The sequence below is a fragment of the Homo sapiens genome, chromosome 4, assembly GCF_000001405.40.
Source record: "Homo sapiens chromosome 4, GRCh38.p14 Primary Assembly".
NCBI lineage: Eukaryota > Metazoa > Chordata > Mammalia > Primates > Hominidae > Homo > Homo sapiens.
In genome coordinates, this window is record NC_000004.12 from 121,328,361 (window position 1) to 121,616,718 (window position 288,358).

The window sequence follows — 288,358 nt, forward strand, 5'->3', positions numbered from 1 at the left end:
GGCGACGTTACTTGCCAGTCATACAACAAGGCAGCAAGGTAACTGGCAGAACCATACAAAGCTCCAGTACAGGCATCTTCCTCTAAGTCTCATTCATCCGTCACTTGGCTGCTTCTCCCTTTGCTTTGACTTTATGATTGTGGCACAGACCTCATGTGTAAGAGACTGTATTACCTAAATTCAACAGTGCACTAAAAATCACATTACAGCATTGAAGTATTAACTTAGTTTTCAAGGAAGAAGATATTATTTTATTTTCTTATTCAATCTAGCAATACATAGTCACATTACAGTGACTGCGTGGGAGAAAAACTGCTAGCTAAGAACCCTGATTTCTGTACAAGATTTTTAAAAATCCACTGAAATAATCTTAAAAGTATGGTTTACGAATTTTTCAAAAAAATTTTTTTTGAGACGGGGAGTCTCGCTCTTTCGCCCAGGCTGGAGTGCAGTGGCATGATCTCGGATCACTGCAAGCTCCGCCTCCCGGGTTCACACCATTCTCCCGCCTGAGGCTCCCAAGTAGCTGGGACTACAGGTGCCCGCCACCACGCCCGGCTAATTTTTGTATTTTTAGCAGAGATGGGGTTTCACCGTGTTAGCCAGGATGGTTTTGATCTCCTGACCTCGTGATCCGCCCGTCTAGGCCTCCCAAAGTGCTGGGATTACAGGCATGAGCCACCGTGCCTGGCCTTCCATGTTGCTTTTTTAAGGCTAGTCAAGTGAAGCAGTGGGAATGAGAAGGAACACAGAAATCTGTTAAATGATTGTGATCAATTGGTTGTAAACATCACTGCACTTGGACTAGCCTCGTGTCATTTTTTAATGGAAACATGATTTGTTTTCTTCTTGTCATCATCTTAAGAATAAAAAGAGTATTTGACCTTTGCTCAAAATAATTTTCTCTTTGGGTTACAATCTGAAGGGCATTAATTATGAAGATATTGTTATAATTAATGCCCACTGTCTAAAGGAGAATTCTCAGCCAGTTCAGACCTAAAGAGAGCAAGATGTCGTTTGAGCTTTTTCTTCTCCTCTGTCTGTTCACACAATTTGACTTCAATGTTGCCATCACTGAATGCTTCTCCTTTGGTTTCCTCCACTGGATTCTCTCTGAGGGAAAACTTTGCTTTCTTCCGCATCATTGTAATTCCTGAATTTCCATGCCTTTGTGCTGGAGAGAAGGTTTTATTTACTATGCAATAACAAACTGCAGACAAAACATTTTTTTTGAAGTTTTCATTCATAAATGCATAGACAATGGGATTACAGATGGAGTTGGAAAATCCAATAATTTGCACGATAGCAAAAATCATCTTGATTGTGACATCATCATATTCCTTTTCAAAATTACCTGAAATAAAGTAATATTTTAGAATGTACGTTTATTTTAAGGAGTATAAAATAAAACTTCTGTTTGTCACCTGTCAAAGACTTAAACTTGTACAAGTATCTGAAGGTGTGAAAAGTTCTCAAGATCGTTTTGGGAGAGGCATCTGATATCTGAATAAAAACAACCTTTGTGATGAGTCTTCACTTAGAGAATCTAGGTTTACATGCGTAGCCTGGTGTCCAGCATATAGTAGGGGGCTTATAGCATTGCAGCTTGATAACTCCAAGCTTCATGTAAACTGGAAGCAGCAGTAACCCTTCAAATGTTCACTTGCCTTAGAGAAACAAAATCATACTGAGAACCATGGTAAGTCCTGGGTTATCAGAAAGAATATACTGCAGGTCTGACTGTTCAAGTCAGGGTTCTAAATGGGAAATGCTAATAGGATGTCACTCCTTTCCCAAAGTTTAAATAGCCTAGGGAGAACAGAAGGAGTAACATGGGAGAGGAATCTCAAAGCTTTGATCTTCTGTAATTATTAAAGATTTAGTCATAGTCATACACAATGACCTACCACATAATGACCTTGTGATCTTGAAGACATGAAAGAAATATATGAAATGTTAGGTATTTGATTATCCAAGTGAACAGCGACACATTTCAAAGATTCATTGTCTATTCTAGCAGGAAATGAATGAGAATGTCTATCAAATGAGAATGACAAGCACTCACTGTATTCAATCATCATATGGACAACATGGAATGGTGCCCAGCACACAGCAAAGAGAGCCACCACTGTCACCATCATAATGACAGCTCGTTTCTTCTTCCTAAACCCACAAGGAAACATTGTATTAGTTAACTTCTCCTTGGCAAATGTGCCAGCTTGATAGCAAAGCTATTAAAGTCTGAGCTTAGTTCACTCAAACATAATTTTTAAATTAAGCTCACGATAGGTTATTCGTGGGCTGATTATCATCTTTTCCTATTGATATTACCCTCACATCATAAATGTTCTTTGAATGTCTGCTCATTATGGATCTGGCACTCTGCTAGATGCATGACATGGATAATGTCATTAATTTACCCAATAAGGCATTTGATAGATGCAGAAATTGAGACACACAGAAGGTTAATTAATTTGCGAAGTTAGATGGCTAGTAAAGGCTGTATCTTGGATGTGAATTTAGGAAGTCTAACTTCTGTGACTTCAATATGAAGCTCTTACTCACTTTATATTAAAGAGCATTCATGCCTGTGGTAGTAAAATATCAATATTTATAAAATATGGGCCAGGTGCAGTGACTCACGCCTGTAATCCCAGCTCTTTGGGAGGACAGGGCAGGAGAATTTAGTGAGTCCAGAAGTTCAACACCAGCCTAGGCAACATGGCAAAAACGCATCTCTACCAAAAAAAAATTATGAAATATGGGAAGTTCCAGGGATATAATTTAAATGGATATCTATACGATATATCTTGGGTTTTTTTTTTTTTTTTTTTTTTTTTTTGAGACAAGGTCTTACTCGGTTGCCCAGGCTGTAGAGGAGTGGTGCAATCATGGCTCACTGAAGCCTCAACCTGGGCTCAATAAGTGATCCTCCCACCTCAGCCTCCACGTAGCTGGGACCACAGGTGCATGCCACTACACCCAGCTAATTTTTAAATTTTTTGTAGAGACGGGGTCTCACTTTGTTGCCCAGGCTGGTTTCAAACTCCTGGGCTCAAGCAATCTTCCAACTTCAGCCTCCCAAAGTGCTGGGATTCCAGGTGTGAGCCACCACACCCGGCCTGATATATCTTAAAAACATGATTAACCAGGGCTTCAAACTAATTTTCTCCATGACTTCTGTAAAGAGGATTTACATCTGCAAGAGCTCTACACATTTGCATGGTGCTTTAAGTTTATAAAAACTCATACTCATTATCTCATTATTATTATTATTATTATTATTATTATTATTATTGTTATTATTATGGAGATGGAGTCTTGCTCTGTCACCCAGACTAGAGTGCAGTGGCGTGATCTCGGCTCACTGCAACCTCAGTCCATCAGGTTCAAGCAATTCTCCTGCCTCAGCCTCCCAAGTAGCTGGGATTACAGGCACCCACGACCACGCCTGGCTAATTTTTGTATTTTTAGTAGAGACAGAGTTTCACCATGTCGGTCAGGCTGGTCTCGAACTCCTGACCTCAAGTGATCCACCCACCTCGGCCCCCCAAATTGCTATGATTACAGGCGTGAGCCGCTGCACCTGGTCCATTATCTCTTATTTCAACATGGCAGCTCTTTCTTTCAAGTAAGTGGGAGGAACCAACTTAACGATAGGTCCCAAGGTGCGGACAGTCTAGGAGCCCCTGTACATTGACAAGAAGGGTTTCTTTATTCAAACTGAGCACTAGAGCACTAGAGATCACTGCACACTTGGAGAGATGATAAAATCCCACCAAATCACCAGACTCCTCCATTTAAGGCTTTTTTTTGCTTTGTTTCTAATAGTCATTCAGTGTAGGTTATTAAATAAATGATATGGACTACAAGTATCATAGCAGTAAGTCATGTTTTAAAATTTCTATTAATGAATAAATTCAGAAAGCAAAGCCCTTAGGTAAAAATAACTCAATAATAATAATTTAAAATAAATAGCATGCTTCGGTTTCCAAAGGATTTTCATACAGATCAATCTCATGTCTTTTAGCATTATCCTTGGGTGGGATTAACTAAGGATGGATGTTATTATGCTCCTTGTACATATGCGGGAAGCAGGGCCTTGGGAGTGAGACTGATGTATATCTTGTGGCTGGTGAGTGATAGAGAGAGTACCCATAGGACCACAGGGTTCTGACACCAGCCCACAGTCTTCCTACCACATCATGTATGTTCTAAATTCCAAGTCAGTTTCTACCTATAGCTGTAACTTCCCAGTTGATTTGCGAGCTGGTAGTCTTGTTGTTTCTTTCAGACACATGTAAAACTTCAAGAGTTTAAAATCAGTCCATGCCCTAAATTTGAATTGCAAAGGATGCTTAGACTAAATTACCTAGAGGTTCTGAGAGCCCTGGCAACCATCCCTTCCAGCACAATTAATTAAAAATAATTTAAAGAGGTGAATATTTCATTAAACAGACCTGGCTATTTTGGACATTTCTTTTCCATGAATAGTTCGAAGCACTGAACCATCCCCAACTCTTTTCTTTATCCAAAGTTCATAACCAATTTTACTGTACAGAATAAGCATCACCATAAGAGGCAGGAGGAAGAGGATGACAAGGATGAAGGTGGTGTAGATCTTCTGGTGCACAGGGCTGGTCCACTCTTCTAAGCAGCAGATGTGTTCCTTTTCATATAGGAAGTCATATTTGATCTTCATAATAAGAATAATTCATTAAAAGAACCAGTAGTCAGCATCAAAAAACAGAAATCAGCCAAGTATTATTGCAACACAACATTTTTTAAGTTCTTTCAAATTTGTCCCCAGCACGTATTTCAAATGAGATACATTTTTAATTGTTCTTTTGTTGTGAAGCATAGTTTTTCCACTTCACTGCTTAAGTTCTTAAGAGTTTTATACCAGCTTTTCTATTCTAAATGGAATTCAGGTCCATAGCCTGTTTACTTTCATTTATTGTCTTTCTCAACTTCTATTTCCACTAGTCACAAGTTTTCAATCGACTGAAAGAGCACTATATTTGCCAAAGTATATACTGAAAAATATTTTGCAATACATGCTAGGTAGTCTAATATTAAATTATTTTGCTTCTTCAATTGTTGAGACAGATTTTTGACAAGGCATGAGACATCTTTCAATTGAAAAGTACTGAAAGCTGCGTTTTGTTACTGCTACTTCATATATTGCAATGATCAGATTGCTTAGAAAGATATTAAAGAGGCAACTGGCAGCTTTTATCCTGAGATGAATGAGAAATTGGGATTCAAACTATTGCCAATATACAAATATTCAGATTGTACCTGCTGGTTTATTCGTACTATTTCTGGTAGACTCATCTTATAAGCTCAAAAGTATTATTAACAACAATAATAAATAATAGAGAGTGCTTTAAGGGCTAGTTCAAGAACAAACTAAATATTTAAAGCATATTCAGAAGTCACTTTTTTGGGTAATAGGAATAAAAACGAGAATATTTATCAAAACCATTGTTATTTTAGTTACTGTGGAGCTGAATACTTGGGTCTCAGACATATTTCTGCCTACATTCCCAGGAAATTTTATCACCAGTCTTCAATGTGAATTGAATGAGGGACAGCAACTTTTTGGTTACTCATCAAAGGTAAGAAAATTCAAGTTCTGACCTAGGTGTTACTTACAGATGCAACTAGGAATAACACTCACTGAAAAATAATCTCAAGATTCAAACTCTCTGGAAATAGGATGTTAAAATGAAATTCATTCCAACTCCATGGAAGCAAAGCATGCAAAGGCCAATGACCAGGGGGTATGGACTGACACATCTAAGAGCATGCTGAACTGGAAGTCTTGGATCAGGTTCACATAGCCCTAGGGACTACGGACTTCCTGACTTCAGCAAAGTCCTGACTGTGGACTTCAGCAAAGACTTCCTGAGGGTATGCTCAGATGGTTTTATGGAAAATTTCAGATCTTTGATCTTCAATTTCAGATCTTCTATTTCCAAACATACACTTCTCTAAAATTCCACTGCCTAATATCGTCCCCAAGTTTGAAGTGTCACGCTGGGTCTAAATTCCCACTTCCTGTTTCATAATCACCCTTTTCCCAAGTTACAGAAATCACATCTCTCACCCATAATGAATCTTACCACGGGGCACCAAAACAAGACATAATTCAATGACTGATGTCAGTGAAGCCACATTGATCAAGGCATCATAAACACATGGCAGGGCTTTGTGCTCTTCTCTCTCTTAAATATATTTCTATTCAGGGTAAAGCCTGGCAGAGAAAAAAAGGTATTTGACAGGTGTTGAGAAGTTGTGAATTCACATTTTTCATACAGTAAGGAGGCAGGAGCAATGACAATTTTAACCGTCTCGTTGCTTCTATCACTTGAAAATTGATAAATACATCACTCATGAGAGAGACCCCAGTACAAGTGAAGCAGAGAGCGGCAGTGAGAAATGCTGAAGGCAGGGTGCTTTGTATCATCCCTGTGATAAGTTCACACTCACTGCAAGCTCAGGACGATATTAGGCAGTGGAATTTTCGAGAAGCGTACATTTGGGAATAGAAAATCTGAAATCGAAGAGTGAAGATCTGAAATTTTCCATAAAACCATCTGAGCATGGCCTCAGGAAGTCTTTGCTTGTCCTAATAGAATTTAGGAGTGAGAAGGTAGCCATGGGATGCATATTAATACATTTGTTTAATCAGATGTTTTCCTGACAGGAAGCAACTTTGACTAGACTCATCTATTTGACAGTGAGGACTGGCTTTGCCAATGACATGACATGCATTTTCTACAAACACAATTAATTATGTATTTAAAAAATATTTAGGGTATTTTTTAAACATATAAAAACACTTTTTCTATATTAAATAAAACAAAATGTTTTTGTTTTATTTAAAAATGGATACATCTGTTTGTTTTCTATGGGCTAGAAATGGACCACACAATTTAGAACTAGAGTGAATCATTATGAAAAGGCTCCACCAGTCTGGGCTTCCCATTGGAGATAAGGGCAGCATCCTCAGACAGGAGCTGGCATGATCCCTTGCCAGCCCGCTGGAGGTCTCAGTGCTGTTATCTTTGAGAAGTCCTGAAGCAAACAATCAGTCACAGGCAATACTGTCACACCTAGAGGGCATTGATTCCAGTGACATCTGCCCGCTTCCTCTCCCCATTTTCCTCATCAGCTTCTGATGAGAGAGAGGCAGCCAATTGTATGGGGGGTGGGGGGTGGGGCGGGGAGAGGAGTGGGGCAGGGGAGAGAAAAAGAAACACAAGGAGAGGAAACAGAGAAGAAACTGACCATAACTCCTTCACATTTCTAGGCCTGAAAACTATTCACACTGAGGGAAGGGAAAAATTATAAATTGATTAAATAAGAGTATGATTTATGTAATTGTATTACTGGACAGGACAGTTTAATAACAGAACTCACACTATTCTTCTGAGTGAAAGTAACCAGAGAAATTTTATTATCTGACTGGAAGAGTTGCTCAAGATTTTTTCATTCATGATATTTCACCAAGAGGACTAAAAAAGTCCTTAGATGCATTTTTCCAGGTAGCAAGGGATAAAATAAAATTACTTTCTGCTCTCACCTATGGAGTCCAGCTCATTCAACAAATTAGTTACATGAAAAAAATCAGGTTACTTTTTTAATGTTCTCTTATCTTAGGCTCATTTGTTATCCTTGAGGATGACATGACATGGACAGTAAAGTTTCACATTTGCCTATCTCTACTTTAAAAGGTAGAACGGGATAAATCATTTAAAACTTATCTTAGGGGGTATGTAAGCAACCCCCTACCGTCTTTGAAAACTCCTGTCTGGGTAGATCACCTATGCAAGACATGTTAAAGTCCACCCTAACAGACAGGCTGGGCTGTCTGAAACCAACTCAGCACTCTCCTTCCTGTGAAGCCCCACACATGGCTGGGCCTGTCTGACAAAGGTGTGGGGAAAGGAGAGAGGTTGATTAAGATGATCTCCTGATATGTTTCCAGTTAGAATTTCAATGTGTCAATGAATAGGAGGCAGGTAAGAAAGGACTTCTGAGAGTCAACTAAGTAGATAATTTATTACAATTTTTTTTACGTGACTTAAAAATAAAAGAAAAACCTAGAGCAATCATTCAACTCTTAAAATGTAAGAAAACATTTAGGGACACTGGGAAAAGCATACTCAGCTTGCAGGAAAATGTAGAAACTGACCTGTGTATTTTTGAAAAATTGTATTTTAAGCATTAGAGTCCTAACAATGTATCAGGAAGAGCTAGATAAAACAGAGAAAATGAACCTTAAAAAATCATTTTATTCCACTTAAAAGACCTCCAGTGGAATAGCTGAGGTCATACAAATTTGCTGTATTGCTCCTGCAGGAAGGAAAATAATTACAATTAAGAGGGGTGAGAAAATAGTTCAACAATATGATTATACATCTCAACTGGAGTCTACCTCAAGTTGTTGCACGTGCCACATGGGTGATCCTACGATGACTGCCACCAGCCAGACCACACCTGTAAAAGTGTTAAAGTCATGAGAGTATGACTCAGTTGAGTAAAACACATCCATGCATAATTATCTAACCCTCAAGATTCCCTATGAGAGGGCAGCTGTTCTCTGCCCTAGGGCAGTGCCATGGTCTCCCCCAAGTTTCATGCTTCCACTCTTTCACCATCCTCAAAACTGCTGCTGGAATAAACTTCCTAAAACAAGTTTTAAACATTTAATAGTGTTTCACTGCCTACAAGATAAAACCCAGTTTCCTTAGCATGGCCCATGAGGTTCTCTACCATCTCAATTGCCTCTCTCTCCTCTTTCATTTCTGTCCATGCTCTTCACACCGCAGTCCTCTACTGAGGAGCCTGCAGTGCTGGTTTCAGTTTCCGTATCCCAGAATGCACTGCGCCACTCCCTGGCCACCCTATCCCCAGTGTCTATCTGTGGACTCATTTTCCAGGACTTGACTCAGAAATCACCTTCTCTAGGGAAACTTTGAAGGTCACTACTATTTCCAAATAAACTGACTACTAATTCCTTGTTGTCTCTACATGCCCTCTAGTGCAGTGTCTTCGTTGCCCTTACTCACTTCTCAATTTCCTCCAAACTCCTTGAAAGCAAACACAATGCCATTTATTTTTGTGTTTCCTCAAATAAGAGTCCTAGGAAAATTCCTGGCCCTCTGTAGGAGCTGATCCATGTTGGTGGAATGGATGAATAACTTTTAAACATGACATAGACCACTCTCTGTCACCTCTTTTTAAAATCAAATGTACATTTATCTTAAGCACCATAACATGGGCATCACATGTATACATATGTAACAAACCTGTACGTTGTGCACATGTACCCTAAAACTTAAAGTATAATAATAAAAAAAAAAGAAAACAAACACTGATAACTTCAGAAACCAAAATGCTCTTTCCAAATTTCCTGTCTTCCACGAACTTGTTGAGAGGGATTGCTTTAATGATGTACTCTTAGAAAAGAAAAACAGGGATTAACTACCAAGAACAATTTCAACCCGTGTGTTTTAACAGACATGGAAGAGGACGGAACCAAGGGCCCCAACTTTGATTTGGGGGAAAAGTTTCCAGCTCGAACTCTGCTTGTTCTTTCTATATTGGGTGGAACATTAAGAAAACAGTTTATTGCTTTGGGTTTCAATGACTCAATTAAGCCATAATTGGGGTTTATTATAAAGAAACACATAATTTGGTGCTGCCTATAAAAATTCATCATGATCCAATGATACCTGGCAGCTGTAGGACTCACAAGTCTGTCTGTCTGGCTGTCTCTATTTCTCACTCGCTCTTTCTCTTTCTCTTTTCTGCCTCCCTATTACCATACACATCTGTTCTATTTTAATCACATATAGTTATCTTATGTCCAATCATTTTTCTGGGCTTTAGTACAAATTCTGGAGGAATTGAGTCTAATTTTCATAGCTCATTGACTACCTTCCTGGATCCCTGGATGGTTCTGAGATAGAAGGGCTAGAGTTGGATGAACAATACTGACACAGTGACCACATCTGGGCAAGAAAGCCTAGAGGACCTAGGCCAAGCTTGTCCAATCTGCATGTGGCCTAGGAAGGCTTCGGATGTGGCCCAACACAAATTTGTAAACTTTTAAAAAATATTATGAGATTTTTTTGCGATATATTTTTTAAGTCATCAGCAATCGTTAGTGTTAGTGTATTTTATGCGTAGCCCAAGGCAATTCTTCTTCTTCCAATATGGCCCAGGGAAGCGAAAAGATTTGACATCCCCTGTCTAGGTCTAGGCAATCTCAGCTGGAAGGAGGAATGGGGCGTGACTGACAAACACTGACTGACAAGGCTGAATGACAGTGTGACAAAGCTACAGGAGACATTAGACCACAGTTCACAAAAGCCCCCATGGCGAGATGAGTCTAGTTGATTTTAAAACCTTCTTGTTTCCTATGTCTCTTTTGAGTAGGAACTGCCTTGACTGCCTATTATCAACTATGCTTTGAGATGTTGTCACTCGCGCTACTTCTCTTTCCTTTTAAATAACTCCCCTCCTCCATGTAATCCTTTCCTTACTTGCTTTCCATCCCCACATGCTGTTTTCAGGAGTTCTGATGTTGGAAAGATGTCAATTATTAAAAGCCCAGAAATCTCTGAATTCTTAGTAGGAAAGATATGACATAAAATTAAAACTAACTAACTAAAACTAACACCTTTCTCCCCTAATGATTCAGCTATTATTTTCAAGCTATTTAAAATGACTTTGGCATTGCAAAGCCTGCAGGGGTTCTTTCTGCAATTCCACAGCCCAATACTGGCTAAATTCTTACAGCAGAAATAAATGTTTACTCATTCTTCTCAAGTGAGATATTAGTAAAAATTGCTTTATTTGATTATCACATTAGTTGCTTGCTACACCTCTGATTATTTGCTATATTAAATTCAAACTACTGTGAAGCACACTAAGGTTTTAAATGGCTCAATTATAATTACTGAATAGAGAAATGCTTCCATTTTACTGTGTTAGACTTTAGGGCATTGCTTCAAATTTACCATTTATCATGAGGTATGTGTTCATTGTGACTTGCTGACTCAGGAACAATTACAGCAAGCTGACGATCCAGAAATGCCTAAAGGAAAAGTATGAAGTGGGTGGAATGTGCCTTTGCCAGGCATCCCCAGCACTCAGAACCCACTGTTCTCATGTACCCTGTCACTTTCTACCCTTGTGTACTCACCACAAGGGCAGCAACCCTGTTCTCCACTTTTCTAAAACCACATTTCCTGCTCCCTATCATTATCAACCTGCCTGGCCAGGTGCAGTGGCTCACACCGGTAATCCTAGCATGTTGGGAGGCCAAGGAGTACAAGGAGAGGCCAAGGGGGAATGGCTTGAGCCCAGGAGTTCAAGACCAGCCTGAGAAACATAGAGAGACCCTGTTGCTACCAAAAATAAAAAAAATTAGCTGGGTGTGGTGGTGGGCACATGTGGTCCCAGCTACTTGGGAGGCTGAGGTGGGAGGATCATTTGAGCTTGGGAGGCTGAGGCTGCAGTGAGTTGTGATCACACCACTGCACTCCAGCCTGGGCTACAGAATGAGACCCTATCTAAAAAAGAAAAAAAAATCGACCTGCCCTTGTTAGCTTGGCTTGGAGTCTTCTTATCTCAAGATGATAATTCCCAGCTGGGCATAGTGGCTCATGCCTGTAATCACAGCCCAGACTTTTGAGACCAGCCTGGGCAATGTAGTTGACACTCTGTCTCAAAAAAAAAAAAAAAAAAAAAAAAGATAGTTCTCAATCTAATGAGTGTTAATGTGGCAATGCCACTGGTAGGTTATCTTAGATTAGCTGAACATAGTGCTTAAACGTTTAAGATGTAAACTGAAAAAGTATACCCAAAATGATACATTTTCAGTTTTGAGGTCAGCCTAAAAGAGAGATGGTGTGGAGATGAAGGCAAACAGGGAAAGCACTGAAACTCTCAAATTATATTCCAATGCCTACAAGTTAGATAAGAAGCTACTCTTCTAGTTTAAAAATATGGTTCTCTATTCTGTAATGAAGAATGTCATTCACACTGCCATTGGCACATCCAGTGGCCTCACCTAGCATTGTGAAAGCCCTTCGGTTGGTGTATTGCCACTTCATTTTAAAAGGATGCACAAGTCCCTGGTGCCTTTCCACAGCAATGCAGGTCATAGTGAGGATTTCTGTCACAACAGCGGTAGACTGGACAAATGGCACCATCTTGCAAATGAAAGCACCTGCAGTAAGGAAATAGGACAAATCATACATCAAAACAAAAAGAATAAAGGTTTCATCTGTGTCTTTGTAATTATCACTATCAGTCCATTCTGAGCCTCTGCCAAAAAGTTTGATAATTGTAATTACTCTGTAGACACAAAATAATTGAAAAACATTGCATTGGTTTATCTTTCTCCCTCTAACTGAACTTTATGTTCCTAAATGCTATGCAATTATGTATAATAAGACAATGAAAGGACAAATCAGTATCTAGCCATAGAAACAGTGGAAAAAAAGCAATATGACTTTTGCTTGGGGAAGAGCAAAGTCATTGTAAACTGGCCTCCTGGGCTCTACACTACAAAGTAATCTTTGATTGTCTCTTTTCTTTTGGCTTCCTGGCAAATCACAACAAAGAATAGTTCTCATCAAAGACTCCCATATTTCTTCTTTTATCATTTATTCTCCTTTGACTCCCTGCCTAAGACTTTATATATGTATTACACCATTACACACCAAACTGATTTTACTTTCTCTAATGCAACGGTCTCAAAGTGGTGGCCACTAGGCAAGTTTTGGCCTGAAAACATGCTTTATTTGGTTACACAATAGTTTAAAATATTTGAATGTATTGTCAATCTTTTAAAATGTTTATACTATCTGTCTGGCCTCTTTACCATTTGGATTTGTGAGTCTTGGTCTGGCACCTCTGGTCTTGAACCCATGCTGCTTGCTGCTACCAAATTCATCATTCCCAGCTACAAGAGGATCATAAACTCAGGGAATGTGAAGTTGGAAGACTCATCAGAGGTTATCTAGTTCTAGTTTATACCAAAAGCAGAAATTCTCTCTTCAACTTCTCTCTGAAATGCTCTGCCAAGCTCTGCTTAAATACAGGTTGAACATTTCTAATCCCAAAACCTGAAATCTGAAATGATCTAAAACCCAAAGCTTTTTTGAGTGCTGATATGATGCCACAAGTAGAAAATTCCGCATCTTCCCTCATGTGACAAATCACAGTCAAAACACACAAAATCATTTAATATATTGTATATAACTACCTTAAGGCTACGTGTGTAAGGTATATAAGAAGCATAAATGAATTTCATGTGTAGACTTCGGTCTCATTGCCAAGATACCTCATTATGTCTGTACAAATATTCCAACATCCCAAAAAATCTGAAATCTGAAACACCTCTGGTCTCAAGCATTTCAGAGACGGAATACTCCATGGGAATACTCCTTGCTTTCACAGCCCCGCTTCAGGTCTTCTCATGGCTTTTTCTGCTCCTTGGAATGCTCTTCCCTGAGATCACTACCCCACATCCTTCCCTGAAGTCTGCTAAAATGTCACTGTGATGGTTAACTCTATGTGTCCAGTGGACTGGCTTAAGGAATACCCAGATAGCTAGCAAAATGTACTTCTGGATATGCCTGCGAGGGTGTTTCCAGAAGAGATGAGCATTTGAATCAGTAGAAGACAGGAGAAGATCCTTCCTTCCTAGTGTGGTTGGGCAGCGTCCAATCCACTGAAGGCGCGAATAGAACACAAAGGCACAGGAAGGGTGAATTTGCTCTCTGCTGAAACTGGAACTTGCACTTTCTCCTGCCCTTTGACATCAATGCTCCTGGTTCCCACACCTTCTGACTCAGACTGGGACCTACACCAACAACTCCCTGGGTTCTCAGGCCTGCAAGCTTGAACTGGATCTCCACCACTGGCTTTCCTGGGCATCTAGGTGGCAGATAGTGGATCATGGAACTTCCCAGTGTCTGCAGTTGAGTGAGCCAATCCCTCATAATTAATCTCTCCTAAATATCTCTAAAATATCTTATTGGTTCTGTTTCTCTGTAGAACCCTGACTAATGCAGTCACCTTCTCAATGAGGCTGACCTACTCTAACAATCATATTTGTAACTGAGCCTGTCCCATTCCCTATCTCCTCTCATTCCTCATTTCTTTTATTCTACTCTTTTCCCATTCTCTTTCACATGTTAACATACTGATATATAATATATATGCTGCTAATTTGTTTTTTATTTTTATTATTTTATTACTGTTTTATTATTTATTTACCCCTACTAAAATATAGATGCCAGAGCAATAATTTTTGTCTATTTTTTTCGCTGATGTATTCCCAGCTTTAAGAATGGCAATACGTTAGGCCATTAATAAATATTCATTGAATTGAAAAGAACAGATGAGTAGGAGGCTCATCACTCCTAAAGGCATCCCATTCTATTTTAGAGAGGCCCTAATTGGAAAAAGTGCTTTTAAATTCCACTCATTCCTAGCTTTGTTCTCAGAGTCTCAGAACTAACCAACTATCTTTTCCAAACAGTGGCTCCACATGTATTTGACAGAAGCCTTCATGTCACTCCTGTCTTTCCTAGTTGTCGCAGCTGTTTCTCATTTGCTATGCTTTTCAGAACTTTCAAAAAGGTGAATGGAGAAGGGAACGCCCATGGACCATGGCCATGCACCAGGCAGAAGGGAACTCACCAATGTTCAGGATATGGCTTGGCCAAGGCAGAAACTGTGGGACTGTATCGGCTCCCCAAGTCTGAACACCCTCTTCTGTAACTGAAACTGATGTTTACATCAGCCTTCTGTGCTAGACTTTTCAAATGGCTGGCTTCCGTTGAACTTGAAATCAACTTGAAATGAACTGGATCACTTTAATAGACATTTTGTTAACCCAAGACTCCCTTATCACCTATCCTATCCCTAAGGGGAAAAATGTACTTAGATATCACTCTAGATACTCCCTTCCCAATCCTTTTTGGGGGCTCCAAATGGCAACCCAAGAACCAATCCCACTCACTTCTATTCCTTGTTACAATTTCCCAAAACAAAATCCTGTTCAAACTTAAGGCCGTCTTTTATTTAGAAAGATGGTTTAGATGCCAACGGTGGGAATTTACTTTCAATGTTAATAAAGTCCACTGTGTTTGAATAGTTACTATACTGTGAATAAATCAGTTTACCTCAAGTCCTGGTTTGGATGTGGTACTTGAATAAATGAATATGGGTATAAATTATTAATCTGCATATTTATCCTAGGTTTTTTTTCTCTTTTCTTGCAAATTTAATCAGAACTTTTTCTATTGAGAAGAACCTTGTACTTTTTAACATTTTATAAATAATTTGGTTGAAAGGAAATATATTTTAAATACAACTATCCAAACAAAAGAAAATTTTTGCTGTATTCATTTTAGTGTTATCTCATTATAGTGTTATCCATCCTGAATATATTCAGTTTGTGTATTACAGCACAGGGTATCTGTCAATTGATTCATTGATATCAGTATACACTCTGATTCTGCTTTATCTGATTTCTTAGCCACTCTGAGCCTCAATTTCATTATTTGAAAAAAGGGATTAATAATACCCATCTGTCATAGGACTGATGTATTTCATAAAGTGACATAAACAGCTAATACTGGATACATTCTTTAATAAATGGCAGCTCTTTCATCATTAGGCAGCCCTATTAAAAGAATTAAGGTAAATATGATGCACTTGGGGCTGACATGTTCTTTGTGGATAAACTGACCATTAAAGAACACCTAATCTAATAACCTTATTTCCCAGAGAAAGACACTGCAGTTCAAAGAGGTTAAATGATGTGCTCAGGTCCACACAGCTATTTATTGACAGAATGAGTCCAGGTTGTCAGACTCCAGTTCCTTCCATTACGTCACCCTCACTTATCTTACTGTGCCCATGCTATGTGGCAGTTTTCTTGTCTACCTGCTCATAAATCATCTGTTTAATAACCCACCTGTGAATTTCACACCAAGCTATAGTATAATCTGTCATCTTACTGTTTTAATAAATTCAGAACAGCATTTGCCCTATTCATTACTTCTGACATTTCTCCAACCAGCTCTCTAAGAAATTACTGAGAGTGTTTCCTTGATCACATTTCCCAGTTTCTTCAATGTTCTGTCATGTAATTTATCTAGGATGTAGATTTGAGTTCTTTTAAAAATAGGTACATGCTCTTTTGCTATCTACTTACTTATCGTGGATATTTATTTTCACTCTAACCATCTTTGCCCTTTTTAATTGAGAGAGCACTTTTCAAGGTCTAGACGACTAAAACAAAATAAACACTGAAGACTTCTGGTTTTCCTCTGCCCTTCATTAAGCCTATCATCAACTCTCCCTTTCTTTTTCAGCTTCTTGTTCTGGTAATCTCTCTGTTAGCTCTTCAGTCAGCTTATTCTACCCTTTATCTTTCCCAATGTGAATTGTATGGGTCTAAATTATTTGTAAGAATGTGTCTTTTGTGACATTTCTTCCCATAAATCTGGTAATTTTAAACTGGGATAATCCTACATTCCCTGCATAGGAACTGTTTACTTGGGATATCCTTCTCTTTTTTCCTTACAGGATAATTAGATGTTAGTATCACAGTTGTGCTTCTTAAAGTCGGCCTGGAATGTGTATTTCTCATATTTTGATTTTCCAGCATCCACCTCACTTCTCCAAATGGCAACACAATTTCTTTTTAGAATATTAACTCTTCCCCACTGTGGGCAGGTTAGGTAAGAACTCCTACTTAGGAGGACAAAGCAGTAATAGGTGAGATCCTCTCTAGTGTTGAAAGGTTGAATGCAGATGGAAGAGAGGTTTGGGATGGTGTGGTCACGTGCTCACCAGATCATAAGTGCTAATAGGTCACTGCTGAGTTATGGCTGCTGACCTCTGAGCTCCCTTGGTCGCTTTCTGTTGTAGGTCCATTTCTTCAGCTTCACGCTGATCCTGTGAGCCTTCAACATCCTTCCAATACATTCTCTTCTCTTAAGTTACTTAGCTGTCAACTGTTGCTTGCAACGAAGTAGACTTATTTGATATACTTCTCTTTTGCTACCTTATTCTCTGGAAGGTAGGTTTTTTAAAAATGTAGTGTACTATGGGCTATGTTCTCTCTGTGTGTACTGTTAACTATAAGATTAGACAGTCCCCAGTCCTACTACTATAGTTTGCCTCCACTGCTGCTTCCATTTCTACTATGTCTGACTCTTGGGATAGAAGCTACAATTATTTTATTTTGCCTACTGGATTAGGAACAATTGCTTTGGTTTAATATCTACTGCCTTCCATTCTCAACTTAAATCATTTATACAACTCTATTGCCCAAAACATGGACCTTTTGCTCTCACTGAGAACAGTGTTCACTCTCCTATCCACTCAGCCACCACCACACAGAGCAAGTCTTAATTCAAAGAGAAACAAGACTACATTATTTCTAAACATGATGCTTGAAAATTGAAAACAGTTTGGGCAGTGTTCGTATTCACTTTAGTGTGTAACAGGGACTTTTAAAAGGATCTGAATGGAAAGGACAGAATGAAAAAAACCTGAGTCTTTAACCGTAGAGAAGATTTAAAACATTATTAATTTAGAAAATAGTATAATGAGGTATAATTGCATGAAAGTATCTAATGATAATAATTACTCTGTGAATAATTTGTTCCAAGGTTGTTGAAAAACAATGTGAATAGACACATTGCAGTTTCATAAAGGAAAGTTTACTTGATGCAACCACTATTTGAAATAATGGTCTAACAGATTATAAAACAATCTGGCATGTAATTACCTTAATTTCATGTGCCAAATAAACAAATCATATTCAAACAGTCTATGCGCCCTTGTCCCAATACAACCTGTAGGGTCCATAGGCACAGACCTGGGGGTGGAGCTCTAGCCAGGGACCATGTCCTTCTCTTCCCAGCACTTCCCTGCCCCTCTTCCTGTATCATTAATATATAGAAACGTGATTGTGTCTTTATCTTATATGCTGTGACCTTGCTGAACTCACTTATTACCTCTAGGTGTTTTTGTAGCTTCTTTGGAATTTTCTACATAGAAAATAATGTCATCTGCAAATACACTTGTATTTCTTCCTTTACAATCTGCATATGGTCACTTATTGTCCTTGTTTCTCTTAGTGGTTTTACTTTGAGTGCAATTTTGCATAAGAGTGGTGAGAAGCAGATATCTTTGACTTGTTCTCAATCTTAGAAGAAAAACATTCCGTCTTTCACCGTAAAATATGATGTTAGCTGTAGGTTTCTTGTAATGCTCTTATCAAATTCAGAAATCTCTGTATTACTAACTTGCTGAGAATTTTTGTCATGGATGGGTGTTGAAATTTGTCAAGTGTTTTCTTAATTGGTGTAATCATATGATTTTTTTCTTCTTTAGCTTGATGGATATGGTAGATTACACTGATTTTGGAATTTGAGCCAGCCTTGCATACCTGGAATAAATCCTACTTCATCATGATGTATAATCCTTTTTATACATTGTTGGATTCTGTCTGGTATTATATTGATATTTTGTGTGCCCATGTTCATAAGAGCTATTCGTTTGCAACTTTCTTTCTATTGAACTGTCTTTCTCTGGTTTAAGTGTCAGGGTAATGAAGGCCTCATAAAGTAAGTTGGGAACTATTTCTTCCAATTCTGTTTTCTGGAAGAGTTTGTGTAAAATTGGTGTTAATTCTTTTTTAAATGGCAAAATTCTCCAGTGAAATCACCTGGGTTTGGAAATTTCTTTCTTGAGAGCTTTTCAATTATAAATTCAACTTTTTTATTTCTTACATTAAAAAATGTTTTTATCAAAGAATTATGAGCATGTGGTTTAAAATCAGAAGGGCTACAATAAAAAAGAATAGGTGCCTGCCTATTTCCCATAAACCACTTTTTTTTAATTCTACTGCTGGGGGCACTACCATCTCTAAATAAATTGCCTTATACCGCTTTTCTTTTAATTTATTGATTTCAGATGATAGATATAGATTACCTTCTTGGGTAGATGGGCTATTGGTTCACTTTTGTCATTTCCCACTGTTGCTTCTCCCACAGCTTCTAATTTTCTTACAGTTATAACACTGTCTTCAATAATTTATTTGGAAAGGTTTTAGGGGATGTATTTCTTAAACTCTAGCATGTAGTTTCTTCTACTTTGACGCTTAAAGTAATATATTAACGCCCTCTCCATTAGTCTATTAACTTCCAACAGTTTATCTTGCCCCCCACTTGTGAGATGATACCTCATCTCTGTACCTCTCTCCTCCTATTTTCGCATTCTTCTTTCTCCAAATGTCTTTTATCTATAACTTTACATTTACTCTGTCAAGACTGATAGTTTTTCATTCTGTTCCACAGGATATTAAGTATTCTTCCCTTGGCCTACTTTTTAATTATAAAAGATTAAAACCATAAACAGCATTTTATTTACCATGACTAATATTAACTACAAAGCCAATGTGTATGTTTTAAATACATCTCCCTTTCAGTGACTTTATAGTCAAGATCCTTGTGAATATATTTATGTCTCTAAAGCATACCTTATTTTAATCTGCTTTTTATATGGATATAACTTTTTTATAGAGTATTTTTATTTAATTTTTCCTGGAATTTTGGGTTGTATTTCTTTTTTCTAGCTGGAAGAAGAAGATATATCTTCTTCACCACAGTATAGTAGTTTAGAGTATAGGCTCTAGAATTGGGCTGTCTGAGTTTGAATCATGGGTCCATCACTTGCTAACTGTGACCTAAGGCAAATTATCTTACTTCACTGTGTCTTGGGTTTTCTTATCTATAAAATGTGGATGATAATAACAGTACTTCCCTCATAGGACTGTTGAAGGATTAATGAGAAAACAAGCCTACTGTGTTTAGGCCAATGTCTAGTACTATGTGAAAATGCATTAGCTATTCTTATTATCATCATCATCATTTTTACTATTACATATCAACTTTTAACATCACATATATTCTGCTTGGGATCAATTCAAGTGTTTGTTCTTTTAAGACTTCCTTCTAGAAGACCACTGACTTCCAATTTTGATGACTGCAGTTTGTGTTTTGCTTTGTTTTATTTTTAATGACTGCTCTATAGCTGTCATCATTAAATTCATTTTCAATCAATTTCTTCTCCGGTTTCTTTAATTTCATGGCTTCTCATTTCTTGTATTTTACCTATATTTTGCATAATATTTTTCAAGTAACTTCTTCAAAATAATAAGGAAAGTAAGCTCTTTACATTCTTATATATCTTAAAATGGCTGTAGTTTGACTTAAATTCAACATCATCTGCCTTTAGAATGTTGAAGACCTTACTTTATTGACTTTTAGCATCCACTGTTGGTGCTAACCTGTCTATATTGTCAGCTTGATTTTTGCTCCCTTATAAATATCCTGGTTACGGCCGGGTGCGATGGCTCATGCCTATAATCCCAGCACTTTGGGAGGCCGAGGCGGGCTGATCATGAGGTCAGGAGATTGAGACCATCCTGGCTAACACGGTGAAAGCCCATCTCTACTAAAAATACAAAAAATTAGCCAGGAGTGGTGGCAGGGGACTGTAGTCCCAGCTACTCGGGAGGCTGAGGCAGGAGAATGGCGTGAACCCGGGAGGCAGAGGTTGCAGTGAGCCAAGATCGCGCCACTGCACTCCAGCCTGGGTGACAGAGCAAGAAGACTCCATCTCAAAAAAATAAAGTAAAATAAAATAAAATAAAATAAAATAATTATCTTGGTTACTGTTTGGAAGATTTTATTGATCTCTTTGTAATTAGAAATCTGAAATGTTATGGGGATGTGTTGAAACATGTGTCCTTTTTTTTACTCTTTTTCCATAGCCCTGTGTGTGCCTTTTACATTTGGCAACTCTCAGTCCTTTACCTCTGTGTTTTAATTTGTTCCTTTAAAAAATAACTCCTGTTGATCAGATATTGGAATTCCTGGATTGATCCTCCTATGTTTATACCTTTTATATACAGATATAGATATAGATACAGATTTGCCTATTTGCTCCACATTATGGAGATGTTCTTGTTTTTGTCTTCCAACTCTTCTAATTTATATATAATTTCAGCAATATTTTTATTTTCAAAAGCTTTTCTTGCTCCTAAAATAATTTCTTTTCAGAGAAGCTTGTTCTTGATTTATGAAGTCAGTCTCATCTTAAATCCAGACACATACCCCCCATTTAATATCATAAACCCCTTCCTGAAAATGAGATATTCTATGTGGAAATGTGCCCTCGTCACCGATTTCCTATTGTTTAAAAGGCCAAATTAAACATCTACCAGATTTCATTAAGTATAACTAAAACATAGGAAAGCCAGCATTTAAAATATAAAATCCTAAAATATTGGCCCCTGATTACAAAACAATTAGAATGGTTATCAAATTGTTCATACGCATGCTACTCTGTATCAATAACATGCCCATTTTTCATGGTACGTCATAAATATTTTTCTCCAATAAGGCATAGCAATCAGCATACAGCAATTTATACATGCAATAGAAAAATGCAGGTAAAATTTACAATGAAAATAGGGCAATCACCTGGGATGATCCGTTACTCCTGAAGAAAAAAGCAAACTGGAAACTTGAAGAAAGTGGAAAGGGAAGGATGGTTAAAATGTAGTTATTGTCAAGGCCTATGGAAAGTGACATCACAGGTGAGTTGGATGACAAAAAGGGCAATTTCATGCAAGAAACAGGCAGAGATTCTTTGTCATTTTCATTGGGTAGGGACTTGTAAATGATGAATGGATCTTCAGGGGATGCAGGTGTCATTTTAGGATGAAAAACTACAAAATCAAACTTTACTTAACTCTCTTCAAGTTTATGTTTATAGAATTTTTGGCACAGTGTTAGAAGAGTCAGGCACTCACAGTCCACCAAGTTCAAGGATAATATTCTTCACTGTATTTGTTTAGTCCCCATATTATTTTCAGCGAGCGGTGTCTGGTGGTTTGATTGAAGGCTCTCCCCGTTATCACTATGATCAACTATTTCAGATTGACATTCTGAACAAGTTTAGTACTTGATTTCTCAGCGTGACATTTAAAGAATCCATCAATATCTTTTTCAATCTCTTTTCAAAACAAGTCTTCTTTGCAAGAGTAACAATCACAAAGAATGGTTTACATTGAATAAAATGATATGATGCCTCTCTTAGTGTCAACATTCGGCACATGCATCCCTTTGTGAACACTGGACATGCTTTTCAAAACAACTACTTGTGATTTTGATGTATTTGGAAGGTATTTTATTTTTGGAAGGTAGCTTGATACTTTTCCTATATATCATTTTTCTTATAATATTAGATTATTGAGTTTGGGCACATAAACTTTTCTTATATAAATATCAGCTAAAAGGTCGCTGTTGAGTGATATATTCATTGCAGAAGTTTGAGACTTATAAGCCAATACTAATTCCACTGGGAAAATGTCAAATGAGGAGACATTCTTATGGATATGTTTTTATGTATAAAAATACTAATTAGAGTTTATTTCCAAATTCCCTTCTATGATTAACCATTTCTTCCAGGTTTCATTTATTCGTTTGTTTTGTTCTCCTTTATTCTTGGGCTTAATACCTAGGTGATGGGTTGATCTGTGCAGCAAAACACCATGGCATACGTTTACCTGTGTAACAAACCTGCACATCCTGCACATGTACAATAAAAGAAAGAAGGAAAGACAGCTTTCCTCAACTGTCTGACAATCCTTGGTTGTCCTTTCAGATTTTAGAATGGGACAGATTGAAAGACCACTAGCTGCTCCGTGTACAGGTAGGAGCTGTCCCCTGGAAAACTTTGACTTAGGATGAGTGGGTCTTGATATTGTGAGTCTCACAAATATCAGACTTTTAGGTTTTACTTTGTGGGAGCCACAGCTCATATGAATTCTGTAGTTCTCTTCAGAGTGCTTCCTTCAATTACTTTGTAAGAACTGTTTGTGTGTATATTCGCAGCAAAAACAAGTTCCCTAGTGCACAATTTTGTCTATACTGGTATGTTTCTTCTAATTTTCATTATTTTAATAGCTACAAATACAGCTTTAGAAAGGTAACTGAGTTGCTTAAACTTTCCACTAATGACAAAAATTAGATTTTCAAATAATAGAATAAAATGAGCCTGGGTTAAACATTAGGACAGTAAAGCAGAAATCAGAAATAATGGGGTTTCATTATGTTTATAATGTTAAAATAACCCATCATGAAGTAATAATGGAAGGAATATTTTTGTATACCAGGAAAGAAATGGAAAAACTTTAGGCATTAGAAAGAATTTCTTGAATGTGATGGTAATCAGGCAACAAAGCACATCATAAAGTGAACTTCCTCAGAAATGCTTAATAAAATATTAGGAGTACTTATGTAATTTATGTACTCAGTTGTTCACCAAAGATACAACTCCGAGTTAGTATAAAGTAATGTAAAAAAAAAAAAAGAATGTTTAAATAAATTGGGGTATGCCAATATAATGCAAATCATTCAATCATTAATAATATTTCAAAAGATATTTAACAATGCAACCAAAAAATGAAATTAAACAGTAAACAAATAATATATTCATGTACAGACATAGACAAACACTAAGAGGTTTCTATTTTGCTACAAATGTATGTGGGAAAAACTTAAATACACTAAATTTAATGCACTGATGTGATCATCATAATTCTCTCTGGCGGTTGGAATAAATATTTTTTGTTTTCTTTACATGTATTTGTTCTATACATTCATTAGAATGTTTTGGATTATGAGTTAAAAATTCAATTCAACTGGTTTAAACAACAAGGGAAATGTATTATCTAACATAAAAATAATTTCAGAGGTAGGGCAGTAACAGAGTCATAAATGCCACAGCTGAATGACTTCACTACAGTTCTGAGTTCTTTCCACTGGATTTCTTTATCCTCCTCAGTGTGGTTTGCTTTGTACTTATGATTGTCACTTTGGCAAATAAGATGACTGCAGTATCTCCAAGCACTGCATCTCAAAAAAGATTCAAAGACCAAAAGCAGAAAACGAAGTATGTACTTTCTCAAGCCCTTCATAAAAGTAAGGAAAACCTCAGACTTTATGGCAAGAATGTACTACATGCTCATTTAAAAAATCATCACTGGCAAGGGGAATTGAAGTTAAAACACTGGCCTAATTTTTTAAAAGTTATTTTTAATTATAATGAATACATAATGGTTATACATATTTACCAGGTACATGTGATGTTTTGATACAGGCATACAATATGTAATGATCAAATCATGGTCACTGGGGTATTCGTCACATCAAGCATTTATCATTTCTTTGTGTTAGGAACATTCCAATTCCACTCTTTTCGTTATTTTAAAATATACAATAAATTATTGTTAAACATAGTCACCCTATTGTGCTACCAAATACTACATTTTATTCATTCTATTTGTGTTTTTGTATCCTTTAACCATCCCCTCTTCACTACCCTTTCACACTACCCTTTCTCTGGTAACTATCATTCTACTCTATCTCCAAAAGTTCATTTTTTTTCTTTCGTTCCCACATATGAGTGAGAACACGTGACATTTGTCTTTCTGTGCCTGCCACATTTCACTCAACATAACGTCCTCCAGTTCCATCTATGCTGTTCTGAATAACAGAACTTCATTTCTTTTTATGGCTGAATAATATTCCATTGTGTGCATGTACCACATATTCTTTATCAATTCATCCATTGGTGGATATTTAGGTTGATTCCATATCTTGGCTATTGTGAAGAGTGCTGAAATAAACATGGGAATGCAGCTATCTCTTCAATATATTGATTTCCTTTCTTTTGGATGTATACTCAGCAGTGGGACTGCTGGATTGTATGGTAGTTTTATTGTCAGTTTTGTGAAGAACCTCCATACTGTTTTCCATAGTAGCTATATTAATTTACATTTCCACCAACAGTGTATGAGGTTTCTGCTCTCTCCCCATCCTGGCCAGCATTTATTATTGCCTCTCTTTTGGATGAAAGCCATCTTAACTGGGGTAAGATTCTATCACATTGTGGTTTTCATTTGTGGTTCTCCAATGTTAGTGATGTTGAGCATTTTTTTCATATAACTGTTGGCCACTTGCATGTCTTCTTTTGAGAAATATCTATTCAGATCTTTTGCCCATTTTAAATCAGATTGTTTATCTCCTATTAAACTGTTTGAGCTCCTTCTATATTCTAGTTTCTAATCCTTTGTCAGATGGGTATTTTGCAAATATTTCCTCCCATTTGTGGGTTACGTTTTCACTTTGTTGACCGTTTCCTTTGCTGTGCACAAGCTTTTTAGCTTGATGTGATCCCATTTGTCCATTCTTGCTTTGGTTGCCTGTGCTTTTGAGGTTTTACTCAAGAAATCTTTGCCCAGATCAATGTTCTGGACTGTTTACCCAGTGTTTTATTCTAGTTATTTTACAGTTTTAGGTCTTAGATTTACATTTTTAATCCATTTTTGATTGATGTATAATGGCAAGAGATAGGGGTCTAGTTTCATTCTTCTGCATATTGATAACCAGTTTTCCAGCATCACTTATTGAAGAGACTGTCCTTTCCCTAGTATATGTTCTTGGTACCTTTGTCAAAAATAAGTGACTGCAAATGCATGAATTTATTCCCGGGTTCTTTATTCAGTTCAATTGGTCTATGTGTCTCTTTTTCATGCTAACACCTTGCTGTTTTGATTCCTATAGTTTTGCAGTATAATTCGAAGTCAGATCGTGCGGTTTTTCCACCTTTGTTCTTTTTGCTCGGGATGGCTTTGGCTATTCTGGATCTTTTGTGGTTCCATATGAATTTTAGGATTGTTTTTTCTATTTCTGTGAAGAATGCCATTGATATTGTGAGAAGGATTGTATTTAATTTGTATATTGCTTTGGGCAGTATGAACACTTAATAGTATTGATTCTTCCAACCCATGAACATGGCATATTTTCCATTTTTTTATGTGTGTCCTCTTCAGTTTCTTTCACCAACTTTTTATAGTTTTCATTGTAGAAATCTTTCACTTCTTTGGTTCTGATAGTTTTTTGGTGGAGTCTTTAGATATTTTTTAAATTTCAGATCATATCATCTGCAAACAAGGATAATTTGACTTTTTCCTTTTCAATTTGGATGTCATTTATTTCTTTCTCCTGTCTAATTGCTCTGTCTAGGACTTCTAGTTCTATGTTGAAAAAAAGAGGTGAAAATGAGCATCTTTTTCTTGTTTCAGATCTTAGAGGAAAGGCTTTCAGTTTCCCCATTCAGTATGATACTAGTTGTGAGTTTGTCATACATGGTTTCTATCATGTTGAATATGTTCCTTCTATACCCAATTGTTTGAGAGATTTTATCATGAAAGATATTGCATTTTATCAAATGCTTTTTTGGTATCTATGAAAAAATTTCATATGATATGAAATGATCATATGGTTTTTGTCTTCCATAGTGTTGATATGATGTACCACACTGATTGATTCGCATAGGTTGAACTATCCTTGCATCCCAGAAATAAATCCCACTTGATCATAATAAATCATCTTTTTAATGTGTTGTTGAATTTGGTTTTCTAGTATTTTGTTAGAGGTTTTTGCATCTATGCTAATCAAGGATATTGGCCTGTAGTTTTTCTTTTTTCGTTGTGTCTTTGCCTGGTTTTTGTTTTGGGGTTATACTGACTTTGTGGTATGAGTCTGGAAGTATTCCTTCCGCTTTGATTTTTTTGTAACAATTTGAGTAGAATTGGTATTAGTTCTTCTTTAAGTGTTTGGTAGAATTCAGCAGTAAAGCCATCAGGTCCTAGACTTTTCTTTGATGAAAGACTTTTATTACTGCTTTTGTCTCATTATTTGTTGCTGGTCTATTCGGCTTTTGGATTTCTTCATGGTTCTATCTTGATAGGTTATAGGTGTCTAGGAATTTATCCATTTCTTCTAGGACTTCTAATGTATTGTCATACAGTTTCTCATAACAGTCTCTAATGATCATCTGAATTTCTGTGGTATCAGTTGTAATGTCTCCCTTTTTGTCTCTTGTTTTATTTGAGTCACTCTCCTTTTTTCAGTCAGATTAAAGGTTAGTTGACTTTGTTTATCTGTTCAAGAAAACAACTTTTCCTTTCATTGATCTTTTGTGTTTTTTAAAAGTCTTAATTTCATTCTTTTCTGCTCTGATCTTTATTATTCCTACCTTCTACTAATTTGGGGTTTGGTTTGTTCTTGTCTTTCTAGTTCTTTGAGATACATTATTAGATTGTTTATTTGAAGGTTTTCTGCTTTTCTGATGTAGGATTTTATTACTTTAAATTTCTCCCTTAACACTACTTTTGATATATCCCGTAGGTTTTGGTATGTTGTGTTTCCATTTTTATTTGTTTTAAGAAATTTTAAAAAAAACTTAAAAATTTCTTTATTGATGCATTGGTCATTGAGGGGCATACTGTTTAATTTCCACGTGTTTTTATAGTTTCTAATGTTCCTCTTGTTATTGATTTCTAGTTTTATTCCATGGTGGTCAGAGAAGATACTTGATATAATTTCATTTTTCAAAAAAATTTTGAGACTTGTGTTGTGGCCCAACATATGTCATAGCCTAGAGAGTGTTCCATTACTGAAGAGAAGAATGTGTAGCTGCAGCTGTTGAATGAAATGTTCTGTAAATATATATTAGATCCACTTGATCTATAGTGCAGACCAAGTCTGACATTTTTTTGGTTGATTTTCTGTTTAGATGATCTCTCCAGTGTTGAAAGTGAGGTGTTGAAGTACCCAGCTATTACTGTATTGCAGTCTATCTATCTCTGTCTTTAGCTCTAATAACATTTGTTTTATGTATCTGGGTGTTCCAATGTTGCTTAATTTTTAAAAAATTATTTCAATCTCTTTGTTAAATTTCTCTGATACAATTCTGAATTCCTTCTCTGTGTTATCTTGAGCTTCTTTGAGCTTCCTCAGAACAGTTATTTTGAATTCCCTGTCTGAAAGGTCACAAATCTCTGTCACTCCAGGACTGGTCACTGGTGCCTTATTTAGTTCATTTGGTGAAGTCATATTTTCTTGATGTTTGTGAACATTTGTCAATCCTGGGCATTGAAGAGTTCAGTATTTATTCCAGTCTTCACAGTCTGGGCTTGTTTGTACCTATCATTCTTGAAAGGGCTTTCCACGTATTCAAAAGAGATTGAGTGTCATGATCTAAGCCTGTGGTCACTGCAGTCTTATCAGTACTAGGGGGCAGCCTAAGAGTACTGCAGACTCCTAGGTACACTGCTCTGATGGACTTGGGTAAGATAAGGAAGAATCCCTGAGCTACCAGACAAAGTCTCCAGCTCTCCTCTCTCTCTCTTTCCCCTAATCAGAAGGATATTCTCCATTATGGGCTGCCTGGAACTAGGGGAGAAGTGATGCAAGCACTCTCATGGCCTCCATAGCTGGCACTATGCTGGGTCACACCTGAAGCCAGCATAGTCCTGGGTCTTGTCCAGGGTCTCTGAATCCTACTGCTTGGCTCCACTAGGGCTGAGAGGGGGTCTATTCTTTCTTGAAGAATATGCCCACACAATACCTTGATCATACCAGGTTTCCGTTAGCAAAGAATAATATCAAACAAAACCTAAATAAAGAGTTACTCTATACTAATGCACAGGGTGTTTGTATTAGTTTCCTACTGGTGCTGTAACAAAGTACCACAATCTTAGTGACTTAAAACAACACTAATCTATATGTTACAATTATGGAGGTCAGAAATTTGAAATGGGTCAACAGGGCTGTGTTCTTTCTAGAGGCTCTAGGGGAGAATTCATTTCCTTGCCTTTTCTAGTTTCTAGAGGTTGTCTGCATTCCTTGGCAGACAAGAGAGGATCATTGCCCATATGATAATGATAGCATATTATTAATTAAATGCCATGGACCTGAGATCCTAAGAGAGAGCATGAAAGCAAGAATAGTCAAGAACGTAGGGGGTGGAAAGGAGAGAAAGAAAGAAGGCAGTCGAATATTTCTGCAACAGAGATAAGGTAAAATAAAAAAAAATTTAAAGCCGTAACCAGGAATTCAGACCACTCCCTATCTGCTGATCCAAACAGTAACTACCAGTTACATTTTCAGCAGTCGCTCAAAGGCAGATATTCAGATTCCCTCCCAATTCAACTCCCTTCCCCTACACTGGGAATTCTAAGACGTAGCGCCAGATTCCAGGTCCTAGAAAGCACTGGTTCTTGACTTAGCTATATGTTGGAATAACCTGGGAGCTTTAAAAGAAATTGATATTTAGATCCACTCTGAAAGATTGTGAATTTTAGGGCATGCTTGGGGACTTAAGCTTTTTAAAGTTCCCAGGTGATTTAAATAGGCAGCAAAGCTTAAGAACCAAATAGGCCAGAGAATGGATTTGAGAGAGAGCCCTCACTTCAAGGTCTACGTTTCTAACACTGCTTCCAACTGAAGAGGTTAAGGGGCTTCAGGGGGAGAGGATATTCTTTGTCTTTCACTCAGATTTATTTTATATTCTATCTTCTCTTTCATTCACATATTTGTTCATTCACTCACCTATGGGTCATACACTACTCCAGGCTCTTTAAATACAGGCTGTGCAACATATATACTCTCCCACCTCCTCTTCCTAGAAGGAGACTAGACATGAAACAATATCTCACAAATAACCATAAAATTACAAAGTAGTATTCAAAGCAATTCTTTTTGAATATAGTCAAAATACTTTTTAAAAAAGCAAAAATCTGGGTTAAAGTTGATTGTGAGATGACAAAAGAAAACCATGCCTTAAAGTAATAATAGCAGGTAATACCTAGAATGTTGTTTATTGCTTATTGTCAACATTATAAGAGATACCTACACTGGTAGACTGGTAAATGTTAACAAGCAGCTCTCCAAGTTAAAAAGACCTTGCTTTGTAATGTTAGCTAATTTTTCTGATGTAAATACTCCTGACAGAGCCAATTTCAAAACTACCAACACAATATCAATGAATGTGGAGTTCAGAAGAGATGTACACAATCAGCTCTCATGGGCTGGTACAAACTAGCACAAGCATACCATTGGCTATCTGATAATGTTCAAATAAATGATAACTGAAAAGAATTCCAACTTCCATACATATTTTATTTATTAATTTTTGTTTTGTTTTCTCTTCTATTATTTCTTTGTTTCTGAATCATTTTCTTTATTCTTAACAGAATAGTTGGGGGAAGGGAAGTTTGTGTTTTATAGATGACTCATCTTTCATCTCTTTCCCTGCACTGCTCTCATAAACTTGTGGTGTTTTGCAACAGCATGAAATTGCCTCTTTACTCTTTCCTGCTCTATCTCTTCTTTTGTCCTTATTTATGACATAAGCTTGCCAGAAATGTCCTTGATCATGGCTGAGCCACACTGATCACAATGTTCTAAGTTATAAAACTAATTTCCACTGTAGGAACATTTCTTGAGCAGTTACCATGTGCTAGGTACTGATCTAATAAGCATTAACACCATCAACTCATAGACTGTCTTGACAACACTAAAAGATAGGTGATATTATTATTTCTGCTTGTATGAGGGATAAATGAGGAATAAAGTAACTTGTCCAGGGTCATGTGTATATCCAGTAAGGGATGAAGACAAATAGTCTGGCTCCAGAGTCTGTGTTTGTAACCACTATGGAAATGCATCCCCCAAATCCCAGGTTTTCCACAATTAGTGTAGAGAATAGGCCTTACAAAGGAAGTAAGTATTCAAGGTGTTTCAATGGTTTGGAAGCACCAATATGACCTCTTTTAAATTGCTTCATTACCTGCCAGATTAATAGAACTCTATTCTCTACCTATACATATGTTTAGGTTTGGAAGACAGCTGATGTGATGGTTAATACTGTCAACTTGATTGGATTGAAGGATGCAAAGTACTCTCCCTGGGTGTCTTTGTGAGGGTGTTGCCAAAAGGGATTAACATTTGAGTCAGTGGACTGGAAAAGGCAGACCCACCTTTAATCTGGTGGGCACAATCTAATCAGCTGCCAGTGAATATAAAGCAGGCAGAAAAAACTTGAAAAGGCGAGACTGGCCCAGTCTCCCAGCCTGCATCTTTCTCCCATGCTGGAAGCTTCCTGCCTTTGAACATCAGACTCCAAGTCCTTCAGTTTTGAGACTCGGACTGGCTCTCCTTGCTCCTCAAGCTTGCAGACAGCCTATTGTGAGACCTTGTGATTGTGTAAGTTAATACTTAGTAAACTCATATATATATGTGTGTGTGTGTATATATATGTGTATATATATATATGTGTGTGTATATATGTGTGTATATATGTGTGTATGTGTGTGTGTGTATATATGTGTGTGTATATATATATTTGTGTGTATATATGGGAGTGTATATATATATATAGGAGTGTGTGTGTGTATATGTGTGTGTGTATGTGTGTGTGTGTATATATATATCTCTCTCCTATTAGTTCTGTTCCTCTAGGGAACCCTGACTAATACGGCTTATTATCACCATTTTCCTTCTTTTCTATATCTCATCTCTGTAACTTGCATGTGACCCTGCTCCTTTCCCACCTCGTTTTTCTAAACACTATTATTTTTTTCAGATCTTATTGGGGTAACATTTCTCAAACATTTTTTGAGCAACAGAGTTCCTCTATTATGAGTTAGTAATCTCTGCACATAACACAGTCCAAAATTAAAATTTATTGTGTACAATGAGTACACGACAAATTTGCTTTCAGTAACTGTGTTTACTACAGTAACAAAAACAGTCAGAGAGCTATGTAGCCCTAGGCAGAAATCATATATAAGATGATAGTGATTCTGCTCTGTCACCACTTACACCTTTCAGTGTAATCTAATGTAAAATGGTTTGCCTTTGTCATAGGCTCACCTACATACAGACATTACAAGATGGATAAAAACTTAGTACTTTCTTAGAAGCTAACCACAGGTAAATCATTTTTTCATTTAGTTGTGTTCCTTATAAATTGCAAACACCGATTCTTCCAGTTTAGTATCCCAATTCTGAGAGCTGGCTAGAACAAAGCATTATCACTTCGATGGACCAGGATTATGATACTGCTGAGTTCTGATGGGTTTAATTTTTTTTTAGGTCAACTGTGCTTGCCTGGTTCCCCTGGGTAGCCTGACTCCCCTGATAGTAGTGGTTTTGACCATGATCATCTCACACACACACGTATCCAAAATTTTTACTACAGTAATGCTCTTTGATATTTTCTATTCCACTGTATTTCCATTTTGTAAAACTGCTAATATTGACTCACCAAATGACTTCATGACTCATTCATGGGTTGCAACTCTTACTTTGAAATTCACTGCCTCAGTAGTGTTGCCTCTGCTGCAAAATGAAGCTCAAACTCCTTAACACAGCACTAGAAAGTTCTTCAGAATCTGCATCTTCCCTTTCTTTCCAACTTCATTTCTCACCACATCCCCTCTGAATGCCAAACTCCAGGCATACAGAACTATTCACATTTTCCAAAAAGCTTGTTGTCTCTCCCCAAGCACCTTCCACAACATACACTGTGTGCTGTTCGCCCTTGCATCCCTAGTTCAACATAGTGCCTAGCATGTGTTAGGCATTTAATAAATGTTAGTTAAATGAGCAAGTGAATGAGGAAATGAACAAATGACAAAAATGCTATGAAAATCTATTCAGAAGAATGTACTGTTACAATAATATCTCACAGATTTAACTCTGAAAATCCAGCCACACGCTACAGAAACGAGAAAAAGCACTCAATTTCCCTAATTATAATTAGAGAAATTTGTAATTTCTGGAAACCAGGATAAATAGTTTCACAAAGACCATATTTACTTTGAGGAAAATTTCACTCATTCAATTTGAATCAGATGGATCCAGTCTTCAATAGATAAAGCAGACAAGTAAAAGTGATAGTGTATTACATTCTGCACCCTCCTTGGTATAATGATGATGTGGAAGTTAAGCTTTACTAGCATAGAGTCCTGATTACTGTAGCAACTACTTCTATGATATTATAGATAATCAGAGAGAGATACGCAGCCATGGTCTATTTGCTAATAAAAAGTGCTCAGTGGTGGCCTACCACTACTGGCCAAAATAATCTATCCCGTGTTCCTCAGAAGCAAAAGTGGAACACAGCAATGATATATTTTAGGCCACTAGGTCTCAAACTTTATTGAACATATGGACCACTTAGGGAATTTTGTTAAAATGCAGATTTTGATTCAGTAGGTATGTGATGAGGCCTGAGACGATTCTGAAAAAGTTCCAGGTGATGCTGATGCTGCGTGTCCATGGACCAGGCTTTAAACAGCACGAAAAGTTCACAATAGATTGAAGAATTCCTGTTGCTCCTAAGGAACAATATTTCCCAGACTAAAATATTTTTTTCACGAGGTAACTAGGCCGCAAGTTTGTAGTATGACAACTTGACCTAATGACATGTAGTGCTGGAAGCAAAACAATTTAATAAAAGGAACGGCCTCTTCCTTCCTTTGCCCACTCCCAACACTGCTCCTGTTCCCTTTTCAAATTACAAAGAACCAGTACTATTTATTCTAAAATAAGATATCTTCCAGTTGCCAGTGAAGCAACCACTTTTTATTTACCTCCATATAAGGAACTTTTTAAAAACAATAACTGCAATTGTCTGCAATATTCTATATTGCTGCTACCCAGAGCTAAAACATGTTGAAAGATGTGTGAAAGCCATGCAGAGCCCACACAGCTCAGTATATAATTCTGGCTCATCAGCCTCTCACCTAATGATTTTTGTTAGAGATTTTCTTAAGGTTTTTTAATGAAAGATAAGGAAATCCCATTCTCACAGAGTCAGCTTCCCATCTGTCAGTAACATCTGTAAATCAAGATTTTCTGACCATAATAGAACAATATGGCTGGTTTTCTTTTAGTTCTCTTTCTTTTTTAAAAGCATTTTTTTTTCTATGTACCTTTATCCAGGAAGAGGGGAAAAAGTGGGGAGAGGAGACAATGTATGCAGCTGCTTTCACTATAAAGTCTTTCTTTGGCATGTTGACGTAAGAAAGGCAAAATCCCAGCAAGTTATTTTCTGGACATCAACAAACTGATTCTAAAGTTTATATGGAGAGGCAAAAGACCAGGAATAACTAACACAAAATTGAAAAAGAAAAATAAAGTTGGAAGGCTGACACTACCCAAATTCAGACTTATTTTAAAGCTACGTTAATCAAGATAGTGTGGTATTGGGGAAAGAACAGATGAATAGATCAATAGAATAGAATAGAGAGCTCAGCAATCACATAAATATAATAAACTAATCTTTGACAAAGGAGCAAGACAAGAAAATGGAGAAAAGATAGCCTTTTCAACAAATGGCACTGAAACAACTGGACTTCCACAGGAAAAATAAAAGAATCTAGACACTACGAGAAAGACCACTTAAAAAGAAGTCTGCCTAGGATAAAAGCAAATCCAATTTAGATAACTAACCATACTTATCTGACATGAAATACCCATTATTGTTATTGAAATAAACTTGTAAATATATCATGCAGAGCTGTTCTTTCAAAAACTTCAGGCTTTCATAGATAAATGTAAAAGAAACAATTTAACCTCTCTGGAGTCCATGCAAGCCTAGCACATTTTGCATCCTCCAGAGATTTCTTAAAGAAGGAGCCAAAACTAGGCCGGGCAGAGTGGCTCATGCCTGTAATCCCAGCCCTTTGGGAGGCCAAGGTGGGCAGATCACAATGTTCAAGACCAACCTGGCCAACATGGTGAAACCCCGTCTCTACTAAAGATACAAAAAATTAGTTGGGCGTGGTGGCGCACACCTGTAATCACAACTACTCAGGAGGCTGAGGCAGGAGAATCACTTGAACCTGGGAGATGGAGGTTGCAGTGAGCAGAGGTCGCGCCATTGCACTCCAGCCTGGGCAACAGAGTGAGACTTCCTCCATCTCATAATAAATAAATAAAGAAAGAAGGAACCAAAACTATATAACCCTTCACATGTCAATCATGCTGGCCTAAAGCACTGCCCTTCCTTACCAACCCTGCTGAAGCAGAGGTCTCATGTGCATCACATGAACCATCATTGCTACAAAATAGCCTTGCCATAATTCTAATTATTTTAGGTTCCCCCAGCCCTTTTCCAATTGAACCATACTGGACCCCAAATCTAGGCCAACAAGGTTCCTTCTTTCTCTTTGGAAAAAGAATAAGGAAATACAATGAAGGTAGAGTTAGGAAATGAATTTAAAAGGATATATAGAAAAGCCATATGGTAAGAGTAAGAGTGAGGGGCCACAGGGACTATGAGAAAGTAGAAAACCTGAAGACAAGTTAGTATAACAGGGCTAAAATTTATTAATGTATGAGTTTTCCTAGCTTCTTTCTCTCTTCCACCCTTCACTCTTTCACTAAGAGAAAGCCTTGCTGAATATTTCCCTGTACTGGCCATTTAATTATCCAGATTGTGGGGAATATCAGGATGGGATAGTTGCATGAATAAGACTGAATTGAAGGAGAAAGAGAGAGAGGCAGAACAGAAATAAAGGGAATGGTGAAGAAGGGAAAAAGAAAAGCCTGCACTGGAGTGGAGAAAAGCAACCAGACAGCGAGAAAGTCTAAATGATAACTGGCTGAAGTTATCATTTTCATAATCAAGTCATAATCAAGTCAAGGAACATTCAGCTGGGGTCAGACTGGGAACTTGCCACAAAAGGGTTGAGGGAGCTTGAGGTCCTGCGTTACAAGGGCAGGAATCAGTAGGATGGCTCTGTATGAATACGGGTGTGGTAACATCATGCCTACAGTCCAGGGTGGCCTGGAAAAACACTCTACAATTGGGCATGTCTTTCAAAGCATGAGCCTTGCAAAGCATGAAAGAGTTTTGTGGAATGTTACCGAATGTAACAGAAAAAACTTGAATGGAATGAGAGAAAGGGGTTCTAAGGCATGTTAATTGAAATGTCTAAAAACTTTTGGCTGGGCATGGTGGCTCACGCCTGTAATCCCAGCACTTTGGGAGGCCGAGGCGGGTGGATCACAAGGTCAGGAGATCGAGACTATCTTAGCTAACATGGTGAACCCCTGTCTCTACTAAAAATACAAAAACAAAATTAGCCAGGCATGGTGGCGGGTGCCTATAGTCCCAGCTACTCTGGAAGCTGAGGCAGGAGAATGGTGTGAACCTGGGAGGCGGAGCTTGCTGTGAGCCGAGATTGCGCCACTGCACTCCAGCCTGGGCCACAGAGCGAGACTCCATCTTAAAAAAAAAAAGAAAAGAAAAAAGAAAAAGAAAACTTTTTGAAATATGTAATTAAAGATTAAAATTATTTTACGTTAGTGCTGGTCACTGGACTAAATTTCTTTGAGTTTGACACTGTACCTAGCCTGGTCTTTCTGGAGTACTAGGATGTATTCAGCCTACAAGAGTAAAGGGAAAGGTAGAGGATATGAGATAGTAAAAACATAGAATAAACCAAAAGATTAACCACCATAGCAGTAAAAAGCAATTCGATTTAATAAGCAGGTCTTTGTTTACTACTGGAGAGAAGTAGAGTCACATTCATGGCCCAGCCCTGGAGATTCAGGAATTCTTTATGCTGAGCTCCATACAGCTGTTTTTTGGGGTTCCATTTAAGTCTCCATGAGACCTACTAGTTACTGTCTTTAAATTTAAAAGAGATCCCTCTCTTCATCATTGCTACAAAATAGCCTTCCCATAATTCTAATTATTTTAAGTAAGTTGAATCTTTTTTCTTGCAAAACTACAATATTCACAAAAGATAAATACAATCTCATCCTTATACACAACACAAAAAAGGAATATAACTGATTCCTAAAAAGCTGTGGGCGGATCATGAGGTCAGGAGATCGAGACTATCCTGGCTAACACAGTGAAACCTCGTCTCTGCTAAAAATACAAAAAAATTGGCTAAGCATGGTGGCAGGCGCCTGTAGTCCCAGCTACTCGGGAGGCTGAGGCAGGAGAATGGTGTGAACCTGGGAGGCAGAGCTTTTAGTGAGCCGAGATCACGCCACCGCACTCCAGCCTGGGCAACAGAGCGAGACTCCATCTCAAAAATAATAATAAATAAATTAATTAATTAATTAAATTATATATATAATATATATAATATATATTATATATATTATATATAATATATATTATATATAATATATAATATATATTATATATAATATATATTATATATATTATATATATATAATATATATATTATATATATTATATATTATATATATATTTTATATATTATATATTATATATATTTTATATATTATATATATATATAAAACTAGTGTCATCTCTTTCCCAGAAATCACTGTTTGGATCAGGTTCATATTGACACTTAGATTTTGATCCAGTAAAATTCATCGTAATAAGAATAAATCCTTTATTGTTTGTAGACATTACAGTAAAGAATTTTTTTAAAACCAAGCATGTAGTTTTATCTGTAGAATAGCTTCATGGTTACTTTTACACTTGAGCCAATACAGACTTCTATGAATATGTATATATATTAGGGGCCTCTGCATTAGTAGACTTGCGGGCTGGGTTACTTATAGTCAGTGTGCAAGAGTCAATTTTCACAAAGATCTATGAGGAAAAGATCATGGCAGACTTTCACTACAAAAATTTGTCTTCCAGGTCTCAAACTAGTACCTGAGTTCGAGGGGTGGAACTGCTGAAGGCACCCCTGCACAAACAGGGCCAAAGCAGGTGGTGAAGCATAATTCACTGCAGAAAGTGAAATTCTTCCCCGTCAGTATAACCAGTGTGGTTAAAAACCCAACACTGAAGCAGACTGGTTGGGTCAAAGCCTGGCACCAGTATTTCCAGTCTATATGAGCTTGGGCATTTTACTTACTATAAAAAATTAAGATTTTTTTTTAAAGGCTACAAATTCCATTACTTTCTGTGAGCTCTCTAAAACATGATTTTGCCACTTGTCACATCAAGTGGAGGAATCTGTTTCCCTATTCTTTGAATCTGGGCCAGTGATGTGACTTGCTTTATCACAGAAGTAACATTTGTGTGACATTCAATCCTAGGTCTTGAAAGATTCTGGTGCTTCTATTCTCTCTCTCTCTTTCAGAATATGGTGCCTCCACACAAAGAATTCTGGGTATCCAACCGAAAGAGGAAACCATGTGGGACAGGGATGGCCTGGCCCTTGCTGAGGTCACCAGTTAAAACAATGAGCCCCTATGAGGTCACCAGATAGATGTAGCACTGAGAGTGAACAAAGTGAGACTAGCAGAAGAACCATCCAGATGAGCCAACCTGAAATTGCTGACCTGTAGAATCATGAATGATTCTTTAATCACCTAAATTTTTTGTGATTTGCTGTGCAGAATAGCTAATTAATACACTAACACCTCTCTGAGCCTCCATTTTCTCATCTGTAAAATGAGGATAATATTATATTTGGCACATAGTAAGCTCTATGTTAAGACTTTGGTATCCATTTTCATATTATTATTTCCACTTCTCTGCAGTGCATAGCAAGGCTCTAGTGCCCAGGATTGCCCAGATCTCAGCAAGTCTGCACCAGCATCACAGGAAAGTCAAAGGACAATATTCATACACCTGACATCATTGTTTCACGGTCACTCTCACCCTGGTGTCCAAATTGAGGTGCCGTCATGTACCTCTTTAGGCTATGAACTAAACAGCAAGAATGTCAACAAGATAACTGGCTGCACATGTCCATTATCAAGGGAGGTTCCGCTGGGGTGGGATAGGGAGTCAGGCACACAGGGGTTGAGAAAAGTTGTCTTAAATTACGAGACAGAGGCAGGGGACAGTGGGACCGCTTCCTAGGAACATTGGTGTTGCAACATTGTGCCCACAGTCTGGGTGGCCTGGAAAGACACATGAGCCTTGAAAGGAACTACAAAATCAGCTTCAGTCCCAACAAATTTTTTTTAACACCACTTTATCCTCCTCTAGAGATGTATTATTGCTTCTGAAATAAATGAAAGCAGCACCCTTTTCTGTTTTCTGAGTACAAATGATTAGTTTGAATCCTCATAGTTTGAGCATAAAAGTAATTCTTTTCATGTAAATTGTATTTATGTGAAATAACTACTTCATTGTATTTTATCATAAATAAACTATAATGGACCTGGTTTTTACAGTTGCTTTGTAAAAGTACACACCAAATATATTTGAGATATTACTAACAGTGCAACAAGTTTTTAAAAAGTTCTCTAATGTCCTTATTGTCTCTAAAATTATTCTACACACAAATGTAGCTAACACTTTAAGTAGCAGAACTTCGAATATGTGAACAACAATTATAGTTTCCTTTCTTTGGATACCCTCTAGGTGCCTGGTCCTTTTGACACCTGGGGTCATTCATTGTCACAGCAACACTGTAAGGTGGGAATAAGTTTTCCTAAGTTTACATATTAGGACACCAAAGCAAAGAGAAATTAATACCACAGTCAAACATTATCTTTGCCAACCTACAACATTTGCAGATTTTTTTTTTTTGGAGAAAGTAGTAAGGATTTTTATTGTCAAAACAAGAGATCACAATAGAAGACACAAATAAATTAATTCTTATAATTTTAGACTCCAGGGCCTCTCTATGGAAAGGCCAGCTTCTTACACAGACAAGGTACTATCCAAAACAAAAAATTGGGTATTTGAGACAGTATTCAAGACAAAAACTGAACTTGTACACAGTGAGGAGAAATAAAAAAGTGGTTTCCCTATTTCCCTCCCTCAGTAAGGTTATGTATTGCATAAAGGGATGAGGCTCATTTTGGTGAAAAATGCTTTCATACAGAAAATTTTGAATTCATTCTCCTCCTCCCACAGACGTTCCAGGCCCTGACCTGAACAAGGAAATCAAAATAAGGTAACACCACTGGCTCCACATAAACCTCAAGACTATAATCTAACTGTACCTACCATCTCCTTTACTTTAAAAAAGTTTAAGTCCATTTACCTATACCAAGTCAGTAGACTGAATTTTCTCTCTTAGGAAGCTTTTAACCAAATTGCAGCTAAATTAATCTCACTTTAAAGTGCAAGAAAGGCTCTGCTAGACTAGTGTTTGTTCTGTGGCATAGAAAGAGAAGCATGCCTCCCCTGGCACTGGCCTAAGAGGCCCCACATGAAGAACTGGTTGCAGGACAGTGATCCATTAGGTCTACCAAAAAGCAGGGGGACTCAAGGTTCAGCCTAGAAACAGGGGTCCCTGCCAAGTCTGGTTTTACCTATACCCAGGTCCCAAACAAATCTTGGGTCCCCTTACTGATAAGGCTGGAGCACAGCACCAGCCATCAACAGGGCCAGAGTCGTCTCAGCCAGTCAGTGAGCACCTCTACGCCATGATTTGTCAATGCTCACATGGATAGTGGTAAGGAATCAAGAAGCCTGGGTTTTGGAACAGCACAAACATTCTTTACCTAGTAAGCAGTGATTGAAGTTCTTACCTAGGGTAAATGATGAAAAAATAGGTAATGAGGTCCCCATACACCACTGCTGAGAATATTTAGTCTAACTTTAAAGCAGTACAAAATGGCTTCTTCCACACAACAGGGGCAAGCTTTGTATCAATATTTCTCAAAAACCAATTGTATCTCCAGCTCTAGCCTCAATTTAACAGGTTTTTTACTTTATTTATTTATTTATTTAGAGACGGAGTCTCACTCTGTCGCCCAGGCTGGAGTGTAATGGCGTGATCTCGGCTCACTGCAACCTCTGCCTCTTGGGTTCAGGCAATTCTCCTGCCTCAGCCTCCCAAGTAGCTGGGACTATAGGCACCCACCACCATGCCCGGCTAATTTTTGTATTTTTAGTAGAGACAGGGTTTCATTGTGTTGGCCAGGCTGGTCTTTAACTCCTGACCTCAGGTGATCCACCTAACTTGGCCTCCCAAAGTGTTGGGATTACAGGCGTGAGCCACTGTGCCCAGCTGATTAAGTTTTTAAATATACCTTTCCTATGTCAAAGCCAAGATAAAAGGGCAGTGGAGTGCAAGAAACCTTCTTTACCAGAATCCCTGGAAAGAAAGGGCTCTAGAAGCCAGTGGGTGTGAGCACATTCAAGTCACGGGGTTTGAGATTATGTGCCCGTGGTGGCTGTTTCCTCCCTTCCGTCACTGGGAAGTCCATCTTGGGTGGCTTCAAGGCTGCTGGATCTTCAGCCATTCGGTTGGCCTGGGCACGGATCAGTTCCATTGGAGAGGGCTTCTGGGCTCCTCGGTAGGCCTGGGTGGCAAAACTTCCAGAATCATACTTCTGAAGGGATCTCAGTCCAAAGAGGCCCCACTTATCTGACAAGTTTCTGTCCTTATCCCCACTTCCAGAGTCCATGGTGCTAGGATTTGGGCCAGGTAAGGCTGTGGAAGAACCAGAAGTGAACCAGCCCCTGGGTCTCTGCTTAGGTGAAAAGTGAGAAGTGGTGCTTGGGGTGGACAGGGCTGATGCAGGTGGCCTCTCTTCTTTTGTTATCTCTCCACTCTGCAGCTTTAGTTTGTGGAGTGCTTCTGCTACTCTAAGGTACTTGGTCTTCTGAGTGGTGACACCCTTGTGGGTGTGTAGCCAGGATCTCTCAGCCCTGCCTGTTGCCCAAAATGCTGAAAGCTTTCCTGGGTCTGTTTTGTGATCACATAATTCATGACGACATGGGTAGCTTTAGCCTTCACCACTGGGAGCTTGTCCACACTGTCAATGGCCGATGACAGGGACTGGCAGGGGAGGGTAGACTGGCCTCTCCTTCCTCCACCTTGGTGAGGTGCTGATACTTGTGCTCTGAAATCACTGGCTTCCAAGGGATGCTGCCCATGTCTGATGGAGGAGGAGTCATGGGTGCAGGGTCCTTGAGGGTATCATCATAGCTGAGTGCCCGGCGGTATATCCTGAAGGGCAGGGACATCTTGCCTAGAGGCCCACTAGCCTCAAGAGCAGGCACTTCTGGTTGTCTTGAAGCCATTGAAAGGCTGAGATCCAGGTGTTTTTTCTATATAGAATCCCTGCCACCACGGTGAAATGATGTGACGACTAAGCTGACAGATGGATGTTAATGAGGAACATGGTCCAGCTGCTGCAAATTAGCAAAACTTCCCAGGAAGAGTCCATCCAGAGGTTCTGCTATCCTGCTGCCGCGGGACTGCCTGTGGCCGGGAGTCCGGCACTAAAAAGATTCCAAGGGCCTACATCCCCAAGAGGCTGTGGCGCATCTGGACCCAAGCCATGGTGAGAGTGGCAGTGACTTCAAAGGTCTCCAGGACTCACTAGGCAACACTACCCGACGTTTACAGATTTTAAATGCATCTCAATCCCACAGGAAATTTTTTTAAAACGTTAACATATTTTCATACATGTATTAAAGGGGACTTTAAAATGAGATTGCATAAATGAAAATATGTAAATACTATATGCTTCATAGAGAAATCAAATGGGAAGTAAGAAGAACTAGATATGCATTATATGCATTAATATTTTTGTGAAAATAAAGCTTGATCTAAAACCTGTATCTTTGTCATATTTTCTGCCACCACATCAACCACTGGGGGGCAGCATCAAACATTATTTTATAACTTCTCTCCTTGGTCTTCTAATAGGGGAAGCTTTAATGCCAGGCCATGTAACTTATAATCTAGTTAATACAAACACTAATAAAGGATGGAACAGGATTAGAACCCAATATTGTTTGATTCCACAATCCATGTTTGTTTTCACAGCATCTAACTGTTTCTCTATCCTTCTATTTCTCCCAGGATGTAGGAACATGCTGTCTTTTAAGATTTCTATTACCCTGAATAGCCTACAATCTCTCTGATATGACAGTAAATGTGTTTCTCCAAAACCAAGCTACAGGTAGGACTAATTTAGTTTTGCAAAGACAGATAAAAACAATAAGCACTTACTTAATTACTTCGGAATTCATCCTTAAGAATCTTTAGTTTTAAGGCATAAAATGAAACAAATAGTATAGCTTCTGCTGAATTTTTCTTAAAGGCACAGACTGAGAGGGAACTGCCAATATCAACTTCTAGAACCCCGTTCACTGACCTTTCAATAATTCCTTAGCAGAGGGAGAAGGCATATGTCCACTACTAGAAGGAATTGGCAGCCTGGAAGTTGGTCCACTGGGGAGTATATATCAATAAATGAGATGGGAGCAGCAGAGGGAGATCCCAGCACTCCATCCCAGACCAGGAAAGGCAGACAAGGAAGAGCCACTCAGAACTCTGGTTCAGCTTGGTCCTGAGAAACCTAGTGCAGGGCTTGGCCTTATGGGAAGACATATGATCGGGGAGCTTTAGTCCCTGTAAGTTGACTCACTCCACTAGACATAAATGGCCAACTCTGCTAAACATATCTACCCTGAGTACCTTCCTATGGAAGAACTTCATGCTAAGCAGTCAAGCCTTTCCAAGGGGCTTAGTGGCTAACAGGGTCCCAAGTGTCACTACTACAGTTGTTAGCTTGTCACACTTCCATTGATTCAGTTAGTAAGGAGACAATGAGCATCAATGGATTCAGGAAGTTTATTACTTGCACAGATGCCAAAGGCAAGATCAACACAGGAAGACACTGAGCCTTGAAGAGCAAGATGACTGACAGTATGGGCAATGGGTTGCCCTGCTGGGGAGGAGCAACCCTTAAACCACGGCCAAGAAATTGTACAGACTTACACAAAAGACTGTAGCTGAACCTTAAGTGGGAGCAAGGTGGGGAGAAAGGAGGGAAGTCTTACACTCAACGGAAACCAAACGGGAGATAGATAAGAGAAGGTCAGTCTCCCACAAGACAGGGATAAGAAACTGCCTCACAGTGGCTCCTCAATAGGCTTTTCTTCCTGCTGTAGGGGGTATCTCTGGGTGTTTGAATAGGAGTGACGATGGCGCTCCCTGAGGTGCGTGATTAGTTCTATGGGTAAGACAGCAAGGCCAAACTGGCTAGAATCCTTCCAGAATTTTCTGCAACTACCGGGAAGTATTCTCTCTCATTTCCTGAGATAAAAAGTTTTATTTTTTGTTCTAGAATTTTTTATTGTGGTAGAATATATCTAACATAAAATTTATGATTTTAGCCATTTTTAAGTGTATGATTCAGTGGCATTAATCACATTCACAGTGTCGTGCAATGAACACCACTATCTGTTTCAAAAACTTTTTCATAACCCCAAACAGAAATCTAAGCATTAAGCAATAACTCCCCACTCTGCCCTCCCCATAGCCCCTGGTAACATTAGTACCTTTTCTGTCTCTATGACTTTGCTTATTCTAAATAGTTCATGTAAGTAGAATCACACAACATTTGTCCTCTTGTGTCTGGCTTATTTAACTGAGCATAATGCTTTCAAAGTTCATCCATGTTGTAGTAAGTATCAGAACTTCATTCCCTTTCATGCCTGAGTGATATTCCACTGTGTGTATACACAGCATATTTTGTATATCCATTTGTCCATCGATGGACACTTGGTTTGAGACAGGGAGTTTTAAAGAAAATGTAAGCTTATAGCTCCTGGGGTCATCTTTCACACTTGGGCAAAAGACAGCTCTAGAATGAAACCACAACACAGAGGGAAGTGGAGCTGGCCGCCGAGGGGGAGGATGATCACTGTTGAAGACCTTAATCCAGTTATGCCTAAAACCAGCCCTAACTCTGACCTTTTCAGTTGCAGAGGTAGAATATTCCCTTTTTTTTCTTAAGGTAATTTAAGTTGGGCTTCTCTTCCCACAAACAAGAATCCTAATAAATCAACAACTTATCAAAGAATAGTTATGTTTTAGAAAAGCAAACTAAAAGGGAATTCATTTTATGCCTCCTAAGTGCACAGTGAAATATTTAAAACTTTCTTACTGCTAAATCCTTGTCATTATTTTAAATGTAAACTGTTCTTGTCCTAAGTAGAGAGAATCTTTTACATAAATGCTGTTGCTGTTACTGCCACTCTCTCACCTACCAAAAAAATTTAGTGACCTACAGCATCTTTTCTTCTCAAAGTGTGCACGTAATTGATTCTAGGAAAGATCAACCAGAGGCTGTCCACAGCATAATTCCTGACTTTATTTCCAAACTACTGTTGCTGTTGGACCTCTGTTTAATTTACATCTTTTTTAATACTTCCTTATTTTAAAAAGACTATTCTTCATCAATAGCTTTTATCATTTCTGTTGACTTTTTAAGCCCCACAATACTGTTGATTTTACACCAATCTTACCATATGTAAATTTCCCCAAGAACTCTAAAATTTCTGAAATATCATAGAAAAAAATTATATAACACATGTAACTGATGTTTTCTAGTCACTGATTGAATAATAAAATGGGACCGAAGAAGTTCCAGGTTAAGCTCTCTGTTCTGAATTGGCCCTCAAAATTAAGATCTTTTCACTAAATGAAGTTCAACAACCTCCTTTAATTCATTTCACAATGTATCAGCTCTCAATCTCTAAAAACACACCCTAACATTTCATGTTGTGTACAGTGAGTGCTTTCTTTCTCTCCCTCCTTTCCTTCCAGTTAAATCCTTTCATTTTTCATATAAAGTCATGCAAAATTCTAATTCTTAAAAAGAGAGACAGGAGCTGTTATAATGAAGCTTGGAGCTTCGCCTACTACCATTCTGTTACCCGCCCACATCCGCTGTGGCCCTGGGCAAAATAGACTGAAAAACCTTTGTGGTGAGGTGTGCTAATTTATAACTAAAGTTCTATTCTCCAGGCAAGAGAATAATTCTTCTTATATTTCTTTGTATGTCTTATATTCCAATCTTTTCACCATTTTTGAATCCTTTCCAAATTCATCTTGAAAGACTCTAAAAACGTTAAGGGCTTTAGTAAAGACGCAATAGGCTGCAGAAAACGGAAGAATTGCCTCTGAGCTCCTTGTTGGACTCCAGTTAATATAATCTACTTTTGCATTTTCTAAGCATTCTGACTGCCATTGCTATTTTTTAAATATATAATAGCTATATTGAGCTGGTACATGGGGTAGGCACTATACTTTTTTAAAAAGTGTTTACATCTATTATTTCTTTTAATCTTCATATCAGCCTGAGTCCTGGAGCTGTCAGCATTTACACTACATCAATGATTTTAAATCTTGGCTGCAAATTATAACTTTTCTAACTTGGGGAACTCCTGGTGCTGTCAGCATTTACACTACATCAGTGGCTTTCAACTTTGGCTGCAAATTATAACTTTTCTAACTTTGGGAACTTTTGAAAACTCCATACCAATTATAATCAGACCAATTAAATCAGAATCTCCAGGGGTAGGAACCAGGCATCTGTGTTTTAAAAAACTCCCAGATGATTTACTACATGTTGCCAAGATTGAGCATTACCACTCTAAGAGGAATTCTCATATCAGCTGCTGAGAAAATTAATTTTCTGTGTTTTCTTACCCTAATACTCTTCAAAGATAGTAAAAGTGCATGAATGTGTACTTCCCCCAACGATGCTGCCATTACTTAGAATATATTTCAAACTCCTTTTTTTTGGAATTGCTTTTAGTCAATTTGCCAGCCACTGCTAGAAAATTCTTTTCACTGCCCACGGCAGGATTTGGGGGAGTGCTGCAGAGCTGTGTGTGCACCTGAGGAGACCATCCTCCCTCTGGCTGTGCCGGAATCCACAGCAGGATGAAAGTGGATACAGAACCCAGCAGGATCCTAGCAAGGCCACTACTCCAGGCACACCCCAAACACTCCCCATTTCATCTTCTTAATGCTTAGAGTCATAAAGCAGGCTAGCATTAGAACTGATTTTCTGTCTCCTCCTGGGAAGTGTTCAGAATTAACATTCCTATGCCTTAAGTTTTCATTTACCTCAGCTACCACGAGTCCCATTCTCTCCCAGCCTATCCCTCAACTTTGGACTCAAACCCATCAGACTGTGAACATCCCCTAATCTGATTCAAGCTCCCTACTCCTCAATACTTGCACTGTGTGCTCTGGAACCCTGACATCTACAAAATGCCCTGCATTCTCCATTACTTCTTTGAATGCTTCCTCCCCCTTCTTAGTCTAATGGAAACTTGGCTTTTCCACAGAAACACAGCTTTCTCAATACCTGCAATATCCCAGTGCACACAGGAAATACCCAAGAAATGCTGAATACAGGAATGACTCATAGTGCCATTAATAATACTTTAGACTTTGGGCAGAGGAACAAGATACCATGAGAGAATGAGAGATGCTGGTAATATATTCATGTGTAAGTGCCAAGTCTTCAGATCAGGTGAAAGACCATGGCTTATGATATTGATTAGATACTATTTCAGAACCATCAGCAAAGAAGTGAGAGTCATGACTATAGCCTCTATGCAGAAATTGATGATGAAAGAAAAGAGGTTGCATGCTAAGCTTCAGTGGACACTTACTCGCAAAATAAGAGAAAGATTGAGAACTCTCAAAAGGCAGAAAATACAGAGATAGGGACATAAAGGAAACAAAGAGGCAAAAAAAGACTAGTTCATGGAAACTTAGAGAAGAGAGTGGTGTTCTGCAGCACTGGTCACAAGCAAAATCAGTTCTGTATTTAGCTGGAAGAAACAGAACATGTTCAGTGAGTGAATTTGGAGGAGCATTTGGACATTGTGAAGAAAAAGATAAAAAGGAGGAAAAAACAAAACAAAATGAGGAGGAACAGGCTGCAGATAAGGACAGGTAAATTTGGTGGCCCTAAGGAGGCAATGGACAAATCCACTTCTGCAGTCTAGCCCAGTAAATCAGAGAAGAGAACAGAGACAAAACTTTCCTAAAGGAAAGGGCCATGGCAGAGCAACTCCACCCTCATATGAGTAACAAAAAACTCATAAACATGTGCCATTTATAATATTTGGGTGCAGAGAATCGCCACTTCTGCTAGCTCCATGTTGGAAGGAGTCCTGGGGAGTAGAGAGTGAGTCAACTGGTAGATCAAAGGTAAGCCAATAAGGCAATGATGGTAAGGTGGATGAAAGGAATTGAATGTCAGCTTGCCTCCATGCTGGGCACACTTAGATGCTGTGGATCAGCTGTATCTCTTTCCAACTTTAGTGTAATTCATGTAAAAACATGTTTGTGGCTACACTTTGCCTCACCTATTATTCATGGTCCCAGCAGTGTACAAAAGAAAACTCAATGTCTTTGCTCAGTGGTGTGCTGGGAAAGCAACTGTTTGATTTCTGGGTTTGTTTTTTTTTTTTTTCACTTTTTTAAAAAACAGGCCTAACTAGTAAGTGCTGATTTCCATGATGTGAATACTCCCACCACAACCAGTTTTAAGATAACAACATGATGTCCCTGAAAGGGGACCTGAGTAGAGTTGTGCACACTGGGCTCTGTAAGGCAGTGTGGCTGGCTCCAAAGAGACAAGTGTAACTGGTTTGGGCTGGGGCTGGCGCAGGCCATTTTCAAAAGCCCTTCAGGAGATTCTCTGTGTAGCCAGGTCTAAGAGCCATTACTACTTCAAGTAGTACTTAACAAACTTTTTTTTTTCCTTATAAAGACCTGAGCTGACTTCTCTAGTGCTTATCAAACTTTAATGTGCACGTGAAACAATTGAGAACCTTGTTAAAAAGCAGGTTTTGACTCAATAGGTGCTGCTGGTCCCCAGCAAGAAAGAGGAATGGACTGAAAGAAGAATAAAACAGTCATTCACAGTCTTAGCATTGTCAGAAATATTTGAGAGACAGGCAATGTAGAGATGTGACAAACTGGAAGTCCATGAATTATTTCTGACCAAGCCATAGAGATGTTTTCTTTTACCTGATTGCATTTTACTTTTTGTATTTGACTTAGAAGTCAGCATCATAAAAATCTGTATTCCCAGCTTTTCAGAAGGAGAGGTGGGGAAGCAAGAACAACAACAAAAGAAGATGTGACAATCCTGGGCACCACTCCAGCATGCTGCAATCCTGCCCCCTTTAGAGGAGACAGTCTTCCTTTTGTCGCCGTTGCTTCCTGGTGATCTTCATTGCTTTGTTTGTGTTTCCTACCTCACCCCTGAAGGAATTTGAGGGGTATTCATATTTTAGGTTTTTACATAACTATATATATATATATTTTTTTTTTTTTCCTCCCCAGTTGCACTACTTTTCTGTCTCATTTCCTGCCATTCCCCACATATAACCTGTGCATTCTTGCAATGCCTTGCACGGTATTCTTGGAACACACCATCTTCTTTCTTCCCTCCAACTTGGCACTGACCCCTATTCCTAGAACACACTCCATCCTCTGCTGGAAAGAGTCTAAATTATTCTCTGAATTATTCTTCCAGACCCAGCTTGAACATCACATCCTTCAGGAAGCCTTCCTGACTCTTCTGTGCTCGTAGAGCAAAGTGGATCCTTTTTCTATCAAATCCTGTTTTTGCTCATTTTGGGGCCATCTCCTATTCTCTGAGGTCCTGAAGGGCACAGATAGACTTTACTCACTTTTGTACTCTCAAGGTAGAACACTTTTCCAGATAGGAGATCCTCAATAGCTTTGTAAAATAATAAATTATGAATTAATTTTTGGCTCTTAGATTACATTCTCTTGAACTTTGGTTAATTTATCAAGGAAATTTTGCCATGATTATCCTGTCCTATAATGCGCAAGTTAATTCTATTTTCATATTGATCTCTAGCCCCTCTGCATGCTCTCACCTCTCCCTCGCACTTCAATTTTGGTATTATTTACTCAATTTATAAGATCATTATTTATTCTATAAATCTGGTCCCAGATAAACATAGGCCACCTCCAATTAAACACCCCTTAATAGAATTAATACCTTATACTTTCATGGCATGACCAATATTTTTCAAAGCACTTTTACTAACACACTTTATTCTCACACTAACCCTATAAAATAAATGAGCAATATATTACTCTCCTTCAGTATTTAGAAGCTAAAGTGAAATGTTCTCCATGAAGTAAGAAGCAGGGAGAAAAGAAAACTTGAGAAAAACCTTGGCAGTGCCCAAATAAGCCCTGAGGATGGAAGATGCACCATATGGCCTTTCTTGGCCATGATTCCCCAACATGAACTGGAGCTAAAGATCTGGCTCACTGCACTTTTTTTTTTTTTTTTTTTTTTTGAGACGGAGTCTTGCTCTGTCACCCAGGTTGGAGTGCAGTAGCGTGATCTCGGCTCACTACAACCTCTGCCTCCCGGGGTCAAGCCAAGTCTCCTGCCTCAACCTCCTGAGCAGCTGGGACTATAGGTGCGTGCCACGATGCCCGGCTAATTTTTTGTTGTTGTTTGTATTTTTAGTAGAGACGGGGTTTCACCGTGTTAGCCAGAATGGTCTCGATCTCATGACCTCGTGATCCGCCCGCCTCGGCCTCCCAAAGTGTTGGGATTACAGGCGTGAGCCACCACGCCTGGCCAGACTCACTGCACTTTCAAACTTCTCTAATCCCTAATATTTTACTGAAAAATTGAGACCCAGACATACTAAATTAACATGTATTACAGCCAAAATAGTAATCCAGTTCTTTTGATCCCCACCATAAAATCCCACTTTGCATAATTATTTTCACCTTTACAAATGGAGCTATAATCATCCCCAGCACAAAGAAGCCTCATAAATCTGCTTTCACAAACATTTAGAAATGAAAACTCATGTGCTTTTCCCCAAAAACCAAGTTCCGTATGATGATCAAAAAATACCCCATTAATTTTATGGAGTTAGTTGCACTGAGCAACTTTAAAATGCCCAAATACAATTACTGCATCAGAGTGCATAAGAAAGTCTCTAATCCATAAATCAAGGTCTTACTTTCCACATTGTGTATTACTTTCAAGTCAATGCTCTGTACTCAATGTTTAATGCTTTTTTGAAAATATTTACATTATAGATTGATAAGAATCAAGGACTTTAACATTCTGACTGACTAACAGCAAACTCAGTTTAAGCTAATGAGAAAAAAAGCAATGCTCACGATCTCAAATTGGTAATGGTAGGATGAAACACCCTCCATGAGTTTAAGAGAATTAGTAATGGGATAGAAATAGCAGAGATTGAAGGCATAATGATCTATTTCTCTTACATTTCTAACCATTTTGATGTGGCCACAAGAATACACCCAACCGTGAAAAAGGGGAGGCCCATGGTGCACCTTAAGCACTGGTGAGAATACAACACACTACTGCTCCTGGGTTTACACCAGGGCATTCTCCAGCTGTGTTCTTGGAAAAGCTGGATCATCTCAAGAAATATATCTTTTTTTCCAACCTCCACACACTGCTCCCAACTCAGTGACTCCACCTCTCCTCTGTCATTTTTTTTCCCCCATTATACGGAAGGAGGAGAATGTTATCTCTTCTTTTATAATAGGAGGGCATCAGTTTTCTGTGTTCCTTCTTCCTGCATGACACTTAATACAGTTTTTAAAAGGACTAGTTCAATATATTTTTTCTGCACATGAATTATATTTGTTTTATGCTCATAGGTACAAGAAGCTGTCTGCAAGCAACTGGGAAGTGAGGCTGGAGGGTGGGGGAATGAGGAAATGAGATTTTTAACTTTGGTTTAATTATTTGAAATATTTTTATCTCACTTTTAGTAAGAAAACTAGGGGAGAAAAACCTGGTAATGACGGGAAAGGGAGCTGAAATAAGTGGCGAGGGGTGCGACTTCCTGCCTCACTGCTCGGGACCTTTCCGAAGCTTTTCCCCAACCTATGTCTCTAAGCCACAAGGAGGAAGCACTGGAGGGGAATCAGAGGCGGCCAAAAGAACTTATGTCCAGGTGAACACAGGTGGCGAAGTTCTAAGAAAGAGCACCGGATTCATTTGACAGAGAAGTGTAAGGAAGAGACAGACGAGAGAGAGACAGACAGACGAGAGAGGAGAGAGAGAGAGAGAGAGAGAGAGAGAGAGAGAGAGAGAGAGAGAGAGAGAGAGAGAGAGATCCCCTGAAAGGCAGAGGGTTAAGAGAGAAGGAGCGAAGGAGCGGGGCGCGACTCTTACCCCCCAGCCAGTTGTCGGAAATGTTCTGGAGCATGGTGACGGGAATGCAGAAGAAGGTGATGAGCAGGTCACTGAGCGCCAAGGAGCAGATAAAGATGTTGGTGACGGTGCGCATGGCCTTGCTGCGGGTCACCACGTAGAACACCAGAGCATTGCCAAAGAGCGCCAGGGCGAAGATGAGCACGCCGGTGAGCACGAGGGCCAGCTTGGCGCGTCCCGGCAGCTCTGGGGTGTAGACGAGCGGTCGCAGCCGGTACAGAGCGATGAACTGCTCCCGCGTCAGGTTGTGGTCCCGCAGCAGCCGAGAGAACTGCTCCGGGGTAATGTTAAGCGCCTGCATTGCTGTGCGCTCCCGGGACGCGGGGCCACCGCCCGCTACTGGCTGGCCATCCGCATCTGCGGGGCAGCGAGGGCTTCGGGGGACCAGCCGGAGGCCGCCTCCCTTCCTCTACTCTGGAGTCAGCCGCGCGGGAGGGCTCTAGGCTGCACCCCGGGAGGTTCGGGAAAGGAGAGCAGCTCAGGGATCAAACCCACGATAAAGAGGCGGGAAGCCAAAGCACTGGGAGACTCGATCTCAGTGACCAAAAAATGTTCGCGGTTCAAATAAAGTTCTTCCCTTGCTCTTCCCTAAGGCGAGGCGCCGCCACGGTCTGGGGTGCTGGAGCGCCACGCGAGGGTCCTGGCGCCTCTGGCTCCCCGCCTTCTGGCCATGCGATGCGGACGCCGGACCCGCTTGGGGAGCGGTGGAGGGTGGGGCTGAACTCGGTGACGCCTCCCTCACACCCAGCTTCAGTGGCGCCAACGCCGCTTCCCCGCACCCTCAGGGCGAGGGAAGACTTCCCTGGCTCACCAACTTGCTGCCGCCCAGCGCCTTTCTCAGGGCATGGCCCCAGTCAGGTAATGCTTGTATGTGAAACTGGGTATTGGGGGGTTCCACAGTTTCAAGTTTCTCCTCTTGCGTAATAATGGGAGCCACAACTACCCAAGGCAAATAGGGCTTATTTTAAATTATTTTCTGTATTGAAAAATAATTAAGATAGTTAAAATATAGAACTTGGGAAATGGCAAAGATAATACAGAAAGATCCTGCGTACCCACCCTTCACCCAGTTTCTTTCATTCATTACATCTTATTTAACTACGGAACAATACAAAACCAGGAATTTGACACAGGTACAGTGTTTGCATGTTTTTATCTCAAGTGTAGATTCCCGTAACCGTCAGGATACAAACTCTTCTATCACCACAAAAATCTCCCTGGTGCTTTTTATACTCACACCTAGCCCCTCCCTCCACCATCTCTAACTCCTGGCAACCACTAATATGTTCTCTCTTAACTTTTGTCAGAACATTACGTAAGGGAAATCATACAATATGCTGCCTTTTGATATTGAATTTTCTTCGCTCAGCCTAATGCCCTTTAAATCCATCCAAGTTGTTGCATGTATTAATGGCTGTTTCTTTTTATTGCTGAGGCTGTATCACCGTTTATTTAACCATCCACCTCTTGTAGAACATTTTGGTTGATTACCATTTTGAGCTATTAAAAATAAAGCTGCTATAAAGAATCATGTACAGGTTTTTGTGTGAACATAGTTTTCCTTTCTATAGGAAATGCCAAAAGTTTTGATTATTGAATCTGTAATGTGTATATTTAATTTTTAAAGAGATTGACTACTTTTCAGAGTGGCTGTACAAGTCTCCATCTCTACCATCAATGCATGAGAAGTTACGTTTCTCCACATCCTTGCCAGCATTTGGTTTTGCTGCTTTTTTTTTTTAAGCTATTCTAATAGATCTGTAGTGATATCTCTTTAGGGCCTTAATTTACATTTACCTAATGGCAAGTAATATTGAACATCTCATGTGCTTATTTGCCGTCCTTGAATCTTCTTTGGTGAAATGTCTTTCCATGTGTTTTGTCCGTTTCTAATTGCATGGTTTAGTTTATTTGCTGTTGAAAGTTCTTTTTATATTCTACATACAAGTCCTTTGTTAGTAAACGGTTTGCAAATATGTTCTTCCAGTCTGTAGCTTGTTATTTATCTTCTTAACAGGGACTTTCACAGAACAGCTTTTAGTTTTAGTGAAGTCATATTTATCAATATTTTCTTTTATAGATAGCTTTTAGTGTTCAGTCTAACTTCACCAAAGCCTATTTCTCAAAAACTTTCTCTTAGGTATTTTTCTAAAAGTGTTATAGTTTTACATTTTATGTTTTGGGCTCTCTATTCTGTTGAATTGATCTATGTGTCTATCCTCCACATTCTTGACTACTGTAGCTATATAATAAGTTTTGAAATCAGGTAGCATGATTTCTCATACTTCATTCTTATTTTTCAAAATTATTGTAACTATTCTAGGACCTGTGCCTATTCATATACATTTTACAATCAACTTGTCTATGTCTACAAAAAACCTTGCTGGGATTTTGATAGAAATTGACATATTTACTAGGTTGAGTTTTTCAATCCATGAGAAGAATGTCTTTCCATAAATTTACATCTTTGATTTATTTCAAAGGCATTTTACAGTTTTCAGCATGTAAGTCCTGTACATATTTTTAGATTTGCACCTAAGTATTTCATTTTGGGCGGACATTTGTACACGGTACTGTACTGAATTTCTAATTTTTGGTTCCATGTGTTCATTACTAGTATGCAGAAATCCAATTTATTTCGTATGTTGATCTTGATTCCTCCAATGTTGATGAATTCACTTAATTTTATTAGGAGGTTGATATGATTTGGCTCTGTGTCCCCACCCAAATCTCATCTTGTAGCTCCCATAATTCCCATGTGTTGTGGGAGGGACCAGTGGGAGATGATTGAATCATGGGGGTGGGTCTTTCCACGATGTTCTCATGATAGTGAATGGGTCTCATGAGATCTGATGGTTTTAAAAACAGCAGTTTCTCTGCACAAGTTCTCTCTTTGCCTGCTGCCATCTATGTAAGATGTGACCTATTCCTCCTTGCCTTCCACCTTGATTGTGAGGTCTTCCCAGCCATGTGGGACTGTAAATCCAGTAAACCTCTTTCTTTTGTAAATTGCCCAGTCTTGGGTATGTCTTTATCAGCAGTGTGAAAATGGACTAATACAGAGGGTTTTTTGGTAGATTTCTTGCATAGACAATCACATTATCTGAGAAGAAAGACAGTTTTATTTCTTCCTTTCTGATTTGTATGCTCTTTATTTCTGGTTTTAGCTGTTGTTTGTTTGGTTGTTGTTTTTGTTTTCTTTTGTTTTTTTTTTTTTTTATTTTTTGCCTAACTGCAATGGTTGGAGTACACAGTTTACTATGTTAAATGGCAATGGAGAATGGAGATCATCCTTGTCTTGTCCTCAATCTTATAAGGATGTATTCAGCCTTCTTTCACCATTAAGTATGATGTTAGTTGCAGATGTTCTTTATCAACTTGAGAAGGTTACTGTCTATTCTCAACTTCTTGAGAGATTCTATCAATGGTGTTAAATTTTGTTAAATGATTTTTCTGCATCAATTAATACTATCAATGTGATTTTTTTCTTCAGCCTGTTAAAATGGTGAATTGCATTGATTGACTTTTGAATATTGAATCAGCTTTGAATATTTGAAATAAACCCCATCTTAGTCGTGGTGTGTAATTCTTTATATATATTGTTAAATTCTATTAGTTAGGATTTTAAAGAATTTTATGTATATCTTCATGAGGGCTATTGGTCTGTAACTTTTTTTTCTTTTTGTATTTTTTATCCTGGTTTTGGCAGTCAGGTAATAATAGCATCATAGAATGAATTGAGAAGCATTCTCTCCTTTTCTATTTTCTGGAAAAGACTGTGTAGAAATGGTATTAATTCTTCTTTAAATGTTTGGTAGAAATGGTATTAATTCTTCTTTAAATGTTTGGTAGTATTCTCTAATGAAGCCATGTGGGCATGAAGAGTTCCTTTACAGGTGTTCCTAAATGATGGATTTAATTTTGTTAATAGTATAGTGATATTCAAATTATCTATTCCATATTGGGTGAGTTTTTTTAAGAATTGATAAATTTCTTTTGAATTTATGTGTGTAGAGTTGTTAATAGTATTCTCTTAATATCCTTTGTATGGCTGAAGAGTATCCCCTGTCTCATTCCTGATTTTATAATTTTTGCCTTCTCTCTCTCTTTTGTCAATCTAGTTAGAGGTTTGGCTATTTTATTGCTAGTTACAAAGAAACAATTCTTAGCTAACAACTTCTCTATTATTTTCTCTATTATTTTCTCTTGAATTTTATTGACATCTGCTCTTATCCTTATTATTTTCTTCCTTCTACCTGCTTTCAGTTTATTTTGCTACTCTTTTTCTAGTTTCTTGAGGTGGAAACTTTAATTATTGACTTGGAACTTTTTCTCTTTCCTAATGTAAGCATTTAGTGCCATAAATTTCCCTCTCAGCACTGGCTTAACTGTGTCCCACATGTTTTATGTGTTATATTTACATTTTCATTCAGTTCAATGTACTCTTTAATTTCCTTTTAAATGTCTTTTTTGACCCACGGATTATTTAGAAATGTCTTATTTAGTTTCCAAGTGTTTGAACATTTTTCTGCTATTTTTCTGTTTTCTAGTTTGACTCCCTTTTGGTCAAAGAGCATTCTCTGTATAATTGCATTCTTTTAAATTTGTTGAGGTTTGTTTTATTGCTAAGGATATTATATATTTTGGTATATGCTCCAAGGGCATTTGAAAAGGATGTGTTCATATTGTAACTGTTGAAGGAAACCTAAGGGAAGATGTCCAATCATAACCCATTGTAGGAGCAATGGTTCACAAATGAGTCCAATTCTCTGGACTAGGGGCTGAAAGTTTGGGTCATAGAGGATGGCTCTCGAATTACATAGGAACCACATAGATGGAAGACATGCCCTGCCTCTCCCTGGTCCACAGTGTTGGGATCAAAGAAGGTCAGCAGCATAGCTGCAGGCTGATTCCAGCCCCATGTGACCCAGAGAAGAAATCTCAGGGCTTTCTTAAGGCCAGAGCAGGTCTGGTATGACTATATTTAATTCCTTGTGCTTTATGTGGACATACATTATTGCAGACAGCAATAGTGCTCATCTTTCCCGGTTCTACTCAGCACTCTTCAAAACAAGTAAAGGAGTATAGGGGAACAGGGAAGTGTGAAAAGCAAAGATCAACTCTCATAGTGGCTCCCTAGGATATTTGAAAAGCCTATGAATCCAGATTATGAGAATTATTCTTTGAAATAATGCATGATTGAAGTTAGAGTTTGATTGGAGCTAAGTGTACAAAAAAGTGACATTAGCCTCTAAAGTTTTAAACTCTTTTGGGTCTTCCTCCCTCTATTGATATTGCACTAGTCTTCGTTTTCACGACTTCTCTACACCTCTTCAACCCTCATCTCTTCAACCTCCCAACCCACTTTATCTCAACCACTCACATCTCACTCACCCAGTTCGCTACCTGGTGAAAATACCCCTACTAAGGTAGCCCAAGGCTAATCTCACAAGACACTGCCAGTACTCCTGACCTTTCCTTCTCCCCCTAGAAACTCTTCATGACCATTTCCTGAAATACCTGCTTATTGTTTGAAAACTAGATAAGTACATGAATATTTATGCCTCTATTCAATAACGTTTTTGGATGTCTGCTGCATGCCAGGCACTGTGTTCATCATTAAGAGTAGTATGGTGAAGAAACAGACCCAGTCTTAAGGGGTAACTCCCACAAGGGCATGCAACACAGCTCAGCCTTTGGGGAGCTCATTATCAGTTCAGGGTCAACAAACTACAGCCTGGGCCAAACATGGTTCACTATCTGTTTTTGTATAGCTCATGGGCAAGGAATAGTTTTCACATTTTCAAATCATTTTTAAAAAGCATAAAGAGAATATATTTCATGGCACATAAAATTGTATGAAATTCAACTTTCAGTGCCTGTAAAAATAAAAACATTTTACTGGAACATATCATGCCCATTCATCTACATATCATCCTTGGCTGCTTTCACACTACTATGGCACAGTTGCATATTTGTGATAGAGACTGTATGGTTTTCAAAGCAGAAAATATTTACTCTGTGACCCTTTGCAGAAGCAGTTTGCCAGCCCCATCTTGTTAGAGGGGCAAGAGGGACAGAAATATTCATAGCTCAAAATAAGGTGACAAGTGCCACATCCACACACAGAAAGAACATGTTCTGGAAATTCAAGCAAAGGCAAATCCATACATGCTGTGTGGGGAATGTGGAGTGTAAATCAAGGCTAAAAGGAAGGATAAATTGAAAAAGAGAAAGGTCACAGAGTGAGTAGCCTCTCCAAAGGCACAGAAGTAGGAATGATTATGTTAGAGAGAGGGATAAAGCGAGCCAGAAAGGCAGGATTGGCTTCTGATGCTTATTGGCAATTCTCATGATTAGAAAACAACAGTGACAGAGGGTCCATTTTCCAAAATAAACAAGCTAACAGGGTGAAGAAGAATCGCCAAAGAGCTTTCTACCCTCAAAGATAGGAACATGGAAGAAAGTATCTGGATAAATACAAAAGGAGAGGCAACTAGTAATTTTATGAGACTGTCTGCACTTTATCTTGTCAGTGAAATGTTGCAATAATCAAACCTTCCTTAGAAAAGATTACCAAATTGTCAGAGATGGGGAGTTCACTAGATGTTTGCTAAAGGTATAAGTAGTCTAAAGGCATAGCATGTGGTGTTTTCCTCACTTTCCTGAGAATTTTGTCTTTCAGAAGGAAAAAGTTTCTGGGAGACTTGGTTTTCTGTTCTTAATTCTGCCCAATGAGGAAAGAGTTGATACTAAGGTGGAAGTGACAGAAGCTTGAGAAGCTGCCAACTCTGAGGGAGATGAGGTAGAACATACTACATATTGTCAGATAGGGATTCTAAGCTTCAAGAAACCAAGTTAATGATATTTAGAAAAGATTGTATGATCTCTTGGCTATAGTTTCTAAAATGTAAGCTGAATAAAGAGGACTGAGGAGCTTTAAAATTTCTGACACCATAGTAGCAGAGTATCTCAATGAGAAATTTTAAAAAGCAGGGGTAGTAGCCACAGTATGCTACAAGTTTGCATGGAATCAATATTCTGGACTCTGCTACAGAGCAGGAATTTTATAAATTATATGAGGGATGTGTGTGTGTGTATACATGTATATATATATGTTTATTTATGTATACGAACAGATACAAAAATATCTAAAAAGAGTAATTTCAGGAAGCCCAGAATAAATTGATTTTTTGTGAAAAGTGCTTTCAGCAAAAGAGAGAGAATGAGAGAGATTATGTAATTGTATATATTGGGTATTTTTATCCATGTTAATTACCATAATAAAAGACTGGAGGTAACTTATGTTTAAAAAATAATTGCACCTAAAGATTGCACAAAAAACTGCTATGACTCGTAAGCAATTCTAGCAAAGTTACAGGATACAAAATCAACACACAAAAATAAGTTGCATTTCTATACACTGACAAGAACAACATGAAAAGGAAATTAAGAAAACAATTTCATTTGCAATAGTATCAGAAACAATAAAATACTTAGGAATATACTTTACCAAAGAGGAAAAAAGCTTGTACACTGGAAACTACAAAATGTTGCTGAAAGAAATTTAAAAATACACAAATAAATGGGAAGACATTCAGTGTTCATAGATTGGAAAACATAATGTTGCTAAGATGTCAATACTACCCAAAGTAATGTACACATTTCATATAATCCCTATCAAAATCCCAATTATATTTTTTGCAGAAATAGAATAACCTATGCTAAAATTTGTATGGAATCTCAAGGGACCCTGAATGACCAAAACAATTTTTTTTCTTTGCTTGGGTGAAAAGATATCCAAAACAATCTCGAAAAAGAATTAACATTGGAGATCTCACATTTCCCAGTTTTAAAACTTATAACGGATCTATAATAATCAAACAGTATGGTGCTGCCATAAAGATAGACAGATAGATCAATAGAATCAAATGGAGAGCCCAGAAATAAACTCTCACATACATGGCCAAATGATTTCTGGCAAGGGTACCAAGACCACTTAATGGGGAAAGGACAGTCTTTCAACAAATGGTGCTGGGAAAACTGGGTATTAGTATGCAAAATAATGAATTTGAACCTTTACCCTACACATACAAAAATTAACTCAAAATTAATCAAAGACATAAACATAAGAGCTAAAACTATAAGACTCTTGAAAGAAAACAGTGGAAAACCGTCATGACATTGGATATGACAATACTTTCTTGGATATGACACTAAAAGTACAGGCAGCAAAAGTAAAAATAGATAATCTGGATCACATCCAAATTTAAAACTTCTATGCCTCAAAGAACACAAGCAACAGAGTGAAAAGGAAATCTATGGAATGGAAAAAATTTTGCAAATCACATATCTAATAAGGCGTTAATATACAGAATATAAAAATAACTCCTACAATTTAACAACGGCAACAACAATCCCCTTAAAAGATAGGCAAAGGACTTGAATAGACATTTCTCCAAAAAATATATACAAGTGGGCAACAAGCATGCAAAAAGAGGCCATTATTCATTATTAAGGAAATGCAAATCAAAACCAGAATGAGATGTCACCTCATACCTGTTAAGATGGGTATTGTCAAAAAGACAAAAGATAGCAAGTGTTGGCAAGGGTGTGAAGAAAAGGGAACCACTGAACACTGCTGGTTGGAATGTAAATTGATAGCACCATTATAGAAAATAGTATGGTGGTTCCTCAATAAAATAGAAATAGAATTATCATACGATTCAGCGATTCTACTTCTGGGTACTCAGAGTAATTGAAAACAGCGTCTAGATGAGACATTTTTACACCCATGTTTATGGCTACATTATTCACAACAGGCAAAAGGTGGAAGCAACCCAAGTGTCTATTGACAGATAACGGATAAACAAAATGTGGTATACACATACCATGAAATAATATTCAGCCTTTAAAAGGAAGGAGAGTTTGACATATGCTATAATACGGATGAACCTTGAGGGCATTATGCTAAGTGAAATAAGCCAGTCACAGAAGGACAAATACTCTAAGTTCCACTTATATGAGGTATCTAGTTTGGTCAAAATCATAGGGAATGGTGGTTCCTAAAGCCTGGGAAGAGAGTGGAATGGAGAGTTGTTGTTTAAGGGGTATAAAGTTTTGATTTTGCAAGATGAAAAGGGTTTTGGAGATTGGCTGCACAACAATGTACAGTACTTAAATGGTTAAGATGGTAAATGTACAGTATAACCTGTTTATGTTATGTGCATTTTACCACAATTTTTAAAAGGAAAAATGCAAAAATAATATCTTTTAAACAATACTTGGTCTGCATTGTTTCATTTAATTTTCATAACAATCATATGAGTTAGGTGCTTTTATTAGCCTCTTTGTACAGATGAAAAAGTGAGGCATAGATAATATAATGAAACTTGCTCAAGGTCACACAGCTAAAAACTGGTAGTTTGTTTCTCAAAATTCCAGGCAGTCATACTCTCAACCCTATACTGTCTTTACTACCAGTGAGGAAAGTATAAACCATGAGGACAGAACAAAAAGAAGGAGAGGGAGAAGGAGACATGAGGTTGGTAATGATAAAAGCTAGGCAGATAATTGTATCAGCAAACCTAGATTATGGGACACTAAACTAACGGATTAGAAGACTTAGCTGTCAGCTTCTGACAGCTATGGAGTCAGGGCCAAAAGAGACGTATAAGGGAGAGTTGAAATCCTCATAACCTAAAAAAAAAGGAAGCACACTGTCAAAAGGGAACAACTTTCTTCGGATTTTGACCTCTGAGAAAAATTTACCACAATAGTCTTCATATAAGAAACACTGAAATACATATTGGATGGTGTCTTTAATAACCATGGGCTTTCTGTAAACTTGATGACAAGCAAAGTATAATTGCTAATAGCCATTCCTAATAGCAAACTTGATGCAAGCTGAAGGCATAATTCAAGTCATAGTTTATAAAGTGATTTCTACAAAGAGCCAGAATAAGATAATGCAGGTACAGTATCTTGCTTTCTAGTGATCTGACCTGAGCAGAGGAAACTTAGCAAATGATAACCCTTCATATTTCATAAACTACTAGCCAGACTTTGGACAGGAGCCATATGGCAAATGGCTCTAAATTGAGATAAATGGGGTAATCACTATTGTTGATTAAAAAGAGATCCATGTGCTCTGTACATGACGTGTCTGCCAGTGAGTGAATTCATTATGAAAGCTAAGGGGCTCAGCTGTGTTGTTTCACTGTTCAAGTGAATCCCAACAATTCTGCATGGAGATCAGCAACAGACTGTGTAAGTAAAGCATGAAGAGAATTTAACCAACGTGTTTGAATAATCATCACCAAAAATCTTTTGGAAATCAGATGTCCAAGAAAAACAGTGAAGACTAAACATGGGTAAACTCTCAATTTCCTCAAGAAGGAAAGTGGGGATTTTAAACAGTGAATTTGAGGCCAGCTCTACTAGACTTCTAGAATGACTTAATAAAGGGAGGGAGATTATCAAGACAAGTTTTTTTATAAGAATTTTGCCAAAGTAGCTACATTTTTTTAAGTATAGCTGGACTAACAGAACAATGGTATACCTGTTGTTGATGAAAATTAGCTATTATGATTTCTTTTGCCAAAAACAAAAGGCAATCTTAAGTTTAAAAGAATGTTATGATTTTAACACTCAAAACTCCTAGGTAGTGTTTTCATTTTCATTAAAATTCTTATTTTTGCACCCTCCCTATTCTCTACTGGGGAATAACTTTATTTCCCAGGCCTTAATATTTGTTCTTTCAAACACAAATATTATTTAAGGATTCAATCACTAATGAAGCACAAAAGAGATAATGTAGCTGAATTTTAGAAAGGTCTTCTTAGAATCTGTATTAGTCCCTTTTCATGCTGCTGATAAAGACATACCTGAGACTGGGCAATTTACAAAAGAAAGAGGTTTATTGGCTTACAGTTCCACATAGCTGGGGAGGCCTCACAATCATGGCAGAAGGTGAAAGGCACATCTCACATGGCGGCAGACAAGAGAAGAGAGCTTGTGCAGGGAAACTCCCCTTTTTATAACCATCAGGTCTCGTGAGACTTATTCACTATCGCGAGAAAAGCACAGGAAAGGCCTGCTCCCATAATTCAGTTACCTCCCACTGGGTTCCTCCCACAACACATGGGAATTCAAGATGAGATTTGGGTGGGGACACAGCCAAACCATATCATAGTCCTTTTATAGGATTTTTGAATTTAAATTTTCACCTCCCTAATGGTTATCTGACTTGTCTACAAGCTACGTGGGGTTAAGATTTCATATGATATATTGCTGAGTGAATAAGATGATGATTCAATGTAATGTATTCAAGAATACATATGCATATTAAATGAAGAGACAGTAAAGGATTAACATCAGTTTATTTCTAGATGGTATAAGTACAGATATTTTTTAGTTTCTTTGTTTTGGTTATAAGTGTTTTCTATTTTTCCTGTAATAAAGATATATATAAGTGGAGAAAATTTTGCAAGTTTTCAAAAGTAGCAGTGCCAAGAATGTCAAAATTTAAAATTTTTATAATTGGATATGGACATGCTTGGAATGTATTTGTTTATAACTTTTAGCCAATTAGGTTTAGGGGACAGAAATCCTAGCTTCCATCCTCAGGGAAAAGTCATAAACACATTTTAGGATATCTATTTACTTATTCATCAAATACACATTGTTCCCAAGATATGCCACATGCTATATTGTATATTAAGAATAAAATGATAAATTAGATGCAACTTAATCCTGGGTGGCAGAGCCTTTTCAACTTCATATAAAAGACTGAGGCCTAATTTTCCTGAGTCAGAAGTTCTCAGGCTTGGGGACACATTAGAATCACTTGGGGAGCTCTTGACACCACCAATGCTGAGGCCCCACCTGCAGGTATTCTAGTTTAATTAAAAAGTGATCCAGGTGGCACTAATATGCAGCCACAGCCTGCAGAATGTTTCCTGAATGGGTATTGAACTTGACAGGTGAGTGCTATGAGGAGGGGTGCACAGGGGTACAGGGAAGGATGGGACTGGGCTGGAGGCTGTCACCGATCATGGAGATGGATGAGGGAAGTGGGGTGTGTAGGAAGGGATGATGCCCATTGATGATCTAAAGAATATTGTGTACCTGCTTACAGATTTGTCGTGTTTGAATATAATTTTTAAATGTTTTCACTAAAAAGAACCTGGCCCCTTTAATAAAGGAGCAGTATGTGCCAGCCATCCTGAGACTGGTGGGGAAAACTGCTAGAAGCCTATGACATAGCTCAGCAATAAACAAACTCCCATGTGGATATAAATAACTTATCACAAACACCAGAACCAGTGGAGAAAAGGCTGCCAAACCTCAGGCTCAAATGGCACTTGGGACAGGTCATGTTAGAAAAGAGCCATAACCAGAAATACACCAGAACTCCAGAATAGAGAAGGTCACAGGACAAGTCTCAACAGTAAGTAATGACGTGAAAAACTCCGTCAGAGACTGGCAAATGGAATCCAAGCACCTGGCCATAGACGTAGGGCAAGACTAGGCACTGAGTGTCAAGGAGATCTGTGGTAGGTGGCCAGTCCAGGCTAGGGGCTGGAATTAGGGGCTTGGACAACAGACCCTAGCGGGGCTTAAGGGAATAGGACAAGGCCATTAGGTCAGGGCCTGTTCAGAGGCATGTACATGAAGGTGGGAGTGAAGAAAAAAACAGAGACACAATTATTAAAACTAAGACATAGAGTGTGGCCACAGAAATAAGTCAACAGTCTATTCAAGAGTGGGCTAAAAGTCAGACTGTGATCAATGAGCATGTATACACTCACTTTATACTAAGTGTCTCTTGTGGTTCAGGAGTGGTCCCTGGTCCCACACTTGGCTCCACTGACACCAGCAGCAATTAAGTGGGTCCAGCTGCAGGACCTCAAAAGGGTTGCCTGTCAGGGAACCCAGCTGGTCATGACAAAGCAGAGTGGCGATAGATTCCAAGAAGTAGGGAGCAATCTGAGGTCGCCCTTCTCAGGGCATGTGGCTAGGAGAACCCTCTCTTCCTCCTACCACACACCAGAAGAAGGCAAGCTCTCTTTCCTGGGTCTTGTGGGCCCATGAGCAGTTTGGGTCTTTGTGGAAATTGGGTGTCAAGAAAGCTGAGGGGGGTAAATGAGGAATGTTGGGAAGGCAGTGAGCATGAGGAAGGAATGCCAGCAACACAGGGAAGAAACACTGGGGAGCAATCTCCAATTCCATGGCAGTGCAGCCGCAGGTGAGAGGAAAAGAGCTTTATTCTGAGAGCAGAAAAACAGAATATAGAAGCAAATTAAGCAGTTATTAATAAGAGTTGGTATTTATTTAGGAAGTTTCATATTGTCCTCTATGTAAAGCACTTAGAAGTGTGGCTCATTCATAGTAAGTGCTCTGTGAATGCCTGCTGCTGCTGCTACTACAGCTACTCTATTTAACAATATGAAAATTTAAAAGGAGTCAGAATAGCATAGGGGTTCACAGCCATACTGACAGCAAAAATCATGACCCTGTCACTTATAATATGGGTAATTTTAGACAAGTTAATTTTTGCCCCTTATTTTCATCAACTATAACATGGACAAAACAATAGGGTCATAGTGAGGATTAAATGAGGTTATATTCATAAAATGCTGATAAAATGCAGATATTGCAGATAAAAGAAGACATAGTAATAGAGCCAATGTAGAACAATAAAACAAATACTCCCTATTATGTCCTGTTATAATAATGGGATCATTTAAAAAATCTCCCTGTAAATCAGTAGTTCCCAAATTCAGCTCCATGTTGGAATTGTCAGGGGGAACTATAACAAGTACGATATCTGAATCTCAACCTGTGAGATAGCGATGTAACAAGTTTGAATGTAGCATGGGCATCAGAGATGGTAACAGCTCCCCAGATGACTCTAATGGGTAATTAAGTTTGAGAGCCCCTAATGTATAATAAATAACGACTCCTTTGCTTTAAGTAATAGTTTTGTTGAATTAAACGGATAATTTTTATAACAAAATAATCAATGAGTCTAATCTATCTACTAATGGCAGCTAATCAGACTACAGATGTATAACCAATGCAGAGAATCAGCTTTGTGGCCTGAATTTGGGAGGTGATAGTGTTAAATTCATAATGCTTGCTCTATGGATTCTTATACTATGAGAAGGATCATAAAAATGGTGCAAACCAATAAATAATTGCTGAATAGATGGAGCAAGAGATTGATGGAGCAGATGCTTTGTCAAGAGAGCCACAGGGGGGGAAAAGGCTGCTCTCCTTAGAATGGTGCATGTGCTTATGCACTTCTTAAACATATTAGGTCTGTATTACTCCCCTGAGTTGGTTTAGGATGAGGGTAACACATAATTACTTATATTTCCATGATAGTGTAGCCTGCACACCACTAGTTTAAACAGACATTCTCCCTCAGGGCCACTTCTGAGGTACTGCTACAAACGCAGTTACTAATGCTCCATTTTCCAGAAAATGCCAGTGCCATAGAATGGAAAATCCGTTTCCAATTCAGTCTGAATAGCAAATAGTTCTTCCGCCAAAGGGAGTGTTTTGCCTATTAGCACGGAACAATCTGATGATTGCAGAAAGACCACAGCCACGAAATAGCAGGCAGACCCAAGGTGTTCAGATTTGAGGGTCAGGTGTGCAGAGTTCCTGACATTAGTGAGCAAGGCAGGCAGCCAGAATTTCGTGCAGTGTTTTGGAAGGAAGCAATCTTTTCTGAAGAAATTTATCGCATGATGCTTGAAGACCAAATTTGAAACAACAGGGAAAGGCAGAGACATTTTTTATAATCTATATTAGAAACTCTGAGTTGAGAAGTAACCAATGCATTGGACAGGGAAGAGATTTTAGCCACACTGGCTAAAGGCTATCACCAGTTCTTTAATGTCAAGGAGGTAGATATGATTTACACCCACTGAATTATCTTCTGTATGGGCCTGTATTTCTACATCACTCAGAAGAAGCCCAAATTCACTTGGATCTTGGGGTTAGGACCTAAGGGTTCATGGAACCATCCGGTGACATCTTGCTACCAAAGTGCTCTGGTTTACTGGTGACAAGCTTTGTCTCTCATGGGCCAGTGACCATCTCAGCAGGTTTAGTGTTAAGACACTGTTGATAGCACATCTGAGAAAATCATGTGCATGATTAAATGTATGTAATTACCATCAAAGATTATATTTAGAGTGAGATGCAGTAAATCCATGTCAGAGGTGTCTTGGTACAACTGACTCAGATGCCCAGGGTTTGCATCCTGGCTCTGTCATCCTCTCACTGGGGAAACTTGGATGCAGTTTCTTCATCTGTAAAGTGAGACCATAAAAATACTTTCTCTCATGAATAGTGCCGCAATATTCACAATAGCAAAGACTTGGAACCAACCCAAATGTCCATCAATGATAGACTGGATTAAGAAAATGTGGCACATATACACCATGGAATACTGTGCAGCCATAAAAAAGGATGAGTTCACGTCCTTTGCAGGGACATGGATAAGGCTGGAAACCATCATTCTAAGCAAACTGTCGCAAGGACAGAAAACCAAACACCACATGTTCTCACTCATAGGAGGGAATTGAACAATGAGAACACTTAGACACAGGGTGGGGAACATCACACACTGGGACCTGTCATGGGGTGGGGGGCTGGGGGAGGAATAGCATTAGGAGAAATACCTAACGTAAGTGACGAGTTAATGGGTGCAGCAAACCAACATGGCACATGTATACATATGTAACAAACCTGCACATTGTGCACATGTACCCTAGAACTTAAAGTATAATAATAAAAAAAGCCACAAGGATAGCTTTAGAACTATGAATATGTATGCGCACCAAAAAATGCTACCACGTACTAATAAAGCATTAAATTAAAAAAAAAAGCTTTCTCTCAAAAAGGTGTTATGAAGATTAAGTAAACTCATACTTGTAAATAATCTAGAAGAATCCCTTCTATATTTAAATTCCTTAAATTTACTTAAGAAGCTATAGAAATGCTTCTTAAGTAAATTTTCACAAAGTCTCAAATTAAAAACTCCCTTCTGACTTTATTATGTATAGACATCTGAACAGGGACACCCATTTGATAATTAAAGTCCCAAATCTGGCATTCAGAAGTAGAGGAAATAAGCCTTGCTTCTTGCACGAAAACATATTGCCAGAATTATTTCTGAGTGAGAGTTGTGTGTAGGGAAAAGAAAGAGAGATAAGATGTTACTGTGTCTATGTAGAAAGGAAAGACATAAGAGACTCCATTTTGAAAAAGACCTGTACTTTAAACAATTGCTTTGCTGAGATGTTGTCAGTTTGTAACTTTGCCCCAACCTGGAGCTCACAAAAACATGTGTTTTATAAAATCAAGGTTTAAGGGATCTAGGGCTGTGCAGGACGTGCCTTGTTAACAAAATGTTTACAAGCAGTATACTTGGTAAAAGTCATCGCCATTCTCTAGTCTCAATAAACCAGGGGCACAATGCACTGCGGAAACCTGCAGGGACCTCTGCCCTTGAAAGCGGGGTATTGTCCAAGGTTTATCCCCATGTGATAGTCTGAAATATGGCCTCGTGGGATGAGAAAGACCTGATCATCCCCCAGCCTTACACCCATAAAGGGTCTGTGCTGAGGTGTATTAGTAGAAGAGGAAAGCCTCTTGCAGTTGAGATAGAGGAAGGCCACTGTCTCCGCCTGCCCCTGGGAACTGAATGTCTCGGTATAAAACCCGATTGTACATTTGTTCAATTCTGAAATAGGAGAAAAACCACCCTATGGTGGGAGGTGAGACATGTTTACAGCAATGCTGCTTTGTTATTCTTTACTCCACTAAGATGTTTGGGTGGAGAGAAACATAAATCTGGCTTACGTGCACGTCCAGCCATAGTACCTTCCCTTGAACTTAATTATGACATAGATTCTTTTGCTCACATGTTTTTTTGCTGACCTTCTCCTTATTATCACCCTGCTTTCCTACTACATTCCTTTTTGCTGAAATAATGAAAATAATAATCAGTAAAAACTGAGGGAACTCAGAGGCCGGTGCCAGTGCAGGTCCTCCATATGCTGAGTGCCGGTCCTCTGGGCCCACTGTTCTTTCTCTATACTTTGTCTCTGTGTCTTATTTCTTTTCTCAGTCTCTCGTCCCACCTGACTAGATATACCCACAGGTGTGGAGGGACAGGCCACCCCTTCAATGTGTTATAACAGCCACTCAACTCAGGGGACATCCAGGATGACAGTGATGCAATTTAAGAACCTGTGGATGTCATTTGCTATTACTCTCCCGTATCAGGAAATAGACTATAAATACATTCCCTTAGATTCCCTGCATACCAAATAGCACATGGGATTCATCCATTCATCCTGAAACTATATCCAGTGTTTGCATTTGTTTGGCTTCATGATTGGTTTGTTAGTTTGCTTTTTTGAATTTGTGTTTAATGTTTAGATCTTTTACCGTCTGGGAAAAGACCCACAGATTAGCCATGAGATTGTAGAAGCCTATTCTTCTCAGAGTTTTCTGTGGTTGGCAAGCTCAGGGCAGAGATGGCTCTTTCGATGATGGATGTTGGCCAGTGTCCACCAAGAGAAAGAAACACTGGCTAAAGTCCCACAGTCTTAGCGGGCCTGTATTTCTATATCACTCAGAAGAAGCTCAAATTTCCCTGAATCTGGGGGTTAGGACCTAAGTGTTCATGGAACCACCTGGTCACATCTTGCAACCAAAGTGCTCTGGTTAACTGGTGACAAGCTTTGTCTCTCATGGGCCAGTGACTATCTCAGCAGGTTTAGTGGCAAGACACTGTTGATAGCACATCTGAGAAAATGACAGATCTTCCAGCAGGAGAATGGCTCTAAGCAGCTCCTCCAGCTATACCTGCCTGGAGAAGGAGGAAGGGCAGGCATGACAGCACCATGTATTCTGGGTGACATAAGCAACTGACCCCTCCTACTAGTGTTTTAAAGGTTTCCTCCTTTTTAATGTGTACAATACAAGTGTTAACAAGAATCTGAGTCAACACAGATGCCAGAATTTCTGGGGACCTTTCCAGAAGAGCAGGTGACCTGGAGCCCTGCCATTCCATAGTGGATCTGCTTTCTCTCCCTTTGCTCTTCTCTTTCCAGCTAGACTTAACAGGGTAGTTTTGTGTTAAAATAATCACTTAGAAAATGGAGGTTATATTAAGAAAGCAGCTCAAAATTTACCTTGTTTCATTAAAAAAAAACCAGGGAGTAAATTCTCCAGTTTGAGCTGTGAATGAATGCTTTGGTGGCTTTGAAGATGCCAGTTCCAATCAGTCTACTGTTTATCCAGAATGGGACCCAAAGCTTATGAAATCAGGCCTATTGGAGATTGTACTATTTATAATGCCTAGCCCACCCCAATAAGCTTTATTTTCTAGGTGCCAAATTTCCCTTTTATGTCATTATCCACTGTCTGAGGTTAATTATTGAGCTCCTACACCACTGGAAGGACAACGGGAACATGCAACACATCACTTTTTGTATAATGCTCATTGCCCTGCTTCTAAATCCTAAACAAACCGTCATCACTTTAAGTTAGCAAGTTCCCATTATTCCTTAGAGAATGCTAATTTGTGTGGACTGAAATAATACAGTGGAAAATATTTGCACAATAGTATGTTTTTATCCTAATTTTATATTTTGCTTAATTTTACAAAGTAGCTAATATTATCAAATGTAAGTATTTATAATGAAAAATATGGCATTATTAGCTTAATATTTTGCTTAGTTTTACAAAGCAGCTAATATTATAAAATGTAAGTATTTATTTATTTTTATTTTTATTTTTATTTTTATTTTTTGAGACAGAGTTTCACACTGTCACCCAGGCTGGAGTGCAGTGGTGCGATCTCCGCTCACTGCAACCTCTGCCTCCCAGGTTCAAGCAATTCTCCTGCCTCAGCCTCCCAAGTAGCTGGGATTAGAGGCATGCGCCACCATGCCCGGCTAATTTTTTGTATTTCTAGTAGAGATGGGGTTTCACCATGTTGGCCAGGCTGGTCTCGAACTCCTGACCTCGTGATCCACCTGCCTCGGCCTCCCAAAGTGCTGGGATTATAGGTGTAAGCCACCATGCCTTGCCATGTAAAATGTATTTATAATTACACTGAGAAAATGGCATTATTAGCTTCTTGGCTTTATAGACATAAATATATTTTTATTAAAATATATATCTATCAGTTTAAGTTATAAAACATGTCTGGATTCTCTGAAGGTATTTTGGAACACAGTCATCAGCATTTATTGACATTTCTAGGTTCTATGTATATCTACCACAGTACCTTATCCAATACTTTATATAATGTTTAAGTTGCTTTCATATGCACTATTGTTTTCATCTTCATATCTGCCCTGTAAAGAGGGAGTCAGGCATTTTCTACATTTTCATGCCTACTCATTAAAGGTATCGCTTCTCAGTGAGAGGTGTGACATTTGTGTTAAACTTTAATTCTAAAATATATGTTAAATGTTAATTTGAAGATTGAAGTAAAAGAATAAAAGCCTTTTCGTAATCATGCTTTCCTTAAGGATTGTATTCATTTGAATTGAAGTTTCATAGTAATTATAAAGCACAATGATTCTTTGCAAAAATAAAACATTTCAGTATAGAATGACTATCTGTTATTGCTTACCTAAAAATGCCCTAATCAGTTGATTTTTAACTTATTTCTAAATATAGAGATAGTCTAACAAAAGCCATGTATTGCAGTTTGCAGGAAAAAAAAGAGCAGGAGAAAAGGAAAAAACATGGCTCACATTGAAAATGTATTTTAAGGCAAATTGGTAAACTGTTTTGAAGCCATGTATATGGAGCTTGATTAAAATACTTTATTACATTTTCTTTATATGTTTACAATTTTGAGTCATATTAGAAAGACTGTCTTCATTTTCAAGAAATGAATTTACCCATGTGTTGTTCTGATACTTGTATGATTTCATTTTTAATGTTTAGATTTCTGATCAATTTGAGATTTAATCATAGTGTAACTTTTTCTTTTTCTCAAAAGCTACCACTTGTCCCAAACTCACTAATTAAAAAGCTCACCTTTATTAAGTACACAATCATCAAACATTGTATCCATCTTCAGGATTCACTGACATTGTATGCTTCTATATATGTCTACCACAGTTTCTTATGCAATACTTTATTGTGTTTAAATTGCTTTGTACCTGGGTCTACTTCATAGGTACCTGGGTCTACTTCTTGGCCTTGCCCTTTACTCTGATGTCTGTCTGTCTTTTCATGTGTCTATATCCATGATTTTAATTATAGAGGCTTTATGATTTGGTATCTGCTAGGGCGAGCCATCCACTTTTAAGATCACTGACCAGCTTCTATCCCAGCTCACCCATTCCTTTTTCTCAACACAAGCATTCAGGCTGTGGCTGCATATTAGCACCACTTGAATCACTTTTTAATTAACTCAGAATGTCTGCAGGTGGGCCCTGAGCAGTGGTGTTAAGCGCTCCCCAGGTGATTCTAATGTGTGTCTAAGCCTGAGAACTTCTGACCTAGGAAAATGTAGGCCTCTAATATTTATATGAAGGCAGAAAGGCTGTGCCATCTAGGATTAGGTTGTATCTAATTTACCATTTTATTCCTAATAGGTAACATAGCACGTACTATATCTTGGGAACGATGTATATTTTATGAACAAATAAATAGATATTCTAAAATGTGTTTATGACTTTTTCCTAAGGCTGGAGGCTAAGATTCCTGCCCACTAAACACTTTTAACTAGAAAATTTAAACAAATACATTCTAAGCATGTTCACATCCAATCATAAAAAAATAAAAAAATTAAGGTAGGGAGACAGTGTCTTGTTCCTGGCTTTAGCAGGAATGCTTCTGATTTTCCCACATTAAATGAGAATCTGGCATTATCCATTGACTCTTAGTTCACTAATGTGTCAGAAATAAGTATTAAATTTGGTTTAATATCATTTCAGTATCTTAAAACTTTTTCCTTTGATGTAATTATATAATTGATTTTATTAATAGATTTCATAATATTGAAAAATTATTGCAGAATGAAAGACAACCTACTTGGTTCATGATTGTTTAATGTTCTAGTGGATTCTGTTTGCCAGCCTTCTATTTTAGGAGTTTTCACTAATATTTGAGGAAAAGGTTTTATAAGGGTTAAGTGTCAAAGTTAAACTTTTCTTATAAAAATAATTTGGACATTTCCTTTTATTTTATTTGAAAAGTTTGATTCACATTTGAGCTATGTGGTCTTTAAAGATTTAGTTTAATTCTTCCATAAAACCATATGGGCCTGTTGCTTTTTGTAGGGGTGGAGAGTTGCTGATATGGTTTGGCTGTGTCCCCACCCCAACTCTCATCTTGAATGGTAATAATCTCCACATGTCAAGGGCAGGGCCAGGTGGAGATAATTGAATCATGATGGCAGTTTTCCCCATACTGTTCTAGTGGTAGTGAGTAAGTCTCACAAGATCTGATAGTTTTATAAATGGAAGTTCACCTGCACATGCTCTCTTGCCTGTTGCCATGTAAGATGTGCCTTTGCTTCTCATTTGCCTTCTGCCATGATTGTGAGACCTTCCCAGCCATGTGGAACTGTGAGTCCATTAAACCTCTTTCCTTTATAAATTACCCAGTCTTGGGTATGTCTTTATTAGCACTGTGAGAACAGACTAATACAGTAGCTCTTTCATAATTTTATCTACTTTCTAATTTTCTATGAAAATTGGCCTTTTGAACTTTCTGCCTCTAGAGGGGTCAATTTTGGATACATTATATTTTTCTAGGAAATTTCCCACTTTCTTAGGTTGTCAAATGTATTCACTAAGAGTTGTGCAAATTGTTTCTTAGGAAATTAGAGATTTTTTTCGATGGTTATTTCCCCCTTTCATTTCTTTGTGTATTTATGTTTTTTTTTTTTCATTTTTACTTGATTAAGAAAACTAATGATTAATTTCCATTGTAATTTTTTCAGAGAACAAGATTTATTATAAATTGTTGCATGTGTTTGGTTTATTTTGATATTCTTTTTTACTTTTATGAGTTAAATGTTTTACTCTTGGTTTTATTGACATAACTATTGGAGGCTTTAGATTTTCTTTTTAGTGCTTTAAGGATTCAGATATGTCAAATTTTTATTTTAACTTTGTTTTAGAAATTCTGTAGTTTGGGATGTATTTGCCTTTTGACCCCAAATTTTTTTTGTTTTTATTAATAATAGGTTGGTGCAAAAGTAACTGAGGATTTGCCATTATTTTCAATGACAAAAACCACAATTATTTTTGCACCAACCTAATCTTATTGCACTTTGTGATCACACATTGTTGTTTATAACTTCTGCTTTTTGGAATTTTATTATTTTCCTATTGCTGCCATAACAAATTAACACAAAGTTAACATCTTAAAATAAGACAAATTAATTTTATTACAGTTCTGTAGGTCGTAAGTTAAGATGAGCTTGGTGAGTTCTCTGCTTGAGGTCTCACTAGCCTGAAATGAAGACATCAGCTGGCCTGGGCTGATGTTCTGGGGGAGAATCTGGTTCCAAGCTCATTTATGTTGGGGACAGAATTCAGTTCCATGTGGTTATATGACTGAGGTCCCCATGTCATTGGTGGCTAGAGGCTAAAAGCCAGTCTTTGCTCCTGGAGGCTGCCCATATTTCCTCCTCATGCTTTCTTTCAATGTGGCTTCTTCCAGCAATAACAAGGCAAGCCTCTCTTAGGATCTGAATCTCTCTGAATTCAACTTCTGCCTCATCTCCTTAACTTTACCTGGAGAAAGTTCTCTGCTTTTAAGTGTTCATGTGATTAGATTGGGCACACCCAGATAATTCCAAATAATCTCCCTATTTTAAGGTTTACAACCTTACTTACATCTGCAAAGTGCCTTTTGCCGTGTAATATATTCACAGGATCTAGGGAATCATGGCATAGACAGCTTTTGGGGGTCATTCTGCCTACAACAGGAACTTATCAAGGTTGCCTTTTGGACCTAACACATGGTAGAGTTTTTAAGTAGCTCATGTGCACTAGAAAAAGAAGGCTTTATTCTCTTATTGTTCAAAATTATATATATATACATTTTTTTGTGTGTATACACACACACACACACACACACACACACACACACACACACTTATAGGACCTCCTTTGTTCATTATTTGTTAGATCTTCTATATCCTTACCTAGTATTGTCCATTTGACCTGTCTTTGGACCAAGAGTAGTATGGTACAGTCTCTACCTTTTAGAGTTTTTCTGTCTATTCCTTTTCAAAGTTTCTGCTTTATATAGATTGTGTCTGCATTAAATAGTGCATAGATATGTATAACTTTATATCTCCATTGTAAATGGCAGCTTTAACATTATAAAGATCCTCCTTTTTCTTTATTAATGATTTGGCTGACTTCTGCCTAGTTAGATTTCAAGACTATAAACTTAAACTCTACTCTCATTTGCACTTGAACAGTACACTTTCTACCCATTTACTTTTAGAGTTTCTGAATAATTTCATTTTCAGTGTATTGTCTGTATGTGGCATAGAATTGTTTTGCTTTTAAGCTGATCTTATTTATTTTAATAGGTAAATTGAATCCATTTGCATTTATAAATATGACCAATATTTTTAATCTCTATTTTTTCAGTTATCTTATGTTGTATTTCCCATGTGTCTTTCATTAGTTTGTTTTGTTTATTCTATTTTAAATATTTTGGTTTAAATGTGCATAGTTTTGTACTAATGACTTTTAGACTAATACTTTTAAATAATTCTGTAGCCTTCCTTTTTCTTTACTTAGGCTTTTATTATTACATTTATTAGCTTTAAAAAATATCCTTTAACTACTGTCTATTATTTGTGCACCATCCATGAGCTAATTTTGTCTTCTCCTTCTCTTTCCCTTCTCCTTTCATTTTTTAGTTTTTAAAGCATATATTGATAAGCTTTTATTCCACATTTGTTTTAATCTAAGTTCTCATTAGTAGTTTTCTGTAGGTTTCCTGATCCGCTATGATGACGTTCATCTTCTAGTTGATTCCTTACAAAGAACATATAGATGAAATATATCCTTGAGTTCTTGCATATTTTTCTATGGCCTTTGTCTTAGTCTGCTCAGTGTTGCTATAAAGGAATACTGGAGACTAGGTAATTTATAAAGATAAAAAGGTTCATAGGGCTCACAATTCTGATGTCTGAAAAAGTGCAAGACTGTACATTTGCATCTAGGGAGGGCCTCAGGCTGCTTCCAGTCATGGTGGAAGGTGCAAGGGAGCCAGCACATGCAGAGATCACATGGTGAGAGGAAGCAAGACAAGGAGGAGGGAGGTATCACCCTCTTTTTTACATTCAGCTCTCTCAAAAGCTAATAGAGTGGGAAATTATTCCTGAGGAAGGGCATTAATCTATTCATGAGAAATTCATTCCCATGACCCAAACACCTGCCTTTAAGGTCTCACCTTCAACATCGGGGATCAAATTTCAACATGAGGTTTGGAGGGGACAAATAACAGCTTTAATACAAACCTTTTGCCTCCTTTAGTATGTTGCTGTTGAAAAGCATTCTTACAGTAACTTACTTTTCCTTCCTTTCTAAAAGACTTCATCTATTTGCTTGGAAGCCAGATAATTATTTGTCTTTGAGACCCCATTGTTTTACTATGATATGAATCAGAAATGAACTTCTGGATCATTATCAGGTATTTAGTGGATACAAGGGTACTTTCAGCATGTAAATGTAATGGTGTGTGTCTGTGAGTGTATATGTGTGTGTTAGAAAAGATTTCAAGTATAGTTTTAAATACAATATTCTTTCTAATTTTATTTTTTCTCTTTTTAGGAACTCAAATTATATATTATATAATATGAACAGAATCCTCTTTCCCCATATGCTATATGTCTTACTTTATTTTATTACTTTTCTTTTTTTGTCTTTTAAAAAATTTTGTTTTTCCATAGGTTATTGGGGTACAGGTGGTATGTGGTTACATAAGTAAGTTCTTTAGCGGTGATTTGTGAGGTTTTGGTGCATCCATCACCCGAGCAGTATACACTGCACCCTATTTGTAGTCTTTTATCCCTCGCCCCCCTCCCACCCTTCTCCCAAAGTCCCCAAAGTCCATTGTATCATTCCTATGCCTTTGTGTCCTCATAGCTTAGCTCCCACATACCAGTGAGAATATACGATGTTTGGCTTTTTTCGTTCCTGAGTTACTTCACTTAGAATAATAGTCTCCAATTTCATCCAGGTCGCTGCAAATGCCATTAATTCATTTTTTTAATGGCTGAGTAGTATTCCATTATGTGTGTGTGTATATATATATATATTATATATATATATATATTATATATATATATATATATATATATAATATATATATAACAGTTTCTATATCCACTTGTTGATTGATGGGCCTCTGGGTTGGTTCCACAACTTTGCAATTGCGAATTGTGCTGCTACAAACATGTGTGTGCAAGTATCCTTTCCGTATAATGACTTCTTTTCCTCTGGGTAGATACCCAATAGTGGAATTGCTGGATCAAATGGTAGTTCTACTTTTAGTTCTTTAAGGAATCTCCACATTGTTTTCCATAGTGGATATACTAGTTTATTTTCCCACCAGCAATGTAGAAGAGTTCCCTGATCACTGCATCCATGCCAACATCTACTGTGTTTTGATGATGGCCATTCTTGCAGGAGTAAGGTGGTATCACATTGTGGTTTTGATTTGCATATCCCTGATCATTAGTGATGTTGATCATTTTTTCATATGCTTGTTGGCCATTTGTATATCTTCTTTTGAGAACTGTCTATTCATGTCCTTAGCCCACTTTTTCATGGGATTTTTTTTCTTACTGATTTGTTTGAGTTTGTTGTAGATTCTGGATATTAGTTTTTGTCAAATGTATACATTGCGAAGATTTTCTCTCACTCTGTGGGTTGTCTATTTACTCTGCTGACTATTCCTATTGCCTTGCAAAAGCTCTTTAGTTTAATTTAGTCCTAGCTATTTATCTTTGTTTTTATTGAATTTGCTTTGGGTTCTTGCTCATGAAATCCTTGCCTAAGCCAATATCTAGAAGAGGTTTTCCAGTGTTATATTCTAGAATTTTTATAGTTTCAGGTCTTGGATTTAAGTTCTTGATGTATCTTGAGTAGATTTTTGTACAAGGTGAGAGATGAGGATCCAGTTTCATTCCCCTACATGTGGCTAGCCAATTATCCCAGCACCATTTGTTGAAAAGGATGTCGTTTCCCCAATTTATGTTTTTGTCTGCTTTGTCAAAGATCAGTTGACTGTAAGTATTTGCTTTTATTTCTGGTTTCTCTATTCTATTCCAATGGTCTATGTGCCTATTTTTTTTTTTTTGAGACAGAGTCTCACTGTGTTGCCCAGGCTGGAGTGCAGTGGTGAGATCTCGGCTCACTGCAAACTCCACCTCCCGGGTTCAAGCAATTCTCCTGCCTCAGCCTCCTGAATAGCTGGGACTACAGCCACACACCACCACACCCAGCTAATATTTGTAATTTTAGTAGAGACAGGGTTTCACAATATTGATCATGCTGGTCTCAAACTCCTGACTTCAGATGATCCACCGGCCTCAAACTCCCAAAGTGCTGGGATTACAGGCATGAGCCGCCACACCTGGCCTCTATGTGCCTATTTTTATACCAGTACCATGCTGTTTTGGTGACTATGGTCTTATCGTATAGTTTCAAAACAGGTAGTGTGATGCCTCCAGGTTTATTCTTTTTGCCTAGTCTTGCTTTGGATATTTGGGCCCTTTTTTGGTTCCATATGCATTTTAGAATTGTTTTTTCTCATTCTGCAAAGAATGATGGTAGTATTTTGATGGTTATTGTATTGAATTCATAGACTGCTTTTGGCAGTGTGGTCATTTTCACAATATTGATTCTACCCATCCATGAGCATGGGATGTGTTTCCATTTGTTTGTGTCATCTATGGTTTCTTTCTGCAGTGTTTTGTAGTTTTCCTTGTAGAGGTCTTTTGCCTCATTGTTTAGATATGTTCCTAAGTATTTTATTTTTGTTTTTGCAGCTCTTGTAAAAATGGTTGAGTTTTTTATTTGATTCTCTGCTTGGTTGCTGCTGGTGTACTGAAGAGGTACTGATTTGTGTACATTAATCTTCTATCCAGAAACTTTGCTAAATTCTTCCATCAATTCTAGGAGGTTTCTGGAGGAGTCTTTAGGGTTTTTGAGGTAAATGATCATATCCTCAGCAAAGAGCAAGTTTGACTTCCTCTTTACCAATTTGGATGAACTTTATTTCTTTCTCATGTCTAATTACTCTGGCTAGGACTTCCAGTACTATGTTGAAGAGGAATGGTGAGAGTGGGCATCCTTGTCTTGTCCCAGTTGTCAGCGGGAATGCTTTCAACTTTTCCCCATTTAGTACTATGTTGGCTGTGGGTTTGTCATAGATGGATTTTATTACATTCAGGTGTGTCTTGTATGCCTTGTATGCTGATTTTGCTGAGAGTTTTAATCACAAATGATGCTGGATTTTGTCAAATGCTTTTTCTGCATCTGTTGAGATGATCATGTGATTTTTGTTTTTAATTCTGTTTATATGGTGTATCACGTTTGTTGACTTACATATGTTAAACCATCCCTGCATCCCTGGTATGCAACCCATCTGATCATGGTGTGTTATCTTTTTGATATGTTGTTGGATTCAGTTAGCTAGTATTTTGTTATGGATTTTTGCATCTACGTTCATCAGGGATATTGGTCTGTAGTTTTCTTTTTTGGTTATATCCTTTCTTGGTTTTGGTATTAGGGTGATGCTGACTTCATAGAATGAATTAGGGACAGTTTCCTCTTTCTCTTTCTTGTGGAATAGTGTTGAAAGGATTGGTACCAATTCTTCTTTGAATGTCTGTTAGAATTCTGCTGTGAATTCATCTGGTCCTGGACTTTTGTTTGTCGGTAATTTTTTTTGGTACCATTTCATTCTTGTGGCTTGTTATTGGTCTGTTCAGGGTGTCTAATTCTTCCTGATTTAAGCTAGGAGGGTTGTATTTTTCCAGGAATTTATCCATCTCTTCTAGGCTTTCTAGTTTATGGGCAAAAGGTGTTCATAGTAGCCTTGAATGATCGTTTGTATTTCAGTGGTGTCCTTTGTAATATCTCCCATTTAGTTTCTTAATGAGATCATTTGGATTTTCTCTTTTTTTCCTGGTTAATCTTGCTAACGGTCTATCAATTTTATTTATCTTTTCAAAGAACCAGCTTTTTGTTTCATTTATCTTTTGTATTTTTTGTTATTGTTTCAGTTTCATTTAGTTCTGCTCTGATCTTGGTTATTTCCTTTATTCTGCTGGGTTTGGGTTTTGTTTGTTTTTGTTTCTTTAGTTCTTGAAGTGTGACCTTAGAATGTCAGTCAGTGCTCTTTCAGTCTGTTTGATGTAGGCATTTAGGGCCCTCTTAGTACCGCCTCTGCTGTATCCCAGAGGTTTTTATAGGTTGTTTCATTATTGTCATGCATTTCAAAGAATGTTTTAATTTCTATCTTGATTTTGTTTTTGACCTAGTGCTGATTCAGGAGCAGGTTATTTAATTTCCATGTATTGGCATGGATTTGAAGGTTCCCTTTGGAGTTGATTTCCAGTTTTATTCTACTGTGGTCTTAGAGAGTAATTGATATAATTTCAATTTTCTTAAATTTATTGAGGCTGGTTTTATGACCTATCATATGGTCTATCTTGGAGAAAGTTCCATGTGCTGTTGAATAGAAGGTGTATTCTGCAGTTGTTAGATGAAATGTTCTGTATATATCTGTTAAGTCCATTTCTTCCAAGGTATAATTAAAATCTATTGTTTCTTTGTTTTCTGTCTTGATGATCTCTCTACTGCTGTCAGTGGAGTATTGAAGTTCCCCACTATTATTGTGTTGTTGTCTATCTCACTTCTTAGGTCTAATAGTAATTGTTTTATAAATTTGAGAGCTCCAGTGTTGGGTGCATATGTATTTAGGATTGTGGTACTTTTCTGTTGGACAAGGCTTTTACCATTATATAAGGTCCCTCTTTTTCTTAACTGCTATTGCTTTAAAGTTTGTTTTGTCTGATATAAGAATAGCCACTCTGCTCGCTTTTGGTGTCCATTTGCATAAAATACCTTTTTTCACCCCTTTAAGTTTATGTAGCTCTTATGTGTTAAGTGAGTCTCTTGAAGGCAAAAGATAGTTGGTTGGTAAATTCTTATCCATTCTGCAATTCTGTATCTTTTAAGTGGAGCCTCTAGGCCATTTACATTCAGAGTTCGTATTGAGATATGTGGTACCATTGCATTGATCATGCTATTTGTTGCCTGTGTACCTTGGATTTTTGTTTTTTGTTTTTGCTTTTTAAGTTGTATTTTTGTTTTATAGGTCCTGTTTGATTGATAATTTGAAGAGGCCATTTTGATGTGTTTCTGGGATTCTTTTCAAGATTTAGAGGTCCTTTTAGCAGTTCTTGTAGTGGTGGCTTGGTAGTGGCAAATTCTCTCAGCATTTGTTTTTCTAAAAAAGACTATCTTGCCTTCATATATGATGCTTAGTTTTGCTGAATACAAAATTCTTGGCTTGATAATTGTTGTGTTTGAAGAGGCGGAGGATAGTGCCCCAATCCCTTCTAGCTTGTAAGGTTTCTGCTAAGAAATCTGCTGGTAATCTGATAGGTTTTCCATTACAGGTTACCTGGTGCTTTTGCCTCACATCTCTGAAGATTCTTTCCTTCATCTTAACTTTAGTTAACATGATGACAATATGCCTAGGTGGTGATCTTTTTGTAACGAATTTCCCAGGTGTTCTTTGTGCTTCTTGTATCTAGATGTCTAGGTCTTTAGCAAGCCCAGGGGAGTGTCTCTCGATTATTCCCCCAAATATGTTTTCCAAGCTTTTAGATTTCTCTTCTTCCTCAGAAACACTGATTATTGTTAGGTTTGGTCATTTATAATCCCAGACTTTTTGGAGGCTTTGTTCATATTTTCCATGTTTTCTTTTCTTTGTCTCTGTTGGATTAAGTTTTTTCAAAGACCTTGTCTTCATGCTCTGATGTTCTTTCTTCTACTTGTTCAATTCTATTGCTGAGACTTTCCAGAGCATTTTGCATTTCAATATGTGTGTCCAATGTTTCCTGAAGTTTTGATTGTTTTTTTCTTTATGCTATCTATTTCCTTGAATGTTTCTCCCTTCACTTCTTGTATTGTTTTTTGGATTTTCTTGCATTGGGCTTTGGCTTTCTCTGGTGCCTCCCTGATTAGCTTAATAACTAACCTCCTGAATTCTTTTTTAGATAAATCAGGGATTTCTTCTTGATTTGTATCCATTGCTGGTGAGCTAGTGTGAATGTTTGGGGGTGTTAAAGGGCCTTGTTTTGTCATATTACCAAAGTTGTTTTTTCTGGTTTCCTCTCATTTGGGTAGGCTCTATCACAGGGAAGGTCTAGGGCTGAAGGCTGTTGTTCAGATTCTTTTGTCCTACGGGGTGTTCCCTTGATGTAGTACTCTCCTTCTTTTCCTAGAGATGTGGCTTTCTGAGAGCTGAGCTGCAGTGATATCTCTCTTCTGTGTCTAGCTACCCAGCAAGTCTACCCAGCTCCAGGCCGGCACTGGGTGTCGTTCGCACAGAGACCTGTGATATAAACAGTCTATGGGTCTCTAAGCTGTGGATACCAGCACCTGTTCCAGTCAGGTAGCAGTGAGGTGAAATGGACCTTGTGAGGGTTCTTAGCTTTGGTGATTTAATGTTCTATTTTTGTGTTGGTTGACCTCTAGCCAGGAGTTGGTGCTTTCCAGAGAGCATCAGTTGTGGTAGTATGGGGAGGAACAAGTTGTGGGCAGGGCCCTAGAAATCCCAAGCATATATGCTCTTTGTCTTCAGCTACCTGGTGTGGATAGGAAAGGACTGGGTGGGGGCAGGGTCAGGCATGTCTGAGCTCAGACTCTCTGTGGTGGGTCTTGCTGCAGCTGCTCTGGAGGTTGGGGGTGAGGTTCCCAGGTCAATGAAGTTGTGTACCTAGGAGGATTATGGCTGCTTCTGGTGAGTCATGCAGGTTGTCAGGGAAGTGAGGGAAAGCCGGCAGTCAAAGGCCTCACCCAGCTCCCATGCAATCCAAAGGGCTGGTCTCACTCCCACTGTGCCCCCCTAACAACCTTAAGTCTGTTTCCAGGCAGGGGGCAAGCAGGGTTGAGAACTTGCCCCAGGCTGCCTGCCTCCCAGCTGTGAAAGAAAAGGACTATGGTTCTTCCCCCACCTGTGGAGCCTGCACACCAGATTCATGCCCTCCCCCTGAGTTCTGGCCAGCAGGCTTCTCACCCGGTTCAAATTGTTACAAAGTTCAGCTGGAGACTTCCTTCTTCCTGTAGTGTTTTCCCCTGCACCTCTGGCTGCTTTTTCAAAGGATCCCTGTGATGCCAGCCAGGAATGGCCTGTGAGCTTCCACAGCCTTTCCCGCTGCTTCCTCTACCCCTGTATTTCTCTCGGCTCTCTCAATTGACTCAGGTCCAGGTAAGGTCAGAAATTTCTCATGCAAACTAGACCTTCAGTTTCTCCAGTTGGGGGGCAGGTGTGTTCAGGAGCAGAGGCTCTCCCTTCCCTATTTTGGCAGTTTGGGCACTCACAGTATTTGGGGTGTCGCTCGGGTCCTGCAGGAGTAGTCCACTTCCTTCAGAGGATCTGTAGGTCCTCTTGGGATTCCTGGTTTGTTCTTGCAATTGTTCTGCAGCTAAAATTTATGATGTGAGCTTCCACACACTGCTCTATCCATCCAAGTTGGAGCTATAAGCTAGTCCTGCCTCCCATCTGCCATGATGCTCCTCTGCTTTTCTTTATTATAGTTTAATTCTTTAAATATTTTTTAAATAACACAATATTTGTACATATTTATATGGTACAGGGTGATATTTCAATTATACAGTGTGTAATGATCAAATCAGGGTAATTTGCATATCCATCACCTTGAGCATTTATCATTTCTTTGTGTTGGGAATGTTCAAAACTCTCTCTTCTGGCTACTTGAAAATATTCAGTAAATTACTGGGGTTTTTCTCAATTTTTATTTTTATAGATTTAGGGGTACAGTGCAGTTCTGTTACATGGATATACTGTGTAACAGTGAGGTCCAGGTTTTTAGTGTAACCAATGTACATTGTACTCATTAGGTAATTTCTCATCCTTACCCCTTTCCTACAGTCCCACCTTTTTGCATCTTTCATGTCTATAATTCCACTCTCCATCCATGCATACACATTATTTAGCACCCAATTATAAGTGAGAACATGCAGTATTGAGTTTCTGTTTCTAAGTTATTTCACTTAAGATAATTGCCTCCAATTCCATCCATGTTGCTGCAAAAGACATGATTGTATTCTTTAATGGTTGAGTGGTATTCCATGATGTGTATGTGCTGTATTTTCTTTATCCAATCATCCATTGATGGTCACTTAGTTGATTCCATATCTTTGCTATTGTGAATAGTGCAGTGATAAGCATATAAGTGCAGGTATCTTCTTGATATTATGATTTCTGTTCCTTTGGGAAGATACCCTGCAGTAGGCTTGCAATTATTATTAATATAGTCATGCTACAATGCTACAAAACACTTGAACCTATTCCTCTTATCTACCTGTAATTTTGTATCCTTTAATCAGCCTCTTCCTATTGTCCCCACCACTCTTCCCAGCTACTTCCCAGTAACCACTATTCTGCTCAATATTTCTGTGAGATCAACTTTTTTAGCTTCCACATAAGAGTGAGAAAAATGCAATATTTATTATGTGCCTGGCTAATTTCACATAATGTTCTCCGGGATCATCCATGTTGTTACAAATGACAAGATTTTGTTCTTTTTAAAGGCTGTATAATATTACTTGTCCATTATGTATATATACCATATTTTCCTTTTTAAAAAACATTTTTTATTTCCATACGTTATTGGGGAACAGTGGTTATTACATTAGTAAGTTCTTTAGTGATGATTTGTAAGATTTTGGTGCATCCATCACCTGAGCAGTACACATTGCACACAATTTGTAGTCTTTTATCCCTCACCCCCTTCCCACGCTTTCCTTCTGAGTCCCCAAAGTCCATTGTGTCATTCTCATGCTTTTGTATCCTCATAGCTTAGCTCTTACTTATGAGGGAGAACATATAATGTTTGGTTTTTCATTCCTGAGTTACTTCACTTAGAATAATAGTCTCCAGTCTCATCCAGGTCACTGGGAATGCCATTAATTCATTAATTCATTCATTTTTATGGCTGAGTAGTCGTTCATCATATATACATACATACACACACACACACACACACACACATATATATATATCTCACAGTTTCTTTATCCACTCATTGATTGATGGGCATTTGGGTTGGTTCCACATTTGCAGTTGCAAATTGTGCTGCTATAAACATGCGTGTGCAAGTGTCTTTTTCGTATAATGACTTCTTTTCCTCTGGGTAGATACCCAGTAGTGGGATTGCTGGACCAAATGGTATTTCTACTTTTAGTTCTTTATGGAATCTCCACATTGTTTTCCGTAGTGGTTTTGCTAGTTTACATTCCCACCAGCAGTGAAGTGTTCCCTGTTCACCACATCCATGCCAACATCTATTATTTTTTCATTTTCTGGTTATGGCCATCCTTGTAGGAGTAAGATGGTATCGCATTGTGGTTTTGATTTGCATTTTCCTTATAACTAGTGATGTCAATCATTTTTTTGTATAGTTGTTGGCCATTTGTATGTCTTCTTTTGAGTACTGTCTGTTCATGTCCTTAGCCCACTTTTTCATGGGATTGTTTGTTTTTTTCTTGCTAATTTGTTTGTTGTAGATTCTGGATATTAGTTTTTTGTCAAATGTATAGATTGTGAAGATTTTCTCTCACTCTGTGAGTTGTCTGTTTACTCTGCTGCCAGTTCCTTTGGCCATGCAAAAGCTCTTTAGTTTAATTATGTCCCAACTATTTATCTCTGTTTTTATTGAATTTGCTTTTGTGTTCTTGGTCATGAAATACTTGCCTAGGTCAATATCTAGAAAAGTTTTTCCAATGTTATCTTCTAGAAGTTCTGTAGTTTCAGGTCTTAGATTTAAGTCCTTGATCCCTCTTCAGTTGATTTTTGTATAAGATGAGAGATGAGGACCCAGTTTTATTCACCTACATGTGGCTTGCCAACTATCCCAGCACCATTTGTTGAAGAGGGTGTCCTTTCCTCACTTTATGTTTTTGTTTGCTTTGTCAAAGATCAGTTGGCTATAAGTATTTGGTTTTATTTCTGGGTTCCCAATTCTGTTCCAATGGTCTGTGTGCCTACTTTTATACCAGTACCATGCTGTTTTGGTTAATATGGCCTTATAGTATAGTTTGAAGTCACGTAGTGTGATGCCTCCAGATTTGTTCTTTTTGCTTAGTCTTGCTTTGGCTATGTGGACTCTTTTTTGGTTCCATATGAATTTTAGGATTTTTTTTCTAGTTCTGTGAAGAATGATGTTGGTATTTTGATGGGAATTGTGTTGAATTTGTAGATTTTTGTTTCAATACGGTCATTTTCACAATATTGATTCTACCCATCCACGAGCATAGAATATGTTTCCATTTGTTTGGATCATTTATCATTTCTTTCAGCAGCATTTTATAGTTTTTCTTGTAGAGGCCTTTTGCCTCTGTGGTTAGGTATGTTCCTAAGTATTTTATTTTATTTGCTGCTATTGTAAAAGGGGTTGAGTTCATGATTTGATTATCAGCTTGGTTGCTGCTGGTGTATAGAAGAGCTACTAATTAGTATACTTTAATTTTGTATCCAGACACTTTGCTGAATTCTTTTATCTGTTCTAGGAGCTTTCTGGAGGAGTCTTTAGGGTTTTCGAGGTAAATAATCGTATCATCAGCAAACAGCAACAGTTTGACTTCCTCTTTACAAATTTGGATGACCTTTATTTCTTTCTCTTGTCTGATTGCTCTGGCTAGGACTTCCAGTACTATGTTGAAGAGAATTGGTGAGAGTTGGCATCCTTGTCTTGTTCTAGTTGTCAGAGGGAATGCTTTTTAACTTTTCCCCATTTAGTATTATGTTGGTTGTGGGTTTGTCATAGACGGCTTTTATTACATTCAGGTGTGTCCCTTGTATGCTGATTTTGCTGGTGGATTAATTTTTTGATGTTGTTGGATTTGGTTAGCTGGTATTTTGTTATGAATTTTTGCATCTATGTTCATCAGGGATATTGCTCTGTAGTTTTCTTTTTTGGATATGTCCTTTCCTGGTTTGGGTATTAGGGTGATACTGGCTTCATAAAATAAATTAGTGAGGATTTCTTCTTTTTCTAACTTGTGGAATAGTGTCAATAGGATTGGTACCAATTCTTCTTTTAATGTCTCATAGAATTCTGTGAATCCATCTGGTCCTGGACCATTTTTATTGGTAATTTTTTTATTACGATTTCAATCTCACTCTTGTTATTAGTGTGTTCAGGGTATCTAATTCTTCTTGATTCAAGCTAGGAAAGTTGTATCTTTCCAGGAATTTATCCATCTCCTCTTGGTTTTGTAGTTTACGCATCTAAAGCTCTTCATAGTAGCCTTGAATGATCTTTTGTATTTCTGTGGTGTCAGTTGTTATATCTTTAGTTTTGTTTCCTATGAACTTATTTGGATTTTCTCTCATCTTTTCTTGGTTAATCTTGATAATGATCTATCAATTTTATTTATCTTTTCAAGGAACCAGCTTTTTGCTACATTTTTATCTTTTGTATTGCTTTTTTCTGATTTCAATTCTTTTAGTTATGCTCTAAACTTGGTTATTTCCTTTCTTCTGCTGGCTTTGGGTTTTGTTTGTTTTTGTTTTAATAGTTCCTTGAGGTGTGACCTTAGATTGTTTGTGCTCTTTTAGACTTTTTGATGTAGGCATTTAGGGCTATGAACTTTCCCCTTAGCACTGCCTTTGCTGTATCCTAGAGGCTTTCACACGTTGTGTCACTACTGTCATTCAGTTTGAAGAATTTTTAAATTTCAATCTTGATTTCATTTTTACCCATTGCTCAGTCAAGAGTAGGTTATTTAATTTTCGTGTATTTGCATGGTTTGGAAGATTCCTTTTGGAGGTGATTTTCAGTTTTAGTCCACTGTGGTCTGGAAGAGTGCTTGATACAATTTCAATTTTCTTAAATTTATTGAGGCTCATTTTATGGCCTATCATATGGTCTATCTGGGAGGAAGTTCCATGTGCTGATGAATAGAATGTATGTTCTTCACTTGTTGAGTAGAATATTCTGTAAATATCTGTTAAGTCCATTTGTTACAGGGTGTATTTTAAATCCAATGTTTCTTTGTTTACTTTCTGTCTTGATGACCTAATGCTGTCAGTGGAGTATTGAAGTCCCCCACTATTATTGTGTTGCTCTCTGTCTCATTTCTTAGGTGTATTGGTAATTGTTTTATAAATTCAGGAACTCCAGTGTTAGATGGATATATATTTAGGATTGTGATAGTTTCCTGTTGAACAAGGCCTTTTATCATTATATAATATCTCTTTTCGTCTCTTTTAATTGCTGTTGCTTTAAAGTTTGTTTTATCTGATATGGCTACTCCTGCTTGCTTTTGGTGTCAGTTTGCATGGAATGTCTTTTTCCACCCCTTTACCTTAAGTTCATGTGACTCCTCATATGTTAGGACTCGTGAGGTAAGAATTGGTAAAATCTTATCCGTTCTGCAATTCTGTATCTTTTAAGTGGAACATTTAGGCCATTTACATTCAATGTTAGTATTGAGATGTGAGGTATCATTCCATTCATTGTGCTATTTGTTGCCCGTGTAATGTGGTTTTCTGGCTTTTTTTTAATGTATTTTTGTTGTATAGGTCCTGTGAGATTAATGCTTTAAAGAGGTTCTGTTTTGATGTGTTTCTAGGATTTGTTTCAAGAGTTAGAGCTCCTTTTAGCAGTTCTTGTAGTGCTGGCTCAGCAGTGATGAATTCTCTCAGCATTTGTTTTTCTGAAAAAGACTATCTTTCCTTCCTTTATGAAGCTTAATTTTGCTAGGTACAAAATTCTTGGCTGATCATTATGTTGTTTGAGGAGGCTGAAGATAGTGCCCCAGTCCCTTCTAGCTTATATGGTTTCTGCTTAGAAATCTGCTGTCAATCTCTTAGGTTTTCCTTTATAGGTTACCTGGTCCTTTTGCCTCACATCTCTTAACAGTCTTTCCTTCATCTTAAATTTAGTTTACCTGATGACAGTGTGCCTAGGTGAAGATCTTTCTGTGATGAATTTCCCAGGTGTTCTTTGAGCTTCTTGTATTTGAATGTCTAGGTCTCTAGCAAGGCCTGGGAAGTTTTCCTTGATTATTTCCCCAAAAATATTTTCCAAACTTTTAGATTTCTCTTCTTCCTCAGGAACACCAATTATTCTTAGGTTTGGTCATTTAGCATAATCCCAGACTTCTTGGGGACTTTGTTCATATTTTCTTATTCTTTTTTCTTTGTCTTGTTGGATTGGGTTAATTAGAAAATCTTGTCTTTGAGCTCTGAAATTCCTTCTTCTGTTTGTTTGATTGTGCTGCTGAGACTTTCCAGAGGCTTTTCATTTCTATAAGTGCATCCATTGTTTCCTGAAGTTTTGACTTTTTTATATTTATACTATTTCTGTTAATATTTCTCCCTTAACTCCTTGTATTGTTTCATGGATTTTCTTGCACTGGGCTTCGCCTTTCTCTGGTGCCTCCCTGGTTAGCTTAATAAATAACCTCCTGAATTTTTTTTCAGGTAAATCAGGGATTTCTTCTTTGTTTGAATCCATTGCTGGTGAGCTAGTGTGATTTTTTTTGGGTGTATTAAAGAGCCTTGTTTTGTCATATTACCAGAGTTAGTTTTCTGGTTCTTTCTCATTTGGGTAGGCTGTGTCACAGGGAAAGCCTGGGGCTGAAGGCTGATGTTCAGAGTCTTTTGCCTCACAGGGTATTCCCTTTATGTAGTACTCCCCTCCTTTTCCTAGGGATGTGGCTTCCTGTGAGCCGAGCTGCAGCATCTCTCTCCTGGGTCTAGCCACCCAGGAAGTCTACTTGGCTCTGGGCTGGTACTGGTGGTTGTCTGCACAGAGGCCTGTGATGTGAACCATCTGTGAGTCTCTCAGCCATGGATACCAGCACCTCTTCCAGTGGGAGTGGCAGTTGGGTGAAATAGACTCTGTGAGGGTTCTCTGCTTTGGTTGTTTAATGCACCATTTTTGTGCTGGTTGGCCTCCTGCCCAGAGGTGGTGCTTTCCAGAGAGCATCAGCTGTGGTAGTGTCGGGAGGAAGAGGTGATGGGTGGGGTGCTATTACTCCTAAGAGTATAAGACCTTTGTCTTCAGCTACCATGGTGGACAGGGAAGGACCACTAGGTGGGGGCAGGGCTAGGCTTGCCTGAGCTCATACTCTTCTTTAGTGGGTCTTGCTGTGACTGCTGTGGGGGTTGGGCGTGAGGTTCCCAGGTCAATGGAGTTATGTTCCTCAGAGAATTATGGCTGCCTTTGCTGTGTCATGCAGGTTGTCAGAGAAGTGGGGAAAAGCCACCAGTTACAGGCATCACCCAGCTCCCACACAACCCAGAGGGCTGGTCTCACTCTTACTGTGTCACCCCCAACAGTACTGAGTCTTTAGGCAGTCGGGGAGCAGAGCTGAGAACTTGCCCAAGGCTACCTGCCTCTCATCTGCAAAAGTAAGTAGGGCTTTCATGCTTCCCTCACTTGTGGAGTCTACACACCGGATTCACTTCCTCCCTCGAGTTCTGGCCAGGATACTTCTTGATCTGTTCAAGTTGTTACAGTTCAGCTGGAGGTTTCTTTTCCTGTCACCTTTTCCCAGTACCTCAGGCAGCCCACCCGAAGGACCACTGTGAAGCAAGGGAGAAATGGCTTGCCAGCAAGCCTACGGGGCTTTTCCCGCTGCTTCTTCTACGTCTGTATTTTACTCAGTTCTCTAAACTGACTCAGCTCCAGGTAAGGTCAGAATCTTCTCCCATGATCTAGACCTTCAGGTTCCCCAGTGAGAATGTGTGTTTGGAGGCAGATGGTCCCCCTTTCTCATTTCCACACTTTGGACGCTCACCATATTTGGAGTGTCTCCCGGGTCCTATAGGAGCAATCTGCTTTCTTCAGAGGGTCTGTGGGTTTTCTCTGTTTTCCTGATTTATTCCTACAGTCATTCTGGAGCAAAAGTTCACAATGCAAGCCTCCACATGCTGCTCTGTCCATCTGAGTGGGAGCTGCAATCTAGTCCTGCCTTCCATCTGCCATACTCTCTATACCGTATTTTTTTATATAAATCTGTCTGTTAATGAATACTTAGGTTGATTTCATATTTTTGCTACTGTGAATAATGCTGCACTAAATAGGAGTGAAGATATTGCTTCAATACACTGATCTCCTTTCCTTTAAATGTATATCCAGTACTGGGATTAATGGATCATATGGTAGTTTTATTTTTAGTTTTTTGAGGAATCTTTATACTGTTTTCCATGGTGTCTGTACTAAGTTACATTCCCACCAACAGTGTATAAGTATCCTGTTTTCTCTGCATCTTCACCAGCATTTGTTATTTTATTTTTTATTTTTTGTCTTTTTGATAATAGCTATTCTAACTGGGGTGAGGTGATCTCATTTTGGCTTTTATTTGCATTTCCCTAGTGATTAGTGATGTTGAAAATTTTCATATACCTGTTAGACATTTGTATGTCTTCTGGAAAATGTCTACTTCACTCATTTGCCCAGTTTTTAAATTGGATTTTTCTTTTTTTCTTTTTCTTTTATTTTTGCTATTATTTTACTTCCTTGTATATTCTGGCTATTAATTTCTTGTCAATAAATAGCTTGCAAATATTTTCTCCCATTCTTCAGGTTGCCTCTTCCCTCTTTTGATTATTTCCTTTGCTGTGCAGAAGCATTTTAGTTTGATATAATTCCATCTGTCTTTTTTTTTTTTTTTTTTTTTTTTTTTTTTTTTGGTTTGTTGCTTGTGTTTTGAGCTCTTATTCGTAAGTTGTTATTTTTTTTTCCTGGCCTTTGTCCTGAAGCATTTCCACTATACTTTCCCTTAATTTTATAATTTCCAGTCTTACATTTAAGTCTTTTGAGTTGATTTTTGTATATGGTGAGAAAGATGGATCTGATTTCATTCTTCTGAATGTGGATATCCAGTTTTTCCAGCATCATTTATGGAAGGGACTGTCTTTTCTCCAATGTACATTCTTGGTAGCTTTCTTGAAAATCAGTTGGTTGTAAATGTATGGATTTATTTCTGTCTTTTCTATTCTCTCCCAATGGTTTATATGTCTGTTTTTACAACAGCATCCTGCTATTTAATTAATATAGCTTTCTAGTTCATTTTAAAGTCAAGTGGTATGATGCTGCCAGCTTTGTTTTTTTTGTTCATGATTGCTTCGGCTATTCAGAGTCTTTTGTGGTTACATACAAATTTTAGAATTGTTTTTCTATTTTTGTGAACAATGTCATTGGTATTTTGATAGTGATTACATTTAATCTGTAAATTGCTTTGGGTAATATGGTCATCTTAACAATATTAATTCTTCCAATCTGTGAATATGGTATGTCTTTATTTTTTTTGTGTCCTTTTCAAATTCTTTTAACAGTGTTTTGTAGTTTTCATTGTAGAGATGTTTCACCTCCTTGGTTAAATTTATTCCTAGCTATTTATTTTTTTTACAGCTATTATAAATTGAATTGCTTTCTTGATTTATTTTTCATTTAGTTTATTATTGGTATATAGAAACATCACTGATTTTGTACATTACAACTTTACTTAATTTGTTTATCAGTTTTAAATGTTTTTTGTTAGTCTTTAGGCTTTTCTACATATAAGATCATGTCATCTGCAAACACGGGCAATTTGATTCCCTTCTTCACAATTTATATGCTCTTTATTTCCTTCTCTTGCCTTCATCTTTAAATTTTTTTTCTCCCCATCTTCTGTTCTTTGCCATTCTTTTCGTCATATCTTTTCTCCCTTGGGCACTTGTAATTAAGTGCTTATTTCTTAGATGTTTTTGTCTTTCTAAATTTCTTTCCTGAGTTTTGTCAGCATGTGTTCATACCTTGTTTTTACATTTCTATTTCTGGCCTTTGAATTTATTATTTTTCTGTTCTTTTATATCAGCAATTGCTTGTTCAATAACATTAAACGAAATTTAAATTTATTTATGTTGCAGTGTTGCTCTGCTTCTTGCTTTTCTTCTCTTTATTTATCTATCTCTCACTTTACCAAAATGTTTTGGTAATTATTTTCTGCTTCATAATTATCGGAAATTATAGTGGGTACTTGAGTGGTATTTTGTTTGTTTGTTTGCTTGATTTTGTTCATGTTTGTGTAGCGACTATACGGACCAGAATAGCAAGGGAGGAGTTTAGGTGATTAACTCAGTTTTTCTATTTCAAGAGTGCCCTCTAATGTTGCTACAGCGAAGTGCAGTTTCTTTAACAAATAGCTCTTTTTTGTTGTTGTTCTGCATTTTTCTTAGTTTTGATTCTATCTTGTTTTGGTAGAATATTTCATCTTAATCACTTTCTTCTTTTTTTCTCTTCATCATCAAACATTCAAGGAAACTTTCTGTTTCTGAGAAGCCTACTTATCCCAGAAACAATATCTTCCCGTAATAGTTGCCTATTGCTGCAAACAAACAACCCCAAAATTTAATGATTAAAAATAATAGTTTCTTTGTTTATGATTTTCTGTGATATCTGGGCATGGCTCTTTTGGGGCAACTTGCCTCTGTTTCTCATGGTGTCCACTGGGCCTATCCGTACAGTGCAATTTGGGCTGGAAGATCCAAGATGGCTTTGACTCCTTAGCTGGGATGGCTGGAATGCCAGGGCCTCTTTCTCCTGTGGGACTTTATCCCACAGGATAAAGACTTTCTAACTCTCCTCTACTCTCATGATTTTTTCTTTTCTTTTTTTTCCCAACACGGAGTCTCGCTTTGTCGCCCAGGCTGGAGTGCAGCGGCACAATCTCGGCTCACTGCAAAGTCCGCCTCCTGGGTTCACGCCATTCTCCTGCCTCAGCCTCCCGAGTGGCTGGGACTACAGGCGCTCCCCTACCACTACCGGCTAATTTTTTTGTATTTTTAGCAGAGACGGGGGTTTCGCCGTGTTTGCCAGGATGGTCTCCATCTCCTGACCTCGTGATCCGCCCACCTGGCCTCCCAAAGTGCTGGGATTACAGGCGTGAGCCACCGCACCCGGCCTCCTCTCGTGATTTCTAACTGAAGGTCATTTTTGTCTTAATGCAATCTCCGACAGGAGAGCTGGATTTCTTTACAGGGTGCTCAGAACTCCAACAGGGCACAGATGCAAGCTGTACAGTCTTCTAAGATCTAGCTTCAAAAGTTATATAGTCTCACTACAACATTCATTTGTTCAAAGCAAGTCACAATGCAAACCCAGATTCAAGACTCTACTTCCTAATGGGGGGAGTTTCAAAGTCACATTACAAAAAAAAAAAAAAAAAGACATGAGTGATGGGAGAGTTGTTATAGTTACCTTTGGAAACAATCTATCATGTTTCTCCAGACTGATGCATCTAGTCTCTAGTTCCATATACTTTATAAGCTTTTTATTTTTTGTAGCCCTTGCCAAGTCCTACCAGGGCTCAGATCTGTTTCCAGTATTCTTTTTCCAACTTGAAGTAGACTCTGTAGGTGAACCCTAACTGATGTTATCTGTCTTCCGCTGCTGCTATGACCCCATTGTACCTGTGTTCTCCTCCCTTTTGTGTCATTCCTACTTGACTTCACTCAATCCTCAGCTCCACAGCCGACTATACTATTCTTGGATGATTACTTCCACTCTCAAAAATAAATTGAAGTTTATAGAATTTATTTATCAGTTATGCTACAAATGGCTTAGTTATGTAGCAATAGGCCATTTCTCTTGCCATAGATATATAGGTAGAGAGAGAGAATATACATACATATATAGATGGATGGATGGATGGATAGATAAATGATAGGATAGATAGTTGGAAAGATTCAAATTTAGGCAGCTACCATTGTCCTATCTATCTTGTCTTAAAATTGAATCCTCATAGTTACAAATCTGAGATAGAGGATTTGCAATTCCATATGTCTTTAAAAATGTGTTATATTTTATATTTAAGTGCTACCTTAAATATTCTAATATATTAAAAAGCTTTATATTTGAAGACTATGCAAAAGTATATGCAGAATTTCCAGGCTATCTTTGGTTTTGATGCCCCCTAAGGTTAAGGTTTTCTTAGAGGTAATAGGAAAAAATTTAAATGGACGTAAGAGTAGAAGAGACTTTCACCAAAGGTTGTCTAGGTTTTTGTTCAGTGAATGGACATATTATCTCATTCCATCAAGTGACACCAAAATGCTTTCCAAGTCTTGGTCAATCACTAGCATGGAAATAAGAAGGAAAAGATATCATCCACAGATGATCCTGGGAAAGGCTGTTACTTGTCCGGATGCCCTGCCTGAAAAACAGCATGGTCTTAAAAGCATTTTAATGCCCAAATACACTTTAAACATTTTAATTGTTCTTTTTCCAAAATTAAAATTGAGAAACATATAATACCTAGTAGATATTACTGAACACTATATACATTTTAAATTTTCAAATTCTTTTTGCCCACAAAACTTTATTAGCAAACTTAACCCAAGGTTTTAAGAATTTTCCAAACTAAATTAATTGTTCTTATTCCAAAGATGAAAATGCAGTGCACCCAGCAATCAAATGGTACCAAGTAAGTGGAGAAATAATTTTTCTCTCTACTAAAGTCCTGCAGGTAGCAACTGAACATCTACTGAGTGGATTAAAGATAATCTGTTATTTTTCCTTATCTAGGTAAAGGTTGAGAGACTGTCTTGCCTAGAGAACAGAAGGCAATATGGTTAGCCTCTCAAAAGTAGAGTATTAGCCAGGTAGGTATTATAGATGCAGTTTCTTTAATTGTTAACAGTAGTTTATTTTTCTTCATTATAACTGAAATACCTTCTTACTCAAACTGTGATTGATAAATCAGCAGCATTGACATCACCTGGGAGTTTGTTACAATTATAGAAACTCAAGTACTATAGAATCAGAATCTACATTTTAACATGATCCACAATTGATTTCTAGTCACATTAGAATTTGAGAATCATTGGTATAATTTGTTCTTAAAAGACCTGACTCTTTAGGTAACCCCATAAGAAAGATACCTGTTACAGCAAGATTATTACTTACAATTTATAATAGATTCAGAATTTTTTTGAAATAGTAATGAAGTCCACAAATTGCATACCACTTAAATGAAAACTATTGTTGTTAAAAATATACAAAGATCAAGAAGAAATAGCCTTCACCTGTAAAGAACATACTAACATACAAGAGCTTTTTAAAATTAGGGATATAATCCCAAAACAAGACACTTAGAAATAATTTCTATAAGAGATCCATAGGCTATAGAGGCAGCACTGAGGAGGTCAAGGAAGACTACATAAAGGAGTTAGCATTTGAACTGGTCTTTCAAGGACAGAGAGAATTAAAGATAATGATGATGAGCAAAATCTTAATAGGCAGGAAAACCCAAGCAATTTATCTAAAATAAAGTGTACTTATAAAGGGGCATAAACTAAAAGCTAGGAAGGTAGGATAAGACCAGATATATTGTAGGCCCCTTCTCCAATTTAGTCCCCTCTTCTCATGGTAACAATCAGCATCCAAATGTGTAGGGTGTTTAAAATGTAATTTGTGGTAAAGGGGGAGGTTTTAGAACTAGACCAAGATATAGACCAAATCTTAGTTTTGACTTTTGTTAGATATGGGTCCTTAGTGAAATCAGTTGAACCTCTGAGCCTCATTGAATGTGGGTTATATTAATTCATGCACATAAAACATTCAGCATGATGCCTGGTACCTAATAATTATTATGTATGATATTATTATTATTATGTATGATATTTTATTATTATGTATAATTATTATGTATGATAACATTATTCTCTCCTTCTGGGTTTTGGTATCCTGCCAGTTTTATCACCTGCCAAGTAGTGCAGTAAATATTTCATGCCTTCATTAGTTTTGCTCTGGAGTTATAGAAATCCCATGTGAAAATGAAATAATAGCAAAGAATGCATCTCTATCTCTCCAACAAAATGTGATATAGCAATTCCTTAACCAAAAGTAATGAAAAATGCCTTAGATCTTAGACAGAGAATCATGTTATGTTAGAAGTTCTAACTATCATAAAGCATTAAGCCCCAAAGATGATTTCATCTCATCTATAAAATGGGAATAAAAGCCTACTTTTCAAAGTTGAAGGAAAGATAAAATTACATATATGAATTTTTACATCATTCAGTACAGGGCCTAGCATACAGTAAACATTGCATAAATGAGAGCTATAATCAACAATAATAATTACTATTTTATCAATAAGCTAGATAAGCAGCTCTTATCCCAGTTCCACTTGAGTGCATCCCTTTTAATGCTGCTTAGTAGAAAAGTAGAATGGAACCTACAGAAGTGGACAGTGTTTAAGTTTTCCTGTCCATTCAAGCCCTGCAACTCTTCACTGGATGACTTTGAGAAGTCTCTTAAAATTCTTTTTTGCCTCTCTACTGAAACCATCCTTGACAAGATCATGAAGTGTCTCTGCGTCAGCAAATCTAATCACTGAGTCTTGGTCCTCCTCTCACTTGACGTTTTGGCAGGATTTGATAAAGCTGATACTCTCTCCTTGACAAACTTTCTTTTTTTTATTTTAATAGCTTTAGGGATACAAGTAGATTTCAGTTACATGGATGAGTTGCATAATGGTGAAGTCTGGGTTTTTAATGTACATGTCACCTGAACAGCGTACATTGTACCCAGTAGGTAACGTTTTATCCCTCATTCCCTTCCCACCCTCCCCACTTCTGAGCTCCAATGTCCATTATACCACTCTGTATGCCTTTGCATACCCATAGCTTAGCTCCTACTTATAAGTAAGAATATGGGGTATTTGGTTTTCTATTTCTGAGTTAGTTCACTTAGAACAATGGCCTTCAGTTCCATCCAAGTTGCTGCAAATGACATTATTTCATTCTTTTTTATGGATGAGTAGTATTCCATGGTATAAATATACCACATTTTCTTTATCCATTCATTGGTTAATGGCCACTTAGGTTGATTCCATATTATTGCAATTGTGAACTGCCTGACATACTTCCTTAAAGCTTCAGCGACATCACTATTTTCCTTGGTTCTTCTTCCACATAACTTGCTGCTCTTTCTACCACACTTCTGTGAGCACCTCTTTTCTTAACTCTTGATGTTGAAGTACTCTAGGGATAGGCAGCACTTCCTTTATCTTCTCTATCTACTACCAACTAACTCCGTGCTGAATGTGTTCAGAGCTATGGCTTCAAATGTAATTATAGCTAGATCACTACCCAATGTATATCTGTAGCCCTGGCCTCTCAAGTGAGCTACATACTCATATCCATATCCAATTTCCTAGCCTGATTTCCAGGGCTGCTATAACAGATTACCACAAAGTTGGTGGCTTAAAACAACAGATATTTATTCTCTGACAGCCCTGGAGGCCAGAAGTCTGAAACCAAGGTGATGGCAGGACTGTGAACCAACTGAAGGCCATAGAGGAGAATCCTTCTTGCCTCTTCCAGCTTCTAGTGACTTCAAGCATTCCTTGGTTTGTGGCTGCATAACTCCTATCTCTGCCTCTATCTTCACATGGGCTTCTCTTCTGTCTTGTGCCTGTGTCTTCTCCTCTCTTGTCTCCTTGTCATTGGATTTAGGGTCATCCAGATAATCCAGATAATCCAGGATGATATCATTTAGAGATCTTTAACTTAATTACAACTGCAAATATCTTTTTTTTTCAAATAAAGTTATATTCATAGCTTACAGAAATTAAAACGTGGACATATCTTTCTTAGGGGCCACTATTCAACTTACAACACAAATCATCTGCAGACTCTACTTACAAATATTAATATAACCCAATCCCAACCACTTCCAACATTTTCATGGCTTCCAATCCAGTTCAGCCACCATCATCTCTTGTCTTTGCATGCCTACATAACTGGTCTCCCTGCTTCTGCCTCTTCATAGTCAATTCTCTCTTCATTGCAGAGTGGTCTTTCAAAATGCAAATAGGATCACGTCTCTTTCTTCCTGAAATTTCTTCAATACTTTCCCATCATACTTAAAATCCAAAGTCCTCACCAAAGGCCTCCAAGGCCCTACAGACTCTGGCCTCCCCCAGCCCTCCAAGCTCATCTTCTACTACCATCTTCCTCTGTCACTCAGGCCAAGCCATGGTGGTTTATTGCTCTTCCTTCACTACCCCAGGTGTGTTTCCCTTGGAGCCAGGGATATATTCTTCCCCCCACCGACTCCCACCAGTCTCTCTCCCATACTTCTTTCAGGTTGCTGCTCAAATAGCATGTCTTCAAAAGACCCTCTCTGACCACTGTTTCTTATTTATTTATTTATTTATTTTTTTGAGGCAGAGTCTCTCTCTGTTGCCAAGCTGGAGTGCAGTGGCGCGATCTCGGCTCACTGCAACCTCTGCCTCCTGGGTTCAAGTGATTCCCCTGCCTCAGCCTCCCAAGTAGCTGGGACTACAGGCACACACCACCACGCCTAGCTAATTTTTTTGTATTTTTTAATAGAGAAGAGAGTTCACCATGTTGGCCAGGATGATCTCGATTTCTTGACCTCGTGATCCCCCTGCCTCGGCCTCCCAAAGTGCTGGATTACAGGCATGAGCCACCACGCCCAGCCTCTGACCATGCTTTCTAAATGCCCTCATCTGATCACCCTCTATTGCCTTATCCTGCTACTGTTCTGTGTAGCACTAATCACTACCTGCCATTGTGTGTCCCCTTTACCACCCCCGCTATGTCTCTTTCTTTAGAGCTGAGGCTTTGTCTTCTTCACCTCTGTTTCCATAGTACCTATAGCAGTCTCTGAAGAATCACAGGTATTGAAAAACTATTTGTTGAATGAATAAATGAAAGAATAGTTCCTACAAAAGGTCAAAAAGGCAGGAGATTTTTGGGTGCAACAAAGGCATACTAATCTACAACATACTTTTCTTCATGTGTCTATTAATTTAATTTTGAATTTACATAAGAGATAAACTGGCAATTCCCCTCTTTTTTCCTATTCTTTTTCTGTAAATAAGGCAATAATATATCTTAGATATGTGGTGCACAGAGAAGGCAAAAGGAAAACTTGAGGTAATTACCTAATTCAAAATAGAGGCATATTTGTCATTTCAATTATCTGAATATTTCACCAATGTTTTGGAGAGGCTTAAAATATTTCAGTAGTGGCTTGAGTTGCTTTATAAGCACTACCTTAGAAAAGAAGATATTTATTAATTAACAAGCTTTTTCACCTACCTCTCTTCTTTTATGTCTTTTACCAGTTTTCATTCATCCAGGATTGAAGCATCACAAAAGAGGGACTCCTCCCTATTTGGACAGTTTCGTTTGTTTTTATTCCTACAAAAAGTGGCGATCTTAAGGTTATATGAGTCATTCAGGAACTAAGTCAGCACATGCATGCATGCAAGCAGTGTAGTGTTCATTCTGGACACAGAACCTGACATTTAGAAGTCTTAATTTTCCCTGCTCACAGCAATTAGTTTGTAACAGGGCTACCAGTGTTCTTACTGTAGATTAATTGAAAATTTCTCTGGTCTTGCAGTGGTACTTTCATGGTAGGTCTGTGCTAGATAGATAAAAAGGGGTCTGGAGCCAAGATGAGGCTTGCAAATCTGAGAAGGTTCACCCTTGACCTACCCCCAGTGGGTAATCCACCTCTGATAAACACTATAGTCTTCTAGAGCACAGTTTCATCTGTAGGTTTGTTTTTGTTTTTTCTTTCTGGTGATGAGTAATTTAAAACTTTTATAAGAAGTTTTTACATAAATTTTAAAGATAGAATCCAGATTTCAAAGATATAATATACCTATAGTGGACCTCAGAATGCCTAAACTGTGGAGGGCACCTTTACTCTCCTCTGTGGGAAGGAGTGTTTCCATGGAGACATTTCAGCAGCACTGGCAGATAACACTATGTTCCAGAAGCATTAGTCAGGAGCACAATTTCTACCTGAATTTCCACTCTAAATGGTTATCCCATTCAAAGCTTTGAGTTAGCGTATACAGAAAGTTATAATACACCTGCCCAGTATCCATAATCTAAAAAGCAATTACAATCAGAACAAGTAACAATTGACCAAGAAGCAATGGACAGAGAGACATTTTAGAGCCGGGAGATGCTGTTCAGAGGTTCTTAAATGGTACTTCTTTAAAATCTTAGTTTTCAGCACATTAGACAAAGTAATTTAAATCTAATGTTGAACACTGACACTTTTTTTCAGTGCAAAAAAATACTTAGCCAGAGGATAAAATCTTTGGAATTTCAAGCTTTCTAAAGAAAGCAATCGCCAGGTGTGGTGGCTCACACCTGTAATCCCAGCACTTTGGGAGGCCAAGGAGGGTGGATCACCAGGTCAGGAGATCGAGACCATCTTGGCTAACATGGTGAAACCCCGTCTCTACTAAAAGTACAAAAAATTAGCCAGGCATGGTGGCGGGTGCCTGTAGCCCCAGCTACTCTGGAGGCTGAGGCAGGAGAATGGCATGAACCCAGGAGACTGAGCTTGCAGTGAGCCGAGATCGCACCACTGCACTCCAGCCTGGGCGACAGAATGAGACTCTGCCTCAAAATAAATAAATAAATAAACAAATAAATAAAAAAGAAAGCAATCATTTTCAGTAAGTTTTTGGTCATGTTTTCAATTTTTTATCTGCTACTGTTATCCTATGACTAATTGAATGGATGTGTTCTATTATTTTCAGTGACTGTTGTTATTGTGTAACCTAATGTTTTCTGCTTGTAAATTTGTTACCTATTCATTTTATGAAATTAAATAAATATGTATTTCACAAAATTACACTGACTTCCAGTATTGCTACTGTCTGAATAAGTTTGAGAACAACTTACCAAGTCTAATTACCTTGTTTTTTGATTAAAACTCAGATGTTGTTACACAGAAAGAAAAGTTATGGAAAAAAGCTAAGATTAGAATCTGGGTCTTCCACCTCAGATACTATGTTTCTTTCATTGTTCTTGACATATTGTGGACTATAGAGATTTTATTTCTTATGCTAGATGTCAAAGATACTATATGATGATAGCCTTTTGTGCATAGAAAAAGTGGAAATATATACAAAGGTACAATTACCTAAGAAACAGTGCTGCTTTCTCTGGATAATCCACAGGCAAAAAGTAAGCAAAGTTTAGACCTGGCAGCCCACTGATTAAAAAATCAAAATAAAACAAGTATAACAATTTGATGGTAATGAGAAGAAAATAACATTCTCACACTCACAAGTACTCACTCCTGCTATGATATTCGTTAGAATAATCAAGGCAGCCAGGGATGAAAGAAGGCAAGACAAGCAACTCTGAAGGAGCAAAAGGACACCAATGAGTTCTTTGGTTTCCCAAATTAAAAAAAAAAAAAATCTCTTATTCTCAAAGAAAGAAAGAATATCTATGCATAGTTGTGGAGCATATAACAAGATTGGGGTCAGAGATTAACTGGAGCCTACCCTCATCCTGTTCTCTAGGTCAAAATTTGGGACTTTCTTCCAGCAATTGATCAGGAATAAGAACAGGATGTTATGCTGAGAGAACCCTAGTCTGAGACCAAACTGAGTCAGGTCACCTAGCTTTAGCAGGGAACTGCCATAAGCTAGTTTTGTAAGTAAAGGCAATTGAGCTCCCTGAGCTTCCATTTCCGCATCTGAAAAGAAAAATGTTTTTAAAATATCTATCAGATCTATAGTCTAGAAAGGGATAAAAAGAACCTCTTCTCATTTCTCTTCCCAAAAGACATTTCATCATTTCCTTCTGGCTAAGGGCAACAAAGTCTATTGTTTACTGAACTCAATCAATGGAATTTTATTGATACATAATATTTTTACATATTTATGGGCATACGTAATATTTTCTTACATGCGTAAAAATGTGTAATGGTCAAGTCAGGGTATTTCGAGTATTTATCACCTCCAATATTTATCACTTCTATGTGTTGGGAACATTTCAAATCCTTTCTTCTATTTTGAAATAAATGATACATTGTTGTTAACTATAGTCACCCTCCTCTGCTATTGAACATTGGAAATTATTTTTTCTGTATAACTGTATGTTTGTAACCAATAACCAATCTCTTTTAATCCCCCCACTTCCAGCCACACACCCTTCCTGTCATCTGGGAACATTCTACTCTACATCTATAAAATCAACTTTTTTAGTTCCAACATATTCGTGAGAACATGTGATATTTATCTTTCTGTGCCTGGTTTAGTTTGCTTAACATAATTACCTCCAGTTCCACCCATGTTGCTGCAAATGACATGATTTCATTTCATATGGCTGAAAAACATTCCATTGTGTATATATACCATATTTTCTTTATCCATACGTTTGTCGATGGACACTCAGGTTGACTCCATATCTTTGCTATTGTGAATAACACAGCAATAAGCATAGGGGTGCAGGTACCCCTTTGATAAACTGACTTCCTTTCCTTTAGATAAATACTCAGTAGTGGGATTGCTAGATCATATGGTAGTTCTATTTTTTAATTTTTAAATAAATCTTTATGTTGTTTTCCATAGTGGCTGTACTGATTTATATTTCTGCCAACAGTGTATAAGTGTTCCCTTCTCTGCATCCTCATCAGCATCTGTTTTTTACCCATCTATTTAACAATAGCCATTTTAACTAGGGTAAGGTGATATCTCATTGTTGTTTTGCTTTGTATTTCCCTGGTGATTCTGGGGTTGAATATTTTTTCATATACTGTTGGCCATTTGTAGGACTTCTTTTGAGAAATGTCTATTATGTCCTATGTCCCCCTTTTATTGTTTTTTTTAACTGTTGTTTGAGTTGCTTATATATTCTGCATATTAGTCATTTGTCAGGTGAATAGTTTGCAAAATTTTTCTCCTATTCAACAGGCTATCTTTTCACTCTGTCAGTTGTTTACTTTGCTGTACAGAAGCTTTTTAGTTTAGTTAGTTTAGTACAGTCCCTTTTGTCTATTTTTGTTTTTATTTCCTATGCTTTTAAGATTTTAACCATAAAATCTTTGTCTAGGACGATGTCTTGAAGTGTTTCACCTATTTTTTCTTCTACTAGTTTTACAGTTTCAGGTCTTACCTTGAGGTATTTAATTCATCTTGGGTTGAATTTTGTATATGGTGAGAAATAGGGGTTGTTTTATTCTTCTATGTATAGATAACTAGTTTTCCCAGTACCATTTATTGAAGAGACTGTATGTTCTTAACACCTTTGTTGAAAATCAGTTGGCTGTAAATACATAATTTCTCAGTTCTCTATTCTGTTCAATTGGTCTATGTGTATATATTTTTACCAATTCCATGCTGTTTTTGTTACAATAGCCTTGTAATATATTTTAAATTCAGGTAATGTGATGCCTTCAGATTTATTCTTTGTGCCAAAGATTACTTTGGCCATTTGGAGTCTTTCGTGGTTCCATACAAATTTTAGGATAATTTTTCTATTTTTCTGGATAATGACATGGTAATTTGGTAGAGACTGCATTGAATCTGTACATTGCTTTGGGTAGTATGGTCATTTAAGAAATATTAATTATTATGATCCACAAGTATGGTATATCATTCTATTTGTTTGTGTGCTCTTCAATTTCTTTCACCATTGTTTTCTAGTTTTCACTGTGAATATCTTTCTTCTCCTTGGTTAAATTTATTCCTAGGTATTTTCTTTTTTATTTTTGTAGCATTGTAAATGGAATTGCCTTCTTGATTTCTTTCTAAGGCAGTTCATTATTGGTATACAGAAATGCTACTGATTTAAAATTTTTTAAATTTTTGTGGGTACATTGGTGTATATATCTATGGGGTACATGAGATATTTTGATACAGCCATACAATACACAGTGGTCACATCAGAGTAAATAGGGTATTGTATTAGTCCATGTTCATGCTGTTGATAAAGACGTCCTCAAGACTGAGAAGAAAAAAAGGTTTAATGGACTTACAGTTCCATGTGGCTGGGGACTCCTCACAACCATGGAAGGTGAAAGACATATCCCACATGGTGGCAGACAAGAGAAGAGAGCTTGTGCAGGGAAACTCCCATTTTTTTAAAAACCATCAGATTTTATGAGACTTATTCACTATCACAAGAAAAGCACAGGAAAGACTTGCCCTCACGATTCACTCATCTCCCACCAGGTCCCTCCCACAACATGTGGAAATTATGGGAACTACAAGATGAGATTTGGGTGGGCACACAGAGCCAAACCATATCCTTTCACCCCTGGCCCCTCTCAAATCTCATGTCCTCACGTTTCAAAACCAATCATGCCTTCCCAACAGTCCCCCAAAGTCTCAACTCATTTCAGAATTAACTCAAAAGTCCACAGTCCAGAGTCTCATCTGAGACGATGCAAGTCCCTTCTACTGATGAGCCTGTAAAATCAAAAGCAAGTTAGTTAGTTCTAGATACAGTGGAGTACAAGCATTGAGTAAATACAGCCATTCCAAATGTGAGACACTGGCCAAAATAACGTGGCTACAAGCCCCATGAAAGTCCAAAATCCAGTGGGGCAGTCAAATCTTAAATGTCCAAAATGATTTCCTTTGACTCCATGTCTCACATCCAGGTCATGCTGATGCAAGAGGTGGGTTTCCACGGTCTTGGACAGCTCTGCCCTCGTGGCTTTGCCAGGTACAGCCTCCCTCCGGGCTGCTTTCATGAGCTGGCATTGAGTTTCTGCAGCTTTTCCAGGTGCATGATGCAAGCTGTCAGTGGATCTACCATTCTGGGGTCTGGAGGATGGTGGCCTCCTTCTCACAGCTCCACTAGGTTGTGCTCCAGTAGGGACTCTGTGTGGGGGCTTCAACCCCACATTTTCCTTCCACATTGCCCTAGCAGAAATTCTCCATGAGAGCCCCACCCCTGCAGCAAACTTCTGCCTGGACATCCAGGCACTTCCATACATCTTCTGAAACCCAGGTGGAGATTTCCAAACACCATTTCTTGACTTCTGTGCACTGGCAGGCTCAACACCACATGGAAGCTGCCAAGGTTTGGGGCTTGCACCCTCTGAAGCCACAACCTAAGCTCTGCATTAGCCCTTTCAGCCATGGCTGGAGTGACTAGGACATAGGGCACCAAGTCCCTAGGCTGCATACAGCATGGAGACCCTGGAGCTGGCCCACTAAACCACTTTTTCCTCCTCGGCCTCTGGGCTTGTGATGGAAGGGCCTGCCATGAAGACCTCTGACATGCTCTGGAGACATTTTCCCCATTGTCTTCGGGATTAACATTCAGGTCCTCATTACCTATGCAAATTTCTGTAGCCAGCTTGGATTTCTCCTCAGAAAATGGGCTTTTCTTTTCTATTGCATTGTCAGGCTGCAAATTTTCCAAACTTTTATTCTCTGTTTCCCTTTTAAAACTGAGTGCCTTTAACAGTACTCAAGTCACTTCTTGAATGTTTTGCTGATTAGAAATTTTTTCCACCAGATACCCTAAATCATCTCTCTCAAGTTCAAATTTCCACAAATCTCTAGAGCAGGGGCAAAATGCTGCCAGTATCTTTGCTAAAACATAACAAGAGTCACCTTTGCTCCAATTCCCAACAAGTTCCTTATTTCCATCTGAGACCACCTCAGCCCTAACCTTATTGTCCATATCGCTATCAGGATTTTGTTCAAGGCCATTCAACAAGCATCTAGGAAGCTCCACACTTTCCTGCATTTTTCTGTCTTCTTCTGAGCCCTCCAAACAATTTCAACCTCTGCTTGTTAACCAGTTTCAAAGTTGCATCCACATTTTTGGGTATCTTTTCAGCAACGCCCCACTCTGCTAGTACCAATTTACGTATTAATCTGCTTTCATACTGCTGATAAAGACATACACGAGACTGAAGTAAAAAACGTTTAATGGACTTACAGTTCCATGTGGCTGCGAATGACTCACAATTATGGTGGAATGTGAAAGGCATGTCTCACATGGCAGGAGATAAGAGAAGAGAGCTTGTGCAGGGAAACTCCCATTTTTTTCAAAGCCATCAGATCTTGTGAGACTTATTCACTATCATAAGAAGAGGATGGGAAAGACCTGGACCCAGGATTCAGTCATCTCCAACTGGGTCCCTCTCACAACACATGGGAATTATGGGAGCTACAAGATGAGTTTGGGTGGGGACACAGAACCAAACCATATTAGATATCCATCACCTCAAGCAATTATTTTTTCTTTGTGTTATAAACAATTCTATTATACTCTTTTAAATATACAACAAATTATTGACTGTAGTCACCCTGTTGTGCTATCAAATACTAGATTTTATTCATTCTATCTAACTATGTTTTTGTACCAATTAGCTGTGCTCAATTCCTCCTGCCACTCGTTTCCCAGTCTCTGGTAACCATCATTCTACTGTCTATTTTTCGTGGGTTCAACTGTTTTAATTTTTAGCTTCCACAATTAAGTGAAAAATGAAAAATATGTCTTCTATGCCTGGCTAATTTCACTTATTATAATGTCCTCCAGTTCCATCCATGTTGTTGCAAATGACAGGATCTCATTATTTTTTATGGCTGAATACTACTCCATTGTGTAAACATACCACATTTTCTTTATCTTGTTATCTGTTGATGGACACCTAGGTTGCTTCCAAATCCTGGCTATTGTGAATAGTGCTGTAATAAGCATGAGAGTACAGATATTTCTTCAATATACTAATTTCCTTTCTTTTGGGTGTATGCCTAACAATGGAATTCCTGGATCATATGATAGTTCTACTTTTAGTTGTTTGAAGAACCTCTGAACTGTTCTCCATTGTGATTGTACTAATTTATGTTCATACCAACAGTGTATGAGAGTTCTTTCTCTGTGTCCTTGTCAGCATTTCTTATTGCCTGTCTTTTGAATAAAAGCCATTTTAATTAGTAAGATGATATCTCATTGTAGTTTTGATTTGCATTTCTCTGATGATCAATTATGTTGAGCATCTTTTCATATATCTGTTTGCCATTTGTAAGTTTTTTTTTTTAGGAATGTCTATTCAGATCATTTGCCCATATTTTAATCAGATCATTTGTTTTTTCCTATAGAGTTGTTTGAGCTAATTACATATTCTGGTTATTTATCCTTTATCAGACACAGTTTCACCTTAACATTTGGCTTATGATAAGGAGTCCAGCAACCACCATGAGACACATTTTGTCCCAAACTCAATTCTAAACTTCAGGTCAAAGCCCTAGGAAAGAAAACTGGATCTAAGGGATCCAGAGGCAGATGACAATAGAAGTTAAAAGGCACAGTGCAAGTAAACATGGCTGATTCCTGCCAATAAAGCCAAACCCAAGCTTCTTGTTTCATGGATAAAGGCCATGTTAGTATCTGTGGCATAAATGAGGTCTAGGGAATTCAAGGCTACTGAAACCAGGAGAAATACGGTGTATGTGGGTAAAAGCAGACGATTTCCACCTTCTAGGCCCCCCTGCTTCATGGGTGCAAGTCACTTTAACACCCGTGGCGGCACCTGCCAAGTTCGCTGGGACTTGGGAATGGAAGAGGGAAAGAGGATACTCTTCCCTCTCTCCCTCATGTACCCTGGGTATCTGCTAGGAAGAGAAGGGAACCAGGCATACCTGCTCCCCTCTTTCTAGATAGGAAGCCATTCATCTTCAGTCTGTACCCCTTTCAAATGCATCCTGAACCCCTGGGATTCCTTTGAAAAAATGCCTTCTTTTTCCCTTTCTCCTTCTCAGTTCTCTCTTCGCTGATAAATAATTGCTATATATATATATACATATATATATATATACACACATATATATATGTATACATATGTATATATATATATATCTGAGTGCTCAAATATTGGTTATATCTCTGTTTAGATTGTTATATCCTCTTGCTTACTTGATTACTTTATCATGATATAATTACCTTCTTTGTCTCTTTTTACTATTTTTGACTTAAAATCTGTTTTATCTGATATAACTATAGCTACTCCTGCTCACATTTTGTTGCCCATTTACATGGAATATCTTTTTCTACCTCTTTACTTTCAGTCTATGTGTATGTGTCTCTACAGATGAGGTAAGTTTCTTGTAGGCAGCACATAGTTGGGTTTTTTGTTTTTCATTTTGGTCCATTCAGCCTGCCTGTATTTTTTTTTTTTTGAGACAGAGTCTTGCTCTGTTGTTTGGCTAGTGTACAGTGGCATGAGCTCAGCTCACTGCAACCTCTACCTCCTGGGTTCAAATGATTATCCTGCCTCAGCCTCTCTAGTAGCTGGGATTACAGGCACCTGCCACAAGTCCCATCTTTTTTTTTTTTTTTTTTTTTTTTTTTTTTTGTATTTTTAGTAGGGACAGGGTTTGACCATGTTGGCCAGGCTGGTTTCAAATTCCTGACCTCAGTGATCCACCCACCTTGGCCTCCCAAAGTGCTGGGATTACAAGCATAAGCCACCATGCCTGGCCAGTGTATGTCTTTTAAATGGAAAGTTTAATCTGTTTACCTTCAAGGTTATTATTGATATGTGAAGGCTTATTCCTGTCATTTTATTGTTTTCTGGTTGTTTTGTGTATCCGTTGTTCCGTTCTTTCTTATTGTTTATCATTGTAGTTTCATGGTTTCCTGTAGTGATAACATTTGAGTTCTTTTTATTCCTTATTTGTGTGTGCTCTACCAGTGAGTTTAATATTTTCGTGTGTTTTTACGGTGGTAGATATTGTTCGTTTACTTCCAGATGTAGGACTCCCTGAAGCATTTCTCGAAGGGCCAGTCTAGTGGTGATGTATTCATTCAGCTTTTGCTTATCTAGAGAAGACTTTATTTCTCCATCATTTATGAAGGATAAATTTGCTAGTGTAATATCCTTAGCAGATAGGTGGTTTTCTTTCAGCACTTTGATTATATTATCACATTCTCTTCTGTTCTGAAGGGTTTCTGCTGAGAAATCTGTAGGGTCTGATGGTAATTCCCCTAAGAGTGACTAGACACTTTCCTCTTGCTGGCTTTAGAATTATCTCTTTGTCCTTGACTTTTGACAGTTGACAGTAATGTGCTCTGGAGAAGGCCTTTTTAGTTTGTATCTATCTGGTCATGCCTGAGCTGCCTATATTTAGATGTCTCAATCTCCTGCTAGACTTTGGTTGTTTTTAAGCTATTATTTCAATAAATAGGCTTTTTAAAATCCCTTTGGTTTTCTCTTCACTTTAAGGAATACTAAACATTTTTATATTTGGTCATTTTATGGTGCCCTATATGTCACATAGTCTTTGTTCATTCTTTTTAACTCTTTTTTCTTTAATTCTGTCTAACCAGTTTATTTCAAAAGACCTCCCTTAAAGTTCTAATATTCCTTCTTTCTTGATGTAGTCTACTGTTAAAGCTCTCAAATGTATTTTTTATTTTATTCAATAAATTCTTGCGTTCCAGAATTTCTGTTTTGTTCTTTTTTATGGTATCTATCTATTTGGTAAATTTCTCATCCACATCTTAAATAGTTTTTACAATTTCTTTGTATTATTTATCTGTGTTCTCTTATATTTCACTGAGGTCCTTTAATATCATTATTTTAAGTTCTTTTTTTGGCATTTCCTAAATTCTTTTTTATTAGAATCTGTTTCTGGGGAATTATTGTTTTCCTTTGGAAACATCATATTTCCTTTTTAAATATATTTCTTGTGTCTTTACACTGATAACTGTACTTCTGGTATAATAGTTACTTCTTCTAGTTTTTTGGGTTTACTTTCATAGGGGAGGACTTTTCCCTGAAGATATATCTATGATTTTGGTTGGGTATAGCAGTTTGACTTTGATTCTGGGTGTCTGCAGTAGTGTAGTCTCTGTATAATTCCTTCAGTTATAAATAGCATCAGTGCTGTCTGTGATTTCCTCAGTCACTTAGGGTAAACTTGTTAGTAGAGGCTGTGGTGAAGTTTTGCTCGAGATGGTGATGCCAAGTGGGCCTGTCCTTGGACCCAAATGGTGGAAGCAGTGGGCTTAGTATGCCTGTCCTTGGGCCTTAGGGCAACAACATACTCTGCACTGGTGTTAGTGGGTCCAAGCAGGCTGATTCTTGGGCTCCATGTGGTTTGCTTGGGTGCCAGCTGTGGCAACAGTGGGCTGGACAGGCTCAGCCTCAGGTCTGCAGGTGGCATGTGAGGATAGGTACCAGCTGTAGTGGTAGAGGCAGTCTGGGTAGGTCCATCATCAGGCCCCAGGTGAAGTGCTTGGGCACTGGCAGTTGGAGCCAGGTGAGGTGGGCCTGTCTTTGGGCCCTCAGGTGGTGCATATGGGCTCTGGCTGCAGTAGGTAGGGACAAGGAGATTTCCGGGTTTCCAGTGAAATGTTCAGATGAGGGCAGCAGCAGCAGCAATGAGCAGGGAAAGCCTTCCCTCAGGGCACATGCATGTTTTCTGTGGCCTTGCTGCTGGGGAGAGTGGAATTGCTGTCAGTGACAACAGCTATTGGCAGACAGCTGAGAGCACCTGCTTTGGCCCTAGGCAGCAGTTGCAGGTGAGGAGCCTATCCTCAAGGTACATGTAAATGCATGGCAGCCCAACTGCTAGGACAGCAGAGTTGCTGCCAGTGGCCTGTGCTTCAGTCTCAGTGGCAGCAGAAAGAAACGGGAAAGAGGCTAGGAGAAGACCTAGAAAGAGAGATCCTCTGGAACACCGAGCTGTGGTGAAAAAGAACAGCCCCAGATTTCAAAACTTAAAAGAAAGACATCTTTTCTCCTCATAGCTCTCAGGAATTTACCTCTAACTGTACAAATGTGATTCAAAGAATCTTGCCTGAGTCACCAGTTTTCTATCTGCTTATAGATATCCAATACAGATTGTACAGAATGTAAGGGTCCAAAGGGGAAATAAAGTCCAGTATTTTCATTAATGATATCAAAATATTTCATATTTTGCCATAGAAAAATACAGAAAATAGAAAACACATTTTTTTTCCTTATGAGACAAAGAACAAAATGTACAAATAGAAGATAAAATTTGAAAATTACGATTTTATCTAGCTTAAATTTGGAAACCTTCAGCTGGGAGCATCTACTAGACCCTACACAGGAATTTGACCACAACTTTGCTTTAAATGATGTATTAATTTTAAATTGAACTATTTTTTAAAAACCTCTTTGGTAAATGAATCTCATTCCTAAAAGATTTATTCATCAAAGCTCCATTGTATTTCCAGTGTTCTTGGAGCTGTGGGAAATATTACAAGAGCAATCAGAAATTAAATTCAATTGTTTCTTCTGCTTAGTGGGGAGAATTTAACTACTGTGTCTACATAATTTCTTATTTTCTCATGTAGGAGACCCAGGCTTGATAATATTCTGATTAATGGTTCAGTATATTTGAGAATCCAAAGACAAAATACTAAAACGAAGTCAATCAAAACCCCCTTTCCCTGAATTTTTGCAGGAACAATTAATCTCAATTGAGACTAAAAGCCAAAGGGGAATAGCTAGCACATTATTAGTTCAGTTTTATATACTTTGATGAAAAGCTCATTATTTTCTTCTGATTAATTAGTATGCATCACTCAAAGATGTGAAAAATATTTAAAAAGTTAAAGTGAAGATATTTTTAAAGAAACCTTTTGTTCCTCAGTTTAGTTTATTTGTTACACTAAAAACAGCAATAATTTTTGCTTTCCATTTGTTTGTTAAATTTTCCTCCATCCCTTTATTTTGAGCCTATGTGTGTCTTTGCACGTGAGATGGGTCTCCTAAATACAGCACACCGATGGGTCTTGACCCTTTATCCAATTTGCCATTCTGTGTCTTTTAATTGGGGCATTTAGCCTATTTACATTACAGGTTAATATTGTTATGTGTGAATTTGATCCTGTCATTATGATGCTAGATGGTTGTTGATGCAGTTTCTTCATAGTGTCAATGTTCTTTACAATTTGGTATGTTTTTGCAGTGGCTGGTACCGGTTGTTCCTTTCCATTTTTACTGCTTCCTTCAGGAGCTCTTGTAAGGCAGGCCTGGTGGTAACAAAATCCCTCAGCATTTGCTTGTCTGTAAAGGATTTTATTTCTCCTTTGCTTATAAAGCTTAGTTTGGATGCATATGAGATTCTGGCTTGAAAATTCTTTAAGAATGTTGAATATTGGCCCCCACTCTCTTCTGGCTTGTAGGGTTTCTGCAGAGAGATCTGCTGTTAGTCTGATGGGCTTCCCTTTGTGGTTTCATTCTCCTCGTCACATTCAGGTACACCAATCAAATGTAGATTTGGTCTTTTCACATAGTCCCATATTTCTTGGAGGCTTTGTTCCTTTTTATTCTTTTTTCTCTAATTTTCTCTTCTCTCTTTATTTCATTAAGTTGATATTCAATCACTGATATCCTTTCTTCTGCTTGATTGATTTGGCTATTAAAACTTGTGTATGCTTCACAAAGTTCTCTTGCTGTGTCTTTCTGCTCCACCAGGTCATTTATGTTCTTTTCTACACTGGTTATTCTAGTTAGCAATTCATCTAACATTTTTTCAAGGTTCTTAGCTTCCTTGCATTGGGTTAGAACATGTTCCTTTAGCTCGGAGGAGATTGTTATTACCCATCTTCTGAAGCCTTCTTCTGACAATTCGTCAAACTCATTCTCCATCTTCAAACTCATTGCTGGTGAGGAGTTGTGATCCTTTCCAGGAGAAGAGGCATTCTGGTTTTTGGAATTTTCAGCCTTTTTGTGCTGCTTTCTCCTCATCTTCATGGATTTGTCTATCTTTGGTCTTTGATGTTAGTGACCTTCAGACAGGGTCTTTGAATCGACGTGCTATTCCTTTCTGTTTGTTAGTTTTCCTTCTGACAGTCAGGCCCTCTGCTGCCAGTCTGCTGGAGTTTGCTGGAGCTCCACTCCCAACCCTGTTTGCCTGGGTATCACCAGCGGAGGCTGCAGAACAGCAAAGGTTGCTGCCTGATCTTTCCTCTGGAAGCAGGAGTTGCAGTCCTAATCTCTGATAAAACAGACTTAAAATATCAACAAAGAATAAAACAGACTTTGTATCAACAAAGATCAAAAGAGACAAAGAAAGGCATTACATAATGGTAAAGGGATCAATGCAGAAAGAAGGGCTAACTATCTTAAACGTATATGCACCCAATACAGAAGCACCCAGATTCATAAAGCAAGTTCGTAGAGACCTACAAAGAGATTTAGTCTTCCACACAATAATAATGGGAGACTTTAACACCCCACTGTCAATATTAGACAGATAAATGAGGCAGAAAATTAACAAGGATATTCAGGATTTGAACTCAGCTCTGGACCAAGCAGACCTAATAGACATCTACATAACTCTCCACCCCAAATCAACAGAATATACATTCTTCTCAGCACCACATCATACTTATTCTAAAATTGACCACATAATTGGAAGTAAAACACTCCTCAGCAAATGCAAAAGAATGGAAATCATAACAAACACTCTCTCAGATCACAGTGCAATCAAATTAGAACTCAGGCTTAAGAAACTCACTCAAAACCACACAACTACATGGAAACTGAACAACCTGCTCCTGAATATTACTGGGTAAATAATGAAATGAAGACAGAAATAAAGATGTTCTTTGAAACCAATGAGAACAAAGACACAATGTACCAGAATCTCTGGGACACAATTAAAGCAGTGTTCAGAGGGAAATTTATAGCACTAAATGCCCACAAGAGAAAGCAGGAAAGATCTAAAATTGACACCCTAAAGTCAAAATTTAAAAAACTAGAGAAGCAACAGCAAACAAATTCAAAATCTAGCAGAAGACAAGAAATAACTAATGTCAGAGCAGAACTGAAGGAGATAGAGACATGAAAAGCCCTTCAAAAAATTAATGAATCCAGAAGCTGGTTTTTTGAAAAGATCAGCAAAATAGACCACTAGCCAGACTAATAAATAAAAAAGAGAGAAGAATCAAATAGATGCAATAAAAATGATATAGGGGATATCACCACTGATCCCACATAAATACAAACTACCATCAGAGAATACTATAAACACCTCTATGCGAATAAACTAGAAAATCTAGAAGAAATGGATAAATTCCTGGACACATACACCCTCCCAAGTCTAAACCAGGAAGAAGTCCCTGAATAAACCAATAACAAGTTGTGAAATTGAGGCAGTAATTAATAGCCTACCAACCAAAAAAAGTCCAGGACCAGACAGATTCACAGCCGAATTCTACCAGATGTACAAAGAGGAGCTGGTACCATTCCTTCTGAAACTATTCCAAACAATAGAAAAACAGGGAATCCTCCCTAACTCATTTTATGAAGCCAGAATCATCCTGATACAAAAACCTGGCAGAGACAAAACAAGAAAAGAAAATTTCAGGCCAATATCCCTGATGAACATCAATGTGAAAATCCTCAGTAAAATACCAGCAAACCGAGTCTAACAGCACATCAAAAAGCTTATCAACCACGATCAAGTCAGCTTCATCCCTGGGATGCATGGCTGGTTAAACATATGCAAATCAATAAACGTAATCCATCACATAAACACAACCAATGACAAAAGCCGCATGATTATCTCAACAGATGCAGAAAAGGCCTTTGATAAAATTCAACACCCCTTCATGCTAAAAACTCTCAATAAATTAGGTATCAATGGAATATATCTCAAAATAATCAGAGCTATTTATGACAAACCCACAGCCAATATCATACTGAATGGGCAAAAACTGGAAGCATTCCCTTTGAAAACTGGCACAAGACAAGGATGCCCTCTCTCACTACTCCTATTCGACATAGTATTGGAAGTTCCAGCCAGGACAATCAGTCAAGAGAAAGAAATAGAGAATTCAGATAGGAAGAGTGGAAGTCAAATAGTCTGTTTGCAGATGACATGACTGTATATTTTGAAAACCCCATCATCTCAGCCCAAAAACTCCTGAAGCTGATAAGCAACTTCAGCAAAGCCTCAGGATACAAAATCAATGTGCAAAAATCACAAGCATTTTTATACACCAATAATAGACAGATAGCCAAATCACAAGTGAACTCCCATTCACAATTGCTACTAAGAGAATAAAATACCTAAGAATCCAACCTACAAGGGATGTGAAGGACCTCTTCAAGGAGAACTACAAACCACTGCTCAAAGAAATAAGAGAGGACACAAACAAATGGAAAAATGTTCCATGCTCATGGATAGGAAGAATCAATATTGTGAAAATGGCCATACTGCCCAAAGTAATTTATAGATTCAATGCTATCCCCATCAAGCTACCACTGACTTTCTTCACAGAATTAGAAAAAACTACTTTAAACTTCATATGGAACCAAAAAAGGGCCCACATAGCCAAGACATTTCTGGGCAATAAGAATAAAGCTAGAGGCATCATGCTACCAGACTTCAAACTATACTACAAAGCTACAGTAACCAAAACACCATGGTACTGGTACCAAAACAGATATATAGACAAATGGAACAGAACAGAGGCCTCAGAAATAACACCACACATCTACAACAATCTGATCTTTGACAAACCTGACACAAATAAGCAATGGGGAAAAGATTCACTATTTAATAAATAGTGTTGGAAAAACTGGCTAGCCATATGCAGAAAACTGAAACTGGACTCCTTCCTTACACCTTATTAAAAAATCAACTCAAGATGTATTAAAGACTTAAACGTAAGGCCTAGGACCATAAAAATCCTAGAAGAAAACCTGGGCAATACTATTCAGGACATAGGCATGGGCAAAGACTTCATGTCTAAAACACCAAAAGCAATGGCAACAAAAGCCAAAATTGACAAATGGGACCTAATTAAACTAAAGAGCTTATGCTCAGCAAAAGAAACTATCATCAGAGTGAACAGGCAGCCTACAGAATGGGAGAAAAATTTTTCAGTCTACCCATCTTACAAAGGTCTAATATCCAAAATCTACAAGGAACCTAAACAAATTTACAAGAAACAAACAAACAACCCCCCATCAAAAAGTGGGCAAAGGATATGAACAGACACTTCTCAAAGGAAGACATTTATGCAGCCAACAAATATATGAAAAAAAGTTCATCATCACTGGTCATTAGAGAAATGCAAATCAAAACCATAATGCAATACCATCTCACGCTAGTTAGAACAGCGATTATTAAAAAGTCAGGAAACAACAGATGCTGGAGAGGATGTGGAGAAATAGGAAGGCTTTTACACCATTGGTGGGAGTCTAAATTAGTTTAACCATTGTGGAAGCCAGTGTAATGATTCTTCAAGGATCTAGAACCAGAAATGTCATTTGACTCAGTAATTCCATTACTGGGTATATACCCAAAGATTTATAAATCATTCTGCTATAAAGACACATGCACATGTGTGTTTATTGCAACACTATTTACAATAGCAAAGACTTGGAACCAACCCAAATGCCCATCAGTGAGAGACTGGATAAAGAAAATGTGGCACATATACACCATGGAATACTATTCAGCCATAAAAAAAGGATGAGTTCATGTCCTTTGCAGGGACATGGATGAAGCTGGAAACCATCATTCTCAGCACACTAACATAGGAACAGAAAACCAAACACCACATGTTCTCACTCATAAGTGGGAGTTGAACAATGAAAACACATGGACACAGGGAGGGGAACATCACATACTGGGGTCCTTCAGGGGGTAGGGGTCAAGGGAAGGGAGAGCATTAGGACAAATACCTAATGCATGCAAATACCCAAGGACCTGCACCGGCAGCAGTCTCTGATTTCCCTCAGTTTTTATTGATTATTATTTTCATTATTTCAGCAAAAAGGAATGTAGTAGGAGGGCAAGGTGATAATAAGGAGAAGGTCAGCAACAAACACGTGAGCAATAGAATCTATGTCATAATTAAGTTCAAGGGAAGGTACTATGACTGGATGTGCATGTAGGCCAGATTTATGTTTCTCTCCATCCAAACATCTCAGCGGAGTAAAGAATAACAAGGCAGCATTGCTGCAAACATGTCTCGCCTCCCACAGTAGGGCGGTTTTTCTCTCATCTCAGAATTGAACAAATGTACAATCGGGTTTTATACCGAGACATTCAGTTCCCAGGGGCAGGCAGGAGACAGTGGCCTTCCTCTATCTCAACTGCAAGAGGCTTTCCTCTTTTACTAATACACCTCAGCACAGACCCTTTATGGGTGTTGGGCTGGGGGATGGTCAGGTCTTTCTCATCCCACGAGGCCATATTTCAGACTATCACATGGGGAGAAACCTTGGACAATACCCCGCTTTCAAGGGCAGAGGTCCCTGCGGCTTTCCGCAGTGCATTGTGCCCCTGGTTTATTGAGACTAGAGAATGGCGATGACTTTTACCAAGTATACTGCTTGTAAACATTTTGTTAACAAGGCACGTCCTGCACAGCCCTAGATCCCTTAAACCTTGATTTCATACAACACGTTTTTGTGAGCTCCAGGTTGGGTCAAAGTGGCTGGGGCAAAGTGGCTGGGGCAAAGCTACAAATTAACGACATCTCAGCAAAGCAATTGTTTAAAGTACAGATCTTTTTCAAAATGGAGTCTCTTATGTCTTTCCTTTCTACATAGACCAGTAACAGTCTGATCTCTCCTTCTTTTCCCTGCATGTTAACTTACCCAGGTCATATCACCAGTGACATAGCAGAAATTTGAACCAAGTCCAAATATTTAAAAGTCCAAACTCTTCCTGATTTCCACATTTCCTAGGTAGATAGATAATGGCCTGAAAGAAGTCACTCCAGAAGAAAAAAGGAAAAGGAATCTGCTTAGAGATAGAACAGAGGAGGTATCAGCAGATGCTGCATAAAGACAAGATGTGTGAAGGTTAAACTTCACCATCTCACAATTGGCCTTAAGTGGTCTTCACTACTCAATATCATCACATGTGATACCATTGGAACATAGTTGACTCTGGGTAGGTTGATATAAAATATCAAAGCCAGATATATATGTAGGGAATTACTTCACCCACTATGTTCCTCAGAAAACACAATCAGATAGACTATTATAATTATGGAAATTTTTATCTTTTTGTTCCTCAGCAGATTAAATTAGAGTTTGTGTGTGTATGCGTGTGTGGGTGTCTTTAATCACGGTAATAATTACAGTGGTATTAAGTAGATACTAGCATTTGTATTTTCAAATTATTGCGGTATAAGATGGAAAAATACCCACACCAGTAAAAAGTCTTTTAAAAAACTTAAACTTCTATTTGAAATGTCTCTACTGCAGAGTTAAAAGAGAAACTTTAAAAGAGAGTAATACAATCATGATTCTGTTACAGATATAAAACACAAAGATTTTAATTCATTAATTAATGAAGAAACCAGGCCAATGTTGTAACCTTGTTCAAAGGAGAAATCAAAGAATCATTTGTATATATAAAGTAAGGGAATGTTGAAATGAATTTACAAATGGACCCAAAAGTGGCTTTCTCCACCAGAAAAAATTTGTTTGAATGTTTATAGACAAGAATTATGTGCATTGCTATGAGGTATCTACAAATTACAGGATTATAAAATAGCTCAAAGGCAAAGAAAGGTACAGGGTCCCTTACAGAATCAGATAATTTCCCAGAGGCTGTAGCATTCCACTAAAAGGATATCCAAGTAGTCTTTTTAGTTTATTCCAAAGTCTTATATTTTCCCTTACAAGATACCTAGTAATTGCTACAAAATAGATTTTCTAAAACAGCAATTTTAAAACAGAGGAGCAATTCTTCTGAAAAGAATCCTATTTATGCCTAACCACGTTGTTGTCTTGCTTGGTTTCCTCCAGCAGTTGAAAAATGTGCTAAATAATTTAAAAGTAGACACAAAGACTACTTGTTTAATGCCTATTTAGAAACTGCCGTGTCAAAATTTTTGTTATTGGAGCCATCTCTGCAGTTGCATAGAAACATGAAGAGACTCAAGGTAGAGTAGGCATGGAGCCAGGAGGTGATATTGGGTTCAAAGTCCACCCTGGTGACTCAGTCTGGGGAAAAAGAGGGAAGACAGGTTCAAAGTCTGCAACTGGAAGTCTGCATTTAAGTTCACCGGAAGGAAAAAAAAAATGTAAGAGATATATGAGTAATCAGAATACAATGATGTTTCCCAAAGAGTTGTTGGAGAACACCTACCTCTTGAAATAGGTAAGATGACCTTGGGGTCTATAGAAATGCATAGCCTAAAAATATTGATTTTTATGGTGATTCCGTTCTTTTATTGTTTTCAACTGTCTCTCAATGCATTTAACATTCTCATGGAGAGTCTCCAGTTCATGCTAGCATATACTTAACATATCTCTATCATTTGCCAACTTTTTTTCATAATAATAATAATAAAGTAGGCCTAGGCTTCAGAGTCTTTGACTTGGCAACATGAAAGCAACTTATTTAGCTAGAATTTCATAATATTGCTTTGTTTTAATGTACTTATAGTCAGTTATCTTCCACTGGGAAAGAAGTGCTAATTTTCTACTTATGATAATGATAGAAAGTTCTTAGATATTTTTAATTTGGGTAAGAAAGTGAATATATTAAAAATACCTAAAAATATTAACAAGTGGTAGCCAGGCATGGTAAAATAAGATGGTTGCCTAGGATGACTGAAGTTTGGGAAACACTGGTGAAGAAGAAAGAGGGCCAGGCCAGGAATCAGAAAACAGCAGGATTTCGTCCAACTTTAAGGACTTACCTAGCTATGTGACCCACTGCAGAGGTCATTCATGTCTTCAAAACTGAGGTTTTCTTATGTTTAAAATGAGGACTGAAAGCTCTGCCCTTCTCCTTTCACTGTGCTCCCAGAATAACATGAGAAAACACACCCAAAGGTATTTTGCAAAGTCCTAGACAGCCACACAGGCAGGAGGACACAGACAGGAGGAAAGTTTCCATTTTCAGGCAAGGAGTCGTTGTCATCATCACACTGTTTAAAGACAAACAGGTGGAGAAGGGAATTTGGTTCAGGCTGAGTGGCCAAGAGTAGCACCTCAGGAGCATCCATTGAAAAATACAAGCATCCATTGAAAAATACAAGCTCTTTTCCCGCTACTTTGGACTTGCCCTCTTCTTAGCATTGGCAAGTGAGAACTGGTAGGAGGTTTTCCTAAGAGCAGGTACTACAGTGCCCCTAACTGAAAATTTCAGCCAATGAAAAGAATCTAGGTTCCCCAAGCAATTCCTACAATGTCTAACAAGGACAGATTGGTGTCACATTTCAGAATGATTAGCTCATAGGGATAAAACCCTACATCTGACTGGTAGAACATTAACAGTAAAGAAATCATGGTCTTAGTGTTTTGAGCTCAGGAAATTCCAAAAGTCAGTGGAGCAGATTAGAAGGAAAGTTCTAGAAATGAAATGACATTGGAGTTCCTAAAAGAAAAGAGAAAGATCAAATTATAGGGCTTGCACTGAGTTTCAAAGAGGATTGGCAAGATGGGTTGTAGAATTAAATGACAGGCAGAGTGTGTATGTGGAGAAGGGTTGGTGTAAATGTATGTGTGTTGGTGTGTGTGTACACATGCATGAGAGAGAGAGGAGGGAAGCAACAGAGGGCTATTGATGCAAACCTATAGCCTAATTAATTATCCACGACAGAAAAAGAAATTCCTCCTACCCTTGCAAGTTGTCTTGTCTTCCTCTGAATACAAAGTGTATACCAACAGAATCTACCAGCCAACCAGAACAGGTAAGATATGCAAGAAAGGCAGGAGCATTAAGGTGTTATATTTATAGGCTCGTTTTTATAAAAGTTTCAAAAATCAAACAGATAGTTATTTCAAAATGGCATAGTGATTATATTTTATCATTGAGATTTTTGTGTGATAATATCTTTCTTTTTTATACTCTATGCCTCTGAGTAATCCTTTTTTACTCTATTTTGGTAAAATTGCATAATTTTGGATTCATTCTTCTTTCTGAAGGTTTGTCAATAGCGTTGGCATTGTATTTATTGGTACCCACCACAATGCAGTACCTTTTGTGCTGTCACTCTGTTCTTGAGTTGTTTCTATGAGTTTCATGTTATCTTATCTTAGTTTCATTTATCTAAAGTAATAAGTGACAGTGGAATTTCTCCTAGATGCCTATTTTAATATACCAGAAATTTGAAGAATAAACATGTGACAAAGTGAAATCCAGACTATGTAATATACTTATACTTTAAAAATTTGATAGTTTTCCTAATCAAGGCCTTCTTTAAAAATCAGCACTGGGATATTTTATTCATGAACTCTTGTTGTCTAATTCTAATCAGGCAATAAAAGGAACAAATGAGTACTTTTCTAAATGTAGTCATGTAAACAACAGAATCTGCCAGTTCCATCTAGGGTCATTTTCATCAAGCATTTGTATAAATAATCGAGAAGGGGGAGAAACAATATAATCATATTTGTAGGTTGGAAGATGATGCTAAGTCCTGGGAAAGTAAAGAACAAACTAGCAAACACTGATAGATAGACCATGAAGCTAGCTGAATCCCCGACAGGAGGTTTCTGGATGTCAGATCAGTAACAAGTACCTTCTTGGTAGGTAGTATTCTAAATGCTTAAAATATGGAACAGTAGAAGATAAACTTCTTAGTATCTGTAAATTCCACAGTGACTGTGACAATCCTAGCTATAACTTTTATCTTAACAAGTGGTAACCATAATAGTATACATTTGAAATCGTGAGTTACACATAGACATTTGGGAGTATAGAAGTGGATGCTGTGGTAGCTATAAACCTGTCTGGAAGAAGGTACTAAAGATGAAATGGCCACTTCTATGGTACAAAACCAGGAGGTAAATGAAATCACTGAAGATTCATATTAAAAATTGGAGAAGAAAAATAGATGTGTGTCTCTAAGAGAGGGGAAATAATTGAAAAGTATAAAGGAAATGCTCAAGATTAGCAACTCCTATGTAACTATGAGGTGTTTCTAACATGTTGAAAGTGAGGTATGTTTTAGGGATTATTTTTTAGTTGTCTGGAATAAATACAAGAGGCTTTGCCTACTTGCCCAATACAAAAGACATTTGAATTTTGTTTGTGTGTGGATAAAAACATTAAGCAACACCAATTCCCAAGCCACAGACTGCCCTGACCCTAGATGGTCATCAGCAGACCAAGAAGCCAAGAACATAACGGCTACATGTGACCCCTGCTGTGGCTGCTACCTAGCAGCAGCTGCCATTTTCAGGGACTGCATGTCCATGAGGGAGGTGGACAAGAAAATGCTTAACATCCAAAACAAGCACAGGAGCTACTTTGCTCATTGGGTCCCCCCATAATGTGAAATGTAGCCACTTCCAGAGCTAAAAATGTCCTCCACCTTCATCAGCAACAACACAGCCATCCAGGAGCTGTTTAAGCGCATCTTGGAGCAGCTCACTGTCATACGCAGGTGCAAGGCCTCCCTGCACTGGTACATGGGTGAGGGCATGAATGAGATGGATGAGTACATTGAGGCTGAGAGCAACATGAATGACCTGGTGCCCAAGTACCAACAGTACCAGGATGCCATGGCCAAGGAAGACAGAGTTTGAGGAAGAGGTGGCCTAGAGCCTTCTCTTACTGGGTAAAGGGTAGAAGCGATGTGAATTCTTTATTTACTCACAATGTGTTCTATGATATCCATGTCTCACTGTTTGCGCACTTGCTGTGTGTTCATCTCTATTAAAGCATATATATGCTTCATGCATATATATATGTTGATCTGTAGCCTTGTCTTGCCATATAATCACTAGAAGTATTCACAGCATCAAAAAAATTATTCTGTGCTCTGTTTGCTCATTCTGATAATGGTGATAGAGAGTTTTTTTCTTATCTTCCATGATGTGGCCTAGTTTGAAGTTGTTTCTAATTTAGTATCCATAGCCTTCCATGACATTACACTATTTTTTTTCTCTCTACCTCTCTGCTTACTCCAATTAATTTTGGTCAAGTTCTCTGTTCTTATCATGTATCATAAGTAGCTTTTCCTGAGGGTTTGCCTTAGGCACGTTTTTTTTTTTTTCAGTCAGAATTCACTGAAGCAAACAGAATTTTCTCCAGCCAGGTTAACCAGGGAGGGATTTACTACAGGGTATTAAATTACCTGCAGAGCTACTGTGAAAGCTCAGAAGCAAACTTAAGATTGATGTTTTAGGAATATCTTCAAAATCATAAAAGGAGACACTGTCCCTTACACTCATGAAGCCACTTGTCAAACTGTGAAGGTGCCATCTATTGACTCCAGAACTAAACCCCCATTGCCACAGTCAGGAATCTAACAATAAAAATGGCAAAGCTTTGATCAGGAAGCTGCCCCAGTGGCGAAGATACTACCTCCAGATGGTGCTTAAAACAGAAATGACATATGAAACATTAGAATCTCCCCACTTTACTTCTACTTTCCAAATCTCACATAAAAGCATCTAATTGGTAAAACCCAAATCATATCCAGAATCCTAGTTGCAAGAGTATGGGAAAGGTAATTTTATGTTCCAGCCTCTGAAGAAAGAATAGCATACGAGACTAACATGAGATGGAGCTATACCCCACTGGCTACTTAACACCCAGCACAACCTTCTACCCACACTTAACACCACTAGCAACAGCAATGTGCTCCTACCTAATGTGACAACACTATGTTTCACACCTATGAAAACAATCTCATCTTCCCCTGTGAGGAGAAGACCCAAAATTCCATCAGTAACTGCATCCATCCAGTCACCACTGGGTGACACTCAATTCTTTCCTAGTTCAGTCACCATACTATTTGGACATCCTGTGCCTGTGGCCAAAATGATAAATTTGGCAATCATCAACATACTGTGTATCAAAGAGAAAAGGAAAAAGAAAGGGAAGAAGGGGAAAGCATATACAAAATATATGCTTCCTTTAAATACTTTCGTGTATATTAACATAATACATAATAAAGCATATAAGTAGCTACCACGGACCTTATTTCTGCAACTGTTCACAAAGTTGTAGCTGACATTTATAACCTCCTTCACTACCATAATCAGGAAGCTCCCAGGATCAGGAAGCAGCCTGTTCAGGATGCTACCACCAAATCTAGACTTCCACATCCTTCATGGCTGGGCTCACCAGCAGCAACTGCAGGCACACAACCTTTATATCACTTTCATCTTCCAAATCTGGCAGAAATTCATCTGCTTTGGGAAATTTGTCTAAAACAGCAGCTTCCAATGAGAAAAATGTAGTTTCTAACTTTCTAGTTTCTGAAAAACAGGATAGATATTTGAGATAGCTACTGAGTGACAATTTATTATATCCATCATAGAACTCTCATTATTTCACAGACTGTCCTTCAGGCTCTTATCCGCTCTCCAGATTTCAAATATAAGTCCACAAACCCTTGAGGACAAATGGTTTCAAACTTAGATTATCTTTTTGGATTTTAGAAATCTAAAACACTGTATTTACTGTATATTACTAACATTAACATTAGGATCTGGGCAGCACCCACCCCATAACTGATCACATTAACCTTCCTAGAACAAAAGGTATAAATAATCATATTATTGGGATAAAGATTAAAAAATACCTTAACTTAGTTCATATCAGACTTTGCTTCAAATGCATTTGCATGAAACTTAAAATCAAAATCACTTGGATTTTAGGGCTTTTGAGATTTGGAGTTGTGGATAAGGAATTATAGATCTGTACCAACTATTATTGATAATTCCCAAATGTGTATTTTCAACCCTGAGCTCCAGATCCATATATGCTTATCTCTGTTTTCATTCTCATCCCCTGCCCCCATATAAACCTCAACATTCTTCAAACTGAAATCAAAACCCAGTCTTCCTCAAGTGTTCCCTGACTCAACGAGAGCCACTAATATCTACCTATTATTTGAAGCCAGAATCCTACATGTTATCCAAGAAAATCCCTCTCTCTCTTATCTACATACAGAGTTAGTCACCCAGTCCTGTCAATCTTACTGGTGAAATACCTCTCCAATATACTGCCTGTTTCCCAACACCACAGCCACCTTTTCTGGTCACACCACTGTTATTTCTAGATAATTTAAGACAGCTTCCTACTTCCTTGCCTCCCACACCTGGTATCTTTTCTCCACACAATAACACAGTGACCCTGTCACTTCCCAGCTTGTAACATTTCCTGTCTCCCTACCAGGGACAGTTTCCCTCAGGAAAAAGTCCCACCTACCAAACATTGTTTGAGAGACCCTTCCTTGCTTGCTGCTGCCCCCTCACAGTCTGGGCTCCAGCCACACTGCACTCCCTGCAGGAGCCTGAGTTCCTCATGCAGTCTCCCACCTCAGATCTATTTCTTTCTCCCGGAACAAGCCTCTTGTCTTTGCCAGGCTAATTCCTACTCAACTGTCAGGTCTCCACTTGGAAGTCACTCTCACTGAGCAGACAGTTCCTGACATATAGCTCCCAGACGAGAGCTTTATGTGTTTTCAAAGCAACTTACATCTCCCTTCCTTCCCAGTGACTAAGCTGTATTTGCACATCCCCCTTGCCACCCCTAGCTTGTCCCCTACCTTGGGTTGTACCTTCTAGGAGAATAAGGGCTGTATTTTCCTCATGCATTGTTGTGACCAGTGCTTGCCATGTAGTAGATGCTTGCCATATAGTAGATGCTCATAACTATTTTAATATTGGTTATAATGACAAATGAATATCTTTCCTTTCTTGTTCTTTTTCCACCCAACTCCAAATTCCTCTGTCCTTAGAAAAAAAGGAAAGAAAGTAATGTAAAGAGTGTAATTTGAGACACTCAAATTACATCTCAAAAAAACCCCAAAATAGAAGATGAATAAATCAATTACCAAAGTAGCCGCTTACTTCTCCCTCTGAGATACATCAGCATAGAGATGAAGGCTGACATAAAAGCTTTGGTAAGAGGAACACAGAGAAAAAAATCTGAGAGAAGCAGCTAAAGAAATGTTCTGAATCTCAAAATAGCAAGTAATATGGGAAGACAGGGTGAAGGAACCCGCAGGGAGAAACATCACCTTTTACAGGCATAAAATTACATCAAGGCCAGCCTTTGAATGGCCAAGGGGAGCCAGGGGTTCTGAGAAGCTGCACTGGGACTGAGAATAGGCAAGCCTGCCGCAGCCTGGCTGCAAATTGCTCCTTCACGAGCCTGGCTGGGAGGAAAACTATTTACACATGGGTGGTGAAGAAAACAGAAAATCTCAGAAAGGAGTCTGGATGATTCTTATGTTTGGGAGGTAGAATTTGAGAGAAAGAAAAAGTTTCCAAAGAAATTCATAATCCTATTTGGAAAAACATATCTGTGAATTAGAATTTTAACAAAACATGACTTGACCCCACAGAGGGTCTTCCTTTTACACCCCCTACATGTTTAATAACATATTACAGAGGCATTAAAAAAGGAACTGGGTGGTAACCTGGGAGAATGAAAACATTGTCTTTAATTCAGGACTTAATGGGTAATTTTTGGCTTAGATTTTCATTATTTTTAAAGTGTTTTCAATAAAGTAATTTTTTTTTGTTTTTTAAAAAAGAGTATTAGATAACTTTAATGTTTCTCACTTTTTTTTCTTTTTTTTGAGACAGGATCTCACTCTGTCACCCAGGCTGGAATGCGGTGGCACAGTCTTGGCTCACTGCAACCTCTGCCTCCTGGGCTCAAGCCATCCTCCTAGCTCAGCCTCCCGAATAGCTGGGACTATAGGCATGCACCACCAGCCTGGCTGAATTTTTTATATTCTTTGTAGATACAGGGTTTTGCCATGTTTCCCAGACTGGCCTCAAACTCCTGGACTTAAGTGATCTGCCTGCCTCACCCTCCCAAAATGCTGGGATTATAGGCGTGAGCCACGGTGTCCGGCCCCACTTTTCTTAACAGTGTTTTTCTAGTTCTGACAGTCATTAGTAAAAGTAAGGTTGACTAAATAATAAGTTAAAAATGAAGTTAATAGAATGGGAAGCTGTTGGGGAGCATTTTATTCCTGCCACTTAAAAATCACTCATCATGATCATAAATTAGCAGGCAGTTACTTATCTCAGTATAGAAAGCTGAGCCTGACAGATTGAGTTGCCTTTTCCCACCCCCCCACTCTTCCCTAGCATATCTACCCATATTCATTGATTTTATGCAAGTTGGCAAGACAGAGGGTAATTATGTCTGTTCCTCAACCTGACGGGACAACAGAGAACCTGCTAGAGAGTGAGAAGAAGCTAACACACTTCCAGGGGGGCTTTTTATCACATTTAGGGTAACCAAGTGCTGCTTAGGGGACTAAATAACCAAATACAAGATGGAATTGAGTAAGGGAGTTTGAGGGGGATCTCCCCACTTCTGCTTTGGGAAGAATAGGTCTCAGGCATCAGTGAAGAGGCAGTGGTGGAGGAGCTAGCTTAAATTTGGCAGCCAGCACAACTGAGACCCAACCTAAAGAAAGTCCCGAGGAGACAGAGGAGGCCTAGGGGATCCGATGGAGTCCTAGGCAGCAGATGGAGGCTAATAAACCAAGGAAATTTACGTCTAGAATGTTAACGTTGGAAGAAAACTGGGGACATTTTGGTTATGTAAAGATAAAGCACTTAAAATAATCTCAGATCCCAGGAAATTGACATTTTTCTCTGAGAGGAATATTGAAGACTTTATAATTTCCCCCTGGCAAACATTAGGCTGCCGATAGTTTTCTTTCTAAGTAAGGAAAGTTTGGATTTTATTCCAACTCAAAGTAGATAAATCTTTATCAAAAGAAAAAAATTAAATAATATAGATAAAAGAAGCAACAGAGAACAATGACAATTTTACCAACTATGGTGGGTAAAATAATTTTCCCTTCATATTGATTCTTATTTATCAGACTTGTAGAATATCAATTTAAATGTGAAAATATAGTGTTCCTTTTATTTCAAAATGTGACTTCATCATTCCTAAAAAAAAGAGAGGTACTCTTGCATTTCAGAAATTAGCATTAATTCCCATCTATTTGCTATGAAAGTAAAGCTTTAATATCCATATTTAACCACCTGCTATTGCATTTGCTTGTCCCAACAGCATTTGCAAACAAAGCCAGAGGTAGCATGGCATAGCAGCCAGAGCACTGGAACAGGAATCATGCCAGCGTCTGGTTATAGCGCAGGTTCTACCAGAGTGACTTTGGGCAAGTTAATTACGCTTTGTGTGTCTGTTTATTCATCTATCACACACCACGGGTGGATTAGAAGAACCTAAAATTCTTCCATATCTTAATGTTTAAAGGCACAGACGCTCTAGTGAGTGGAAAGCATTCAGTGAGTTGACATACTGTGTAATCTACAGAGCAACTCTGCTGGCAAGTGAAACAGCAGGGAAAAAACCTTTAAGCTCAAGGGAACTTCTGAACTGTAATAAAACACGGCGGTGTGCCATCATGAATTTACTCACTTTGTTTTCTAGACCCACTTGGTGATCCACCACATGCCATGTGACACTTTCCTCAGCCATGGGAGGGGGCAACTCTCATGTGTAGCTCTTGCTGACCCTTTAAGAAAACCCATTCCGCAAAGTGGTCTCTTTAGAATCTATCCTTACTGGAACTGTGTGTGACCTCTAAAACGGCTGTGCTGTGAGTATCCCCTGCCCACACCAAACCACTCACTAAATGTAATACTTTGCACACGCTTATATTTATGTGACTGTGTGAGTGAAAGTTAATGTTGTAGGCATTTAATCAGTACCTTTCTGTGGTAGGCAGGGTAACAGCCTACCAAAACGTCTGCATCCGAAAATGTCTGCCTCAAAATTTCTGAAGCCTGTGAATATGTTACCTTACACAGCAGAAGCGACTTTGCAGATGTGATAAGGTTAAGAATCTTGATATGGGAGGGTTAATCTATATTATTTGAGTATGCCCAGTGTAATCACAAGGGTCCTTATAAGATGGAAGAAAGCAGGAGTGGCACAGTCAGAGAAGGAGGTGTGACAACAGAAAGCAGAGATCAGAAATACAGATTTGAAGATGCTACCCTGCTGGCCCTGAAAATGGAGGAAAGGGCCACAAGCCAAAGAGTACAGATGGTCTCTACTAACTGGAAAAGGTGAGAATATGGATTTTCCCCCAGGGCCTCCAGAAATAATGAATGCAGTTTTGCTGACACCTTGATTTTAGTTTCATAAGACCCATTTTGGGCTTCTGACGTTCAGGAGTGTAGATAACAAACTTGTGTTGTTTTAAGCCACTAAGTGTGTGGCAAATTGTGAGAGCAGCAAGAAGAAACTTACACATTCCCTAATAGTGGGTTATCTAATATCCATAGAAATTATACAAATACCTCATCTACTCTCCTCATTTCACAGATAAAAAACAGAAGAATCAATGAGCTCTATCACTCTTCTATACAGTTTAATGAATTTTTCCAAAGCTTAATGTTAGGAACAAATGAAAGCAAGTGTTTTTGCATTAAAGCCTCATAGATAGCTAAACTGTGTGGAGCTGCTGATGGCTCCATATGAGGATGACCCTTAATAATGTGTGTTCTGCTGAGAAATATCCTTTTCTAGATTAATGTTAGAGAGAGAGAGAGAGAGAAATGTAAAGGAGTCTCACTGAAAACAAAAAAGAGCTATTAAAGCAAAATGTGAGCTAAGCCGCTAAGCCTTTTTTTTTTAAAGAGATATTCTCTGTAGTAAGCACATAAAGAAATAAGATTATGGAGAAAAGATACGTGTTCAGGAAGCATGTCACTGATCTTTAAGTAGCATTTGGGAGGAATCAGCTCTGAAATGTGTGCCTTGGATAACCCAGCAGAGGCAACACTTCTAATATTATTTCATCTTGACATGATCTGAGGAGGTTTTTCTGACAATGCTTTTCCAGATGACTGGAATCCTCTGTGGGAACACTATTATCAGGTGAGTGCTCTGCCAGGAGTCTGGGAAAGAGCTGCCTTGGACTTGGGTAATTGCCGTGAAACATTTTCTGAAGATAACTTAAAATGAGTTAAATTCTGTTTTTCTAGAAATAAAAAGCCAATATTAAAACTTTAGATATTAATAAGAAGTTAAATATATCTTACTAAGAGAAAATATTTAGCATATCTGTGCAAAATAGTTCATAGACTATTTAAAAGCCCACCTGTGTCCTGCCAACTTCAGTTAAATTCAAGCTTTCTTATAAGGTCACTTTTCTGTTTTTTTCTTAGACAGGAAAAGGCTAAATCCCAGTTGTGAAAATTCAAAGAGCACACACAGAACTATTGCTTTGGCCTAATTAAGGGAGCTTTATCATAATTATATAGTTTCTAGTCCTAAGAAGCCCAGGATTAAAAGGATTGTTGTTTTTCTTCCACAGTCCTTTTTTTTTTTTTTTTTTTTTAAATAATAGAGTGTGCCCAGGATGTTCTGGAACTCCTGAGCTCAAGGAATCCTCCTGCCTCAGCCTCCCAAAGTGCTGGGATTACAGGTACGAGCCTCCATACCCAGCCTGTAATTTTCCATTTTGCTGTTACTTGCCTTGTGTCTCACTTTCTTTTAACCAGGTTCCAAGGGTAAAATCTCATCACATCTAAATAACTTGGGGCGTGTTGCCTTAACCTCAATTCCTTTATCTGTGAAATAGGGATTATATTAGCACCAATTCCATAGGGTTCTTGTAAGGGTTAAAAAGGATGATTCCAGTAAATTGTTTAGTCTGATTTGATTTTGTATCAGAATGCTGCTATAAGAACACAAAGAATTCCACATATGCATACCCCCAAAATAAATATTTAGAAATATCCCAGAAGTTAGAAGGGATAAGGAAGGACACTATTATTTATGTTTATCAACTATATACCAGCTAAATTGTATGCATATTTTATTTAGTCCTCATATCTAATAAGGCAAAAGTATTAACCCATTTTAGGTAAGAAAATCGAAAGGTTAAGTACGTTGTCCAAGGTCCCAGAGCTAGTAAATAAAGAATGGAAGCTTCAACCCTTGTCTCTCTGATACTAAAGACTTTGATTATTTTTTTTTACCGTGCATCTTCTCAGGGCTACAGTAAAATTGAAGTATGCCCTATTCCAAAAAGGCTAGTACAGAGACGGTTCGAATGTGCCTTCCTTCTCTGAGCTGCATCCTCAAAGCTAAGGTACTGGCAGGAAAAGCAGTGTTATCATATGTTACAGCATTGCTTTGTCTTCTAATGAAGGGCAGCAGTGTCTCAGAAAAAGGAGACTCTTGGTTAAGTTCTGTTATAGGCATTGCTTATTATGCTGAGAAGCTGGAAAGGGTGAGGAAAAAAAGAACTGAAACCACCATGCATCATTTTGTGGACAAGGATCTCATTATTTGGGCAGTGAAATGTTTATATATGACTCCCTGTAAGTAATTAGCAGGTAGAAGAGCCCACCAGGAAGGTGCTTTCCTTTGTCTCGCTGTTGTTTACACTGTCTCTCCAAGGCATTGTTTGTCCTTGAGATATTGGGGTGTGTCTCAGTGCCTGAGAGAGAGACAGGGGGAAGGAGAGGTGGAAATTGGTGCAGGGATGTTACCTACCACAGGAGACCAGGAGTGAATCTGCAAGGCCATGGAAGCAGGCAACGACACATATTGGAGTCCCACCAGCAGAGGACAGAGGCTGCACCTGACCACCAAAGGTGCAGCCCCATGTGTTTTCAAAAGAGGAACCCAGCCTCTGAGAAGGGGGCAGCCATAGATATTGAGTCCCATTGTCCTGGTTAGCAGTAAGGGGAGAGGGAAAGCACCCTAGGAAAAGAATTCTAGGGTGGGAAATAAGGTTTTCCTGTAGTTAGAGAGGATTTATTCTGTGAAACTGAAGAGGAGATTATCTTTTTGAAGAGAGGCAAAGGAGGGGAACCCTAAGACTGTAAAATGGTTATGCCTATGAGAAGACATCCTGGAAGCATTTACCTTTTCCTTTCCCTTGGCTTCTGAGAAAGAATGCTATTTAGCATCAAATGTTAGGTTATTCCCCCCACTGTTGTAATCTCTTCTAGTTATTCTTCAATAGTTACCTGGTAGAATCTGTTTCCTGTGCCAGCCTTGTGTTGGGCAATGGTGCTTTGGAAGTTAATGGACAGTCAGTGGGCATTGTGCCTGCTTATGGGAAGGGTGGTGCACCCTTCCTGTCCTACACTGTCTCCACCAGGGCCCACAGAAGCAGCACAGTTCATTGAGAAGCTCTAGCTTGAGAGAAGCTATAGGGTGACCAGATACCTGAGACTGGCAGGGGCAAGGTGACCTCAGAGATTCACCCTGCAGCCTGCTCTCACTCAAGTGTATATGAGAACCAAACCTTCTTCCCCAAATAACTAGGAACAGATATTCTGGAAACATCACCTGGAAAGAGGTAAATAGACAGGAGCAGAAATATCTGGAGGGAGACTAAATGCACATATTCCATACAAGGATAGACATGTAGTTCAAAAAAATGCTCATTGTGTGAGATTTCTCACTTTCCCACAATGACCTAATTGGTATTTAGAGCTTCTCTGTAGAGTCTTTATTTGAGTTCCCACCCAGAGCTTATGGGCTTGTTTCCGTGGTGTTTCCTAGAGAAAATGATTATCCATTTTCTTCACTACAAAACACTGAGCAGTGTAGTGACTAAGTGTAAGGGCTCTAGCGTTAGATTGCCTGGCGTTACCTCCACATTATTAATTTAGTTGCTATAAGAACTTGGGCAATTTACATAGCCTCTCTGAACCCCAATTTCCTCACCTATACATAGAATTAGTAAAGGTACCTACCCTATAACATTTGTAACAATTAAATTAGAGAATTAATGTAATTTGTAGAGTTGTTGACATATAATAAGTGTTCAGGAAATGATAACCTCTAATTATAATTATTATTTTTGTTTTTAAAGTACTAAGAATCTCTACCTTCTCCTATGGATAACAGTGGGGACTAATGTCCAGCTGTGTCCTTGATGCTGTGCTCATTAGAAGGAGCCGCAGGTTTTAGCTCAGTCATTCTGACCCTTGGCAACATATTAGTGTTGCCTAAAGACCCTGGCCCTGGGCCACTCCTAGACCAATTAAATCAAAACATATGAGGATGGTATCCAGACATCAGCATTTTCAAAGTTCTCCAGATGATCCTAATATGCAGCCATGGTTGAGAACAATTATGTTAGCTCCTTGCTACTCAAAGTGCAATCAGAGAACCAGCAGCTTTGGCATTACTTGGAAGCTTGTTAGAACCATTCAGTTTTGTTCCACCCTCATCCCAAATGGACTGAATTAGTCTGAATTTAACAGGATTCCCAGGCAATTCACATGAACATTAAAGTTTGAGATACAGACACCAGCTAAACATCTCCAGTAATACTCTTAAGCAATTGCTTTTAGCAGCAAGTAATCTCACAAGCAGCAAAATCTCCTGGTGATTTCTTTCAGCAGTTATCTGGTGAGCAGACCCTAAGAATGCATCCTGTCTTGCCTTTGGCACCTTCTCAGTTTGGAAACAATAGCTCACTTCCTCCTTTAGCTCTTAGCATCCCCGCTAGAGGGCACTTGTTCAAAGAGGAACTTGTTCAAAGACCTGTTGCATCTCATAAACAAAGCACGTACTGTTGTATTTCTAGTTGTTTCAACTTCTTTGCACTTTAGTTATTAAGGGTAGATATCCACTGGCACCCTTTGGCTCAGGGATAACTCACTTCTAGAAAAGGCATCTAAAGAATTGCTAGATATAGTCCAACATACCACCAGGCAGTCTCGGAATCAGGTAATTGATTACCTGATTCAGGTACCTGATTCATACAGGGAGAGGACCTCGTAACACATCCCATTTTTTTTTTCTGTGATCAGCCCTTAAGAATAGAAATAAATGGGTAAAAAATGTTCTCGAAACAGACCCAGACATCTCTGTTAGTAGGGGCTCAGTTATAATGCAGTAACAACCAACTCCCAAGACCTCATTTGCACCTTGAGTTTATTTGCTGCCAAGAAGGTTTGGCAGTGGGGCTTTGCTCATCATAGCCACTCAGGTTCCCAGGCTAACCAAGCTTCAACATGAGCCTTATCAATTTCTGAAGCAGTGAAAAGGAAATGACAGTGTCTCAATGAAAATAAAAAGGTTTTGTCTAGAAGTGATACATGTGGCTTTTGTGCTCGTTACATTGTCCTAGCAAGCTACAGGACTAACTTTAAAGAGTGAGAGGGACAGAATCCTTACTCTGTCCCTGTAAGGAAAGAGAATCAGATATAGATGGACATATTTCAATGGACTCCCATTTTCTGTTTCTTTTGAATTCTTTCTTACATTTAAAAAGAAATGCTGATATTTATACTGACACCACAATAAGTAAAGAACAATGGTTCAATTGGACATCTCTTTGTTTCCCTTTCTACCCTAATACTCATCATGTTGATATTTTCTAGTCTTTTAATTCTGTTATTACAAATACATTTCTTATTTTTCTTGGTCTTAGATATTTATTTTATAGATAACAAACTTTATCAGGTAAAATACATTAGGTATTATTCTGTCTTCTCATTCTCCCGGATTTTAATAATCTCTTATTTTAGTACTTCATCAAAAACTATTTTCAGTGAAGGTCTCAGCTGCTGATGCTTTGTATTTCTGAGAATATTTTTTATTATGCTCTGATCTTTGGATGACAGTTTGGACATATCATTCTAAGTTCAGATTTCTTTTCCTTTAATTCTTTGAAAAGACACGATAGTCTTCTTGCTTCCAGTTGTTTATTTTTTTGAATTCTGATAGAAATTTGCTGCTTCTTTCTTTTTTATGCAATCCGCCTTTTCTCTATCAACTTTTAGGATTTTTTGTTTGTCTTTGAGGTCCTAAATTGTACTGTAATTTGTCTAAGTGTGGCTTTTCCTTTATCATCTTCGTCTTTAAATGATCTCTTCAATCTGAGGGTCTGCATCTTATTTTTTTATTCCAGGAAATTTTCTCCATTATGCCTTCAAGTATTACCCCCTCCCCATTTTTATTTCTCCCTCTTTCTGAGATTTCTACTACCCAGATATAAGTACTGCTAAATTTAAAAAATACATATTTTTCTTTCTTTTGTTCCCTCCTTCAAGGAAATTCCCCAAATCTGATCTTTCAATTTATTAATTTGTTTCTTAACTGTATCCATTTTGTTGTATAGCCTGTTCAAGATGTCTTTTACTTCAGATATTGTGATTTTATACCTAATATTTGTGTTTGATCCTTTTTTATGTTTCTTTGTCCTTCTTTCATATTAGTGATGTGTCCCTAATCTCGTCTAGCATTGTTTTTTAGCTTAATTTTAAATTCTTGGTCCATCTGTTTTAATATTTCTGTTTCTGATGGAATTTGTGATCTAATATGTCATATTTGTTTTGAAATAGTTGTAGTTATCAAAAACTTTGTTATTTGGGCCTGTAAATTCATTTTTCTCCAAATTGGGAAATTTTTAAATGGGCTACTGTGTCAGGCAATGTGTCTAAGGAAGCCAAACCTCAGTCCCTCTCAAACACGATAAACTCAGAATGTGCATATTTGTGGAGGAGGTGGCGGGAATGAGCTCTCAGGTGAAGAGCCTCAGCCACCAGAAAAAAAGAAAAACAGCCAATTACTCATCACTCCACAAACAGTTGTTAAGGTCCTGGCTTCATCCTTTGCAGAGGAAACTCATTAGATTGTGTATTATTGGTTTTGAGGTTCAAGGAGGAAGTACCTGCACCAAGTTGATTAACCTACAGTTGTATTTTTTTGCTCCTCTCAAGCACAGGGGTTTTGTTTCCTGATTTTACCACTAGGGCAAAACATGATCCAGTGCAGGTAAGAAGGAAGGCATTGCTGGTCCCATAATAAAGACAGGGTAGAAGCAATAACAGAACTATAACAATTCCCGTGATTTTTGCTGTGACTAGCCCTGTCTGCCTGCCTCTCATCCAACACAATTAATTTAAACTTTCAGTGGGTCACCCCAGGGGCTTCTCACAGTTTTCTACGTTTCATAGTATTTTCCTTCATAGTTCCCTCTGTACTGATTTTGGAGATGGGAGGGCATCAGTTACTAATTCAGCAGCTTGGTTAGAATCTGATGTTAAAATGTAACTATTTTAGCTTTTAATATGTTACCTTTCTATACAGAGTCCCTAACTCTACATTTCTTCATTCTAAGTATTAATAGTAATCTGGAACTATAGCAACATAAAAATGAATACAAAGACAGTAACATTATTTAGATTAAGTAAAAGCTCAGAATTATTAATACAAAATAACCACTATCTACAAAATGATTATGTTTTTCCATCAACCAGATTTGCATTCCATTGAGCCTTAATGGAAAATAATAACTCATCCAAGGGAGCCAGGCAGACAAAAAAAGATTATAGAGAACAAGCAGAACTTAAATTTTAAAAGCACACTTTAAAGAATAGTGCACTTACAATTTGAACAATGAATAAATAATAATGGATTTGGATTAAAACCTAGAGAATAAAATAAATATTCATGACTCATATTTATATAAATAAATAACTAAATAAGTAAATAAGTGGGAGAGAAAGCACAAGTCTTCCTTACAAAAGAGTTCTAAATAATCCATGTGGACGAAATGCAAGCAATAGAAAGTCACTGCTAGAATACCACAGAGAAAAGTACTGCAGGCAAGATCCACTGATGGATGCTAAAATTAGTGGATGAAAATTTATGGAGACAGAGAATATTTATATAATCTCAAAGTATCTCCTTCAAAAATACATATTCACTGTAAGGGAAAAGTGGTAGCTTTATACTAGAGAAAACTGGCAGAAACCATCATAACTGAGTGATCAAGATTAATATATAAATATATATTTTTATAATATAAATAAATGTAAATATAAACATATAAATAATAAATAAATTAATCATCAGTAATAAGACGTATCGACATCATAGAACTCCTGATATGATGCAAAGAGAAACGTCTCTTACCTTTATGGTAATCTTCCTGATAACACATAATCTCAATCTAATCAGGAGAAAACAAACCCAAACAGAAGGACATTCTACATGAAGCATTCACGGAAGGACATTTATCTACATGATAAAATTGCCCAGGTCGTGAAAGACTCAAGTGTCACAGATTGAGGGAAACTAAGAAGACATGACAATTAAATGTAATGTAGGATCCTGGATTGAATCCTGGGATAGAGAAAGTACGTCGTGGAAAATTTGTGAAATTGAAATAAAGTCTATAGCTTAATTGACAGTATCGTAACAATTGTTTTGTGGTTACTTGCAGAGGGCACCATTGACCTCCATATTGAAATGATGATGCCATACACACCAAGAGGGTATGAAAAGGTTTATTACTCACAGAACAAGGCTTTCTAGGGAGAGCAAGGCCGGTGCCCAGATTGGTCTGAAATGGCTTGAGCAAAGGGAGGGGCAAATAGCTTTGATTTTATGATTGTTTGGGATGGGATTGGGGTGAGGGTTCTCCCACAAGGGCTAGGGTTTATATGCAGTTTTATCTCCCCATTGGTGTCAAAGAAAGGTATACTCTGACTTTCTTATTGGCATACACAGATGTTGAGTGAGAGGGAAAAAGGAAAGGGTAGGCTTGAAAGTTGTCAGGATAAGACATCAAAAAATGGAGTTAGACACTTCATGTCATCAGTACTAATTTCTTAGTATTGATAATTGCACTATGGTTATATAAGAAATAGCATTAGGGAAAGCTGGGTAAAGAAAAAACAGGAATTTTCTTTACTAGTTTTTCAACTCTTCTGTAAGTCTAAAGTTATCTCAAAATAAAAAAAAAACTTTTTAAAAGCCATTCCACTTAGAAGAATTATTATATTGCAATATGGACTAGGTTATTTTTATTTTTATTTTTATTTTAAGTTTTGGGGTATGTGTGCAGGATGTGCAGATTTGTTACATATGTAAACATGTGCCATGGTGGTTTGCTGCACCTATCAACCTGTCACCTGGGTATTAAGCACAGCATCCATTAGCTATTTTTCCTAATCCTCTCCCTTCCCCCACCACACCCCTGGACAGGCCCCAGTGTGTGTTGTTCCCCTCCCTGTGTTCGTGTGTTCATTCAGTTCCCACTTATAAGTGAGAAGATGCAGTGTTTGATTTTCTGTTCCTACGTTAGTTTGCTGAGGATAGAATGAGATCATGTCCTTTGCAGGGACATAAATGGAGCTGGAAGTCATTATCCTTAGATATATTTTTTAAAGAATTTTTGGTATAAAAATTTTAAGTTGAATGAAAACCCCAGAGACAGAAAAAATGAAAAGTAGGGAGCTACTTTTCTATCAGGGGGAACCAGCCCCCAGTATTTCAGTGTAGGTCCTTTCTATTTTCCCTAATTGTCAGCCGGTCTGAGAAATAAAGAGAATGAGTACAAAGAGAGGAATTTTACAGCTGGGTCTCCGGGGGTGACATCACATATCAGTAGGTCCGTGATGTCCCCTGAGCCGCAAAACCAGCAGGTTTTTATTAAGGACTTTAAAAGGGGAGGGAGTGTATGAACAGGGAGTAGGTTACAAAGATCACATGCTTTAAAGGGCAATAAATATCACAAGGCAAAGGGCAAAATTAGAATTACTGATGAGGGTCTATGTTCGGCTGTGCACATATGGTCTTGATAAACATCTTAAACAACAGAAAACAGGGTTCAAGAGCAGAGAACCAGTCTGACCTCAAATTCACCAGGGTGGGATCTTTTCCCCTCTCTAATAAGCCTGAGGGTACTGCAGGAGACCAGGGCGTATTTCAGTCCTTATCTCAACCGCATAAGACCGACACTCCCAGAGCAGCCATTTATAGACCCCCCCCCCCCCCCAGGAATGCATTCCTTCCCCAGGGTATTAATTATTAATATTCCTCGCTGGGAAAAGAATTCAGCAATATCTCTCCTACTTGCACGTCCATTTATAGGCCTCTGTAAAAAGAAAAATATGGCTGTATTCTTCCCAACCCTGCAGGCAGTCAGACCTTTGGTTGTCTTCCCTTGTTCCCTAAAATTGCTGTTATTTTGTTCGTTTTCAAAGTGCACTGATTTCATATTGTTCAAACACATGTTTTACAATCAATTTGTACAATAGTGGTCCTCAAGTGATGTACATTCTCAGCTTATGAAGATAACAGGATTAAGAAATTAGAGTAAAGACAGGCATAAGAAATTATGAGTATTAATTTTGGGAACTGATAAATGTCCATGAAATCTTCACAATTTATATTCAGAGATTGCAGTAAAGACAGGTGTAAGAAATTATAAAAGTATTAATTTTGGGAACTGCTAAATGTCCATGAAATCTTCACAATTTATGGTCCTCTGCCACAGCTCCAGCCAGTCCCTCTGTTCGGGGTCCCTGACTTCCCGCAACACCTATCGGCAATTGCTAACCCTCATGTATTAGTTTTCTACTGCTGCTGTAATATGTTACTGTAATATAGACTTAAAAAACACAAATTTATTATCTTACAGTTCTGTAGATCAGAAGTCTGACATGGGTCTCACTGAGCTAAAATCACGGTAGCCCATGGGCTGTGTCCTTCTGGAGGCTACAGGCGGGGAATCTGTTTCCTTGCCTTTTCCAGCTTCTAGAGGCTACACCCATTTCTTGGCTTATAGTCCCCTTCCTCCATCTTCAAAGCCAGCAATTCTCAGACCCTTGTTCTATCATCACATTTCTCTTGGACTCTCCCCACTTCTGTTTTTCTCTTCTACTTTTAAGGACCTTTGTGATTACATTGGCTAGGCCCACACAGATAATCCAGGATAATTTCCCATTTCAAGGTGAGCTAGTTAGCAACTTCAACACCATCTTCAATTTTAATTCCCCTTTTCCATGTGTCCTAAGGTATTCACAGGTTCTGGAGATTAGGATGTGAACATCGTTGGGCACCATTATTCTGCCTATCACACTTCATATTCAAACATGAGTTTTTAATGGTTGTGAGAGAAAAATAAGGCCTTCAGCCTATACAAGGCAGGGAGTTAGACTTGAGCCTCTGCATAAATCCAGTACCTTTAAACACCAGTACAGACTTAGCATAGTGAAAATGTGGGCTAGAAAAGTATCTGCCCCCTGGTATGTGGGGACTTTTTCAAGAAATTGTATATATTTTGACAATTTCTAACAGGAAAGTTACAAGAATTGTGCAAAAAATTCTCATATTCCCCAAATGTTAACATTATACCTTATTTGCATTTTCATTTATTTACATGATTGTATAATTTTTTTTCTGAGGTGTGTTTGAAAGTGTGTCATAGACATGATGCTCCTTTTCTACCAAAGTACTTTTAGTGTGTAACAAGGACATTCTTTTATTAAGCAGAGTACAATTATATAAATTAGGAAATTAATATTGTTACAATAGTCCTACCTAAATTACAGACATCATTAACTTTTCACTAATTGTCCCAAAATTGTCCTATATAGCAATCTGGATCTTGTGTTGCATACAGTTGTCATGGCTCTTCAGTCTTTTAAAATCTGAAATATTTTTTCAGTCTTCATCATTCATGACATTGACATTATTGAAGAATATAGGCCGTTAGTTCATAGCATTCCCTCATTTTGGATTTGTCTGATGTTTCTTCATGATTTGAATCAGATTGTGCATTTTTGGGTAGAAACAGCACAGAAGCGATGTTACAATCTACTCAGTGCATCATACTGTGGCACATGATGTTGATCTGTCCCATTACTATGTTAATTTTCATTGCATATAGTTTTCCATTTGAAATTCATAAGTATTTCATACAGAAATATTTTGAGAATATGTAAATATACTACTTAAATTTTGCCTAATAGTGTTAGCATCCATTGATGATTCTTCTTGGAATTAATTTTTATTTTTATTTTATTTTATTGAAAATTTTTATTTTTATGGTTGCCAACTGGGGATTTCTAATTCTATTATTCCTTCTACATTTATAAGTTGAGCATCTTCTACAAGAAAGGGCTTTCCAATTTTCCCCATTTATCAAATTATTAGTCAATTAATATCAGTATGGATTCATGGATTCTTAGATGGGCTATAATCCTTTACTATTGTTCAGTTTGATGCTCACGTCATTGCAGATTTGGATAGTAGGAATCACTTCAGGGTGCTCCTGTGTCAAAGGGCATTGTTTCATTAAAAATTACTGTTTGGGTCTGAAATTAGGGTGAAAAAAGTTTAAATACAATAGAAAATTCCTCCGAGAAGTACTAAACGGAGCTTTGTCCTCACTTAATACTGAGCTTTAAATTTATAATCCTAGTGTCAAAAAAAACCATCATATGACTTTAACTTCAAGTATGATCCTGGGTTGGTAGCATGTGGGGTTGCTGGTAGAAGCAAAATTATACCCATTCTAAAGAAACAAACCTCAACACTTTCAAGATTCTTACACTTACGAAGAACAGGGACATATGAATCCATAACTCCAAATTATAGAAGCACAAGAAGAACAAACACCAGAGCAAGAAATTACAGAAACAACCACCAATAGTATTAGAATCTCCTTCCCCACCTAGAACTGCAGATATTGAAATTATCAGCCACAGAGTAAAAAGTAGTATATCCCTTTATGTTTAAGGAAGTAAAAAAAATGATTAAGCAAAAAATTACCACCAACAATGCCAGATAACCTTGGAAAAGATCAAACTCCTAGTAATGAAAAAGAGTTGGAGTTATAATCTCAGTTGATAAATAAAAGACTAGGCACAGCTGAAAACAAATTAAGAAATTGGAAAAAAAATTATTAGGCAGCTCATATAGAAAAGGGCTTAGAAAATATGAGTGTTAAAGAGACCTGTAATTTATGATGACAAGTTCTAACATCTTATAATTAAATCAGAAAAATATAGTAGAAAATGAGGAAGAGATAATATTAGAATAAATTAAAAATGAGAAATAAAAAAATACATGATGGTGTGAATCCACAGGGTATGGAAGCAAAACAAAGCTTAAACAAGATAAACACGAATAAACCCAGATCCAGACAAATCACAGTGAAACTGAACACAAAGACAACGCAAAGATTAGAAAGGTGGCTGAAGAGCAAAAGAAATATTATCTGCAAAGGAATAATATAAATAATAGCTAATATTTATTAATTGCTTATATTAGGCATTGTTCTATTCACAATATTAACTTATTTCATCCTATAAACAACACAATGAAAGAAATATAGTGATTATTTTATTTTTTAAATATAATTTTATAATTATGAAACTGCTACCATGTTTGGATTCTTTTTGTCTTCAGTACTCTAATACTCCACAATGATACTTCTAGGTGTAGGATTATTTTCATCCATTTTACTGGACACTCAGTTAATTCTTTCAAAAATGGAGATTTCTGTCCTTCAAGACTTGTGGATTTTAAAAAATTATTTAATTGTTTATTTCCTGTCCTCTATTTCTGTTTCCTATTTTTGACACACCTATAATTTAAACCTTGGAGTTCCTGGATGTATTCTCTAAATTTTTTGTGGGATATTTTACAATGAAATATTCTATATAATTTAAAGTGACACTTATCAACATGGACAAATCTTACAAACACATAGTTAAGTGGAAAATGTAAGTGACAAAGAAAGTATAAAATTAAAATAAAACAAAACAATTTCTATAACATCCAAACAAAAAATAATTTTGTGTGTATGTATACACATACACATATACATGTATATTGATACATAGGTGCAAAAGAATAAAGTTATTTGTTAAGAATAAAAATTATCAAATATTAGAATTAGTATTACTTTGGGGGGAGAGTAAGTAAGAGGATGAAATTGGAGAAGAGTACAAAGAAATGTCCAAGATTACTGATATTTTATTTCCTAACTCATGATTGTTACATGAATGTTTAAAATGTTTTATGTATTTTTGTATGTTTAAAGTATTTTAAAATAATTTTAAAAGCACTTAAGGAGATTCAAGTTAAGCCTAAGCAAATTTTTGTGAGTCCTCTAAATGATTCGTGATTTCTCAACTAAGAAATACACTTTATGAGTTAAAGGGTAGTCAACTCTTGCCATTTGAATTTGTTCCCTGGAAGACCAAGTTTATGAAATATTCTCAAATATATTGCAAAAATACAAAGAGATAAAAATTATTCACAGACAGATAAGGAATTTGAGGGATTGATCTAGAGAAATGGATATGTACATAATAACAATGCTAGAGTAGAAAAAAGAATGGAAGCAAAATTTAAACAAACATTAAGCTAAAGACAAAGAAACTGAAAGAGCTAATTGAGTTCTAGTTGATTGAGAAGGAAAGACGTAACTAGGCATTTCCTGCTTGCCATAACTTTTTGAAAGTAAGGTTCTTAAGGATAGAGAAACAAATCCTATGAGCTTCTTGACAAAAAAGAACACATTACTTACAAAGAAAAAATAAAATGAGTATAAAAATATGTAAGGTTTATTAATTTTACTAGCCAAGTGTTATATATCCCTATATAATCATATTTTATCAAAATGTCTAAATTTCTGATTTTTAATGTGTGTGTTATATTTTTGGTGCATACCAGTTTATGATAGTTATAAATAATGATTTATAGCATCACAAAACGTCCTTTAATGTTTTGAACTTTACACCTTATCTAAAGTTAATATTGCCATTCCTGCTTTCTTTCTTTTTAATCATTAAAAAATCATAAAAATTTTAATTCAGAGATAGAGCTCAACATTAACAAGGATTAGTTATATGTTATCATCGTTATTTCAGGTCACCAAATGGTTTCACTTAACCCTTTCTGGGCATATAGTAGATTGCTTTTGCTGGCTTCCCTGTGGTTGGGTGAAGCCATGTGACCAGTTGAGTTGTAACAGAATGTGACATTTTCACTTTCAATTCCAATCAGAATTCATTGACAGCAAAACCTCCAGCGCTCTCTTTCTCCTCTTAAATGTGCCTGACAGCATCCAAGTGATGGATACAGTCCAGGCCTTGGAGAGAGATGACAGAGAGATGACACAAAGTAGTCTGCAGCTGATGATGGACAAGTAGCAAGAGTAATCTTAAAGTTTATGAGGAAGAATAAAATTTCAAAAATAAAGCATAAATGTGAAAAAGAAGAGGAACTGAAGATAATCTAAAGCCCTTAAACTCAAATAATGATATTTGGCATTGATAAGGGAACAGAAAACACCCTCAGAAATATGTAGACACTCAGTATGGTCATGTGTCATTTAATGATGGGGATACATTCTGAGAAACATCTCATTAGGTGATTGCATCATTGTGTGCACATCATAAAGTAGACATCCACAAACCTGGAATGGTATAGCCTATTACACATCTTGGCTACATGGTATGGCCTATTGCTCCTAGGCTAGAAACCTGTAGAGTATGTTACTGTACTCAATACTATAGGCAATTGTAACATAAGATAAGTATTTGTGTGTCTAAACATAGAAAAAGTACAGTAAAAATACAGTATAAAAGATTGAAAATGGCATACCTTTATAAGGCCCTTACCATGAATGGGGTTTGCAGGACTGGAAATTGCTCTGGGTGAGTTAGTTGAGTGGTGAGTGACTGTGAAGGCCTAGAACATTACTATACACTACTGAAGACTTTATATAGGCTACACTAATTTTTTAAAAAATTTTCTTTCTCCAATAATAAGTTAACCTTAGCCTACTATAACTTCCCTACTTTATAAACCTTTTAATTTTTTAAAACTTTTTGACTCTTGTAACACTTAGCTTAAATTTTTAAAACTTTTTGACTCTTTTAACACTTAGCTTAAAACACAAACACATTATACAGCTGTACAAAATTATTTTATTTATATCCTTATTCTATAAGCTTTTTTCTAATTTATATATTTTAAGTTTTCTGTTACTTTTCAAATATTTCAGTTATAAACTAAGACACAAACACACACATTAGCCTACGCCTGTTTAGGGTCAGGATAATCAATATCACTGTCTTCCCCTCCACATCCTGTCCCACTGGAAGGTCTTCAGGGGCAGTAACACGCATGGAGTTGTCATCTCCTAGGATAGCAATACCTTCTTCTGGAATGCTTCCCAAAGGACCTGCCTGAGGCTATTTTACATTTAACATTTTTGTTATGACATTCTAAAATAACAATTAAAAGTATGGTAAATACATAAACCAGTAACAGTCATTTATTGTCATTATCAAGTATTACGTGCTGTTCATAATTGTATTGCTATACTTGTATACGACTTGCAGCTCAGTAGGTTTGTTTACACCAGCATCATCACAAACATGTAAGTAGTGTGTTGCGCTATGATGTTTTGCTGACTACAGTGTCATTAGGCAATAGGAATTGTTCAGCTCCATTATAATTATATGGGACCACCCAACAACGTGTTTCATCATTGATTGACATTTTATGTGGCATATTGACTGTTTTCACTGTAGTAATGCAAATGGTGGTAAATCAATAGATAACTTACTAAATGATGGTAGCATAACTATCTATATGGAAGAAAATCATGGTATATCCTTATAGAATACAATATGTAAAAAATATGTTTCCAATAGGGTAAGAATTTGAATGAAACAATAAAACAAATAAAAAATGCTTACAATAAAATTTAGGAGGCTAAAAATATAATCCAGGGGCGGGAAAGATCCTCTTAACTAATACCAGAAACCCACAAACTAGAAGGAAAAATACAGACAAATTTGACTATGCATGAAAGTTTTAGTGTAGTAAAAAATATTATAAACAATGTAGTCTAAAGATAATATACTTGCAAAAATAGTTGTAGTATCTATGACAGTAGAGGGTTAATATCTATACTATATAATATGCTTATTATCATAGCATTTTCTGTTTTCTATCTTTTGTCCACTTTTCTGTATTATATTGTCTCGGGGTATTATACGTTAACTTGTAACACATAATACAGTCCAAATGGCCAATTTGTATATATGTATTTGTGTGTGTCACGCACAAACACACACACACGAGAAAAATGCTAAGTCAGAAAATCTAAAGTAACAGCAAGCTATCATTTTTTACTCATCAAAATATAAAGATATAAATATGTAATAAAACTGCTATTAGGGATTTGGAAGAAAGGTATGTTCTTTAATTACTGAGGAAACTGTGAATTGTAATGTCTTTTTTGAAAGCCATCAGGCAATATAGGTTTTGATCCAGCAATCCCACTCCTGGGATTCTATATTATGATAATCAAGTAACCAGTAGATAAAGAAATAGATATGTACAAGAATGTTTATTGCAGCATTGTTCATAGTGACAAAAAATGGAAAACAAAGTGAATGTCAATAAATGGTTGAATAATTACCACACATTCCATTTAATCACATTATTAAATATGATATATGATATAGCCATTAAATACATAGAACTCGTAGAACTATATGAGTTGGGAGAATGCTCCATGAGTTACTGGTGAGTGAGAAAAGCAACATGTAAGAAAGCATACATAATGTGATCCAATTTTTTTAAAAAACAATGACAAGTAAAACCACTATATCCATATACAGTATATAGAAGAAAATATGGAAAAGTGTGTTATTAATGTGGATTATGGAGATGGGAGGAGCTCACAGGGAACGAGAAAGGAATAAGCAAAAAGGGAAGATTAATGCCAGAAAAGGTGGGGTCAGCACTAAAATGTATATTCAACACCATGATAAATATACTTAATGTAAAATTTTAGATATGTGTGTACATGTTTCAAGATATTAACAAACTTCATAAAATGAAATGTAATAAGAAGAGAAATTCTAAATATTATACTTATAGGAAGGAATAAAAACATTTTACACCACAGTTCCTTCTAGCACTTTCATACATAATAATAAGACTTATAACCCACCCTTCCAAGTACATATACTTGTGTAATGTGTTTTAAATCCCTTTGCTCCAATACACAAACTGAAGAACCTTAGGTAAATTATTTAACCTCTCTGAATGTAAATATTCTTATTAAATTGAAGCTAAAAATATCTACCTTACAAAAATGTGATGCAGAGCAACAGAAAATATTTATAGCAGCACCTCCCCAGCATGTGGCTGGCACCTAGAGAAGTGAAATAACATTTGAAGAATAAATTAGCCACTGGAAAATTTTAATGTTGACTTTTCATTTTCCCAGCCACCTGTTTCTTACTCAAAGACTTCAAATTTTAAAAGGAAGAGAGGGATATTTCAAATTAGATAGTGATAAGGAAATAAATCATGCTTATAACAAGCCTCTTAAGGGATCAAATGGTTTTAGAACCTTTAGGCAGGAACCTTTAGATCCTATGACCTATGACCTAGAGTCACCAATATAATACTAATATTACTAAAGTTAAGTATTTTTCAAATACAAGATTTCAACTCAAATTAATACGGCTTTTTTCTTTGCTCTTTATCCCTCAGTCTATTTCAAAGATGAGGGAATATGTTTTTGTACAAAGAGACAGACAATTAGGAAGCTAAACTGAATAGCTACAACATAAGGTAACATAAAATTATGGAAACCCTGAATTGCCACCAAAAATAATAAAAAAAACTCATCTCTTTACTGGAAGATTTTGTAGTTTTGTAGAGATACTCTGAACATTTACAACTGTCTTATACAGCCATAGTAAAATATACATTCTGTTTATTTGGAAAAGCATTTGTGTCTCCCAAAAGCCTGCAATTAACATCCCTCTTCTTTCTCTTACCAATTTCTTACTTCATTCTTGTTTCTTTACTTTATTACCATACATAAAGAAACATAAGCTTTCTTCTTAGCACATATCTTCCCAATGCTTACATTGTTACAGTGTTGCTTTATTGAATTATTATTAATCTTCCACTGCTATTATACACAAGCATTCAACCTCAACCTGTTTTCCCTAGAAAAAAACATATAAGGTGTGAAATCTTTGCTTCACTCACATTGGCATTCTGGAGTCTAAAGTAGATCAAATTCAGTGGAATAATAATGTCATGCATCAATGTCTTTTCTTCCTATTTTGCACCAACATAATGAATTCTCAGAAATCAGAGCTGTCACAATTATATGAAAAGAGACATGAGTATAGCTTTTACCTACTAAACAACTCTCATTTTATTAAAAGCCTATGACTAGAGATGAAAATAAAATAAAAAGCCGAAAAAAGATAATCATAAAATAAGCATATTCTTGCTATTCAAAACTTGAAATAAGAACATAACAGAAATCTAAGATGGCAGATAAATACATATCACTTAAATACAATTTAATATACTAACTCTAGTTTACTTTTATTAGACTTTCAGAGTGTCACAGGTCACGACTATCTAGTGCCAGTATCATGCAGGTGATAAGAAGAATTTACCAAGACAAGGGCAGATTTATTAGAGAAAGTATGAAAATACACTGCAAGAGTGCAACAGGCAGGACAGCAAGAAAGGAGCTGACTGCAATGAGACAGAGGCTTGCTGGAGATGTTTATAGGATGACGCTTGTGCTATGTGCTGAAAAGGGCTTTGTGCAGTACTGGTAACACCAAGGCTGCAGTGAGCTAACTTGTATTTTTCTATCAGCCAAGAGTCTAGTAATAGCTGGGTGCAGGAAGATGTGTCCTGGACCATGAAAAAGGCAGACTTTATAACTTATCTGTTTTTTCTTTCACTTTCCCCTGCTCCTACTGGCCTGACTTCTTTTCCCTAATTAGGACTCCACACAGAGGTCCAAATTTTATTTATTGATTTAGAAATTTTATTAATTAATTCCTTTAAGTCCAATTCTATTTAGACTTTCCTTCTCTGCTGTATCCTTTTTCTACACTGTGGAAGGCCATTTATCCAGAGCGTCACAATGCCCTCCACTGCTGGTAGATTTTACATTTAAGGATAACACTGATAAATGAAGGTGATACATATTAAAAATGAGTTTCTAGGTTTCCAACAAATAAAAAAGAGTATACCTTCTGTTAAAGGTTGAGTTGTATCTCCCAAAAAGATATGTTGAAGCCTTAACACCCGGTACCTGTGAATATGACCTGAGCTGGAAATAGGGTCTTTGCAGATGTAATCGAGTTAAGATGGAGGTTCATTATATTGAGTTAAGATGGGCCCTGATTCAATGACTAGTGTTCTTAAAATGGAGAAAATTTGGACACAGAGACACACAAGGAAGAACACCATGGAATTATGGAGGTAGAGATTAGAATGATGCATCTACCAGCCAAGAAATGCCAAGCATTGCTGGAAACCTCCAGAAGGTAGAAGAGGCAAGAAAGAATTCAACTCCTATGGCCTTCAGAGGGAGCATGGTCCAGCATAGCCTCCAGACCTGTGATATATTTGTATTATTTTAAGCTACCTAGTTTGTGGTGCTTTGTTACGGCAGCCTAGGAAACTCATATATCTACTAACTTACTCGTTTCAAGCAATATTGCCAGGAAGAGCTGATACAGACAGGGCTTCTAACCAACAACAAACATAAAAATATTGGAAAATTTTTTAAAAGAAAAATCAATATATAGCTAAACTTCAAAGAAAGAAAAGAAAGTCCTCAGGAGCAAGAAAGGAATAGGGAATTCAGGCCAGAAATGAACCTTAAGAGCTTTTAAAATTATTTTTAAATATTTTAAACATATAAAAATACACAAAACATATTAAACATTCATGTACCAATCATGGATTAAGAAATAAAATATCAGTAATCTTGGAATTTCTTTGTACTCTTCTCCAATTTCATCCTCCTACTTACTCTCCTCCCAAAGTAATAATAATTCTAATATTTGATAATTTTTATTCTTAACAAATAGCTTCATTCTTTTGTGCGTATGCATCAATATACATGCATATGTGTATACATACACACATAATTTCGTTTTGTTTGGATTTTCTAAAAATTGTTTTGTTTTAATTTTATACTTTCTTTGTCACTTACTTTTCCCACTTAACTATGAAAGATTTGTCCATGTTGATAAATGTCACTTTAAATTATATAGAATATTTCATTGTAAAATATCCTACAAAAGATTAGAGAATACATCCAGGAACTCCAAGGTTTAAAGTGTAAGTGTGCCAAAAATAGGAAACAGAAATAGAAGAGAGGAAATAAACATTCACTGCCCCAGGGCTTTCCAATCAGTAGGTGGCAGTCAGTAAGCCAGGTTTGTGTTCTTCCTTTCAGGGTAGCAAGTTCCCCCAGACCCTGAGCAGGTCCAGAGATGCTGTTTGGGAGCAAACACCATAAGGCTGGAGTCAAAAAACCTTATAAATGTACCTAGTGTTCTATTTTACTGCTGCTATGCTGGCATCTGGCATGCAGACCACAAGACAAAGTCCTTTCCGCTCTTCCATTCCCTTTTGACAGACAGAGGAGCCCCTCCCCATGGCCATCACCACTGCTGGCCCACAGGGGGTTCTACCAGGCCACCCCAATGTTCACTTAAGGCCCAAGGGCTCTTCAGTCAGCTTGTGGTGAGTGCTGCTTGGCCTGGGACTCACCCTTCAGGGCAGTGGGCTCTCCTCTGGCCCAGGAAAGGTCCAGACATGCTGTCCAAGAGCCCAGGCCTGGACTTGGGGACCCCAAGAGCCCACTTGGTGCTCTGCTGCACTGTGGCTAAGCTGGTACCTGAAACCAGCATGGCTCAGGGTTTCATCCAAGGCCAATGGTGTACTATCTGGGTATCACTGCTGGTTATTCAGGGCCTAAGGGCTCTTTAGTCAGCACGTGAGTAATCCTTCCAAGACTGGATTTTTCCCTTCAAGGTAGCTGTTTCCTTTCTGGCACAGGGTGTGTCTAGAAATGTCATCTGGGAGCCAGGGTGTGGAACTGAGGCCTCATGACTCTGCCTGGTGCCCTAGTCTACTGTGTCTGAGCTGGTATCCAGGATGCAAGACAAAGTCCTCTTTACTATTCTCTCTCCTCTCCTCAAGCAAAAGGAAGGTGTCATTTTTGTTGCTGCAAGCTGCGCTGCCTGGGGTTGTGGGAAAGGCAGTATAAGCATTCCCTTTCCTGTGACATCTGTTGTCACACTAGGTAACTCACTGCCCCAGTCCACTTGTCTAAGCCCAGCACAACATCAGGACTTGCCTAAGAATTGCAGTCCTTGTATCCTAGACTGCTTTTCAAATTTACTTATGACCCCAGAGTACTTTAAACCACAGTGGCAAGGCTTGCCAGAACTGAAGTTCCAACTGCTGGTATGGGCACTTCCCCTTTGCCTAGGTCTGGTCCAAATGCTCCCTTGTGAGAAGGTCCCAGCTGAGTTGAGCATGGTTTTGTTTTCAACTATGACAGAGCAGCACTGAATTCAATGCAAAGTCCCCCATCACTGTGCTCTCCTTCCCCTAAGTACAGATTCTCCGTGCCACGTGGCCACTACTAAGGAAGTGGGGAGGAATGGCATCAGCAATTCAAGAGTGTCTTTTCTACTCTTTTCAGTGCCTCTTTCAGAGATATAAAGTTAAAATTAAGTACTGTGATTGCTCTTCTGATTTTTGGTTCTTAAGAAGATGCTTTTTTGTGTGTGCAAATAGTTGTTAAAATGTGTTTCTGCAGAGATAATCAGTAGTGGAGTCTTGGCTATGGTAAATGTGATTGCATTCTTGATTTGGCTCTCAGCTTGAATGTTATAGGTTTATAGGAATGCTACTGATTTTTGTACATTGATTTTGTATTCTGAAACTTTACTGAAGTTATCAGTTCCAGGAGCCTTACAGTAGAGTCTTTAGCGTTTTCTAGGTATAGAATCATATTGTTAGTGAAGAGAGATAGTTTGACTTCTTACTTAACTATTTAGATGCCTTTTATTTCTTTCTTTTCCTAATTGCTTTGGCAAGAACTTCCAGTACTATGTTGAATAAGAGCAGTGAGACTGGGCATCCTTGTCTTGTTCCAGTTCTCAAGGAGACTGCTCCCAATTTTTAGCTATTCAGTATAATGTTGGCTGTGAATTTGTCACAGAGGGCTCTTACTATTTTGAGGTACGTTCCTTTGATGCCTAGTTTCTTGAGGGTTTTTATCATAAAAGGATGTCGAATATCATCAAAAGTTTTTTCCACATCTATTGAAATGATCATATGGTTTTTTGTTTTTAATTCTATTCATTCGGTAAATCACATTTATTGATTTGTGTATGTTGAACCAACCTTGCATCACAGGAATGAAGCCTAGGTGATCATAGTGAATTAACTTTTTGATGTGCTACTGGATTCATTTTGCTAAGGATATTTGCGTCTGTGTTCATGAGAGATATTGGTCTTCAGTTTTCTTTTTTCATTGTGTCTTTGCCAGGCTTTAACAAAATGGAGATGCTGGTTTGGTAGAATGAGTTACAGAGGAGTCCCTCCCCTTCGATTTTTTTTTTGAGGGGGGCGCGGATAGTTTCAGTAGAATTGGTACCAGCTCTACTTTGTACATCTGTTAGAATTCAACTATAAATCTGTCTGATTCAGAACTTGTTTTTGGTTGGTAGGGTCTTTTTTGTGTTTTGTTTGTTTGTTTGTTTGTTTGTTTGTTTGAGATGGAGTCTTGCTGTCTCGTCCAGGCTGGAGTGCAGTGGCGCGATCTCGGCTCACTGCAAGCTCCGCCTGCCGGGTTCACGCCATTCTCCTGCCTCAGCCTCCCGAGTCGCTGGGACTACAGGCACCCGCCACCACGCCCGGCTAATTGTTTGTATTTTCAGTAGAGACGGGGTTTCACCGTGTTAGCCAGGATGGTCTCGATCTCCTGACCTCGTAATCTGCCCACCTCACCCTCCCAAAGTGTTGGGATTACAGGCTTGAGCCACCGAACCCGGCCTTTGGTAGGTTTATTACTGATTCAATTTTGTAACTCGATATTGGTCTATTCACGGTTTTGATTTTTTGCTGATTCTATCTTGGAAGATGGTATGTTTCCAGGAATTTATCCATTTCCTCTAGGCTTTCTAGTTTGTGTGCATAGCAGTGTTTGTAATAGTCTCTGAGGATCATCTGTATTTCTGTGGGATCAGTTGTAATGCCATCTTTTTCATTTCTAATTGTTCTTATTTGGATCTTCTCTCCTCTTTCTTTTTTAACCTAGCTAATAGCTTAACAATCTTGTTTATACTTTCAAAAACAAACTTTTGATTTTGTTGATTCTTTGTATGAAATTTTAGGTCTCAATTTTGTTCAGTTGTGCTCTTTTAGTTTTCTTCTGCTAGCTTTCAGGTTAGTTTGCTCTTGTTTCTCTAGTTCCTCTAGGTGGGATGTTAGATAATTAATTTGAAATCTTTCTAACTTTTCAAGTTAGGTGTTTAGTGCTATAAACTTTCTTCTTAACACTACTTTTGCTGCATCCCAGAGTTTTGGTATGTTGTGTCTCTGCTTTTATTTCATGAAAGAATTTTTTTAATTTCTTCCCTAATTTTGTTGTTTACCCAAAAGTCATTCAGGATTATGTCGTTTAATTTCCATGTAATTGTATAGTTTTGAGAGTTTTTTGGTATTTATTTCTACTTTTATACCACTGTGTTTTGATAGCATGGTTGATATGATTTACTCTTTTTTTCAACTCAATAGGACTTGCTTTATAGCTGAGCATGTGGTTGATCTTGGAGTATGTTCTGTATGCAGAAGAGAAGAATGTATACCCTGTGGTTGGTGAGTGGATTGTTCTACAGAGGTCTATTAAGTCAAATTGGTCAAGTGTCAAATTTATGTTCAGAATTTCTGTGTTAGTTTTCTGCCTCAATGGTCTAATGCTGTTGCTGAGGTTTTTAAGTCCCCTACTATTATTGTGTTGCTAAGTCTTTTTGTAAGTTTAGAAGTTCTTGTTTTTTGAATCTGTATGTTCCAGTGTTGGGCGCATATATATTTAGGTTAATTAAGTCTCATTGCATTGAACCCTTTAGCATTATGTAATGGCATTTCTTGTTCTTTTTTACTGTTGTTGGTTTAAAGTCTGTTTTATCTGATGTAAGAGTAGTGACCTCTGTTCTTTTTTGCATTCTGTTTTTGTAATAGATATTTCTCCAATCCTTTACTTCTGGCCTATGGGTGTCATTACGTGTCAAGTGGGTCTCTTGAAGATAGCAGATGGATGGTCTTTTTTTAAAATTCGATTTGCTATTCTGTGCCTTTTAAGTATGATATTCAGACCACTTACATTCAAGGTTAATATTGATATGTGAGGCTTTGATCATATCATGAAGTTGTTAGTTCGTTGCTTTGTAGTTTCTATTGTGTGGTTGCTTTATAGGGTCTTTGAACTATGTAATTAAGTGGGTTTGTGTGGCAGCATGCTTTTGTTTCTAAATTTACGACTCCCTTGAATATCTCTTGTAAGGTTTGTCTAGCAGTAATAAATTCCCTTAGTATTTGTTTGTCAGAAAAAGATTTTATATCTCCTTCACTTATGAAGTTTATTTTGGTAAGATATGAAATTATTGGTTGGAATTCCTTTTCTTTAAGAATGCTGAAACTAAGCTTCCAATATCTCCTGGTTTGTGAGGTTTCTGCTGAGAAGTCCACTCTTAGCCTGATGGGGTTCCCTTTGTACATGATCTGATATTTTTCTTTAGCTGCTTTTAAGAGTTTTTTTCTTTAGCATTGATCTTCTGCAGTCCAGTGACTATTTTCCTTGGTGATGTTCATTTTGTACAGTATCTGAAAGACGTTCTATGAATTTCTTATATCTGGATGTCTACCTCTCTAACAAGATTAGGAAAATTTTCTTGAATTATTTCCTCAAGTATGTTTTTTAGGTTGTTTTCTTTTTCTCCATCCCTCTAATGAATTCCAATAATTCATAGGTTTGGTCACTTTACATAATCTCATATTTCTTGAAGACTTTGTGTTTTAAAATTCTTTTGCCTTTTTTTTTTTTTTTTTTTTTTTTGTCTGACTGGGCTAATTCAAAAGACTGGCCTTCAAGCTCTGAAATTCTTTCTTCTGCTTGATCCAGTCTATTGGTAAAGATTTACATTGTATTTTGAAATTCCTTAAGTAAGTTCTTCAATTCCAGAAGCTCTGATTGTTTTCTTTTTAAGATGTTTATCTCTTCTTTTATTTCCTGAATTGCTTTAGAAGTTGTTACTTCATGTTGATTTTCAACCTTGTCTTGGATCTCATTGAGCTTCCTTGCAATTTATGCTTTGAATTCTTATCTGTCATTTCTGGGTATCCACTTTGGTTAGGGAACATTGCTGGAAAGTTAGTGTGATCCTTTGATGATGTCACTACATTCATGTTTTTAATGGTGCCAAAATTCTTACACTGGTCCCTTCTTATTTGGAGACATTGTGGCACTTCTAATTATTGTAATTATTTTCATGTGGGTAAGATTTTTTCTTTTTCTTTCTTTCCCTATAATATTTTTGATATTTTTGGTGGTGTTGTTCTTTCCTTTTCCCTGCTCCAGATAGAGTGTGACTTTAGAGAATGCTGTAGGACTTTGGTTTTGCTTTTCCCTATGCACTTCTGTCCTTGGGTTTTACATTGGGCTGTGCAGTTTGTCCTACAGGCCAGTAGGTGGCCCTTAGGAGTAAGAGCCGGCTGTGGCCAATGCAGCTGGGTATATACTTGATTACTGTTTACTGGGAGATCTCTTGCCTCAGGCAATGGATTGATTCATGAAGTGCACAGTACTCTGAGCTCCCTCCTCATCTCCAGAGAGCTGGAGGGCAAGATGAGCAGGGACAGACTGGGTAGGTCCCCCTACAGGTCCCCTGATGGGAGGCACAGGCAACAGCCCTGAGGGAGAACCCAGAGATGTGCCTAGTTGTGGAGCTGGGAAACCTCCTTGACCCAAGCTCTCTGCATGAGGATGGGGGGCAGCCTAAACTCTTACTCCAAGAGAGTGGGTGCTCCAGAAGCTTGGAGATCTGCCTGGGTGTGGAGTAGAGAGAGCCCCCCTGTACCAGGATCTCTGAACAGGAAGGGTGGAGTGACTCAGGCTGCTATTCCAAATGAGCAGGTCCTTCAGATGCCTGGAGATCTTCTTGAGCATGAAGCAGAAAGAGACCCCCTGCACCTGTGTCTCTGCACAGGAAGGGTGGGCCATCTCAGGCTGCCAATCCAGGCAAGCAGGTGCTTTACATGCTTGGAGATCTACTCACCTGGAACAGAGGGGGCCTCGATATGCCATGACCTACGCCGGGAAGGGTGCTTATGCTGCTGTTCCAGGCAAGCAGTTGCTCCCAATGCCTGGAGATCTGCCTGGGCATGAAGCAGAGTGTCCTCCCACCCCATACCTGTTATCTGCACAAGAGGGTGGGCGGCTCAGTCTGCCAATCCAGGCAAGCAGGTGCTTTGAATGCCTAAAGATCTGCTTGGATGTGGAGTAGAGAGGGCCTCACTGCACTATGATCTATGTTGAGGGAGGGTGGGGCAGCTTAGGCTGCTAAACCAGATGAGTGGGTGGTCTGAATGCCTAGAAATCTGTCTGGGCATGAAGCAGAGAGGGCTTTCCTGTACAGAAGCTCTGTGCAAAAAGATTGAGTCAACTCAGGCTGCTAGACCATGCAAGCCAGTGCTCCAAATGCCTGGAGATCTACCTCCCTGTGGAGAAGAGAGGGCCCCCCTGGTCCATAACCTATGTACAGGAAGGGTGGGACAGCTCAGGCTACTGATCCAGGCAAGGAGGTGCTCTGAATACCTGGAGATCTGCCTGGGCATAGAGCAAAGATGGCCCCACTGCACCACAATCTATGTCTATGAAAAGACGGGCAGCCCAAGCTGCTGGTCCAGGCTGGCAGGTACTCCAAATGCCTGTATTTCTGCCTGGAGGTGAAGTGGAGTGGGTCCTGCTGCACCACGACCTTAGGGGAGCAGCCTGGGGAACCCAGCAATGACACACACAGACTGGTTCCAGGTGACCTGGAACTGCACATCTGGCCCTGGCTGCACATCTCATCTAGGAAAAACTGCTGCTGTAGCAGCTCTCCTCCCACCCCAGGCTTATGACAGGGAGAGCACAATTCCACAACCTACCGCTGAGGCACTTTCCACAGTTCTGTCTATGGAGGCCCCTACCACACTCCAGAGCAGACATTCCAATCTCTGGCCCAAGACAAATGTCTGCGTGGCCATACTGCTGAGGCACCAAAGAATGGCTGACTTTGTATCAGCCTGGATTAAAAGTGGCCTTCTGCTTTTGGTCCTAAATCTTGGAAATTGCCTGTAGCTTTTCCTGGTGTGTTTCCCTCACAGCATTTCCAAGCCTCTCCCCAAGTTAGCTTCAAGACTTGGGAGAAATGAAGTGTTCTCCCTTGGCCTAGGTCACTCAGCTCTCCCTGTAAGTCACAGAGGGAGGTTCTCTGCCTCTTTTGCATATGGGGGCTTCACTCACTTCACTCACTCCTCCCCGGGATCTGGGATGTCCTTCATAATTCTGGTGGGTTCCTACATTCCTTCTTGAATTAAAGCTTAGGGAGTTTATCTTTATGCACTATCTTGCTATTTCCAAGTGGCTGAGGCACACTAAAAGCCTCTAATCTGCCATCTTGAAAAAATAAAACAAACTAATCTTTGATCTTGATGCTGTGATTGGGTAAGACTTGTGTTGTCTTCCTTGGACAGGGAAGTAAGTATATTTTGCCTGTGGAGGGAAGGGAAGTGAATATTTGTGACAAAAAAAAACTTGGACTGAAGTCAACTGCATTATTGTTCTCAAATATTCACACTCCACTCTTTACTCCTATGAGTGGAATAACTGCCTTGCTTCACTGATGTTGGTCTTACCTGCGGGACTCACTTTGGCTTACAGAATGGGATCAGATGTTGGTCTTACCTACAGGACTCACTTTTGGCTTACAGAATGGGATCAGAGGTTCAACTCAGCATTTCCGGCTCTTCTTCTTTGCTGTAAAATAGGGATGTCCCACACAGGAACTCTTCCTGCAATCTGGTGCCAGAATGAAACACACCCCTCAGGCATGAGCTGAGGCACCACTAACCTAGAGCCTTCATTTCACGAGAATGTGAAATAAATATTTGGGGTTTTAAACTACTGAGATTTGGGTGGCCTTATTAACCCAGCATAACCTATCAGAGCTGGTTAATACAATCAGTTCTAAAATCAATTTGGCAACATCTAGTTAATTTGAAGATGTACATAGTTTATAATCTACTAATTCCACTTACAGTTATATACTCTAGAAAAACTTTTATACATGGGCACAAAAAGATATACACAAGGTTGTTATTGAAATGTTTGCAAGAACTAAACATGTAAATAATCTAAATATCTATCAATAAGAAGTATATACATTTAGTATATACATGGGATACTATACAAAATTTTAAATGATTAAATTGGGTATAATAAAATTAATACCAATATTTAAAGCAATGTGTAAAAAAATCATGTTGCCAAAGTATAGGTGTGATACCACTTGTAGTAAAGTTGTAAACACAAAAAAGTTATAAATATTATTGAAATACACACACAAGTTATATATATTATTGAAATACACACACACACACACACACACACACACACATATATATAGGAAACATAAATGGCAAGGGCATACCAAACTCAAGACAGTAGTTGCCTTTGCAGAGAGAAGGATAAATGAGATCAGGAAAGGATTTAAAGAAGACTTCAAATATGTCAATTTTCTCTTTCATATATCCGAAATCCCAATTGGCAAAATGTCAACACTCGTTAAATCCAGGTGTGTGGTAGCTATTTTTTCTGATTATTTCTATATGTTCCATTAGAACAATCTTTGTTTAATCTGATGCCCATTTCAATTCATACTCTTTTGAAATATGTCTTCCCCAAATAATTCTTTAGCTGCTTGTATATATATTCTACTTTCACTATACTATTAACATTAAAGACAAGTTCTACTTGTTATACTGGGCAGTGAGGCAACATGATATAATGAAAATATTGTGCACTCTGGACTCAGGGAAGCTTAGGCCAGATTCTTGGTTTGAACAAGCTGCAAATATCTAAACTCTCTGTGGTTTGGTTACTATCCTACAATGTCATAATTAAGACAAAGTCATTGCTATATCAAAAGCACTTAATAAATAAAAATGATTGGGTGATAATAATGATATCTAATTTATATTGAATGTTTTCTTTATTCTGTGAACTCTTTCAATCACTTAAATTGTATTCTTAATGCCTCTCTGCCCAACATTTATTCCCATTTTACAGATGAGGAAACTGAAGAGGTGAAAACTTATTCATCTGAGTTTTTACTTTACTCAATACTTGTTGTATTAATTCTTATAATATCCTACATGGCCCTAAAATGGTAAAGAAATGAGTAGAACTTCCTGGAAAAAGGAACCTATATTACAATAACAACCCAACTTATGCACATTTATCTTAATACCTGAGCACTCAAAAAACATCTATTCAAAGATATCCTTGGCATAAAGATGTTATCTGCCGTTCCCTGTGTGTTTTCCAAGCCAATTTATGGTCTCCTATGCATCCTAGTGTTTCAACAAATACAAACCAACAGATTAATTATACATTGATGTGGGATAAAAGGTGAAATTATATTTCTTTATCCTATAAAAGGTGAACATAACTTCGCCTTTTATCCTATATGTTCTTGAGGAGAAAGCAGACAAAAGCAAATTTGGGGGGCTAACAAAATGAACTTTAGGCTTATTATTTTCTCTTTTGTCCAGTTTTAAATCTTACTTTAGCACATTGCAGTGACAAAAGCCCACCAAAGATTTGTCATTTCAGCACACAAAAAAAGTCTAAGATATTCACTTCAATTTATTTGAGCTACTTTATATCCCACATTTATGATTTGTCTTCACACCTAGTCTGTTTAACTTCGCACATAATTCCTTCATGGGATGGTAATTTGTAATATAATGACTAGATTATATTAACCTTCAAGTCATTCAATAAAAATGATGTTTGAAAAACAAAATGTCTTAGTATCCTCCAAGGGCCCTCTATTCCTGGTTGAATTTTAAAATCATTTCAAGCCTGATGTTGTCTTTATATCTCTCTAGTCCAGGCTAAACCCTATGTAAATAGTTTTGAAGGTTTAGGTTCACTTGTTTTGCTTACAGAAGAAAAATAAATGCAGTTTCACTGTAGCTGAATTTTATTAGCATTTTCACATGAATCAAAAAATTACAACTTATTGGGATATTCAATCAGTAATGTGGCATTTCTGACACATATTCACTTGATTATTTCATTTAGGTAAAAATACTTCAGGCAAAGCAATAGTTCCAACCTAAGAAAGTTAAAAACTTTCTGCATTAAATCATTTAATTAAAATGTGTTTATGTTTATCTCTGCAGTGAATAATTTGGCAGAATTTTTAATACCAACAGAAAAATGGATCATGATGAAGTATGATTTAAAATATTTTAGAAACTTAGAAAAAATAAAAAATGAAAACTTGTTATTTCTTGCCAACTCATTGGCTCCAACAAAACCAGTAATAGCCACCATCAGTTTTATCAAAGACCACATTTTCAATTTTAGTACCTTATAGTTACTAATGAAAGGAATAAACTAGTACCTTCTAAAAACCTTCATACTATCTGGCCTAGAATTTGTATTTCAGTAGATGCAAATAAGTCAAGGAACAGGGAATCTGCAAAGCAGACAAGTAATTAAAACAGGAAAAAGAAAAAGAACAATTCAAACAAGTTTGATTAAAATCATGCCAAAGGGAAATGAGGCTTTGGATTATAAGGAGGAGCTGAAAGGTATTTCTAGATCACTGTTTCTGTCTCTGGTACTTGAATGTGGATGGGGAATCTAATGATAGCTATGTTCTTTTCTTAGAAATTACCCTTGTTTGGAGAACTTCAAAAAATTATCAGATGAGAACTCACAGAAGGTAAGTAAAGGGAAAAACCAATAGCTCCATTACCTCAAAAGAGAACTCCACTGGACAATTTGAGAAAATTGAAGACTGTGCCAGCTAATTCATTTCTCTAAATTCAGCAGTAATAGGCAGCTGAAAAAGAATTATAATCTAGGACTACCTGTTTCAAATAGCCATATGTTTTTTAATATCTCTGAGATTCTCCTTAGCCATTTTGTGATACGAGTTTTATTTTAAGGTGGCTCAAATTCTCTTAATAAGTAGAAAATAATGACAAATGAGCACACTCCAAATTCAGTCTTTTATCATTTTAATTAAATATGTCAGTGGCCTTTCCTGTTAGCAGAAAAATATGAAATGTATGTGGGGAATAAATCAAGAAAACTTTCATGGATATTGTGGAGCAACTTAGTTCTTTATGTTTGCTTCAAATCCATGTGGAAATAGATAAGGCACAAATACTGAATAAGTTAATTTATCTGAAGCTTATAACAATGTCAAATATATTACTTTTATAAGGGATCTTTCTGAAACAACACATTAAAATACCATCTGAAATTGGTTTCTCTAGACCCTGACTAGCCATCTTCTTACATATTTTACTCCAAAACCTTTTTCTGTACAACATGCGATTGTTTCTCTCTCTTTTAAAATATATTAGGATCTGAGAAAAGAAATATATTTTGACTCAGATATACTACAGATTGAAGGCCTCCAATCTGGTCAACATAATCCACCATATTAAATGTTCAAGTTTAATTGGCTTGTCTCATTAAGGATAATTAGTTAAGGCTATAAATGACTTACCTCACTAAGGATGAACAGTTAAGGCTATAATTAAATCCCCATTCCTGTGGCCAGGTCTTAGGAAAACATAACCAAAAGACAGCTAAGCCCCTCAATTCCAGTGTAAAGGGCCTGATGCAGAGGAAGAGGGAAAAGCTTGTCTTCAGTGCTGGTTTGCTGAGTATGTGTGTATTCACACAGGGGAAACTATAAGAGATATGAGGCCCCTTCATAGGATCAGGCTGGCTCCACATCTGTTCTAGTCTTAAGATACCTTGAGTCCCAACTCTACTTCCTGCTTTTCCAGTGTGTGGAACTTTGCCAGCAAACATGTTCCAGGAGGAGCCATTAACAACTCATATTCATAATCCACATGTCTTCCATGGGAAAGAATATTCTGCATGGCAGTGACCTTCCTAACTTAGCATTAAACAGGAATTATTCTAGGTATATGTTAATATTTCATTTAATCCAAGGGCAGGGATGCAAACAGGCTTCAAGAGCTACTCAATGAACAAAGCACTAGAAAGCCATTTGGAACCAAGGAATCTATCCTTTCATAGTTTTCAAGGGCATGAGGTTTCAAACTTCTCTCCCTCCCTTCCTTCCTCATTCCTCCCTCCTTCCCTCCCTCTCTTCCTTCCTTCCTTCTCTCTCTCTCTCTCTCCTCACCTCCCTCCTTTCATCTCTCTCTGTGTGGACCGAAGTTCTAAGTTCTTTTGTTATTTCCATGCACATCTGAAGCATCTTATATGTATGAGGTACCTGTGGCTCTTAAATGTCCAAGATACCTAGTGTGTTTCACTTTCAATTTCAAATTCACTAGATATAGAATTAAATATAGAACAAGTGGAATTGCGTGCTTATCCCTAATCCAATCATTTATGGCCGGGGAGATTTGGTTCCATACTAGATAATGGCAGCTGAGATCCATTTCTGTAGGTTAGGAGTAGATTATAAATAAAGGATGTTGTATGTGGGTCCAACGACCCAAAAAGTATCTCTTTTATTGAGTCATAGAAAGTTGAATCACGCGAAGTTTAGCTAGCCATTCCTATCTACATTAAAGAAATTTAGAATTATACCCTAATTCAGTATCTTTCTACAGGTGGTCAAAGACTGGTATAAATATCTATCTAGTTCATATATCTTTATTTATATTTATCTATTGATTGATCTATCAATCTGTCTATATGTGATCTATACTACACATATCTATATCTTTCTATTGATTAATCTGTTCTATACTAGATATATATGTCTATCTTTATCTATTGTAGGATATAGATGTATATAGATATGTTTAGTAGATATATATATAAATATATTTAGTATATCTATTTCTACACCTCTTTATATACATTGATAGAGATAGAGATAGATATATCTGTTATAGATCACATTGCAATTGCCAAAAGTTCAGCTCTTTTTCCAGATAGGCCAGTGCCAGGATATGTTCAGAGGACTCTTCTTGGTAATCCTGTAGTAGGCAACTGCTACCACTCTGGTGGAATGATGAATCAATCATATCTGCAAGGACTGACAACAGCAGGACCGGGCAATCTCCAGGAACCTGATACAGCCTGGAGGCGGGCAACTATGGTGCCCCTTCTGGCCATATACCTGCCTGACTTGATTATTACCATAGGAATACATAGTTTGAAGAAGGCTTGAAAACAATTACAATGGACCAGGTGCTACCCAGCAGAAAGAGAAATTTAAGGGACCCCTTTTACGGCAGAGTGCATCTAATGCAAGAAAGTAATTGTAGAAGAAACTAACTCTTCCATCAAGCTTTGTATCATATTATACATCAGATAAGCTCATCAACTGTGAAAATTTTAAGCTTTATGCCTCCCTACTTGAAGGCTCTTTTGAACAACATCTGCTGGAGTTCTTCAACCAGTAAATAAAGTTATTATGCAGTCCATATTTTACCTTTTGTTCATAAAAATGATTCTTAAATTTTTTTTCATAAAATTCTTTCTTCAAGTTGAGATAGGCTACATGTCCAAATTAAAGACAAATAAAAATATATCAGCAATTATATTACATGTGAGTGAAATAAAACTGCAAGACAAAGTTTGTCAAGCTGGGTTAAAGAAAGCAAAACAAAATACTTCTTATACACCTAAAGTTGAAAGTAAAAGGATGGAAAATATATAAAACATTAACAAAAGGACAATTGCTAATACTGTATTAATGTAAGACTCAGTACAATATATTTAAAGTACTAATAGACACAAAATGATTAACTTAAAATGGTCAGTTCAACAGAATATTAAAATCTTAAGTTTGTATGCATAAAGTAGAATGATTCAAAAGGAAGAAATAAAACTTTTTATTGCAGATGCTGTAATTGTGCACTTGGAAAATTGAAAACAATCAACATATAAGTTTTTAAAACAAATACAGTAAATACATTTTGTGAGATCACTGGATGTATTGTCAATATACAGGAATCAATTATGGTGTGTGTGTGTGTGTGTGTGTGTGTGTGTGCAACAAACAAATACCAATTTAAGAAAAATACTGTTTTTAAGACCATCAAAAAGCACCAAACGCTAGGAGAAAAACTAATGAAAGTTGTGTATGAGCTCTACACTAACAACTATTAGCTATTACCAAGAAAAATTAAGAAAGACCTACATAGATGGATATGTTTAACATATTTATGGATTAGAAGAAACAATATTTAAATCTGTCAGTTCTCTCCAGATTAATCTGTAGCTTCAAAATAATTCCAATGGGGTGTGTGTGTTTGTGTGTGTGTGTGTGTGAAAATCAACAAAACAAGTATAAAATGTATATAAAAATGAAAAAACCCAGATTAATAAAGATGATCTTGAAGATCAAAGCTGGAGGTGTTACACTACTGGATTTTTAAGTCTTATAAAACTACATTAATTAAAACTGTGATTTTTGAAGCAAGTTTAGATAAATTAACCAAGGAATAGAAGAGAATTCAAATTGTATCCATACTTATAAGGCCATCTGAATTATGATAAAGATGTCATTGTAATGCAATGGGGAAAATTGGTTGTTTCAATAAACAGTGCTGCATCAGTTGAATACTAGGCCTTACTACTATTTCACTCTGTTCACAAAAATAAATTTCAGGTGGATTACAAATCTAAATATGAAATATAAGACAATAAGTCTTCTAAAATAAAATCTAGGAGGATGACTTCAAGAACTCAGGTTTGCAAAGATATCTTAAACAAAACACAGAGAGCCCTAACCACAAGAGAAAAGACTAGTAAGTTGAGTTTTGTTCAAATTAAGGAATTCTGTTCATTTACACACACTATTTAGGAAGTGAAAACATAAGCTACAGAGTGGGAAGACATAAATAATTTCTACAAAGCAATAAGTAAAATTAACCCAATTTTTTAAATGAGCAAAATACTTTACAAAGTAGTGTGATCAAATGACTAATAAGCATATGAAAAAGTGGTCAAAAACATTACATATGAGATGAAAATGCATTAAAACCTCTGTGAGATAATACTAGAAACCCATCACAATTAAAACCAATCAAAAGTAAAAGGTTTGACAACCCCGGGTTTGGGTGAGGGAGTAATTGGCTTTCTAATACTGCTGGAGGGAATGTAAATTAATACTTACTGCTTTGGAAAATTAGCATTAACAAACTGCTGTGACACACAACAACATGGATGAATCTCACAGATACTATGTTGAGCGAAAAATGTCAGACACCAAAAATCACAGATAGTATCATTCCATGCGTGTGCAGTTAAAAAGCAAGCAAAACTAACCTCCAGTAATAGTAGCTGGGATAGCATTTACTTTTTAAGGGTTACTGACTGGGAGACAGCAAAAGGAAGCTTTCTGCATAATGCTCTCCATTCACGGTCTGATTGGTGGAAATACTCATTTTTAAAATTCTTCTAGCTTTACTCTTAAGATTGATATACTTCATTGTATATATGGTATAGCCCAATTAAAATGTCTGTAAAAGTTATCTGTTGAAAAAATGGTTTGCTAGAAGACAAAATAATAAAATAACAAAAATAAATAAACCATTTGTAAAAGTTATCAAAGGAAAACAGAATGTTAATTTACTCTGGGTCATTTCTAATAATATAAATTGTCTTTTTAAGGTTTATAACATGATGTTTTAATACACACATACATAGGGAAATCATTACTATTGTCAAGCTTAATAACATTATACATTTCCTCACATAGTTACTATGTGTGTGTCTATATGTTCCATGAGAGCACCTGAAATCTAGTCCCCCAACAAATTTCCGGTATATAATACAGTATTATTAACTATAATCATTATGCTGCACATTAGTTCTCTAGACCTACATACCCTACATAATTGCAACTGTACCCTATGACCAATATATCTCCTCCACTTCCTCGCTTCTGGTACCATTTTTCTACTCTCTGTTGTTGCAAATGGCAGAATCTCTTTTTCTTTAAAAGGCTGAATAATATTTCTCTCTCTCTCTCTCTCTTTCTCTCTCTCTCTCTGTGTGTGTGTGTGTGTGTGTGTACCACAATTTCTTTTTTTAAAATTATGCTTTAAGTTCTGGGATACATATGCAGAACATGCAGGTTTGTTACATATGTATACACATACCATGGGTGGTGCCCATCAACCTGTCATCTACATGAGGTATTTCTCCTAATCCTATCCCTCCCCTAGCCCCCCGCCCCCTTACAGGCCCCAGTGTGTGATGTTCCCCTCCCTGTGTCCATGTGTTCTCATTGTTCAACTCCTACTTATGAGTGAGAACATGCAGTGTTTGGTTTTCTGTTCCTGTGTTAGTCTGCTGAGAATCATGGTTTCCAGCTTCATCCATGTCCCTGACAAGGACATAAATTCATCCTTTTTTATGGCTGCATAGTATTCCATGGTGTATATGTGCCACATTTTCTTTATCCAGTCTATCATTGGTGAGCATTTGGGTTGGTTCCAAGTCTTTGCTATTGTGAATAGTGCTGCAATAAACATACATGTGCATGTGTCTTTATAGTAGAATGATTTATAATCCTTTGGGTATATACCCAGCAATGCCATTGCTGGGTCAAATGGTATTTCTGGTTCTAGATCCTTGAGGAATCACCACACTGTCTTCCACAATGGTTGAACTAATTTACACTCTCACCAACAGTGTAAAAGCATTCCTATTTCTCCACATCCTCTCCAGCATCTGTTGTTTCCTGACTTTTTAATGATCACCATTCTAACTGGCAGGAGATGGTATCTCATTGTGGTTTTGATTTGCATTTCTCTAATGACCAGTGATGATGAGCTTTTTTTCCCATATACTTTTTGGCTGCATAAATGTCTTCTTTTGAAAAGGGTCTATTCATATCCTTCGCCCACTTTTTTTATGGGGTTGTTTGGTTTTTTTTTTTCCTGTAAATTTGTTTAAGTTCCTTGTAGATTCTGGATATTAGCCCTTTGTCAGATGGATAGATTGCAAAAATTTTCTCCCTTTCTATAGGTTGCCTGTTTACTCTGATGATAGTTTCTTTTGCTGTACAGAAGCTCTTTAGTTTAATTAGATCCCATTTGTCAATTTTGGCTTTTGTTGCCTTTGCTGTTGGTGTGTTAGACATGGGGCCTTTGCCCATGTCTATGTCCTGAATGGTATTGCCTAGGTTTTCTTCTAGGGTTTTTATGGTTTTAGGTCTTACATTAAGCCTTTAATTCATCTTGAGTTAATTCTTGTATGCAGTGTAAGGAAGGGGTCCAGTTTCAGTTTTCTGCATATGGCTAGCCAGTTTTCCCAACACCATTTATTAAATAGGGAATCCTTTCCTCATTGCTTGTTTTTCTCAGGTTTGTCAAAGATCAGATGGTTGTAGATGTGTGGTGTTATTTCTGAGGTCTCTGTTCTGTTCCATTGGTCTATATCTCTGTTTTCGTACCAATACCATGCTGTTTTGGTTACTGTAGCCTTGTAGTATAATTTGAAGTCAGGTAGCGTGATGCCTCCAGCTTTGTTCTTTTTGCTTAGAATTGTCTTGGCTATACAGGCTCTTTTTTGGTTCCATATGAAATTTAAAGTAGTTTTTTCTAATTCTGTGAAGAAAATCAGTGGTGGCTTGATGGGGATAGCACTGAGTCTGTAAATTACTTTGGGCAGTATGGCCATTTTCACAATATTGATTCTTTCTATCCATGAGTACGGAGTGTTTTTTCATTCATTTGTGTCCTCTCTTATTTCCTTGAGCAGTGGTTTGTAGTTCTCCTTAAAGAGGTCCTTCACATCCCTTGTAAGTTGTATTCCCAGGTATTTGATTCTCTTTGTAGCAATTGTGCATGGGAGTTCACTCATGATTTGGCTCTCTGTTTGTCTGTTATTGGTGTATAGGAATTCTTGTGATTTTTGCACATTGATTTTGTAGCCTGAGAATTTGCTGAAGTTGCGTATCAGCTTGAAGGAACTTTGGGGCTGAGACGATGGGATTTTCTAAATATACAATCATGTCATCTGCAACTAGAGACAATTTGACTTCCTGTCTTCCTATTTGAATACGCTTTGTTTCTTTCTCTTGCCTGATTGCCCTGGCCAGAACTTCCAATACTATGTTGAATAGGAGTGGTGACAGAGGCATCCATGTCTTGTGCCAGTTTTCAAAGGGCTTTTGCCCATACAGTATGATATTGGCTATAGGTTTATCATAAATAGCTCTTATTATTTTGAGATACATTCCATCAATACCTAGTTTATTGAGAGGTTTTAGCAGGAAGAAACTGAAGGAGATAGAGACACGAAAAACCCTTCAAAAAATCAATGAATCCAGGAGCTGTTTTTTTCAAAAGATTAACAAAATACATAGGCTCCTAGCCAGGCTAATAATGAAGAAAAGAGAGAAGAAGCAAATAGACACAATAAAAAATTATAAAGGTGATATCACCACTGATCCCACAGAAATTCAAACTACCATCAGAGAACACTATAAACAACTCCACAGAAATTAATTAGAAAATCTAGAAGATATGGATAAATTCCTGGACACATATACCCTCCCAAGACTAAACCAGGAAGAAGTCGAATCCTTGAATAAACCAATAACAGGTTCTGAAATTGAAGCAGTAATTAATAGCCCATCAACCAAAAAAAGCCCAGGACCAGACGGATTCACAGCCAAATTCTACCAGAGGTACAAAGAGAAGCTGGTACCATTCCTTCTGAAACTATTCCAATCAATAGAAAAAGAGGGAATCCTCCCTAACTCATTTTATGAGGCCAGCATCATCCTGATAGCCAAACCTGGCAGAGACACAACAAAAAAGAAAATTTCAAGCCAATATGCCTGATGAACATCGATGCAAAAATCGTCAATAAAATACTGGCAAACCAAATCCAGTAGCGCATCAAAAAGCTTATCCACCAAGATCAAGTCGGCTTCGTCCCTGGGATGCAAGGCTGGTTCAACATACACAAATCAATAAACATAATCCATCACATAAACAGAACCAAAGACAAAAACCATATGAATATCTCAATAGATGCAGAAAAGGTCTTCGATAAAATTCAACACAATTTCTTCTTTATCCAGTCATCCAGCATTGAACACTTACGTTGTTTCCATATATTGGCTATTGTGACTAATACTGCAATGAACATGGAAGTGCAGGTATCTCTTCAAGATACTGATTTTACTTTCTTTGGCTATATACCCAGAAAAGGGATTGCTGGATCATATAGTAGTTCTACTCCAGTTTTTTTAGAAACCTTCATATTATTTTCTATAATGCCTGCACCAATTTACATTCCTGCCAACAGTGTACAAGGGTTCCTTTTTCCTCCACATCCTCGCCAACACTTATCTTTTATCTTTTTGATAGTAGCCATCCTAACAGGCAGGAGATGATATCTCATTGTGCTTTTGATTTGCATTTCCCTGATGATCAGTTATGTTAAGCACCTATTGGCCGTTTGTATGTCTATTTTTGGAAAATGTCTATTTAGGTCTTTTGCCCGTTTTTAAATCAGATTGTTTTTTTAGCTATTGAGTTTGAGGAGTTCCTTATATATTTTGAACATTAATCCCTTATGAGACATATGGTTTGCAAATATGTTCTCCTACTCAATTGGGCTGCCTTTTCATTTTATTGATTGCTTCCTTTGCCATGCAGATGCTTTTTAATTTGATATGGTCCCACTTGTTTGTTTTTTTTTGTTGCCTGAGTTTTTTGTGTCATATTCATGAAATCATTGGAAAAATCAATGTCATAGAGCTTTTCTCTTATGTTTTTATTTAGAAGTTTTATCGTTTTAGGTCTTACATTTAAGTTTTTAATTCATTTTGAGTTGATTTTCTTATATGGTTTAAGATAAGAATCCAATTTCATTCTTTTGCATGTGGATATACAATTTTCCCAACACCATTTATCAAAGAAACTATCCTTTCCCCCTTATGTATTCTTGGCACCCTTGTTGAAAATTAGTTAACCTTATATGCTTAGGTTTATTTCTGTGCTGTCTATTCTGTTTCACTCGTCTGTGTGTCTGTTTTTATGCCACTTTTGATTTGATTATTATAGCTTTGTAATGTAATTTTAAATAGGAATTGTAATGCTTCCAACTTTGTTCTTCTTTCTCAAGATTGCTTTGGCTATTTGGGGTCTTTTGTGGTTCCATATGAATTTTGGAATTCTTTTATATTTCTATTAAAAATGCCAGTGGAATTTTGATAGAGTTTGTGTCAAATCTGTCAGTACAGGTTACTTTTATTTTCTTCTTTCTAGTTTTTCATAATTTCCAATTTTTTCCATTAAGCATATATTTAGTGTGCATTAATAAAACAACAGTTATTTATAACAACAAAAACAAATTCATTCTTTTATCATGAATCCATAGAAGTCTTAAAGTCATTTGGCAGTAAACACAATGTATCAATTTAAATATTAAAGAGCTCACATTTCATTTTATAACACAATAATTTTTAGACCATATCAGTACATATTGCTGTTACAATAGACTAGAGATGATCAGTTCTCCTAGGTCAATATAAGGATGACTACAGCATTACGTTTTCTTCCTTCCATGGACTTATTGTCTAGATGGCTTAGTGTTTTCCTTTCACACATGTTTGTTTTGTAAGTCTTTGCTGCCAGGATTTTAGTATTCTTAGCAATTAAGTGCAGAGGTTCCTGAACCAGACTATGTATATTCAGATTCTCCATCCACCACTTAATAAGCATGACCTTAGGAAAATTACATAGCATCTCTGTTGTTAAGTGTACTTATAAATAAAATGAAGAGGAAAACAGTAATAGTTTCCTCATTAAATGTCTAGATGCAAAGAGCATAAAATGGTACCCAGCACATATAAGCACTTGATAAATGTTATCCATTATTGTTAACTTGGATTTCTAACTTTCCCCCTACACCGAGGACCACTTTTGTTGCTTTGATTGAAGCTTTGCAATTTGTCATGCAGAGCCTCATTTTACTGTGAATCAAATTTTCCATGTGAAAGATGCCTCAGGTGTTTGAAATGTCAGCCAACTTCAGTAACTGCTCACATTCCATTATCATCCACCTCCTCTTTTTGTCACACAGTCAGGCTAACTCTCAGATGTGGTTTATCATCCTAATAAATACACAAGGTTTATTTTCTAGCACACATGGGTTTTGTCAATAGTAACTTCTAAACTTTCAATTGTAATTAGTAACTCTTGAGCTACTGCTTCATTATGACTTTCATTTTAAATGGCACTAAGATGCTGAATAAAGTGGAATCTTGAGATCTTTTTATTCACATGTTTAAAGATATGAATTGAGGTCCTCTTATGTTCCAGGTAATTTACTAGTCACCAAGGTTCCAGCAATGAATCAGAAAAACAGGCTTTGGGAAATTTTGATTGTGGGGAGGAATATAGGAACAAATAAACAATTAAATGGGGGTTGGGGGGAAGTGTTGTGATAAGAGAAGTAAAGGAATGATAAGGTAATACAGAGAGCAAATCTTTCTTGGAAGCCAATCCTACTCTTAAGCTCAGACAAAAGGGGCCATTGCTCTGGGCTCTGTGCCTTAAATGGCTGTAGGTATTAATCACACACACACAAACCAATTCACTAAAGAACACATAGGTTCCCACTGAATACAATTACTTTTTCTGTTTTAATCTTTTAGATCAGAGATCAGCAAAAAATGACCAATGAAACAAATCCATCCCAACACCTGTTTTTGTTAAAGCGTTAAGGGAACACAGCCAGGCCAGTTTGTTTACATAGTTTATGAATGCTTTCACTCTACAATGACAAGGTTGAGTAGTTGCAACAGAGACCTTTGTCCCACCAGGCTTAAAATACTTACTTTTTGCCTCTTTATAAAAGTTTACCTGTATCTGCTTCAGATTCTTTAGAATGAAAACAAGTCTATCTTCCATGTCTAAAATCTTCTTCATAATAATTTTATCATTTTTCCATTTCACTTAACATGATTTCCTCAAGCCTGTCTTTCATAAATCTGACTTTTTAAAATGCTTTTCTCACCTTTCTACAAAGTACCAATCATCACCAACTCCCATCTCCGTTGTTTCAGCTCAGCCATCTCAAACATCCAAATCACCCACTAGAGCTAAACTACATCCCCAATGCAGGGATAGCAGGAGAAAGGGGTTGAACAGGAGGCTGAATCTTCCTAATCCACTCCAGGGCCTGCAGCTGGGTGGATTGAAAGCTCCCCTAGCCAATTTCGCAGTAGATTTTAGTTTGGGAAACTTGGACACTCAAATTACCCTGGTGAATAGTAATAAGTAGTAAGTGGTTACGGCTAAATTGTTTTTATTTTCAACTTCAGTCACCAGGGTTTGACACCCTTCCACTTCAAGGTGCTGAGTATAACCCTTATGTTCATCAAAGCTAAACACTTGAAAAAAAATTATTTTGATCATTTTAGACTTACAGAAAACTTGCAAAGATAGTACAGACAGCCCCTGTATACTTTTTATCTGGCTTCCCATGATGTTAATATCTCACATAACCATGTACAGTAACCAAAATTAAGAAATTAAGATTGGCTCAACAAATACTATTGACTAAATTACAGACTATTGATTTTATCCTGATATTTCCACTAATGTCTTCTGTTCCAGGATTCAAGTCAGGATACTGCACTGCATTTAGGTGTCATGCCTCCTTGGTCTCCTTCAATCTACTGCAGTTCATCAGTTTTTCTTTGTTATTCATTACCTTGACACTTTAGGAGAATAGTGGTTTAGGTGTTTCGTAGAATGTCCTTTAGTTTGGTTTTGTCTAATGTTTTCTCATAATTACTCTGAAGTTATGGATTTGGGGTACTGAATATCAATATGTGTTATGCTGGTGATGTTGGCCTTGATCACTTGGGTAAGGTAATGTCTGCCAGACCTGTGCACTGTAATGTTACCATTTCCCCTTTCCATACTCTGCCCTTTGGAAGTGAGTTACTAAGTCCAGCCGTTGGAGTTATTAAATCCGATCCATGGATATTAAGCTTCATTTCCTAGAGGGAGGAGTGTTTAAGAATTTGTAGACATGTTAAAACTACCACAATTATCAATAAATATTTGATGGCAGATATTTTGGGGCAATGTGAATATCCTGTTCCCCCTTAAAGTCTTACTCACTAATTTTAGCATTCATCAGTGGGTCTTGCCTGAAGCAGTTACAACTGTTGTGCTCTAATGGTGATGTTCTATTTTCCACATTCCTTCTCCATCTAGAATTGGAATTCTTCTGTTAGGAAAAATTGTTGCTTTTTCTTCCTCCCTTCCCCCCCTTTTCTCCCTCCCTCCCTCCTTCCCTCCCTCCCTCCCTCCCCCTCCTTCCTTCCCTCCCTCCCTCCCTTCCTTCCTTTTCTCCCTCCCTCCTTCCCTCCCTTCCTCCCTCCCTCCCTCCCTCCTTCCCTCCCTTCCTCCCTCCCTCCCTCCTTCCCTCCCTTCCTCCCTCCTTCCCTCCCTCCCTTCCTCCCTCCTTCCCTCCCTCCCTTCCTTCCTTCCTTCCCTCCCTCCCTCTTTCTCTTTCCCTCCTTTTTTCCTTCTTTCTGTTCTATATGGACTCATGGAGGTTTTTGTATTATACATAGAAATTATAGACATCAACACCACTTTTACATATACACATGAATGTATACCTAGACACACATACATATGTAATATTGGAGTTCATTTGCTACATATGCATGCATATGTGTATATACATGTTCACACATGTAATATGGAGGCAGATGAATGATAAGCCAACTCCCAGTTATCTATCATTATCCACTGTTTTATCCAACATGTTTTTCATCTGAGAATAGCTTCTTTTTATATTTTTATTTCAATAGTTTTGGGGGTACAGGTGGTTTTTGGTTACATGGATAAGTTCTTTAGTGGTGATTTCTGAGATTTTAATGCACCTGTCACCCAAGCAGTACAGTCTGTACTCAATATATAGTCTTTTATCCCTCAATACCTCCCAACCTTCCCTCCTGGTTCCCCAAAGTCCACTAAATCATTCTTGTGCCTTTGGTTCTTCATAGCTTAGCTCTGACCTATTATAAGGAAAGTGAGAACATATGATATTTGGTTTTCCATTCCTGAGTTATTTCACTTTGAATAATGACCTCCTGCTCCAACCAAGTTGCTGCCAAAAAACATTATTTCATTACTTATTATGGCTGAGTAGTATTCCATGGTGTATATATACATTTTCTTTATGCACTCATTGGTTGATGGGCACTTAGTTTGGTTCCATATTTTTGCAGTTGTGAATTGTGCTGCTATAAACATGCATGCCCATATGTCTTTTTTATATAATGACTTATTTTCCTTTGGGTAGTTACCCAGTAGTGGGATTGCTGGATCAAATGGTAGTTCCACTTTTAGTTCTTTTAGTAATCTCCACACTGTTTCCCATAATGGTTGTACTAATTTACATTTCCACCAGCAGTGTGAAAGTGTTCCCTTTCACCACATCCACACCAACATCTATTATTTTTTGACTTTTTAATTATGGTCATTCTTGCAGGAGTAAGGTGGTATCTCATTGTGGTTTTAATTTGCATTTCCCTGATGATTATTAATGTTGAGCACTTTTTCATATATTTGTTGGCCATTTGTGTATCTTCTTTGGAGAATTGTCTATTCATCTCCTTAGCCCACTTTTTGATGGGATTTCTTCTTCTTCTCGCTGATTTGAGTACCTTGTAGACTCTGGATATTAGTATTTGGTCAGATGTATATATTGCAAAGATTTTCTCCCGCTCTGTGGGTTGTCTGTTTACTCTGCTGATTATGTATTTTGCTGTGCAGAAGCTTTAGTTTAATTAAGTCCCGTCTGTTTATCTTTGTTTTTATCGTGTTTGCTTTTGGGTTCTTGGTCATGAAGTCTTTTCCTAAGCCAATATCTAGAAAGGTTTTTCCAATGTTATATTCTAGAATTTTTATGATTTCAGGTCTTGAGTTGATTTTGTATAAGGTGACAGATGAAGATCCAGTTTCAGTCTTCTACATGTGGCTTGCCAATTATCCCAGTACCATTGTTGAATAGGGTGTCCTTTCCCCACTTTCGGTTTTTGTTTGCTTTGTAAAAGATCAGTTGGCTGTAAGCATTTGGCTTTATTTCTGGCTTCTCTATTCTGTTCCATTGTTTTACATGCCTATTTTTATGCCAGTACCATGCTGTTTTGGTAGCTATAGTATATTGCAGTATAATTTGAAGTCGGGTAATGTGATGCCTCCAAATTTGTTCTTTTTGCTTAGTCTTACTTTGGCTATGTGGGCTCTTTTTTGGTTTCATATAAATTGTAGGTTTGTTTTTTCTAGTTATGTGAGGAATAATGATGGTATTTTGATGGGAATCTCATTTAATCTGTAGATTGCTTTGGGCAGTATGGTCATTTTCACAATAGTGAAATTTGACTTCTATGTTGTCTTTCATATGACATTTATTTTTATCATTTTTTCTGTTTTTCTTTACTTGGTTTCAAGCAAGTCATCTTTCATTTCCTTTTATTGTTGTATAATCTCCATTTTATAACTCTTTTTATTTGAACACTTCTTATGCTTCTTTGACTCATTACTTGTGTAATATATATGTGCATATAGTCTTCATCTTCATTTTGATTATGTTCTCTCCACTAAAGTTTTTTTTAGTGTCCATGCTTAGGTCACCCTTCTTTGTATCACTGATATTTGAGGGTAACTGTCTATGTGCTAATGACCTTTTATGGGCACCAATAGTGGTGTGTAGTTGGCAGCAACAACTCAAATCTATTGTCTCAAACTCCCTCTCACCAAATTGGTTATTTCGTTTCTCTAGAGTCACATGTTCCTATAGTTTGCACTTTTTACTTCTCCAAAGTTCCTTGAAAAGCACTTAGTTCACAGGATTTCTGTGATACTGATTTATTACTACCTCCTCCCTGTCTCTTTCAGTTCACCATTCTTCATCTAGCCAGCTAGGTCACAAATAATAGAAAAGGAATGTATCAAAGTTTTACTTCAGAAACATATCTTTCAGTGTTCTCCACTGTTAGTATTGCTGTTCCCAAAACCTTCTCCATATGTATCCAAAGTAGTGTTTCTAAATTTAAATATTACCTGCTTAAAACCCTTACAGGGTTCCTTGAAGTCCTCAAGAAATGAGCCATAGAAAAGTATTCAAAGATAAGGTATAAATAATTTTAAAAAGTAACATAATTACTATTGAGACATTCCTGGTGACATAATTAAATTTCAAGAGTAAAGAAAAATTTATATGGTCATCTAGACAAAAAGGGAAGTCAAGAAAGAATTGGGACTCAGATTTGCCTCTGTTATAGCTGCTGCAAAGGACAGCAAAGCAATAGTTACAGGGTTTTAAAGAATAGAGAGTGACCCCTGTAATTTAATCCAGTTAAGTTGTCCTTCAAGTACAAATGCAATTGACATTCTGAAGCAATAAAGAATTTGTAGACAAAATTCAGCCAACCAAGGGATACAAATAAAAAGATCAGAGGAATCACAGCAAAAGACTGATGTTGAGTGTTTAAGTGACTCAAATATATGACTAAATTACACAAATGGGAGAATTATGGAGATAAGACAGAATGTAAACGTTACAAACTTTTAAACTGACAGTTAATAAATGACAGTTTGTAATGTAATAAAAATGAGATGGATGAGATGAGAATTGGAAGTATAAATGTACCAATTTCTTCAACTTTATAGCAGTATCAACAACCACAACTCAAAGTTGAGTAGTATAGTTAAAAATAATTATTCAAGCATCAAAGTTATCTATTAATCATTTTCCCTTAATAAGAAGGATATCGCAAAAACTACAATCACTTATAGTCAGAAGCTATCTAAAGTTTTTCATTAACCATAGTCATTATGTTATAACAACAGATCACTTGAACTTATTCCTCCTGTCTAACTTATATATCCTTTGACCAACATCTCCCTAACTCTTCTTTCCCCCATCCATCCCAGCCTCTGATAACCATCATTCTACTCTATAATTCTATGTGATCAACTTTTTTACATTCTGCATATGAGTGAGATTATGAAGTTATTTGTCTTTCTGTGCCTGGCTTATTTTCCTTAACATAATGTCTTCCAGTTTCATCCATGTTGGGATAAATTGCAGGATCTTCTTTTCTGTGGCTGAATAGTCTTGTATTGTGTATGTATGTGTGTGTGTGCATGTGTGGTTGAATACTAGTCTAGTGTGTGTGTGTGGCTGAGTAGTATTCTTGTGTGTGTGTGTGTCTGAATAGTATTCTAGTGTATGTATGTATGTGTTGCTGAATAGTATTCGTGTGTGTCTGTGTGTGTGTGTGTCTCTGAATAGTATTCGTGTGTGTGTGGCTGAATAGTGTTTGTGTGTGTGTGTGTGTGTGTGTGTCACATTTTCTATATCCATCCACCCATCCATGGACTCTTAGGTTGATTTCATATCTTGGCTATCGTGAATAATGCTGCAATAAATGTGAAAGTGCAGGTCTCTTTGACATGTTGATTTCATTTCCTTTGGATATATACCCACTAGTGGGATTGCTGTATCATATGGTAGTCCCATTTTTAATTTTTCTGAGGAACTGCCATATTATTTTACATAATGACTGTATTCTTAAAAAATGCTTAAAAAGTGGATATTAAGTGTTCTTGCCACAAAAATGATAAATATTTGAGGTAATTTATATATATGAGGTAATACGCGTTTGTTAATTAGCAAGATTTAACCATTCCACAATAAGTAAAAAATTGTATATGTCAGTTTAAAATTTTTAATTTGCAAAAAAATAGTTTATCAGTTCCTTGAGTTTTATTTCTTTCTATGCAAGTAACAAAGTTTAATACTTCTTAGTAAAAATAAAATAATATAAATTATAAATGTTTTTTAAATGAACTAGTCTGTGTGTGTGTGCATGTGTGTGTGTGTGTGTATTCATATAAGTCCCCTCACAGATGTCTAAAATGACAGTCACTGAATTTTGCTAAAAGATATATGAAGTTGGTCAGATTTGGAAATTATTATTTTGCCCTCAACTCCACACTTCTCTGTATTGCTTGTTTATAACCTTCTTTTATAATATTTCTCATTTGTAAAATCATTTTTATAAAATGATAGGATCATAATTTTGTAAAAGAAAGAGAAAAAACATTAATAGGTAAGAAAAGAAGAAATTAAATTGTCAGAAATATAAAATGCTGTCAATAAATAAATTAATATAATAATCTAAAAATATTCACCATATTTAGTAATAAGGAGGTCATGATGACATGAGAAAAGTTCCTATGGAAGGGAGGGTGCAAGAACTAACCTGAAATGGACAGAGGAATACAATCCTGTGTCACTTAACAATGGGAATACATACTGAAGAAATGTGTCCTTAGGTAATTTTGGTTTTGTGCAAACATCATAGAGTGTACGTGCACAAACCTAAATGATACAGCTTACTACACACCTAGGCTACATGGTATATAGCATATTGCTCCTAGGCTACAAACCTATATGTTACTATACTCAATACTATGGGAAATTATAACACAATGGTATTTTTATCTAAACTTAGAAAAGACACAGTGAAAATACAGTTTAAAAAATTAAAAGATGATACGCCTGTATAGGGAAACTAACATGAATGAAGTTTGCAGAACTGGAAGTTTCTCTGGATGTGTCAGTGAGTAAGTGGTGAGTGAATCAAGGCCTAGGACATCATATTACTATAGAATTTATAAGCACTATACCTTTATGATATACTACATTTATTTTTAAAACAAAGTAATTACACTATGCCATTATGACGGCTACCATGTCACTAGATGATAGGAATTTTTCAGCTCCATTATAATCTTATGAGACCACTGTCACTTATGTTTTCTGTCACTGGCTGAAATGTCATTATACAGCACATGACTGTAAATGGAAGATGAGGAACAGAGGTAGTGGTGGAGAGTGTGTTAAACTTTTCACATGTTACACCTTAAGATGTTAAGTTACACCATATGATCTTAAAGTAATTCATTATCTTAAACTTTTAATTTTCTGAGTAAAAAAAGATACCTGCATTTTTGAACATTTACTTTTAATAGTGCTACATTAAATACTATTTCAACCTATTCATCCACTGTATTCAATATGTAGTAGAGTTACAATTCTCTTTCAGGAGTCTGTAATTTCCTAGGCATTGTATTATGCATATTTACAGTAGCACTTGTATCCCTAAGGCAATTATATCATAAACTAATCTTTGTAGTTTTCTCACTGTTTGCTAAAGGCTATTTCTAATCCTTATCTTCATATTTGGCTATAGTTTTGCCCTTATTTGTCAATCTAGTAACTCTAAGAAAGATTATTAGAGGTTCAATTGTCATGACATTCTGTTAGTACATATAGCATAGTAAGTAAAATATTTTACTTATTTGTGTCTAGAAGCCTCAAATATTTGTCTAATAATCAGTCCTGGAATATAGCATAATACATATTAAGCTTATTGATCTATAGCAGTCTTCTGTTATAGTAAGCCCTTTTTGAAAATTAAAAGAAATATTTTTTTCTATCTTTTCACATCTACATTCATGAATTCTAAAATATTTTACCCAAGGACTATGAAATTATATTTAGCAGAGTCATTGTTGATCCAAGCATTTGTGTCTCTACACTGAAGAAACTAGGATAATGTTTAGAAAAGTTTTACATTAATTTCACACATTTCACAGATTTGCAGGCAAATTAGGAGGTATTATAACATATTAAGTCTTACAAAATTTATCTTATTTTCTGTAACTCTAATTTTTTACACTTTTTTCTGCCATTTTTAATTTGAATTTTCTGATTTTCTATAAAAGATAAAATCAACACTTCATTCAAGCAATTATCATGTTTTACTGAGCATTGGGAAAAAATTATATTTTTAAAATATTTGAAGAGTAATGATATGGTTTGGCTTTGTGTCCCCACTCAGATCTCATCTCAAATTGTAATCCCCCAATTCAGATCCTGCTCCTGCTTTGTATGAGCTGCAAACCAGGAGCCACTGACTTCACCTCTCGGAGGCTCCAGTTACTCATCTGTAAAGCAGAAGCAGCAGCATCTACCTCACAGGGTTGTTAAGGGGATCACCACTTGACACCAAAGGTGAAAACATGGTCTGTGAGTGGCAAAGCCATTTTACAGTCAGCCAGTTCTGCATTACTGTGATGGGAACACCAGCCCTTCACAAACTGCACTTTCTGCTCAGCATCTAAATAGAAAGTCACCCTGTGAACCTACGTGCTGTCTCCTCTCTCCCCTCATAGTCCCAGCAGAGCTTCCAGGAGGGGGGTCATTGAATCTGGCTGTCTGTATTTCCTCCTCTCCCACTCACCTGGGACTCTCCTCTGGTTAGGGGCACTGATGGCCCCCACATTGCTGCTGTCTTTATCATCCTTGACTTTGGCTGTATTAGACCAGCTGGCCATGCCCTATGGCCTGAAACTTACCCTCCTCTGCTCCTTCCAGGTGACATGCTCCTGGTGTCCTCCACTGCTCAGGCCACCCTTTTGCAGCCTCCTTTCTAGGCCCCTCCCTTGTCTCTCTTCTGATGCTCCACACTCATGGCTGGGTTCCACGAGGGAGCCCAGGCCATTTCCACTGCTCTATCCCCTCTCCTAAGCACCAGAACTTGCAATCAGCCTGTTCCCACCTAGAGACCCCCACTTAGATGTCATCCCCAAGCTCAGCTGTCCATAGCTGGCCGCTCCTCTTATCTGGCCAGTCGTGTCACTTCTCCTGTGTAAGCAGCCCATGAATCTCATCAGTGATCTGGTGTGAGCTTTGATCACCTACCAAGACCAGTCCCTGATCCTGCTTTTCTCCCTCCATCTCTTGCTTTCTATGTATCTGAGTCTCAGATGGTGGCTACATAATCTCTCACCTGGAAGTTGCCACCTGCTCTTAGCAACCAAGCTAGGCTTTCTAAAATACAAGTCACTGCTCTGCCTAAAACTCATCTGGGTTTCCAGTGACCCTCAAGATAAAGTCCAATGTCTTTCCCTTGTGTTCAAAGCACACCCACTTTGGCCCCTGCCTGTGCCTCTAAGCTTCTCCTTTCCCAGCCTCCTCACCCCTCACACTATCCTTTACTGCTGCCAGACCAGGGCTTTTCCTGATCTTATGCCATTACTTGGCCTGTGGCTTTCCTCTCAGACCTCACCACCACTGTGACTGTGTATTGATGCGGGTGTAGGTTAGCTCCACAGGGCAGGGGAATCCCAGTGCTCAGCATGGGGCCTGGCACATAGCAGATACTTAATAAATGACAATGGTGGTTTTACAACCAATCCCCCAGAAATATAGAAGATTCTCAGAGGCTATTAGGAACATTTCTATGCACACAAACTAGAAAATCTAGAGGAAATGAATAAATTCCTAGAAACACACAACCTCTCAGGATGTGTAAGGAAGAAACTGATACCCTGAACAGACCCATATTGATTTCTGAAGTTGATTCAGTAATAACAAAACCTACCAACCAAAAAAGCCCTGAACCACATAATTTCACATCCAGACTCTACCGGATGTGCAAAGAAGAGCTGTTACCAATTCTACTGAAACTATTAAAAATAATCAAGGAGGTGGGACTCCTCCCTAACTTAATCTATGAAGCCAGCACCACTCTGATACCAAAATCTGGCAAAGACACAACTAAAAATACAAGCCAATATCCCTGATGAACGTAGATGCAAAAACCCTCAACAAAATACTTGCAAACCAAATGCAGCTGCAAATCAAAAGGTTAATTCACCACAATCAAGTAGGCTTTATTCCTGGGATACAGGACTGTTCCAACATATGCAAATTAATAATTGTGATTCACCACATAAATAGAATTTTTAAAAAGCCATCCGATCATCTCAATAGATGCAGTAAAAGCTTTTTAAATATAAAATCTAGCATCTCTTCATGATAAAAATCCTCAACAAACTAGGCATTGAAGGAACATACCTCAAAAGAATAAAAGCCATCTATGACAATCCCACAGCCAACATCATGCTGAATAGGCAAAAGGTGGAAGCATTTTTCTTAAGAACAGAAAGAAGAAAAGTATTCCCACTCTTATGACTCCCAGTCAACATAGTACTGAAAGTCCTAGCCAGAGCAATTCGGACAAGAGAAATAAATAAAATGCATCTAAATATGAAAAGAAAAAGTCAGATTATCTCTCTTCACTGATGATATAATTCTATACCTAGAAAACCCTAAAGACTCCTCCAAAAGGCTCCTAGAACTGATAAATAACTTCACTAAAGTTTTAGGATTTGAAATCAGTGTACAAAAATCAGTAACATTTTCATACACCAATAATATTCAAGCTGAGACTCAAATAAAGAATGCAATCCCATTTACAGTAGCCACAAAAAGAAAAAAAGAATATACTTTGGAATACATTTAACCAAGGAGGAAAACAATCTCTACAAGGAGAACTACAAAACACTGCTGAAAGAAATCGGAGATGATACAAACAAATGGAAAAATACCCCATGCTCATGGATTGAAAGAATCAATACTGTTAAAATGGCTATACTGCCCAAAACAATCTACAGATTCAACACTGTTCCTGCCAAACTACCAACATCATTTTTCACAAAACTAAAAAAAAAATGCATCCCAAAGTTCTCATGGAACCAAAAAAGAACCTAAAAAGCCAAAGCAATTCTATACAAGAAAAACAAAGCCAGAGACATCACACTACCCAACTTCAAGCTACAATACATTACAGTAACCAAAATACCATGGTACTAATACAAAAACAGACACATAGACTAATAGAACAGAATAAAGAATCCAGCAATAAAGCCACACACCTACAGCCATCTGATTGAAACAAAGTTGACAAAAATAAGCAAGGGGGAAAAGCTCCCTATTCAATAAACGATGCTGGGATAGCTAGATAGCCACATACAGAAGAATAAAACTGGACTCCTACTTTTCACCATATACAAAAATTAATTGAATATGGATTAAAGACCTCGAACTATAGAAATCCTAGAACAAAACCTAGGAAAAACCATTGTAGACATCAGCCTTGGCAAAGAGTTTATGACTAAGTCCCTAAAAGCAATGGCAACAAAAACAAAATTGATAAGTGGGACCTGATTAAACTAAAGAGCTCCTGCACAGCAAAAGAAACTTCAACAGAGTAAACAGACAAACTTCAGAATGGGAGAATATATTGCAAACTATGTGTATTAGTCAGGGCTCTCTAGAGGGATGGAACTAATGGAATATATATATATATGTGTATATATATATATATATATATATATATATGTAAAGGGGAGTTTATTAAGTATTAATTCACATGATCACAAGTTCCCACAATAGGGCATCTGCAGGCTGAGGAGGAAGGAGAGCCAGTCCGAGTTGCAGAACTGAAGAACTTGGAGTCCAATGTTCAAGAGCAGCAAGCATCCAGCACAGGAGAAAGATGTAAGCTGGGAGGCTAGGCCAGTTTCTCTTTTCATATTTTTCTGCCTGCTTATGTTCTACCATGCTGGCAGCTAACTAGAATTGTGCCCACCCAGATTAAGGGTGGGTCTGCCTTTGACTCAAACGTTAATCTCATTTGGCAACACCCTCACAGACACGCCCACGATCAATACTTTGTATCCTTCAATCCAATCAAGTTGACACTCAGTTTTAACAATCAAAAGTCCATTCTTGTCAACTTGAACCCATACACATTTTCTGAGATCATACGTAATTTTCAAATAAAGACAATAATAAGGTCATAATTATGCCTAACATAATACAACTGTCCTATGTACAACTGGAAATGCACCAATCCCCAACCTAGTAACTATTACATAAATTTAACAATACTTGAATTGCAGTCAATAAATCTTATGTCATATTATAAAGGAAAAAGGAAATAAAGTGAAGATATGTTCTTACTACAAATGTATACATGCACAAACACGTTTTTAACAAAAGAAGGAGGGAATACTTATGACAATTACAGTCCTCATTTCTGCAGCTGGTCACATGGTCATAGTTGGTATTGATGACTATCTTCTTCTACTACCCATTCTGTATTCCCTTTGCCTTCAGCAAGCACCTCAGCAGCTCATGGTTTTTTTTCCAAGTGGAGTGACCAAAACCTTCATTCCTGTAGGGTCTGGGTCATTTGTAGTCCTGCCTGGATTGGGCTGTTGTAGTTTCCCATTGACCTTAATCACAGGGCATGGTAATACTAAGAGATGCCCTAATGGATCTCCTGTACTCCATGAATACTCTTTCTTACCTCCATTATGGAGTAGTAGACTGATTTCATCTTGATAGTCTGGGTCAGTCACCCCAGCCAACACTGTAACTCCCTTCTTAGCCTGTTGACTTAAAGCTAGGAGGAACCCAAAGTGTCCAGGTGGCAATCTTAACTTCCAGTTTAATGGAATAATTGTTGTGATTCCTGGTAGCAGCGTTCCTCCCTCTGGAACTAAGACCTCTAGGCCAGCAGAATGTAATGTCATGGGAACAAAAAGCAAAAATTTTGCTAGTGGATCACTAGAGGTGATGGTGAGTGGTGCCACTTCCACTTCCATCCCTTGATTCCTAGACCAGTGAATCCTGGCTATAGGAGAAACAATATCATATATTGGATGTTGATCCAGAGCATACACAACCTTCTAGAGAACTTTGCCCCAGCCCTGCAAAGTATTGTCACCTAGTTGGAATTGTAATTGTGACTTCAAAGGCCATTCCACCATTCTACCAATCCAGCTGCTTTATGATGATGGGGAACATGGAAAGACCAGTGAATTCCATGAGCATGAGCCCACTGCCTCACTACTTTAGCTGTAAAGTGAGTGCCTTGGTCAGAGGCAACACTGTGTGGAATACCATGATGGTGGATAAGGCATTCCATGAGCCCACAGATGGTAGTCTTGGCAGAAGCATTGTGTGCAGGATAGGCAAACCCATATCCAGAGTAAGCGTCTATTCAGGCGAGGACAAACCTCTGCCCTTTCAATGATGGAAGGTTTTGGCCTCCCTCTCCCTGTGCAAACTGGTAAAAGGCCTTGGGATTTTTGAGCTATCCTTACCCGCCTCCCTACTTGTTTGATTTTGATACATGTTTTCTAATAACCTGGTTTTTCTCTTTTCACCTTCAGGCCAGCAAACTCCACACAGTCATGCAACCAGAGCCTCAGACAATGGCCCCTTCTGCTGAGGACCCTTAAATAAGCTTCTGAGGGAGACTGCCGTTTTCCCAAAACAGCGCCCCCTGTCAGCAGGAAGCAGTTAAGATCAGTCTTCGTCCTTATCCTTATCCTTATTCTAATGGCAGTTAGATGTACTTCTTCAGAGTGGCAGAATTAGGTAGCCAAGTAAGAAGCGCCCCCTGGCAGAACCTCTGACCAGCTTGCCCACTGGGAGGAGTGCGCACTGGGGTGGAACGTTGGAAAGTTCACACCATTTGCATGGGGGAGGAGCCTGGCCTCTCCTGATGTGGGGCGGTAACCTGGGATTCAATCTGTGAGGTGGGAAGCCAGCTAGCGAGACTCTCACTTCGCCGAGTGTCTCTGTTTCCCTTTTTTCCTTTTCACCCAATAAATTCCATTTTTCTCACCCTTCAAATTGTCTGCGGGGCTAATCTTTGATGGTCAAGTGACAAGAACCTGGCTTTTAGCTGAACTAAGGAGAAAGTCCTACAACAAACATTAGGATAGTGCTGAGGGGAAATGTGGGGTTGGAGCCCCCACACAGTCCCCACCAGGGCACTATCTAGTGAAGCTGTGGCAATGGGGCCACTGCCTCAATAGCTAAGAATGGTAGAGCCATCAGTAGCTCGCACCCTGAGCCTGGAAAAGCCGCAGTCACTCAAAGCCAACATGTGAGACCAGCCACAGGGGCTGACCTGTGAAAAGTCACAGAGGCAGAGCTGCCCAAGGCCTTGTGAGCCCACCCTTTGTACCAGTGTGCCCTGGATGCAGAACATGGAGTTAACAAGATTATTTTGGACATTAAGTTTGAATGTTTGCCCTGCTGTGTTTCAGACTTGCATGGAGCCTGTTGCACCTTCCTTTTGGCCAATTTCTCCCTTTTGGAATGGGAATGTTGACCCAATGATACTATTATACAATGATACTATTGTATTTTGGAAGTAAATAACTTGTTTTTGATCTGACAGGCTCATAGGTGGAAGGAACTTACCCTGAGTCTCAAGTGAGGCTTTAGACTTTTGAGTTAATGCTGAAATGATTAAGACTTTGGGGGACTATTGCAAAGGGATGATGCATATTGCAATGTGAGGAGGACATAAGATTTGGGGGGCCAGAGGTTAAATGATATAGTTTGGATGTTTGTCCCCTCCAAATCTCATGCTGAAATATAATCCCCAATGTTGGAGGTGGGGCCTGGTGGGAGGTGTTTGGATCATGGGGGTGGATTCTCATGAATGTTTTGATGCCATCCTCACAATAATCAGTGAGTTCTCCCTCTATGAGTTCACACCAGATCTGGTTATTTAAAAGAGCCTGGAACTTCCTCTTCACTCTCTTGCTTCCTCTCCCACCATGTGATACACAGCATCCCCCTTCGCCTTCTGCCATGATTGTAAGCTTCCTGAGGCCCTTACCAGAAGCAGATGCTGGTGCCACACTTTCTGTACAACCTGCTGAGCTATGAGCCAAAATAAACCCCTTTTCTTTATAAATTCCTGAGACTCAGATATTCCTTTGTAGCAACGCAAAGAGACTAACACAATATATAAATAAATGTATATTTGCATACATCTAAAACAATGCTTGAAATTATGTGGAGTTTCCATATTACTAACATCATATGGATTAGACTTGAAGATAAAAACCTGGATCATTGTTCTACACTAAATGTTACAAGCTAAGTTGAGCAATTACTAAACTGCCTCATCTATAAAACTAATGACCTCTCTTGGCTAGTGTATGAGTTCCTAGTGCAGTAACTCAAAACCCCTCTAGGTATTTTAAACAGATTTAACAATGGGAATTAGGTGCTTAAAAAATCTTTAGAAAAACAAGCAGGCTTTGATTCTAAGCTTCCAAGAATGACCCCCGCAGAATATTACAGATATGACATACCTGTAGAGCTGCTAATTCTGACACAGGTGAACAATTAGGAAGCTGTTCATGAAAAATTGAATTTTATAATGCATCACCGTAAGTTGTGATAAAACAGGAAACCACCACTGCTCCAATAGCAAGTGTCTCTTGACAACCATACAGCCATTGTGTGGGCATTCTAATACTACCGCAGGAAAACTCACGTCAATAACTCTGCTTGCCAGCAGAAAATGATCAAATTAAAAAGCAGTAGGAAAATGGCTTCTATCTTCCTTCTATCTCCCAAATCAGATTTCAGTGCATTTAATCATGAAACCCCATTTGCATCAAAAACACCTTTTAAAAATATGCGTTATAGCTTTCCAGCCCCTACAGTACAGGAAGCCACAATAAGAGCTCATGAGAATAGATGCTGATTTATCAGTTGACATTGCAAAGACATTTGGCTTAGTTGCTGCTGAGTCCACACATCAGTCACTTTTTAAGAAAATCTGAGGAGTTAAGTGGGACCTTGAAGTATCTTAAGAATAGTAAACACAGCTTAGCAGCCTGCTCAGGGAGAAACATCGGAAACCAACACATTTGGGAGGTCAGTAGTGGTGACAAGTACAAATATAATTTGTACTTTGTGTCTGCCAAATATAATTATGCCTGACTCTACCTAACCTCCAATGGCACATAATTGTAGCTATAATTTTAAGAAATCTCCAACGTCATGTTATACAAGTATATTTTTATTGTTATTCTTATTGATGATAGCATTATGCAAAATAGTATTTTAATTCTGTGATTCTCTATCTTGCTTTCACTCTTTCTTTGAACTCCATCTTCCCTGATTTTTCTCCTCCTCCCTTCTTGCTTAGTTCTAATGCTTATTAAAATATTTACTTCAGTGTGAGTGTTATGTAGAAGACCATCTGTGAACGCTAGTGCCAGGGGCATAATACAAAAGTAATTTGGGGAGAAATAATATGAAGACCCTAAGAATACTAGCCTTGTGATTTCCTTCTCAGAGAGCATGAATCACTCATCTGCCTTTGCTCCTGATGCAATTCAATAAGCCAGAGTTTGTTATTGAATGTGTTCCACTAAACTTATAGAACACATTTGTTGAATAAGTGGTGACAGTTGGTGCTTCCTCCCATCAGCTATTTTGCCATATAATGAGCAAAGCTTTCCATATTGTGTGGCTTTCTATAAACATTAAATTTTCTTCTGTTTGTATACATTGAGCCTGTGTGTAGATGACCGTATTTCCCTACTGACTCTGTGTTGTTTTGGAAGATGTTGCATTCCAAATGCATTGACTCTTCAAAACAGGAAGTCTTATTTTTGAAAGTGTAGCATTTTCTTCATAAATTAATACAATTTGGGGTCACCATTACAGTTTACTTTTGGGAGCTGTGAAGTAGCTATGACGGAATTTTTTTTCAATATCGAACTATGAACTTTATTTTAAATTTTCTGAAGATTAAATGGAGTGGTTTTGAAAGTAGAATTGTACTGATTTTTTCCTTGTATCTATTTCTTCCATTGCACTGGAGTTGAATTAGTTTATAAGCAATAACATAATGTAAAATTCATCCAGTGTTTCAGAATCCTACTTTTACAGAGTCTAAAGCCATAGTTGTTTGATTGGGGAAGGGAAGTAGCACTATTTGATTCTGCCAAGCCGTAATTACACCAGTATTCCAAGTTCTTGACATCCATATTTTTAAAAACAATAGCTTTATTGAGATGTAATTCACATACCATACAATTTACCCACTTAAATTAAATAATTTTGTGACTTTTAGTATACCCACAGTTGTGCAACCATCATCACTATTTAATTTTGGAGCAATTTCATTATCCTAAAAGCAAACTCCATACCCATTAACAGTCACTTCCACTATCTTTCTCCCCAACTCCTGGAAACCACTAATCTACTTTCAGTCTGTATAGATTTGCCTATTCTGAACATTTCATGTAAATATAATTATATAATAAGTGAACTTTTGTGTCTGTCTTCTTTCATTTAGCAGAATGTTCACAAAGTTCATCCAGTTGTAGCATGTATTAGTAGTTTATTCTTTTTATTGCTGAATAATATTCCTTTACATAGATATACCATATTTTGTCTAGCCATTTATCATTTGGGTTGTTTCCATTTTTTAGCCATTATAAATAACACCACCATAAACATTCGTGTGAGTCAAAGAGGATGGTAGAGGGATTTTGTTGTTATTATCAAGAGTCATCTTTTGTGCCCAAATGAAGTATTATTATTATTTTTTGTTTCCTACTCACTCCTTACCTGTAATCTTTCTTTCCTCCCTTCCTTTTTAAGTTTCTACCTTCTCTTCCTTCACTAAATATTTTTGAGCCTCTACTCAGTTCCCAGAACTATGCTAGAGACTAAAGATACAGAGGTGGACAAGGCACAGATCCAATCCCTGCTCTTATGAAGTTTTCATTCTAGTAAGTGTTAAACTAAATAAATATACATTTCCCATATGGTAGGCGCTATGGGAATATATTTAGGAGTATTTGGAGGCTCCATGGAAGCATAGATGGGGATGGCATAACCCAGAGAATAATGTTGGAAAATGCATTCTGGGAAAAGTAGCCTCAAAGGTAAGGTTTTAACAATAAGTAGTAATTAATCAAGCTAAGAAAGGGAAAGGATGTCAAGGCAGAGTGAACAGCATTCAAAGAGGCCCAGCTGGTAAGAGAGCCAGATGCATTTAAAGGACTGGAAGACAGCCATGTGACTGGCTCGTACAATTTGAGGGAAGCAGAAGAGGGAGGAGAGGTAAGTAGGGTCCCTTTTATGTAGGATTGATGCCTTGTCTTTATTCCAAGTGCAATAAGGAGCCATTGAAGGGCTTCCCTAGCTTCGCCATGTTAGTAATCATGGAGATGTCTACTTCTATCATCTAATACAGCTACTCCAGTTCCCTTCGTGTTTCACCAATTATTTTTCACAGATTCAAAAGTGACTCGTGCTCAGAAATAAACTGAGTCGTGTGTCTGAAATCCCCTAAAGCCTCCATCTATTCCATCCCCCACCTTTGGGAGCACTGTGTTCCCCAGAGCATTGTTCAGCCTCTGTGTGGGGTTGCTTCCAAGTATACTCCTAATTCTCAAAACATTGAACTCAACCCTTCCACCCAAGAACTCAAAGCATTGAACTCAAAGCACTGAACTCAAGTCTCTCAGAAAGCAAAGAGAATTGTCACTTCCCAATGTCACATTTTGTTCCCTGGGCATCAATGTTTATGTCCCAGTGTTTCACAGAATGTTCCTAAGTCCCCTGCCCCTCCCTACTCTGTCCTGGATTCAGACCAAATTAAAAAGGCTGGATCTGGAAACCTTTCTGTGAGACCACGATTGTATTATTTTCTCCATGCTCACTCTCTCTCGCTGTCTCTCTCTCTCTCTCCATACTAACATCCCTGTGGGCTCTCCTTCTGTCTCCAATCTCTCACTCATATAAATTCATGCCAACCTACTCTTGGTGTTTCTAATTCTCTAACATTTTCTTTTTTTTTAGTTTTATTATTATTATACTTTAAGTTTTAGGGTACATGTGCACAACGTGCAGGTTTGTTACATATGTATACATGTGCCATGTTGGTGTGCTGCACCCATTAACTCATCATTTAGCATTAGGTATATCTCCTAATGCTATCCCTCCCCCCTCTCCCCACCCCACAACAGTCCCCGCTGTGTGATGTTCCCCTTCCTGTGTCCATGTGTTCTCATTGTTCAATTCCCACCTATAAATGAGAACACGTGGTGTTTGGTTTTTTGTCCTTGCAATAGTTTGCTGAGAATGATGGTTACCAGTTTCATCCATGTCCCTACAAAGCACATGAACTCATCATTTTTTATGGCTGCATAGTATTCCATGGTGTATATGTGCCACATTTTCTTAATCCAGTCTGTCGTTGTGGGACATTTGGGTTGGTTCCAAGTCTTTGCTATTGTGAATAGTGCCGCAATAAACATACGTGTGCATGTGTCTTTATAGCAGCATGATTTATAGTCCTTTGTGTATATACCCAGTAATGGGATGGCTGGGTCAAAGGTATTTCTAGTTCTAGATCCCTGAGGAATTGCCACACTGACTTCCACAATGGTTGAACTAGTTTACAGTCCCACCAACAGTGTAAAAGTCTTCCTATTTTTCCACATCCTCTCCAGCACCTGTTGTTTCCTGACTTTTTAATGATCGCCATTCTAACTGGTGTGAGATGGTATCTCATTGTGGTTTTGATTTGCATTTCTCTGATGGCCAGTGATGATGAGCATTTTTTCATGTGTTTTTTGGCTGCATAAATATCTTCTTTTGAGAAGTGTCTGTTCATATCCTTCGCCCACTTTTTGATGGGGTTGTTTGTTTTTTTCTTGTCAATTTGTTTGAGTTCATTGTAGATTCTGGATATTAGCCCTTTGTCAGATGAGTAGGTTGCAAAAATTTTCTCCCATTCTGTAGGTTGCCTGTTCAGTCTGATGGTAGTTTCTTTTGCTGTGCAGAAGCTCTTGAGTTTAATTAGATCCCATTTGTCAATTTTGGCTTTTGTTGCCATTGCTTTTGGTGTTTTAGACATGAAGTCGTTGCCCATGCCTATGTCCTGAATGGTATTGCCTAGGTTTTCTTCTAGGGTTTTTATGGTTTTAGGTCTAACATTATAGTCTTTAATCCATCTTGAATTAATTTTTGTATAAGGTGTAAGGAAGGGATCCAGTTTCAGCTTTCTACATATGGCTAGCCAGTTTTCCCAGCACCATTTATTAAATAGGGAATCCTTTCCCCATTGCTTGTTTTTCTCAGGTTTGTCAAAGATCAGATAGTTGTAGATATGTGGCATTATTTCTGAGGGCTCTGTTCTGTTCCATTGGTCTATATCTCTGTTTTGGTAGCAGTACCATGCTGTTTTGGTTACTGTAGCCTTGCAGTATAGTTTGAAGTCAGGTAGCATGATGCCTCCAGCTTTGTTCTTTTGGCTTAGGATGAACATTGACGCAAAAATCCTCAATAAAATACTGGCAAACCAAATCCAGCAGCACATCAAAAAGCTTATCCACCATGATCAAGTGGGCTTTATCCCTGGGATGCAAGGCTGGTTCAACATACACAAATCAATAAATGTAACCCAACATATAAACAGAACCAAAGACAAAAACCACATGATTATCTCAATAGATGCAGAAAAGGCCTTTTACAAAATTCAACAACTGTTCATGCTAAAAACTCTCAATAAATTAGGTATTGATGGGATGTATCTCAAAATAATAAGAGCTATCTATGACAAACCCACAGCCAATATCATACTGAATGGGCAAAAACTGGAAGCATTCCCTTTGAAAACAGGCAGAAGACAGGGATGCCCTCTCTCACCACTCCTATTCAACATCGTGTTGGAAGTTCTGGCCAGGGCAATCAGGCAGGAGAAGGAAATAAAGGGCATTCAATTAGGAAAAGAGGAAGTCAAATTGTCCCTGTTTGCAGATGACATGATTGTATATCTAGAAAACCCCATTGTCTCGCCCAAAATTTCCTCAAGCTGATAAGTAACTTCAGCGAAGTCTCAGGATACAAAATCAATGTACAAAAATCACAAGCATTCTTATACAACAATAACAGACAAACATAGAGCCAAATCATGAGTGAACTCCCATTCACAATTCCTTCAAAGAGAATAAAATACCTAGGAATCCAACTTTCAAGGGATGTGAAGGACCTCTTCAAGGAGAACTACAAACCACTGCTCAATGAAATAAAAGAGGATACAAACAAATGGAAGAATATTCCATGCTCATGGGTAGGAAGAATCAATGTCGTGAAAATGGCCATACTGCCCAAGGTAATTTATAGATTCAATGCCATCCCCATCAAGTTACCAATGACTTTCTTCACAGAATTGGAAAAAACTACTTTAAAGTTCATATAATTCTCCAACATTTTCTCCCACTCCCTGTTCATACTAGTTTACCTGACTGACTTGAAATCCAACCAGTCAGCATAAGTTAGGGGCTAGTCTTTTTTTCCTATCCTAAATTTCTTGCTCCTTATTCTTTAAAGAGCAGACAGGGAGATTAACATCAAAATAACAACAAAAACACACAAATCACGTCATGTCATTTCTTGCATAAAGTCTCCAATATGGTTTTCCATTGTATTCAGAATAATGTCAAAATTCACTACAATGGTCTATAAATTCATACACAATCTGGGATCTGCCTGCATTTCCAAATTCATCTTGTATCCAGCCACACTGATCAAGCGTGCTTACTCCTGAGGGCCTCTGCCCTTGCCATTACCTCTGCCTAGATCTTGCTTCTCCTAGGTCAATACCTGACAGGTTTCTTTCTTTTCATTAAATTCTTTTCTGAAATATAATTACCTTCTCAGGTGACACTTTTCCCACATCCCCCATAGCCCCCCACCTCTGAGCATTCACTACCTTTCCCCTTTACTTTATCTTCTACAAAGCACTCATCACTGTCTGATATTAAACTATTTCATTTTTTTTTTTAGAGTGCAAATATAGGAGTATAAATAGATGTGAGGAAACTTTCAGGGGTGATAGATATGCTCATTATCTTGTGTTGATGGTTTCGTGGGTGTAGACATATACATAAACTGACAAAAGCAGACAATTTAAGCATGTGTAATTTGTTATACATCAATTATATGGCAACGACTCTATAAAAATAACAGCTCTTCTTACAAGCTTTGTCCTCGAGTGAGAGCAAAGATTTATTGACAATAGAGAAATAAACATTTAGAGAAAAAGTTCAGAAAATAAGGAAGTTTGTTTAAATTCCACAGAAAATGGAAGGATGAAGGAGGCACATTGAAAGAAGTGGGTCACAATCACAGGATATATACAGCAAAGTGGGACAAGAGCTAGGCTATGATGATTGACCCAAAGCCCTGGATTTGCAGAGAAAACTAAGAAACATGGCTGTGAGACCTGATGGTATTAGCCTTGATGGCCTCGTAGAGAAAGCATGATTACTAAAGGAATTCAAACACCAAATCCTTACATATGTTTCCTCAGAAAATTTATCTTCCTCAACTCCTTCTGCCAGAAATCTTGTTTTGGGTATGGAACTTTTTTGTTGTAGTCGTTATTTTGAGGCTGTGTGTGGAGAAGCATCATGTCTGAAGCAGTAGTCTACTTTTTCATCTGTCAATTATTTTGCTTCCTTTTGTACTTAAAAAGAAAAATACACAGTGACCCTGGAGTCTACAGGCCATTAATTCCAGGTAGTTATCAAAGTTAGCACTTTTCCTACAGGAACAATATAGCAGAGAGACATTCAATCAATAAATTGCATTTACTTCATCCTTCTTGCTCTGATGCTTAAGGAGCAAAATGCTTGCTCTTTATCCATTTGTGATACCAACACTACCCTTCAGAAAGCCCGGAACTGTGAAAATGTCCTATTCAAGATGTCATGTACTTTAGTTTAATTGCTTTGATGAGAAATCTAAGATATCTATGTGTATATCAGATGAAGGTATTCAAGGTTCTTTAAGACAGCACCCCAAAATTTCCAGCATCTACCTTTCTTTCATCTTCAGTGAAGTAGAGTTAAAATAACCAAAAACTATCCTTTTCAACTCAGGACAACTTACAATAATAACATATGTCTCAGTGTCTTTACTTGGGTTCTCCCTGAAGTATACCCTAAGACAAAAATTCAGGTGAATTTAGGAAGTGCATAGGACAATGTCCATGGAGTGAGAAGTGACACAGGATGAAGAAGGCAGCCAATAAATGATGTATAACTAAGCCAACCACTGCAGTGGGTATCCCATGTAGAAACTCTCAGAAACACACCACAAAACTACCCAATAAGAGAGGCAAGAGGGCTGGGATACATACACCACTCCTATCAGTCAGTGATTGAGAGCTGCTAGGGTGAGGGTATTAATTTCCTAGCACTTTTAGTCTATCTCACACATGGGCACAGAGATGATGGTACTGGCAGATAAAATTTATCTGGACCACATTGAAGTGAGAGCGTCTAAGGAATATGGGCAGAATCTTGACAGCATTGCTATTCCTGGTAATGGTGTTTGTCAACAGAGGATTGGGAAAGAGCCATAATGAGAAGTCTCTTCTTTCCTAATATTGGTGTCATTTGATTAAATGATATTAAATGTCAAAGTCTAAATCTGGGGTAGGAAAGAAGGATGGGGAGGAGTGAGCACTAATAATAGTACTGGAAATGAAGAATTATGTATAGTTGAGGTCATACTGGATTGGAGTGAACTCTAAACACACTGACTTGTGTTATTTCGGGGGCGGTGTGAAGACACAGGAATACGACATAACAACAGATACAGAGCCTGGAGTAATGACAGTACAAGTCAAGGAACACCAAGGATCACCAGCTGCCACCCAACCCAGGAAGAGGTAAGGAAGGATCATCCTCTCCTAGAGTCTTCAGAGAGAGCATGGCCTTGTTGACACTTTGATTTCAGATTTCTGGCCTCCAGAACTGTGGAAGAATAAATTTCTGTTGCTTTAAACCACGCACTCAATAGCAATCTGTTATGGCAGCCATAGGAAACTTATACTTGCCCTAACTCCTAGGAGGCAGCCTTCTGTGGATCAAATAAAAGCCTGAAGTTTCCACCAAGGCCAATCTACCTATCTGTCCCCCTTCCCAGCACCATATGGCTGCTGAAATCTTTGCTCAGGTCCTTAGCCTCCTAGCTACTGCTTTGTCCTGCACAAGTTAGGAGTTGCCAGATGCCTTGAGAGGAGATCACGCAAATATTTGGAGCTCACCTGTGGTTCTCTCCTCTTTAGGATTTTGCTCCTCAAGTCATTGTACTTTGGTACCTACGAATTTCAACCTTGTCCTTCATACCCCGTGGGTGTGAAGATTCCTGGCAGGACTCTATTTCCACGCTGCAACTAGGTAAATAAATGTTCCCAGGAAAAACCTTTAGAGTTTAGTATAGAATTATAGATTCAAAAGCAGTTTTCCTTGAAACTTTGAAAGCATTGGTTCATTATTTTTTAGTATCCTGGGTTGCTGATGTGACATTTTATTAAAAGCAAAACAAAACAAAACAAAAGCTCTGCTCATTACTCCGCCACCCGCCATACTCAGATTCTTATTCTTTCCCCTGATTTTCTGAAATTTATAAGGTTGTGTCCAAGAATTGCAGTTGTTTTTTTTTTATTATTTATCCTGTTCAGCACTTGGTGGACTTTTCAGCAGAGAAACTTCAAATCATTTTTTTTAATTACATGAATTTTCTTCTATTTCTCTTATTAGTTCTTCCAACTAATTTTCTATCATTGATTTAAAAGATAGACCTCCTAGACTGATCATCTATGGCTCTCTCAGTAATTTTTCTCATATTTTTCATCTGTTAGTCTTTTGTTCCATATTAAAAAATGACTTCTTCAAATTTTATTTTAGGTCCTTCTATACCTACATATACCAGTATCTATTTATATTCCTATAGAATATATTTTAATTCAGAGTACCTTATTTTTCCAGTTTCCAAAAACACATTCTTATTTTCTGATTGATCTTTCCTCACAGCAGGCTGTTTCGCTATTTCTCAAATGTCTCGGAGGTAAAATTCTGGAAGAATAAGTAAGATACAGGTAGTAGTGATCCTCTCTGAGAAGGAGAACTGGGGCCACGATATACAATAGGAACTACTATATAATTTGATTTTTTTACTATACACATACATTTGTACATTACTTAATTTTTAAAAGTTTGCCAATAAATATCTCTCTGAAAATATAAAAATTCAGATTAATTATTTTGTCCTTTGATCTTATCTTTTGGTGCTGTGGTCAGGCATTTATTTGTTCATTTTTGTTTTTCTCTCTCTTGGGCTGCTGATTTTCCTCAAACATTTGATATCCCTTGATAGTCTGTTCACAGATACAAATGAGAACTATGTTAATTAAGATACATAGATGATGTGGGTTTCGTCTGTCATTGTTTAAACTCATTCTCCCCTACAGTATGCTTCCTTGCATGGGAGTGGGACTGCGTGCTCTGAGCACGTGGGTAGGGTCTTTCTTTAGGATGTGTAGGTGGGGAAAAAATCAGAGGAGATGGAGACCCTTCCATAAAAGATTATTTGCAAAAATCACTGCAACTATTCCTTTCCCTGTGTGTATATCCCTTGCCATATGACATTGCAATTTCTTCCACAAAGAGGAGGAGTCGCAAGGAAGACCTTGTAATTTGCTTTTGCCAATAAAGTTCAATAAATGTGCTGATGTGCCAGTTCCAACCTAGGCCTCAAGAAGCCTGGCAAGCTCTCGCTCGCTCTCTTGGAAGCCTAGCCAGCTGCCATGTGAACAATCCTAGAATAGCCTGACAGGACAAGTTACCATAAGGAGCAGAGATGAGGCATCCAGCCTAGGCCATTCTAGTTTATCCACCCCTCAGCTGACCCAGCAATGTACTTTAAATGTATAAATGAGCCCAACCAAGACCAGACCACTCAGCTGAGCCTACCTCAAATTGCCAGCTAAAATAAATGGTTACTAGTTTTTTTTTTTTTTTTTTTTTTTTTTTGAGACGGAGTCTCGCTCTGTCGCCCAGGCTGGAGTGCAGTGGCGCGATCTCGGCTCACTGCAAGCTCCGCCTCCCGGGTTCACGCCATTCTCCTGCCTCAGCCTCCCAAGTAGCTGGGACTACAGGTGCCCGCCACCATGTCCGGCTAATTTTTTGTATTTTTTTTTTTTTTTTTTTTTTGAGACGGAGTCTCGCTCTGTCGCCCAGGCTGGAGTGCAGTGGCGGGATCTCGGCTCACTGCAAGCTCCGCCTCCCGGGTTCACGCCATTCTCCTGCCTCAGCCTCCCAAGTAGCTGGGACTACAGGCGCCGGCCACTACGCCCGGCTAATTTTTTGTATTTTTAGTAGAGACGGGGTTTCACCGTTTTAGCCGGGATGGTCTCGATCTCCTGACCTCGTGATCCGCCCGCCTCGGCCTCCCAAAGTGCTGGGATTACAGGCGTGAGCCACCGCGCCCGGCCAAATGGTTGCTAGTTTAAGCCACAAAATTTTGGGGTAGTTTGCCACCTAACATTTTCTGATTGATACATTCTTCCTATCCACACCTAAATACCAAATAAAGAAAATGTTATTATTCTGGTGTGCTAATGCTCATGCCAGAAGCCCTAGAATCCAGAAGACGTATCTTTCAATCTTTTTGGAAATCAGTTTCCTTGCCATATTGCCAATTACTCTGTATATTCCAGGGAGGAGAAGGGGATGAACTTTCTCAATTTGTCACCTCATTTTTCTGCCCCATGCTTAACCCCTATTCTTACTACCTGCTGACGCAATTTGACAACCATTACTAGAACCACATACGGAAAACAGCAGCCAAGGCTATACCCAAGCTGCCCTTAGAATCCTCTATTCACTGCAGCCCTTGGGTATGTGCATTCACAGTAGAGATTTTCTTCTGCCTTTAATTAGTGTCTCAACTCTGCTAGAAATTCACTCTTTTATGTGTCTCTTTTTTCTGGTCATTTTTAATTTAATCATTATAGTGAAATATATCATGCATGGAGAAAAGGGTATAAAATATTTATGTACAGTTACAGAATAATGGCAAAATTAATACTCATGAAGCTGTCACCCAAGTGAAAAGGATTACCCAATGCCTTAGAAGTTCCCCATGTGCCTCTTCTCAAATGTATTCCCCAGCACTCCCAGGAAATGACCACTGACAAGACTTTATCTTAATTATTTCTTTGCTTTTACTTGTAGTTTTACTAGCCATGTAAGAATCTCTAATCTTTAGTTTTTTAAAAAAATGAATAGAAAGTATAAACTGAGCTGTATGAGGAAATGGCAATATTGCCACCATCAGATGAAAGCTCCCAGGAGAAAGATAAACTGGACAGCCTTGGGTCACAGTGAAATTTCACCTTCACTGAGAGTTTATCCATCCTTTCTGGGGAATTAAATGGGCAGTGTACGAGAGGGTCCTGGGAACCACTGGGCTTCTGCAGTTGGGTTGTCTGATAGAACTATATTATGAACTAGGCATGAGACACTGGCATAAAGATAGTCAGAAATAGTAGATTTCTCAATTTTTTTCTTCTATGTTCGTAATGCCAAATTTTGTTTCCCAGGGGAAGTTTAGGACAAAACACTTCTGTGTGGTGATATGTGGAAAGGTCCTTAGCTGATCCAAGCAGTGGGACATGAAGGGGAGAGTAGAAATGTCACCAGCACCAGTAAGGACATGCCTAGTACAGATGAAAAATGGGATCAAGATCATATGACCTTTGTCCTCACCTTTAAAAGATAACTCAATGACAGTAGATATATCATTGATGACAGCCCTCTGATGACAGCCCTCAAAAAATGCATCACCAAGTCAGATCTCTTTCACAGACTCCTGACTCAGACTTCCTGACATTTCCATTGAGATTTCTAATAGATATATGAAACTCAAATGTCCAAGATGAACATCTAAACTCCCCCCATACCCAAATATCAGCTCCAAATTTAGCTTTCCCCATTTCAGTTGATAATAACCCATCCTTCCAGGGGCTCATGCCAAAACTCTGGTCTCCTCCCTAACTCTTCACTCTCACATGCCAAAAACAATTCATTAGAAAATCCAAACTCTTGTGCCATGGCAAACTACCTAAACAGAGTGGTCCTTCTAAAATTTAAGTCAGATCATGTGACTTCTCTCTTCATAAGCTTTCAAAACGTCTTCCTATTTCACATAGAATAAAAGCTAAAGTCACCATGGTAACCCATAAAGACTCCTTCCTCTGCTTCTCTGACATTCTCAAATTTCGGCTAACTTTATGCTAGCCTCAGTGGCTCTTTTGCAGTCTCTTGATCATACCAGGATGGCAGATGAGCTCCCACCTTAAGGAGTTGCTCTAGCTATTCCTTCAGCCAAGATCACTCTTATCCCAAATATCTACTTGGCCAAATACTCAGCTCCTTCAACTCATTGCTCAAATCTTTCCTTCTCAATAAGTCCTACCCAGACTATCCTACTTAATATTACAAACTGCCCCTACCCACTACCCCTGACACACTCAATCATCTTACACATCTCTAGTATTTAAAAAAAGTTCTGGAGCACCAAACACTTTCTAACACATTATATAATTTACTTGCTTATTGTGTATGGTTTGTTTTCCACCCCCCACAATAGAACATAGTCACATGAGGGCAGATATTTTTGTCTTTGTCCTCTTTGTTCGCATATGCATGCTAAGTGCCTAGAAGAGCATCTGGCACCTAGTAGAAACTCAGAATATAATCAGTAAATAAACAAATGAACATACTCATCTTTTTAATCCCTCTGCTCCAATGTGGATTGGTCGGTCGCTCTCTGTCTGGTCCATAGCTGTACACATGAGATCTCCCTTCAGGATCCTCCTGGAGATTCTTTTTGTCTCTTGCCAAAGCTGAAACACCTATTTCCCGTATTCCCTTTCTTGGCTTACTTTCTTATTTGGATACAGCACATCCTCCTATAGCTTCTTAATAAATGGTGTGGGGAAGGCACATTTTTTGAGACTTTACATATATAAAAATGTCTTTATTTTATCCTTCTGTTGATTTGGCAGTTTGATTCATTATACAATCCTACGTTGGAAATAATATCTTTTCAGAATTTTTTTCTGCTTGCTCCAGTGTTTCTGTTGAGATATCCAAATCATTGTGATGCCTGATCTTTTGTATGTGATTTGTTTCTCTCTCTGAAAGTCAGTAGAATATTTTTGTTCTCACTGTTCTGATATTTCAGAATCATGAGCCTTGGTGTGGATATATTTTCATCCAATATTCTGGGTTTTTAGTGGATCCTTTCATTCTGGCAATTCACATCTTTCAGTCCTGGGAAGATTCTTCTATAATTATTTTAAGGATTTCACCCATTGTTTTTTCTGTTCTCTCTTTCTGAATCCTCTACTATTCATATTTTAGACTTTCTAGATTGGTTTCTGCTTCTGTTTTCTTGTATGCCCAATTTACTATCTGGTAGTCTTTTTCTTCTAATTTCTTGGAGATGTCCTCAACATTGTCCTCCAACCTTTTATTGTGTTTTCACTTTCCCATAATATTTTTAATTTCTAAGAGCTCTTTAAGTTCTCTGAATTTTTCTTTTTTATTCCATTCTTTTCTTATTTACATTTTCATTTATCTGTTGGTTGGTTTTTTGTTTTTTTTTTAATCGTCTACGTTAAAGCCTTCCCCGGGTATCTATTACTATTTGGCAATCAGTTTGTGATAAAGAGTGCAGGACTAAAATGCTGATTGGAATTTCAGAGCACATGGGTAGGGTCTGTAGATGTGGGGTATTATTGTGAAGTAACCTTTGGGAGTTGATATGTTTGGCTGTGTCAGCACCCAAATCTCATCTTCAATTGTAGTTCCCATAATTCCCGCGTGTCGTGGGAGGGACCCAGTGGGTGGTAATTGAATCATGGGGGCATTAACCCCCATGCTGCTGTTCTTGTGATAGTGAGTGAGTTCTCATGAGATCTGATGGTTTTACAGGGGGCTTTTCCCCCTTTTGCTTGGCACTTCTCCTTGCTGCCATCATGTGGAGAAGGACATGTTTTCTTCCGCTTCTGTCATTATTATAAGTTTTCTGAGGCCTCCCCAGCCATGCAGAACTGTGAGTCAATTAAACCTCTTTCCTTTATAAATAACCCAGTCTCAGGCAGTCCTTCATGGAAGCGTGAGAAAGGACTAATATAGGAGCCTTCTTGGAGAAAAACTCCAAAGTCAATATTATTAAATCTTTTCTCTTGCATTGGTCAAGTTCCCCAGAGAAGTGTCTTCCATCTCCTTCCCAGAGGGTAGGAATCTGGCTGCCAACTTTCCAGGAGGGGAGTATCTGTATATTCAGCATCTATTTTGCATAAGGTCATTTAATCCCTCTTTGTTGTATAAGATCTCATCATCTCCATTTAGAGTCCCTCCTTTATACCTTTTGCACAGAACACAATTCCAAATTTCTGCCAGGTGGGAGAAGGGCAGTTGCCAGCAGCATGTGGTGGGTGAAGGACTCTAGGGATCTAAATGCCTTGTAAACAGCTTTCACTCAGCCCTCTTTATTTCAGACTCCAAACCAATCTCCAGTTTCAGAAGTACCTGACACTACTGTCCTATACTTTTTGAGGATTTTTTTTAACCTTTGTCTGGTTCCATTATCCCTGAAGTTAATATGGTTTTGGGTTTCCTGGGTCTGGTATATCAGTAATTATTTGTATATCTGCTATGCAGGATCCTAAAAATTATTATAATTTTCTCCTTTCCTGTTGTCCCATTATCAGTTTACATCTCTTAAAAAAATACATTCAATAGCCTTAATGGGGTTTTAGCAAGGGTGAAGTTAAAATTAAATGCATGTGTTTAATCTTCCATCTTAACCTGAAGCCCTTTTTGTTCTTTGCTTGTGTATTTCAAATGTGGATTTATGGAATGGGGTGGGGTGGAGGATTAACCATGAGCTTAATCTGCCACCTTGAATCATAATCAAAATTTTAAACTTTAAATTGCAATTGTAACTTTCTTCTAAGTGTTTTGAATTAAAAGGCACATATTTTTATTTAAGATGCAAGTTCTAAGTCAGTGCTGTGGATAAAATGTTGAACTTCATAATTAGGCAACATTAGTTGCATAACTAGCTAGTATTTGTACTATTCTTAGTATATTTCATATTCTTAGTGTTCTCTGTATTCTTAGCAGTCAGTGCCAGGGTAAATTCCTAGAGCCAAAGAAAAATGCTTAATCATGACATTGTCATCCTATATAATATTATATTGAATACACTTCAGGGTTAAGGATGTGATTCAAGGTTGATAAATATACTGGGTAAGTTTTAAAGTACTCTTGTGAAAGTCACATAAGTACCTGAACTCATTTAAGTCAACCCAAAACAAAAAACTACAGCAGTCAACAATCCATTCTTTTGCTTTCACGTGAGCAAATTTTTCTCACTTTGGAGTGATTCGTTTTAACTTGAAAATTAATTGTAGACTTTAAATATTGAGAAAATTTGTATTTTCTTCTGACTCTACTAATGAATATGAAGAGAAACCGAGGTACATTGGCTCCATAACTGATATTTTAAATTTTGTATGTTGACCTGCCTCGGATGGTAGTCATATTATAGGTACTTATAGCACCTAACTCATTGCTGCTGCAGCAAAGTTTATTTAAAAAATCTAAACAAACATTGTTTTAACTTGAATGTACCTTCTAAAAATGAAACACACAATAGTAAGTTGTAAAAAATATTCAATTCTGTAAAGAACAACACCACATTTTTTGTCAGAAATTATGAAATTTGATCCTCTTGGCAAGTGGCATAAATAATTTAATTTTAATTGTGCCTACCCTCAATAGCTGATAGCTGGCTTCTTTTCATAAATCAATAGATTGCTGTTATTTTTGTGACTTTTTCTTTTAAAAATGGAATGAAGAGAAAAAACTGAAATGTTTCCCTGACAACAAATACAGTCTTTCATCTCTGTTTGAAGGATGTCTTGCTTCTGTACCTAGTCAAATTACAGTGCAGTTGAGTATTGTCCTTTTTAGAGCCCAAAATTAGGTTTTGTAATTATTTTTAGTCTCTCACAAAAGCTAGAATTTATACAAAGACACAATGATAGGGAATTTATCACCCAGTAGCAAAGGCATTTCTCTTAGACTGAGGAAATGGAATATTTAACTTATTCCTAAATTGAATAAGTATTAGAGTAGTGTTCAAGAGTGCAGTCACAGGCTCTGAAGTTATTCATTCAACAAATATATATTAAGCACCTACAATGTGTCTGCTGGCACTGTGGTTGTCACTAAGGATATAATGGTGAGCAAAGATGGACAATGATCTCACAGAGTTTCTAGTCCCCAAGGTGTTGAAACGGTGGACTGTGTTCTGTTCTGTTGTGTTTTTGTTGTTATTGTTGTTTGATTTAAATTGAAATGCCTGGCAGTGCCTTGTACTCTGTAGTTTGGCCACAGTACCTGCAACTCCCTTTATATCATACATAAAAGCTTCAGACAGGCCGGGCGCAGTGGTACATGCCTGTAATCCCAGCACTTTGGGAGGCAAAGGCGGGTGGATCACGAGGTCAAGAGATCAAGACCATCATGGCCAACATGGTGAAATCCTGTCTCTACTAAAATTACAAAAATTAGCTGGGTGTGGTAGCACGTACCTGTAGTCCCAGCTACTTGGGAGGCTGAGGCAAGAGAATCTCTTGAACCCGGGAAGTGGAGGTTGCAGTGAGCCAAGATCACGCCACTGCACTCCAGCCTGGTGACAGAGCGAGACTCCATCTCAACAAAAAAGGCTTCAGATATTTATGTTTTCTGCCTAAACTCTGTAGGCGTTAGGCTTCGTCAGACCAATCTGGTTTTAAACCCCAATTCTGCCATTCACTGTGTGACTCTGAGCAAGTTAATTTACCATTCTAAACCTCAGTTTTCTTCTCTTAAAAGGAGAATAAAAGCAACACCTACTTTAAAGAGTTATTGAGGGTAAAAATAAGAAAATATATAAAGCCCTTTGCACAGTGACTAGAACATAGACCCCTAGTATTATTATAGGTATTACATTCTTAGTTCGATCATGAACAGAAACAGTATATTGTCTTTTTAAAATAATGATAAACCTTTAAAAATTATATAAAATTCAAGTAATGTCTAAATACAATGTCTCATCTTTCGTTTCTATTTTACTGATCATATGGTAAAAGGGCTATTTTGCCTAAAACATTTTGATAATGATCTAGAGAAGTTCAGGAGAAATATTGAGGCACCTAACGTATCATAATATTTGTGCCTACTGACTACATTTGTTTCCTCCAGGGTAGAACAGTAGCTATAACCCATGCTCCCTAGTTCAATTTGTCAAGCTCTAAAAACATTTTTCAAACTAATAATGACTGAGCAGATGGAAAGCGCTTATGTAGTGTCTGGTTTGCAGGGAGTTTTGTCTAAGAAGCTTTCAAAAATTATTTTATTTCACCCTTACATCATTCCTTTGAAATGTTAAGGGAGGACTTCAAACTTAATCTTGTACAAAACAAATCACAAGTCATGGAGAGGCTAACTGGCTTTGACTGTGCTTGAAAAATAATGGGCAGAACTTGACACCCACCACCACTCCATTCATAAGACCGGGCTGTCTCCACTGAGAGCAGAGAAAGTGACTTTGATTCTGGAATGCAGATATGCAATTATTACCTAACACTACATCATTCATTCATTTTACTGAATAAATATTTATTGAAGCCTTACTATGTACCGAAGTTCAAGATGCTTGAGATATAAGGGCCAAAAAGAAAGAAAAGGTCCCTGTTCTTATAGAACTTATAACTTGTTAGTGAAGAGAGATGGAAATAATCAAGCACATTAATACATGCACAGGTTAATTACAGATGATGAAAAGAGCTTCGAAGAAAACAAAACATAAGACCATAAAAGAGTGGCTGGCTGGAGAAAATAAACATTAGATACAGCAAAGAAATTCTCTCTGCAGAGCTGATATTTTAGCTGGGTAAGATCTGAATGAAGTGTAGAGTCCATGGAGGAGATGTCTGGATGCAGAGCATCCAAGACAAGGACCCACAGGCTAAAAAGATTTTGACACTTGCAGAAATTCAAAAGAACAGAAGGAAGACCAGTGTGCCTTTTTCACTATCTCAGCTTCATTGGCCAGGAGCATTATGATCAAGGAGAGTGATAGGGATGAAGGAGAGATAAACAGGAAATGAATTGTCATGGGCCTCTTGGGTTGTTATACAGACTTTAGATCTTGTTCTAGTGACACTGAAAAAACCACTGGAAGGGTTTTCACAGGAGGATCTATGTGATCTGATCACTCTGGCTGTTACATGAGTGTGTGTGTGTGTGTGTGTGCATGAACACCAGGAATGGAGAGGTGTGGAGGGGGTAGATAGTAAGAGTGGAAGCAGGGTGAGCTAAGAGCTGTGGTAAGAGCCTAGATAATACCAGCTTGGACAGACTGAGTAAAGAAAGTGAGAAGTGGGCTTAGATATTGCAGCCTCTGGTTTTGCTCTCTTAAAATGTTGCCATGAGACCACCATGTAAGAAAGCCAATCTAGCTTACTACAGGATGAGGAGTCATCTAAAAGAAAAGAGAAGAAACCAAGGCACTCCAGCTGACAGCTGGCACCTGCTGGTGAACTTGTGAATGAAGCCTTCTTGGTCTTCCAGCCTAGCTAACCTATCAGCTAAATTAGCCCCATGAGTGAGCCCAGCAGAACCTCCCAGCCAACCCACAGAATTGTGAGAAATAATACATTACTTTTTTAAAAAAGCTACTACATTTTGTTTTAGTTTGTTAAGTAGCAGTAGATAGACAGCTGAAACAAATTGTATCTGGAATGTGAGGGGTATAGAGGAATTAAGGATAGGTCTTATAATCTTAGCTTCAACAGTTGAGTCAAAAATAGTGCCATTTACTGAGATGGAGCATACTGAGAAAGGAAAGGTTGAGGTAAAAAATCACAAGTTCTGTTTTGGCTAGTTTGAAAATGTCTGCTAGTCATGCATTTAGAATTAAGAGATGTCAATAATGGGGATATAATTTTGAAAGCCATTAACATATAAATAGCATGTAAAGCCATGGGACTAGATGAGATCTTTAAGAACAGAATGCGGGTAGTGAAGGGTAGAACTAGGACTGAGCCTGGGGTGCTCCAACTTTTGAAGTTTGGTTAGAAAAGGAAGAACTAACAAGAACAGCAACAAAGACAGAGACTGAGCCATGAATGTTTTGAATGCCAAAAAAAGAAGAATCTACAGGAACAATGACAAGGCAGAGAAGAAACATTTCCAGTGAGTAAGAGAAAATCCAGGAAAGAGAGTATGGCTCTGTGCAAGCCAAGCGAAGAGGGTGTTTGAAGAAAATGGACGTGATCAAATGCTGCTGGGATGCAGCAGAGAGACTACTGGACCTGTCAACATGGCAGCCATTGGAACCATGAGCATCTGTGGTGGAGTGAAGACCGCCCTATAAACCACTCTCCCTCAAAACTTCACCATGCGGGGGAGCAGAGAAATGCAACAGGAGGAAGCCAGGGAGCTGTTACATCAGGAAAGTTTGTTTCTTTTGTAAGTTTTGTTGTCTTATTTTATTTTTAAACCCTCCTAGCCCCTAGTCATAGAATCATAAGCCCAGAGAGTTCCATACATTCCAGTTCAGCCCCTCAATTTACAGATTAGGAAACTGAAGAGACACAAAAAGGCAATTACCCTGTTCATAATCATACAATAAGTTATTGGCTTAGTTGCGGCTGACTACACACCAGATTTTCTGACCAACAACCTGTCCATTAAGGAGTAATTGATCCTATGAAAGGAGCTTCTCTGACAAGTACCAATGTCAATAATTATTGTATCTATATAGTCATTGGGTTATTATTTAAGGAAGTGCAGAGCTGCCCACCCATTACACGAAAGGATCCTACAAATGCCTCTCTAATCTCATCTTTGCTTACAAGCCCCTTTCCACTAAAAGTATTACCCAGCAAAAGCCTGTTATAAGAAATAGCTAGCTCTCTCTAGGGTAAAAATTATTAAACATGGTGGGAATGCAAAGTAGTAATTTATTATACTCATCTACTTTTCTTTCCAAGACCCTGATTATTAGAGGGTAATCTAAGAATGTTAAACTTTTGTCTGAGAAGAAAGACTAAATAAAATTACTTAAGATAAAAGACGGGTTCATTACAATAGAAAAGTGTTTTATTCTCTTTTTATCCATAGCATTGTCAAAACAATGTGTTAAATATCACTATAAGAAATATATAACCTAAATACCAAACAAATAAGATAATAAAAACTTTTATAGCACCCTATACTGAGTATTTTCTGTAAAAACCTCATCTTCAGTGACGTATGTGGGCTGCCATTCTAGAGGGTCCTGGAAGCAGCCAAGGATTTGCCTTGGGTTTCTGCACTCCAGGGTGCTCTGTTCTCATTACATCAAGCAGCTAGAACAGACACGGCCAATATCTTTCAGAGATGAATGACCAGACTGTTCAGATATGCCTGATATGGAGAATAAACAAGTCAAAGTTTCCTCCAAGTCCTCTGTTACAGACTGAATGCATGTCTTCTCAAAATTCATATGTTGAAGCCGTATTCCCCAATGTGGTTGTGTTTGGAATAAGGAAGTAATTAAGGTTAAATGAGGTCATAAGGGTCGGACCCAATCCAAAGGGAGTAGTTTCCTTATAAGAACAGGCACCAGAAAGTTCTCTCTCTCTCTCTCTGCCATGTGAGGACACAGCAAGAAGTTTGGTCATCTGCAAGCCAAGGAGAGAGCCCTTGCTAGGAAATGAATTAGTCAGCACCTTGATTTAAACTTCCCAGCCTCCAGAACTGTGAGAAAATAAATTTCTGTTGTCTAAGCCAGCCAGACTGTGCTATTTTATTATGGAAGCCTGAGAAGACTAAGACATCTTCCATGAGCATATGGGATGTAAGGATCTAAAACTGGAGCCAATCTCTAATCTTGACGTAATTTATTTATTTTATTTTATTTCAATAGTTTTGGGGGTACAGGTGGTTTTTGGTTACATGGATAAGTTCTTTAGTGGTGAATTCTGAATTTTTGGTGCACCTGTCACACAAGCAGAATACACCGTACCCAGTATGTAGTCTTTTATCCCCCAACCCCTCCCACCTTTCCCCGTGAGTCTCCAAATCCATCATATCATATTTATGCCTTTGCATCCTCATAGCTTAGCTCTCACTTATAAGTGGGAATATGTAATATTTGTTTTTCTATTCCTGAGTTACTTCACTTAGAATAATGGCCTCCAGCTCCATCCAAGTTGCTGCCAAAAGCCATTATTTCATTCCTTAGTATGGCTGAGTAGTATTCCATGGTGTATATATACCACATTTTCTTTATCCACTTGTCAACCAGCATTTACTGAAAATCTAATACATTATAGATGCTGAGAGATACAAAAGTAAGTAAATAAGGTAGAAAGCCACCAGAATCTCACATTGTCTGTGTTTTCTGCTCACCCCCAGGCAACACTCATCTAGTGCTTTCACCCAGGATCCTATTTCTTCTGATCCCGACCTCATCCTCAATATGTAGCATTTCTTGCACTCATCCTGAGCCACCCAAACACTTTTGTTACTTCTTCCACACAGGATACCTTTTCTTTAAATAAAGTATTTATTTTGGATATGCTACCTTTAAATTTTTGTTTCACATTATCTCCCCTAGAGCAAAGAAAATCTTATTCAAGTCATTTAAAATATTAATTATTTTTCGGGAGACAACATGGTATGGAAAGACCATGGACTTTGGAGGCGCATAAACTAGAGTATGTAATGCCAGCTCTTTCTTTCTGACCAGGTTTTTGCTTAAATTTTCCCTTCCTTTTGAAATGACTTCCAGTGCCTCCTTCTCCTTTACTGGTAGAGTTGCTTACTTTTAGACACTGTCAATGTGTCTGTTGGTGGCCATTGACTGGAGAGTTTTTGAGTATATTGTGTTTGCACTGTAGCCCTGTTTTTCCAACAGAAACCCAGAAAAAGAGATTGAGGTGGTGTAAACAAAATCTGATAGATCTAATTATTTTTCTTTTTTTATTTTATTTTTTTAATTTTGATTTTATTTTATTTTATTTTCCCATAAGTTGTTGGGGTACAGGTGGTGTTTGGTTACATGAGTAATTTTTAAGTGATAATTTGTGAGATCCTAGTGCACCCATCACCTGAGCAGTATACACTGCACCATATATGTTGTCTTCTATCCCTTGCCCCCCTCACTCTTCCGCACAAGTCCCTAAAGGCCATTGTATCATTCTTATGCCTTTGGGTCCTCATAGATTAGCTCCCACAGATTAGTGAGAACATATGATGTTTGATTTTCCATTGCTGAGTTAATTCACTTAGAATAATAGTCTTCAATCTTATCCAGGTCATTTCAAATCCTGTTAATTCACTCCTTTTTATAGCTGAGTACTATTCTATCACATATATATATATATCACAGTTTCTTTATCCACTCGTTGATTGATGGGCATTTGGGTTGGTTCCACAATTTTGCCATTGAGAATTGTGCTGCCATAAACATGCATGTGCAAGTATCTTTTTCGAATAATGACTTCTTTTCCTCTGGGTAGATACCCAGTAGTGGGATTGCTGGATCAAATGGTAGTTCTATTTTCCATTCTTTAAGGAATCTCCACACTGTTTTCCATAGCGGCTGTACTAGTTTACATTCCCACCAGCAGTGTACAAGTGTTCCCTGATCGCTGCATCCACACCAACATGTACTGTTTTTTGATTTTTTTATTATGGCCATTCTTGCAGGAGTAAAGTAGTATCACACTGTGGTTTTGATTTGCATTTCCCTGATCATTACTGATGTTGAGCATTTTTTCATATGTTTGTTGGTCATTTGTATACCTTCTTTTGAGAATTGTCTATTCATGTCCTTAGCCCACTTTTCGATGGGATTGTTGATTTATTTGAGTTTGTTGCAGATTCCGGATATTAGTCCTTTGTCAGATGTATAGATTGTGAAGATTTTCTCCCACTCTACATGTTGTCTGTTTACTCTGCTGACTGTTCCTTTGCCGTGCAAAAGCTCTTTAGTTTAATTAAGTCCCAGCTATTTATCTTTGTTTTTATTGCATTTGCTTTTGGGTTCTTGGTCATGAAATCCTTGCCTAAGCCAAGGTCTAGAAGAGTTTTTCCAATGTTATCTTCCAGAATTTTTATAGTTTCAGGTCCTAGGTTTAAGTCCTTAATCCATCTTAGTTGATTTTTATATAAGGTGAGAGATGAGGATCCAGTTTCATTCTCCTACATGTGGCTAGCCAATTATCCCAGCACCATTTGTTGTTGAAAGGTGTCCTTTCCCCACTTTGTTTTTGCTTACTTTGTTGAAGATCAGTTGGCTATAAGTATTTGGGTTAATTTCTGGGTTCTCTATTCTGTTCCACTGGTCTATGTGCCTATTTTTATACCAGTACCACACTGTTTTGGTGACTATGGCCTTATATTATATGTGAAATCATGTAGTGTGATGCCTCCAGATTTGTTCTTTTTGCTTAGTCTTGCTTTGGCTATGTGGGCTCTTTTTTGGTTTCATATGAATTCTCAAATTGTTTTTTCTAACTCTGTGAGGAATAATGGTGGTATTTTGATGGGGATTGCGTTGAATTTGTAGATTGCTTGTGGTGGAATGGTGATTTTCACAATATTGATACTACCCATCCATGAGTATGGGATGTGTTTCCATTTCTTTGTGTCATCTGTGATTTCTTTCCGCAGTGTTTTGTAGTTTTCCTTATAGAAGTCTTTCAACTCCTTTGTTAGGTATATTCCTAAGTATTTTTTTTTTTTGGAGGTATTGTAAAAGGGGTGGAGTTCTTGATGTGATTCTCTGCTTGGTCGCTGTTGGTGTATAGAAGAGCTACTGGTTTGTGTACATTAATCTTGTATCTGGAATCTGCTGAATGCTTTTATCAGTTCTAGGAGCTTTCTGGAGGAGTCCTTAGGATTGATATGATTCCAAAAGCAGAGGCAACAAAGGCAAAATAAGACACATGGTATTGCTTCAAATTTAAAAGCTTCTCTACAGCAAAGGAAACACTCAACATACTGAAGAGACAACTTATGCAATGGGAGAAGCTATTTGCAAACCATACATGTGATAAAGGGTTAATATGCAAAATATGTAAGAACTCAATAACAACAACAACAAAAATCTGATTTTTAAAATGGACTAAGGACCTATACAAATATATTTTGAAAGAAGACATACAAATGGCCAGCAGGTATATTTTTAAATGTTCAACCATACTAATCGTTAGGGAAATGCAAATTAAAGCCACAATGAGCTATCACCTCACTGATATTAGAATGACTACTATAAAAAAGACAAAAGATAAAATTGTTGGTAGGGGTATGGAAAAAAGGGGATCCTTGTACACTGTTGGTGGGAATGGAAATAAGTACAGCCATGTGGAAACTGTATGGAGGGTCCTTTAAAAATTAAAAATAGGCCGGGCACGGTGGCTTACGCGTGTAATCCCAACACTTTGGGAGGCCAAGGCAGGTGGATCACGAGGTCAAGAGATCGACACCATCCTGGCCAACATGGTGAAACCTGGTCTCTACTGACAATACAAAAATTAGCTGGGCATGGTGGCACATGCCTGTAGTCCCAGCTACTCGGGAGGCTAAGGCATGAGAATCGCTTGAACCCAGGAGGCGGAAGTTGCAGTGAGCCAAGATCACACCACTGCACTCCAGCCTAGCAATAGAGCAAAACTCAAAAAAAAAAAAAAAAAAATTGAAAATTCAAAATGGAGCTACCATTTGATCCAGCAATCCCACGACTAGATATACAGGAAAGGAAAGGAAAAGAAAGGAAATCAGTGTCTTAAAGAGATATCTGCACTCCCATGTTTATTACATTAGTCACAATAGCCAAGATATGAAATCAACCCAAGTGGCCATCAATAGCTGAATGAATAAAGAAATTGTGAAATATATATTTGCAACGACATGTTCAGCCCTAAACCTGTCATTTTTGACAATATGGGTGAACCTCAAGTATGTGATGCTAAGTAAAATAAGCCAGGCACAGAAAGACAAATATTGCATGATCTCACATATATGTGGAATCTAAAAAAACTCCAGCTCATAGAAGCAGAGAGTAGAATGGTGGTTGCCAGGGCCTGGGAGTAGGAAAAAGGAGGAGATGTTGGTCAAAAAGCACAAGGTTTTAGTTAGGCAGGATAAATATCTGCTGGAGATCTAATGTTCAGTATGCTGACTATAGTTAATAATAATACATGCTTGAAATTTGCTAAAATCATGTCTTAAATGTTCTCACCACACAAAAAATATAAATATGCGCAGTGATGAATGTGATAATTAGCTTGATTGTGGTAATCATTTCACAGTATGTATGTATGTCAAAACCTCACTTTGTGTACCTAAATATATGTAATTTTTATTTGTCAATCATACCTCAAAAATGCTGGAGGGCAAGTAAACACATACACACTAAGAATATATTTTACTCATAATGAGTTGAAAATTGTATGAAGCCTCCAGGTCAGAGCACCAGAAATAAATGGGATAAGATCATAAACTTTTATGAAAATAGAAACAAACTTTCTCTTTCATTTTCTATTTTGTCTTTATGTTTGCCTTCTCTGCCGTCACACACACACATACATTTTTAAATAGTAGCAAAAGTGAGTTAGAAAATTCTATCCCTTAAGACGAGAATAGATGTTGTAAGATAATTACCTGAATTTTTTCTCAGTAATTAGAGATTTAAAATCAGTTTAAATTGCTTAAAATGCTTCCCACAAAAAAAGTCCTTAAAACACTAAGACACTAACACTACATTCTCTGAATATAAACAACTTTCTTAGCATGCAACTCATGGAGCTGCAGAATTTATTTCTATATGAAAAGTCATAACCTAATCTCTATAATAATTTTGTATTTAATGTTCATTTAAAAAACTTGTAATCAAATAGTATAACCCATAACTAGCAATTATTGGATGTCTATGATGTGCTATGTGTTTTACACACTTAATTTACTTCTCACATCAAACTTACAACAACGTTACTATTGTCTTTATTTCATACACAAGGAAACAGAAGTTTTGAGAGATTAAGCAAAATGCCCAAGATCACAAAGTTAGTAAATGATTTAACTATTTTCTTTTATCTCCAGCACTTAATAGCATCTAACATTATATATTTATCGCTTATTTATTGTTTTTCTCCTATTACTAGATGGTATGTCTCATGAAGGCAAGAGTTCATGAGCTTTTTGTCTGCTTTGCTTATTGCTGTATCCATAGCTTCTAGAACACTGCCCATCATGGATAATGCTAAATAATTAGTGAAGAAAGCATGAAAAAAGAAAGCACACAAAAGTATAGACCAGTATCTCTCCTAAACAAAAATAGAAACATTATAAATAAAACTTTAATAAAGAAAATTCAGTACTGTACAAAAATTGGGTTTATCTCTGCAATGTAGGGTGGAGGGGTTGTCCTTAGAAAATATATAAACATAATTGACAACACTAATTTTTTTTAAAAGATGAGAAATTATATAATCGTCTGTATAGAAGCATTAAAGCATTTGAAAAATTTAACAACTTTTAAAATACACAATAAACCGTCTTAGAAAACTAGGAATAGAAAGAAATGTAATTAACCTTATTACAAATGAAACAAAAATATACAATATTCTTAATGTTGAAAAGTAATGATTAAGCCATCTTCACTGCTTTTATTCAACATTGTACTGCTGACCACAGGCTATTCAGTAATAAAAGAAAAAAGTATATGTAATATATTATGTTTGATATATTTCATGTATATATTACATATACATGCATTGAAAGGAAAGAAAACTTTTATTATTTGCAGATGATATTGTCTACTCATTAGTGTTTCTCAGACTATTCATGAAGGGCCAGTTTTCTTTCCAATTTGTCACAGACTAATACTTTTGAAAAATACACTAGAAATGAGTTAATAGAGAAGGAAAATCTTAAAAAGACATACAACATACAAACTACAATTTTTATTTTTAGATTCAGCAGATATATATTTGCTCCATCAACTTGCTTAAAAAGTTTCTAAACTTTTGCTCACAGTTTATCTTATCACAGGAACTCACTGGTTTGGGAACTAGCACTGGTTCATGGAACACACAATGAGTAACATTGATCTACACAGAAAACCCCACCACCAAAAAATTCGTGTCGAATTCTTAAAATTAGTAAGATAATTTAGCAAAGTGGCTGTGTTTAAGATCATATCACAAAAATCAATTACATTTATAGATACCAGCAACAAACCAAAAATATTTTTAAAGGTATTTACAAATAAGCATAATAAAATCTATCTAGGGAAAATCTTGAATCTTTATTGGAGTATATTAAAGAAGAACTAAGTAAAATGGAAAAATATGCTATATTCATGGATAGAAAGAATACAATTTATTCTGATGTGAATTATTCATAGTTGATTTATAAATTAAGTGCAGTAATAAATAAAACCCTCTTTTATTCCTAGTATTGAGTTCTGTCTCTCAATTAATCATCCTACTAGGAACTTATCAATTTTGTTGAACTTTTCAAGCACCAAATTTAGCTTTTAAATTTTTCTTTATTATTTATTTCCTATTTCAATGATTTCTGCATTCATTATTTATTTCCTTTTTTCTTACTTTGGTTTTAATTTGCTCTTTTGTGCCCAGCTTCTTAGGATAGAACCCTATCTCACTTTTTTTAAGCCCATTTTTATCTTTTTTAAATTAATATACTTTAAGTTCATGGGTACATGTGCACAATGTGCAGGTTTGTTACATAGATATACATGTGCCATGTTGCTTTGCTGCACCCATCAACTCGTCATTTACATTAGGTATTTCTCCTAATGCTATCCCTCCCCCAGTTCCCCACCCCACGACAGGCCACAATGTGTGATGTTCCCTGCCCTGTGTCCAAGTGTTCTCAGTGTTCAGTTCCCACCAATGAGCAAGAACATGCGGTGTTTGGTTTTCTGCCCTTGTGATAGTTTGCTCAGAATGATGGTTTTCAGTTTTATCCATGTCCCTGCAAAGGACATGAACTCATCCTTTTTTATGGCTGCATAGTATTCCATGGTGTATATGTGCCATATTTTCTTAATCCAATCTATCATTCATGGACATTTGGGTTGGTTCCAAGTCTTTGCAATTGTGAATAGTGCCGCAATAAATATACATGTGCATGTATCTTTATAGTAGCATGATTTATAAACCTTTGGGTATATACCCAATAATGGCATCCCTGGGTCAAATGGTATTTCTAGCTCTAGATCCTTGAGGAATCGCCACGCTGTCTTCCACAATGGTTGAACTAGTTTACACTCCAGCCAACAGTGTAAAAGCATTCCTATTTCTCCACATCCTCTCCAGCCTCTGTTGTTTCCTGACTTTTTAATGATTGCCATTCTAACTGGCGTGAGATGGTATCTCATTGTGGTTTTGATTTGCATTTCTCTGATGACCAATGATGATGAGCATTTTTTCATGTGTCTGTTGGCTGCATAAATGTCTTCTTTTGAGAAGTGTCTGTTCATATCCTTTGCCCAATTTTTGATGGGGTTGTTTGCTTTTTTATTGTAAATTGGTTTAAGTTCTTTGTAGCTACTGGATATTAGCCCTTTGTCAGATGTGTAGATTGCAAAAATTTTCTCCCATTGTGTAGGTTGCCTGTTCATTCTGATGGTGGTTTCTTTTGCTGTGCAGAAGCTCTTTAGTTTAATTAGATGCCATTTGTCAATTTTGGCTTTTGTTGCCATTGCTCTTGGTGTTTTAGTCATGAAGTCCTTGCCCGTGCCTATGTCCTGAATGGTATTGCCTAGGTTTTCTTCTAGGGTTTTTATGGTGTTAGGTCTAACATATAAGTCTTTAATCCATCTTGAATTAATTTTTGTATAAGGTGTAAGGAATGGATCCAGTTTCAGTTTTCTACATATGGATAGTCAGTTTTCCCAGCACCATTTATTAAATAGGGAATCCTTTCCCCATTGCTTGTTTTTGTCAGGATTGTCAAAGCACAGATGGTTGTAGATGTGTGGTGTTATTTCTGAGGGCTCTGTTCTGATCCGTTGGTCTATATCTCTGTTTTGGTACCAGTACCATGCTGTTTTGGTTACTGCAGCCTTGTAGTATAGTTTGAAGTCAGGTAGCGTGATGCCTCCAGCTTTGTTCTTTTGGCTTAGGACTGCCTTGGCAATGTGGGCTCTTTTTTGGTTCCATATGAACTTTAAAGTAGTTTTTCCAATTCTGTGAAGAAAGATATTGGTAGCTTGATGGGAATGGCATTGAATCTATAAATTACCTTGGGCAGTGTGGCCATTTTCACAATATTGATTCTTCCTATCCATGAGCATGGAATGTTCTTCCATTTGTTTGTGACCTCTTTTATTTCGTTGAGCAGTGGCTTGTAGTTCTCCATGAAGAGGTCCTTCACATCCCTTGTAAGTTGGATCCCTAGGTATTTTATTCTCTTTGTAGCAATTGTGAATGGGAGTTCACTCATGATTTGGCTGTTTGTCTGTTATTGGTGTATAGCAATGCTTGTGATTTTTGCACAATGACTTTGTATCCTGAGACTTGCTGAAGTTGCTTATCAGCTTAAGGAGATTTTGGGCTGATATGACGGGGTTTTCTAAATATACAATCATTTCATCTGCAAACAGAGACAATTTGACTTCCTCTTTTCGAAACTGAATACCCTTTATTTCTTCTCTTGCCTGATTGCCCGGGCCAGAACTTCAACACTATGTAGAATAGGAGTGGTGAGAGAGGGAATCCCTGTCTTGTGCTAGTTTTCAAAGGGAATGCTTCCAATTTTTGCCCATTCAGTATGATATTGGCTGTGGGTTTGTTGTAAATAGCTCTTATGATTTTGAGATACGTTCCATCAATACCTAGTTTATTGAGTTTTTAGCATGAAGGGCTGTTGAATTTTGTCAAAGGCCTTTCTGCATCTATTGAGATAATCATGTGGTTTTTGTCTTTGTTTCTGTTTGTGTGATGGATTGCATTTATTGATTTCCATATGTTGAACAAGCCTTGCATCCCAGGGATGAAGCCGACTTGCTCGTGGTGGATAAGCTTTTTGATGTGCTGCTGGATTCGGTTTGCCAGTATTTTATTGAGGATTTTTGCATCTATGTTCATCAGGGATATTGGTCTAAAATTCTCTTTTTTTGTTGTGTCTCTCCCAAGTTTTGGCATCAGGATGATATTGGCCTCATAAAATGAGTTAAAGAGGAGTCCCTCTTTTTCTATTAATAGGAATAGTTTCAGAAGGAATGGTACCAGCTCCTCTTTGTACCTTTGGTAGAATTCAACTGTAAATCTGTCTGGTCCTGAACTTTTTTTGGCTGGTTGGCTATTAATTATTGCCTCAATTTCAGAGCCTGTTACTGGTTTATTCAGAGATTTAACTTCTTCCTGGTTTAGTCTTCAGAGTGTGTATGTGTCCACGAATTTATCCATTTCTTCTATATTTTCTAGTTTATTTGCATAGAGGTGTTTATAATATTCTTTGATGCTAGTTTGTATTTCCGTGGGATCAATGGCGATATCCCCTTTATCATTTTTTATTGCATCTATTTGATTCCTCTCTCTTTTCTTCTTTATTAGTCTTGCTAGTGGTCTATCAATTTGTTGATCCTGTCAAAAAAACAGCTCCTGGATTCATTGATTTTTTTGAAGGGTTTTTTGTGTCTCTATCTCCTTCAGTTCTGCTCTGAACTTAGTTATTTCTTGCCTTCTGCTAGCATTTGAATGTGTTTGCTCTTGCTTCTCTAGTTCTTCTAATTGTGATGTTAAGGTGTCAATTTTAGATCTTTCCTGCTTTCTCTTGTGGGCATTTAGTGCTATAAATTTCCCTCTACACAGTGCTTTAAATGTGTCCCAGAGATTCTGGTTTGTTGTGTCTTTGTTCTGATTAGTTTAAAGAACATTTTAATTTCTGCCTTCATTTCATTACTTACCCAGTAGTCATTCAGGAGTAGGTTGTTCAGTTTCCATGTAGTTGTGCTCTTTTGAGTGAGTTTCTTAATCCTGAGTACTAATTTGATTGCACTGTGGTCTGAGAGTTTGTTGTGATTTCTGTCCTTTTACATTTGCTGAGGAGTGCTTTAGTTGCAATTATGTGGTCAATTTGAGAATACGTGTGATGTGGTGCTATGAAGAATGTATATTCTGTTGATTTGGGGTGGAGAGTTCTGTAGATGTTTGGTGTAGAGCTGAGTTCAAGTTCTAATATCCTTGTTAACCTTCTGTCTGTTTCATCTGTCTAATGTTGACAGTGGGGTGTTAAAGTCTCCCATTATTATTGTGTGGGAGTCTATGTCTCTTCATAGGTCTCTAAGGACTTGCTTTATGAATCTGGGTGCTCCTCTATTGGGTGCATATATATTTAGGATAGTTAGCTCTTCTTGTTGAATTGATCCCTTTACCATTAAGTAATGGCCTTCTTTGTCTCTTTTGATCTTTGTTCATTTAAAGTCTGTTTTATCAGAGACCAGGATTGCAACCCCTGCTTTGCTTTGCTTTGCTTTGCATTTGCTTGGTAGATCTTGCTCCATTCCTTTATTTAGAGCCTATGTGTGTCTCTGCACATGAAACGAGTCTCCTGAATACTGCACACTGATGGGTTTTCACTCTTTATCCAATTTGCCAGTCTGTGTCTTTTAATTGTAGCATTTAGCCCATTTACATTTAAGGTTAATACTGTTATGTGTGAATTTGATCCTGTCATTATGATGTTCACTGGTTATTTTGCCCGTTAATTGATACAGTTTCTTCCTAGCATCAAAGGTCTTTACAATTTGGCATGTTTTTGCAGTGGCTGGTACCAGTTGTTCCTTTCCATGTTTAGTGCTTCCTGCAGGAGCTCTTGTGAGGCAGGCCTAGTGGTAACAAAATCTCTTGGGATTTGCTTGTCTGTAAAGGATTTTATTTCTCCTTCACTTATGAAGCTTAGTTTGGCTGGATATGAAATTCTGGGTTGAAAATTCTTTTCTTTAAGAATGTTGAATATTGGCCCCCACTCTCTTCTGGCTTGTAGGGTTACTGCAGAGAGATCTGCTGTTAGTCTGATGGGCTTCCCTTTGTGGGTGACCCGACTTTTCTCTCTGGCTGCCCTTAACATTTTTTCCTTCATTTCAATCTTGGTGAATCTAACAATTATGTGTCTTGGGGTTGCTCTTCTAGAGGAGTATCTTTGTGGTGTTCTCTCTATTTCCTGAATTTGAATGTTGGCCTGCCTTGCTAGATTGGGGAAGTTCTCCTATATAATATCCTGAAGAGTGTGTTCCAACTTGGTTCCATTTTCCCCGTCACTTTCAGGTATGCCAATCAAACATAGATTTGGTCTTTTCACATAGTCCCATATTTCTTGCAGGCTTTGTTCATTTCTTTTTACTCTTTTTTCTCTAAACTTCTCCTCTCGCTTTATTTCATTCATTTGATCTTCAATCACTGATACCCTTTCTTCCACTTGATCACATCGGCTATTGAAGCTTCTGCATGTGTCGCAAAGTTCTTGTGCCATGGTTTTTTGCTCCATCAGGTCATTTAAGGTCTTCTCTACACTGTTTATTCTAGTTAGCCATTCATCTAATCTTTTTTCAAGGTTTTTAGCTTCCTTGCTATGGGTTCAAACATTCTCCTTTAGCTCGGAGAAGTTTGTTATTACCGACCTTCTGAAGCCTACTTCTGTCAACTCGTCAAAGTCATTCTCCATCCAGCTTTGTTCCATTGCTGGCAAGGAGCCGCGTTCCTTTGGAGGAGAAGAGGTGCCCTGATTTGTAGAATGTTCAGCTTTTCTGCTCTGGTTTCTCCCCATCTTTGTGGTTTTATCTACCTTTGGTCTTTGATGTTGGTGACCTACAGATGGAGTTTTGGTGTAGATGTCTTTTTTGTTGATGTTGATGCTATTCCTTTCTGTTTGTTAGTTTTCCTTCTAACAGTCAGATCCTTCAGCTGCTGGTCTGTTGGAGTTTGCTGAAGGTCCACTCCAGACGCTGTTTGCCTGCGTATCACCAGTGGAGGCTGCAGAACAGCAAATATTGCTGCCTGATCCTTCCTCTGGAAGCTTTGTCCCAGAGGGGCACCTGCCTGTATGAGGTGTAAGTCGTCCCCTACTGGGAGGTGTCTCCCAGTTAGGCTACATGGGGTCAGGGACCCACTCGAAGAGGCAGTCTGTCCGTTCTCAGAGCTCAAACACTATGCTGGGAGAACCACTGCTCTCCTCAGAGCTGTCAGACAGGGATGTTTAAGTCTGTGAAGTTTCTTCTGCCTTTTGTTCAGCTATGCCCTGCCCCCAGAGGTGGGGTCTACAGAGGCAGCAGGCCTAGCTGAGCTGTGGTGGTCTCCCCCAGTTCGAGCTTCCAGGCTGCTTTGTTTACCTACTCCAGCCTCAGCAATGGTGGACACCCCTCTCCCTGCCAGGCTGGTGCCTTGCAGTTCAATCTCAGACTGCTGCGCTAGCAGTAAGCAAGGCTCTGTGGGTGTGGGACCCACCAAGCTAGGTGTGGGATAGTATCTCCTGGTCTGCTGTTTGCTAAGACCGTTGGAAAAGCACAGTATTTATGGGGGAGTGTCCCGCTCTTCCCAGGTACAGTCTGTCATAGTTTCCCTTGGCTAGGAAAGGGAAATCCCCGACCCTTTGCACTTCCTGGGTGAGGTGATGCCTGCTCTGCTTCAGCTCGCCCTCTGTGGGCTGCACTCACTGTCCAACCAGTCCCAGTGAGATGAACCAGGTACCTCAGTTGGAAATGCAGAAATCACCCATCTTCTGTGTCGATCCCTCTGGGAGCTGCAGACCGGAGCTGTTCCTATTTGGCCATCTTCAAACCTGTCACCCTTTCTTCATCTTAATATAAGCATTTAAATGTATAAATTATCCTCTAAGCCCTGCTATAGTTACGTCACGTAAATTTGAGTTATTATATTCTTATTATCTTTCAGTTTAAAGTATTTTCCAATTTCCTTTATGATTTCCCCATTGATTCATAGATTATTTAGAAATATGTTGTTTACTTTCCAAATATTTGGATTTTTCTCCATACATTTTAATGTTATTAATATTTTTTCTAAGTCCAAAATGGTCAGAAAACATGTAGAATTTCAATTTTTTAACTGTATCTTCTTGAATACGGTTTTCTTGGATAATGTACCATGTGCACTTAAAAAGAATATGTATTTTGCAACCATTGAGTACAGTGTCTTACAAATGTTATTAAGGTCAAGGTGGCTGATAGTGTTGTCAGAGCCTATGTGCCTTTACTGATTTTTGCCTTCTGCATGGAGGGACATTTGGTGAACATTTACATGGGACACAAATGTTCCCCCAGTCTGATCCCATTTTGAGAAGTTTATACACATTATACTCTTCCCAAATCTCCTTGTCATGAATCTTCCAATCTTATTCTTTCTACCAAAGCATTATCCACAGCTTCTCAATCAGTGTGACTCAAGCCTCTGACAGTTCTCCTTCCAGACATAGCAATGAATCAGATGTACTCCTGGAAGTTCTGCCCAGGGCAAGGGATAATTTTCTTTGCTTCAGTATCTTTCAGAGCCACCCGGTGAATGGAACTGAAATGCTACAGGAGTTTGCTTTGGGATGGTAGGTGAGAGCACCCAAAAGCCATGTTCAAATTGTTCTCCAGTTGGTCACATGGAGCTCCACATTTGCCTACAGGTATCAGCTGATGACAAGATGGAAATACAGCAGAAGTTGGTGCACTGCAAGTATGAGTTACATGATTATGTAACTAAATTAAGTCTTAAGTCCAGCTCAGGTCCCATCTTGATGCTTCCACTTGATGATAAAGCCCTGCTGGGTATAACCAAATGTAAGGCTTTATGAATAAAATAGTTCCCATTTTGTGCAGGGCAGTTCAGTTCAGATGGTTACTTGAGGACTCAGGATAAAAGGTTCTGGCTTATAGCAAATCAGAAGCCATTCCTCAAAAAGAAAATAGTTCTTTGGCAAATAAAGCATATCTTTGTTCCAAAACCCTAGGGACTTTCACTGCAATTTTTCCATTAGGTCAAGCCCAGACCTAATAAAGCATTGTGATCTTCTACAGACATTTCAAGGACCACAGGAAACATTAGATCATCAAGGTCAATTGGCAGAGCTTCCTCCACAGCAACATAAACAAACTGAAGAGGCTTCTTTGTTTCAAGTGCCATCAAAGCTAGGAACCTCACAGGTTATGCCATAACTACTTGAGCAATACACTCAAATATGGTAAACATTGCCAACAAAATCCAAAGAAAACCAAAAAGCTTTAGACTTAGTGATGGCGAACTCAAGATGCAGCAATTTGTCTTTCATTTTGAGAAGGATATTACAACTTACCCCAGAATACTGGATATCCAGAAAATTGCCTGATGTGAAAGGCTGCTAAATTTTTCATGAGTTTATTCTTACTCTGGCAAGTGTTTTACTAAGACATATAGGATACCTCCTACTTCCCATTCACCGAGTCTAATCAGCATAATATTATCAGTATACTGGATCATAATAACGTTATTTGGAATACTGAGATAAATGGTATCTTGCAGATCAAATGACTGAGTACTGAGAATTGACAAAACCCTGAGGAAAATGTAAAGATATGCTCCTATCCTTGCAAAAGAAAAAGCAAAATGCTTCTGGTGTTCTTTAATTTTTACAGCAGAGGAAAAAGAAAAAAAATTGTGCTAGATTGATAGTTACCTGCAAGTGCTGGGAGTAATATTGATCTCTTGTGGTAGGAAACCTCACCTGAAACAGCCGATGCAATTGTAGTCACCACATGACTAAGTTGATACTAATCCACTATACTTTTCGAGAATCCATATGTATTCTTCACAAGGTAAACTAAATGTGGATGTACAAGAATAACTACCTCTGCATCTTTCCTTTATTTATTGACATTTTTGATGGTGATACTAAGTTCTGTGAATTTTCCCAGGTTGAGGAATTGTTTTGATTTATTATTTTGGTAGGTAAGGGTAATTTCAGAGGCTTTCACTGCTTCTCCTTGTCAAAATAATTCTAACTCCATGGGTCAGGAAGCAAATGGAGGAATTCTGGTGGTTGGACATATGTATAATCCAGCCATATATCCTGGAAATGGACATACAATCTACAATAGTATGACAGACATTCTGGGTATCTACGAAAAATAAGCCAAAAGTTTTAATCACCTGACCCATACAAGTTCCCACCACTGATGAACCACAGTGGTATTCTGGATAAAAATAATCCCCAAGGTATTCAGTGGGAATTCTCATAATCCCTAAAAGCTATCAGCAGCTCAGAGCCAATAAGCCCCCAAAGTTCTAGTTATTTCTCTGCCCTCAGGGTATGATTACATTAATCAATGGCCTCAGGCCTCTTTCTGAAAGACCAAGAGGAAGATTTGCATTACATGCCTGGGGTATTATCACAGAGGCCTTTTTATCCCCCTTCCCCTTATTCAAAGGTCCTGAGCATGTGAATCACTCAGTAAAGGCTATGGCTTTTATATGCTGGTGAGTCAAGGCAGACTGATTTTACCAAAGTGAGTCTAGTGCTTTTACAATATATTCTCACACATACTCTCCAGGTATGTGTGTATCCTTGGCATACATTACTAAAAAAACAACAGCAGCTATAACTCCTTTAGACTAAGTCATCTTCTCATGGGGTAGACTTTGCACAAATTCTCTGAGGCATGGACTTGAACTCCAGCTACAGGTCAGTTGGCAATGAGGAGTGTTATGGATGGGCTATGACATGAAACTGACATCTCAATTGTAAGGCAGACAGCATAGGTAAGGTCATTTAAGCTATTTAGGAAATGAAAGAACAACTTAGCAGAGAGGGAGGAGAGAAACTCAGTAGTGTTGGGAAGTTGAGGCACTCGTGTTCATCTGATTTTCCAAAACGTCCATCTTTCAATTCCTAGGATTTTACTCTTTTCCATTTGATGTCATAACTTTCACATAAAAGATCTGGCAAATTATGAATTAAACCTACACAGTAGTTCAGCAAACTGCAAGATTTAATTTTACATCTGAGAAAGAATCTATCAGCTCCGGAGTTCGAAGAGATAAGAGATCCTTTCAGTGCAACAACAGAGGTTTTCTAGGATTCTGATAATGTCTTGAATTTAAAATCTTGGCTTTGCAATCTTTGGGTATAGACAGAAGAATGTTTTAGGAGTTTTAAGGCATTACCTAAACAATAACCTTTCAGGACTGCACTGACATGTCATAGCCAATACCAATACTTGCGGAGAGGAGGAGGGATCTACCTGTGATGTAGCGGTGCTGGAAAGTAACTATGACCTTATGGGGCTTGGGGTTATTATACTCCATGTTATAGAGAGAAATAGAGACTCTGAAAATTTGCTGCTCAATAAACAGAAGGGAGCAGAGCCAGGATTCACTACAAGCACAGCGGGCTCCAGAGCTCATGTTTTTTACACTACAACGTCAACCTTACTTCCTAGCTGAGAGCCTAGAAATAGGGCAGAATATGTGAAAACACCCAAGAGCAAGTAGTGACCTATTCCATCTGAAGGAAAGAGTGAAAACCAATCACACCCAAGACCAATCTTAAGAGAATGACGTTTTCTGAAGCTCAACAATCTCCTCCTGCAGGAGGAAACAGCCGGAGTAATAGCAGTTCAATTGCCAAATGTTTCCATCTGGAAGCAATTTCCCTGAAACATAGACACCAGACAGAAAAAGTAACTTAGAAAAATGTAGTACCAGTCAAAGGAAGATAATATATTTAATTTGAAAAGAAAAGGGTTTAATACAAAAACATGGATTAGTGTTCTTTCATTTATGTCACCTGCGTCTCATATTGTCACACTCAGGAGCATGAGCATGTTGTCTAGATAGCTGTTTTTATCAAAACTCCAACTTTAGATTATAAGGAAAACTTATAGTTTACATTCTAGAAATTACTCAATCTAAAAATTTCTAGAAATAGACAAGCCCACCAATATTTCTGATAATCATGACTCACTCAACATATATATGTGTTGGATTTCTATCTTCTAGCTGACATGGGAGTACTCCACTGCTCACTTTCCCTTCAAAGCTCTACCTTTATCAAAGCTATTCTTGATTCCTCTTCATTACATCAGGGAGAAAGCTTTAAGCATCTATTAATTCCCTTTAACAGCTATCTTAACATTTGATAATCTCTTTTTTAATGAGAATGTTATGCCTTAGGCCAAGAGCAAACTATAGGCAATTGCAGAAACAACCAGCTAGAGGCATAGAGAAGGGCAGAACTCCACCTATGGGATAGGAGGAAGGAAATAAACAAACATATGGAGCTATAAATAAAAAAGATTTTCTATAAATATAGGAAAGTATTTAGAGAAAGAAGAGAGGATAATTAACCCAGGATAGAAAAGAAATCAAGCAGATTTTCTGAAACTTGGGATCATTCATCACGTATTCCCCTGAAGAACATTAGCTTTTCCAGAGCACAGTTTGAAAACTTTGGACTTAGCTGAGCTCTCAAGGGCTCTTCCACATGTGTGATTTCAAGAGCAGAGAACAATCCTTTCCATTCCAAACCTATGACGTTTTGTTACATGTTGAAATTTCATTAGGATGATAATGTTAGAAAAGTGTGCAGATTAAATCTCATGTGAAAAGTATTGTTGTGTTACTGTATGTCATTGAGGAAATAATTTTATGCTGGTCCCTTGCCTTACCACTCTCACAGCACTGCAGAGAAGCTTGTATGTGCCAGGGAGTGTAACACAGATTCAAAACTATTTTTTTAAAAAACAAGACATTCTGTTCTCAAGCCACAGAGGCCAATGTAAGGTCCTTCACCAAATAACCTAGGGCTTTTAGTGACCCTGAGGTAGGAGTTGGGTCTCAACTCCAGAGGCCAGGGTTGGACTCAGACCACATTGAAAACTAACTGAAACAGGGCAGAGTCAAAAGCACCTCTCCATAAGACACACCCACCAATGCTATGTCAGTTTACCATTGGCATGGCAATACCTGGAAATTACCCACCCCTTTCCATAGCAACAACTTAGCGATCTAGAAGTAACCACCCTTTTTCTAAACATTTCTGCATAATCCGCCCCTTAATTTGCATGTAATTAAAAGCAGGTATAAATAAGACTGCAGAACTGCCCCTGAGCTGCTACTCTGGGCACACTGCCTATGCAATAGCCCTGGTCCACAACGAGCAATGCCTCTGTTGCTGCTGTACACTGCTTTATAGTAGGTAGGAAAGGGGAAAGCCAAAAGGAATCCTAGAGTCCATTAGACTCTAACAGACAAGTCCAAGGTCTTCATCATCAATTTAATGCCCTCAGGACAATTCACAATCATTACCAAACTAAGGCTCCAGATCCTTTTACAGCTTCATACCTGTATACTCCTCATGGATGTCCACCAGCACTTCAAATTCAGTGGGATCATAACTGATCCATTACCTTCTCACCAAAACCTCTACATTCTCTGTCTCTGCTATAAATAGTAACCTTGTCATCTACTAGTTTTCTAATATAGGAAATTCAGCAAATCTTCACTCCTTCCTCTTTTAAGTCTGATCAACTCTGCCTTCAACATCCTTAGCCTTTGCTCTTATTCTCTCTCATCTGAACTACTGCAACAGCCATGGAACCAAGTGATCTCCCCAGACTGTTCTCTGCTTTCTTCAATCCCTCTCACAGTTGCTCAAAGGCATCTTTCTAAAACATAAATCAGATTGCACACCTTTCTGGCCGCAAAACCTTGGTAGGTTCTTATTTACTTCATGATGAAGACCAGTTCCTAAGCATGTCTCTAGAGTCCTTTACAAGTTGATATCAACCTGCATTTCCAGCCTCTTTCCCTATAGTGCCAGTGCTACATGCCTTATGTTTCACTGCACAAAACTTTGTTTTATTCTTCTAATGTATCTATGTTTTTCCAAGTGTTGTGATATATATCTGAAACGATCTTCTCTTGTTCTTTATGTGACAAATACCTACTTATCTTTTGCAAGATCTGGCTCTTGTATCACTTTCCCTAAAAAATCTTCCTTCCTCCCCTAAGCTACTAGTTGCTCCTTTCTCTCTACTATCATCATTCTCTCTGCCTGCCTCTCCTGGGTTGAATTGCGTCCCCAAAAATATATGGTCAAGTCTAATATGTTTGGCTGTGTCCCCAGCCAAATCTCATCTTGAATTATAGTTCCCATAATCCCCACGTGTCATGGGAGGGACCTGGTGGGTGGTAATTTAATGAGTTCTCGTGAGATCTGATGGTTTTTTAAGGGGCTTTTCCCCCTTTTGCTCTTGGCACTTCTTGCTGCCTCCATGTGAGGAAGGACATGTTTGTGTCCCCTTCCGCCATGATTGTAAGTTTCCTGAGGCCTCCTCAGCCATGTTGAACTGTGAGTCAATTAACTTCTTTCCTTTATAAATTGCCCAGTCTAGGGTATGTTTTTATTAGCAGCATGAGAATGGATTAATTCAAAGTCCAAACATCTCATACCTGCAAATGTGACCTTATTTGGAACTAGGGTCTTTGCAATGTAAAGAGTTGAGATAAGGATTAGGTTGAGCTCTAATCCCATAACTAGTGTCATAAGAAGGAAATTTGAACACAGACCCACATGGGCGAAATGCCATATGAGACAGAGACATAAATTGGGGTGCTGCATCTCCCAGTCAAGGAATACCAAAAATTGCTGGCAACAACCAGAAGCTAGGAGAGGGGCATAAAACAGATACTCCCTCAGAGCTTCCAGAAGGAACCAACCTGGCTGACACCTTGACTTTGGGCTTCTGGTCTCCAGAATTGTGAGAGAATAAGTTTCTGTTGTTTCCAGCTACCAGCTGTGATATTTTGTTACAGCAGCCCTAGCAAAATAATGCACCAATCAAACTAATACAGCAAAGTAATAAAGTTATCTTATACTCTATCACAGTTCTTTGCTTTACATCATCTTCCACCTAGACAACAAAATCCTGCACAACAAGGCTTATACCTTGTTTGTCTTTGTACCTCACTCCTGTTTCCAATACTTCTTCTAGTTCACAGTTTCTGTTAACTTCCTTGACAATCTGCAGGATCAGTGATTTTGACGAGCCATTGGCCTTGGTTGAGAAGATTCAGAGTCTTTTTGAGAAGATGTATGTGCTCAAGGTACCAATAATCACAGAATAAAAGAGAAGATAAAGGAAGATTAGGAGGAAAGGCTGAGATAAGACATCATTATTATGGTAGACACATTGACAGAAATGGCATATCTTACCATGCTATCAAATGCTTTCTTTTTTCCATGTGTATCCTCTTTTTATTTCTTGCTGAAGAAGTTTAAAGTAAATCTGAGACATCATTTCATTTTATTCCTATAAACCATAGCATGTATCTCTAAAAATATGAAAATGTTCTTTTGTAACTACCATCTTATTATCAGAGCTATCAACATTAATAATTCCTTCATATCCAACCAATGTCTTTTCTAAATTCACTTTTTTTTCTTTGCAGATAGTTTGTTTAAATTAGAATCTAAACAAGGCACATAAATTACATTTGCTCCATCAAACACTTTCTGATCTTGTCATTGTTAGCCATTTTTCTCTAGAAAATGTTCTATTTTTAAAGCCTCCGCTTACAGAGGACAAGTGTGGAATGTCTATATTTTTGATGAAAATTGATAGCTCATGTTTGAGATTCTGCCTGCAGTCATGATTTCTTTAGCCTTCAGAGTATTTGGCCCACCAAATGTTAATTTAAAGTTTTCACTCATTGCTAATCTTTTAAAATCAATAAATTTTACATAAAATCCAAAGTGGGGGATTCTCTAGCAAAAGGTCACTGGCAAACAAGAGACCTCATTCCCATGTGGCAAGAGCGGCCAGACTCCAAGAGGTGGAGCCGGTCAGGTGATGCTCACTCTCTCCTGTTTCCGCAAGCCCCAGCACACTGTCCCCTCTTCTAGGTGATTTCATTTACATATATTTATCTGCCTGGAGTCTGAGCCCATAAACTGCCACAGGGATAAGGATGGTAAATGTGCCCCAAACATTTTCAAGGAAGTTTTTATTCTAAAATGTTATTCATAATTTCAAATAGTAATTATGAAGGAAATGCAAGCACGAGTCTGTACGCGAAGATAAGCAAATTCTTCATGTTTTTGTCCAGGAGATCCAGACTTTGATATTTTCATTAGTGAAACTATCACCCAGAAGATGTAACCCTTACCCTTATTTTTTCACTCTGCATAACAGCTAACAAACATTGTGAGGCAAAGGAAAGGGCACAGATATTACCTTTGCTATTTTGATAACCCAAATGACTTCAAACCTGGGTTTGAATAAATGCCCCTGTGGTATTTACTTTATCGTTTAGTTCAGTAAGAAAAATTCATAACTCTAAAATGCCCTTTATATCACAGCATCAGCTCACAGGCACCCACAAAAAAATAGAATTTCACTTACAATTGACATCTACTTTGCTAGATTTGCCCTTCTCCTCATCATTCCATTTTCCCCTGGAGAAACAGAAAGCACAAAACTAGGTTCACGCTGAAAACTATAGGAAAGAGAAATCTTTAGATAGAAAAAAAAATGAATGCCTCTACTTTTAGTTCCTGAAAGGCATAAGATTTTTCTGAAATTAAACAGCATTGGCCTTGCCAATTTAAGATTTTCTCTGTTGAGACACTAATCTCCATTAACATGTACCCTTGATGTATGAGGTTTCCTCTTCATTTATCCTTTTTAAAATGAGCTTTTGTGGGAGGAAAAGATCTGAAAACTCATCCTGTGACTACTCCGCTCCTGAGGGAATAACCTTGAGAGTCAGATTTCAAAATCCTTTCATAGGAGGTATGGCTGATGGACAGTATTACTTGAGTTCCTTGGAAATGATTTTCACTGAAATGGTTGCCAAGGACTTCCACCTGGCTTGCACTGAATTATTATATTACATTGTGGGCATTTTTGAGATTTTCATTTCTTCAGAGAAAAAGAGTGATTAGGAAAAAGTTGAATCATAACAAGGAGCAAATATCGATTTTTTAAAGTTTGTTTTCCAGATGTTTTGCGCCATTCTTGACCTAAGTATTTCCTAATGTACTGAGTTCTTGTCTTTTCTAAGTATCCTCTCCCATTAGAAATGGCACTGTGTTAGAAACAGTCTCTATCAAGATTCCCAAACTGAGACACTTAATAAAGGTTAAATCAAGAATTTACTCTCAATGATGAAAAGAAAAGAGAAACAGAAAAATACAGAAAATCTCAACCTAAATTAGTTAAAAGCTTCCTGTAGCCACAGAATAATTGAATTTCAAGTCATAGAACAAATATCTGGAAAGACAGCAATTAAAGCAAGTCTACAAAAACCCAACTGGTATACTCAGAAGATGGGCCACAAGATCATTGCATTGTGTTTTTTAGTTGTTGTTGTTTTGTTTTGTTTTTTGAGACGGAGTCTTGCTCTGTCGCCCACGCTGGAGTGCAGTGGCGTGATCTCAGCTCACTGCAACCTCCGCCTTCTGGTTCACGCCATTCTCCTGCCTCAGCATCCCGAGTAGCTGGGACTACAGGTGCCCGCTACCATGCTTGGCTAATTTTGTTGTATTTTTAGTACAGACGGGGTTTCACCATGTTAGCCAGGATGGTCTCGATCTCCTGACCTCGTGATCTGCCCGCCTTGGCCTCCCAAAGTGCTGGGATTACAGGTGCATTGTGGTTTTGATTTGCATTTCCCTAATCATCAGTGATGTCGAGCACTTTTTCATACGTTTGTTGACCATTTGTATGTCTTCTTTTGAGTATTATCTGTTCATGTCCTTAGCCCACTTTTTGATGGGATTGTTTGTTTTTTTCTTGCCAATTTGTTTGAGTTCGTTGTAGAATCTGGATATTTGTCCTTTGTCAGATGTATAGATTGTGAAGATTTTCTTTCACTCTGTGGGTTGTCTGTTTACTCTGCTGGCTGTTCCTTCATTCAGCGATATTTAAAATCATGTTTTCATGTTTCCCTCCCAAAAAAATTCCACTAGAATTTTGCTTGGAATGGCATTCCACCTATCAATTAATTTGGAAGAAATGAGCATATTTACTGTCTTTTATTTTTAACAGTTCTTTTGAAAGTTATTCCTAAGTATTTATATTTATATTACTTGTTGAAGAGGATGAATTTTTTCATTTTGCTTTCTATTTGGTTTTAGCAGATTTAAATGAATACAATTGATTTTTATATTTTCATTTTATATGTAAGTGGCTTATGGATGCCTCTATTAGTCCTGTGAGATTTTTCAGTGGAGTCTCTTGGGTTTTCTACATAGATTATTTTACTCTCTATGGATAATGAAAATCCCCTTGTCTTAATAACTGTACCTCTTACTACAGCCCTAACTCATTGAAATTCTCCCTCTTTACGTTTTAGTGAGTCTATGCTTTCTATCTAGTCTGTTTCTCTCTCTCTTTTGTTACTCCTTAATCAGGTGAATTTTAGGCATATTCTAGACTTACTGTTGTGAGTCCCTCCATTACCCTGGTGAATATTCTCTTAACCTTTACCTGCAGTCCTGATCTTTCACTTATGCCATAGACTCATATTTCCAGAAGTTTTAAGATATTGATACGTGGGTGTCCCATCACTTTCCCAAACCAAACACATTCATTATAGATTTCCTTTACCAACTATCTTCGTTATGTTTGTTGTTGACATCATTTCGTTTTTTCTCCTACTCCAGATCCATTACTATTATAGTCAATTCCTCATTCTTCATCTACTCTGTCCAGCCTCACATAATGCCTGGACTTTATTCATTGTACATGCCTCTCAGATTTTTCATTCCCTTTATCCTCTCAAGGTTATGAGTCTAATGGATACCTCAGTGGGGACCGGGCTGTCTCTCCTCCTACTTAAAACATCACTTTCAACCTGCTGCTCTCCTGCTCAAGGTCTACAATAGGTCTCTGCTTTCTCTAATATCAATCCCAAACTCCTTTACCTATAAGGCCTTCTGCAGTCTATATAAAATATGCAAATAATACCTGCCTTACAGGTTTGCGTGGGGTAATGAAGCACCTTGCAAGAAGACTCCTTCATTAAATGCTTCTTTTTTAACTTTTAGTTTAAGTGCAGGTTTGTTACGTAGGTAAACTTGTGTCATGGGGATTTGTTATACAGATTATTTCCTCACCTAGATATTAAGCAAGCATAGTACCCATTAGTTATTTTTCCTGATTCTTTCCCTCCTCCTACCCTCCACCCTTCAAAAGGTCCCAGTGTGTATTGTTCCCCTCTATGTGTCCATGTATTCTCATCATTTAGCTCCCACTTGTAAGTGAGGACATGCAGTATTTAGTTTTCTCTTCCTGTGTTAGTTTGCTAAGAATAACGGCCTCCAGCTCCATCCCTGTTGCTGCAAAGGACATGATGTTTTTCCTTTTTATGGCTGCATAGTGTTCCATGGTGTACTTGTACCACATTTTCTTTATCCAGTCCATCACTGATGCGCACTTGGGTTGATTCCATGTTTTTGCTATTGTGAATAGTGCTGCAATGAATAGACATGTGCATGTGTCTTTATAATAGAATGATTTCTATTCCTTTGGGTATATACACAATAATGAGATTGCTGGGTCGAATGGTATTTATTCTGTCTTTAGGTCTTTGAGGAATCACCACACTGTCTTCCACAATGGCTAAACTAATTTACGCTCACACCAACAGTGTATAAGTGTTCCTTTTTCTCATAACCTAGCAAGCATCTGTGATGTTTTGACTTTTTACTAATAGCCATTCTGACTGGTGTGAGATGGTGTTTCATTGTGGTTTTGATTTGCATTTCTCTAATGATCAGTGATATTGAGCTTTCTTAAATGATTGCTGGCCACATGTATGTCTTCTTTTGAAAGTTGTCCATTTCTTAAAAAAAAAAAAAAAAATCCTACTTTTCCTGTCACCGATCCCTCACATTACAGTTTCCATGGCTTTGCTTATTTAATCCTTCTCTACTGGCTGCTGACCATCACCAGCTGCCAAGAGTCTCTTGCCTTTTTTGAACACACACTTGAAGAATTTTTTTTTTTTTTTTGAGATGGAGTTTCACTCTTATCACTCAGGCTGGAGTGCAATGGCATGATCTCAGTTCACTGCAACCTCCACCTCCCAGGTTCAAGCAATTCCCCTGCTTCAGCATCCTGAGTAGCTGGGATCACAGGCTTATCCAGGCGTGTGCCACCACACCTGGCTAGTTTTGTATTTCTAGTAGAGATGGGGTTTTGCCATGTTGGGGAGGCTGGTCTCAAATTCCTGACCTCAGTTGATCCACCCACCTCAGCCTCCCAAAGTGCTGGGATTACAGGTGTGAGCCACCGTGCCCGGCTAAAAAGACTCTTTATTCTTCAAGGCCACTTTCTTCTTGAGCATTCCTAAGTCACTGTAGCCCACATGGACTTTTATTAATTCCAATTCTCATTGAACCACAGAACAAATATATTATTTTTTTCAAATTATTTCACGTTTTCATTTTGTTTTCTTGGCCATTTAAAGCATAATATGTTCTCAATAAGTTATATTCACAATCATTACAGTTATTATTGAAGATCATTCCTTATGCCTCTTTTGCATTCTTTTATCCCTCATAGTACTTAACAGAGTGCAACAAGTAATAATGGGCTAATATCTTAATTTTATTCACTTGTTTTCACTTCTCTTTGTTTAATAGTGAAAATTTAAATGCTGTACCAAACTTTTCAACCTTAATTTGTTTTCATAATAATAATCAATGGCAATTTATTGATCATTTATTAATATTTATTTTCACAATAATAATCAATGGCAATTTATTGACCATTTATTATTTATTTTCATAATAATAATCAAAGGCAATTTATTGATATCATTAATATGCTTGCACACATTTAAAACTCTCAATCTATAAATTTATAAAGTAACGTTATTATTTGCATTTAATAAGTGAGAAAACTGAGCAGCAGAGGTGTAAGACAATTGCTCAGGATCACACAGCTAGTTAATGTTAGAGCTGGGACCAAGAACTGTCTCCAAAGCTATTGGCCTTGATCACTCTCCTGTACTGCTTTAATACAATAATTTACAGGTATAACACAAGTTTTATTTTATAACAGTGTTCAACAGAACAACATAAATTTTAAAACAGATATAGAATTGCTTCTTCATGAATCTTGCTAAGATACAAACTTTTTAAACACAGAAAAAGGCACTGTATTATTATAAGATAGAGTAGAAAGGTTATGTGATATAATGTATTTGATAGATTCATAAAAGTGAGTTTATAACTATTAAATTCATTATTAAATTCATTTGTCTGCCACTGTGAGGAGTTTGATGAATGGTAATTACTTTCATAAAAGTACAAAAGTTCCCTCTTCCACTGTTCTTGGCACCATTCTTTTTGAAAGCACTCTTCCCTTACTGCATCTCTTCCCGTTATTCACTCATCACCATTGTCCCTTGCCTTGGGGTTGCACTTTTAATCTTGGTATGAATGTGCTCATTTCTACATTTCTGCACAAAGGAAAAATTATTTCCTAAGAAGAGAAGAGACTTTTCATTCTTCATTCCAATTCTGAAACCAACACTAATTGAGCCAGTGTCCCAGCTCAACTTCTGAAGGGGAAAGCACAGTCAAACACAAACTGTCTCTGAGGTCCATCTTGTGCAGAAGAACTATAAGGGAGAAAAAACATTTTTTTTCCTCCACCTTCATGAGTCCTTAGTTGTAACAGACCCCTGTAACAAAAGACAGATTATCAAGAGAAAAACAAACAGAAATTTACTAACACATTTATTTAATACATACATGGAGAGGCCCAGGGAATGAATACTTCTCAAAAAAGTAGCCTTGAATTTCAGCTTATACAACATCTTCAGTAAAAAAACTACAAATTTTTAAAGAGATCACAAGACAAAGGAAAATAACTTTGAGTCTTCAGGGGCAGCAACTTGTGCAAAGGCAAATAAACTATACCTGGTAGTAGGCAGGAGTAGAGGGATACCTTTTGCCTTTGTAAATTTATGCCCTGTTAGGCAAATAGACGGAGAGCAGAGAGCTTTCCTGCATCTGCTTCTTTATTACCTTCAGCTCAAAACAATCCTTATGCCAAAAGGGTCTATTTTGGAGTGGCGTCTAATGGTGTCCCGTGCTATCAAGGGTTTTGACTCACTTAAGAAATACTTTCTGCACTCATTCCAAGCACTCTGCTAGGGGCCAACGATGCAAAAAAAAATGAGTAAACATACTTCTTCCTCTCAAGAAATTCCTCTGCTGAGTAGTCTTTTATGTGCAGGCCAGAGAAGCGGATGGAATATGTTTAGAATTCCTTTTTTACTTTTTCTATGTTGTATTTTGATTCTGTTTGTTTTGCATGTTTTCAGTCTTTTGACTCTTGAAAGCAAAGATGCTGATTGTGAATTCACTCTGTAGTATTTGTACAGTGGCCAGATGCAGAAACAAAATAATTAAAGTTTTTCAAAGTCCTTGATGAATTTCATCTTAAAAATACACATAAATACATGCATGCATACATACATACAATACACACACCAAGCACAAAATATTTTATTTTATAATTTTTTATTTTTTTATTTTTTGAAATGAAATCTTGCTTTGTCACCCAGGCTGGAGTGCAGTGGCATAATCTCAGCTCACTCCATCTCCCAGGTTCAAATGATTCTCCTGCCTCAGCCTCCCGAGTAGCTGGGATTACAGGCACGTGCCACCACGCCCAGCTAATTTTTGTATTTTTAGTACAGACGGGGTTTCACCATGTTGGTCAGGCTGATCTCGAACTTCTGACCTCAGGTGATCCACCTGCCTCAGCCTCCCAAACTGCTGGGATTATAGGCATGAGCCACTGCACTCGGCCACAAAGTATTTTATTTTAAATTGAGGAAAAAAATAATAAAGCAAATGATGATTCCTGAAAAACACAAGGGAAACATATGGAGAAATACAAAATATACAAATGCAAGTTATATCTGAATCATTTACATCTACTCTAACCTATATTATCTTTTCTCTCACATTCCAAATTATCTTTTCTATTTAGTTTTTGAAATTGAAAATTTTTTTCAAACTAAAAGCTTCTAATTCACTTGCATTTAAGTCATCAAAATATTGTTTCATGAAAGCTTTCTGATCTCTAGAATTTTTTGTAATGGATGTTTTAAAAACTTCCTCACCTCATTTCCTGTCCCTAGAGAAAGCATGACAACCTTCAAAAGGTTCAAGTTTCATCTGAAGTTGAAAAATCAAGGTTTAGAAATTGTCTCACCTTGGAGAAAGGTTATTAATCATTCTTCAGTGGAATCCACAGAATATTTGAACATTCACCTGAGGATAGTTTTGAAGACTTATCACATTGGGAAGGACACCTCCTTTTCTGTCATCCAAGGTGGTTTGTGATCTCCACAATGGGGCTCAGTCTTATTGTCTCTGCTTTGCACTGGTGGCATGTGGTTCTCCCCACTATGCTGATAGCCCCATGGTGATTCCAAGTAAAAAGAGAAAGGTGGAGGAAGGGAGCCTGTGTCCTGTGAAGTCTCTGTAAGATGACTGCAAGGCCCTGCAGGTCTGCTTTTTGTCTTTCCCAGGCTAGCACACACAGTACTATGAAGAAGGTGCACAAAATAATTTAACAAAGGACCACTGCATCTCTGAAAAGCAAAATCACACAGAGCTAGGGTAAAGGAGGGTAAAACTTTACCTAACTTCCTCCTTTATAGCATGCAGGACTTAAGAGGAGGTATCTCATGTGGCTGTTCTCTCTCTTCCTAAGCCCTCTCTTTCCCCTATTTCCCTTTAATTTCCTCTTTTCAAGTCATTTGACCAATTCTCTGTACTTATTCTGAGGAAACCCCAACATTACCACAGGAAGAAAAAGTTCTGCATTTATTCTTTACTTCATCTCCTCTCTGAATCTTGAAAACATCATTCCCTTAGGTAAACTGATGCTAATGCAGGTTCTCCTCTCTTCAGTGATAACCTATTTGTTTAGCTGAAAATGAAATTGGTTCTTCAACTACAGGGAGAACTCCATCTGGTTTCTTTGCTAGTAAGGTCACCCATCATTATGAGTTGAATTATTTGGAGAGTTTGGAGAGTTATTTGGGCCATACTTGGAGATAGGATATTCACAGAGGTAATCAAGTTAAGATAAGTTCATTAGGGTAGGCCCTAATCTAGTACAACTTGTATCTTTATAAAAAGAGAAATTTAGGAATTGCTGGCAAGATGGCTGAATAGGAACAGCTCTGGTCTGCAGCTCCCAGCGAGATTGATGCAGAAGGCGGGTGATTTCTGCATTTCCAACTGAGACACCCGGTCCGTCTCATTGAGACTGGTTGGACAGTGGGTGCAGCCCATGGAGGGCGACTGGGGATGCGCAAGTTGTCGGGGAACTTCCTGTTCCTAGCCAGGGGAAGCTGTGAGAGACTGTACTGGGAGGAACAGTGCACTCTGGCCCAGATACTGCACTTTTCCCATGGTCTTCACAACCAGCAAACCAGGAGATTCTCTCTGGTGCCTGGCTCGGTGTGTCCCACCCCCATGGAGCCCAGCAAGCTAAGATCCCTGGCTTGAAATTCTCGCTGCTAGCACAGCAGTCTAAGGTCGACGTGGGATGCTTGAGCTTGGTGGGGGGAGGGGCGTCCACCATTGCTGAGGCTTCAGTAGGCGGTTTTACCCTCACGGATAAACAAAGCCACCAGGAAGTTTGAACGGGACAGAATCCACTGCACTCAGCAAGGCCACTGTGGCCAGACTGCCTCTCTAGTCAGGGCATCTCTGAAAAAAAGGCAGCAGCCACAGTCAGGGACTTATAGTTAAAACCCCCATCTCCCTGAGACAGAGCACCTGGGGAAGGGGCGGCTGTGGGCCCAGCTTCAGCAGACTTAAGTGTCCCTGTCTGACAGCTCTTAAGAGTGCAGCAGATCTCCCAGCACAGTGTTTGAGCTCTGATAAGGGACAGGCTGCCTCCTCAAGTCGGTCCCTCACCCCCATGTATCCTGACTGGGAGATACCTCCCAGTAGGGGCCGACACACACCTCATACAGGAAAGCTCCCACTGGCATCTGGTGGGTACCCCTCTGGGACGAAGTTTCCAGAGGAAGGAACAGACAGCAATTTTTGCTGTTCTGCAGCCTCCACTGGTGATACCCAGGCAAACAGGGTCTGGAGTGGACCTCCAGCAAACTCCAGCAGACCTGCAGCTGAGGGTCCTGACTGTTAGAAGGAAAACTAACAAACAGAAAGGAATAGCAGCAACATCAATAAAAAGAATGTCCACTCAGAGAGCCCATCCGAAGGTAACCAATATCAAAGACCAAAGGTAGATAAATCCACGAAGATGGGGAGAAACCAGCACAAAAAGGCTGAAAACTCCGAAAACCAGAACGCTTCTTCTCTTCCAAAGGATCACAACTCCTCACTAGCAAGGGAGCAAAACTGGATGGAGAATGAGTTTGACAAATTGACAGAAGTAGGCTTCAGAAGGTGGGTAATAACAAACTCCTCCAAGCTAAAGGAGCATGTTCTAACCCAATGCAAGGAAGCTAAGAACCTTGAAAAAAGATTAGACAAACTGCTAACTAGAATAACCAGTTTAGAGAAGAACATAAATGACCTGATAGAGCTGAAAAACACAGCACAAGAACTTCATGAAGCATACACAAGTATCAATAGCTGAATCAATCAAGTGGAAGAAAGGATATCAGAGATTGAAGATCAACTCAATGAAATAAAGTGAGAAGACAAGATTAGAGAAAAAAGAGTGAAAGGAAATGACCAAAGCCTCCAAGAAATATGGAACTATGTGAAAAGACCAAATCTATGTTTGATTGGTGTACCAGAAGATAACAGGGAGAATGGAACCAAGTTGGAAAACACTCTTTAGGATATTATCCAGGAGAACTTCCCCAACCTAGCAAGGCAGGCCAACATTCAAATTTAAGAAACACAGACAACACCACAAAGATATCCCTCGAAAAGAGCAACCCAAAGACACATAATTGTCAGATTCATCAAGGTTGAAATGAAGGAAAAACTGTTAAGGGCAGCCAGAGAGAAAGGTCAGGTTACCCACAAAGGGAAGCCCATCAGACTAACAGCAGATCTCTCTGCAGAAACCCTACAAGACAGAAGATAGTGGGGGCCAATACTCAACATTCTTAAAGAAAAGAATTTTCAACCCAGAATTTCATTTCCAGCCAAACTAAGCTTCGTAAGTGAAAGAGAAATGAAATATTTTACAGACAAGTAAATGCTGAGAGATTTTATTACCACCAGGCCTGCCTTACAAGAGCTCCTGAAGGAAGCACTAAACATCGAAAGGAAAAATCTGTACCAACCACTGCAAAAACATACCAAATTGTGAAGACCATTGACACTATGAAGAAACTGCATCAACTAATGTACAAAATAACCAGCTAGCATCATAATGACACAAAGGATCAAATTCACACATAAGAATATTAACCTTAAAAGTAAATGGGCTAAATGCCCCAATTAAAAGATACAGACTGGCAAATTGGATAGAGTCAAGACCCATCAGTGCGCTGTATTCAGGAGACCCATCTCACATGCAAAGACACACATAGGCTCAAAATAAAGGGATGGAGGAAGATTTACCAAGCAAATGGAAAGCAAAAAAAAGCAGGGATTGCAATCCTAGTCTCTGATAAAACAGAGTTTAAACCAACAAATATCAGAACAGAAAAGAATGGCATTACATGATGGTAAAGGGATCAATGCAACAAGAAGAGCTAACTATCCTAAAAATATATGCACCCAATACAGGAGCACCCAGATTCATAAAGCAAATTCTTAGAGACCTACAAAGAGACTTAGACTCCCACACAATAATAATGGGAGACTTTAACACCCCACTGTCAGTATTAGACAGATCAACGAGACAGAAAATTAACAAGGATATTCAGGACTTGAGCTCAGCTCTGGACCAAGCAGACCTAGTAGACATCTACAGAACTATCCACCCCAAATCGATAGAATATACATGCTTTTCAATACCACATAGCACTTATTCTAAAATTGACCACATCATTGGAAGTAAAACACTCCTCAACAAATGCAAAAGAACAGAAATCGTAACAAACACTCTCTCAGACCACAGTGCAATCAAATTAGAACTCAGGATTAAGAAACTCACTCAAAACCGCATGACTACCTGGAATCTGAACAACCTGCTCCTGAATGACTGCTGGGTAAATAACAAAATTAAGGCAGAAATAAAGAAGTTCTTTGAAACCGATGAGAACAAAGACACAACGTACCAGAATCTCTGGGACACATTTAAAGCAGTATGTAGAGGGAAATTTATAGCACTAAATCCCCACAGGACAAAGCAGGAAAGATCTAAAATTGACACCCTAACATCACAATTAAAAGAACTAGAGAAGGCAGAGCAAACAAATTGAAAAGCTAGCAGAAGACAAGAAATAACTAAGATCAGAGCAGAACTGAAGGAGATAGAGACATGAAAGACCCTTCAAAAAAAATCAATGAACACAGGAGCTGGTTTTTTAAAAGATCAACAAAATAGATAGGCTGCTAGCCAGACTAATAGAGAAGAAAACTAAAGAATCAAGTAGATGCAATAAAAAATGATAATGGGGATATCACCACTGATCCCACAGAAATACAAACTACCATCAGAGAATACTATAAACACCTCTGTGCAAATAAACTAGACAATCTAGAAGAAATGGATAAATTCTTGGACACATATACCCTCCCAAGACTAAATCAGGAAGAAGTTGAATCCCTGAATAGATCAATAACAAGCTTTGAATTGAGGCAGTAATTAAAAGCCTACCAACCAAAAAAAAAAAAAAAAGCCTAGGACCAGACGGATTCACAGCTGAATTCTACCAGAGGTACAAAGAGGAGCTGGTGCCATTCATTCTGAAACTAATTCAATCAATAGAAAAAGAGGTACTCCTCGCTAACTCATTTCATGAGGCCAGCATCATCCTGATACCAAAACCTGGCAGAGACACAACAAAAAAAGAAAATTTCAGGCCAATATCCCTGATGAACATCAATGCGAAAATCCTCATTAAAATACTGGCAAACCGAATCCAGCAGCACATCAGAAAGCTTATCCACCACTATCAAGTCGACTTCATCCCTGAGCTGCAAGCCTGGTTCAACATATGCAAATCAATAAATGTAATCCATCACATAAACAGAACCAATGCCAAAAACCACATGATTATCTCAATAGATGCAGTAAAGGCCTTTGATAAAATTCAACACCCCTTCTTACTAAAAACTCTCAAAAAACTAGGTACTGATGGAACGTATCTCAAAATAATAGGAGCTATTTATGACAAACCCACAGCCAATATTACACGGAATGGGCAAAAGCTGGAAGCATTCCCATCGAAAACCAGCACAAGACAAGGAGGCCCTCTCTCACCACTCCTATTCAATGTAGTATTGGAAGTTCTGGCCAGGGCAATCAGGCAAGAGAAAGAAATAAAGGGTATTCAAATAGGAAGACAGGAAGTCAAATTGTCTCTGTTTGCAGATGCCATGATTGTGTATTTAGAAAGCCCCATTGTCTCAGCCCAAAATCCCCTTAAGCTGATAAGCAACTTCAGCAAAGTTTCAGGATACAAAATCAATACGCAAAAATCACAAGCATTCCTGAACACCAATAATAGACAAACAGAGAGCCAAATCATGAGTGAACTCCCATTCACAATTGCTACAAAAGGAATAAAATACCTAGGAATACAAGTTACAAGGGATGTGAGGGACCTCTTCAAGGAGAACTACAAACCACTGCTCAAGGAAATAAGAGAGGACACAAACAAATGGAAGAACATTTCATGCTCATGGATAGAAGAATCAATATCATGAAAATGACAATACTGCCCAAAATAATTTATAGATTCAATGCTATCCCCATCAGGCCACCATTGACTTTCTTCACAGAATTAGAAAAAACTACTGTATATTTAATATGGAGCCAAAAAAGAGCCTGTATAGCCAAGACAATCCTAAGCCAAAAGAACAAAGCTGGAGGCATCACGCTACCAGACTTCAAACTACACTACAAGGCTACAGTAACCAAAAGAGCATGGTACTGGTACCAAAACAAATATATCGACCAATGGAACAGAACAGAGGCCTCAGAAATAACACAACACATCTACAACCATCTGAGCTTTGAAAAACCTGACAAAAACAAGACATGGGGAAAAGATTCCCTGTTTAATAAATGGTGTTGGGAAAAGTGGCTAGCCATATGCAGAAAACTGAAACTGGATCCCTTCCCTACACCTTGTACAAAAATCAACTCAAGATGGATTAAAGACTTAAGTGTAAAACCCAAAACCATAAAAATCCTAGAAGAAAACCTAGGCAATACCATTCAGGACATAGGCATGGGCAAAGGCTTCATGACTAAAAAAATCCAAAAGCAATGGCAACAAAAGCCAAAATTGACAAATGGGACCTAATTAAACTAAAGAGCTTCTGCACAGCAAAAGAAACTATCATCAGAGTGAACAGGCAACCTACAGAATGGGAGAACATTTTGCAATCTATCCATCTGACAAAGGGCTAATATCCAGAATCTACAAAGAACTTAAACAAATTTACAAGAACAAAACAAACAACCCCATCAAAAAATGAGCAAAGGATATGAACAGACACTTCTCAAAAGAAGACATTTCTGCAGCCAACAAACATATGAAAAAAAGCTCACCACTGGTCATTAGAGAAATGCAAATCAAAACCACAAAGAGATACCATCTCACTCCAGTTAGAATGGCGATCATTAAAAAGTCAGGAAACAACAGATGCTGGAGAGGTTGTGGAGAAATAGGAATGCTTTTAGACTGTTTGTAGGACTGTAAATTACTTCAACCATTGTGGAAGACAGTGTGGCGATTCCTCAAGGATCTAGAACTTGAAATACCATTTGACCCAGCAATCCCATTACTGGGTATATACCCAAAGGGTTATAAATCATTCTACTATAAATACATGTGCATGCATATGTTTATTGCAGCACTGTTCACAATAGCAAAGACTTGTAACCAACCCAAATGCCCATTAATGATAGACTGTATAAAGAAAATGTGGCACATATACACCATGGAATACTATGCAGCCATAAAGAAGGATGAGTTCATGTTCTTAGCAGGGACATGGATGATGCTGGAAACCATCATTCTCAGCAAACTAACACAAGAGCAGAAAACCAAACACCGCATGTTCTCACTCATAAGTGGGAGTTGAAAAATGAGAACACATGGACACAGGGAGGGAAACATCACACACTGGGCCTGTCAGGGGGTGGGGGGCTAGGGGAGGAATAACATTAGGAGAAATATCTAATGTAGATGATGGGTTGATGGGTGCAACAAAACACCATGACACATGTATACCTATGTAACAAACCTGCACATTCTGCACATGTATCTCAGAACTTAAAATATAACACACACACAAAAAAATTGCCAATTTCATGCTGTAATAGCAAGCTCAGTTCAATGGCCCAATAAAATATGACAGCTGTCAATACTCACCAGCATTTCAAATTTCCTTCCACTCTGTACTTGGCTGACAAAATTAAGCACTCCTTATACCAACACTCTTAGAAGAAACCATTTATCAGAGCAACATTCAAAATGGCAATACACTTTAGCCATTCTTTTCCCTTCCACCCAATACTTGGGCCCCTGGGATTGGGACTTAAGAGAGATGTGGCTACCTACTCTTGAGAGTCACTTGACATAAAAACAGTGAAGATAGGCTGGGCACAGTGGGTCATGCCTGTAACCCCAGCACTTTGGGAGGCCGGGGCAGATGGATCATTTGAGGTCAGGAGTTTGAGACCAGCCTGGTGAACATAGTGAAACCCTGTCTCTACTAAAAATACAAAAATTAGCTGGGCATGGTGGTACGCACCTGTGATCGCAGCTACTCGGGAGGCTGAGGCAAGAGAATTGCTTGAGCCTGGGAGGTGGAGGTTGCAGTGAGCCAAGATTGTAGCACTGCACTCCAGCCTGGGTGACAGAGTGAGACTGTCTCAAAAAAAAGAAAAAAAAAACAGTGAAGATGATCAAATGAATCTTCTCAAGCTAATATTGAATTCGTTGCTTGTTGCTGGAACTTCATAGTTATTTTTCCAGAGAAGTCACCTAAAGGCATGTCATTGCAGGCATCTAAGATGATCACAAAACTCCCATCTCAATAATCACCCCCAACCCCTAGCCTGGGTTGGCCAAGGAACTTAGTGCACAGTGTTCTCAACACCAGGGAAGGGAGTGTTAGTCCCTCAGAACATATGCAGACATGGAGGGTGGCTCCTCTGACTCTGGAATCTCTCTGTTCCTCTGATTAGTTCACAGGTATCTGTGCATTGAGTTTTTAACCACTCTCACATACTTTTACTCTTCTAAGAATTGTTTTAGAGATCTTCCAAATGTTCTATACAAATAGGCCCAGCCCCAAACCGTCTCCTGGCTCCTCCATCCTCACCTATCTTCTCTGCTTTCTTCTCTCTTTCACTTTCTTCCCCAGCAGCAAAGTAAACTTCTCTCTATGCTTTAGACAGAGCAGTTTACCCAACTCCTTTAATTGTCCTGGCACATGCAACATCTGGTTTTTTTAGGTCTCACTTCTAACCCCAAGCAGCTTATCAAGATATTTTTTGATAAAGAGTTCCCTCCCTAAAATTAAAAGCTATTAAGGTGACAAATTGTTTGCCTGCATTCACTACTGGGTCAGATTCTTGAGCAGAGAATTCTTCTGCCATCCAGCAGAATAGGGAAGTCTTACCCTGGCTTAAATACTGGCAGTCTGCAAATGAGGAAGCAGGGGATGGAGGTGGGGGTCAGAGAGATGTGTGTGTGATTTGCCACAAATATGGAGTTAAAGGAAATAGAGTAGAGCTCAAAGCACCAATACCAAATCAATGAACTTTTGTTGGCTTGAACCAGGATGATGATGGTATTAGTGGAGCAGTAGACAGACTTATGAATAGAATTGATAAAATTTTGGATTGCATCAGATGTGAAGAATGAAAAAGAAGGAAGACTCTAGAATAATTTTGTCTCTAGATTGAACAAGCAGATAGGTGAAAGTAACATTTACTAAGATAGTGGGAAATTGGGATAATTTTAAGGCAAAAATTCAATATGTAAGTTTTGGGCACATCATGTTCGAGATGTCCAACATGTGTTCATCCCCACAATATATAATACATAATGATATACATCCAAGTTATACCAAGATATCAAGTAAGCAGTTGAAACCAAAAACAGGCTGGGCATGGTGGCTCACGCCTGTAATCCCTGCACTTTGGGAGGCTGAGGCGGGTAGCTCACCTGAGGTCAGGAGTTTGAGACTAGCCTGGGCAACATGGTGAAACCCCGTCTCTACTAAAAATACAAAAATTAGCTGGGCATGATGGCAGGCACCTGTAATCTCAGCTACTGGGGAAGCTGAGGAAGGAGAATCGCTTGAATCCAGGAGGCGGAGGTTGCAGTCAGCTGAGATGGCGCCACTACACTCCAGCCTGGGTAACAAGAGTGAAACTAAGTCAAAAAAGAAAGAAAGAAAAGAAAAGAAAAAGGAAAAGAAAGGAAAGGAAAGGAAAGGAAAGGAAAGGAAAGGAAAGGAAAGGAAAGGAAAGGAAAGGAAAGGAAAGGAAAGGAAGGCAGGGCAGGGCAGGGCAGGGCAAGGCAGGGCAAGGCAAGGCAAGGCAAGGCAGAAAGAAAAGAAAAGAAAAAAGAAAAGAAAAGTAAAAAGAAAAGAAAAGAGACTAAAAACAGCCAGTAGCTAAAAGGGGACATCTGACCTGAAGACATAGATTTGGGTTTCTCAGAATATAAATAGGATTCGTAGCAAAGGGAACAGGAAAAATCACCTAAGGAGTAAGTGAGATAGAGAAGAGCACCAAAGGTTGAGGTCTGGGGTACTCCTCAATTAGAGGCTTAGAAAAGGATTCAGCAAAGGAGACCAAAAACCAGGTACTAAAAAGATAGGAGTAAAGTCAAGAATAGTCAACTATTACATGTCACACACCACCATAAACTTAGTGGCCTTAAACAATAGCTATTTTATTATAAGCATGGAGTCTGTAGGTCAGGAATTCAGAAAGAGCCCAGCTAAACTGGCTTATCTGCACACTATCTGGGCCTCTGCTGGAAAGACTTCAAGACTAGGGTAACGAGATGTCTAAGCGCTGGCTAGTTGGAATCATCTGAAGTTCATCCTCTAACATGTCCCATGCCTGGGCTGAGAGGACTCAAAGACAAGACTTGATGACAAAACATCTGTATGTGTCCCCTCCATGGGGCTCAGCTTCCTCACAGCCTACAGCCCTCAGTTAGTTTGTTTTCTTAATGGAATATTAGGACTCTACACCAAATGTCTCAACTAACAAGACAGAAGCTGTATTGCCTTTTGTGACCTAGCATGAAAAGTCAGGCAGCATCACTTCTAATATATTCTGTTATAGGCAAGTTCTAAGTGTACTCAGATTCAAGAAGAAAAGATCTAGATTCTACCACTCACAGGGAAGTGGCAAAATTGTAGGAGAGCATGTGGTAGGGGTCATACCATTGTAGCCATTTTTGAAAAATGTAATCTTCCCCCATCAACTATGTTAAATGCTATTGAGAGGTCAATTGAGATGTAGACTTTTAAATGTCCAAATGATTTTACAACATGAGGTGGATGATGACATTATGAGTCTTCACTAACTTCCTAAATAAAATCAATTTTATCTTCCTTGTCCCTTATTTAATCACCTATCGTAATGCAATGCAAGTATCTTTAGATAGCTATATTTCTCCTAAACTAGAAGCTACTAGTGGGTAGGAAATAGGTAATTTAGTAGTATTAATATTTTTACTTTTAGGACCCAACACAGTGCCTGACACATAGGAGAAGCTCAAGAGACATTTGCCAAATAGATGATTCTGTACATTTCTTACCTGACTGCCAGTCCCATCATTCCAACTACTTATAAGACAACTCTGGCAGGACTTTCAGCCATCGCCTTAGACTCAAACAACTTAAAACTCATGTTATTCATTCCATGCTGAACTGGTTAATATTAGGTTTGTCTGCATATAGCAGGGGAAAAAATCAACAAACAACAAAACAATGTCAATTCTCCATTATATAAATAACTCCAAAGGTGGTGTGGTGATTTTACAGTGACTTCAGGGAACCAGGCTCCTATTTTTCTCTTCTACTATCCTTAGCACTTAGCTTCTACCCTAAAAGTCACCTTATGGCCCAAGATGGATGGACACATGCTGGATTAGCAGCAGGAGGAGAAAGGAGTGAAATTCCTTTAAATGACCTTTCCTGATGCACCACAGAGCTTTTCCATTTACAATGTTTTGGCCCAGATTTAACCAATGGCCACTCCTAGCTACAAAGAAGGATGAGATATATTTTTATTCCAGATAAATAAAAAAGTGCCCACCTAAAACTTGGGGTTCTGTTACTAGGTACAAAAAATAAAACAGAAATAGTCCTGTGTCTTTTGATTTCTTATCCAGCATTTTTATTTCTATTTAAAATGTCAAAAATTTCATTATTTGACTGCACTTAATCTTTATTTGCATTTAAAAAACACAACTCTGGTAGCTGGAAGAAGAATGAATTGGAAGTGGAACACACTGGGGGCACAGAGACCAATAAGTTACAAGGGAACTACAGAAATCCAAGAGAGAGAAGATAAAGCCCTAAACCAAGCTAGTAATAGTAGAGATAAAAAGGAGAGGATATGGAGGAGCATACAAGGAACAAAAATTTATATGAGACTTCTGAAAGCCTAAGTTTTAAAATCACACTGAAGAAAGAACATATGATGTCCAATAGGGTAGCCCTACCAACATAAAACACTGTGGACCTTGCAGGAAGCCAATTAATAAAATGGAGTATTCAGTGATAACTAGGAAAAGAAACTTTTGAAAACATCTTGGAATTTACTAAAAAGCCCTGAAAAATAATTGGATGTACTCCTCATTTACTTGCACCAAATTTGCTCTGTTAACAAAGCTAATTGCTCAGGATGGATTATAGCAGCCTGAATTAGGTGTGTGTGACATGGTATTTGTGTATTAGTGTACGATGATGTACATGTGTAAAACGTTGGTTGAACAATATGTATCCAATGACACTGTGACCACACCTCCCTCTAAGATTTTGCATAAATAAAAATTACATTAGTTTTTGTTATTGTATCTGATGCAACAAAATACATGGAAGTTAGGGGAGTAGAAAGATCAGAATGAAGGAGCAATATAAGGTCTTCTGCCTTTCTTCATGGCCAACTTCTCAACTTTAAAAAGAATCCACTCGGTGTAGGAGATTGAAAAATGCTTGGCAATATGAGCTTTTTATTTTATGGTAACAGAAGGTCCTTTAAATTAAGAGAATCCATTTCATGTTTAAATATAATAAAGCAAGATATTACCAATATCTTGCTCCAATTCAATTGACAGCATCAGGGCTCATTGCAGTATCTAACTAAAGGTTCACCCTTGCCACTGTTTCCAAATGAATTCATTCATTCACTTACTCATCCTGCAAATATTTATTTGGGGTCTACTATGTGCCTAGCACTATGTGAAGAACTAAAAATACAGTAGTGCTTTAACTAGACATTTCCTCTTGGCACACATTTGATTTACATTTCCAGCCTCCCCTGCAGTTAGTGGGGCTATCAGATCAGTTTCTGATGTATGAAATGTCATACATAAACTTCTTTCACAATATTCAATGCCCTTCCTTTTTCTCTGTCCATGAGCTGACTGGAGAAGTTTCAAAGGATCTGGGGACAAGGAGTGAAGAAAGGAGCAAAAGGAAGGTAGGAGCCTCTGTCAAAATGACAGGAACAATGCCAGTGCTCCCCACTTCCCACCACTATCAAACCTCAATAGACTATGAACTTCATGAGAAATAAACTTTCATTGTGTTTAAATGCCATTGACATTGACATTTTAGAGCTGTTTGTTAACGTATTCTGCCTATGCAGACGCTGAGACAGCAGGTACTTGGCACATTCACAGAGCAGACAGGTCAGCATGACCATAGTTCAGTTATCAAATGAAGAAATGGTAGGAGATGATGTCAGAGAAGCACGAAAGCAAGAAGGCAACACAACTACATGCTTTGCTGTCTGTATGTCAACACAGATGCCCAGTGCCCAATCACCAACAGACTTTGAAAGAAGTGACATATTTGGTCACTGGCCATGATGTGCATTTGTTATTTATGTAATGATTTCTAAACTGAAGGGCTAACAGCCAAGTTTGTATTTTATGCAATTATTCAATTAATGTACTACAGCAACTGAAAATTGAATTGTGTTTTGGAGGAACTGGTGTTATTGAACTAAACTGTGGTAGCTGTAATTTGTGCATATTAAAAATATGCAAAATGATGACTGCCTTACTGCTCTGAGGAACTGCAAAGGTTGTGGGTAGTAGGTAGAGAAAACATTTAAGGTCAAGAGTAGATATTTTAAAGTGGGAAAAATTACAGCCTGTTCGTATGAGGATAGAAATGGTGCCGAAGAGATATTGACAGACGAGGAGATATTTATGGGAGTCACATCCTGTGCAGGCCAAAGTAGCCAAAGTGGATGGAATCTAGTGCACAAGTGGAGGATTGGTTTTAGACAGAAGCACCAATAGTTCATTCATTTTAACTGCAATATAGAATACATGGATGTGGGGGCTGGTAGGTTGTTGGTGGAAAAACAAGTTCTCTCTTGATTGCTGCTACTGCATAATAAATAATACAATTTTTTAATTCTCATTTAAAGTTTTACAAGTTTTAAATGTTTATAAAAAATTTAAAGACCTGGCTTTAAATAAGAATAAAGGGGATAGGAAATAGTAAAGGCTCGAGGGAAGAAAAATCAGTGTGAAATTTTTGTCTTGCAGATAGAGAGTGAATTCATGTGGGAATGTAATAGGATTTCTGAATCCTCTAAAAGCCACTCTCGAAATTACTGATTTAAGACAGACCTGTCAGCTTAGTTGTATACTTTTCTCCAGCCATTTCTATTCTGTCTGAATTCTACACAATTTAAGAAATGAGGCTAATCTCCTACCTCCATTTTTTATGAAACCCTCCCCAGCCAGTAGGACTATCACTGGAGATTCTGTGCTCAGAGAAGACAAAGGGAATCTCGGGCTAGACCTATGCTCTGGCTCCCAGGACAAGGTTTCTTTTGAGGACACCTCTCTGTTTTTCCCATGTAGTGGATATTCTATGAAATGGAAAGCACAGCCCAAGAAAAATAAAGTTATAACAATAAATAGAAAAATACATAATCGATTTTCCCTGTTCTAGTTAGTTAATATCAGATCAAATTGAAAATAAATGTTGCTTAGAGAATTCTGAAGCAAGCTGTCATAAAAATCAAATAATAGTTTCTTTCTTCTTTCACCTAAATTTCTACGCTTTCTGACTTCATTTTCCATACTGCAACTTTCATATAGATCCAAACATTCATAGCAATTGAGTAGAATTTGGATTGAAGGCAAAATGAAGTAAAATAAATCAGAAGTCAGACTAATCCACAGTGTAGGCCACATGGCACAAAGTCAATAAGCAGCCTTATCTCTGTTTCAGGTAACAATCACCACAGAAAAATTGCAATCCAGTGAAGTCTTTCTATTAATAACGAGACCTTAACTTATCTCTTTCTGAGAACAAGGCTGAGTTTAAATAAAAGAATAAAGCTAACCAAAGAAGTTGAGTTGATAAATGGTTCATCTTTAAAAAACAAAACAAAACAGAACAAAAAACACCCACTGTTTTGAATTACACTCATCTCTTTTATTCTACTTCAAAGTTTTTTGTTTGTTTGTTTGTTTGTTTATTTGTTTTTTCAGCTCCAAGTGAAGCCCTGGGGAAAAGAAAAAAAAATGGCTTCACTGCCACTTTTTCAACACTTCAGACTCTTCCCCTGCCTCATGAGCTTCTTACACACATACTGCTCCCTCTGACTAAAGCACTCTTCACTCTATTGGTTTTTTTAACCAACTCCTACGTAACTTACAATTTTCCTATTGAATAATTTCTCCAAGACCTTCCTTCCTCCCCAGTTAATTTAGGTTTCCCTATCTTTTCCCTGAAAATACCCTATACTTTTTTGGCCGGGTATGGTGACTCACACCTGTAATCCTAACACTTTGGGAGGCCAAGGCGGGTGCATCACCCGAAGTTAGGAATTTGAGACCAGGCTGGCCGACGTGGGGAAACCCCGTCTCTACTAAAAATACAAAAATTAGCCAGGCGTGATGGCAAGTTCCTGTAATCCCAGCTACTTGGAAGGCTGAGTCAGGGGAATCTCTTGAACCTGGGAGGCAGAGGTTGCAGTGAGCCTAGATCGTGCCACTTCACTCCAGCCTGGGTGACAGAGCAAGACTCCACCTCAAAAAAACAAAACAAACAAACAAAAAAACACCTTATACTTTTTTTTTCCATAGGACACAATGAAATATGTGTTTGTTTAACATCTGTGCCCCATACTGGATAACAAGCTACATGAAGGCAGGACTATGCCTGACTTATTCATCATGGCTTAGACAATAGCTAGCTCAGTGCCTGGAACAGGTATTTATTCCTGTCATAGAATAAATACAATATTCATGAATAAGTGAATATTTCTTCTTTCACAGAAGACCAGAATCTGAGACAAGGAATTGTCCCATGTGCTCGAAGTCTTTGAAGAGCAAAAATCAAGGAGAGTAAGAATGGAAGCCACTCAACTACTGCTTCAGAACAAAGTTAGCACGGGCTCCTGAGAAATGACTAGAAGATATGCCTGGGATTCAAAGGACCTCAGAGCCACCCATAGCTAATGTCCCTGTCATCCAACAGATGCTGTGGCTTTGGGAAAGAACAGCCTTTCTTGACCTCAAATCTTTGTGTCTGAAAAATGAGAGGGGTACCAGATGCTACCTAAGCAGTCTTCCTACCTAAAATGTATGAGTATAAGAAGAATGATCAATTTTAATCTCAAAATACAATTCTCACCTTTCAGTTACCAAGATACAGCCCCCTTCCCTTAACCTGAGCTACAACAAAACATAAGTTCAATAGAGAATTGATTAATGAGTATAAAAAGGCAGCCCTGTGTTCTTGTGCTCAGAATTGGTTGGCTCTGTTCAATTCAATGAGCAAGAAGACTGAATCCTGTACTGTGTTTCATTAGCAAGTACAATAGCCCAGTTTTGATAAAGTGACTCAAATCACCTGATCTCTTTTTATTCCCCATGTATTAGCCAAACATTATTATGAAGTATGCTGTTGCCAGGCTACTATTTAGAATGTATGTTATAAGACATGTCTGTAGGACTTTTGAAATCATCTTTCAGTTTTATTCCCAGTAGTCACTTTCTAAGAATTAATTTCTCTTTTATTATGTGGTAATATTAAAGAGACAGTGTGTACAGTGTGTGTACATATGACTCACAGCAAATTAAGAGTATTGTGCCTTACTCTATCCAGAGAATCTCCCTGCCAATGGTTGCTGCTCCCACCTTTTTCTCTGAGCCACATCCTTGGCATCTCACAGCTAGATTACTGCAATAGTTCCCCAACAGTCAGCCTGCCTCTCACATTCTGATATGTCCTGGACTTCTTTGATCAATCCTGTTAAACCCCTATGCCAGAGGGAACCCCTGCATTAGTTTTTCTCATGCATTGATTTTGCTTTCATTAGTATGCTTACCTAAGATATGGTCTTTACAAAATATTTGAAGATGATGATGGTGCAAGGAGATGATGAGAATTACCTTTGATTTTGGGTGGACTGCTGCTGCTTCCATCCTAAAATGTGCCTACATTGTTCTTTATCTTACCATAGGATCTCTAATCATTCTCCCTGTAACTAACTGGAAATATGTGATAACAATTAGAGTCCCTGTAATCTCAGCACTTTAGGAGGATGAGGCGGGCGGATTGCTTGAGCCCAGGAGTTTGAGACCAGCCTGGGCAACATGGCAAAACCCAGCCACTACCAACAAAAATACAAAAATTAGCCAGGCGTGGTGGTGCACACCTGTAGTCCCAGCTACTTGGGAGACTGAGGTGGGAGGATAGCTTGAGCCCAGGAGATGGAGGTTGCAGTGAGCCGAGATCATGACACTGCACTCCAGCCTGGGTAATAGAACCAGACTGTTAAAAAAAAAAAAAAGAAGAAGAAGAAGAAGGAGGAGGAGGAGGAGGAGGAGGAGGAAAGGAAGGAAGGAAGGAAGGAAGGAAGGAAGGAAGGAAGGAAGGAAGGAAGGAAGGAAAGAAGGAAGGAAGGAACGAAGGAAGGAACGAAGGAAGGAAGTTAGTTCAAGTCCCGATTTCCTTTCCCTGATTCTGTTGGAAGCAAAATTTATTTAAATTGTGTTCATGGTTACAGTTGCAGCATCAAAAATATATTCAAATTAGGGCTTATTGGATGATCCATTAACCCCGAATCTCATGTTTTCTACTAATCCTGCTTTACCTGCATTTCAAGGCTATTGAACATTTCAGGAGAAACTATTTACATGAGACTGTTTGAGAATAATGAAATATAAGTGAACAATATGTCACCACGCCCACTTCCTAAGAACCTCTCCCTGCTCCAACACACACACACCTCCCTGGTGAATTGCCATAGCATAGTTTAGCAGCTCTTACCCTTTAAGGGTCAGAGAAACCTGATTTACACAGGTACGTACAAAAAAAAAATTAAGAATCTTGGTAATTTCACTTGATGATTAAGAGCTCCTTGCTCCTTGCTCTATTTTAGATAGCTAAATTACACACCTGGCTGCATCTTAAAATATCTGAATATTGAATTTTCTGTCTTAAGTCCTTCTATCTCATGTCTTACAGTGATTCTCATATGAAAGCAAACCTGGATCAGAATAAAGGCAGAACATAAGCTTTTCTATTATATGGCAATATTAAATAGGGTTGATGTATAAAAGGCTTTGTTTCTCAGCAAATCAAAACAGTGATTTAATTTTTAAAACATGTCCTGTCTTTTCTATTTAAAAACTCACAATGCCCAATTTCCATGAGGCATGCTTATACAGTAATGTGTTTAAGTTTTTTCTAAGTGTTTTGAGTACCAAACTTAGTTGCAAGGAGAACATTGGCAAGGGCACTTAGGATTGGTAGTGAAGAGAGAAATACGCTCCCATTTCACTTTATCTAACTTATTCCAACAGTACTTTGAGAAAGGACATGTGAAAATAAAAAAAAAAATCCTTGAAGTAGTCCAAATGCAGATACTTCAGACTAAAACATTAATAGTGTGAAAGGTTGTCCCGTGGGCAGAATGTGGCACTACTCCAACTAATTTAAGGGATTTCAGGTTTTCTCTGGTGAGCTGGGAGATGTGATTTAGGGCAGACACCATGCTGCAGACAAATGGGAAAATGAGAGTCCCAAGGGCAGTGAAGACTCAGGGAGAGAGGTGGTCAGAGTAGGTTCCAGGGATGAGACTAATGATGGGTCTCAAGTACAGCAATAGCTGACACCGAGCTTAAAACTTCTACTTTCCTGCTGATATCCTTACAGAATTTTAAATTCTAGAAACCAATGTCAGTGTGCTTCTGAGAATGGAGATGGGTCCCAAGTTGTCCCCTAGAACATTGTGGCTATGAAGAGATGGCAAGAGGAGAACAAATTGCTATTCAAAGTAAGAAGTGGCAAGTGACAATCAAGCAAACCTCAGCACACCCCCAAGAGCTGGCGGAAACACTTGGTTTACTGCAGAAGCATGGGATACAAGTTAAACTATTTTACTGGACATTAATCAAAGGATAACCCTGAAAAGACAGGGGAAAACTTAGTAAGGCTAAGAACTACCTTGATATTGTCTGTGCCTTGGCACATAATGAGTATTGAAAACACAGGAAGGCTTAACAATTCAGAACAGAGGTTGTAGAGACAGATTTAAGTTTGAATTTCAACTCTGCCAAGTGACCTTGAGCAAGTTTCTTAACATCTGAAAACCTCTGTTTCTTCTTGTTTAAAATAGACATAATGAGAAGGATTGAGTGCAGTCATGCATGTAAATGTATCTGACGTGTAATAAATACACAGTAAGTATTTTGGTTTGGGTTTTTATTTTATCTGAATCTAAGTGAAAGAAAAATTCTAGATACATTATCAAAATGGTTATAAGCTGCTTCAGGAGAATGCCTGAATTCCTGATCAAAGAGCCAGGAAGCAAACAAACAAACAAAAAAAGATGGGCACGTAGGAGGTGGTCAGTAGCAAGTTTCCCTCAACGTGGGCTAAACTGGCTCTACTCATGTCTGACAACACAGTGGGAAACTTCTGACACTGCCGGGCTGTGATGATTGCTCCCTTCTCCCTCCTGCTTCTAGACAGGGTAGCATTTAAACCACCCAAGATTGTCTGTGTCTTATTCTTAGAGCTCACCAGGGGGAAAGATACTATCCACTTCTCCAGGCCCCTTCCCATGCACTGCAGCCCTCCTGTTCAAAAGATATTTTTTAAGTTAATGTCTGTATTTACATAAAGAAAATGGCTTATAGGCTTGTAAAGTAGGAGTGAGGTTTCAATGATTTCAGAAAAGTGATATTACAGCAGGAGACCTAAACATGCACAGATTCAGCCTTGCCAATCACTTCTTGTTTTATTCAGGATTCTTTCAAGGTAAGTGACAAGGAGCCAACTCAAATTACTCTGAGGGAAAAAATAGGAATATGTTGGCTTATGTAATGAAACGTTCAGGATTTGGTCTGCATTCAGACACAACAGGAGCAGATGTTCAAAACAATGTCCTAAAAGATCTCTCCTGTCCTTTCTTTCCCTTGTTCTCCTTTTCCTGGTGTTAATGTCAATCTTCAGAAAGTGTTTTTCTTACAGCTCCTGGCCTCAGAAGAAAAAGACCACTTCTCTCTTCCCAATGTTCTCATCAAACCAAATAACAGATATCCTTTACTCTTCTCCTCTCCACACAATTCCCAACGAAGAGAGATATATGCAAGAAACAATAGCCAAATGAGAAGCAAAATGCCAATGTCTTTCTTTCCCCCAATAAAAACAAAACTAAACTAAACAAAAACCTGTAAAACTGTGGTTAGAGGACACTTCTTAGTCCTGGAAGCCTTAATAAGGTTTTTGGCTTTCTCTCCCCTCCAACTTAGATGGTGGGTACTGAAGAATTAACCCTGGCTTATTGATCTGATCATTTCCAGAGACAGAAGAGGGAGAACAGAAAACTTGGATTTACTTTGAACAAGAAAGTACTGTACACAGTGATTCAGCCCATTACCAAATACAGTTTCTCCTCAACTTACGATGGAGTTACATCCCAGTAAACCCATTATAAGTTGAGAATATCGTAAGTGGATTGTAAGTTGAGAATATCGTAAGTGGAAAATACAATTAATTCACTTCACCTACCAAACATCATAGCTTAGCCTAGCCTAACTTAAACATCCTCAGAACACTTATATTCGTCTACAGTTGGGCAAAATCATCTAACACATCTATTTTATAATAAAGCTTTAAATATCTCGGGTAATTTACTGAATACTGTACTGAAAGTGAAAAATGGGATGGTTGTATGGGTACTCGAAGTATGGTTTCTACTGAGTTGGCAATGCTTTCATACCATCACAAAGTTGAAAAATCATTAAGTCAAACCATTGTAAATTGGGAACCATCTGTATGGCCCAAGGATCAATCACATTGGCACCTTGGGAGAGGAGGTAACCGAGCTGATCAGGCATAAGAAAAGAACATGGAAGAATGCCCCCCGCAACATTGATGCCCCTCTTCTAGGACTCAGCATGATTTTGACACAGAAATAAGATATCCTTGTTTGAACTGCTTGAGGCCACACAGTAAGAAAAGGAGCAGAGGGAATTCTCTACCTGCAGAATACAATTTTGAACCATTCATGCTAAAAGGGGTGCCTTCCACAAATCTCAGCACCAAGGGAAGCATGTTTTTCCTATGGCTAGATCCGGGCATGGTTCACTTTCCACTTCATTATAACTCAAACTTCAAAAGGAATAATTTGTCCTTAGAGTCAGCACTCTGTGTTCACTGCCTGCAGCCACAACCCACCATTGGATCTTATTTTGATATTGTTCATTAGCCTCAGGAACGGCATTTCCACTTCTAAAAGTAAACTGACAGCTCTGCATTTCATAATGTTAGGATCTAGAACGAAACTATTTCAAGTGTATCTATAAAATGCACATTTCTTAATATACTTTTGGCTTCTTACCACTTCTTTTTTTTTTTTCACTTTTAAACCATCATTTCTGTGACTAACAGTGCCCACTTGGTTCACTTCACAATCTGGCCTGTCCCATCTCAGTACTGCTCAGTGATTGTCCCTAGGGGAAGGTCCCCACCAAAAGTTGTTATTCCAAAGCTCATTATTTCTTTCTGAACCTGAACCTGGACCTGGCCCTCACTCTCTGCAGGCAGCCTAGTTCCCTGCTTTTCAGAGTAGCTAGATGCATTTATCCAGTATGAGCTCTCTGGATTTCTCTTTCCCTGTCTCACAATTTAACATTCTTGCACTGTTTATGTCATTTCTGCCTCAGAAGGGACCTCTGTCCCAAGGCTAATGACTCCTGATCTCATCCTCCCCATTTGTTCTCTCTCTGCCTACCCCCTGCCTATTTCTCTTCAGCCTAGAAATAAGCTCATGTCTCTCCATTCTAAAAGAGCAAACAATTCAATAAGTACAAAACAAAAATCTTTAAGCTTTTCTTCAAGCAACCATTTTCTCTCTTTCCCATAATTTCCAGACTGTTTAACATAGCAGACTTCCTTTGTTCTTGATAATTTCTCACCTCCTGTTTTCTCCTTAGTATTGCAACCTGATTTCCACAAATTTATTGCATCTCTTAACTACAAATTTATTGCAGCTGTTAACCACTCCTCATCCCACTGCTCATACTACTTAACTTCTTGTAAGAACAGAGATCTTGTGACCATTTTATCTCAGCACTTAGTAAATACCTAGCAAGAGTTGATGTTCAATTAATTTTTGATTAATTAATAACTAACCCTTTGATACTGTTAAACACTCCTTTAAATCTCACCACTCTTCTGGCTTCTGGGACATTATATACCTCTGGTTTTTCTCTTTTCTCTGTTTCTAGTCCTTCTCATTCTTCATATCTGATTCCTACCTGTTGAATGTAGATATTCCCTAGGATTCTTTCCTTGGCTTTTTTTTTTTTTTTTTGTCATCCATATTCTCTAACTACAAAATCATCATTCCCAAGATTTCAAATCTCACATGTTTGGTGACTCCCATATTTAGCCTTTGTAAGCCTGACTTTTCCTTAATTCCAACCTTTGTCTCCCACAATGGATGCTCTGTAGAAGCCTTCAGTTAAATACCCTCACCTAAAGTCACTATTTCCCCTACCCATGCCTACTGTCTTTCTTGTGTTCCTTACTTCCACTCCTAGTATCTCCAATTACCCAGGCACTGGGCTCCCTTTTCCCATCTCTCACATTTGTACAAACTATAAACCTGGTACTGTAATAGGCACTAGAGATGTAAATATGGAGATGATATGGTGCCTGCCTGCTTTCCAAGGATATTATAGTCTGTCCGGGTAGGCCAAAACATAAACATACAACTTTGATGTAAGATGAAGATGGTAATGATGGAGGTGTGTCATTATGGCTATCAGAGCACATAGGGGAAGCTTATTGCTTAGTGTGGTGATGGTGATAGTGAATGTAGGGAAGCAGTGTTGAGGAGAACAGTCATGGGAGTTTTCCTAGAAGATCTAGTCTCTGATTTGAGTCTTGAAGGAGAGGTACTAGTTGGATATCCAAATGGTTGGTATGTAGTATGGTGTGTGAATATGACTGCAGCCCAAATAGGTGAGCTGTACAGGAATCTTGCCAAAGAGACCAGATTTGGAATCAAACCTGCCATATCTAATGTGTCTTGCCCGGTTATTTTCTGGTGGAGAACCTAACATCCTTTACAGCCTCCTAACATCACACAGTCTATAGCTAGCAAACAAGACTATCTATAGAAAACCTGTAATAATAAAAATAGCTAATATGTACTCAGCATTAGTACAAGCACAGCTCTAAGTGCTTCCCTTCTTTTAGCTTATTTAATTCTCAAGACAACCCTGTGGGGTAGGAAGTATTATAATCATTTTATAGTGAGGAAACTCACTATAAAGTGGCCCAGAGTGGTGTATATCTCACCTAAGACACAGTTAACAGACAGCAGAGCTAAGATGTGAACCCAAGCTCTCTAGTCAAGAGTCCATGCTCCTAATCACTATACCATATTGCCTCTCCTTTGTTTTAAACTATTTTACTTTCACTCTTACCTTTGTAGGATTTGTGTAATTGTGGTGCTTGTTCACCAAATTAGCATGAAAAGATAAAAAAGATCCCAGAGATAGCCTTTGTGCCAAGATATCAAAAAATCCTAGGCCCTAATTAGAAATGTTAGTGGTTCATGAGGAGGCTCTGTATCCAACATATGCTGAATGATCTAAATAAATATAATCTAATTTAAAAAAATGTACGCAAAGATTGGCAGGCTTGCTCCTCCCATCTCTCCTAATAATATTTGTCATGAATTATGGGTTGTTATTGTGACGAAAGAGGCTGAATTTTGAGGGAACTGCAAAATGGTAAAATGTGGAAAGGGATATTTTTTAAAACTTATACAAACATTCATCCAAATGTACCTACTTCAATGGTGTCATCAAATGTCTTTACATAAAAAATATATATGCTTTAAAATTCTCTGCACAAAATCAATGTATTTTTCCCTTCATACCCAAAAGAATATAAATGGACAGAGCTAATATAAAGAAATAGAATTGTAGAAACTATTTTTAAAATAAGATTTTACTGGAATATCAAGTACAAAATATGTGGCATGGGAGAAGAGGCAGAAAGTGCTGAGATACGTGAGGTGGCATGGACTGTAATGTATAAAACTAGGGCTAGGTATGTTAATTCTCTAAGATCACGTTAGTTAGGAACAGAGCAACACTACAATCTAGGTCTTCTTATATCAAGTCCAGTGTTTGTGTGATATAAATCTTACATCAGGGTCCAGAAGCTGAGAATTGGGAGTAATTTAGAAATCAACAAGGCCAACCCTCTTCATTCCCTCTTTAAAAAAAAAAAAGGAAAGAAATCAGTAAGGTACAAAAAGGTGCAATGTCATACACAAAGTCTCACTGCTGATTAGTGTTAGAAACAGGTGTCTTGGGTCTCCTGATTCCCGTGTTAATTTCCCATTCAATTTCTGGGAAATTGCAATTGAATCCTTTCTTACTCTAGGAGCAGATTGGCCAAACTTAAGTGCATGAAAAACTATGATTATTGTCATCTTTTTCTTCTCAGAAAGGTATTATGCTGTTTCTTCAAAAACTAAAAAGGGATCAGTGGCATAAGGTGGGGTAGGGAGAGTCAGCAAAAGAGGTCAGCCCCAATGGAGAAATATTTACAACTGATATCATTAGAGTTGTCAGCATATGGTAATCATGAAAGCAGGACCACATTTTGGCTGGCTTTATTATTGTTTTTCAGTTCAAAGACAATGCATGCCCTTCTTTGCCTGCACAAGGCTTGAGGAGGGCAGCAATTATAAACACTGTCACTGGTAGAATTCTCTTCCCTGACTGGGCTCTGGAAAACACAAAACGCACAAAAGAAGCAAATATGCTTGAGTAGAAGATGATGCCAAATATAAAATGATCTCCATTTTCCCTATGAGAATAGCCTCCAAAAGAAAAGATTTTTGGCTACCTTGATTAGTTAGTTTTCTAGGGACATAGATGAAATAGTTAAACAACTTCATAAGCATGGAATTTGTTCACTTTATATACATATTTTAAAGTACATCTTATATAAAATCACATAAATGAAAAATAACATCATAATTTTCAAACGTTGCCTACTTTTCTGCCCTTAAATTGCATGAAACCATTTATTTAAGCTCTTCACACATAATTTCAATATCTTTATCATCCTTATCATCACCTGAACCATTTTCAAGTCATCTAACCATTTCTAGAGCATATTATCTTTATTTCCTTCTAAATCATTTGAGATATTGCATTTTTGAAAATCTCTGTAGGATGCTATCTCCAGAAATTTTGTTCAAAACAGAATTAGTCATTCCCATAAACTTTTGGATGCTGGGTTTGTTTTTTAAATGTATGCTGAATACTTTTGATGAAAAAATTTACTCTATTGCTTTTTTAAAAAGTGTTCTTTGAAAGGCTTGTTAAGGCAATATCCAACCTTTAAACTGTGAGATTGGACCCCAGGAATAACTATTAAATCTATGAGTGTCATTGCCTCTTTTTTAAAACAAATCTGTAAGCAACCTTACCTTCTCTTTGGGTATAGATGGTAAATAAGTCAGTCTTCAACTGGGCACTGAGAACACAGAAGTAGCACCAGTGTCACACAGAATGCTGATGCTCAGTTAGCTCAGCCCTATATTCTTTTGCTGCCGAGCAGCACATCCATGCTCTTGACTGGGCAACTAGTAAACTTCTAGAATGAAATTCAGCACCCTGCCCAGATGGTTTTGCAAGAGCAGTGACCCCCAAACACCAATAAAACCACCAACCACCAAAACATGGGCTCCTATGGTCTATCCACTCATAAGACAGGCTTGTGATCATGCTTCAGATGCCAGAATAACCAGGGCCGTGCTTAGACCTGGATCAGCAGATCTGTAACATGCAGATAGATTCTTTCCTCAAACACTAGCTATTTAAAGCTGTTTTAATGACTTCAGTTCCTCTGGCTGCAAATTCAAGATGGAGCAAACAGTTCAGATTTGGCCCACTGTGAATTTTTGCAATCTACCCATCTGACAAAGGGCTAATATCCAGAATCTACAAAGAACTCAAACAAATTTACAAGAAAAAATCAAATAACCCCATCAAAAAGTGGGCAAAGGATATGAACAGACACTTCTCAAAAGAAGACATTTATGTAGCCAACAGACACGTGAAAAAATGCTCCTCATCACTGGTCATCAGAGAAATGCAAATCAAAACCACAATGAGATACCATCTCACACCAGTTAGAATGGCAATCATTAAAAAGTCAGGAAACAACAGATGCTGGAGAGGATGTGGAGAAATAGGAACAATTTTATACTGTTGGCGGGAGTGTAAACTAGTTCAACCATTGTGGAAGACAGTGTAGTGATTCCTCAAGGATCTAGAATTAGAAATACCATTTGACCCAGCCATCCCATTACTGGGTATACACCCAAAGGATTATAAATCATGCTACTATAAAGACACATGCACACGTATGTTTATTGCAGCACTATTCACAATAGCAAAGACTTGGAACCAACCCAAATATCCATCGATGATAGACTGGATTAAGAAAATGTGGCACATATATACCATGGAATACTATGCAGCCATGAAAAATGATGAGTTCATGTCCTTTGCAGTAACATGGATGAAGCTGGAAACCATCATTCTCAGCAAACTATCACAAGGACAGAAAACCAAACACCACATGTTCTCACTCATAGGTGGGAACTGAACAATGAGAATACTTGGACACAGGGAGGAGAACATCACACCCCAGGGCCTGTCGTGGGGTGGGAGGCAGAGGGAGGGATAGCATTAGGAGAAATACTTAATGTAAATGATGAGTTAATCGGTGCAGCAAACCAACATGGCACATGTATACATCTGTAACAAACCTGCACATTGTGCACATGTACCCTAGAACTTAAAGTATAATTAAAAAAAAAAAAAAAGAAAAAGCTCTGTAAACCTGAGGCTGATTTTTATTGTGAAAATTTTGTATTTTGATTAAATTATTTACTTTTAGTTGCTTAGGAAAAGCAAAGTGTTAAAATTTAAGAAAAACTTTGAGACAAAATAACCCTGGCTCTTATCTGTAACCTACTTTAGCACCCTGGACAAATCATTTTACCTTGCTAGCTCTATCTTTTTTAACCGTAAATGGGTTAGTTAAATCTCAGGTTTCTATAAAATTGTATGAAGATGAAATTTCAAAACGTTATATGAAAAAGACATTTGAATTCAACTCTGTCAAAGAACTTACACTCAGAATACATAAATCTTAAAAAAGAAATGAAGAAAAACAATCCAATTTTTAAAAACTGGGCCAAAGGCTCAAAAAGGGACTTTTAAAAAATACAGCATCCAAATAACAAATAAGCATATGAAAAGATGTCCAACAACTTTGGTTACAGAAATGAAGCCAAAATGTGATAACACTAAAATTTATCAGGATGCCTTTTCAAAATTACCATATGTTAGTAAAGTTGTGGAACAGCCAAAACTCACACTGCTAATGGAAATGTACAGCAGTGCAGCCACTTTTTAAAACTCTTTGGCAGTATCTGCTAAAGTTGGATGTATATAGGCCTTACAATCCAGCAATTCCACTCTTAGATATATCCCCAACAAAATGAGTGCATATGTGCACCAAACAACATAAAATAATGTTAGAAGCAGTTTTATCTATAAGAAGCAAAAACTAGAAACAATCCAAATGTCTATCAGCAGTAGGATGAATAAATTAATTGTAGTATGTTATGCAATAGAATGTGTACAGTAATGAAAAAGACTGAATTATTGCTATATTCAACAATGTGAACGGGTCTCAGAGATGCTAATGGTACGCAAAAGAAGACTGACACAAAAGAATATGCACTGTACGATTTCATTTATTTGAAGTTCAAAAACAAGCAAAACTAATTTTTGGTGCTAGAAGTCAGAATGGTGGGTTACCTGTGGGAGCACAATACTGACTGGGAGGCTGGAGATGTTCTAAATTTTGATCTGGATTGTAGTTATATGGGTATATTTGTTTATAAAAATGCATCAAGCTTTATTATAATGTCTAGTGTCAATAAAAAGCATATTTACTTGTAAAATTTTATTAAACTTTACATATTGCATGACTCATCAATTTTAAAATTTATCCTCCAAATTTTTATGAGTGAAGAAAGATATACCTGAAGTTTAGTAACTCTTTCAAATATTATTTGTTGGGTTTCATTCAAAAAATAATATTTTTAGCTATTGTTTTAGCAATATATATGGATAGAGATGTCTAAGTAATATTCACAAATTATTCACCAAACATTAATTATTTTTTCCAGAGGGCAATAGTTGACTTTTGACATGGACTTTTCTATATTGTTTGAATTATTAATGATGGCATATGTCATTTTTATAAAAATTATAGGGCCATTTTTCTTCAAGAAAAATGAATAAATAAAGCTATCTGGGTAACATGTCTGACCACTATCCCTGTCAAGGATAATTGAGTGGGTTTGTATAATTCAATAATTGTAATTAAATCCATAGCCATGATCATTCTGAAACGCCTGCATCCTCTTTCTCCCTTTCTGTTCACCAGCTGCAGTGCTGCTAATGGCTGAGGGCATCACTGAGATGTTCTGTAACTCACTGCAGGCGAGATGCCGCTTCAGTATCCCATACCTTTGGCTGCTCTTCGTCTACTATACCTCCTCACACTTCTCCCAGTCACCTTTCCAGCAGCTGTGATTCCAGCTGATTTTGGCCACCCACATTGATCTGGACAGGATGCCTCTCAGGTAGGTTTCAATATAGATGTCCCTTTTCCACCTCTAGCCAACCTGAACCCAGGAAGACTGTGGGCAGCCTGAGTACATGACGTTTTTCTCACAACCGAGGGTTGTTGACTCCCAAGTGGTAGATATTTGTCAAGGCTGATGCTATTACTTTTGGTTACATGGTATTCGATCAGGCTTCCTATTGGAGGGAAGGAATCTTTATTTGAAGATCTTGATGGATGATAGGTTGTCCCCTTTCACCAGGAAAGCCAGAAAGGTCCCTGGCAGCTATTGGAATAGCATGTGGCCTCAACTCTCCCAGTAGGAACTTCCACACAATACTTGGAATCCTGAGGGGATGATGTTAACATACAGGAGTATCCTGTTATTCATTCATAAGAGGATTGCGAAATTGAGTGTCCATGGAAATGGTGGCAAGTATCCAGTAGCAACAGCAGTGACATTCTACCAGACTTTCCTGAGACATGAATCTGGTCATATTCTCAGCTACACAGACTTCCTTAGCTCTTGACTATTTCCTAAACTTGATTCATAAGCTATTCAACATTTTTCCAACAAATATCTTTTCTCCCAAGCTATCCAGATGTGGTTTCTGTTGCATGCAACTAGGAACCCTGATCCCCTCCTACTACCTTTTTATTTATTTCTGTCCAGTTGGAACCTGGAGAAAACTAACACTACCTCTCTATAAACCTACTTTACTGAAGGAAGAAAATTCCATTCATTCCCATCTCTCCACATCACCTTCCGCTTCTCTGGGATTTCCATCACTCCGAGAGCATTCCACATAAACTGGACCTGTTTAGTTGATCCTTTCCCCTTGGAAGCCTTTACTCTCTTTACAAAAAAAAAAAAAAAAAATCTGTTTAAAGAGAAAAAGTCAGCCTACTTTTTTCCAAACTCCTTTGGGACTTTGTAAAAGGTGAAATGGGTAAGCATGTTGGTATCTGGAAAGAATTTTTAAAGATCCTTCTCTACATTCCACTGTTTTATCAATAGTCAAGTATTCTATTTCATGACTATTGTGTATTAGGTATATCTATACTTGATTTTACAAATTCATAATTGTGAAGGTAAAATCAATCAATATCACAACATCCAAAAGCCATCAACACTTTCGCATTAGTTTCTCACTCCTGAGCTGCTTTCAAGAAATGATTTAGATAAAGAGGACCAAATGAAACAGGCTGGAAATTCAGAAAGAATTATATTCCCATCTCTGTGACTGTGCTTCCTTCATCAAAGGATATAGTAGAATGGATATTTGTTATACGTTGAGGCTGCATAGCAACTGTGCACATCTTTACAGTGTATGGGAACTTGTTGCCATAAAAAGCCTCACCTCCCCAAGGTAAAAGCCAGCAGGACCTTTCCCTGGTCCCTAGCAGACAGGACTCAGACAGGGAATGAGCATCTTGCCCATCACCTGGTCAAGGCAAAAGTAACAGGAAGATGAAGAAGCTGTGTAAAATTCACTCCTGCAAGGGAATATGATGTGACAGACATTCATTTGTTTTGAGGAGGCCCAATGGCAATACCCAAAGCCAGCCCTGGGTAATAGTGAACTGCCATATCTGAGTCCCAGCAGCAGAGCATGGTTTGAGCCATCTTCTGGTGGTCCAAACCTGCCAGAGATTTCTGCAAACCACACGACTCATGCTAATACATTTATATTCTGCTATAACTAGTAAAAGAAGGTCCTTTTGACAATGGATAACCCTGATTGATAGTGGAGAAAATGCTTACCCAAGGAATTTATTTTATTTTCTTTCCTATAACACAAAGAAACCTACCTCGATATGAAATAAATACCCTTTCAAATCCTGGTGTATAAAGTATACTCATTATTAATAGTCCTGCCTACATAAAATACCTCAAAACCACAAATAAATATTATTTATTATGGTGATAAATAACCATCTCTCAGATTGCAGGGAGCTTTAAAAACACTGAATCTCACAGGATGCTGTTCACATTCATCTGCAAGGAAGAGAACTAGTACCATTGTTTAGTCTGAATTGAACCATACAAACAATATTATGTGTTTGTGTGATATATTGTGCCAGCACAGTTTAATAAATCTTATTCAATAACTTTTGCACCACATCAACCTTATAGAGAATAACATTTTTTTTTTTTTTTTTGAGATGGAGTCTCCTCAGCCGCCCAGGTTGGAGTGCAGTGGCGTGATCTCAGCTCACTGCAACCACTGTCTCCCGGGTTCAATAGATTCTCCCAACTCAGCCTCCCGAGTAGCTGGGATTACAGGCACCTGCCATCATGCCTGGCTAATTAGAGAATAACTTTTTACAGGACTTAGCATCATATTTTTATTTGTATAAAATAAACATAAAACTAGAGCTTATTTCCTGTTAACCATTTTGTGAGTCTTTTTGTACACTTCCAAAACACCAATAGCCACTTTATTATTTTTCTTTTGCTTTTGTTAGCATCTTTGGGCCACACAAATATTTAGAAGATTTATGTGGTATCAAACTCATAATTTTGTGTAAACAAAGCTCACCCATTTCTATATAGTTCATATTTCTAAGCCAAGGCAAAGACAAAATAGGGATCATTTTTCTTTGACAATTTTATTTAGCATAAAAGACTATATACAGGCATTACACCTGTAAAAAACAATTCCATGTAAATAATAAACATAAACCCCATAATTTGGTTTATATCTTTATCCACCTATCAAATTCCATGACCATTCCCTTAATTTACATTTTTACCAGTTTGGTCAGGATTCATAGTTGGAGACAGTAGAATCTTCTTTACCTGATTGATGCAAGAGGAATTACTAAGTGATATGACTAGTTCACAGAATTGTTAAGAGAGCTGAGAAAACAGACTATGATGACTTCATTAACCACAACACAGAATTAGGCCTCTCAAGGAGTTTCTACCTTTACCCTGCCTCTGCCCCTGTGGATTTGTGGCTGAATCAGTGGGCTGGTATTAGTGCTGTTCCTATGACGATGGTTCTAGCTCCAGAATTACATCATCTCTTCCACCCTTTTCCAACAAAATGTAGCCCCACGTCTGCCTCTCTCCCTTGTAACTCAGTTCCATATCAGTTTTGTGTAAGTGCAGCTGTACACAGGATGGACCCTAGTGCATATGCAATGTCCTAGTTGCAGAGGAGTCTGGGAAACACAGGTTTGGGTGTTCTAGTCTCTACAGCACAAAAAGATATGATAGAAGGGAGTTGAAATGAGAGTTGATCAAGCCCAATCTAATAGTATAACTCATAACTTTCTTATATTTCTACTGAGGCCAGAATGGTCTTTAAAATGAAACCATAATGTTGCTACTCCTGACATAAAATCCTTCAGGGAATTCTAAAGTCATTCAACATGGGAACTCTTCAATATGCATTATAAAACTTTGATGATGCAACCCTTATCCAGGTCTGTAGCCTCATCTCCTTCCCTCATATATGTATTTACAAAGTCAGTATGTGGTTTCAGACCTCCCAATATTTGCATATTCTGTTCTCTTTGCCTGGAACATCTTTCTCTGTCTTCTTTCCCTAACTAATTCCTACTAGTACTTCAATTAGCTTTGCTATTATCACTTGTTCCCAAAGATGCCCAATCCCTGTAATATGATGGGATGTCTACCCATCTAGCCTCATATAATATTCTACACATATTGATTTGTAGCACTCATTTCATGGAACCGTCATTAGCCTGATTTATTTTTCAGTCTTCCACATTAGACCATAACTAAGGTAAGGCTTATTATCTACCTCTATAACCCCAGTACTTTCCATAATGCCTAACAAACACAAAAAAATTCTTTGTAAATAAATGGACTTGGGGGAGAGGATGAATAGGCAGAGCACAGGGGATTTTTAGGGCAGTGATACTATTCTACATGATACTATAATGTAGGAAACATGTCATTATGCATTTGTCAAAACCCATAGAATGTACAACACCAAGAAAGAACACTAATGTAAACTATGAATTTTGGGTGACAATGATGTATCAGTGCAGGTTCATTGGTTTTGATAGGTTAACTACTCTGATGTGTGGGGCAGGAGGTATATGGGAACGCTGCATTTTCTGCTCAAGTTTGCTGCTAATCTAAAAATGCTCTAAAAATTAAAGTCTATAATGGGACACATGGAAGTAAAGTGTGTGGAGTGATAGACAATGGAGACTTGGAAGGGTGGGAAGTAGGAGGGGGAGAATGATGAGAAACTACTTAAGGGGTACAATGTACATTATTCAGATGATGAATCCTCTAAAAGCCCTGACTTCACCACTACACAATATATCCATGTAACAAAATCACACTTGTATACAATAAATTTATACAAAATTTTAAAAAGTAAAATTTGTTTAAGAAAAAATAAATAGAACATGAATGAGTGTAATTGAATAAAAATATCATTGTGGTCCAGAACTAAAGGAAGGAGTTTCTGAATGCTTGCCTAGAAATGCAAAGTTAAAGAACACAGTGCTTTCATAACACAAGAAGGAAGAAGCTGTTCAATCTCTTTGTTTTACAGAAGAGGAGATCAAGGAACATAGAGTTATTTTCTCAAGATCACACAGATAAAATCTGAGCAGGGAACAAGTGTTTAATTCCTGCCTTCGTACTTGAATGACCCTGGACTATTGAAACGGTTCAGTATCACAAGGCCTCGTCTTGTCCAGAATCTAAAGAATTAAACTCTAAAGATCTGGCAATGACTTGGCAGTTTTGTTCTATTAAGAGTGAACTTATGTACTTCAAGCAAACTATTCTTAGGGAACTCTCCAGAGCCCCTTCTCAAAATGACTTTAGATTTAACAACTAAACTTTTGTAGATTTTAAGCAGAAGAACAAAATAAAGTTGTTAAAGTATCAAATGAGATAATGTATGAGAAAGGAAATATAAGGTATTGTCATGATTAAATCTATTTCTTGGAATAACACAATATCTGCCCTAAGCTAGAAAGTGAATAAGTAATTTGTTTCAGAATGAGAAAAAACTCTCAAGCCTGGTAAAGGCTATCACTCAATATGCCTTTTCCTGAGAAATAATTTTATAAGCCTCCAAATGGAAAGACAAATAATTTTTAAATATTTTATATATATTGCGCTTTAATTCTAGTAAAATGTCACACTTTAAATTGTGGTCTGAGAGAAATTTACTGTTTATTATACACAACATCGGTTCAACTCAGTATTTTGCTTTTTAATAAGAAACCCTGTAAAATGTCATCAATAAGTCTGAAAACTCAGATGAAATTTATAATTTCTAGGACTCAGAGAAACATGTAAATAGACAGAGTCATTAAAGAAATTAAATCAATAAAATCTTCCCACAGAAGAGATAATAGGCCCAGAGGACTTCATAGACAGTCATAAACAGATCATTCTAATCTGATACAAACTCTTGATTTCTATCACACTGATACAAACTTTATGCCAAAAACAACGACAATAGAGGAAATCAAGTATCCTCAAACTCATGTATGTAGGTGTAAAAATCCTAAACAAAACATTAGAAAACAAAATCCAATCAATAGTCTATAGTAAAATATGATCAAGTCAGGATTACTCTAGGGTAATGGAAGCTTAACAATGGAAAATCTATTCACCATATTAGCAAATTAAGGAGATAAATCATATAATTATCTCTGAAAACACACAAAAAAGCACTCAATGAAATCCAACATTATCTTCCTGATAAAACTCTTAGCACCCAGAAAAGCCCCCAAAAAAGAATTTCTTTAACTTAATAAGCATATCTGACAAAAACTTATGACAAACTTCACACTTGGTGGCAAAAACATCAAAATTATTACCAAAAATTTGGGAACAAACCTAAGAAACACTCCATCAACTCTTCTATTCGATATTACTATCAAGATCCTAGGCAGTAAGATATAACAAGAAACAGAAACAAAAGGTATTATAATTGGAAAAAAAGTAAACCACTTATTATTTGCAAAGCTATAATTGTCTACATAGAAAATTCATGGTTGTCATTAGAGAATAACTGAAGAATGTAAAGAGGATTTGAAGATTTAAAAGTAGTAAATAAATAATAAAGCAACAGAGGACTGAAAGTGCCATAGATTGAGAGATGTGATTAATTCAACCACCTGAGATTTAAAAACATATAGACAAGTTATCAGAATAGGAAAAGAGCTTAGTAATGGGATCATATTCAAAAATCAACTGCATTTCTATACATTAACAACAAAAGGTAGCTCACGTAGCTCACAAATACCATTTAGAGTAGCAATAGAATAAATATATACAAAAATTATGAAAAAATTATAAACCTTTACTAAAAAACATTAAAGCAGACTAAATAAATGGAAAATCATGTTCATTAACACAGACTCACTATTGCAAAATGTGAATTCTCCCCAAATTTATATATAAATTAAATAAAATTTCAATCAACATTGCACAAGGGTTTCTCATGGAACATAACAAATTGATTACAAAATTTATACTGAGTTAGTATAAATGTATACTATTTAAATTTGTACTGAGCTAGTATAAAATGTCAGAACTAGATAAGACACTCCAAAAGAAGTCTAAGTTGGAGGTGGGGGAAACTTTTCCTCCCAGATACCAAAACTTATTTTAAGTTATGGTAACTAAGACAATTTAGGTATGTGATATGGATAAAAAGACTAATTGACTAGAATTAAAAGTCCAGCAACAGATTTACATATACATGGAAACTCAAGCTATGATAGAGTTGACATTGCATATCATTGGAAAAGGATGGACAATTCAATAAAGAGTACTGGGATAATTGATTATCCATTTGGAAAAATGATAAAATTGAATTCTATACATATAAAACACAATAATCAATTATAGATGGCATTGTTTATAAAAGCAAAACTTAAAGCTTTTAGAAAAAAACATTGGTGAATATTTTTCAACCTTAGTGGGAAATAACTTCTTAAACAAGACACAAAAATGCCTACCAAAAAGAAACATTACTACATTAAATCAAGATAATTTGTATCAAAAGACAGTATAAAAGTATGTTAAAATCAAGCCACAGCAGACAATTTTGAAGCAAATATCTATAAAGGGGTATTATCAAAAAGCATAATAATACTGGATAAAATAAATAAGCATTTCACAGACAGGAAATACGAATGGCCCATAAGCGTATAAAAGCACACTCAGCTTCATAAGTGATTAGGAAAGTGCAAATTACATTTACCAGAGGAGCAAAAATATCAAAGGTTAGGTACAGTGTAGAGCAACAGTAATTCTCTTATGCACGTGATGAATGCAGCCATCTGGGAATAACCATTTGGAAAACAATATCACATAATTGTGTAAAACTGAACAGTTTACTTAGCCTAATGACCCAAATGATCATTTTTATACTGTAAGGATAATGATACATACTTTAGGGAAGCTCTTGTACATGTTTATACAGAAATATATACAAGATTGTCTGCAGCATCATTGTATATACTAACAAAAATTTGTCCATCAACAGAATTACATAATGGTATATCACACAATTGAATATTATATAGCAGTGAATGTGAATAAACTAAACTTACAAGCATTAACATAGGTAAATCTTCAAAACATGTTGAGTAAAAAAGCAAGTAGAAATTATATGATTCCACTTTAATAGACTTTATTTTTAGAGCGGTTTTAGGTTCACAGAAAAATTAAGCAGAAATAGAGCTCCCACATAACCTCTAACTTCCCCCACTCCCCACCACTGCATACAGCCTTCCCTCATTAACACTCTGCACCAAAGTGGTATATTTGTTACAAAAGATGAGTCTGTGTTGACACATCATTAACAACCCAAAACCCATAGTTTACAATTGAGGTTCACTCTTTGGGTTTGAATATTTTATAATTTTAACAAATGTACAGTGACATGTATCCACCATTGTAGTTTCACAGAGAATTTTCACTGCCCTAAAATCCTCTGTGCTCCACCTATTCATTCCTTACTTCCCTCAGCTCCTGGCAACCACTGATTTTTCGCTGTCTCCATAGTTTTGCTATTTCCAGAAAGTCATATAGTTAGAATTATACAGTATGTAACCTTTTCAGATTGCCTGCTTTTACTTAGTAATATACATTTAAGATTATTTTATGTTTTCTCATGGCTTGATAGCTCTTTTCTTTTTCATGCTGAATAATATTCCATTGTCTCGACGTACTACCATTTATCCATTCGCCTGCTGAAGGATACTTTGGTTGCTTCCAAGTTTTGGCAATTACGAATAAAGCTAAGATAAACATTTGTGTGCAAGTTTTGTGTGAACGTAAGTTTTTCAGTTCCTTTGGGTAAATACCAAGGAGTGTAACGGCTGAATTGTATGGTGTATTAGTCTATTTTAACACTGTTAAAGAAATACCTGAAACTGGGTAATTTATAAAGAAAAGAGATGTAATTGGCTCACGGTTCTGCAGGCTGTACAGGAAGCATGGCTGGGGAGGCTTCAGGAAACTTACAATCATGGCAGAAGGGGAAGCAAGCACATCTTACATGGCCGGAGCAGGAGGAAGAGAATGAAGGGGATGGGGTTGCTACACACTTTTAAGCAACCAGATCTCATGACAGCTCACTCACTACCATGAGAACAGCGAAGGGGAAATCAGCCCCCCATGATCCAATCACCTCCCACCAGGCCCCTCCTCCAACACTGGGGATTACAGTTTGACATGAGATTTGGGCAGGAACACAAATCCAAACTATATCATATGGTAAATTTAGTTTTAAGAGAGACTGCCAAGCTGTCTTCCAAAGTGGCTATACCATTTTGCATTCCCACCAGCAGTCAATGAGAGTTCCTGTTACTCCACATTCTTGCCAGTACTTGATGTTGCCAGTATTCTGGATTTTGACCATTCCAATAGATGTGTAGTGGTATCTCATTGTTTTAATTTGCATTTTCCTGATGACATATGATGTAGAGCATTTCAAATGCTTAGATAGTTCTAGCCTTGTTATTTTACAATAATCTGCCTAATCTCCCAGGATTTAATTAGGACATAGTCGTGTAACAGAAGGTAGAGGAAGATAAAGGAAAACTAACATTTATTAAGTAACTTATGCACTAAGCACTGTGCCAGCCATTGTTTAGGTGAAATATGTGTGTATATACATGTGTTTGTACATATACGTACTATATATATGTAAGCATGTAGAATATATACACAGAATAAAGAATAATAATGAAATAATAGCTATAAGCACACCACCTGAAATAAGAAAGGAAACATTACAAGCATCCCAGAGCCTCCTAAATGCCCCCCTGATCTTATCCCATGCCCTCTGGCCAGAAATAATAGTTATGTGTTAATCATATAATTGCTTTTCTGTATACTCTGCATGTGTATCTGTTAATAAATAAAATACTGTATAATTTTTGCCTACTTCAATCAATATTATCTCTGAGATTTATCCATGTTGTTATATGTAGCTGTAGCTCATTCATTTTCACTACTTTATAGTATTCTATTGTGTGCTATACCATAATATATTCGTTCTGTTGATGGGCATATGAGTTCTTTTCAGTTTTTAATTTTAACAATGCTACCATGGATACTATTGTGTATGTTTCCTGGCATGTATGCTCATATAGAGTACATACCTGGAAGTAAATAACTGAGTCACTGTGCATGCATATATTTCACTTTATTAGGTAATGCTAATTTTTTCTGAAATACTAGTACAGAGTGCCACAGCAGAGTGTAAGCATTTCAGTTCCTTCTAGTCATCAATCACAGTTGGAATTGTTAGACTCTTCAATCAATTTCATAAACATGAAATGGTATGTGATAATTTTGTTATTTTGTATATTCTTGGTTATTAATGAAGCTAAATATCTTTTCACAAGTTCATTTTTCTTTTGTGTTTCCTTCTCTATGAAATGTCTATACATGTCTCTGGCATTTTTTTTTTAATTTGTGCTGTAGTTGAGTATTTTTGATGGAAAGAAATTACTGTATTGTTCTTTAGTCTTTAAAAAGATTACTTAAGCCAATATCCAACCTTAAAATTGTAAAATACTGAGTTTTCTTTTATTATTATTATTATTATTATTATTATTATTATTATTATACTTTAAGTTCTAGGGTACATGTGCACAACATGCAGGTTTGTTACATATGTATACATGTGCCATGTTGGTGTGCTGCACCCATTAACTCGTCATTTACATTAGGTATATCTCCTAATGCTATCCCTCCCCTCTCCCCCACCCCACAACAGGCCCTGGTGTGTGATGTTCCCCTTCCTGTGTCCAAATGTTCTCATTGTTCAATTCCCACCTATGAGTGAGAACATGCAGTGTTTGGTTTTTTGTCCCTGCAATAGTTTGCTGAGAATGATGGTTTCCAGCTTCATCCATGTACCTACAAAGGACATGAACTCATCCTTTCTTATGGCTGCATAGTATTCCATGGTGTATATGTGCCACATTTTCTTAATCCAGTCTATCATTGATGGACATTTGGGTTGGTTCCAAGTCTTTGCTATTGTGAATAGTGCCGCAATAAACATACGTGTGCATGTGCGTTTATAGCAGAATGATTTATAATCCTTTGAGTATATACCCAGTAATGGGATGGCTGGGTCAAATGGTATTTCTAGTTCTAGATCCTTGAGGAATCGTCACACTGTCTGAGTTTTCTTAACTACAAATGTGGTATGTCTCTATTTATTTGAGTTCTTTTAGAGTCTTACCTCTCAATAAATGTTTAGAACTTTCTGGATAGAAGCCAAGCACATTTTACATTAGATTTATTCCAATGTATTTTAGTTGCTATTGTAATGACATATTACTTCCTTTGCATTTCTAACTGCTCTTTGCTAGTATCATGCTACACTTTGTATTTGTAGTATCTGGTGTGTTTCAATTAAGCATATCACCACAACACAAAGAAACACTTATTATTAATTGACATTATATGTATAAAAATTAGAATCAGAAAGGAAAGGGATTGTTAAGTCATTGTTCTGTTCTAGGTATTGAACTAAGAACTCCACTATCTCACTTTTTCTCACTTTAAATATATTAATCTCAGTGTGAAGAGAAGGCTTTGTTTGTGTATGTGTGTGAGAGAACAATTACCATGAGATCTACCCTCTTAACAAATGTTTAAATATACAACAGTATTGTTACCTATAGGCACTGTTTGTGTAGCATATCTCTAAGATCTTAATCATCTTGCATAACTAAAACTTTATACTGTTGAAAATAACTTTCCATTTGCCCCTCCCCTCCACTCTCTGCTTATGTGTGTTTGACTATTTTGTATTCCTTATATAAGTAGTATCATGTATACTTTGCTTTTTGTAACTGGCTTATTTCACTTAGCATAAGGTCCTTAAAGTTCATTCTTGCTACTGTACATAGTGGAATTTCTTCCTTTTTTAAAGCTGAAAAATATTCCATTGTATGTATATACCACATTTTTATCATTCATCCATCAGTGCACATTTAGGTTGTTTTCACACTTTGTCCATTATGACCAATGGTGCAGTGAACATGGGAGTACAAATATTTCTTCAAGACCATAATTCCAATTTTTTTTGATAAATACCCAGAAGTTGGATTGCTGCATGGTATGGTGGTTTTATTTTTAATTATTTAAGGAACCTCCACCCTGTTTATATAGTGGCTGCACTATTTTATATTTGCACCAAAGATTGCAGAAGGGGTACAATTTCTCAACATACCAACACTTCTCAGCTCTTGAGTTTTTGATAAAGGCTATCCTAACAGGTGTGAGGTGATACCTCATTGTGTTTTTGATTTTCATTTCCCTGAAAACTATTCATATTGAGCATGTTTTCATATACCTGATGGCCATTTGTATGTCTTCTTTGTAGGATTTTCTATTCAAGTCATTTGCCCATTTTAAAGTGAGTTATTTAAGTTTTTGCTACTGAGTTGTCTGAGTTTTGTATATATTTTGAAAATTAACCCCCCGTCAGATATATGGTTTGCAAATATTTTCTCCCATTCTGTAAGTTATCTTTTCACTCTGTTTATCATTTCCTTTGCTGTGTAGAAGAATTTTAGTTTGATGTGGTCTCACTTGTCTATTTTTTGTTGTTGTTGCCTGTGCTTTTGATGTCATATCTAAGAAATCATCACCAAGATCAATGCCATGAAGCTTTTCCCCCATTTTTTCTTCTAAGGTTTTTATAGTTTCAGGTCTTATGTTTAAGTTTTTAATCCATTTTGAGTTGACTTTTGTTATGGTGTTAAGATAAGGGTCCAACTTCATTCTCTTGCATGTGGATATCCAGTTTTCTCAACACCTTTCCCCTTTGTATATCCTTTGTATCCTTGTGGAAAATCGGTTGACCATATATGGTCAACTGGTCTACAAGATGTAGACAATGTTCCACTGGTCTACAAGTCTATCTTTGTTGTTGTTGTTGAGATGGAGTCTCATTCTTGTCACCCAGGCTGGAGTGCAATGGCGCTATCTTGGCTCACTGCAACTTCTGCCTCCTGGGTTCAAGCAATTCTCCTGTCTCAGCCTCCAGAGTAGCTGAGATTACAGGCACATGCCACCATGCCTGGCTAATTTTTGTATTTTTAGTAGAGGTGGGGTTTCACCATGTTGGCCAGGCTGGTCTCGAACTCCTGACCTCAGGTGATCTGCCCACCTTGGACTCCCAAATTGCTGGGATTACAGGCATGAGCCACCATGCCTGGTCTACAAATCTATCTTTATGCCAGTTACCAAACTATTTTAATTACTGTAGCTTCATAATATATATTGAAATAAGGAAGTGCAATGCCTCCAGCTTTGTTCTTTTTTCTCCAGATTGTTTTAGCCATCAGGACCTTTGTGATTCCACATGTATTATAAGATTTTTGTCTCTATTTCTATAAAAAAAATGCTTCCAGGATTTCGATAAGGATTGCATTAAAACTATGGATCATTTTGGGTGGTATAGACATTTTATAATATTAAATCTTCCAATCTGTGAGCATGAAATATCTTTCCATTTATTTGTGCCTTCTTTAATTTCTTTAATCAATGTTTTATAGTTTTCAGTGTACAAGTCTTTCACCTCCTGTTAAGTTTATTCCTATTTCATCTTTTTTGATGTTACTATAAATAGGATTATTTTCCTAGTTTCCTTAATTTCCAACAGCTTGATGTTCATATATAAAAACAATCCTGATTTTTGTATGTTGATTTTGAATCCTGTCAGTTTACTGAACTTGTTTAGCAGTTCTATCAGTTTTTGTGGAGACTCTAGGATTTTCTACATATAAGATCATGTCATCTGCAAACAGAGATAATTTTACTTCTTTCTGATTTAAATGCCTCTTATTTCTTTTCCTTTCCTAATTGCTCTGGCTAGGACTTCCACTACTGTAGGGAATAGAAGTAGCAAGAGTGGACACACTTGTCTTGTTCTTGGTCTTAAAGGAAAGGTTTTCAACCTTTCACCATTGAGTATGATGTAAGCTATGGGTTTGTCATATACGGACTTTTTTGTGTTGAGGTACATTCCTTCTATATTTAATTTGTTGCATTTTATCATGAAAAAAATGTAGAACTTTGTCAAATGCTTTTTCCACATCTATTAACATGACAGTGGTTTTTAATCCTTCATTCTGTTCACATGGTGTATCACGTTAATTGGTTTGCATATGTTGAAACATCCTTGCATGCAAGGGATAAATCCCACTTGGTTATGGTGTATGATGCTTTGGCAGGAAGATTTTTATCCTCATTTAATAGTTTAGGAAACTGAGGCTCACATGGTTAAGCAAATTTTAACCAGAATCTGAACACAGAAGGGAGACAGAGGGAAAAAGAATATGAGGGAAGATAGAGAGGTGTGTGGAAAAGATGAGGGAAGGCAGGAAGGCAAGAAAGGGAGAGAAGGAGCACAGATTACAGGAAGAAGAGAGAAGTCCAGGGAAACAGAGAGAGAAGCATGATGGGAAGTAGATCCCTCTCCATACTGCACCCCCTTCCACCACCTCCACAGTGCTGGAACCACATAAGCAACAGCAACTCATTTTTATGCTTCCACAACCTGCTACTCCCTAAGTCTTTCACTAATTTGCCAAAATATATTCTTTCTTCAAATAGTATCAATTTGTAAGTTTGAAATTATTTCCAAATAAAAAGGTTAAAATAATAGTCAACTTTAGTAAAGAAGAGCTTTGTTTGTGAGCAATTGTCAGATCCCTGGAACTTGTCAGCCTCTCCACTTTTAAGCAGAGCTGGCCCTCCATCTCCTTTTGGCCGCCTTTTGCCCCTGCCTCATGTGGTACCTTGGTTGCCCCAGAACTAATTATGGAATCCCACGTGGACATGGCTTTCCTGTGCACTACTCTGAGGTTCTTGAACTTTCCCTATTTTCATTCTCTCTATTAAAACAACGCTCCTGTGTCTCATATCCAGAAGACCTTCCTCTCTGGCAGTGGAATAATCATGTAAATCAGTTCTTGAGAGCCTAAAATGCATATCTCATTTAAAACAACATTAAGAGAAAAGATTAATGGAAAAATAACAGGAAGTATTGAAGCCAAGAAATATTGTAAGTAAACAGGCCTTTTGCCATGTCCCAAATCATACCACATCTGTACCTCTACTCTCTAACAAAACTTGTTTTGCTAGAACAATAAATGGGTGTAAGACAAAAGAAAACAGCAGAGACTCTATTTAGCATAATACCTCAAAGATTTAAAGCTGACATTATTTTTAATATAATAATGCACTATAAGAAAAATTGAGCAAGCTTAGGAGACCTTTCAAAATCAAAGAAAGATCAAGACTATCAACATAATAAGACACTGGGATTATACCCTAAGAGGTGCCCAGCCTTAGCAAGGGAGCAGCCTGCTCTTATTATATGTCACCTAGAAGTTAGATCAGGATACCGTCTTTTTCATTAGTCTCTCTTCCTACCTGCTACATCTGAACCACCCTCATCCCAGGTGCTTCCAGGGAAAAAAAAAAACAAAAACCAAATTTAACAACTGATGGCTCAAGCCAAAGCCTGAGAGAATAAAGTAGGACTGTGTGAGTGTGTGTTTGCAGGGGCAGGGGCAGGGGCAGGTGGATGAAAACACTCACGGCCAGTGGTGGAGGCAGGGTAGAGAAGACATCTGCAGTTGATGTCGAGACGGCTGTGCAACTGTAGAAAAGAAAAAATGACTTCACCACTCCCTACTTTTCTCAGATGTGCCTCAATGTTTAATAGTGAGTTTTTTTTATAATAGACAGTACTTTTTGCCCTTCTAAACATTAACAGCATCGCTAAGAGGTTACATAAATAAGCATTTCCTTTGTAGATTACATAAGCAGGTCATCATTGCTTTACGGCGGTACAAAGGGGAAAATTTTCATCCTACTGCTTTGCCTTTTATGAGATGAGGCTGAAAATGATTTTCTACTTATTTTCTCTCCTTGATCTTTTCTACCACCTTTCAGATCAATAAAATATGATAACAGTGACTCACAACTTTCCTACAAGAGTTTGTCAGAAGAGCTCTTAGGAATGATTCCATTCTAAATAAGCGAAGCTTTCACCTTTGTGCCTACTCATTCGATTCATGTGTGTTCATTCAACCATTAATTAAATAGATAACAGCATCCATTGAATGCATTGTGCCGAGGCTGTGTCCTAAGTCTCTGTTCCATCAATGCTCAGGAAACTGTCATAGACTGCTATTTATTAAAATGAACCTTAGAAAAAATAAGGCAAACTTAGTTCTGTGTGCTATTATTGCTTCTCAATAGAGATACTCTTATGATCTAAAGTTGATAAATAATCTATGATTTTGTAATGTGTATTCCACATTTCATCTTTTCCCTTTTGCAGCTCTATTTTTTAATAAAGCCTGTGTTATTTTTAAAGACAAAAATCCTACACATATTTCTTACATTGCAAACAAACAAAAATTCATTTTACCAAGATCTTTCATTCCAGAAGCCCTTACATATCCTTATGTGAAAAGATTGCTCTAGGGCTTCTCACCTGCCTTATGAAAGCAACTCAGTTGCAACAGCTAAAACCTCATTTTGAAATTTGAAAGTTGAACCAAGAGTAACATTAGACAGTAACTCACCCCAACAAGGAAATAAAGAACAATATTTCTATGTAACTATATAGAATAACCAGGGTATAAACAAACAAAAACTCTGACTACATTAAGTAATAAGTGAATTTATTATGAGGATATGGATATGCTCAGGATTAAGGCAAAAGTTAAAGAATCAGTCTCAGAAAGAAATAGAAAGTAGGCAGTTCAACACAGTAGCAGGAAAGAACTGACAGTCTCTTCTGCTAGAATGAACTCCAGTGCCCTTACACCCTTTCCCCTGCTCACAAAATTCCTTTTCAACAGCAGGGATGGAAAGGGGGCATCCAACGACTCCACTGGGTACTCTGAGTGACATCCGCCACACTGATTCCAATGGGACAGAGGCAGAGTATTAGTTTCCTATGGCTGCTATAACAAATCACTGCAAATCAGGTGGCTTAAAGCAACAAAAATGTATTCTTTCACAGTTCTAGAGGCCAGAGTTCAACATCAGTTTCACTGGGCTGAAATCAAAGTATAGGCAGGGACTAGGCCTCCCTCTTAGAAGGATAGATATGGTTTCATCTAGGATAATCCAAGATAATCTGCCATCTCAACATCTTTAATTTAGTCCCATCTGCAAACTTTTTTTGCTATACCAAGGAACAGTCACAGGTTCTAGGGATTAGGACCTTGCTACTTTTGGGGGAACATTTTTCAGCCTATCACTGGCACAGGCAGAGTGTAGGTACTGGCATCAAAAGAACAGGATAGCCAAAAATTTGAAGCAATCAAAATGCCCTTCAATAGGTGAATGGATGAACATTCATTCAACAGAATGGTACATTGATACAACAGAATATTATGCAGTAGTAAAAAGAAATGGGCCATCAAGCCATGAAAAAACATGGAGGACCCTTAAACACACATTATTAAGCGACACAGCCAGTCTGAAAAGGCTACATCCCATATGATTCCAATTATGTGACATTCTGGAAAAGGGAAAATTAGACACTGAAAAGATCCATGGTTGACAGAGGTTTGGGGGAGTGAGGGAGAATAGGGAAGGGATGAATAGATGAAGCACGGAGAATTTTGAGGGGTGGTGAAACTATCCTGTACAATGCTGTAATGGTGGATACATAACACTATACATTTGTCACAACCCAACTGTACAACATAAGGAGTAGACCGTGATATAAACTCTGGACTTTAGTTAATAATATTTCAATATTGGTTCATCAATTGTAACAAATGTACCACACTAATGCAAAATGTTAATAATTGGGGAAACTGGGAGGAAATAAAGGAAGTATTTGGGAACTATCTGTATTTTCTCTTAAATTTTTCTATGACCCGAAGCTGCTCTAAGTTATAAAATCCATTCACTTTTTGAAAAAGAATAGACCATATGCTGAGGAGCCATAAGAATAATAATAAGAATCTCAGATAAAATGACTTTCAAAGTCAGATTCCATTACAGCTTCCAAGCCGGCTGCGTCTTGCCCCAGTTCTCATGGAACACTGGACAAATCAGTACATTTGTTATTATGTGATATCATAAGAACAAAGATAGTATGAATACCATAGCCTGTAAATAATCAAAATGTAGTATCATTTATAAAATATAAAATCATTTAAGTAGTAAACAAACTGCCTTCTTCCAACCCTAATCACATCCCCGAATACTTAACATGTGTGAGTAATGAAATGATACAAGTTTCACCTCCTTTTCCCTCCCCAGATTACCTCTGTAAGAAGTGTTAAATACGAGGAGAAAAGGCCAAAAGGAAATCACAAAATGGATGAAATAATGAAATAATGGATGAAAAATATGGGCATGAGAAATCCACAAATTGTACCTTCATTCTCCAAACTAATTGTTCTTTAAAAACCCACCTTAGCCAGGCTCATTGGTGCACACCTGTAGTTCCAGCTCAGGGGGCTGAAGTGGGAGGATTGCTTGAGCCCAGGAGTTTGAGACCAGCTGGGGCAACATATTAAGACTCCATATGTTAAAAATTGGTTAAATAATTAATTTTGTTTAAAAAGCCTTGCCCTAATTTAATATCAGAGGGCTGAAGGAAAAAGCTTCAGTTTGCAGATGAATCTCTAACCTGAAAATTCATAATCGGAGTATGGCACTGGGTGGTGTAATTAGCTTACTCCCACTGCCAGGCCCCTCTGACAGCACCTCATCAGAAGTCAGAGAAGATGAGGGGTGGGAAAGAAGGTGCGGGGGAGAGTTCTTTGAAGGGAGCAGAAAATAGACTATTGAAATGAGAATAATTCTGTCCAGTAAAAGTTGACTGAATAAATCATTTCCAATAATTGATTTGTCCTGGCACATTTGTGCTGCTGGAATTTCAGCTGATACCTATTTTAAGCCTCCAAGTCCTCCCTTCCTTTAAAATAAAGTTACAGTTTCATATACCTTGGAGCACTATTGGATCGATCATTTCTGTGGCCCCTAAATTATAGCTTACCAATCATTGTGAAGTTTTTCTTTTTTTTTTTTTTTTTGAGACGGAGTCTCGCTGTGTCGCCCAGGCTGGAGTGCAGTGCCGTGATCTCGGCTCACTGCAGCCCCCACCTCCCAGGTTCAAGCAATTATCTGCCTTAGCCTTCCGAGTAGCTGGGATTACAGGTGCCTGCCACCACACCCAGCTAATTTTTTTGTATTTTTAGTAGAGACAGGTTTCACCATCTTGGTCAGGTCAGGCTGGTCTTGAACTCCTGACCTCATGATCCACCCGCCTTGGCCTCCCAAAGTGCTAGGATTATTTACAGGCATGAGCCACCATGCCCAGCCTTCATTGTGGAGTATTTTCAAAGGGATAGTAATCCCTGAAAACTCAACCCCTAAGAAAACATTAATTCTCAACCTCTCCATACAAAGTGTTTCATGTGCATGTGAGCTCTAGCACACTGTCTACACAGTGCAGGCCAAATTCGAATCTGAAGAGTTACACTCTGCCATTTCATTAAAGTCCTGCCAATTCAAGTGAGGTAGCACTTCTCAAGGGAAGAAAAACAAGTACAAGGTTCCTATTGCAGAATATTCTGACATTCTGTCTCCTGTGCCTGCAGTCTATTATGAGCAATATATTTGCAGAATCACATACCAAAAAATAATATTTTCAGTTCCCTCCTCTAATTCTCTGGAGTTATATGCATATCTTGAAGCCTGATTCTCCCACTTTCTGCCTCATTCATTGACACATTCAAGAACCACTCACCCTTAATTCCATCACCTGCCCCAAATACATAAAAACAAGCCTTCCCAACACACAACCAGCCAACCTCTTGGTTATTTTACTCTTCATACTGTGCCAATTTATAGATACCTATTTCTTTAAAACTCTCCTAATTTCCTTTATTGTTTCAGATGAACATCTGAAATGCCATAAGAGCATCCCTTCTGCAAAGTTATATTGCAAGTTTTAATTATAAGAAAATGCCAAATTTGCATATAAAGGGCTATATCACTTGTTTATGAGCACAGAGATTTCCTGAGCTGCTACAGACTTTGCAGTCCCTGTCACCTCAAACACAAGACAAAATATGAAGACTGTGCTGTTTTGTGATTCCAGACTCAGTTATGTTGCTAACAGATGTAATGGCACCAGTTCTATCAGTGAACAGTAGTAAGCCAGAAAGGAGAACTGTGTGAAGGTCTGTTTCTCTTCACTCTAGACTGATAAGGATCCTTAATCAGCAAGACTAGGGGAATACTTATCTTCACTCTGTGGACCCTGTGGTCTCCACTAAGTTCAGCTATTTCTTGCTCCAGGGCCTCTATAATTACAGTTTTAGTCTTTGCTTATGCCCATATGCAAAGTATTCAGGTAGCCAGCATTTATTAGTTGATTTTCTGCAGAGGCCTCTGCTTCTATGTCCACATTCAGAGGTATTTAATACCTACGTATATGCCTGGCCCTGGTTTAGGCAATGGGAATAAACCAGTAAACAAAACAGACTCTCTTTCATCCACACATTCTGAAAAATAAACGCTTCTTGCTTCCCACATTACTACTGCTTTCAGAATCTTCTCTAAACCTGTCCTGCATCTGCACTCCTTCTCCCAGCATGATCCTGGGAAATCCATAATTCTCCTGCATAATCCCTGTCACTAAGAAAAGACTTGTTGGTCGGGCGCAGTGGCTCACGCCTGTAATCCCAGCACTTTGGGAGGCCGAGGTGGGCGGATCACGAGGTCAGGAGATCGAGACCATCCTGGCTAACACGGTGAAACCCTGTCTCTACTAAAAAAAATACAAAAAATTAGCCGGGCGTGGTGGTGGGCGCCTGTAGTCCCAGCTACTCAGGAGGCCGAGGCAGGAGAATGGCGTGAACCCAGGAGGCAGAGCTTGCAGTGAGCAGAGATCGTGCCACTGCACTTCAGCCTGGGCAACAGAGCGAGACTCCATCTCAAAAAAATAAAAAAGAAAAAGAAAAAGAGACTTGTTTTAAACATTTCTTAACAGTAGTGTGGAAGTTTTCAATCTATGCAGAAAATAATTCGCTCATTGAGCAAAATTATGTATGATGCCACAACACTCTCCCAGTACACATCCATCTCAAAAGGTGTTTCTCTTCAACCATTCTAAGCCAACTATCCTTAGGACCCCCTAAGGATGGTAGTTTACAAGGAGGTCTTAGTGGATATTCCTGGGGTAGATTATCAAATAGCATTACATGGATAACACAGTCTTTACCCTAATTTACAAAGTGGAAGTAACCCCCATGATTTGATCATTTCTCTCTTTATAAATATAGGCTAAGGTTGGCAATGCTTAAATTAGTATACAAATTTGGGGTAGAGGAAGGGAGATTTTTGCCACCTAGTACTGCCAAATACTACAAACTCACTGTTCCTCTCATTTGTTATTGTGACATAGAACATTGCAATTAGCACTTTCACATGAAAGGCAACCAGACAGAAACTGGAATACTGTTAAAATCAAACTACCAGCCTGGATAATATAGTAAGATCTTGTCTCTATTAAAAAATTATTTTAAAAATTAAACTACCAGGCTGAGCACAGTGGCTCACACCTATAAGCCCAGCACTTTGGAAAGCTGAGGCAAGAGGATCACTTGAGGCCAGTTCGAGACCAGACTGGGCAATATAGTGAGGCCCCATCACTACAAAATAATTTTTTTAATCAATCTACCAATAGTTTGGTACCATTTTTAATTGACAAATAAATGAAAACAGCTGAACTATCTATGGTATAATGCATAAGTAAATTGTGGGTTTATCCAGTGGAAAACTGCACAGCAATGAAAATGAACAAATTACAATTCCATGATATGGTCAGATGTCACAAACATAATGTTAAGCAAGAAAAGCCACACCCAAAATAATACCTACCATGATGATTCCATTTATAAAAAGTTCAAATATGTACAGAGCTAAACTATAGCATTAGAAGTTAGACTAACAGTTACCCATGAGGAGGCAGTCACTGTAAGGGTATAATTGGAGCTTCATGGGTGCTGATTATGTTTTTTGACATGAGGACTGGTTACACAGATGTATTCTTTTTCTGAATATCATTTATTTGTAAACTTAAAACTTGTGGCCAAGATGGCCGAATAGGAACAGCTCTGGTCTGCAGCTCCCAGCATGACTGATGCAGAAGATGGGTGATTTCTGCATTTCAACTGAGGAAACTGGCTCATCTCACTGGGACTGGTTGAACAGTGGGTGCAGCCCACAGAGGGCGAGCCAAAGCAGGGCAGGTTGTCGCCTCACCCAGGAAGTGCAAGGGGTCAGGGGAATTCCCTTTCCTAGTCAAGGGAAGCCATGACAGACTGCACCTGTAAAAACAGGACACTCCTGCCCAAATACTGCAATTTTCCCAAGGTCTTAACAACCAGCAGACGAGGAGATTCTCTCCCGTGCCTGGCTCGGCAGGTCCCATGCTCACAGAGCCTTGCTCACTGCTAGCCCAGCAGTCTGAGATTAAACTGTGAGGTGGCAGCCTGGTTGGGGGAGGGGCGTCCACCATTGCTGAGGCTTGAGTAGGTAAACAAAGTGGCCTGGAAGCTCGCACTGAGCGGAGTCCA

General features: G+C 37.8%; 1 protein-coding gene, 3 long non-coding RNA genes and 2 pseudogenes across 5 annotated transcripts, besides 5 other annotated features; 4 read left to right on the plus strand and 2 right to left on the minus strand.

Moving 5' to 3' along the window:
* Positions 1 to 281: 281 nt before the first annotated feature.
* On the minus strand, positions 282 to 52,658 carry QRFPR (pyroglutamylated RFamide peptide receptor). 2 transcript variants are annotated; one of them, NM_198179.3, is made up of 6 exons: positions 51,948 to 52,658; positions 12,092 to 12,250; positions 8,447 to 8,508; positions 4,461 to 4,696; positions 2,066 to 2,163; positions 282 to 1,354 (listed from the first exon to the last, which is right to left on the minus strand). In NM_198179.3, the coding sequence occupies exons 1-6, from the start codon at positions 52,285 to 52,287 to the stop codon at positions 954 to 956; spliced, it is 1,296 nt and encodes a 431-aa protein (NP_937822.2). In that variant the 5' UTR covers positions 52,288 to 52,658; the 3' UTR covers positions 282 to 953. The 2 variants fall into 2 exon arrangements, with proteins under 2 accessions (NP_937822.2, XP_016864182.1); XM_017008693.3 differs by lacking the exons at positions 282 to 1,354; positions 2,066 to 2,163; positions 4,461 to 4,696 and adding an exon at positions 4,706 to 6,259.
* KIAA1191P1 (KIAA1191 pseudogene 1) lies at positions 41,073 to 41,928 on the minus strand (annotated as a pseudogene).
* Positions 52,444 to 53,228: an enhancer, noted in NCBI's record as "H3K4me1 hESC enhancer chr4:122301959-122302743 (GRCh37/hg19 assembly coordinates)". NCBI's record gives its function as "activates a minimal SCP1, AML or CMV promoter by ChIP-STARR-seq in naive H9 embryonic stem cells {active_cell/tissue: H9 hESC(naive)}" and the evidence as "EXISTENCE:reporter gene assay evidence [ECO:0000049][PMID:30033119]".
* LOC107986309 (uncharacterized) lies at positions 64,077 to 187,251 on the plus strand. Its single transcript, XR_001741806.2, has 3 exons — positions 64,077 to 64,437; positions 161,631 to 161,685; positions 186,068 to 187,251. It is a non-coding gene; the product is annotated as an uncharacterized LOC107986309 (long non-coding RNA).
* Positions 82,578 to 83,105: an enhancer, noted in NCBI's record as "H3K27ac hESC enhancer chr4:122332093-122332620 (GRCh37/hg19 assembly coordinates)". NCBI's record gives its function as "activates a minimal SCP1, AML or CMV promoter by ChIP-STARR-seq in primed H9 embryonic stem cells {active_cell/tissue: H9 hESC(primed)}" and the evidence as "EXISTENCE:reporter gene assay evidence [ECO:0000049][PMID:30033119]".
* Positions 89,926 to 90,427: an enhancer, noted in NCBI's record as "H3K27ac hESC enhancer chr4:122339441-122339942 (GRCh37/hg19 assembly coordinates)". NCBI's record gives its function as "activates a minimal SCP1, AML or CMV promoter by ChIP-STARR-seq in naive H9 embryonic stem cells {active_cell/tissue: H9 hESC(naive)}" and the evidence as "EXISTENCE:reporter gene assay evidence [ECO:0000049][PMID:30033119]".
* Positions 90,428 to 90,927: an enhancer, noted in NCBI's record as "H3K27ac hESC enhancer chr4:122339943-122340442 (GRCh37/hg19 assembly coordinates)". NCBI's record gives its function as "activates a minimal SCP1, AML or CMV promoter by ChIP-STARR-seq in naive H9 embryonic stem cells {active_cell/tissue: H9 hESC(naive)}" and the evidence as "EXISTENCE:reporter gene assay evidence [ECO:0000049][PMID:30033119]".
* Positions 123,181 to 123,607, plus strand: TUBB4BP5 (TUBB4B pseudogene 5; annotated as a pseudogene).
* Positions 134,434 to 134,483: a silencer, noted in NCBI's record as "silent region_15658". NCBI's record gives its function as "represses an Ori minimal core promoter by ATAC-STARR-seq in GM12878 lymphoblastoid cells {active_cell/tissue: GM12878}" and the evidence as "EXISTENCE:reporter gene assay evidence [ECO:0000049][PMID:35858748]".
* Positions 187,252 to 196,196: 8,945 nt separating the features above from the next.
* Positions 196,197 to 200,597, plus strand: LOC107986310 (uncharacterized). The gene is made up of 3 exons (XR_001741807.1): positions 196,197 to 196,413; positions 196,813 to 196,924; positions 200,131 to 200,597. It is a non-coding gene; the product is annotated as an uncharacterized LOC107986310 (long non-coding RNA).
* A 22,510-nt stretch (positions 200,598 to 223,107) lies between these two features.
* Positions 223,108 to 254,554, plus strand: LOC105377401 (uncharacterized). The gene is made up of 3 exons (XR_939166.2): positions 223,108 to 223,228; positions 250,425 to 250,484; positions 253,312 to 254,554. It is a non-coding gene; the product is annotated as an uncharacterized LOC105377401 (long non-coding RNA).
* Positions 254,555 to 288,358: the final 33,804 nt, after the last annotated feature.

Coding starts and splice junctions, on each gene's coding strand:
- QRFPR (NM_198179.3), bottom strand. CDS start 52,287: ATGCAGGCGCTTAACATTACCCCGGAGCAGTTCTCTCGGCTGCTGCGG. Junction 12,251..51,947: donor TTCCGACAACTGGCTGGGGG/GTAAGAGTCGCG, acceptor TCCTTACTGCAG/GTGCTTTCATTTGCAAGATG. Junction 4,697..8,446: donor GGCACGTGCAACAACTTGAG/GTAGACTCCAGT, acceptor CTTATTATGAAG/ATCAAATATGACTTCCTATA.